General features: G+C 44.4%; 7 protein-coding genes across 7 annotated transcripts in view; all 7 read right to left on the bottom strand.

Annotated features, from left to right (window-relative positions):
- Positions 1 to 51,630: 51,630 nt before the first annotated feature.
- On the bottom strand, positions 51,631 to 88,953 carry LOC143484285 (uncharacterized). Its single transcript, XM_076982936.1, has 25 exons — positions 87,411 to 88,953; positions 86,810 to 86,919; positions 84,016 to 84,141; positions 83,655 to 83,848; positions 83,434 to 83,528; positions 83,216 to 83,346; positions 82,961 to 83,085; positions 75,240 to 75,357; positions 74,937 to 75,152; positions 63,907 to 64,077; positions 63,170 to 63,307; positions 62,996 to 63,045; positions 62,609 to 62,741; positions 62,278 to 62,357; positions 61,706 to 61,826; positions 61,230 to 61,420; positions 58,630 to 58,720; positions 58,359 to 58,482; positions 57,995 to 58,176; positions 56,816 to 56,971; positions 55,958 to 56,091; positions 53,137 to 53,270; positions 52,840 to 52,934; positions 52,393 to 52,663; positions 51,631 to 52,089 (listed from the first exon to the last, which is right to left on the bottom strand). The coding sequence occupies exons 1-25, from the start codon at positions 88,927 to 88,929 to the stop codon at positions 52,001 to 52,003; spliced, it is 4,794 nt and encodes a 1,597-aa protein (XP_076839051.1). The 5' UTR covers positions 88,930 to 88,953; the 3' UTR covers positions 51,631 to 52,000.
- On the bottom strand, positions 88,930 to 110,184 carry LOC143484598 (uncharacterized; the record flags this gene model as incomplete). Its single annotated transcript, XM_076983409.1, has 9 exons — positions 109,506 to 110,184; positions 108,340 to 109,112; positions 106,030 to 106,644; positions 104,076 to 104,670; positions 100,580 to 101,156; positions 94,269 to 95,518; positions 91,515 to 92,018; positions 90,624 to 91,211; positions 88,930 to 90,356 (listed from the first exon to the last, which is right to left on the bottom strand). Coding segments are annotated over exons 1-9 (7,008 nt in total), but the record flags the coding sequence as incomplete, so codon positions are not given.
- A 126-nt stretch (positions 110,185 to 110,310) lies between these two features.
- Positions 110,311 to 163,086, bottom strand: LOC143484597 (uncharacterized; the record flags this gene model as incomplete). The annotated part of the gene is made up of 35 exons (XM_076983408.1): positions 162,903 to 163,086; positions 162,087 to 162,584; positions 160,140 to 160,718; positions 158,574 to 158,648; positions 156,219 to 157,043; positions 155,606 to 155,687; positions 154,414 to 155,089; positions 151,206 to 153,885; positions 150,255 to 150,956; positions 149,415 to 150,050; positions 147,510 to 148,070; positions 146,867 to 147,005; positions 146,367 to 146,497; positions 144,401 to 144,608; positions 143,718 to 143,974; positions 141,288 to 142,376; positions 140,697 to 140,870; positions 138,923 to 139,202; positions 137,958 to 138,598; positions 135,684 to 136,520; positions 135,456 to 135,578; positions 134,706 to 134,761; positions 133,371 to 133,452; positions 129,321 to 131,081; positions 127,601 to 128,171; positions 125,706 to 127,054; positions 125,055 to 125,360; positions 123,529 to 124,667; positions 123,214 to 123,267; positions 122,056 to 122,115; positions 119,787 to 121,062; positions 118,226 to 118,808; positions 114,191 to 114,292; positions 113,288 to 113,944; positions 110,311 to 111,310 (listed from the first exon to the last, which is right to left on the bottom strand). Coding segments are annotated over exons 1-35 (20,373 nt in total), but the record flags the coding sequence as incomplete, so codon positions are not given.
- A 104-nt stretch (positions 163,087 to 163,190) lies between these two features.
- On the bottom strand, positions 163,191 to 169,734 carry LOC143484596 (uncharacterized). Its single transcript, XM_076983407.1, has 6 exons — positions 169,170 to 169,734; positions 168,219 to 168,821; positions 167,391 to 167,903; positions 165,153 to 167,306; positions 164,937 to 165,011; positions 163,191 to 163,210 (listed from the first exon to the last, which is right to left on the bottom strand). Exons 1-6 carry the CDS (start codon positions 169,732 to 169,734, stop codon positions 163,191 to 163,193), a joined length of 3,930 nt encoding a protein of 1,309 aa, XP_076839522.1.
- On the bottom strand, positions 169,731 to 193,121 carry LOC143484595 (uncharacterized). The gene is made up of 9 exons (XM_076983405.1): positions 193,091 to 193,121; positions 192,504 to 192,614; positions 183,015 to 186,149; positions 182,600 to 182,720; positions 179,526 to 180,025; positions 173,381 to 177,131; positions 173,102 to 173,233; positions 170,010 to 171,613; positions 169,731 to 169,765 (listed from the first exon to the last, which is right to left on the bottom strand). The coding sequence occupies exons 1-9, from the start codon at positions 193,119 to 193,121 to the stop codon at positions 169,731 to 169,733; spliced, it is 9,420 nt and encodes a 3,139-aa protein (XP_076839520.1).
- On the bottom strand, positions 180,645 to 181,743 carry LOC143484578 (uncharacterized; the record flags this gene model as incomplete). The annotated part of the gene is made up of 2 exons (XM_076983380.1): positions 180,645 to 180,670; positions 181,092 to 181,743. Coding segments are annotated over 2 exons (678 nt in total), but the record flags the coding sequence as incomplete, so codon positions are not given.
- Positions 193,122 to 236,992: 43,871 nt separating the features above from the next.
- LOC143484526 (uncharacterized) overlaps positions 236,993 to 238,086 on the bottom strand; it is a 27,874-nt gene continuing 26,780 nt past the window's right edge. Inside the window, exons 23-24 of the mRNA XM_076983302.1 lie at positions 237,878 to 238,086; positions 236,993 to 237,544 (exon numbers count right to left, since the gene is read on the bottom strand). The exon at positions 237,878 to 238,086 is cut by the window's right edge and continues 62 nt beyond it. Of these exons, the coding sequence (XP_076839417.1) occupies positions 237,456 to 237,544; positions 237,878 to 238,086 (298 nt within the window). The 3' untranslated portion in view covers positions 236,993 to 237,455. The remainder of the gene's footprint in view (positions 237,545 to 237,877) is intronic.

Genomic DNA, 238,086 nt, shown 5'->3' with positions numbered 1-238,086 from the left:
GATGGGGTGATGATAGTGGAAGTTGTAGAGGTTGTTGTTGGCTTGATTGTAGTTGAAGGAGCAGTAGATGATGATGGGGTGCTGGTAGTGGAAGGAGTTGTGCTGGTAGTGGTAGAATCAGTAGAGGATGTTGATGGGGTGATGGTAGTGGATGTTGATGTGGTCATTGTAGTGGAAGTTGTAGTGGAGGATGTTGTTGGTGTGATTGTAGTTGAATGAGTAGTAGATGATGATGGGGTGATGGTAGTGCAAGTTGTAGTAGTTAATGTTTTTGGCTTGATTGTAGTAGAAGGAGTAGTAGATGATGATGGGGTGCTGGTAGTAGTTACAGTTGTGCTGGCAGTGGTAGAATCAGTAGAGGATGTTGATGAGGTGGTAGTGGTAGGAGGAGTGCTTGTAGTGTTAGTAGCAGTAGAGGATGTTGATGGGGTGGTGGTAGTGGTACCAGTAGTACTGTTAGTGGTAGGATCAATAAAAGATGTTGAAGGGGTGTTGAAAGGAAAAGTCGAGGCTGATGAAGGTATGTTGTTAGTTGTAGTTGTAGTGATGGTAGTTGTAGGAACATGTGAAGTACTTGTTGATGTTTGGCTCATTGTTGTACTGCTAGTGGTACTAACTGCAGAAGATTTTGAAGGTCTGTTGCTATCGGTTGTTTTTTTGCTGTTAATCGTAGCAATAGTAGACGATGTTTGGGGCCTTTTGGTAGTGGGTGAGCTGGTAGGAACAGTAGATGATGTTGAAAGTATGTTGCTCATAGATGTTTTAGTGCTTGTCCTTGTAGGAACTAGAGATGTTGAGGTATTTTTTATAGTGGTAGTTGTATTACTGGCTGTTGTAGGAACAGTTGAGGAAATTAAAGGAGTGTTGCCAGTGGTTGTCTTGCTGGTTGTGCCTGCCATTGTAATTGAATTGCTGGTATTGAAAGGATTAGTAAAAGATGTTCAAAGGTTTTTATATTTCCATTTAATGTGTAGTGGTATGAGCAATTGATGATCTATTTTCTACTGACATTATATGGAACATAAAACAAACAATCTTACAGCAATGTGACAATATTTTGTATGTTTATTTTCTATTGATATTACTTATTAAAATATTATATTATGAAATATTAAAATATATACGCACCTCTGTGTACTGCATGATACTGTGGTTGGGGTACAAATTTTAAACATATTAGAATGAGTTATTTGACATATGACACTCAGTCTAAAATTGTAATGATGTTTCTTATATTAGCAGATGTGTGTCCTACCTATGCAGAGAGCAGAAAGGACGAGTGCTCCACACGTGATGATTTTTGACCTCATTGTGTCTTTAGCAGTTTCAACACATAATTATTCACTTGTCCTAAAACATCCAAAATGATTTTTTAAGGTTGTCTTAAAAATTGTCAAACAATGAGAAAAACGTTCTTATTATGTAGACAAGACATTGTCTTTACATCAATTATAAAATCTAAAATTAGCATTGTGTACAACTAATTTTGAGGTTTTGCAGAATAAACCCGTAGTTCTCTGCACCTGGCTTGTGTTTGCCTGCTCCTTGGACCATCGCAATACTGTGTCTGCTACATATGCACTCTAAGACGGCTCACCATTGAAATGTCTAACCTCTACTCCACCTCTAGTATGGACGAGCTCCTCACATTCTATGGGATCCTATTCACATCAGAATACAGGTGAAGTTCCAAGAAGACACGTACTGGACACTTGACAATGGCAATTTTAGATGCAATGCAGAGAAATTGCCTTGATGAAATAATGGCCTCAGTTCATGTGGTTTAACATTAACCTTAATGTGCCATATTTTGACAATTGTGATTTTTACTACAATCGAAATTTGTCCTCCGCATTTACCAATCTGTGCAATTAGAACACACACACACACTAGTGATTACTAGGGGGCTGTGGTGCACACATGCCCAGAGTGGTGGGCAGCCCTAGCCTGGCGCCTGGGGAGCAGGTGGGGTTAGGTGCCTTGCTCAGGAGCACCTCAGACATGACCTGGGCCTGGGAATTGAACCCATGACCCTCGTTCCCTAACCACCACACCATGACTGCCCCAGACCATTGACAACACAGATCACAGATGGCCCATCTTCTCTGATCTCAATTAGTCATATACAAGTCATGCCATTTCAGGAATGATTGTCAGTGTATGACAGCATGGTCCCATACTATGGTAGACATGGATGTAAGCAATTCATAAAAGGTAAACCAATTTGTTTTGGTTAAAAGCTATGGAGTCTTGCCTCATCCAGTGACTACATGTAAATCATGCAGCCATATGGTGGATCTGATACACTCCTCCCTGAGACTGGGTTGGGTCAGGGACCCAGTGTTGTTCTTGGTCTTGCAGAGCAAGCTCAGATGCCTCAGGGTTGCAAGTTCTTTCTTGACAACCTATTCACTTCACTTTCACTCTGTGATGAAATTACAAAGAGGATATGGAAGCTCTGACACAATGAGGCATAACCAACAAATGTCTTTGTTTTCGTTATATATAGCCTTTTGTCAAATAAAAGCATCCAAATTTTTGTTAATAAATATTTTTAAATGACATGTGCGCATTAACAATAGGCTTCTTCCTTACTACACATTAATAAATCACACCCTGCAGTTGCACAATCCAAATGAGCGGAGCTGAACATGCGAAAAAAATAACAGTTCAGCCGTTTGTCGTTTCGGTCGTGTCGTCTCATCGCGGTACGTCTCGGCAAGTAGCCCTATAAACATTTTTAAGAATAAGAATAAGAAGTCTTTATTGTCTTTATTGAAGTCTTTATTGAATATTCTGTCTGAAGACAGAAATTCATCTTTGACATGGCTTTACAGATCACAAATATACACAAAATCACAACAAAAATCCATCTTATGCCATATACCACATAAGTTTAAAATAATACCTGTTTTGAGTTCAGAATTGCGGTTGCCGAAGGAACAAAAGATTTCTTATATACATTCTTCCGAGCCATTGGGACTTTATATCTCCTTCCTGATGGAAGTAACTGAAATTGTGTGTGTAATGGATGAGATGGGTCTGTAGTGATCAGGGTAGCTTTCCTAATTACTGCTCGCACATACAATGCTTGTAATGGTGTCTGTGGTGAACCTATAATTTTACTTCCTTGTCTGATAATATGGGACAGTTGTGTTTTATATTTGACTGTGAGAAAATTGTACCAAGATGAGATGTTGAAAGTGAGGATAGATTCAATGAGTGATCGATAGACAACTGTTAAGATGTCTGTGCTTACATTAAAAGTCCTGAGCTTCCTCAGCAAATTAAGTCTTTGTTGTGCCTTCTTATAAATAGTGTTGTTGTGGTTTGTTAAGGACAGGCGATTTTTTTGTTGTTTGCTTTTTAAACCCCGTTACTTGAACCTTTACTTATAATTTTTTTGCTGTTGTGTGGCAAATTGTTTTTATATTTTCAGTGTCACGTAGGGCAACGCCCCCTCTCGTAGCTGCCACTCTGGGTTCCCTTATGTCCGTGTTCCCTGCCTGTTCATCCCGCCCAGCTCGTTTGTCTTCGTGATTCCTCGTTTGTTACCACGCCCCTGTATTATCGTTCACACCTGTCCCTCGTTTTCTGTCCCATGTATATAAACCCCTGAGTCTCCCTTGTCCTTTGTCTGGTGTTTTGATATTTTGGATGTTGAACCGTTTGATTGTATACCTGGCCGTCGTGTTTTTGTTTTGTGATTCTCAGTCTGTTCTCGTGTTCCCCTGTCTTCGTTATGCCCGTGTTCGCCTGCTATTCGGACTGCCCTCCCGTTATGGACCCTGCCTGGCTTTCTGATGACGAGTATGGTATTCCCTTTAATAAATCTCGCTCTTCTCAGCGATTGTGTCCGTCTCCTCGCTCCGTGGCGCAAGCCTCGTTACATATATGTTACATATACAATCAAACGGTTCAACATCCAAAATATCAAAACACCAGACAAAGGACAAGGGAGACTCTGGGGTTTATATACATGGGACAGAAAACGAGGGACAGGTGTGAACGATAATACAGGGGCGTGGTAACAAACGAGGAATCACGAAGACAAACGAGCTGGGCGGGATGAACAGGCAGGGAACACGGACATAAGGGAACCCAGAGTGGCAGCTACGAGAGGGGGCGTTGCCCTACGTGACATTCAGGCAGGCATATTTTATTTAAAATATTTTTGACATCTTGCACAGTGCCTGTCTGACAAAGCTCGATATGCGCACTGATGGTGACTTTTTTTTTGTTAATATTCTCTAACGTTTCATTAAAAAAATAAATAAGTAAACAAATAAATAAATAAAAGCTGAATAAAGCCAACCTACCATGTTTATTCATTTATCTGAGTGTTTTAGGTATTTCCTTGGAAGTGGAAAAAAAGTCCTGAATGAGAACGGGATCTCGTTAAATGCGCTTTAGGGAAAAAAACCCTGATTTAACTATTAGTCGACTAAAGGGAAAATCTGACGAATCAGATTTGACTATGAAAATCCTTAGTTGAAGACACCTCTAGTGTCTTCAAAGGATGTGAACGAACCTGAACAACTCAGTAAAAATCATTCTTTTCACAAAGCTCACGATTCTTCTTGGAATTCCTGTTAGCTATCTGTCTACCTTTGTTTAAACGCATTCGCGAGGGTAGAATACCTAACATGTTATGTTAGGCCTATAGCCCTAATCTCAGTGTTGTATAAAACTATGGAAAGTGATTATAGGAAGTATTTATGTCCATCTTAGTAGATTAATTAGATCCAATTCAGTTTGCATGTAAAGCTTGTAGAGCGTTTTGAAGATGCTGTATTTAGACTCTGTGATAAGAGCAGCTGTCATGTTCAGTACCCCAAGGCCAGAGCTCTGTTTTTAGACTTTAGTGCCACATTTAATTTAATAATGGTGAATTGTGGAATTATTTGAGGGATTAAGGAATTTTGTCAGATCATCCCCAGAGTGACTGTAGATAGAATGACACCAGGAGTTTATAATCTCTCCCCCACAACATTTTCATGGGTGCTTAATTTTGTTAAGGGTTTTTGTTGTGCTTATGTTACTGAATCTCTTTACTGATTATATTTTTGTAATGCGAACCCCCAAGGAACAGGGGACTTTTGAGGTTTTTTACAAGATGAACCCAAGTGCAAATCCCAAAAGAGAAAACGATCAACCGAGACCTTTGCCACTAAGCGGGAAACATGGAAAAAGAAAACTGAGAAACAACTCAGAAAAATATGGAATGACCTAGACGTAAGACCAGGTAAGTGAAAACAACAACAACAAAAAAAAACCACAGAGGAGAAGAGAACTCTACGTGTCAAAAGGGAGCACAAACGAACAAAGAAAATACAAGCCAGAGAATCGGACTGGCAGAAAAAACAAAACACATGGAAAACCATTCAACGTGTCAGCGATCATAAATGAGCACAAATGAACAAAAATAAATATAAGCCAGGGAAAGGAGCTGGCTGTAAACAAAAGCACAAAAACCAAAAATAGAGAAAAAACAGCATGGGGGAAAACTTGAGAAAGGCCGGTAAGGGCGCAGGAGAAGAGACCTCGAAAAACAGAGTAGAGAGAAGTAAGAGTCACGAACGCTCGGTAACCAGGATACTGGCTGGCTGGAAGAGCGAGAGACAACAAACAACTCAGCAGTGAGGCACTGCAACCGTGCCTGTTAAATAGGAGAAGGCACAGGCGACAGGAGGGATGGTCCAATTTTACTTAATTATAAATTATTTTTTACATTATATTTATTTATTATATTTATCTAATAGCTGGATGTTGGATTTATTTTTATTCTATTTTACTTTATTCTATTTTTATTGTATTGCTGCTATTTGGGGGTAAAAACTGGGACCTTGGGTTCTCCAGTTCGTTCCACATCATGATCCAAATGTCTCCTTGAATCTTTGAATGCCAGAACTGTGAATCTGACACAATATCTAGTTGCAGTAGTAAAGCCCTATTATTTTGTCTAATAATATAATAATGTTATATAATCCTTATACTGTATATTGTATTTCCCGTCACCTGTGAGTTGTCTTAAGCAGCTAGATTTATATTTCACGCTCTCATAGAATGATGTTGCGCTGTTCTCGATTTTGCAACTTCGAGCACTTTTCAGGCTCTTTCAAGGTCCATTTTCAATATTTTCCAACACCTTACAGCTTTATTAAGTTACATATTTATACAAATATACATATACTCAAAATGATAAATTCGCTTTTTATCACATTAAAAGAGATGGTACCATGTTTGTTAATAGCAGAAGAATAAGTGCATTACATAAGCTTGTTGGTGTATCAATATATATTTAAAATGTATGCTAGTTGATTTAAACTTGCAGTCATCAAGCCGCTAATTAAAAAACCTGGTCTTAACCCCCAAGAACTGTCCAACTATAGGCCAATTTCTAATCTGTCATTCATATCCAAAATTTTAGAGAAAGTAGTTTCTTCACAACTCTCTTCCTTCTTACAGACAGAACATGTCTTAGAGTTATTTCAGTCTGGATTTAGAGCTCATCACAGCACTGAAACAGCACTAAATAAAGTGCTGAATGATCTCTTAATATCCTCTGATAAAGGACACATTTTGTTTCTCATACTGCTAGACCTCAGTGCTGCTTTTGACACCATTGATCATAATATTCTACTTAATAGACTGGAGACACTCATTGGCATAAGAGGTCAAGCACTCTCCTGGTTCAGGTCCTACCTGACAGATTGTTACCAATTTGTGCTAGTAAATAACGAATGCTCTGAGCATTCTAAAGTAAAGTATGGTGTCCCATAAGGATCTGTACTGGGCCCCATATTATTCTCATTATATATGCTACCACTGGGCACTATCATTCGTAGGCATGGTATTAGCTTCCATTGCTACGCAGATGATACTCAGTTGTATATATCTTCTAATCCAGATGATACCACCACAACTCTCAAGATTGAGAACTGCGTCCAGGATATTAAAAACTGGATGGCGTCTAATTTTCTTAAACTAAATTCTGACAAGACTGAGGTACTGATTCTTGGGCCTAAAGCTGTTAGAAGCAATTGGGCTGATATTCCCCTTACCCTAGATGGTTTTTCAGTAACACCAAAATCTACTGCAAAAAGTTTAGGTGTCACTATTGATTCTGATCTTTCATTTGACACACATGTATGCAATGTCACTAAGGCTGCCTTTTTCCATTTACGTAATATCGCCAAGCTGAGACACTTACTTTTGTTAGCTGATGCAGAGAAGCTAGTTCATGCTTTTGTCTCGTCGAGATTGGACTACTGTAATAGTCTTCTAATTGGATGCTCTAAACCAGGGGTAATCAATTAAATCTTTCCGCGGTCCATTTTTGGCAGATAGCTCAGACCTTAGGTCCGGGTCTGCGGTGGCGAACGAAAGTTGTTGAGCTGGGGGGGGGGGGGGGGGGGGGGTTGGCGGGTTGAACGTAACACTCAAATGGGTGGTGAACGTAACACTCGTCTGAAAATAAATTCTCCGGTTTAAAATATAGTCTCCCGTTAAAATTTTTTTGGCATTTGGGTCTGTATCCAGTTTATCAGGAATGTGATTGGGTCCGGACAGGACGGCGTTCGGGTCCGGATCCGGACCGCGGTCCGCCATTTGGTGATACCTGCTCTAAACAGTCCATAAAGAAGCTACAACTTGTACAAAATGCCGCAGCTAGAGTCCTAACCAAGGCTAGGAAATTCGATCATATTAGTCCCACTCTTGCCGCACTACACTGGCTGCCGATTAAATATCGCATTGAATTTAAAATTCTCCTGTTAACCTATAAGGCGTTAAATGGTCTTGCCCCACAATATCTGAGTGAACTCATTGATTACTACAACCCATCTCGCCCTTTGCGCTTCCAAAATGCTGGATTTCTCCTAGTTCCAAAAAATAGCCCCTCAATTATGGAATAGCCTTCCAGCTCAAATCCGAGATTCTGACACAGTTCCAATCTTTAAATCTAGATTTAAGACTCACCTGTTTAGTCAAGCCTTCAGCTAAAATTCCCCTTGTAAGGTGTAGGGGCTTGGGGGCCCCCAGACGTTGAGATTTCTGGTGATCTGAGATGTTGATGCTGTCATCCAGCTGTGTCTTGGCATCACTCTATTTGTGACTATGACTTGACTTGAAAGCAATGTCTCAGTGAGCCCTCATGCCTGTGGTCACCTCTGAACCCCTCCCTTTAGTTATGCTGCTATAGATTAGTCTGCCGGAGTCACATGCTGATCACTGGCACGTGAGCTACGTACATTTAAATCAATGGTGGTTTAAATTCATGTCCACTCAGTCTGTATTGTCTATCTTCTTGCATGGCTCTACCCAAGACGATTGGATACAGGCACCTGCAGGCACCTGGGGGATGGTCTGGCTGCTGGTGGATGTGCTGATTCCGGGGTTCACTTGGGGAGTAACACTGCAGTCGGAGCCTACAATACCAGCATCACTGCTCCGACACGGAATGAAAGCCTAGCATTCATCAACAGACATTTACAGTGACAATATCAAAACCCAGAACTTTCAATTGTACCTTTTACCTAGTCTGATTGTGTGAATTGTGTGTGACTTGTGTATTTGTGTGTTAACGGGCCGCCCAATGGAGGATGGGTTCCCTTTTGAGTCTTGGTTCTCCCGAGGTTTCTTCCTATTCCCCACCATCATAGGGAGTTTTTCCTCGCCACTGTCGCCTTTGGCTTGCTCATTAGGGTTCTGGACCCAAAGTATTGTTAACCTTGTAAATCCTGTAAAGCTGCTTTGCGACAACTTGAGTTGTTAAAAGCGCTATACAAATAAACTGATTGATTGATTGATAGTTTGGTTAGGATTTGCTCTGGTAGCTAACTTAGCTACCAAGCTAGCATATATTTTATTTAACACTAGCAAGACTGAAATTTCAGGATCTCCAGGACATCACCCCTCCTTCTTGCCAGCAATTAACCATCCTTTTATTATGCAAATGCGGAGCACTGAGGCAGCAGGTCAAACACTAATATGGCAAAAAGTACGAGGAGTTTCGCAGGCAAACCGCACAGACCCCCGCTCTCCTTTCCACAGAAAACCAGCTTGGCCAGCTCATCTGTATATCACAGCTTCAAGAAGCAATTAAAAAGTTACAACCCGTGAAACTATCTTTTTTTTATAGCGCGAAAGTAATTATTCCTATGCTGAATAGGAATGAATCTTTTGGTTTGAATCGTGCTAAACATTCTAACTGAAATAAATCTTCGCGATAAAGAATAAACATTGTATTTGTAGTAGGCATATGTGTTGTGTGATTTTCACAAGGCAAACCAGACAATGACTAGCCCATTTTATGTGTTTCATATGTATTTTATGCTGCCTTTGAAGTGCTGACCCTGCACTAAACATTCTAACTGAAATAAATCTTCGCGCTAAAGAATAAAAGTTGTATTTGTAGTAGGCGTACGTGCTGTGCGATTTGCACAAGGCAAACCAGACACTGACTAGCCCATTTTATGTGTTTCATACGCATTTTATGCTTACTTCATCGCACTAAAGGATAAACTACAATAATGTGCTCGTTGTAGGCATACGTGTTGTGCGATTTTCACAAGGCAAACCAGAAACTGATTAGCCCATTTTATATGTGTTTCAAACACATTTCATGCTTACTTCTTCGCACTAAAGAATAAACAATGCATTTGTAGTAGGCATACGTGTTGTGTGATTTTCACAAGGCAAACCAGACAATGACTAGCCCATTTTATGTGTTTCATACGTATTTTACGCTTCCTTTGAAGCGCCGACCCCGCACTGAACATTCTAACTGAAATAAATCTTCGCGCTAAAGAATAAACGTTGTACTTGTAGTAGGCATTTGTGCTAGAAGTTATTTGTTTTATACTATCCAAGTGTTATCTAAAATTAAGTAAAAATCGAAATCAATCAGTACAAATTATATATATTCTATCCGTATCTAGATATTTGGACAGAATCAAACATTGTATGCATGTTATTTCTGCAATTCGTCCGTTACGAAACAGCACTAATTTACAGGTAGAGAATATATATAATTTGCACTGCTACATAGACAGGAAATGCCAAAAATAATCTCTGAAATATCATAAAAATTATATATATTCTATCTGTATATAGATATTAAGAGAAAGTCAAATATAGGCATTGTAGCCTACATGTTATTTATGTTGTTCTGCTTTTATGAAACAGCACTACTTATATAAAAATTCTAGCCATATCAATTTTGTTTTTCCACCTAATTCCAGATCATTACAGAACAATTAAATTTTAACCCAGAGACTGACTGATTATCCATCTATCCATACATCTATTCATCCATCAGATATAAAGAAATGGAAATGCGCGAGTATCGGTTAGTGATTAGCGGGTATCGATACGCATGTTATTAGCGCCTTTGCATCAGCCGCCGTGAAGGTCCACAATTTACACTTGTTGAAGATGGGTGGGGTGTGGTCTTCTCCAAGCTGAGATAAAAATGGACACACAAACACAGGTGAGTCATTTCATATATTTTTCTTGTTCTGCGAGGAAGACACGGACACTACGATGGCACACAAGAGGACTTACACTGCTTTACAAGCTTTGGCTCTTCTGAACGCAATGGATGACTGTGATTCCGACGGAGGAGAGGAACTTTCTTTTAGTGCTGAAGACTCCGATCTGGCACTTTCAACTGGCGGATACGAGTGGACAATTGGATGAAGAAAACCGTAGCTCTCCACAAAAGAAGCGTTCTGTTGCTAAGGATATCAGTAAGCCTGCAACGAACATAAACGCAAAAGATGGAACCGCTTGGGAAAAGACTGATATTGTACGAAGTCTTGGACACTGCAGCACCACTTTTACGTTCAGTGAGACCGCAGGACCTACAGAGCATGCCAAGGTAATGTAAAACTCTGAATGAAAGTGAAATGCATTTTCCCTGATACATTTCCTCTTTTTGTAGATGTATATATGAAAAAGCATTGAACTGAATTTGGCCAGCTATATTTCCTCTTTGTTATATTTTATAAATATATTTATATTATATTTCTATTTCTATTTATGTAAGTAATGTTATCATGTATGTGCATAGGAAAAAGCATTGAACTGAATTTGGCCAACTATATTTCCTCTTTTGTAGATGTAAAGATGAAAAAAAGAGGATATATTATTTTATATTTCCAATTTTTTTACATATAAGTGATGTGATTTTTATTTCACTTCTACAGCGCAGAATCACAAGCAGGTTGCAGAGCTTTCTGTGTTTGATCAACATAGAGATGCTGAGGACAATCACACACTGCACGGTCCATGAAGCCCACAGAGCGGATCAGAGCTGGAACCTGTCTGTCAGCGAGTTGATGGCTTTCATCGCAGTGCTTTTTCTGCGGGCAATACTCTGTCCGGTTGGAGCGGTGGCCGATTGTTGGTCTAAGAAATACGCTGTGCCTGCAATCAAGGACACGATGTCACGTGACCGCTACAAAGAAATCATGCGGTACTTGCGCTTCGATGACAAGGACACCCGTGCGGAACGTGTAAAGAGCGACAGATTTTGCTGCAATCTCGGACATCTGGCAATGTTTTGTACGTAACTGCACTCTGTGTTACACGCCAGGACAACACATCACCATTGATGAGCAGCTCTTTCCAACCAAGGTCCGCTGTCCTTTCCTGCAATACATCGCTACAAAACCTGACAAGTTTGGCATAAAGTTTTGGATTGCTGCTGATTTGAAGACCAAGTATATGTGCAATGCTCTTCCATATTTGGGAAAGAACCCCAGTCGTCCCAAGGGAGAAAGACTGTCAGAGAATGTCGTCATGAAACTCATGGAACCATATCTGGACAAGGGCAGAACCGTCACCACTGACAACTACTTCACATCCCTGTCTCTGGCCAACAGACTGCTTGCATGCAACACAGCTCTGCTTGGGACAATCAACAAGATCAGAAGAGAAATTCCTCCTCCAGCAAAAAACACCAAGGGACGTGAGGAATTCTCCATACATGTGTACACATCAGGAAGTGCCATACTGACAGCGTATGCTCCAAAAAAAAACAAGGCAGTCTGCATTCTCAGCACAATGCACAAACAAGTCACGATCTCCGAAGGCTGCAAAAGGAAACCAAACACGATCACGGACTACAACAGCATGAAGGTATGCGTATATGATGATAAATAATGTCACATTATTGAATTTTTATGTCATATATGTCAGACAAAATTATTATAATGTTTATAATGTAACATAACCTTTGTATGTTTCTTCTTTGCAGTGCGGTGTGGATATCATGGACCAGAAGGTGCGTGGGTATACGGTCCGCGCAGGAACACGCAGGTGGCATGTTGCAGTGTTCTACAACATGCTAGACTTGGCAGCGATGAATGCATATGTTTTGTATATGACAGGCACGAGGTCCACGGAGAGCAGAAGAGACTTTTTACATGCTCTTGCTGAGGAACTTCTGCATCGATTCTTACAGGAAAAGACAATGGCAAAAAAGCAACGACCTCCGCCTGCTCCTGGAAAGACGACGCAGTGCCAGGTGCAGATACAATGCAACAGGAATCACAGCTCGGAGCGGTGTGCTGTGTGCGCCAAGTACACCTGTCGAAAATGTAGAAAGGATGGGCCATGGATATGTAGCAACTGTTAGCTTGCGGGATGCTCAAAGCGCACTTGGCTGTATTTCAAATGAGATTTCTATTTTTCTAATAAAAATAATGTTGTTCTGCATCACACATTTGTTTTACCCTGTCATTGTTAAGGCAAGAATATCTTTATTGTTGTTATTACTGGGTGGGGTGTGTGTGTGTGTGTGTGTGTGTGTATAAAACTTTTACAACAGCGGTTCTATTACCGGCGTTATTTCTGTAAATCGCGCATATACTCAAACTAACACGATGTGCAAGTGTTACATTACAAAAAATATAGGTACACAGATTGACTGGTATCTTACAAGTTTGTAGTGGATTCAAAATGTATATTTGTTTACTCTGCACAATTCTGTGAATTTGCCATCGCACTACATGTACCGCGAACGCATTGTTTATTCTTTAGTGTAAGCATAAAAAACGTATGAAACACATACAAAATCACATAACACGTATGCTTACTACAAATGGATTGTTTATTCTTCTTGGAGCTGTGATATACAGATGAACTGGCCAGGCTGAATTTCCTTGGAAAGGAAAGCGGGGGTCGGCGCTTGAAACACATATAAAATGGGCTGGCCATTGTCTGGTTTGCCTTATGAAAATCGCACAGCACGTATGCCTACTACATGCACATTATTGTAGTTTATTCTTTAGTGCGATGAAGTAAGCATGAAATGCGAATGAAACAAATAAAACTGGCTAGTCTGTGTCTGGTTTGCCTTGAGAAAATCCCACAGCACGTACGCCTAATACAAAAACAACGCGAGGATTTATTTCACTTAGAATGTTTAGCGCGATTCAAACCAAAGGATTCATTCCTGTTCTGCATAGGAATAATTACCTTCGCGCTATAAAGAAAGATAGATTGTAACTTTTGAATTGCTTCTTGGAGCTGTGATATACAGATGCACTGGCCGGGCTGAATTTCCTTGGAAAGGAGTGCGGGGGTCGGCGCTTCAAACGCGCACCATGTCATTAGCAAGACAAAGGGCACTAATCTCTTCACAGCGGGGAAGTGGGCTACTCGGCAGCTGATTTTCCTCGCGACTTTTTTTGTAGTGTTGGCCTTCCCAGTGTTAATGCTAGTTTATTTTCCAAACGCATCTTAACATCTTCATGTTCTTTCAAGTTTTGCCCTAGAATTTGTAAATGTAATGCAAGCTAACTTTTCAGTCAAATAGCAATCTTATGTGAAACAAAATACAGTTACAAATTCAAGCATTTTCAAGTACCAGAACTCCAGAACTTTTCAAACCTGGATCACAATGCAATGTTTAAATTCGTCAGGTAAATTTCCCTTCACCTATTTATGCAGTGGTATTCCTTTACACTACACTTTACACTTTAGTATTCCACAGGATCAGGTATTTTTCACATTAATGTTTTGGAGAACACTGCAATGAATCACGCATCAAGTATAAATGCTTCCACTTTTCTCACAGGTTCGTACACAGTGTGCAGAGTCAAGCGCTACACTCAAATGTGAAAGTAAATCCAGCCATTATTGTCAACCATATATAAACACTCCAGACTGTTTATAATAGTCAACAGGCAAACAGCTACAAATACCATGTGAATGGTAAGCACTCAAGTAAGGTACACAGATCCCATATAATTTAGGAAACCAAAACCCTCTCCCCACATCTACCAAAGATGCAGCTGTCTCAGGGAGCCCTCATGCCTACACTGCCTTCTGCTTCTCCCCCGTAGCTCAGCTGCTGTAGCTGGGTCCCTCCTGCATTCTGGTCCTGCCTGATTCTGCTTCAACATCACCGTGATTCAGCCTGCTTCTACAATTTGTAGACAATTGTACATACAATTCCTGCTGTGATAAATAACATCATCTGTGGGGTGAGATAAGCAAATATGGAGTTCTTACACTAACCATCCTGGTTATATTCAGCACAGTCATGACTGGTCACACATCCTATAAGTGACCTGATCATCCCACTGAGGATGCATTACACAGAGGATGAGCATCTTTCTCATGCTGTCTCAAGGTTCTCCCTGCCACTCTCAGCTTTGGCTTGTTATTACAGTCCTAAACTGAGATCTATGCCTTCGGTGGTATAACTAAACATTGGTACAATTAAAAAGAAATAAAATTAAAGCAAATATTAAACATAGTACTCCAAAATCTCTTTAACACACTTTAACCACTTCAACACTGTAGGCTATGGATGTTCCTCCAAACATCACTTCAACAACATCAAATCCATATTTAAACAATCAAAGAAAAGCATGTATTACCTGTTTACAAGTGTAGAGTGACAGACCTTTGTAATACAGAAATCTCAGAAATAATGATAAAATACGAAGCAATGTTGTCCACTCTGTTGCGTGTATCCTTGCAAGGGAGAGAATCGCTCAATAGTGTGATGGTACACTGAAGGTGAATAGCAGCATGCAGGGATGAGAGGAACTGTGGAGCGTGTGCAGGGTGGGGTTGGATCACATATATTATCAGTCAGTTCTGCTAGATTCCTGCTAACCCCCAGGCCTTTCCTTTCACCACTCACCCAACAGCACCAACCAGTGCTGCTCTCACTTTAACATCACAACTATGTGTTTATATCATTGAATTTTGAAGTTTTGTAACAGGTTTGTTATAAAATAAAACAACAAACAAGCCAAATATGAATCATAAAAATACATATATATATATATATATATATATATATATATATATATATATATATATATGCGAGCCCATGACACACATACATACAGTGGGGAAAATAAGTATTTAGTCGGTCACCAATTGTGCAAGTTCTCCCACTTAAAAAGATGAGAGAGGCCGGTAATTGACATCATAGGTAGACCTCAACTATGAGAGACAAAATGTGAAAAAAAAATTGAGAAAATCATTTTGTCTGACTTTTAAAGAATTTATTTGCAAATAATGGTGGAAAATAAGTATTTGGTCAATAACAAAAGTTCATCTCAATACTTTGTTGTATATCCTCTGTTGGCAATGACAGAGGTCAAACGTTTTCTGTAAGTCTTCACAAGGTTGGCACACACTGTTGCTGGTATGTTGGCCCATTCCTCCATGCAGATCTCCTCTAGAGCAGAGATGTTTTGGGGCTGTCGGCGGGCAACACGGACTTTTAACTCCCGCCAAAGGTTTTCGATGGGGTTGAGATCGAGAGACTGGCTAGGCCACTCCAGGACTTTGAAATGTTTCTTACGAAGCCACTCCTTTGTTGCCCTGGCAGTGTGCTTGGGATCATTATCATGCTGAAAGACCCAGCTACGTTTCATCGAAGGACGTTGATGGAAGGAGGTTTGCACCCAAAATCTCACAATACATGGCCCCATTCATTCTTTCATGTACACGGACCAGTCGTCCTGGTCCCTTTGCAGAGAAACAGCCCCAAAGCATGATGTTGCCACCCCCATGCTTCACAGTTGGTATGGTGTTCTTTGGATGCAACTCAGCATTCACTGTCCTCCAAACACGATGAGTTGTGTTTTTACCAAATAGTTCTACTTTGGTTTCATCTGACCATATGACATTTTCCCAATACTCTTCTGGAACATCCAAATGCTCTCTAGCAAACTTCAGACGTGCCTGGATATGGACTGGCTTAAGCAGGGGGACACGTCTGGCACTGCAAGATTTGAGTCCCTGGCGTCGTAGTGTGTTGCTGATGGTAGCCTTTGTAACGTTGGTCCCAGCTTTCTGCAGGTCATTCACTAGATCCCCCCTTGTGGTTCTGGGATTTTTCCTCACTGTTCTTGTGATCATTTTGACCCCACGGGCTGAGATCTTGCGTGGAACCCCAGATCGAGGGAGATTAGTAGTGGTCTTGTAGGTCTTCCATTTTCTGATTTTTGCTCCCACAGTAGCAAAAGTCTGTGTCTGTAGTCTGTGACAGCCAGAAATCTTGCTTGTTTGTAGGTGACCAAATACTTATTTTCCACCATTATTTGCAAATAAATTCTTTAAAAATCAGACAAAATGATTTTTTTTCACATTTTGTTTCTCATAGTTGAGGTCTACCTATGATGTCAATTACAGGCCTCTCTCATCTTTTTAAGTGGGAGAACTTGCACAATTGGTGATTGACTAAATACTTATTTTCCCCACTGTACATACACACACACATACACACACATATACACACTAATCCCTTAGTATAGTATTATTCCTTAGATATAATTTGTTAATCAATCTCATTAATTTAAAATCAGTCTCATATTCTAATTATACCAGAACCACAAGTTTAGTTATCAACTAAAGGTAATTAATGGTTTGATATCTGAAGGATTTAACTGTGAATTCTTTGGAGATTTCGGCAACAACCACTTTTGAATGACATCAACACAGACAATTTGGTGAAAATAAATGATACATTTATTTACAACCAACTATTCTAAAATAAACAGCATCAACAAGGATCAGTATATTTACAGTAAAGACTGGGTATTTAGTGTGTGTGTGTGTGTGTGTGTGTGTGTGTGTGTGTGTGTGTGTGTGTGAATGTGTAAAAAGGGGAGGAGAGCAACTAAAATGGCGGCGACTTTAAACAGTAGAGCAGCGTGGCTGTATGTTAATGAGCTGAGCTGGTTTTTTCCAACGTGTTTAGAACAAAGGGTAATGGCGCTGGCTTCAATCAGACAGACAGATTGCATGCACAACAAAGAGAACTTGGTATGAACAAGTCTTGATGAAGATTATGTAAATAAAGTTGAACCCAAAAACATTCAGAATTTTTAAGCTAAAAATTAGTTAAGTCTACAGTTCAAATAACTTTGCCCTTTTATAAACTATGCCCAGCGGTTAGACTCTCAAATGTTGAGGATTTTTGGGTGGTTTCGCCGTCCTCTCTGAATTCTCCCTGAATTTGGAGGGAATTTCCACCACAGGCTCTTCGTGATTAAAAGCGACGTCGTCCAGGTGTGCTGGGAATCGTCCTTCTGGATATGAAGTCCAGGAATTTGAGTCTCGTTCATGGTTGAACAATAAGGAATTGATCGCCTTTGTTTCAGTCCGTGTAAGAAATACAACCTTCAGCTGTTTGCTGTTAGTCGTAATAAAGTTTGCATGGTCTTACAGTGATAAAGAAAACCGGAGAGAGAGAGAAATGGCGGAGCCTCTCTTTAATAGGTCTAACCTCGGTGTCGGTCAAACCAGAGAGAGAGAAAAATGGAGGATCAGGGTATTTCAACACCTGGATACCACGTACTATAGACACACCCTTTCTTCTGTCCAAGCAAGCTTGTTCAATGTGTTGCCAGTGGGACAGCCACCTGCTGGTTCAACAAGTACCATGCTGAACCAGCAGGTGGCAGTACCACTGACAACACACATGCCTTAGATTTCACTTGGATTTATACAAAGGAAACAAGATCACAGATCACATGCAGGGTTAAATGCCTTTGATGGAGGAGAGGAAGTACATCAGGCATGAGAAAAGGAGGAGTTGGCTCATGTTGGTGTTAGCCTGTTGGCTGGAACAAACCTAACAATGTTTAACACTAGAAGAACCAAGCACCGGTCATTTGACTGCTGTGACGTCTTACTAGAAGCGCTGCATCTGTTCGACCCACTTATACCTAGAAGCAGCAGCACAACAAAAAAATAATATCTTTGCACAGGATCCAATTTTAGAACACTTCTTTCATGACTTCTCCCAGAATAAATAAATAAACGAATAAACTAGCATTATTATATTGTTAAAAGAAACCCTGTACAGGTTAGTTTAAATCGATTTCGCTCGTATCTCTGTAATTGTGATGCTGGGACAGAAGCAGCAGAAGCTGAGGGTGACTGGTTTTATTATCCATAATGCTTAATTTAAATACTCAGGCCACAAGGCAGATTAAACACTAACCTAAATGACAACAAAGAGCTAACAAAGAATAACAAACGGTGTTCAAATAGCTTGGCAACAGAATAGGTCTTTCCCACGGTGCGAGGCAAGGGTGCAGGCTGAATGCACAGCACTGGACAGCGTGACCTGTGGGAATAAATACACCCCAAACCTGATTATGTGACAGGTGTCAGTACTCTGGTGATTGGGATGGTAGGTGATTGGGATGGTAGGAGTGCTCCGTGTGGTTGTGGGCATGCGTGTGCTAGAGGGGGTGTGTTTATGCGCCCTCTGGTGGCGTCCAGGCTGACCTACCGTGACATTAATATTGCTGTCATCGCCTACATTTCAAGACCATCATTCTCTTTTCTGCCAGCGGGTGTCGCAAAGATTCCCTCTTTGCCAGGGCTAGCTGTTAGCTAACACTTATTATGTAAATGCATTACATTATGCATGGCCGCTTTTATGTGTTGTTGACACACTGGCATTACAAATGAATGAATTAGAATGCAAGTTACGTATATAAATGCATAAAATGTATGTATGCGCCCTCTGGTGGCAACCAGGCTGACCTACCGTGACATTAATATTGCGAGCGATGTAAAACTGAGATGATAGCATGGACGGTGTTGTTATGAACACTATTCACAATACCATTCATGAGGCGATGAGATCTATAAATTAGTCCACAGGTATGACTCCAGCTTACTGCATAGTCGGGACGGCTACACAGTTTGAGTGAAAACTCGTCTTGGGCAATTGAACAGCAACACAGTTTGCTTGAAAACTCGGTTTGAGCATCTGAACAGAAAAACAGTTTGCTGGAATGCCAATTTCTTCATTTCATTGGCACTTACAAACACCCTTTTGGTGAACAAAACCACTATTGTTGGTACAATGAATAAAATCAGACATGAGATGCCCCCATGGCACACAGGCACAGTCTGAATGATTTTCCACTAAGGTGTTGCTGGAAAAATAACCAGGCAAAACTTAAATAAAGTGTATGCAGTACAATGCATCAAACAGTTTCAATTGTTATTGGCGCAAAAAAACTGCCTGAAACTGTTTCCTATTACAACACAACTAAATGTGGCAGTGATGTTATAGATCACATGTGTTGGGAAAGTAAGGGTTGCTGAGCAACGCACTGTATGCTGGGAGTTGTAGTGTGTGTGTGTGTGTAGTCGCCTAGCAGTTCGGCGAGAGCAGCACGCTGAGTTCTCTCTCTCTGGCTCATTTCTATTATTGTGTTAGCGCGGCCACCCATTTAACGTTGTTTAACGACCAAGCAAGCTACAATAATTGCCCTGTACTGTGTTGTAAACCAGCTTCTGCTCATTTTTCTGCTGGAAATGACCCAAATTAGGGTATTACCCCAGAACGGGCGGAAAGTAAAGTTCAGCCCACTCTGGACCATGGAGCTACGGTGGAAGTAAGCTTCCCTGAGCTGCGCGACCACGGTCGAGAGCAGCAAGCAGCCTAAAGGTAACAAATGGCACGACTGCATTCGGTGAAGGGAGGCACCTGTCGATGGCCTGTAGCGGTGTTCTACAACCTCCTAGACCTGGCTGCTATAAATGCACATATATTGTTCAAACAGTGCATACACGTTAACCTAAGCAGATGAAGGTTTATTCTTGAGTTGGTAAATCAGCTGTGTGCACAGCAGAAAATGGCAAAAGCGGCTAGGGCAGTGGCACAAAAGCAAATTGTACCTGAAGCTCTTTGCCCGCCCTCAAAAAGAAAACAATGCCAAGTCGGCAGATGTTCAGGGAACAAAACGTATGACATCTGCCAGACATGTAAGCGACTGGTCTGTGGCAAATGTGCAAAGACTGCACCTAAGCTGTGTTTTGAATGTTGAGTTGTGTGAAGCTGACACACAAATCAAAACAAAGGGAACTTGACTTGAGGTGGGGAATGAAACTTATTCAATATACGCTAAAGAGAGACGGGAGGCACCCGTTGTTGGCCTGTAGCCGTGTTCTACAACCTCCTAAACCTGGCTGCAATGAATGCACAAATATTCTTCAAAGAGTGCATGAACGTTAACAGATGGAGGTTTTTTCTCAAGTTCACAATTCAATACAAAAAGGGAACTTAACTTGAGCTGGGGAACGAAAGTGAACAAAGTGAACATTATAGAGAGGAGAGAGGCAACTATATTTGTGATATATACCATCACTTTGTATCATTAATAATTTTGCGTTTTGTTATGCAAAGGTGCATAGCCTACCTTTTATAATTATATTTTTGTAAATCATGTTGCCTATTTGTGCTTTTTGTTCTTTGTCTAACATAAAACATAGTCATTTATTTGCAGATTTGTTATGTTCACCATAGCCTGCAATACACTAACATACACAACTTTTAGGCTATAGACAATAGCTCTCCCAGGTCAAGTGATGCACCGGTGTGTCAATATGGATGTGTCCAGATATTTATATTAATATCTCAGTGATACAACATTGTAGACGTTCAAACATTTTCAGAAACTGGAAGCTTTCCCTTTAAAACTTGAAATGGCGTAACATTCATTGAGTATACAAATAAACTTGCTTTGGCTCGGTCTGCGGGCTTCACGTTTGCTACTTTGAGTATTAAACAAGCCTTCTGTAAATGTGGGGGTTGAAGGTTCCAGCACACTCTGTTGCATTATGTAAACGACGCGGCTCTTGTTAAAAGGAAAGATCTTGTTGGACAAAAGGACAGACATTTGGGTTAATGTCCAGTTAAGAGTGTGGTCCCTTGTGGGATCTTGTAAATTGTACATGGGGGTTTAAATAGTGCAGAAGTGGTTTTCCATAAGAACCCATTCATTTGGCACCAAAGTGGTTAAAAATAGTGTAGAAGTGGTTTTTAGGGTTATCCATAAGAACCCATTCATTTAGCACCAAAGTGGTTTAACTGAGATGTAATGTCAACTGGGGTGGCAGCAGAGGTGGCAAGGCTTTCTTTCAGGGTGGCATTTGCCACCCGATGCCATCCCGGTAGATCTGCCCCTGATGCTGGGTGAATAAATATTAACGTGCTTAGCAGTGAAAAATTACAAGAAAATTAAACTCATTGCCAATTATATATTTATTTACAGGAAATAAAGAAATAATGAAACATAACAGTGAATTTGACTTCAGAGATAGATAGATAAATACTTTATTGATCCCAGAGGGAAATTCTTGGCATCCAGTATTAGACAGGCATAGTACACAGAGTTATAAAGGAAGGATACTGTAGGCTACATTAGAAATATACAAACTAAACGATAAAAAGTAAAGTATATAAAATAAAAGTTATAAAGGCATAGTCTTTCAGTGACACTATGTACTGGAGTAACCCTAACCCTTTGTGCAGTTGACTACAGAGTAGAGCAGGGGTGTGCCCAATACGTTGATCACAATCTACTGGTCGATCGTGAAGGAAGTGTGGGTAGATCGCATGACATTAAAAAGTAGGGGATGAATGACAAAAAGAGATGAATGACATCTGCACTGACGTTTGTCTTTTGATTGACATACAGTGTACGTCTGAACTTCTGACAACCTACGCATGCGCGTTAAACCATGCTAACTTGTTAGCTTGCTGTGTAGCTAACCTCCAATTTATTTAAACTAAGTACAACAGTGCAGAAAACAGAGCAAACAGTTTTCAGAACACTAGAAATTCTGACCAAAAATGTTGTTTAATTTTGGGAGTTTTGCTCAGGATATTGGAAGAATAAGAAGAATTGAAGTAAATCAGAAGATGTTTTTTAATACCATTTTAGATGGTATACTTTTTCTTTAATTTCCCAGGCCTCTGCCACAGCCATAAAGTCCTCTACACAGGCATCTCCATAGTGCCTAGAAGTGGTCTTCTGCATGCTCAAAGCAAATGACTGGATCTTCCATTCATCATCTATAATATGAGCTGTCACACCAAGATCATTCTTGTTGCTAACAGAGGTCCAGTAATCCCCAGTCAGAGCCACATTTGTGGCACTCTTCACAATAACTTGTTTTACTTCTCTTTCCTCATCATACAGCTGCTGGATTTTCTTCGACATGTCTTTCTGGACGGCAGTTCGTAACGTGCATCAGTTGACGCAATTTGCAGCGCTTCTTGTAAGCCTTTATCTTTGACCACAGAGAGCGAACAACCAAATAATATGACGTGTCAAGTATAAACGCCTCTGCCACTCACGCGAGGTGTGTGGAGTCGTGCGCCACGGTCACTTGCGAAAGTTTAATCCAGTCTTAATTGTCCAATGAAGGTAATTTAATAACCAGGACATTTCCTCACTTAAAAAAACCCGGGACGCCCGGGACAGGATGTGAAATAAGGACATGTCCCGGGAAATACGGACGTTTGGTCACCCTATCATTCTAGGAATACATTTAGCAGCTAAGTTACTGACCTGTAAGTGTCTCATGCGTTAATTTTTTTAGTACGTTCATTTTTATGTATTTAATTAGTCAAAATTAACCCGTTACAGTCCAACCACTAATAAATATAAATAAATAAAATACCTTATTTATCCTAAAGGAAAAGGAAAGAAACAGTACACAATATTAAATTGTAATATTAATAACACAGGTCAACAGCATTTTTGGGGCCAAAGATATTTCAACGAATTTAGGGTAACTTTGGGGTGCTGATTCTGAATATGTCATCAGTTTTGCCAGATTGGCTCAAGTTTTTGAGATTTTTCGTGAAATGTGTAAAAAAAACACACTATGTGTGGTGCCCAAGACTTGTCTTGGTCCCCAAGTATAACCCCAAAATAGGCCAAATACACTTTTTTTATGAAGTCTGTTATGTTTCTTCTATGTTTTTGCAGTGTATATTCACCACAAATGTAACAGAATGTGTCTGGATCGTTATTACAACTTCTTCTTGTGCTATAAATGCTATATGCTAATGCTATATAAGTGCTATAAATAAGATACCAAAAATCTCAAAAACTTGAGCCAATCTGGCAAAACTGATAGCATATTCAGAATCAGCACCCCCAAAATACCCCAAATTCATTAAAATATTTTGGGCACCAGTAAATTTTTTTTTTTGTTGACCTGTGTAATAATACCAAATAATGATAATATAGAAGAAATACATTTGTTTTGCATTTTTACTGTAGGTAGATCATTTTGACTAGGTCATCTTATAAGTAGCTCACAAGCTGAAAAGGTGTGGGCACCCCTGGAGTAGAGCAACAGTGTATAACTGTGCTGTGCAAATTGCAATGACTGATGCCATCCATACAGACAGTGCAAGTATGTAAACAAATTTAAATAAAAAATAAAGTATAATGAAAATTAGCAGTGCAAAAAATAATTTTGCAATATGTTAACTAGGGGTGACCTGCAATAGTCGCTGATTCGACTATAGTCGACTATACACCCCATACACCTGATGTTGAATGTAGCATTCTAACTGCATGGGGGTGCCCAAGGATGCTGCTAAGCATTAGTTGTTACATGAAATGTCTTTGTTTTCGTTATATATAGCCTTTTGTCAAATAAAATCATCCTAATTTCTATTAATAAATATTTTTAATGATGTGTGCCTATTAACAATAGGCATCTTCTTTACTACACATTAATAAATCACACCCTGCAGTTGCACAATCTAAATGAGCGGAGCTGAACACGCTACAGAATACGCAGCATCTGCCAAGATTATAATGGCTACTAAAAAACTTCAAAAGTATTTTGAAAAAGATAAAGATGAATCAAACAAAGTAAAGTGCAAGTTATATCATCAACGTCTTTCATTTCGCAAGACAACAAGCAACATGGCATACCATTTAAAACGCGTCAGGCGAAAAAAAACTCCAGTTTGTTGTTTCGGTTGTGTCGTCTCGTTGCGGTGCGTCTCAGCAAGTAGGCCTATAAACATTTTTTGTTGTTTGCTTTTTAAACCCCGTTACTTGAACCTTTCCTTATATTTTTTTTGCTGTTGTGTGGAAATTTAAAAAATATTTTCACGCAGGCATATTTTATTTAAAATATTTTTGACATTTTCACAGTGCATTTTGCACACTGCACACTGACGGTGACTTTTTTTTGTTAATGTTCTTTAACGTTTCATAAAAAAATAAATAAGTAAATAAATAAAAGCTAAATAAAGCCAACCTACCATGTTTGTTCATTTATCTGAGTGTTTTAGGTTTTTACTTTGAAGTGGAAAAAAGAATGAGAATGGGATCTCGTTTAAGGTGCTCTACTGTAGATAAATAAAAAAACAACCCCGATTCGACTATTAGTCGACTAAGTCAACTAATTTGACTATGAAAATCCTTAGGTGAATACACCTCTAATGTAAACAGTGGACACTGAATAAACTAATAGTGCAGTTGCAGAATAGTGCAGATATGGTACAAAAGTAAAAATAGGGTAGCATAGGGTGTGTCAGCAGAGAGGGGGGGTATGTCCATTAGTGTGACTGGAGTGAAAGTGTCTCAGAGTTCTTGGTTCTTAGTCTGCTGTGCTGAGAGGAGTTAAACAGTCTAATGGCTTGGGAGGAAATGACTTCCTTTAAAAGGCTTACCTAGTATAAACCAGGGGTATTAGTGGGGTTATATAGACGAAAACCGTGCTTTGGCAGGCGAGCCCTATAATCACCTGCCAGTCTGCCAAATTCACCACTGTACTCACTGAGCATGTGCTGCAGCGTGGAGGAACAGCGTAAAATACCCCCCTCCTCCCTTTCTTTGTGTTTATTTATTTGTAATTATTGAAGCGTCGGCCCAATGAGGGGTACTGGAGGGTGACGTCATTACCCATGAGCCCTTGCGGCTCCGGCCCTGTTATGCATGCTATGTGATGTTTATGTTTGTAGCGTTATTAATTATTATTTATTGTGTGTTATTAGTTAAGTCACCCCGGTCCATCTTTATGTACATGTGCATTATCTGAGTCCCCCCTCCATATATGTGTAACGTTGCCGTCTTCATGATCTCCCCGTGTTTCATGTGCAAAGCCAAGCTATTTGCAGGCTTCGAGTTTGATCTGATTGTGCCTGTGTGTGCCAATTTCCCTGTGAGTGGAGAATAAAACCTCTGTTATTGGTAAGAATGGAATTGTTTCTGGCCTCCTTCTACCACACCATGCCACAACTGGTTTCAGAAGTGGCTCTCCGCGACAAAATGTTCCACCTTTCCGGAGAGCTCGAACGGCTTGAAGCTGGGCTGAGGGAGAAGCGAAGGAGCGATAGGAAATCGGTCAGACAACACAAACAACACCTTGATGGGCCAAGCGACACCGTGTCACCATTCCTTTGAAGCAGAACGACTGCCACCGGAACGCGCGTTGAGTACAGAACTCCCTTGCATAATCGGCTGCACTACGTTGTCCTTGTTGGATCTCGTAGAGCCGATCTCCCACATCACGACCGTCGGCGAAAACAGCCCTGAACACCGCAGTGAACTGACTCTGAGACTGGAGGGCAGGGTCATTGCTGTTCCATAATGCTGTACCCCAGGCACCAGCTATCCCGGTGAGGAACGGTAGGATAAAGTGGACCTTCTGTAACTCGGTCTGGAATCGGGCTGGATGATATGTGCAGTATATGGAACACTGCATGAGGAAATTATGACAGCGATCAGGAGATCCATTGTAACATTCAGGTTCTGCCACTGGAACCTGACAGGGGTAGAAGCTGTAGTAGCTACGAGGCGGACAGCTTCCTGGAAGGCAGCGATGTTGACTCCTTGACACCGTATGATATCCGTGAGTTGGCAGACCGTTTCGGTGAAAGTCGTGATGATTACTTCTGCTGGATCCATATACAGTATAATGTGTAATGTTGGCAGTGTATAAAGCACTCGATAAATTCATTAACAGCAACACAGTTTATTGAAGCCCTCCCTGATTTAACTGCTCTAGCCCACTCGCCATCCGATCCAGGAGTTAGATAGTCTAACCAGCTGCATAGAGAATACCTGATCAGCTCTAGATATAGTAGCTACACTCAAATATAAAAAGACTAGATCTAAAAAGCTCGCCCCGTGGTACACTGACCAAACTAGAAACTTAAAACAAATAGCACGTAAATTAGAGCGTAAATGGCGATCTACAAAGTTGGAAGTATTCCACTGTGCCTGGAAGGATAGCATTATTGACTACAAACGGGCACTCACTAAAGCACGCTCAGCATACCTAGCCTCACTGATAGAGAAAAATAAAAACAATCCTAGATTTCTTTTTAATACTATTTCCAAACTTACAAAAAATCAAGCAGGCGCAGAACCTCAGATTCCAGTAAACCTCACTAGTAATGTATTTATAGATTTCTTTGATAATAAAATAGAGAATATTAGAAAAAATATAAAACCTTTTATTAGCAATACAACTGGTATGTCATCTGGTTTGGTTGATATTGATTTAAATTACAAACTTGATGCTTTTCATCCACTCCCACAATCAGAATTAGAGAAAATAATTTCTTCCTTAAATTGTGCTACCTGCACACTAGACTCGGTTCCCTCAAAGTTATTAAAAGAGGTATTACCAGCGCTAACTGAACCTCTTCTAACTATAGTTAACTCATCCATTACAATAGGTCACATGCCCAAATCATGTAAATCTTGATCCGACTGTACTATCTAATTATAGACCCATTTCAAACACATCATTTATATCTAAGATCATAGAAAAAGCTGTTGCCCAGCAATTATGCCTATAAATCTGCATAGGAATCACATATTTGAAAAATTCCAATCTGGTTTTAGGCCCCATCACAGTACTGAAACAGCATTAGTTAAAGTAACAAATTATCTCCTCCTTGCTTCAGATCAAGGCTATGTATCACTGTTAGTGCTTCTTGATCTTAGTGCAGCTTTCGACACAATTGATCATAGGATCCTGCTAGAAAGGTTAGAACGCTGGGTTGGAGTCTCAGGCACAGCCCTTTCATGGTTTTATTCTTACCTAACAAATCGCTATCAGTTTGTAGAGCTCAATAATATTCCATCTAAACATACAAAAGTTAAATATGGGGTCCCGCAAGGCTCCATTTTAGGACCACTATTATTTACATTATATATGCTACCATTGGGCACAGTTATAAACAAACATGGTGTCAATTTTCACTGCTATGCAGATGACACTCAACTTTACATATCAGCCAAACCTGATGACAAACTCAGTTTATAATAATAATAATAATAATAATAATAATAATAATAATAATAATAATAATAATCTTTATTTGTATAGCACCTTTCATACATACATGCAACTCAAAGTGCTTTACAGTATCATTTAAAAAGAAACATTAAAAGGAGATAAGACAAAAAGAAAATGTTAAAAGAAATTAAAGATAAAATATTAAAATAACATAAAATGTAAAAAAGTAAAGTATAAAAAGAAAACAAACAATAAAATAATTAAATAAGGTGACAAATAATAAAATAACAGAATAAACTAAATAAGGTTGAGAGTTTCTTAACTAAAAGCAGATCTAAACAGGAATGTTTTGAGACTGTGCTTGAAACTATTCAGGGATGAAATGCCTCTGAGCTCTTCAGGAAGAGAATTCCAGAGCTTTGGGCCATAGTGGCTAAAGGCATCTTCACCAATCTTTAATTTTTATTAATTTTTATTAAATTTTATTAATTTTTAATAGTTTAGAAAAATTTAGGCCTGTGTAAGAGATATTAAATGCTGGATGACCCTAAACTTCCTCCAACTTAATGAGGACAAAACAGAAGTTCTCCTGGGCCCTAAGGCCTCAAAACAGAAAATTCCAGATCTAATGCTTAATCTCGCAGACTACCCCATTACACCTGGCACAGTAGCCAAAAACCTAGGCGTCATACTCGACTCTGACCTATCATTTGATAAATACATAGATAATACTACTAAGATAGCTTTTCTACATCTCCGCAACATTGCTAAGTTAAGAAATGTATTATCACAGGATGATGCGGAAAAATTGGTGCACGCCTTTGTTAGCTCCAGATTAGATTACTGTAACTCACTACTTGTCAGGATGTTCAAATAGGAATTTAAATAAACTTAAAATAGTTCAAAATGCCGCAGCCAGGGTTCTGACCAGAACTAGAAAATTTCAGCATATCAGTCCAGTCCTATCAGCCCTGCATTGGCTCCCAGTTAAATTCCGTATTGACTTAAAAATTATTTTATTAACTTATAAAGCATTGCATGAATACCTTCAGGAACTTATTTCCTATTATGAACCCCCACGTCCACTAAGATCACAGGGTGCTGGTCTTTTATTAGTTCCAAAAATTAACAAGGTAACAGCAGGGGGAAGAGCCTTTTCTTGTAAGGCCCCCAGCTTTGGAATGATCTTCCTAAATGCGTCCGGGACTCTGACACAGTAACAATCTTTAAGTCTAGGTTGAAAACCCACTTATTTAGTTTAGCGTTTGATAATTAATATCCCCCCTTAGATAAAGGTACAGATCCAGGGGTTCACAGGCAAAGGGTTTTACGGTAGACTGGGGCGCTGGTGCTGTCATCCTGTCACTGCTCGAGGTCACTCAAGTTTGTTGACAATGCAGTGGACGGATGCCATTGTCTCAGGATGCCCCCAAGCCTATGTTACCTTCTGGTTCTGCCTTTTTTTTTAGCTAGGCTGTAATAGTTTAACTTAATGCCAGAGTTGCTGCCACACTCCAGAAATGTTTATAATTTCACCTGTCCTGTATATGTCCCCATGCAGCGCAAATTTTCCCTGTTTCATTTCTCCACATGGCTGCCCGCCTGCTTGAGGAATAATGAGATGAGGAGACCAGCGATCCATCCTGGGCCAGCCACCTCCTGCCTAACCGGATGCCTACACCATGATGGACATTATTAAATCTTTTTCCTTTTCTTTCTCTTCTTTCTGTCTAAATTGTTGTTGTTGTTGTCATGGTGACCGGTGTCGGCCAGAGGAGGATGGGTTCCCCCCCTGAGTCTTGGTTCCTCTCAAGGTTTCTTCCTCATGCAAAAAACTAGGGAGTTTTTCCTTGCCACTGTCGCCCTTGGCTTGCTCACTGGGGGCAAGGACCCGGCACTTGTAAAGCTGCTTTGTGACAACAACTGTTGTAAAAAGCGCTATATAAATAAAATTTGATTGATTGATTGATTGATTGTAATAGAAACGCTTGGTATGCGGCATGAGTCGACCATACTTTGTGACTAAGACATGGTGGGGAAGGTGTACAAGTATGACTGAAAGGGGGCGTGGCGATGAGATGCAGGTGAGGCTGGTTAGAGAAGATCAGGTGGCATTCCTTACAGTGTGTTGGATCAACACACTCCCTAACCCTTTGTTATTTTCTTAGGAAGATTTTTGTTTGATGTTCTCTGCCTCTGGCTGCCAACTTCTTGCCTGGCCTTTTTGATTTTCCCATTTGTTGTTGATACGTTGAGTTTTCTCAGTGTGTTTTTTGTTTCCCGTTTTTTCTCTGACACGTTGAGTTTCCTCCATGTCGGAGCGTCTCGGAGGACGCGGAAGAAATGGAGACGTCGAGGGGCAAAGTGCCGGTATTTCCAGGAGCGCGAGGGGGTCTTGGTGTAGCCAGAGGTCCGAGGTGTGGGCTCGGAGCGCCCTTGGAGATGCTGTGGATACCAGTCTGCGCGCGTCGAAGAACCAGGCCTCCGGTAGCGCCCAGAAGGGCGACTGAAGCTCCCCGAGGGAAGCCGCTAGATGCACGGTCAGCGGGAGCACTCGGAGTTCGGTCCCTCCGGGAGTAGCGAGCCCCTGGTGGAGGGCTCTGTCACGGTGACAGCTCCGGACCCCTCCTTGTGGGCGTGAAGTTACGTCGTCTGCTTGCAGTTATGTCCATGTTTGTAGTTCCGTGGGTGTGGGTCGTTTGTGAGCGTGTTCGTAGTCTCACCTGTGCCTTGTCTCGTGACCACGAGGGTCTGTGTTACTTCACCTATTTAATGTGCGTTCGCGCAATGTCTCATCTTTGTCTAAAGTTCATGCCTGTGTGAGTGACCACTTCGGTGTGCTTACATATCACATATATTACATATCAAGCTTCATGGAATATCAAAATGTCAGGATTCATGTGTGCAAACAGGAAAAAAATTACAGCAACTATAAAAACAAACAACCAACCATCAAAAGCTGCACAGAGCAGTGTTCAGCATGGACAAAACATCCACTCATCTAGATTATTCTATACCAGGGGTACTCAAATAGAAATGATGACGGGCCACATGAAATTTTTTCAATCACGAAGGGCCGGTTAAGGGGGGGGGGATGGGTGGCGACCAGTGGGGAACCGTCAGGGCCCTCTACGCCCTCTCAGAGGGCCTAAAATATTCTTAAATAATTATCCAATTTTATTTTATCTACTTACAGTTTGACAATCGACATCTAAACAATTACAAGAATATAAGCAAATAAATTATTCAATCGTGTCTATTCAATCTGTGTTGGAAGGTGAGGGGTTAAGTGGAAGCCTGTGAGCCTGTGTCTCCCCCTATCAGGACGCCTGCTGTTCGTTTACAGAGGGCCTGGCAGTTATAATTCAGCGCAATACCAGTTTCAAATGACAGCAAAATTGACCAATCATATCTTCTCTCTTAGTGGGCGGGCTTAACTGTATGATAATTTCCGCCCGCTGTGGCGACGCTAGCTGTCGTTAGCACCACCGCTAGCTAGTTTCGATTCATCCCTTTGACGTCCTCGTGCGCGCTGTTTACATATTCCGCTTCCGAGAACCACGGATCTGTGAACCTTTTTTTGTTTGGAAACTTATTTTGCTTAAGACGTTATCTAGTACAGATATTATTGTTTATTGCGTTTTTAAAGCTGTACTGTCGTCTGTTTTTCTTTATTCTTTATTGCAGTTTAGTGAGAAAGGAAACAATTTTTTTCGGGGGGGGGGGGGGGTAGCGGGCCCAGGTTTAAAGGTCACGGTTCGCTACTGGTGGCGACGAACGTAAACTGCCGACGGGGGGGGGGGTGGGGTGTGGGGGGGGGGGTGAACGCATTTGGGCGTCTGCTACCTGTCTGCTACCCGGCATCGTTTTGAGATCACGGTGCGCGATTGAAAAAAAAGCAGCTTCAAACCAGCTCACGGGCCAGAAATAGATAGCCCGCGGGCCGGATGTGAGTATGGGGGTTCTATACTATACTTTCACACTTGAAAACATACAAAGTAATCATTTACTAATGGACAGATAATGTAGGTAAAATTCAAAAACGAAATCATGACTAATTTATAATGAATCAATTACGTGAATGTTGGACAGAAGCAGCCTCTAGCCAGCCAGCTAGCTAGTAGCACACGTCGCGCCTAAAGGTGAACCTAGCTGTGTACGTCCAGTATTATAGTTTTATAGTACCTTTCCTACTTTATGAATAAAGATGAAAAACAGGCATATACAACCATTTCCTTCATCATCAAAGATAATGAGAAAGGTTGTTGCCATATGATTAAGATTGTAAAATATATTCCCTTTACCCATAATTTACTTTACCCAAAATTGCAAACTGATGATTTTATAGTGGAGAGTATATAAAGTTTCCTCATGATTTTACTGTAGTGTATGAAATGTACTGTAGTCCAGATGACTTTACAGTGATATGTGTAATATAATGTAGTTTCCTGATGGTTTATCAGTAATGTATGGTCAGTAGGGCCCTTGCAGTTTCTATACAGTGTAGCCTGCATCTGGAGGAGGTCACTGGTGCCTTACATAACTCAGAATTTGCAAGCCATACTTTCCTACATATCAATATAAAAACAACCATATCTAACATGTGAATATATCAGTTCCGGAACCAGTGTGACAAGTTCATCTACATTCTGAAAAACATTCTGATGCTTCTGTCATCACTGTGACATTGTGACATCTTTTGCCTGTCATGTGCCAGCTGGTGCACATTCATTCATTCTCTCACACACACACACACTCATATACTCACACACACATACACACACACACCCTTCATGACCCAGAGTGTTGGCATGAAGCTTCCAGATTCCTGTGAACACAAGACAAATCAAAACAAAAACAGAACAAAGTGTTAAACACACACATTCACATACTAACACACACACACACACACACACACAAACACACACATTCACATACTAACACACACACACACACACACACACATTCACATACTAACACACACACACACACACACACACACATTCACATACTAACACACACACACACACACACATTCACATACTAACACACACAAACACACACACACACACACACACACACACAAACACACACATTCACATACTAACACACACACATTCACATACTAACACACACACACATTCACATACTAACACACACACACACACACACACACACACAAACACACACATTCACATACTAACACACACACACACACACATTCACATACTAACACACACACACACACACACATTCACATACTAACACACACACACACATTCACATACTAACACACACACACACACACATTCACATACTAACACACACACACATTCACATACTAACACACACACACACACACATTCACATACTAACACACACACACACACACATTCACATACTAACACACACACACACACTGTTAGAAAGGAAGAAAAAACAATAAACGTATTAAGAAACACATTAAATTATTACTATTGCTGTTTAGTTTGTATGTTTTTAATGGTTATACACATTTCTCACATTAATACACATAAAAAAACTGGAAATTCAAACTCCACAAACTATTCTCAAAACCAGCAGACAAACTCCTCAGAAAAATCATTGGAGCGGGTAGATACAGGGGACTGAAATTATGCCTTTCATAGAGGAGAGATGATGCCAAGTTAAGTTAAACATTTATACATATACTTGAAATGATTCGAAATAATTTGCTTTTAATCACATTACACATAATGGTTGTTTATTTTCAAAATGCCCAATCTTAACATCTTCACGTTCTCTCATGTTTCGTCCTGGAATTACATTAACGTAATACAAGAGAACTGTTCAGTTAGACAAATATTTGTTGTGAAACTAAGTAGTTACAATTTCAAGCATTTTAAAGTACTTTTCAAACCTGAAACACAAAGCAACATTAAAATTCATCATAAATGTTCATTAAAAGGCTTAGAATTCGCTTCAGATGCCGTTTACTGATTGTGATTCCCCGCTGTGCAAAGGAAGCTACAATGTCCTCATGACGCATAAGTAAATAAGACCTAATAAACGTATCTCTGTTCATTGTGGCATAAATGTAAACAATCAAAGTATATACAGTTTCAGGGAACTGTTACTGCCTCTCTCCTTGTATCTGCAATGTATGCACTTAGGCCAGTAGGGTTTGTAAATGAATGAATGAAAACGTGCGCACGATTAAAACAAAACGTGACCACGAGTTTAATTAAAATGTGTGCACGAATTACTACATCGTGACCACGAGTTTAATTAAAACGTGCGCATGATTAAAACAAAACGTGCGCACGAATTGTTAATCGTGTGCACGAATTAATAAATCGTGAGCACGAATTACAGAAAACGTGCGCTCGAATGGTAAAACGTTCCCTCGTTTAATTTTTATTTTTTACCCATGTCCCCTCCCAGGCTCCGTAGTAAATAATGCTACCTGTTGAGTTCTTAATAGAACTCATAGATAATAGATAATCTTAATTTTTCTGTCTTTTTCTTATGTGTGCAGTAGGATATTATTTTCCCCCGCATTACTGCCTTCCCTGCTTCCCAAAGAACACACGGTGAGGTTCCTGGTAGATCGTTATATTCTAAATATGTTGCCCATTCTTTTTTGAAGTAATTAATGAAATCTTGTTCTTTAAGTAATGATGTATTTAATCTCCAGTTCCTAGTTGCTGGTGTGGTTCTTTTCTGTGTCAAAGAGAGACCGGTGCATGATCACTGATAGTGATAGGATGAATATGGGTGTCTGTGACATCTGTCATAATAGAATTGCTAACTAAGAAGTTGTCTAAACGAGAATGTGAGTGGTGAGTGGTGTACTGCCGAAAAGAAAGTGTAATCCCGGAGAGTGGGGTGGTGTGAACGCCACGCATCGGAGAGCCCAAAATCGTGTGTCTGTACGACTGCCAGTTCCTTTGACTCACTGCTGTACTGAGCCTGTCGATATCTGGATCAAGTACCAAGTTGAAGTCTCCTCCTATTATTAGTTTGGTGTCAGAGTGATCAGAGAGTGCAGTGAAAATATTGTGGAAAAAGGAGGGGTCGTCAACATTTGGTCCATATATGTTAGTAATACATAAACGCATGTTTAGAATGGACAGGTTAAGTATTATCTACCATCTGGATCTATTATATTGTTGCTAATGGAAAAGCTTATCCTTTTGTTAATTAATATGGCCACCCCCCTTTGTTTTGAGTTGTAACAGGCTGAGTACAAGTGTGGAAATTGAGGACATGTCAGTGTGTATGTAGGTATTTTGGACATATGTGTTTCCTGTAGAAAGACAATATCTGCTTGTAAGTCGTTTAGCCGATTAAAAATTTTCAATCTCTTTTCCCTCGAACCAGTTCCACGTACATTCCATGTGACGAACTTCAGTGAACTCATGTTAAGACTACTTGTTTGAGTGTTGGATGGTTGCTAAAGGTGTGTGTGTTGCACATCTGTGTTGTATGCCTGTGTTGTATGTTTTGTGTATGTGTGCTTAGACATATCTTATTGTTCTAGGCGAAAAGTAATGTGTCATAAAGAGTTGGCGTCGGTGTCGGTGTTGATACAGTTCACCTGTTTAGAACAGCCATGGTGTTGTGTTTGTGTCGTGGTAAAGTTGACCGTTCACGTAGAGTTTGTCCACTGAGATTACAGCCTGGGAACCTGCCTGGATGAAACTCTTGCGGATGGGGAACAAGACCTTGCGTCGTTCCAGGATTTCTTTGGGAAACTGGTCGTTGATACTAAAGTCCGTTCCTTTCAGCTCCCGGCCGCGGCTCTTTAGCAGTTCTTTATGCTTGTAGTGTTCAAACTTGGCCACGATCGGTCTGGGTCTGGGCATTTGGCCGTTTCCCCTCCAGGCGGTGAACGTTTTGACGGTGGCTTCTGAGGTTTTCTGGTGAATTTGCATAAATGTTTTTACCGTGGTCTTGGGGTCTTCATCTGCCTTCTCCGAAATACCTGAAAATATTAAAATGTCTCTCATGCTACGGGACTGAAGATCGATGACAGTTTCTTTGATCTTCTTGTTTTCTTCCGGGTCATTCCCTCGGTGAGCAATATCACCGACTCTCTAAGAACCGTGTTTTCTGCAGCGAGTGCCTCCACTTGCTGCTGGCTGAACTCCACCGACTCCCGCAAAGCCTGAAACTCTTGGTGGAGAATTTCCACCAGCGCCAGGCGCGCGTCAAACCTGGACAGTTTGGTGTTGATGGACTTCAGAATGTCCGCTGTGCTACCGGTGTGTGGGGAAGCCGCTCCTGGGGAAGCTTCCGTACGGCTCCTCTTGGTGGATGGCATCTTATCAGCTTTGCTCATGATAATTCTGTCAAAGCAGTCATCTATATACAGGGGTGCACATAACTGGTACGCAGGTATGCATGCGCGACAAAAAATAGTTATGCATAATGTCACTTGTGTTACTACGCGCCTTTGCGTACTTGACCGCCACGTTATTGTACCACACTATCTCATATAACGTTACACGTGGCTTGTCAAATACTGTTGGAGATGTCCAAAAACAAGTCATTAAGCAGCATTTTTTGGCGTTTCGCCACCTACAAAGAAACGCCAACCGGAGCTAGAGCTAGCGGAGAACAGCGGTAATAATATTGTTCTCCTATAATAAAGCTAAACACGCACGTCCCACGTCTTCATATTCTGAGGATCTTCCTCTACTGAAGCGTCTATAAGTAAATACCGGAGGTGTTTATCATTCAGGTGAAGGAGCACACGTGAGGAGCATCGCTCACACCACCAGCATGGAGATACGATCCAAGCTGCAGTCTACTGATTTTTGGGGGCTGTTTTTGATAGATCTGAGGACATCACTAAAACTGAGCAGGGAATCATTTACAACGGAGAGTTTACCTCAGACTTTTAACTGGGTGCTGACCGAACCGCGCAGGCCAGACGGACTTTACTCCAGGGGTGGGTACCAAACAGCATCTCCTGGTACTCACCTGAGTAATTCACTAAAAAAGTTAACTGCACCTCTGTCTATATACATGAGTATACTGTCCAAATCTTCGCAGTGCTCCAGAGTGATTGATTTAGTTTATATGTATTAAGTAAGAGAAAAAAAAACACCTAGAGATGATTATTATTATTTTTTAGGTTGTCTTAAATTAAGCTAGCGGATAATAGAGATATTAACTGATAAGTTTGTTAGCAGCGGCCTGCCGCCATGTTCAAACGCTTCCGCCTTCTGCCGGTTTGCAGTCTGCCGAGATACTCCGTCATTTCCCTGTTTGATTTCCCTACTTTCCTACTACTAATGTCAACATTATTACTTTGAGCAACATGTGGTCATCATACCTCCATGTGGTCTTCAAACATCTATGTCATCAGGCCTCTAAGATAAGGTAAGGTCCTGTCATTGCACAGTGCACAAAGAAATTGAGCAGCAATCTTTAAGGTACTCAGGGGTGGCTAATGTGGCAGCTCATTTTAGTTTATGCTTTTATTAATATCTCTATGCAAAGACGTTGTAGCAATGTGGTTAAAAACATTTAATGAAACTGAAGTCTGGCCCTTTAAATTCTGCCCATACTAGGACTTATGAACCAATGAATAGAGGTTGACACATTGATTTGTATGTTTGTGTGTCACTAAGAGGTACAGCTGCCACTCCCCTCATGTGATTGGGAGTGACATTTATTACAACTTGACTAATTCATCATCATGATATCGCTAAGTATCTGCCCCTCATGGAAGAGGCAGAATCCTTTCTGTCCTCATTGGACACCTAGGTAACGCATGCAGCGATATACATAGCAGTGATGAAGGTAGCTTGAAATCCTGAGGGGTTTGATGAGGAAGCATCCCCGACCCCTCCTTTTTGGAAGTGTGTTTACGTCGTCTGCATCTGCTCGTCTGCATCTGTGGATCTCCGTGTGTCACGTGGGGCTACGCCCCCTCTCTAGCGTCACTTCGGTCCCCAGTTCCATGTGCCTGTGTTTTCCTTGTCTGTTTATCTCGCCCTGTTTCTATGCTTTCTCTGCTGTCAGTCCTGTCCATGTCTTCTGTGTAACCTTGTTTAGATCCGTTCCCCAGTTAGTCCGGTCCGTGTCTTCTGTTGTTCACCTTGTCTTCTCTGTCCCTCCTTCCTTGATTTCAGGTGTTTCTAGTTTGTCTTGATTTGTTTGGTACTTGTACTCCCTGTGTTTGAGTCCCTCTTTGGATGTTTGGTTGTTTCGTTCACCCGTGGAAGTTACCTGGTGGTTCTATGTTCGGTTGTGTTTTGATTCACCGTGATCTGCTCTTTGTTCTGTGTATCCCTGCTCTGTTTCGTGTCTGTTTTGATCATGCCCCTGTACCTGTCTAATCTGGATGGCTCTCCCGTTGTGACCCCTGCCTGCTACTACGACTCTGATTATGGAATGCCCTGTAATAAATCTCGCTCTTCTCAGCGTTTGTGTCCGCCTCCATGCTCCGCAGCGCGAGCTGCTTTACACCGTGGGTGTGGTTGTGTCTTGTGCTGATTCGTCTCACCTGTGGCTCATCTCGTCATCACGTGGGGTTTATGTGCTTTGTCTGTTTCGCGCAGTGTCCTGTGTTCGTCGTTGTTTGAGTCATACGTGTGTCTAAGTGTTTACCTGTTGTAAGTGTGCTGTCTGCGCTTACTTGTACGTTGAATAAAAGTGACGTGCGCTAAAAGCAGAGGATTGCCATCTCGTCCTTCGCCGCGCTGCCCGCGTCACAGGCATGACGTGTGCTATTAACTGTGGCTAGAAGCTGCTTCTGTGCAAAATTCATTTAATTGATTCATGATAAAATATGATTTCATTTTTGACTTTTGCATAAATTGACTGTCAATTAGTAAATGTTTACTTTACAGGTTTCCGTGTGTGAAGGTATAGCACAGAATAATATGGTATAGATGAATAGATATGTTATATATGGGCAGCCGATGATTTTCTGGGCCGTGTTGATCACCCTCTGTAATGCTCTCCTATCTGCCACTGAGCAGTTGCTGTACCACATGGAGATGCAGTATGTCAGCATACTCTCAATGTCACAGTGATAGTAGGACAACAGCAGCTTCTCCTGGAGGTTGTTCTTCCTGAAAATTCTAAGGAAGTAGAGTCTCCGATTTGCCTTCTTTATTGCAGCCATGGTGTTGGTGGCCTAGGAGAGGCCTTCAGAGATGTGTGTCCTCAGGAATCTGAAGAAAGGGACTCTCCACACATTCCCCATTTATGAAGAGTGGTGTGGGGTCTGCGCTTTTCTTCAGGAAGTCAGTGACCAGTTCTTTAGTTTTTGAGGAGTTCAGGAGTTCAGGGAGAGATTGTTCACCACATACCATCTAGTCCTCGGACTTCTTTCCTATAGGCAGTCTCATCTCTTCCGGGTGTAGAGTGCATAGAGAAGAGGACTCGTCACGCAGCCCTGTGGAACTCCTGTGCTGAGTTCTGACAGACTTGATGTGATCTGTCAAAAAAGTATTTGATCCAGATGCAGGTGGGTTGGGAAAGTCCTACTTCTGTGAGTTTGTTCATCAGTCTGTTGGGGATGACTGTGTTAAAAGCAGGGGGGCTCTGTTCCCTCTGGTTCCCCCGAATCTGCGCTCCTTGACTGGTGGGGCGCTGTCCGGGGTCTCTCTCTCCTGCCTGTGGGGGCGGGCGTGTGAGGGTTTCTGGGAAGTGCGGCTCCGGTACTCCACCGCTCCTTGGGGGGCCGTGGGCGGGTGGGATTCCCGGGTCTTTCTCTGCCCGCCTCTGGCCTCTGGGGGAATGTTGTCGCAGCTATCCACCCTGGCTGGTAAGTACATTCCATACATCTATCCTATGTTGCACTTTTAGGTTGCACATAACCACACACACTCACTCACACCCATACATCGCACTCATTTGTACTATATGTATTTGGTTTACTTTCTGTTCTTCTTTGCTTTGGTCATTTGAGCTGGTTGCGTGTTTTATTTTATTATTATCATTATTATTTTTATTTTTTTTATTATTTTTTTTTTCTCTTCTTCTTTCTTTTCCTGCCTCTTTGTCTTTTCCCTTTTTATTCTTTCTCTCCCCCTCTTTTCTTGGTCCACCTAACCCCAATATCACTTTGCATATTGTTATCACTATATTATATATTGTTATCACTATACTATATATTATACAGAATTGTTATAATTGCCATTTAATCTGTACATAAAAACAAAGTTGTCCTCCAAAGATGGGGGGGTGGAGGTGGGCCAAAAAAAAAGCAGGGCTACAGTCTATAAATAAAATCCTCACATAGCTCCCCTGGTGTTCCAGGTGTGTGAGTGCTGGTGTAGTGCCGTGCTGATGATGTCCTCAGTGGACAAGTTTGCTTTGTAGTCAAACTGATATGGGTCAAATGTGGATAGGAGGATGACTTTGAGGTGCTGTAGTACCAGCACTTCATTATGATGGTGAAAGAGTGACTGGGCGGAAGTTGGTGAGGGCACTGATGGTGTTCTTTTTCGGCAGCAGGACGATGGTGGCAGACTTCATGGTGGGAAGACGGTTCTGGACAGGGACAGATTGAAGTACATGTCTCAGTACATGTCTCATTTCATGTTGCTGTACTGTGAGGATGTAAATGTTGGAGACTGGTGGTGGTCTTGCGTTTGTCTCCACTGATTCCACCTCATAATGAGCAAAGAAACAATTAAGTTCTTCTGCAAGTGAGGCATTACCATTGGCCGTTGCACTGTTTCTGGATTTGTGATTGGTGATTTGCTTTGTGATTTTGATGTAGCAGACTACAGTAGATGTATATTATTCCAGATCCTGATCCTCAAAGATGTCCCAATTAGTATTTTCAAAGCAATCTTGTAGCTGTGAGGTAGGTCCTTCAGGAAAGTCTTTGTGATTGTGATTGGTTGGGATTTTCTTGTGGTGGGTGGTGTATGCAGGAGTTAAGAATAAAGAACAGTGGTCTGATTGACCTAGGTGTGGCAGTAGTGGTCTTTTGAAGCAGTTCTTGATGTTTGAATAAACTTCATGCAATGTATTGTTTCCCGTGGTAGCAAATGGGGAACAAAACATCAAATTTGATCAAATTTTGGTAGGAGGGATTTTAACTCAACATGATTAAAATTGCTACATTTCTCGATTAATTTGTAGACTCAGATGATCTAGTTTGTTGGTGATAATTCTGGAGTTGGTCAGAAAGAGGCTGGGTGGTGATGGCTTGTGTGGTTCTTTCTTTAGTCTAGCTTTAGTCTATCTGTTAGCCCGGAGCGACAGCCACGCTCTTGGGTCCGTTATTTCCTTCATCTCCAATGCCTGCTGAAGCTGACCACCAGCCACGGATCACCTGTGATCCTGACTATCTCCACCGGTATGCTGTGTGAGTTCCTTTGTAACTGCCTGATTTTGTTGTAATCTGATACTCAGGAGATCCTGCTGGCTGTACGTAGGATTTGCAGTACTATACGCAACTTTAGCGAATAGACATACATACATAAAAACAAAGAAAAAGCACCATTTCAGAGAGCGTTGAGATGCTGCATCTGTGCAGGACATCTATATATTTAATAAAATTATGTGAATTTTCTTCCTGTTTCCAATACCTCAAAAATGTCTGTCCCCAGAAGAACATATATCACAGAACTAAATGACCACATACCCATTGCTTTAACTATGTAGTCATGAAATCTTCTGAAAAGCTGGTGTTGGCACAACTTCTGACAGACCACCTGCAGTTTGAATACAGCCAAGGTCCATTGATGAGGCTGTGAGCATGGGTCTGCTCTTCAACCATCAATACCAATAAAGCTTACAATAGATTTAGAAATATTTAGACTGACAGACTATATTTGGACATCAACTCCACTCTCAGCTCCACTCAGGCATTTAGCATTTGGATGGCAAAAATAACCCGAACACCCAAAATATCTTTCACGGAGAATGAAGGATAGAGGAAAACGCAAAGGCCAGAGAAGCAATATAGCATCAACCAGGGGTTGTAGAATCTTTACCAACTGCCTATCGATGGATAAATTATTTGTACGTTTATACTTTTAGGTTCTTGCCACTACTGTGGAGTTTATTGCCAACAGATAAAATGTAATTATTCTGTGAGGAACATGAGTACACTGATGCACTCCACTAATGACCAAGAGATGGTATGGAAAAGCCTGCAGGGCACTGCCAGCTATAAAAACACATAATTTTACACAATATGTAACTGTCAACTAGCTGACAAGCTGAATGCAAGCTACTTTGAAAAGGTAAAAATCACACACCCCTGCAAGATATGTTCCAACACACGTCATATATACAACATGCAGAGTGGGTCTTGCTTTTAAACCCTTAAAAGACATGTGAACAAGAATGTGTGTCAGCATTGCTCCTGCTCACCTGATTTAGGTTCAGGGTCAGGGTTAGGGTTAGGTGTAGTGTTACCATCAATTTCAGGGTCAGGGTTAGGTGTTGGGTTAGCGGCAAGTTCAGGGTCAGGTTTAGGGTTAGTTGTTAGGTTCAAGAATAGGCTTAGGTTTTAGGGTCAGAGTTAGCACTGGACATTAGTGCAGGTGAAGGGTTAATTCAAGTAAAACATAATATGTGTATCTGGTTAAAAAATATAATAATTACAAATTAGGTGCACTCCACTCTCAGATGCTCAAAAAGGAAGGCTTATTAGCATGATAAGGTTAATGATAAATGATCAAATTAGCCTTGCAGAGAAGTCTTTCAAGTAATACAACTTCCACATGCTCTGATACTGTTTAAAGTCTATATTAACCATTAGCCTAAGGACCATTAGTGGGCAGCACAGTGGCTTGGTGGTTAGCACGTTTGCCTCTCAGCACTGGGGTCTTGGGTTCAAGTCCCTATCTGAGTGGAGTTTCCATGTTCTCCCCGTGTCTGCGTGGGTTTCCTCCGGGGTCTCCGGTTTCCTCCCACAGTCCAAAGACATGGAGGTTAGGTAAATTGGCAAAATTCTCCCTGAGTATGTGTCTATTTCTCTCTCTGTTCAATAAAAAAAAGTTGTTGAGTGTGTGTGCTTGTGTGCCCAGTGGTGGATGGTGCTCTGCCACTAGGGTCTGTCCTCTCTCCCCTTCCTGCACCCCATTCAGTCTCCCAGGGGGCTGTGTATCCCGGTAGAGAGTACTCTGTGTGCAATTGGCTGCTGCTTCTCACCGGTGTGTGACTGGTTGTCTGTGATATAGCTGTGTTAACAATTGTAAAGTGCCTTGGGTATCCTGATAAGGCGCTATATAAATTGAAATTGAAACATTCATTAGTCTGTCTCAAATGACCTGTCTAATCATACAGGGACGCCCCATCATAATCAAACAGGGACGCTCCAACATAATCATACAGGGACGCTCCATCATAATCATACAGGGACGCTCCAACATAATCATACAGGGACGCTCCATCATAATCATACAGGGACGCTCCAACATAATCATACAGGGACGCTCCATCATAATCATACAGGGACACTCTATCATAATCATACAGGGACGCTCCAACATAATCATACAGGGACGCTCCTTCATAATCATACAGGGACGCTCCATCATAATCATACAGGGACGCTCCCTCATAATCATACAGGGACACCCTATCATAATCATACAGGGACGCTCCATCATAATCAAACAGGAACGCTCCATCATAATTAAACGGACGCTCCATCATAATCATACAGGGACGCTCCATCATATTCATACAGGGACGCTCTATCATAATCATATAGGGATGCTCCATCATAATTAAATGTATGCTCCATCATAGGGTGGTGTGGTAATACGAACTGCTTCACTCACTCTTCTGAGGGTTCTTGTCACTGTGATCAGCACTCCATCATTTAATCATAGCCTAATTTTTCTCAGTAAACACACTTTCAGGTCTTTTCACATGTCATAATAATATGGTTTGAAGTTAAATTATGTTAAAGAATTTAAAAGAAGATAAATAAACCAAGAAGTTACATATACATTAAATAAGTTTAAAATAAAAAAAAGAAGTGACGTGAGATATGAAACATGAGATGTGAAAAGCATTACTGCCTGGAGCACATTACCCAGTCAGGAACTAATTCCTACTGCTCACACACACCTCTCTGGAATCACATTAAGGTGGGAGACAGTAGCAAACCACACAGTAGCTGTTATGACATGATTGGCTTGTTAAAATATGAGCTTGAAAATGTTTATGCATTTGTCAGCTTTTGTCAGTGTCCTGTAATCTTCTAAACAGTATCCTTCAGTAAATTGTTGATAGATGGCAGAAGACTTCAAACATATATCCTCATAACTCAGATTACTGCTGACAGGTCTTACTGGATAAACAGAATTCTATCATGAATTCCAATCTTTGTCAATATTGTCACTTAGCAATGTGAAAGACATTCCTTAATAACTTTAGTTCTTGTCAGAACTATGAGACTTCTACCTAATTGACCTTTACCTTATATGCATGCACACAAAACAAACACGCAGTTTTATGCTTTAGTTAGTAAAATGAATTTTATATGCTCTTAATGACATTGTTAGGCCTCTGTCCTCTAAAGGAACCAGGACATAGGTAACCAACAGGTGCATAGGACTGTTACTGGTTAAAAGGCACATGACAACAAAGCTGATGGCGACCATACATTATTATTTACTGATAACCAGGGAGTGGTCCAAAACATGCAATAAACAATTAACATTAAGATGGTGTAAGATGGTGGGTGCAATAGTGCAGCGGCTTCTCACGCTCCCAGTGAAAACCCCGTTTTTAGTGTTTTTTATGTTGATTCTGAGCCCGACTTCACACGCTCCAAGCATCAACACAACACGTCAAGATAAAAGATGGCTTGGCAGAAAGAAACAACACTATGGATCACAGACTACGAGCTTTGCTAGGCAGACTGCGGCTCCTACAGACACCGGCATGGCGGAGCAGAGATCAGTGGACAAAGGCTAAAAGGAGCCAAAAGGAAGCAGAAACAGGGCAAACGCTCAGGGGTGCTAGTGTGGCAAAAGGTTAATGCTAACAGACCGTCAATCACATCTGTTTTCCTGGCCAATGTCCGCTCTCTGGACAACAAGTTGAATCTGCTGCGGCTGAGGATGAGCGTCTCGGAGGAGTTTAGGAACTGTTCTGTGGTGTGTATCACGGAGACCTGGCTGAACAAGAGCATGACGGACTCAGCCTTCTAGTTCGATGGACTGCAGCTCTTCCGGGCGGACCGTGACCTGTGGTCAGGGAAATCATGTGGAGGCGGAGTTTGTCTCTACATAAATAAAGGTTGGTGCAGGAACTGTAAGATGTAATATGATCTCTCTTTCTCCTGCAGGTCAGAACTCTTGCAGCAACATTCTGAACTGGCCAGACCATCGCTACACATCCATACATATTCATCCCATATAAACACCCTCACACACATATACACCCACACACATTCATCCCATATGTGCAACACACTCATATATGTACCCACACATACACCTACACCCATATATACATCTACACACCAGGAGTGGAAAGTAACGAATTTCATTTACTCACGTTACTGTAATTGAGTACTTTTTGTTTTTGAAATATGTAATTTCAGAACTCAGAAAGGAAAAGGGTTAAGACTGGTGGAGGTCAAATGTCCACAAGTTCTCTTACTGTTGAGGAGGAGAAGGCACTGGGGATACTGGGCCCCACAGCTAAGGGGTACTAGGGGATTTGATACAAGATTATATAGCTTCAGAGTGGATACCCACTGTCAGCTAGTACATGTCCAGCATCAAATGCACCGTCCCTAGCCATCTGACACACTCCAGAATTGGCCCAGATGAAGGAGTCCTGAGTACTCCCAGGACACTTGGCCACAATGTCCATAAAGAGGCCTTGGTGGTTGTGTATTACTTGTATATTCAAAGCAGAGAACCTTTACAGCAGATGTAGATGTAGGCTGGGAGTGTGTATGGGGATCAGAGTGATGTCCACCGCACCAACAACTCCACGAATGTAGATGTGTGTGTGTGTGTATATATACTAAGCTTTGCTTAGTCCGTGGGCATCACCAACAGTCTGCAGAAACCCACCTGTGGCATAAAATCAGAGGGCAGTCAGTAACTGCATTGTAGAGCTAAGGGCAAAATTCTCCATTCAAGCGAACTACATGGCTCCGTGGATTACATCGTCTTCTTAAATTATGTCTTCTGTTCAAAGCCAATACTCTGAAGAGCTGCCATGTTCCGATTAATCGATCCATTTTATTGGTTAAGTTAAAACAAGCTTAATAGGCCAACTTGTATCAATTTCTTTGCAAAGAATACATGAATTGTGAAAGTCTGAAACGATATTAACTGCACGATGATGAACGGAAAGATTTAATTAAATATTAGGAACATATCAACTAATGCTAAATAATTCAAAGTAGTGGCCTACATTTGATTTTTGTTGACACAATGTGGTATATGCGATGTAACTACGTCAAAAGAAAATATGCTACTAGGCTAATTATACACATAAACGCAAATGTTGTAATGCCATGCGTAAAACCAGCGCGAGTGAAATTAGCACCTCTATCCTTTTTGAGGTAGAACTGCATGTGAGCTTCGAGATTCTTAAGTTACGAGCACACACACACACACACACACACACACCAGTGATTACTAAGGGGCTGTGGTGCACACGTGCCCAGAGCAGTGGGCAGCCCTAGCCCGGCACCCAGGGAGCAGTTGGGGTTAGGTGCCTTGCTCAAGGGCACCTCAGTCATGACCTCAGATCTGGGAATCAAACATACGACCCTCTGGTCACAAGACCAGTTCCCTACCACCAAAATATAACTGCCCCATGACTACTATCGCCAGAGGATTTAGTTAGCACTATAACTGCATTGTCTCAGACACACTGGACTTGCATGCTCTTAAAAAATGCGCTGTGTGTTTTTGTCACCCTGCCCCCTGGTATACTCCTGAGCAGAGGTTAATGAAATCAAAAGGGCGTCAACAAACTAAACTAACGGTACATGCAGTTGCATACAAAGAACATATGTTAAAGTACAAAACTGCTTTAAATAAGTAAAAGGCAGACTTTCACACTTGAAAATATCAGCAGCTGCCAAAGAAATCCAAGAGTCTTATTTTCCATGATAAACAAACTTTTGATGCCTGCAAATAGTTTTGCATTTACATATTCATCAGCCCTCTGCAATGATTTCATGTTGTTTTTTAATGAAAAGGTGAGGAATATAAATTCTGAGTTTAAACCGGATATATTACCAGAATTTCCAGAATCTAGTCTAACTGTGACAAATTATCTATCCACCTTTCATCTTGTTGATAATAGCTTTGTAACTAGACTTATTATGAGTTCTAGGGCGACAACATGTATTCTGGACCCCTTGCCCACCTGCCTGGTCAAAGCTTGTCAGACATCACTTTGTCATCTTTTCACAGACATAATTAATACCTCTCGTACTACAGGTTTTGTTCCCCCCAGCTTAAAATTATCTGCCATTACACCAATCTTGAAGAAGCCAGGTCTTGCCCCTACTTTTTCCTGGTGGTATTGAGCCAATCAACAATCTCTATCCCTGGCTTTATCCAATCATCTGTGACCAAAGTTCACAACCTTGGTGTTATTTCAGACTCTACACTTCAGTACACATAACCCCAAAGATGAAAGAATTGCACTTCCAGTACAATATCGAATACAATATAAATCTCTACTCTTGGTTTTTAAGTGTTTGCATGGCGTGGCACCTGAGTATCTTTCTGTTCTGTTGTCAAGATACTGTCCTTCTCCATAACCAAGTCACTGAAGTCTCCTAAGATGCACAGTCTGGGGGAAGTTGGGATGCAGCATTTAAGCCACGTGGACAAGTCTACACATATTTTCTGCCAGAATTCCTGGACAGGCCTACAATCCCATATAGCATGCATATAGTTATCAATTACATTGCCTGTACAGTGTGTGCATATGTTTGACTGTGCTAGGCCCATTTGGAACATCCTTTGTCCTGTATAGTGTAATCTATGAAGGATTGTATTGTATAAGTTGTAAGTTGGGGCTTTTACTTATTTTGAAGATATTTGTACATATATCTGTCCAAAAGTTTTGATTTGGATTGATAGAAAGGTCTCTATATTTAGATTTGTTATATTTTATATTGGGCTCTTGTCTCTTCCCTTTTGTCACAGTGCCGCCCCTGACTCCTCCCTTTGGGCGTGTCTGTGTGTGTGTCACGGTCACAGCTCCGGACCCTTCCCTGTGGGCGTGCCGCTACGTTGTCTGCGTGTCGTTATGTCCATATTTGTAGTTCCGTGGGTGTGGGTCGTTTGTGAGCGTGTTCGTAGTCGCACCTATGCCTTGTCTTGAGATCACGAGGGTCTGTGTTAATCACCTATTTAATGTGCGTTCGTGCAGTGTCTTGTGCTCGTCTTTGTCTAAAGCTTGTTACATGTACAAGTGCTCGTGCTATTCGTGCAGCACTTTCACTTTTGTAATTAAAGAAGCGTTTTATGTCACCGTGCCTACTCGTTGTGCCTTCCTCGTCCCACCGTAACAATGTGTGAGTGTGTGCGTGCTTGTGTTTGTTCAGTTGTCGCACCTGTTGTGTTGTTGCTGCACTTGGTTCTCATTTATGTAAGAGTATTTATTCCTCGGTCTACCCCTTTCAGTATTAAAACTTTATAATAATGCACAAAATCTATTTTGTAAGGCTTTGATGAAAATTGTGTAAAAATAGAATCGATGTCAGAATTTCAGTCAAATCACAGAGCGCACAAATATGCACATGAACATTGGGTCAGAGGTACTGATCCATATACGGTCTACACACACCACAGCACTGGCCCAAAGACAGCACATCCCAGTCTGGAAGTGTCCTGTGTGTTCTGATGGGAGAGATAATATAATAATATTAATAAGTTTATTTTTTATAGCACCTTTCACAATCCCAAGGACGCTTTACATAAACATGGTCAAACATACGAGAGAAGAGTTGGGAGTATCAGCGAGAGTGGAAGTAGTGGGAGAATAGGAAGGTCTTTAGCTGATCTTTGAAAATAGGAAGAGAGGCAGAGGAGCGAAGAGAGGAAGGTAGAGAGTTCCAGAGAGTGGGGGCAGCAACACTGAAAGATCTGCCACCCGTAGTGGAGAGTCTGTGTCTTGGAATGGTTAATAGACCTGAGTTAGAGGACCTGAGCTGACGTGATGGAACGTGAGGGTGCAACAGGTTGGAGAGGTAGACAGGTGCGAGGCCATGGAGGGCTTTAAAAGTCATTAAGAGGATTTTGTAGAGGATGTGTTCTGAAACCGGGAGCCAGTGAAGTTTATGGAGGATTGGAGTGATATGTTCAAACTTTTTAGCTGAGACAAGGACTCTGGCTGCGGAATTTTGGATGTACTGGAGAGTGCGAAGTGTTTTTGCAGGTAGACCAAAGAGCAGTGAGTTACAATAATCCAATCTGGTAGTGATGAAAGCATGAACCAAGGTTTCGGCAGCTGTAGGTGAAAGTATGGGCCGAAGCCGAGCTATGTTCCGGAGGTGGAGAAAGGCAGACTTACAGACTGAATTGATGTGAGGTACAAACGTGAGGCAGGAGTCAAACAGAACACCTAAATTATGCACAGTAGGCGACTGGCTAACAGAGGCGTCATCAACATTTAGACTGCACTCTAAAGACAGAGATGACTGACTTGGTGCCAATAACTAGGAGTTCTGTTTTGGATGCATTTAGTTTGAGGAAATTGCAGCTAAGCCAGTGTGTTATTTCGTGAATACAGGACAGCAGTGTGGAAGGAGGGAAGGAATCTGTTGGTTTGAAATCAAGGTAGATCTGAGTGTCATCGGCGTAAAAGTGATAATTAAGATTGAAAGAACGGATGATATTACCAAGAGGTAGTATGTATATGATAAATAACAGGGGACCGAGAACGGAACCTTGTGGCACACCCTGGGTGATTGGAGCAGAAATGGACTTGTGCTTCCCAATATTAACATACTGAGACCTGTCAGTAAGATAAGATGTAAACCAGGATAGCACAGTGCCAGAGAGTCCAATACTGGAAAGCCGTGAGAGGAGTATGTTATGGTTAACAGTGTCGAAAGCAGCAGTGAGATCGAGGAGCAGAAGGACAGATGTACGAGCAGAGTCAGAGGAAAGGAGAGTATTTAGTACACTGAGGAGAGCTGTCTCAGTGCTGTGAAGGGAGCAGAAACCTGACTGAAATGAATCAAAAAGATTATTGGTGGACAGAAAAGCCTGTAGCTGTATGGCAACAGCCCTCTCGAGCACTTTGGATAGAAAAGGCAGATTGGAGATAGGTCTGTAGTTATGTAGATCAGAACAGTCAAGGCCAGGTTTCTTAAGGACAGGAGATGCAGCATGTCTGTTGATTAGTGACACCGCAAGTGTGTGAGGCACCACAGGTCCGTTCTGCTGCTGTTAGACTGAACCACTGACCACTCCTGTACAACCAGCACTGATCTCAGTACAGTACAGTCTCTCCCTCTTGTCTGTACATTTACATCACTACTGTACAACCAGCACTGATCTCAGTACAGTACAGATTCTCTCTCCATCTGTACATTCACATCACTACAGTACAACCAGCACTGATCTCAGTACAGTACAGTCTCTCCCTCTTGTCTGTACATTAACATCACTACTGTATAACCAGCATTGATCTCAGTACAGTACAGATTCTCTCTCCATCTGTACATTCACATCACTACTGTACAACCAGCACTGATCTCAGTACAGTACAGATTCTCTCTCTATTTGCCCATTCACATCACTACAGTGCAGGGGTCACCAACGTGGCACCATGTCGCCCGCGAGGACGTCACAAGTCGCCCGCGGGCTTGTTTTAAAAATAGCTCACTATAGCGCCATGCACCAAAGCGCTGCATCGTTTATGTTTTTGCTACTATTATAGATTGTCCGCGGTTGCTAGCGGTCTTCCCCCTTAGCAATTGACACTCGCACACGCACACCTTTCGTTAAACCCCCCCCCCCCAACCCCCGCTTAACAACCTTTGTTCGATTGATGCGTATTAATCTGGTAGCCCTCCGCAATAATTGCTATCCAAGAAGTAGCTCCCAGTTTCAAAAAGGTTGGTGACCCCTGCTACAGTGCAACCAGCACTGATCCAGAAATGACTCCTCACACTTTAGATTACAATCACACTGTTACAACACATCACTGTAATTTATACACTGTACATTTTGCTCCGCTGTAATTTATTCCATGGTGTAAATTTAAAATTCTATATTGTAGTAGCGTAGGTTTATTATTATATTATTATTTTATTTAGTGTATATTTCCTGTGGCATTCTTAGCGAGGAGCAAAGTAAGATTTTCATTGTATCTTAGGAAACCTGTTCCCTCTGTGCATATGACAATAAACACTTTGAATCCTTGAATCCTTGAATCTCAGAACAGTACAGATTCTCTCTCTGTCTGCCCATTCACATCACTACAGTACAACCAGCACTGATCTCAGAACAGTACAGAATCTCTCTCTATCTGCCCATTCACATCACTACAGTACAACCAGCACTGATCTCAGAACAGTACAGACTCCATCTGTCCATTCAGCAGACTTCAGACCTCAGTGAGATTTACAACTAGCATTGTTAGCATTCAATCTTAAAAATACTGTTGTAGAAAATTGGTTATTTATGTTTTATAGTATGTAAGTGTGTATATAATCTGTTCTACTGTGTAAACACACAATTGCTTATGCAAGACGTTGTTAGTGTTGTAATTTAGAATTTCAGGTATGTGTTTGAGCTTTTTATAACTTTTTATTACTCAAACTTTAAAACTATTTGTACAAAAAAATACAAATAAACATTTTATTGATCATTATTATTTTTTGTTTATTGAGGATGAAAACACTTGAAAGCTGGCATAAGCAAATACTTTTTTTCCCCAAATTAAATTAATAATAAAAAAATAATTACAATTAGATAACTAACATTTAAATAAATCAGACCCACCCCAGTATTTATCATCAGTATGTCATAACAGATCTACGCGAGGTTTCTTCCTAATCCCCACCATCATAGGGAGTTGAGGTCTCCACTGTCGCCTTTGGCTTGATCATTAGGGATCTGGACCCATACGATTGTAAAGCTGCTTTGTGACATGTGTTGTAAAAAGTTATATAAATAAATTTGAATTTGACTTTGACCTACTGTGCTCTAACAAGAAAATTAATGATCTCCAGAAAGTACAATATATAAGTATTATTAGTGCTTTATTATTTAATCATTAGAAACATCTAACAAAGATTTGTGTGATTCATAATTTGACATACATTTTTATGAGAGTGCAATTAATAATACTAATAAAAAAATAATAACATGTCAGACATATGGCTAACTATGACAAGTTGTGACTGGTTACAAGTTGATGTATGAATATTTTAGCATTGGGTTTATATGGTGTTAGATTTTGGTGTCAGCAACATTTATAGTGACTGGTGTGTATTTATAGTGTTTGATGGTTAATGCACTGTGTGCAGAGTAACCGTCAGAAGTCCCACAAACAGAGAGAGACGCCACAGTCCTGCTTCACCATGAACTGTTGCACATCCTGGAAAACACAGATCATAAAACTATATGAACTCTGGGACAAGCAGTTCACTAGTGGTGTCATGCATACAGGGTCTGGGAACTCCACTACCCACAAGTCCACTGACTCCTCTAGCGGCAAAACACTTTAGTTATTTTGCTCTCTACCATTTTACCATCTCTACCATGTTTAAATTTAAAGTCTGTTATAAATAAAATATATTATTACTGAAACTGTGGAAACTAGTACACACACAATGAGAAATATTAAACTCACAACAGAAACAATAATGTCTTTCTACTTTTTGAAGAACTTTGTTCTTACCAGCTGTGGTATTGGCAGTATAGTTAGTGAAGGTGGTGAGAACACTGGTTTTAGTGATAGTAGTTGTAGTGTTCATGCTGATTTTGTTGACAGTAGGAGTGGTGTTTGCAGTGCTGGGGTTTTGTTTTCCAATCAGTCCTATTCTCAGAGTGTCCAGCTGAAACTGGTACTGCTGAAGTCTCCATGATTGGACCACTGTGTTGTTCTCAAACAGCTTCAGAACAGGTAAATTATTCCTAAACAGATCATTCACTGCACTCACATTCAGGGCCTGACACACACACACAAACACACACACACACACACACACACACACACACACACACACACAAATAAAGACAGCATTTAAGGTATTTAATGATTATATGGTGTTAAATTTTGGTGTCAGCACCAAATCTTTGAACTTTCACTCTACATTATTATGCAAGTTGTGTTTTTATATCATACCATGACCGCATTTGGGTCCAGGTTAATGAAGGTGGTTATATCCATGCTGATGTTCTTAGCAGCAAGAGATATTATATCTGACAGAGGAGCTCCACCTACAGACAGACACGCAGACATGCAGGTGTGTATTCATTTTGGAATTGATTATAATCTTGAGTTGTGAGAGTATTAATAAGGGAAATATAAGGCAAATGTTTCTGAGTTGGGGAAAAACTAGGGAAGAACTCTTCTAGGACTCGGTTGTGTGTCCGTGTGTGTTTGTTTGGGTTTGTGTGTGTGTGTGTGTGTGCTTTATACCTAGAAATGGACAGATGAGTTGGTAATATTTTGGCATATTGCTGGTTTCGTTAATAAATGCGATGACAGCGATATTGTACAAAGTGTTTTTCTGAGAAAATGAGCACGAGGACAAATCAGCTGGATGTGCAAACCTGCAGATACAAAAGACAGAAATCCTGAGACTGCATCTTTAATTTAAACATCTGTGGTGATCCTACATCATTTGTTCATATGTCATCCTGTATCATTTAGGTATTAAACAAGCACCATCCATCCATCCATCCATTCATCCATCCATCCATCCATCCATCCATCCATCCATCCATCCACTCATCCATCCATCCATCCATCCATCCATTCATTCATCCATCCATCCATCCATCCATCCATCCATCCATCCATCAGGTAGAATAAAAAATGACAAGAGAAAAAAATTAATGTGTGTGCAGTCAGTGATGATTTGTGTGTCCAACGTGTAATGGTAGGTACATGTAGAGCAGGTAATCAACTATATTTCTCCGCGGTCCAAATTTGGCAGATCCGGGGGGGGGCGTTCGAACGTAAGTTGTTGAGGGGGGGGTGGCGGCGAACGTAACACTCGTGACGGAGTGTTTTTCAATAGCGCTGAAATAAATGCTCCGGTTCACAATGAATTCTCCCGTCAAAATAAAATTTTTTTTTTAACAATTTATTCTGGGTCCGGATGGGATGGCATTTGGGTCCATATCCAGTTAATCAGGAATGAGATTGGGTCCGGACAGGACTGCGTTCGGATCCGGATCTGGACCGTGGTCCGGATCTGGACCGTGGTCCGCCTGTTGGTGACCTCTGATGTAGAGAGATACATAAAGAGAGGCTCCACACCACAGGTACTATCACCACAGGTAATATCACCACAGGTGTTACAACCACAGGTACTATCACCACAGGTATTACCACCACAGGTATTACAACCACAGGTCTTACAACCACAGATGTTATGACTACAGGTCAGTGGGGAACCGTCAGGGCCCTCTACGCCCTCTCAGAGGGCCTAAAATATTCTTAAAACAAATATATATAATATAATTTATCCAATTTTATTTTATCTACTTACAGTTTGACAATTGACATCTAAACAATTACAAAAATATAAGCAAATAAATTATTCAACCGTGTCTATTCAATCTGTGTTGGAAGGTGAGGGGTTAAGTGGAAGCCTGTGAGCCTGTGTCTCCCCCTATCAGCACTGTGATGCCCGCTGTTCGTTTACAGAGGACCTGGCAGTTATAATTCAGCGCAATACCAATTTCAAATGACAGCAAAATTGACCAATAATATCTTCCGTCTTAGTGGGCGGGCTTAACTGTATGATAATTGCCGCCTGCTGTGGCGACGCTAGCTGTCATTAGCGTACCACCTATAGCTAGTTTCGATTCATTCATTTGATGCCCTCATGCGCGTTGTTTACATATTCTGCTCCCGAGGAACACGGAGCTGTGAACCTTATTTTGTTGGAACCTTATTTTGCTTAAGAAGTTATCTAGTACAGATGTTATTGTTTATTGCATTTCTAAAGCTGTACTGTCGTCTGGATTTTTAATTTGTTTTTTAATTGCAGTGGGTTAGCTAACAATTGGTTAGCTGCTTACTTAGCACTTCTCATGACATTTCTGCATAGAACTAGTATGCACTTATTTCATTTAGTGAAGAGACATTCCTGTAAATGTTACAGGATTTACACATTAATGCTTGTGACGCGTGAAATTGGAGGCGGGGCATGAACTCGGAGGTGGGGCACAATGCAGAGTGAGGGGAGGGGGAGGGGCCTGGTAGTTGTACTCATTTGAATTTGCATGTTCACGTTCTTCTCAATCTTACTGACTGCAGATTTATGCAATTTGTGTGGATGAAATTTGAATGTGTGTGTGTGTGTTTGTGTGCGTGAGTGTGTGCGTATGAGCAGAGTTGTATAGTAACGAAGTAGAACTACTTCGGTACTGTACTTAAGTACTAAAATGCTGTATCTGTACTTTACTGGAGTATTATTTTTTTCTCCTACTTCCACTTTTACTTCACTACATATTTTCCATCAGTTTAATACTTTTACTCTGATATATTTTTTACGTGCTGTATAGTTACTCGTTACAATTATATACATGTTAGCTGGCACTGTCACCGGGTCAAGCGATCAGGCTGTCTTATGAAAACTGCGCATGTTCCGGTCGCGTCTCGTTAACTCTGCTGCTGCCTTCACTGAACACTTGAGCTTCGTAATCTAGGTTCACTTGACACGCTGTTACTGCGGCAAGGTCCGCGCGGCAAAAATGACGCAATCCGGTGGCTCCGCCCATGCGCGTTAACCACCCTTAGAATCCGACAGACGGATTTTACGTCCAAAATACACCTCGTTTTCTCAGCTAAATTATGGCGAATTTGTACTTTTGCGTCAAACCTACAACGTAGCGGGACATAGGTTATCTGTTTTTTGTGTACGAAGTGTTAACCCCAGTTTTTTAAGTACATACAGAACACTTGTATTTGTGATCTTTGACATCTTTGATTTGTAAGTGATATATAAAAACAATTGATAATCAAACTTTGATGGCTTTCTTTAATTAATTCAAAACACAATACTTGTACTTTTTACTTTCAGTACTTGAGTAATAAATTTTAGACTAAACTACTTGCAATACTCAAGTACAAAAATGCTGAATACTTCTGTACTTCTACTTAAGTAAAGTTTTTAAAGAACACTTCAACTTCTAAATGTTTTGATAGAGTACTTGTACTTTTACTCAAGTATGGGTCTCGAATACTTTATACAACACTGCGTATGAGTGTGTGTGTGTGTACTTACCTCAGGCTGTTAACAGTAATGGTTCTCAGTACACTGGTGCTTAAAGAACAGAGGCTGGAGCCAACTGCATTTATTTCACCAGTCCCCAATGTGTTTCCAGGAACACTCAAATAATTCATTATGACTGCAGTACTCTATAACACACATACACACACACACACATGCACAAAAGAGTCATTTCTTGAGGTCACTAGCTCCATCTAGTGGTTGTCCTGTGGTTGCTAAATCATTTAATTCTTAGATTTAACAGGCATGAGTCTCTCTCAGCTTGTCTTTCCATTAAAGACATTAAAGATCTATTTCCATAAAGACATTAAAGATCTGTTTGATGAGCTTGAGTAAGTTGAAAGGCACTATATAAATGTAAGTTCATTCATTCAAAGATGACATGTTAAAGTTACATGAATGAACAGGAGCATAGTAATTAACTGCCTGTTTCTCCTGACATTTGCAGCATATTATTACAGTATGAGACATCTGAAGTGTATGTGGAACGTATTTAACCAAAAATGGCCCTAATGCTCTAGATATTTACTAAAGGAAGAAGTCAGAGATTCAGAATTAGAGCTCTTAAAGTGAAGGACATTTTCCATAATAATGGTGAATGGTTACAATTGTGGGGACAATATTAACTGCAGTGCACATGTTCTGATTATCTTTTTATATTTATGTATTTCCTTAATTAAATATTAGTGAATTGCATTAAGTGTGGACAATTTCATCTCACTAAATGTTTATAACTGAATATATTTCTCTGTAATTACCCCTTGCATCAAAATAATGAGAAATTGACCATGGTTTCAAAACCAAAAACCCAATACATTCTACACACATACACTGATGGATGTGACGTGTTACCTGGTCTGAAGTCCAGGCCCCATTAACTGGGTTCATTAAAGATGCCAGTGTGTCTATTGTGGTGATGGTCCAATTGCTGATTTCACTGACTGTGGCCACATGAGATGTGGGACCCAGTATCTGCAACACACTGTCCTCAAGACCTGAGGGGTACAACTGTAACACAAACACACACACACACACACACACACACACACACACACACACACACACACACACACACATACAATTAACTCCTCATAGACTATGCATAACTAGGAGTGTACTCATTCACTGGAGAATTTGGTTAATATAAATCCTTTCACAAAAATGATGAAAACAACACAAACACAAACACACACCATTAACCCCCATTAGACTCCATGTGAACACACCTATAAGACTTCATGTCAACACACCCATATGGGTCTGTGTCAACAACCCCATTAAACTAATAGCCTTCAACAATATCAAATACATCTGCATTAACTACCCCAATGGCAATAGCCCTTCAACAGTAATTGCCCCACCACAGGAAAATACCCCCTCAACAAAAAAATCCACATCTAAACAAGCTTTTAACAGAAACTACACAGTAATCTTAATAGCCATCAACTACAATAACCCCAACAGGTCAATAACCCCTCAATATCAACTATCCCACAGCCAATTACCCCTCAGCAGTAATTGCCCCAAACAGCTAAATTACCTCTTAACATCAACAACCCCATTAAACTAATAGCCTTCAACAATATCAAATACATCTGCATTAACTACCCCAATGTGACCCCTCAATGTCAACTACCCCACAGCAGTAATTGCTCCAAACAGCTAAACTCAGGGTTGGCAACTTTTCAAAATCACTTGGAGTGAGATTTGGTTTGGGGGGGTGTGGGGTGGGGTGTGTCAAACGTCTCCCTTTGGGAGGGGGGGGGGGGGGGGGGGGGGGGGGGGGGGTTCGCCAGACTGTTAACAATAAAATAATCTTTAACATTAGGTCATCAACATTCAAAACAGCGTTTTAGCTGCTTTGCAAGCCAACATAGTTTGTTCACAAACTTTGCCTTTCTAGTTAATTATATTATCCCGTTACTGACAAAATGATGCCGTTACCAGCGTTAACGTTACCAGCGTTATTCGCCACACTGAACCTATATATAGCATGTCCTGTGTGTCCATTGTGTCCTCAGTAATGCTGACCTGGTTTAATTTGTTAAGAATGATCCTCTCAAAGCTGGGGTCCACAACTTTCTGAGTGATGGCAGCTGGATTGTTCTTCAACACAGTTAAACTGAGACACAAATCAAACTGGGTTGAATCGTAGCCATTAGGGAATGATGTATCTGCAATGGTTGCTTCTGTGATTTCACCTGCAGTACATTCTGTGAGACACGGAGAGAAAAGATTAATTACATTCTTCTATACTGGATAAATTATGCTACCAAATGACCTTTACTAAACTGGTAAGGACATTTACATATAGCTGGACACATTATAGCCTTATACACCAGTGTCCCTGTGTGTCAGTGTTCAAATGTGTGTTTCTGCTGTGAGGCACTGATACCTGCAGCACGTTTACTCTTGATATTTGTGTTGCTTGCTGTGAATAATCTCTGTAGTGTTGTTATTGGAATGTTCTGTGTCTTCAGGGTAGGGATGAATGACCTCAGAAATGTCATTTTGTCCGTCTTCAAGAATGCAGTAACACACACAGAGAGACACATAATGGATAAATAAATACAGAATGAAATTACATAACACACCCTTCAAATGACCAGAATCTCCCTAGCTAAACAAACAAGGAAATAAACAGACAAAAAAACTAAATTACATACAGAACTAAATTTGGCCCAGAATTCCGTGTTCAAGTACAGGGGCAGGTTGCCTAACTGCTGTAGTGTCTGTAGTTTCCATGTTGAGGGATTTCTGTGGACAGAAGCACAAGGTAAGATCCTATACACTCTACAACTATACATACACACTACACCTACACACACATTCTACACCTATACACATACTACACCTCGTCATACTGCCCCGTCGCCGTATCCCCATGACGTCACATGCCCCGCCCCCCTGTCTTGTCACCTTTTTAACCCCTGACCCATGTTCATGCCTGAATAACTGTGCGTTATCGTGAATATATGTGCCGTTACTTGACAACGCGTCCACGGATTGATACAGAGAATGAGAATACCGTGATGTTATCACACATATCTGCAGGGTTAGAACACTTCTCAACCAGTCGGATTGTGAACTAACTGTTGTATAATTGGCGAATAATCATTTAGTGTTAGAAGGGGAGGGACAAATGTGAATTTTGATTGGACATAAATTTAAGTAGATTTCTCGATGGGACCAATTAGGTTTACAAATTTATATGTAATTCATTGGCCCTTTGGCGAACTACTCGGAAAGGGGTGGCGAGCTACTGGTAGCTCGCGAGCGACGTGTTGGAGACCCCTGATCTAACGCAACTAAGTTACTTTTAAAAGGAGTAATCGGTAATCAGTAATCGAATTACTTTTTCAAGGTAACTAAGCCATCACTGGCTATACACCCTACACCAACACACTACACCTACACACACTCTACACTTACACAAAGAGAAATGCGTCCGAGCTTTATGTCTTTCTTTTAACCTAAAGAAGGATGCACCCATGAGGACGCACCGATGTGCCCATCTCAGCCTCTGATTTGAACACAAAATCGCTGTCACAACAATGCAGCAAACCCAGGCAAGTAGAACAGTTTAAGATGCAGATTATATTTTTTGAGTGACTTAGAAGTTTTGGAATGGATCAGCAGTGACTGGACTCAAATTTATACCATACTAGATATAAGTCTAAGATATGACATTTCATTTTGGTTTGGTAAATTTTCAACACAGTTAAAGAATAACTAGTGTTGAAAAGTTACTGGAGATAGTCAGTATAGTCACAAAAATGGTTCCATGAATAAAACTACCTAGAGGTTAAAGATCACATAACATTTAAAACAAAGCTTTGTTTTTTGTTTGCATCCGCCCATTATAAGGACAATCTCCATAAAGTTGAATGTCTCTCTATTGCAATATTTAGTTCATTTATATTTACTTTTATTTTCATTAGGGGTGGGCATAGATAAATTTTTTTAATCTAGATTAATCTCACTGAAATCTTGAAATTAATCTAGATTAATTGTCACGTTGAGGACCCCGGCCCCTCCCTTTTGGGCGTGTGTCAACGTTGTCTACGTGCTTTGTCTGCGTCAGTGGATATCCGTGGTTAGGGTTTTGTCGTGTGATTAATAAGTCTCACCTGTGAATCATCTCGTGATCACGCGGGGCTAATATGGTTTGTCTATTTAATGTGCGCTCGTGCAGTGTCCTGTGCTCGTCGTTGTCTAATGTCCACACATTGTTGTGTGCTTGTGTCTGTTTATCGTGCGCTATTGCGCAACATATATATATATATATATATATATATATATATATATATATATATATATATATAAGTAAAGTGACGTTTGCTGCCACAAAGGATTTGTGTCTCGTCCTTCACGCCGCACCCACCGTCACATTAATCTAGATTAATCTATATTAAAATGGATATAGCATATGCGTGCTACCCAAGTAATGACTAAAAGTCACTCTTTGAGATAGGGTTTCTTAATACAGAGGGTGCATTAGACTAGGGGCTCATCTCCTGTTTCCAAAATGCATCAATGACTGCTTGAGAAAGCTGTTCTACTTTGATACTTGAAAAAAAAAACATGCTCAATAAAATGTAGGCTACTCGTGTTCAACGGTTTATTCAGTTAAACATGAATTTGTAAGCCTACATACTGTACATTAAATAACATGTTTATTCAGCTAAACATGATATTTGAAATGTAAGCCAACATTTAGTACATTTAACCTCACGGACGTAATTTTCAAAAGTCAGTTGTGGTCCTCTGTAGTTTTAACGGTTAAAAAGAAATATTTAAATAGCGACAAATCTAGCGCTAGGACCATGCAGAAAACGACCGCTCCGAGCTCCAATCCGGTAACATTTTACGTTCCTAAAAATGAATTTTCCATGAAGCAAACCTGGCGACTTCATGGTTGCATCCATGTAAAAACACGTACGATTTGTAATTCACAGGTTTAAAAACTCGTTCTCGCCCCTACTGTGCAATTTGGTTAGGAATACAGCCGAGCTAAACTATCAAGTTGAAAGTCATCCTAGTTTGTTTACCAATTTTGACCCAGTTCCCAACCCAACTTTAAAAATAGATTAACGGCGATAATTTTTATATCGCCCGATGAGTATCAAATTAACGACCGCCGTTAACGGCCCACCACTAATTTTCATATTTATATTTCTTATGTCATTGCTGCTGTATATGCCCTCAATTGCTCCTCTGGTATGAATAAAGTTTAAAACATGTTTAATCTAGAATTGAATCTCACCCGTAGGGCGTTTTGCCACTGAAGAGCAGTGTCTGTATACCCGTGACCTGAGAGGCAGTCAGGTCTCCACAGTTCTTCAGCTTCTCTATGATGAGTGGGTCAGAGTTCTGGATGTAGGAGGAGTCTAGTGTGCAGACCATATTACCCAGAATTCCCACTTGAGTCTGACTCAAACTGAAGCCAGAGATACCCTGCATTGATGTAGAACAGGTACAGAACAGGTGTGAACAGGTGTGAACAGAGACTGACTGATGGTCCTTGTGTGTATTTTACAGTCATGTGTGATCTTGAACATAGAACACAGCATGTGTGAAGCTCAAATATGTTTTTGGAATTTCCTGGAACATGGACATTATATAATAATTAATTATTCAGTATATTGCAAGATGGCTACAATCTATCATTAAAGTCATTAAAGTGAGGTGTGATGTCATTAAAGTGAGGTGTGATGTCATTAAAGTGATGTGTGTGTTTACCAGGCAGGTTTGTGCATTCTTGAACAGAGTTTTCTGTATGTTGAGGAAGCTGGAAGGAATAGAGAAATCTGCTGCACCCAGAGCGCTGAAATACGACCTGCAGTTCTGTACATTTGAATAACTACAATACACACACACACACACACACACACACACATTAGAGATAACGCAATAAATTGATAAAGAATATAGTGCTATATAAAATAAAAAAACAAATAATAATAATAGAAATAATAAGAATAATCTAAAAAAATTGTAAAAAAAAAAAAACTAATAAAATTATAGACATCAAAAATTCTGAAATTGATCTGAATGGCTTATTTAACCAAATGTATTTGTACTTCATTGCAAATGGTGCTTCCACCAACTGCCAGTTAGCATTTGTCATGTTAAGGACGTGTTAGTATGTTATCCTCATTAGTACTGAATGTTAACGATGTGTATTTGTGTGTCATTATCATTAATTCTTAATGTTTTAATCACATCTTTTAATCAGACAAGTGTGTTAGTGCGTAAGCATACATTTTGTGTTTGTGTGTATGTGTGTTTGTCCATTTGTGTGTGTTACACACTTGTAGTAGAGAAGCATGTCAGAAGGGACATCACTGAAGGTGATAGATGTATCTTTCACATAGTTGTACATGCAGGTCAACTACAGTACAGAACACACCGTTAATCACACCACTGTTTCATCAGCCATCCTCTTTCAGATATTCTGATATACCATATATACCAGATATACCATATTTGATGTTGACACATTTTTATTGCACAATCATGAAATCACAGATAATCATCAAATGTCTCCTTACACTTAGAACCGATAATGTACATAATTACTGATATGAAACAGCATTTCCTTTCAATGTAGATTATTAATTGGTTAAATGTCGGCCTGTATACCTGTGACTCTTGCAGAGGGACCTTGCTCCTGTCTGATTGTGGTCTACAGGCTTGCACCACCTGTATGACTTTTGATACAGGGAGAGCCTGAGCTGAGGTGCAGCTAAACCCCTGGAGTACTGCATCTGACAATCTGCAGAAACACACACACACAAACTTAAAATATTTTGCTTTTATAACCACATACAAAAATCATATTACATATTTCAACCTTTCTTGCACACATGGAACAATTTATGCTTGTGTACATGTTTCCTGTTAACAAAGATTGTGTGTGTGTGTGTGTGTGTGTGCGTGTGTGTGTGTGTGTGTGTGTGTGTGTGTGTGTGTGTGTGTGTGTGTGTGTGTGTGTGTATACTGTGCAGCAGAGTGTGTGATTTAACTCACTCTTCTACATTTTTACTGACACTGACCACATCGGGGAAAAGTACAAGAGCCTAGAAAAAACAAAACAATGATGACACATTTATGTATTAATGTATTTTCCATACACATACATACATTGCATACACATAACAGCAGACTCCTTAAAAGAAATGAAAACTTTATGTATTATCTTACCTGTTCCTGATTCCAATTCTTTGGGTTCACATCTGAAATGTTAACAGTGTCCAGTGAAGCCAGTATCACACGTGGGATGTATGTTGCTAATGCATTTGGAACGTTCGCCACCGCCTGAGACTGGTTTGTAGAGACAATCTAGAACAAAGTGCATTAGCATATCTTCACCTTTTCTAGAATAATAAAATATGAAATTTATTCTGTGTCAATATTAAAATTTAAATGTAATACGCAAAATTGCAGTGTAATCCTAAATTTGCATTTACATGTTCAAATTATAGAAGCTCAAAATTCTAATTCAAATGCAATAATTTCATTTACATTTGCAATATGGTGGAAATCTGTCACATCTAGCTCCGCCCCAGTCCTGTGTCATACGCCCTAGCCCCACCTTGTTTCCCGGTTTCCATAGTTCCCTTCTGTTTGTCATGCCCCTGTCCTCAGTGCTCCCACCTGTGTCTTGTTTAACTTTCCCGTCTTTGTGTATTTAGTTCCTGCCTCATTTACTGGCATCGGTCGTTTCCCTGTGTTTCCTCGTCACCAGTTGTTCTGCGTTATCTCCTTGTCTGTGTTTTTTGTTTGTTTGTTCCTAGATACTGTTTTATACTGATGTGTGTGTTTTCATAATAGTTTTCATAATAAAATGCTTGATGTTTTTTTTTATTTTGTACAGTGCTTTATGTCATATATATAATGGCAGAATATTATAGTGAATGTGTGTGTCTGATCTGAAGTACCTTCTGGACAAATGTCTCCTGCAGAATCGTTGGTGCTGTCAGAATGTTGTTGACGAATGTTGGATTCTGGGATACAATCTGAAGCTGAGAGGATGGAATACTGGACATGGTTGCTGTGGAAACACCTCCAATGAGCGTGCCCAGAGACACCAAGGAGGAGGCACTGTTGATCTGTCAAAACACCATCCAATCAGAACACAGATCAACAAAGTACAAAAGGTCATCCTTCAGAATGATGAAGTTAAATGCAGACTTGTAGTGCTAATTTTGGGGCAGTGATCTTCACTGAGAACTCAGTGGGGCTGTGGAAGACAATTCTTGAGGCCAACTTCATGCCAATAGCACAAATGACCATCAAGTACATGATTTGCCAATGAGGTGCCCTAACCCTGCAACTGTTTTGCATATGTCTGAAGCCCCTTAGTGAAATCATCTCCAAGAGTGGCTGTGGAATGAATCATCAGCCATCTCCCCTACATGGATGACAATCAATCTGTTTACCAGAAGTGAACAAGATATTGACTTGATAATCCACTTCACCAGGATATTCAGCAATGACACTGGAATGTCATTTGGAATGGATAAATGTGATTGGATGGTTACAAGGAGAGGGAAGGTACTCTGAACTGAGGGGATCATACTACCTGAAGGTAATACATAATATTATTTAAGGGCAGGTATTCCCTGTTATACATAGTTCTTTGGAATCCCACAGGCAAATGTGAATTTTGTTGAGGCCACAAGGAAAGCAGCTACAGTCAAATACCTACAGAGACTGAGGTAAGTCCTGAGATGTCAGATGAATGTGAAGGACATCATCTGGGCTATCAACACTACCAGTCAACAGATAGAATAGAGTAGAATAGAATAGAATAGAATGCCTTCATTGTCACTATACAGATGTATAATGAGATTGAAAGCCACTCCTTTTTCAGTCCAAACATACATGGGATAGGGGAAGATAAAAATAGAAATTATATTTACATCACAAATATTTAACACTGTACATTGTATAATTAAATAAAATAAGAAGTGATGGAGTGGAAAGATGCAGCAGGATTTGGAGATCTGTGTCCAATTTACAATTACATTGTAGTTACAGTATATGAGATATATATATGTACAGTTACAATATATGAGATATATGTGTACAGTTACAGTATATGATATACATATGTGTGTTCAGTTACAGTATATGAGATATATGTGGTTACAGTTACAGTATATGAGATATATATATATATATATATATATATATATATATATATATATATATATATATATATATATATATATATGTGTACAGTTATAGTATATGAGTTATATATGTGTACAGTTACAGTATATGATATACAGTGAGATGGGGTTAGAGACTGAAAATCCGTCGTAAAGCAGTTAAGCGTGACCCAAGATTTAGATACGCTTTGATCGTAAATACAGTATAGAAAAAAACTAACAATGTTCTCATGCGTGCATACAGCGTGAGAGTGATCGCGTTGCCGAGATTGGCTGCAGTGGAGGCTGCGCTGCCTCAGCTTATCGTACACAACACTCAACAACACTACACAACACACTACAACACTACAACATTTCACAACACTCCACTACACTCCACAATACCACCACCACAACACCCCACAACATCGGTGTTGGGGAGTAACAAATTACATGTAGCAATGTTACATAATTTAATTGCAAAAAAAGTAATTTTTTTTATTCATTACAGTTACAATGAGAAAGTATGTAATTCATTTACAGTTACTTCTGGAAATATTAAGAATTACAATTTTAGTTACATAAAAAAAGATATAAACAAAAACCTTTGCGAAATATTTAATGATATTTTTTATTGCTTTGCGCCGTTTCCCGCTTGTTTCTGTGCTGGAGCAACAAGCATGCGGTTCAGTTTCAGCTCAAGCAGCAATAATGACAGATGCCTTCAAGCACTGGTGTGATGCAGTATGTCATACTGTGATGCAGTATGTCAGCAGGCTCTCTATGGAGGCATGATAAAACAGCAGCAAGTTGCCATCCAAGTTGTGTTTCCTAAGGACTCTCAGGAAGTGTAGCCTCTGTTGAGCCTTTTTGATGACCACTGTGGTGTTCTCTGTCCAGTCGAGGTCAGCGGAGATAAGGACGCCAAGAAACCAGAAGGTGCAGACCCTCTTCACACACTCGCAGTTGATATGAAGGGGGGCTAGGTCGGTGTTGTTCTTCCTGAAGTCAACAATGATTTCCTTGGTTTTTTGGTGTTCAGAGTCAGGTTATATATGGATCTGTCAATAATTTTAAGTAAAAACATTTTTCAACAGGCAAACAGATAAAAACAAACTTCCTTCAAAGAAAACGTCTTGTACATTAAATGAATAAAGTAATGAAAAGTGCTGGAATTTAGCAGTTTGTTAAAAAGTCCTTTATCCAGGCACATCTGAGAGGGGGGGGGGGGGGGGGGGGCAAGAGTGTCCAGTTTGGTGATGAGTTTGTCTGGAATTATAGTATTAAAAGCGGAGTTGTAGTCCACAAAGAGCATTCAGACATAGCTGTGCTGACATTCCAGGTGGTTCAGTGCAGTATGGAGAGCTATGGCAATAGCATCCTCCATGGATCTGTTGACTCTGTGAGGGTCAAGGTTTGGAGGGAGTTAGTCCTTGATGTGCTGGAGAACCAGTCTCTCAAAGCACTTAATGATTATTGGGGTGAGGGCCACAAGTCTTTTGTATTGTTGAAACTGGTGAGTCTTTTTCAGCACTGGGATGATAGCTGATGATTTTAAGCAGGGCGGGATGACTGCCTGGGCCAGGGAGAGGTTGAAGATCCTGATGAAGGTGGGGGTGAGCTGGTGGTCACATGCTCTGAGCAACTTGCCAGGTACTTCATCTGGTCCAGTAGCCTTCCTGGGGTTTACTGCCAGGTGCATCCATCTGATGTCATGCTCTCGTACAGTGAGAGTGGTGGGGGCAGGAGCCAGTTGTGGGTGGGGGCTGGAGCCAGGTGTGGGTGGGGGCTGGAGCCAGGTGTGGGTGGGGGCAAGAGCCAGCTGTGGGTGGGGGCAGGAGCCAGGTGTGGGTGGGGTCAGGAGCCAGGTGTGGGTGGGGGCTGGAGCCAGGTGTGGGTGGGGGCTGGAGCCAGGTGTGGGTGGGGGCAAGAGCCAGCTGTGGGTGGGGGCAGGAGCCAGGTGTGGGTGGGGGCAGGAGCCAGGTGTGGGTGGGGTCAGGAGCCAGGTGTGGGTGGGGGCTGGAGCCAGGTGTGGGTGGGGGCAGGAGAAGTAGTTTAGCTCAACTGCTAGTGGTGCACTCAGTTCTCCTGTTGTCACATCACAGCCTCTGTAGTTTGTGATGTGCTGTATGCTCTTCCACACCTCCTTTGTGTCGTTTTTGGACAGGTGTGACTCCATGCTCCTCTTATGGTCACCTTTACAGTTTTGATCCCTTTATTCAGGTTAGCTCGAGCAGCTCAGTACAGAGCTCTGTCAACTGACCTGAAAGCAGCTTCACGGGCTTTGTGTGCAGACCTGGCTCATCCAGGGTTTCTTGTTTGGGTACACCCTGATGTTTTTATCCATGGTCACGTTCTGGATGCATAACTAGATGTAGTCCAGTACCGCTCCTGTGTGTGTTTCAAGCTCTTGGTGTTCAAACAGGTGGGGGAGGGGTATGTTCTTTGACGCACGCAGCACATTTCAGCACCAGCTCTTCAATCTCGCTACTGAGCCACGGCCACCATACTGACTGCTTAGCTCGCTCACGGCACTTGACTATGCCCTGGTGCCCCTCGTGAATCTTCTGTAGCAGACCATTTCTCATCACAGAGGGTATTACTAGTCTAGTGCCCCGCAGTAACAGTCCATTGTGTGTGCTGAGGACGGCTCTTTCAGCCCAGTAGGGTCTTACCAGAGAGTCCAGTCTGTTTCGGTCTGGCCAGCCCTCCACGCAGTATCTCATCACCTCGGAACAGATGCTGTCAGCGCTCAGCTGATTGCGCAGTTCTGACAGGTAAGCCTCGCTTGCTGGCAGATTTGCCAACACAGAGTCTACATAAATATTTGTCTATTCCATCAGGCCGTCACCATGCGTCACTCCAACAGGCTTCAGCGGACCACGGGAGAGCGTGTCTGCAGTCATGAGGCTCTTCCCTAGAACGTGTGTGATGGTGTACCCGTATCTCATGAGTCTCATTCTGAATCTCTGTATTCTCTGTATGGAGGGAGTGTGACCAGTGCTTGTCCACCTAACAGGTTCACGAGGGGCTTGTGGTCGGGGTCCAGATTGAAGTGAAGGCCGATGATGAAGTCGCTGAATCTTTCACATGCCCAGGTCAGGGCCAGCGCTTTTTTTTCCACCTGAGCGTACCTCTGCTCCGTGCTCGTGAGTGCTCTGGATGCATATGCCACCGGCGCCCAGGTGCCCTGCTGTTTCTGAAGAAGAACACCACCTAGCCCTTACAATGAGGTGTCGGCTGAGATTTTCAGGTTTTTGTTTGGGTCATACATCTGCAGCACCGGGGTGGACGACAGCTCCTTTTTGAGACTGCTTTGCTTTGCTCTGGGCCCGAGTACCACTGGTTCTTTTTCGACAGCAAGTCCCTCAGAGCTTTGTCCTTTTCAGCAAGATTGGGCACGAATTTGCCTAGCTGGCTCACCATGCCCAGGAAGTTCCTGAGCTCGCTGATGTTCTGTGGCGGATCCATCTCTCGCACGACGCGTGTCTTTTCAGGGTCCAAGGTCACTCCCTCTGGCGAGATGACGTAGCTGATGAACTTCACAGTTGTCTTGCTGAAATCACACTTGGCCATGTTCAGAGTGATGCCTGCCTCTTGTGCTCTCTGCAGAACTGCGTGCATGTGAGCGTCATGCTCTGCTTCCGTGGACCCCCATATGAGGACATCGCCCATGTGGCAGATGACTCCTTCCTGCCCCTCCGTGACCTTCAACATCCGGTTCTGAAAGTGTTCCAGCGCAGACAAGATGCCAAATGGTAGGCGATTAAAGAAGTAGCGTCCGAATGGGATAATGAAAGTAGTGTAGTGGTCAGGGGGATTTGCCAAAACCCCATGTTGGCATCGATCTTTGAGAAGAACTTTGCCCCTGACAGCATGCCTAGGGTCTGGTCGACTGACGCGAGGATTAACTTTTCCCTGCGTACAGCTTCATTCAGAGGGGTGTGGTTGACACAGATTCGGACCTCGTCTTTGTTCTTCTTAGGTGCCACCACCATGCTGGAGCACCACTCGGTTGGTTCCTCTATCCGGCTGATGACTCTGAGCTTTTCCATGTGCTGGAGCTCCTGCTTTACTTTTCCCATCAGCAGCAGTGGGACACATTGTGGCGCTTTCAGAGACACAGGCTTGGCGTCAGGCTTAAGCTTAATGGTGTACGGCTGTTATACTAGTCCTAGCCCATCACACAGCTTCGGGTATGTCTCCTTTACTGAGTCCAGGTCTATGCTGTCTATCCTTGCTACCAGTCTGAGGTTGACTGATGCAGGTCTGCTCAGTTAAGCTGTGTTCAGGTGTCTAACTATGTACAAGTTCTCTGTGGTGTGCTTGTCCCCACATTGCAGCACTTCTCTGGCTACTCCAACTACAGACAGTGGCAGATGCCCAGGCCCAAACAACACTTTGTTGCCTGGTGCGAGGCTGCTGGTTACTCCCTATATATCTGTCTGTACACCTGCTCAGGTATGACAGTAACGTCAGCCCCTGTGTCTATTTTCTGATCTTTAGGTCAACTGTCCATGCTTGTTTGCCTGCATCTACAGTGCCGAGGAATATGTCCTCATCTGTGTCTTCAGAAACTGCACTCACACGCTTAGCAGACTTACACACTTTGCCGTTGTGCCCACGTTTCCCACAATTATGGCAATCTGCATTCTTTGCAGGGCCACTGAATTTAGCATGAAATGGCATCTTACCGCATCTCTGGCATGACTGTCTTGCCCCCTGTGTGTCGTTCTTATCCTTGGTGTACTTCGCTGGCTGCTTTTTGTTTTTCCCCGCTGGTCTTTTCCCTTTGTCACTGTGCACTGCGTCCACTGTCGCTTTGTTTGCATGCATATTACCTCGGATGTCTGTTTGTTGCCGTTTAATGTCCTCTGCTTGCCTGACCATGTTGATGGCTTTCGCTAAGTCCAGCTCCCTCTCCATCTGCATTTTCTGTGAGAGTGCGCCGTCTCTGATGCCCGCCATGATCCAATCGCGTAGCAGCTCCTCGCGAAGTGCTCCATATCCGCAGTCTTCAGCGAGTGCATACAAGGCTGTGATGAACGAGTCTGCAGATTCTGTTGGCCCTTGCGCTCGCATGTTGAATTTGGCTCGCTGGTATATCACATTCTATTTAGGTACAAAAAAGTTCATAAAGCCATCCTTGACTGAGCTGTATACGAGTTTTTGTTCGTCCGTTATCTGCAGCCTTCTCAACACATCATCTGCATTGTCACCCATGCAGTATATAAGCGTGTTCACCTGGTTAGCTTCCGACGATTTATCCAAGTCGCTGGCCACCCGAAAACGTTCAAAATGTCTTATCTACTTTTCCCAATCTTGTGGCTTCGAAAAGGATTCCGGTGGATTCATTGAGAACATTGCTGAGGCGTTCGCACATGCTTGAGCCTGTGGCATTGCTTGCTGCTCCCGCGCTGCTGCTGGTTGCTCCTCTTGCGACATGCTAACTTAAGTTTAGTAACTACTCAACTAACTACACTAACTTCTGTACAACTATCTTCTCATACAAACAGACTCTATGCTATCCTGTTCCGACGAGCCACTTCTGACACCATGTCATGTTTGGTTCTTTTATTAAAACAAAAAGAAGGATGAGACTGGGTTTTCTGTGGCTTCACTTTACTTGCATGTAGTTCAACAACCTACAGCCTTATTCCGTGTGCATCCGTATCAGACACATATGAATTCCCATGAGACATCTCCCTCTAGTGTCTTGGCCCGTGATTGCACATAGATTACACCATAGGGTATAGCTCTGTATGCATGTTTAATATTGGTGTAAACATGATCTAGAGCACAGGTGTCAAACTCAAGGCCTGCAGGCAAATGTGGCCCGCCACGTCATTTTATGTGCAGGAGAAACATAAAATGGTGATTCAATTTGTTTAAGCGAGAGCTTAAAAAGCCAAATTGTGAGCAAAACTACATTTCCCACAATTATGTTACCTGCGAAGTGACAGCATCTCGACACTGCAGTGTTTCTAGCAACTACACTTCCTAAGGGTCCTTAGGAAGCACAACCTGGAGTCCAACCTGCTGCTGACCTTCTACCGCTCGTCCATCGAGAGCCTACTGACATACTGCATTACAGTGTGGTATGGCAGCTGCACCATGGCAGACAGGGAGAGACTGCAGAGAGTAGTGAAGACAGCACAGAGAATCATTGGCTGCCCTCTGCCCTCCCTAATGGACATTCACCTGCTGTCTTAGCAGAACACAATCCATAATCATGGACAACTCCCACCCCGGCTCTGATCTGTTTGACCTGCTGCCCTCAGGAAGACACTACAGGTGCATCAGATCAAAGACAAACTGGTTCAAGAACAGTTTTTTTCCAAAGGCAATTACAAACATAAACTCAAATTTGCACGAACTCCAACCCTCCAGACTCTCCGACACCCACCGTGCAATATTATACCCATTGTGCAATACTTATATTTATATTTATACTTATATTTATACTGTAAATTCAAGATTGTGTACTTACTGTGTACCTACTGTGAATTATTTACTGTGTTTTTATGTCATGCTTGCTACTGCACTGGAGGAGCTGCTACAATTTCACTGTACTGTTTATAGTGACAATAAAAGGCATTCTATTCTATTCTATTCTATTCTATTCTTTCCATATCAATGCAATTTTCCCAATAAGTGTAATTGAGAAATACAAATAATAATCCCAAAATGTCCAGGAAGAGAAACGTCGATGCAGATAGAAGGGTGTTTCAAGAAAGAGGGGAAAGCGATGCTTGTGTTTCAAGGAGAAAAACGGGTATGAAGCGGTGGTGGTTGTCAAAGAGTACAATATACGTCGGCATTTTGCGACCAAACATGGAGCTAAGTATGCCAAAATTAGCCATCAAGAAAAACGAAGAATTGTCAAAGAATTAAAAAGCAAACTGCGATCACAACAGAATGTGTTCACAACCAAAACAGCAGTAAAAGCTAGCTTTGTTGTGGCTAAAGAAAGCTTCAGTCTTTTTCAGAGGGAGCGTTTTTGAAGCACAGTTCCTATTTTTCACAGTTATTTGATATTTCAAGTTTTGAACAAAGTAAATGTGATATATTTGATTTAACTAAATGTATTATCATTAAACTTTGGGACTTTTTCCTGACACCCATGTGTTGTGAATCTCTTCTCCTGGCTGATTTTATCTATGAAATTAAGGACTTGTTTATGATTATATGCGCAAATTACTCAATGTTTTGAAAGTTAACTTTTGAAAATTTAAAATCATACAGCAGTAGCTGCAAAGGGTACTCCAAGGCCATCAAAGCCTCTTCTTCCTGTTGTACGGGCAGATAAGGTAAATAGCCATGGCCTGGTGGTAGGGAACTGGTCTTGTGACCAGAGGGTCGTGGGTTCGATTTCCAGGCCTGAGGTCATGACTGAGGTGCCCTTTAGCAAGGCACCTAACCCCAACTGTTCCCTGGGCTAGGGCTGCCCACTGCTCTGGGCAAGTGTGATCCACAATTCCCTAGTAATCACTAGTGTGTGTGTTCTAACTGCACAGATGGGTTAAAAGCAGAGAACAAATTTTGACTGCGGTGAAAAATCACAATTGACAAAAATATGGCACATGCCGAGCATGCTAACTCCTCTAGTCCTCCAATGCAGACTGGAATGATTTGGAAGTTCAGAAGTTCCAAGCTGCAGTGGTGCCAGTGTACCATCTCCTATCTGGAGCTGGTTCACTACTGTCACCATTGGATACTTGACTGTTCAGATTATGACAAAATTGTGAGACAGTGCTGCTCTAAAGATCATCCTGAGTAGATCTCCTGCAATGATGCATGCCTTCAGGTCCCTCAAAGAGGCCCTGACCTCACCTCTCACCTAGAAACTATGAACTGCCAATTCATCTGTATGTTTCTGATAAAGGGGTCACTGCTGTGGGGGTCCTGGCCCAAGAGCATAGTGATGAATATAGGTCTGTTACATATCTTTCAAAATCTCTTGATTGTGTTTTACAGGGCATGCCTGCCTGCTTGAGGCCCATGCTGACAAACTGGTTATATCTCATCCACTCATGCCACACACACTGCATCAGTTTGTTGACAGCCACACCTGATTGGTCACACTGGTCACCTGAGTCATGCACTCCAAATGACTCTACTCTGATCCCATCCTCAGACGATAGAACTTTTCAAGTCTTGTCCACTATTTCTTGTGCGATATGTTCATGGCATTACACATATCACCCAAACGGGGGTCGTTAATATGATTGGTGATTCAATTTGTTTAAGAAATTGTTAAACAAAAAAACCAAACAAAAAAAAAAAACTAAGCTCATACCTGAGCATGTTTTGGGCAAGTATTTATACCCCATAAGTTAAGAGCACACTTGGTGTTTCATTTTTCAGGTTAAGGTCACTCATGGTGTTTCTTTTTCAGGTGACCTGAACATGTTAGTCGGCAAATACATGTCTCTTCTCATATACATATAATAGTTTTCATATTAACATGTCTTGTTCTTAGTCTGCAGATAAACCTATTCCTGATCCCTCAAGCCTGTGCTATGTTCTAGCTCCATCCTTCTAGCTGTGCTGCCAAAGCTAGATCTGCTGGAGCCTTGCACACTATAGTCCATTAATTTATACTTCTTTGTACTAAGACATGTCTAATACTCTTGTCTCTCCTCTTGCTGATGTAAACCTACTCCTTACATGCTGCTACTGAGTCTCAACCTGTTTCAGGTGTTATGATGTTTCCCTCCTTCACACCAACTCCACTGCACTGGACAGATATTCCTATGCCAATGTGTTTCAGACACACATTCACCCAGTAAACCATGACTAGGATTTCTAGAAAACTAGAATGCACATTCTTTTCATTCTTTTTTGTTTTCCTTACTAATTTTACTGTTGGCTGAGTAAAAATTTCATTGCTGTCATGTCTGTTGTCGACCAGAAGAGGATGGGTCTCCCCTTTGAGTCCTGGTTCCTCTGAAGGTTTCTTCCTCATGCTCTAGGGAGTTTTTCCTTGCCACTGTTGCCTTTGGCTTGCTCACTGGGGACTGGGACTTGTACTTGTACTGGCACTTGTACTTGGACTTGGACATATGTAAAGCCGCTTTGTGACACCTGTTGTAAAAAGGGCTATACAAGTAAATTTGACGCCGAGGACACTCCACATTATGGGGACCTCTGTGGACTCCTTTGCTAGCTTAGTGATTATTGTTATCATATTTTTCTGTTATCAATATGATAAAAGAGGAGACTGTAAGGGAATTTGTGATTTACTGTCTGTGAACCTCAGTCAGAACACTATGACATTCAGTTCACTCCCTTATCTATGTGAATCTCTCTCTCTGTCTCTCTCTCTGTCTACATCTCTCTCCTCCTGTACTTTTCCACTACCCCTAGATCCAGTCTACTGTGCCTCCTCTGTGCCTGAACACCAATCATACATATGTTTTATTATTCTCATCAAATTGAATTAAGACATCTTCGTTCTGTATTTAACTACATGTATTATCATTAAACTTTGGGGTTTCCTGACACCCATGTGTTGTGAATCTGTTCTCATGTTGCCAGCTACGGAACTCTTGAGGGCTGAACAAATTTATAATCCAAATTATGAACCCTGATGGTTTTGGTCTATGTCTGAAAGATGACTCCAAAAGAAATAATCTTAACACACATACGTGGAACACCATCTGGGCCGAGCATGGACCCATAGGAGGGCAAGTGGAGAATTTTTATATTGAACATTAACACAAAAGAGTGTTGGTTGTGGGCATTGTTCTTGTATCAATTACAGGCACTTACAATTACAGTAGTGTGTAGAGTGTCTCACATAGTACACTTACCTGATACCCTGCAGTAGTAACCCTCTGGATAATGTCGTTGACCTGGCCTTGATTCCAGCCTGTGACTGTATTGAGAGTGGATATAGAACTGTTAATGACTTTGGGGTTCGCGGACAGTATTTGACCCTCGGTCAGGCCGATGTTCTGTGTGCCAAGTGACTGGATAGTAGCTGTGGTTAACGGGGAGTTAAAATTTGCTACCAGGGCTGCTGTGACCTGTGAAGAGAGAATTGTGGGTAATAATTAAGACTGATCAGTTCAATCAAATAGTAGTGAGAGTTTGATTACCTCTAATTTGATTACCTCTAAACTAATTGTAGTGCAGCTGTTGTTGAGGACTTTCAGGATGGTTTTACTTTCTGATTCTGGACGATTCACAAATGCAGAAGCTGGTGTCGCACACAGGAGATTGGCTGGCAAGCTGCAGACACACACCCCACACAGAGCCACACAGCCATGCAAACACCCATGCAGAGATAAGACAGATGCACACATAGAACAGCTTCCTCTTTTTCTTTTAACATCTGAAGCAGGACACCTACAGGGCTCCAGTAGAGGGACTGTAACAGGGAGGTGACATGAGGGAACTTTGGGTTCCTGATAACAAGTATGACATGCAGCTGCATTCTGGATGTGTTGTGCAGGTCTAATGACACAGTGGGGAAGGTCCACTAGGACCAAACTGCAGTCATCCAGTCTCAAGATGACAATACTGAATAAACACCAATATTCCCACTATTCACATATACAATGACTTTCTGCACAACCTGCAACATATAAAATAAAAATTCATGAAGGTATTTGTGAAACATTCTGGGAAGCAGGTTGGTTCCATTAAATTAACATTTATCACTGTAAATGTGTTATTTAATGTAATTGCCTGGTAATTGTTATCAAATTTGTTTTTGGTTACTGACAAAAGATATTTTTGAAATTTCTGTTTTTATCTAAGTGCACATTTAGCGTTCTTAACTACCCTAAGTGTCCAAAGACAAGATTAACAGACTCAGACTGCTGCTACTGGCCAGTGCATAAGGAACAAACTAATAAATCCAATGCTGCTAAATATTGGCCAGTGCTAATAAGAAACTTGTGGCAAAAAAACACACACACACATGGTCACACGTCACACAGTACAGAAACACCAACACAAACACGTCCTTAAAACATTGACGACAAAGCAATTTTCATTAAAAACATCTGAAATGGAAACATAGCTTTTGATGGGAGAATCATAATTGGTTATGCAGAATTGTTTTTCAGGAATGTCTATTGTTTTTGTGGGAAACCACAAACCCTATAAAATGTATTGACCTGGTGCACCAAACCTTAAGCACATTTTCTGCCACACTCATTTAGCAATTCTGAAACACACCTTTTGCAAAATATTAAACACAATGTCTTGCATTAGACACGATATTCAAAACAGAAAACTATGGTTTTTCTTCTGGAAAACAGCCATGCAACAATCACCAAAATACAATACAATACAAATACAATACAATCACCAAAATCCAAACCCAGCCCTCACAGGTGAAACATTTCTAAGCCTAATCCTTATAAAGAGGCCACAAGTTGGAAATCTTGGTTTGGAATAAATGGAGTCCTATACTATATAGAGATGGTGATAAAGAGGATGAGAATGAGGAAGAGGATGAGCAACCGTAACTGATGAGATCAGAGCCACTCTGATACCCCTTGCTGGGGAATGAAGAACAGAACAGAAAGAGGCCATCGTCAAAATGGTCAGAGCAAACAGCAGCATACATTTCCGACAACTACAACAGCACATCTTTACTGACAGTGTCACTGTTCAATATCCATTCAGTGAGTCTATCCGCACTGGCCCAGTGACAAGCTACTTTCCCTGCTGTCTTGTCAGAGAGGACATTGCATGTGATGTTGAGATCTTGTGGCCAGGCTGAATTTTGTATGCTGGTTACAAGCCTATTTTTTGTTTGATTGTTTTTTAGAGGCCCACTGCCAGCTGCCTGCTGTGTGTTAAGTTGTGACAAAAGGACATGCTTTTAGAAACTGGGTCTTAGTGTCTGCAAAAAACTGTAAAATATATTATATGTACATTGGTAACATGTTTCTACAATGCCTACATTTGCCCAATAATAAAATCCTGGATCATTCTTGTCTTATTTACAAATTGTAGGTACCATGTTAAACCAGCAGGTGGCATTGCCACTGGCAACTCATTGAACTATCTTGCTTTGATGGAAGAAAGTGTGTGTCTATAGCAGGGGTACTCAAATAGAAATGATGACGGGCCACATTTAATTTTTTCAACCACTGAGGGGGTCGGTTATGGGGGGGAGCGGTGGAGGGGGGTGTAGCGAACGTAAACTGTTGACGGGGGGTGGCGAATGCATTTGGGCGTCTGCTACGTGTTTGTTGTTGCCATAAATGCAATCCCTGGCATCGTCTTGAGATCGCGGTGCACGATTTCAAAATAAGAGCGGATAGTGCGATTGAAAAAAAAGATTCCTAAAAAAACACTTTTCAAAACAGCTCGCGGGCCAGAAATAGATAGCTATTTGAGTATGGGGGGGTCTATAGTATGTGGTATCCAGGTGTTTCAATACCCTGATCAGATATCCATCTCTCTCTCTGGTCTGATCTTCAGAGGTTAGACCTATTTAAGAGGGTCTGCCATTTCTCTCTCTCCGGTTTTCTTTATTAAGAGCATGCAAACTTTGGCACGACTAACAGCAAACAGCTGAAGGTCATATTACTTCATTACCGAGCCCAAGTTACGATGCAATCTACCAACCAGCCAATCAACGTTACCAGGGCAACAGATTCACCAAACTACTTGCATCAAGCTTGTTAACGTGGCCCCATGGACTGAAACAAAGGTGATCAATTCCCTGTTGTTAAACCATGACTTAGACACAATCCTGGACTTCATAACCAGAAGGAAGATTCCCAGCACACCTGGACGACGTCGCTTTTTATCAACGAGGAGCCTGTGGTGGAAATTCCCTCCTAATTCTAGGAGAATTCAGAGAGGACAACGAAACCACCCAAAAACCCTCAACAGGTGAGAGTCTCACCGCTGGGCATAGTTTAAAAGGGCAAAGTTATTTGACATGTAGACTAAGTTTCCTGGTAATACCTTCTGAATGTTTTTGTTCAGCTTTGTTTAGATAATCTTCAAGATTTGTACATACAAAGTTATCATTGCTGTGCATGCAACCATCTTTTCTTTATCAGATTAATGGCCAACTTCTTGTCTTCCCAATTTTCAGACACACCACATAAATTTTTATTAAGTTATTAAGTCCATAATTGATAACTAAAAGTTGTGGTTGTGGTATAATTAGAATATGAGAATTAGAATTCTAAATTAATGAGACTGATTAATAATTAAGGCAAAACTAATTATATCTACTTTATAGGATTGGTAGGTGAAACCCCTACAAAATGCTTGCAGACAGCATGTCAAAAATGAAAACCTAAGGTTCAAAACATTAAATATCTGCAAGTTATTAAATATCTGCAAGTTCTGCAAAAAAAGGTGAAAACCTTTTCCATGTACAGATCATTGAAATAAAATGCAGTAATAGTCCAACATCTGGAGATACAACCAGGTGCTGTCAGGTAGAGGATCAGCTGGGCCAGGGCGAGGTAGAAGAGCAGCTTGGCCAGGGCGAGGTAGAGGAGCAGCTTGGCCAGGGCAAAGTAGAGGAGCAGCTGGGTGAGGGAGGTAGAGGAACAGCTGGGCCAGGGCGAGGTAGAGGAACAGCTGGGCCAGGGCGAGGTAGAAGAGCAGCTTGGCCAGGGCGAGGTAGAGGAGCAGCTGGCCCAGGGGGAGGTAGAGGAACAGCTGGGCCAGGGCGAGGTAGAAGAGCAGCTTGGCCAGGGCGAGGTAGAGGAGCAGCTGGCCCAGGGGGAGGTAGAGGAACAGCTGGGCCAGGGCGAGGTAGAGGAACAGCTGGGTGAGGGGGAGGTAGAGGATCAGCTGGGCCAGGGCGAGGTAGAGGAACAGCTGGGCCAGGGCGAGGTAGAGGAACAGCTGGGTCAGGGGGAGGTAGGGGAACAGCTGGGCCAGGGTAGAGGAATTGATTGATAAGGCATGTCAATTGTTTCTATCCCAGGTTCATGGCAAGGGCCAACATCAGATGTGATGTGGATGAAAATGTGGCAAAATGCTGAAGACCGTATATATGATGTAATAAGGCTGTTCAATTTTGTGTTGTTTTTTCCCCCTTTTGCAGTTTTTTTGTACATGTGTATTTTTAAACATATAGGACCATGGTAAATTATGTTTACAATTATGGTAATTCATTTTTGAGTTAGGCTACAATTTCATGTTTCTAATAAAATATAACCTTTACTGCAAAGTTAAGTTTGTGGACGACACCACCCTCATTGGACTCATCTCTGACGGTGATGAGTCTGCCTACAGGAAGGAGGTGGACCGGCTGGTGACCTGGTGCAGCAACAGCAACTTGGTGCTCAATGCCCAGAAGACAGTGGAGATGACTGTGGACTTTAGGAAAGCCACAAGCCCCCTGTCCCCCCTCATCCTTACCGACACCCCCATCACCACTGTGGACTATTACCGGTGAACATCAGCTCCCTCATCAAGAAGGCCCAGCAGAGAATGTACTTTCTGCGGCAGCTGAGGAAAGCCAAACTGCCCACCCAGCTGATGGTACAGTTCTACACGGCCATCATTGAATCCATCCTCAGCTCCTCCATCACGGTGTGGTACACCGGGGCCGCTGCCAGGGACAGACAAAGGCTGCAGGGCATCGTGTGCTCCTCTGAGAAGGTGATAGGCTGCAGCCTCCCATCTCTCCAAGAACTGTACGTCTCCAGGATGGTGGGGAGAGCGAATCGGATCATAGCAGATCCTTCTCACCCCGCACACGTACTATTTGATCCACTCCCCTCGGGCAAGAGGCTTCGGTCCATTCAGACCGGAACCTCCCGCCACAAGAACAGTTTCTTTCCCTCTGCCACTGGACTCCAGAACAGCATATAATCATGTTATCTATCCCGCACAACCTGCCTTTACTTGGAATGCACTACTCCACATGCACTGCTGTACATAGTACTGTTGTTGCACATTTTCTGCCTCTGTATTTTTATGCCCTTTGTATTTTTATTCATCTTTTATTCACTTTATTCATTATATTTATATTCCCTTATTATTACTTGTTTTTATGTTGCACCTTCATGCCGAAACAAATTCCTAGTCTGCAAACCCTGTTCATTGACAATGGCAATAAAACCTTTTCTGATTCTGATTCTGAAAACTGCCACAAACTCTTTTTTTTTTAAATATTACATCTAATACTGTTTCTGTAATGCCATCAACTGTTAGTTTTTTGACAGTGGTTGTGCAGTGATTGACCTTATGTTCCTCTTGAATTGAGCATCTGCACTAGTGTTTGAAAGAATTACTGTTAAAACACAGCAAATCTGGTTTACTATCCAAAGTTGGTGTATGTATAAAACTCTGAAATGCAGAGTTGGTATTTAGTTAAGTAAATGTGCTTTTGAACAGGATATTAACTATTATTGGTATTAGGTAGATGTTTTGCTGTGTTTAGAGTTTTGAAAAAGAAAGGCATGTTAGCAGTCATATAATTCTGTAATATCACACTTTCTAAACATTATTGTTATTGATGTGTGTAGATTATAACATGAGGGAACTGTGTGTATAGTAATTATGTTGTATGTAGTGTACAGTGTGTGTAGTGTATTGTCACGGTGAGGCGGTCCCCTACCGGCCACCTATGTCCACAGCGGCTGTTGTTGTTGTTGTTTGGTGACGTCATGTGCGTCCCTCAGGTGGGCGGAGCCCGTGATCCGTCTCACCTGAGGGTCGTTTGTTTGCCTATATATGTCTTGTCTTTGTACCAGTTGACCGCTGGTCATTATATTCTTAATTTGGATCTATTGCACGGGTTTTAGGTTTGCACACTTTATATTAAACCATCCTTTTTCCCTGAGACTTGGCGTGATCGCTTCCTTTTTGTTGCTCACACCTGCCCGTCACAGAATGACCAGCCACCCTTCGGAAGCCGCCGAGTCTTTTTCTTTCTCCTTCGTTCGTGGTCATGTCTCGTGGTAAGTGTTTGTCTGCGTGGTGTTTTGTTTGAAGAGCTCCGCCGTGCTTTTGTGTTTTGTGTGTGTGTGTGTATGTGTAGCACGGCGAGGACCAGGGCAGTCTGCCCTGAGAAGGCTCTTCGTGTTCGTTGTTTGTTGTGAGAGTTCCGCCGTGCGTTTGTTTGTTTGGCACGGCGAGGACCAGGGTGTCTGCCTGGGAAAACTCTCTTGTGGTGTCTTGTGTGTACGGGTGAACGAGCGGAGGATCTGTGTGCGTGCTCGCCTTTTCCGTGTGTGTGTGGTGCGGTCGCCGCTCGTCGCTGTCGCCTCGCTCCCCGTGTGTCTTGTGTTTGATGTGGGGAGCGACTGCGACTCTGAGCGGCGCGTCACTGTGTATGTCGAGCGCGCATGTGTTTGTCCCGCTCGTTTACTGTCAGCACTATTTTGTTTGTCTAGTGAGTCTTTGCGTGTGTGTTTTGTCCTAGCGTGTTGTCAACTGCTACATGTAATTCCACGCATGCTCCTCCCCTTAAATGTGTGTTTGGGGGGGGACCGGCTGTGGTCCCATGCCATGGGGTGTGGCACGGAAGGCGTCTCTCCCAAGGGAGGCCCTGAATAGGGTAGGGCGCGTTTGTGTTTCGTGTTTGTATATGTGTGTGGTGTGTGTGTGTGTGTGTGTGAGGTTGTGTTCCTTGTGCAGGTGCTTCTCCTTGGCAGTGTTCCTGGACCTTGTGGGGGTCTCCACCTGGCAGGAGCCCCCTTGTGTTGTGGGGTGACTGGAGCCCGGTCGTGAAGAGCCCCTCCCTAGAGGGCTGGGGCCCCCGGATGTTTGGGGACCATGGGGCTCCGGTCTGAAAAGCTCCTGCTGGGGATGGAGATCCTCCCTCCTGCCCGGGGTGACCAAGAGGCCCTTGGGGCTGCTCCCTAGCCCGCGTCGGGGGTGCTCTAGGCCTCGGTCTCTGGCGCTCCTGGGTTGGGTGGAGGAGTCCACCTTGAGATGAGAGGCCCCGGGAGGGGTTGGCTCCCCAGGAGGCTGGGGTGACCCCTAGCAGAAGGCAGGGGTCAGCTCTGGGAGGAGGTAGGTCCAGGAGGTGAAGTAGCTACGCCTTGGAGAGGTAGCCTGCACACCCACACACACACAAGGGACGAGAGGAGCCGTAGCCCCTCGTCCTCACACCCGTGGGGCTTACCGGCTGAATGCCGGTTAGGGCGTGAGGGCCCTGTGACCGACCGGGGCGTGGTTTTGTGTTGTTAACGGCCCGGTCGGTCCAGGGTCCCGCCCGGGGATGTGTGCTGTGTAATGTTTTGTGTTTTATGTTTCAGCTCCCGGACGGCAGGAGGTGTGTTCCTGCCTGTCTCTGCCTTCCTGCCCCTTCATGTTTTGTGTGCAGCCGCTGTGTGCCACACACCCAGTGGAGGGGAGTGCGGCTTGGTGGGGGGGTCTGTCACGGTGAGGCGGTCCCCTACCGGCCGCCTATGTCCACAGCGGCTGTTGTTGTTGTTGTTGTTTGGTGACATCATGTGCGTCCCTCAGGTGGGCGGAGCCCGTGATCCGTCTCACCTGAGGGTCGTTTGTTTGCCTATATATGTCTTGTCTTTGTACCAGTTGACCGCTGGTCATTATATTCTTAATTTGGATCTATTGCACGGGTTTTAGGTTTGCACACTTTATATTAAACCATCCTTTTTCCCTGAGACTTTGCGTGATCGCTTCCTTTTTGTTGCTGACACCTGCCCGTCACATGTATAATCTAACAGGATTGTACTTAGGATTCTGGATGTATATTTTTGTGGTGTAGTGCGTAGTATGTCATGTTGTATTTAGTGTATGGTGTGTAAAGTATAATTGTAGAGGATTGTAGTTAGGATTCTGGATGTACAACTACTGGATGTATAACTGGTGTGTAATATGTAATGTATATGGTATGACATGTACAATGTGTGTAGTGTATAACCTGAGAGGGTCGTATTTAGGATTCTGGGCAAATAGCACCGCCATGTAGTATGCAGTAATGTTGGCTGCAATTCCTGGAGTGTTAAACAACCCAAGATTGTCTTGATTCACTGCAAACACACTGATCTACAATACACAAACACATGCATTTAGCTATGAGAACAATGTGTGTTAATCAATTTAAATAATTAAGACAATTCTTTTGATATTGATTGGGATTCTATGTCACCTGGCTGTGTGTGTGTGTGTGTGTTACCTGGCTGTCTGACACAAATGTCTGGAGGTCACTAAGAGACATGAAGGTGATGAAGGCTCCAATGTTGTTGGTGAACCAGGCGGTGGAGTTCAGGTTGGGATCTGAGGAGTTATAACAGCGAGGAGTGCCACCTAAAAAAACACACAAGCAAAGAAAAAATGTTCAACATTGCAACTTGAAAATACAATAAAAATAGAAAAAACTGTAACTGTTCTTACTGCTGTTGGTCAGATAAGCCTTTACAGAGTTGTACACATCAGCTGGGGTGAAATCTGTGTTGGAGAAATTATAGTTGTTCCCCAGGACTGACACTCTATACACACACACACACACACACACACACACACACAAAGGTGAATGTCAATGAGACAATGAATGTCTAGGTCCAGTGGTGGATCAATAGATTAAGCAGTTTATGCTATATCAAATAAAAACGTACAGTTTCCTATATGACAGACAGGTGGCGCTGTTGAGTTGAGCAGGTCTGATCAGCTGATAGCTGAGGTAGGGCAGGTAGTGAGCCAGATAGACATTAAACCACTGATTTACATCAACCTGAGATGATGCATTGAGAGCAAGAGGCCACAGACACGCCAGTATATTCCTGGCCAGAACTGGAGACTGAACTGGTTGCTGCAGAGAGAGAGAGAGAGTGAAAGAAAAACATTTTTTGAATTAAAATGCACGCATGGATTACTGCACTGAACAAAGATGAGATGATGAAAAATCTTGAAATGCAAACAAACGTGAAAATCACAAACAAAAATACAGTTTGATAAGGTGAGCCAACACAGGCGTACCGTCTGCAGATAGTGGATGGTTTGGTTGTAGTTGCTGAGGAGTGTGCAGAGGTTTGAGCTGTTGTTAACTGTGTTTGACCTGTTCAGGAACTCACTTATCTCTACTGGAGAGATGGAGCCCAGCAGCTAGAGAACAGAGAAGAGTCAGCCGGGTCAGTATAAAGGAGGGATGTGTGGACGACAAAATTACTGTATTACTGATCAAATCTATTGTGACTTTTTACTCTTGGACTGATTACCAACAGTACATTAGCTGACCCATTGACTGTAACACTAAAGTGCTATGCTAGACTCTAAAACCTACATGATGGTGACACTTTTCCTGAACTCAGACTGAATCACTGAATGAACTCAACTACAATCAGGTTTCAGACAGAATCACCTTGATCGTAATGGCTTTGGAGCATCTTCAAATAGAAGAAAGGGATTATTATTGGGTGAAATTGGATTATTATTTGGATTATCTCAATTGTGGTAGAAATAGAAGTGGAGAAAAGTGTCGTAAAAGTTGTGCTAAGCTGCTAGCAGTTGAATCAATTGTAATGGTTGTAGAGGAAGTGCTACTTGTGCCAACAATGGAACCAACAAGTGAAGTTGTTGCAGAGCACTGTGTGGATTCTGTGTTGTTAGAAGTACCACTTGTTGGGGAAAATGTTGCTGACAGAAGCTGGTGGGCATATTGCAGGAAGAAGACAGTGTTGACAGAACTAACAGATGGACTGACTCTGGCACTTGTAGGGATTGTAGGGACTCTGGCATTAGTGAGCTCTATTTGGGGCAGTCATGGTCTGGTGGTTAGGGAACTGCTCTGGGACACAGCCCCCTAGTAATCACTGGTGTGTGTGTTCTAACTGCACAGATGGGTAAATGCAGAGGACAAATTTTGATTGAGGTGAAAATCATAATTGACAAATATGAAACGTTTCAAATTTTTTTGTTTTTTAAGTATTACAACCAATAATGAATGAGAGAACAGGCAGTATTTTTATAAGGGGAAACAGTACAGTACGCGTCTAGCATAGCCTAGCTCTTGTAACATTTTAAAGTAGACATCTAGCTTGATAACTAGATTGATAGTTGGGCTTATGTTCATATATTCGTGTAGCTAGCATTACCCAAGCTAACTAAAACAGTTAGCATAGCATAGCTCTTGTAACATTTTAAAGTAGACATCTAGCTTGATAACTAGATTGATAGTTGGGCTTATGTTCATATATTCGTGTAGCTAGCATTATCCGAGCTAACTAAAACAGTTGGCATAGCCTAGCTCTTGTAACATTTTAAAGTAGACATCTAGCTTGATAACTAGATTGATAGTTGGGCTTATGTTCATATATTCGTGTAGTTAGCATTACCCAAGCTAACTAAAACAGTTAGCATAGCATAGCTCTTGTAACATTTTAAAGTAGACATCTAAAAGTCAAACACTGGACAGGATCAAAGTGGATGCAATCTACAGTATGTTTTTAAGGTCTGTGTAATCAAAAATACGGAGAAGATATTTTACATAGCGTCCTTCATTTTCAGGTGTTCCCATAATGTTGACCATAACTGTAAGCTTTGTTCTTAATTTAATCTCATATGGGAAACAACATTGTTGCTTCAACCTTTAGCACTTCAATTAATGCCAAACTGACAGAACTAAGGGAAGACAAATGGAGCGGCCTGATGAAACGGTCATGGTCTGGTGGTTAGGGAACTGCTCTGGGACACAGCCCCCTAGTAATCACTGGTGTGTGTGTTCTAACTGCACAGATGGGTAAATGCAGAGGACAAATTTTGATTGAGGTGAAAATCATAATTGACAAATATGAAACGTTTCAAATTTTTTTGTTTTTTAAGTATTACAACCAATAATGAATGAGAGAACAGGCAGTATTTTTATAAGGGGAAACAGTACAGTACGCGTCTAGCATAGCCTAGCTCTTGTAACATTTTAAAGTAGACATCTAGCTTGATAACTAGATTGATAGTTGGGCTTATGTTCATATATTCGTGTAGCTAGCATTACCCAAGCTAACTAAAACAGTTAGCATAGCATAGCTCTTGTAACATTTTAAAGTAGACATCTAGCTTGATAACTAGATTGATAGTTGGGCTTATGTTCATATATTCGTGTAGCTAGCATTATCCGAGCTAACTAAAACAGTTGGCATAGCCTAGCTCTTGTAACATTTTAAAGTAGACATCTAGCTTGATAACTAGATTGATAGTTGGGCTTATGTTCATATATTCGTGTAGTTAGCATTACCCAAGCTAACTAAAACAGTTAGCATAGCATAGCTCTTGTAACATTTTAAAGTAGACATCTAAAAGTCAAACACTGGACAGGATCAAAGTGGATGCAATCTACAGTATGTTTTTAAGGTCTGTGTAATCAAAAATACGGAGAAGATATTTTACATAGCGTCCTTCATTTTCAGGTGTTCCCATAATGTTGACCATAACTGTAAGCTTTGTTCTTAATTTAATCTCATATGGGAAACAACATTGTTGCTTCAACCTTTAGCACTTCAATTAATGCCAAACTGACAGAACTAAGGGAAGACAAATGGAGCGGCCTGATGAAACATTAATGAAACATTAATGAAACATTAATGAAACATTAATGCTTTAAGATGAATACAAGCAGAGTGTTTGTAATTTCTTGCTGTTACAATGGCAAAAGTGTGTAGTTATATAAACATAGACATAAGATTTAAGTTAAAAAAGACCTTTCTAGCCTTATAAGAATCATCCTGTTTTTTTTTATTTGGGTAATGGTAGTAATGTTGTGTGTATTGGTGGTACTGACCATAGATGTAGAATTGATGGTGGTGTTGGACACAGTGTAGGAAGTAGCAGGGCTGTTGTCTCTGGTTGTCAGAGATCTGGCATTGGTGCCAGTCATTGTATTAGTGATCTCTGCAATTGAAGAAATAATTGTCATGACACGGTATTAACAGTTGGTCTAAGACTGGTACACATTGTAGTAATTGTAGTTGTAGTATTTTTGGAACTTCTTTCAATGTTAACAGAAGTACTATTTGGCAAGGGAATGGTAATAGGACATGAAATTGTGCTAGTGTTAATTATGGTTGGTAGCTGTGCTAGGAGTATCTGTGGAACCACGGGTGGTGATGGGCACATTGGAGAAAGAAGCAGGTGTGTTGATGTTTGTAGTTGAGGGTGAACTGGTGCTCATCATTGTTTTGAAGTTCTCAGTGGAATTAGAAATTATTGATGCAGTGTGGGTAATGACTGTTGTATTGAGAATGGTCATATGAATTGTAATGGTAGTGGGGATCTTGGTACTGGTTTCTATATTTGTATAAGTTTTCATTGTGGTTGGAATGTCAGTAGAAGGTAAAGTATTGCTAGTGGTAGTTATGGTGTAGCGAAGCTGATGACAATACCTGTAGAACCATTAGTGGTGAGGGGCACAGTGGAGAAAGAAGCAGGCGTGATGATATTTGTAGAACTGACTTTTGTGCTTGTCAATGTTTTGAGGGTTTCAGTTGATGTAGTAATAGTTGTTGTGATAGGGATACTAACTGTTGTGCTTCGGCTTGAAGTCGTATGAATTGTAGCAATAGCAGGGTTTGTGGCACTGGTTTCTATATTAGCAGTTTTGTTTGTGGTGGGAATAGTAGTAGAAGGTGAAGTTGTGCTAGTGAAATTTATGGTTGGTGCAATGGTGCTGCTGGCAGTAGAAATGGTCCCACTGGTGGAGATGAGTTCAGAAGAGGAAGAAGCAGGTGTGATGAAGTTGGAAGTTGTCGATGACCTGGCACTCATGCTGGACATTGTTTTGATGGTGTCTGTGGTTGAAGCAGTATTTGCTCTGATAAGAGTACTAAGTGTTGTGCTTGGAACAGAAGTTGAATGAATTGTAGTGTGTGCAGAGTTGGTGGCACTGGTTTCAATATTAGCAGACATTTTCTTTGTGGTGGTAAATGTAGTAGAAGATAAAATGTGGCTAGCGGTAGTTATGATGGGCGTAATGGTGCTACTGACAGTAGATGTCCCACTGGTTATGATGGGCACCAAGGAGGAAGATACAGGTGTGTTGATGGTTGTATCTGTGGGTGATCTGGCACTGGTGCTTGACAATGTGTTGATGGTCTCAGTGGATGTACCAGTAGATGTTGTGATAGGGTTACTACGTTTTGTGCTTGGGCTGGCAGTAGTATGAGTTGTAGTATTAGCAGAGTTGTGGGCACTGGTTTCAGAGTTAGCAGAAGTTTTCTTTGTGGTGGCAACCGTAGTAGAAGATAAAATGGTGCTAGGAGTACTTATGGGCGTAATAGTGCTGCTGAAAGTAGATGTAGTCAAACTGGTGGTGATTGTCTTGGTGGAAGAAGAAGCAGGCATGTTGATGGTTGTAGCTGTGGGTGAACTGGCACTTGTGCTTGTAAATGTGTTGATGGTTTCAGTGGATGTACCAATAGTTGTTGTGATAGGGATACTAAGTGTAGTGCTTGGGCTGGCAGTCATATGTGTTGTAGTTGTTGCCAGACAGGGGGCACTTGTTTCAATATTACCAGACGTTTTCTTTCTGGTGGGAACTGTAGTAGAAGATAAGGTGGTACTGGTACTGCTGACAGTTGATGTTGTCCCACTGGTGGTGATGTGCACAGTTAAGAAAGAAGCAAGTGTGTTGATGTTTGTAGTTGTGGGTGAACTGACACTATTGCTTGTCAATGTTTTGTCTGTCATAGTAGAAGTAGCAATAGTTGTAATAGGGTTACTTAGTGTGCTTGGACTGGCAGTCGTATGAGTTGAAGTGTTAACAGAGTTGGTGGCACTGGTTTCAATATTAGCAGAAGTTTTCTTTGTGGTGGGAAATGTAGTAGAAGATAAAAAGGTTATAGTGGTAGTTTTGATGGGCATAATGATGCTGCTGATTTTAGATGTGGTCCTATTGATCATCATGGGCAAAGTGGAGGCAGAAGCAGGCATGTTGGTCTTTGTAGCTGTAGGTGAATTGGCAGTGGTGCTTGTCATTGTTTTGATGGTCTCATTCGATTTAGCAAAAGCTGTTGTGATAAAGGTATTAAGTGTTGTGCTTGGGCTGGCAGTCATAAGAGTTGTCGTTGCAGAGCTTGTAGCACTGGTTTCAATGTTAGCAGATGTTTTCTTTGTAGTGGGAACCAAAGTAGAAGATAAAGTGGTGCTAGTGGTACTAATGATGGGTGTAGTGGTGCTGCCGTCAAATGATGTGATCCCACTGGTGGTGATGGGTACGGTGGAAGAATGAGCATGCGTGTTGATGGTTGTGGTATTATCAGTAGAGAATATTAATGAAGTGGAAGTGATAGGAGTAGTGCTGGAAGTGGCAGTAGATGAAGAGGTTGTTGATGGCATAGTGGTATTGGTAGCAGTAGTGCTTGGAGTGGTAGTAGCTGTAGAGGTTGTTGATGGAGTGATGGTAATATTAGTAGTGCTGGGAGTGGTAGTAGCTGTAGAGGTTATTGATGGAGTGGTGAAAGTGATAGGAGTAGTGCTGGAAGTCATAGCAGCTAAAGAGTTTGTTGATGGGGTAGTGGTAATGGTAAGAATGAGGCTTTGTGAGGTAGTAGCCATAGAGGTTGTTGATGGGGTGGTGGTAGTGATCGGAGTAGTGTTTGTACTAGTTGTAGCAGTAGAAGTTGTTGATGGGGTGGTGGTAGTGATCGGAGTAGTGTTTGTACTAGTTGTAGCAGTAGAAGTTGTTGATGGGGAGGTGGTAGTGGTAGGAGTAGTGCTGGTAGTGGTAGTTGCTTCAGAGGTTGTTGATGGGGTTGTGTTAATGGAAGGAGTAGTGCTGGAAGTGGTAGTAGCTGAAGAGGTTGTTGATGGGAAGGTGGTAGTGATCGAAGGAGGGCTTGGAGTGGTTGTAGCAGTAGAAGATGTTGATGGGGAGGTGGTAGTTGTAGGAGTAGTGCTTGTAGTGAAAGTTGTTTCAGAGGTTGTTGATGGGGTGGTGGTAGTTGTTGCCGTAGTGCTGGAAGTGGTAGTAGCAGCAGAGGTTGTTGATGGGGTTGTGTTAATGGAAGGAGTAGTGCTGGAAGTAGTAGTAGCAGTAGAGGTTGTTGATGGGGAGGTGGTAATGATAGGAGTAGTGCTGGAGGTAGAAGTAGATGTCGATGTTGTTGATGAGGTTGTGGTAATACTAGGAGTAGTGCTTGGAGTGGTAGTAGCTGTAGAGGTTGTTGATGGGGTGGTGGAAGTGATTGGAGTAGTGCTTGGTGTGGTAGTAGCTGTAGAGGTTGTTGATGGGGTGGTGGAAGTGATTGGAGTAGTGCTTGGTGTGGTAGTAGCAGTAGAGTTTGATGATGAGGTGTTGGTAGTGATACGACTAGTGTTGGAAGTGGCAGAAGCTATAGAGGTTGTTGGGGTGGTGGCAGTATTGCTGGTAGTGGTAGTCGCAGAAGATGATGTCAAAGGTGTTTTGATTTTGTTGGAAATGGGAGGGGCAGTAGATGATAATGAGGTAGTAGTAGAGGTAGGAATAGTGCTGGAAGTGGTAGTAGCAATAGAGCTTGTTGATGGGGTGTTGGTAATAGAAGGAGTAGTGCTGGAAGTGGTAGTAGCTGAAGAGGTTGTTGATGGGGTGGTGGTTGTGATCGGAGTAGTGCTTGTAGGACTTGTAGCAGTAGAGGTTGTTGATGGGGAGGTGGTAATGATAGGAGTAGTGCTGGAGGTAGTAGTAGATGTCGATGTTGTTGATGAGGTTGTGGTAATACTAGGAGTAGTGCTTCGAGTGGTAGTAGAAGTAAAGTTTGTTGATGGGGTGGTGGTAATGGAAGGAGTAGTGCTTGGCGTGGTACTAGCTGTAGAGCTTGTTGATGGGCTGGTGGTAGTGATAGGAGTAGTGATTGGCGTGGTAGTAGCAGTAGAGGTTGTTGATGGGAAAGTGGTAGTTGTAGGAGTAGTGCTGGTAGTGTTAGTTGCTTCAGAGGTTGTTGATGGGGTGGTGGTAGTTGTTGCCATTGTGCTGGGAGTGGTAGTAGCAGCAGAGGTTGTTGATGGGGTTGTGTTAATGGAAGGAGTAGTGCTGGAATTGGTAGTAGCAGTAGAGGTTGTTGATGGGGTGGTGGTTGTGATTGGAGTAGTGCTTGTAGGACTTGTAGCAGTAGAGGTTGTTGATGGGGAGGTGGTAATGATAGGAGTAGTGCTGGAGGTAGTAGTAGATGTCGATGTTGTTGATGAGGTTGTGGTAATACTAGGAGTAGTGCTTTGAGTAGTAGTAGAAGTAGAGTTTGTTGATGGGGTGGTGGTAATGGAAGGAGTAGTGCTTGGCGTGGTACTAGCTGTAGAGCTTGTTGATGGGCTGGTGGTAGTGATAGGAGTAGTGATTGGCGTGGTAGTAGCAGTAGAGGTTGTTGATGGGAAAGTGGTAGTTGTAGGAGTAGTGCTGGTAGTGGTAGTTGCTTCAGAGGTTTTTGATGGGGTGGTGGTAGTGATCGGAGAAGTCCTTGTAGTGGTTGTAGCAGTAGAAGTTGTTGATGGAGTGGTGGGAGTGGTAGGAGTAGTGCTTGGTGTGGTAGTAGTAGTAGAGGTTGTTGATGGGGTGGTGGTAGTGATCGAAGGAGTGCTTGCAGTGGTTGTAGCAGTAGTAGATGTTGATGGGGAGGTGGTAGTTGTAATAGTGCTGGTAGTGTTAGTTGCTTCAGAGGTTGTTGATGGGGTGGTGGTAGTTGTTGCCATAGTGCTGGGAGTGGTAGTAGAAGCAGAGGTTGTTGATGGGGTTGTGTTAATGAAAGGAGTAGTGCTGGAAGTGGTAGTAGCTGAAGAGGTTGTTGATGGGGTGGTGGGAGTGGTAGGAGAAGTGCTTGGTGTGGTAGTTGCTTCAGAGGTTGTTGATGGGGTGGTGGTAGTTGTTGCCGTAGTGCTGGAAGTGGTAGTAGCAGCAGAGGTTGTTGATGGGGTTGTGTTAATGGAAGGAGTAGTGCTGGAATTTTTAGTAGCAGTAGAGGTTGTTGATGGGGTGGTGGTTGTGATCGGAGTAGTGCTTGTAGGACTTGTAGCAGTAGAGGTTGTTGATGGGGAGGTGGTAATGATAGGAGTAGTGCTGGAGGTAGTAGTAGATGTCGATGTTGTTGATGAGGTTGTGGTAATACTAGGAGTAGTGCTTTGAGTAGTAGTAGAAGTAGAGTTTGTTGATGGGGTGGTGGTAATGGAAGGAGTAGTGCTTGGCGTGGTACTAGCTGTAGAGCTTGTTGATGGGCTGGTGGTAGTGATAGGAGTAGTGATTGGCGTGGTAGTAGCAGTAGAGGTTGTTGATGGGAAAGTGGTAGTTGTAGGAGTAGTGCTGGTAGTGGTAGTTGCTTCATAGGTTTTTGATGGGGTGGTGGTAGTGATCGGAGAAGTGCTTGTAGTGGTTGTAGCAGTAGAAGTTGTTGATGGAGTGGTGGGAGTGGTAGGAGTAGTGCTTGGTGTGGTAGTAGTAGTAGAGGTTGTTGATGGGGTGGTGGTAGTGATCGAAGGAGTGCTTGGAGTGGTTGTAGCAGTAGAAGATGTTGATGGGGAGGTGGTAGTTGTAATAGTGCTGGTAGTGTTAGTTGCTTCAGAGGTTGTTGATGGGGTGGTGGTAGTTGTTGCCATAGTGCTGGGAGTGGTAGTTGAAGCAGAGGTTGTTGATGGGGTTGTGTTAATGAAAGGAGTAGTGCTGGTAGTGTTAGTTGCTTCAGAGGTTGTTGATGGGGTGGTGGTAGTTGTTGCCGTAGTGCTGGAAGTGGTAGTAGCAGCAGAGGTTGTTGATGGGGTTGTGTTAATGGAAGGAGTAGTGCTGGAATTGGTAGTAGCAGTAGAGGTTGTTGATGGGGTGGTGGTTGTGATCGGAGTAGTGCTTGTAGGACTTGTAGCAGTAGAGGTTGTTGATGGGGAGGTGGTAATGATAGGAGTAGTGCTGGAGGTAGTAGTAGATGTCGATGTTGTTGATGAGGTTGTGGTAATACTAGGAGTAGTGCTTGGAGTGGTAGTAGAAATAGAGGTTGTTGATGGGGTGGTGGTAATGGAAGGAGTAGTGCTTGGCATGGTACTAGCTGTAGAGCTTGTTGATGGGCTAGTGGTACTGATAGGAGTAGTGATTGGCATGGTAGTAGCAGTAGAGGTTGTTGATGGGAAGGTGGTAGTTGTAGTAATAGTGCTGGTAGTGTTAGTTGCTTCAGAGGTTGTTGATGGGGTGGTGGTAGTTGTTGCCATTGTGCTGGGAGTGGTAGTAGCAGCAGAGGTTGTTGATGGGGTTGTGTTAATGGAAGGAGTAGTGCTGGAAGTGGTAGTAGCTGAAGAGGTTGTTGATGGGGTGGTGGGAGTGGTAGGAGAAGTGCTTGGTGTGGTAGTTGCTTCAGAGGTTGTTGATGGGGTGGTGGTAGTTGTTGCCGTAGTGCTGGAAGTGGTAGTAGCAGCAGAGGTTGTTGATGGGGTTGTGTTAATGGAAGGAGTAGTGCTGAAATTGGTAGTAGCAGTAGAGGTTGTTGATGGGGAGGTGGTAATGATAGGAGTAGTGCTGGAGGTAGTAGTAGATGTCGATGTTGTTGATGAGGTTGTGGTAATACTAGGAGTAGTGCTTCGAGTAGTAGTAGAAGTAAAGTTTGTTGATGGGGTGGTGGTAATGGAAGGAGTAGTGCTTGGCGTGGTACTAGCTGTAGAGCTTGTTGATGGGCTGGTGGTAGTGATAGGAGTAGTGATTGGCGTGGTAGTAGCAGTAGAGGTTGTTGATGGGAAAGTGGTAGTTGTAGGAGTAGTGCTGGTAGTGTTAGTTGCTTCAGAGGTTGTTGATGGGGTGGTGGTAGTTGTTGCCATTGTGCTGGGAGTGGTAGTAGCAGCAGAGGTTGTTGATGGGGTTGTGTTAATGGAAGGAGTAGTGCTGGAATTGGTAGTAGCAGTAGAGGTTGTTGATGGGGTGGTGGTTGTGATTGGAGTAGTGCTTGTAGGACTTGTAGCAGTAGAGGTTGTTGATGGGGAGGTGGTAATGATAGGAGTAGTGCTGGAGGTAGTAGTAGATGTCGATGTTGTTGATGAGGTTGTGGTAATACTAGGAGTAGTGCTTTGAGTAGTAGTAGAAGTAGAGTTTGTTGATGGGGTGGTGGTAATGGAAGGAGTAGTGCTTGGCGTGGTACTAGCTGTAGAGCTTGTTGATGGGCTGGTGGTAGTGATAGGAGTAGTGATTGGCGTGGTAGTAGCAGTAGAGGTTGTTGATGGGAAAGTGGTAGTTGTAGGAGTAGTGCTGGTAGTGGTAGTTGCTTCAGAGGTTTTTGATGGGGTGGTGGTAGTGATCGGAGAAGTGCTTGTAGTGGTTGTAGCAGTAGAAGTTGTTGATGGAGTGGTGGGAATGGTAGGAGTAGTGCTTGGTGTGGTAGTAGTAGTAGAGGTTGATGGGGTGGTGGTAGTGATCGAAGGAGTGCTTGGAGTGGTTGTAGCAGTAGAAGATGTTGATGGGGAGGTGGTAGTTGTAATAGTGCTGGTAGTGTTAGTTGCTTCAGAGGTTGTTGATGGGGTTGTGTTAATGGAAGGAGTAGTGCTGGAAGTGGTAGTAGCTGAAGAGGTTGTTGATGGGGTGTTGGGAGTGGTAGGAGTAGTACTTGGTGTGGTAGTAGCAGTAGAGGTTGTTGATGGGAAGGTGGTAGTTGTAGTAATAGTGCTGGTAGTGTTAGTTGCTTCAGAGGTTGTTGATGGGGTGGTGGTAGTTGTTGCCGTAGTGCTGGAAGTGGTAGTAGCAGCAGAGGTTGTTGATGGGGTTGTGTTAATGGAAGGAGTAGTGCTGAAATTGGTAGTAGCAGTAGAGGTTGTTGATGGGGAGGTGGTAATGATAGGAGTAGTGCTGGAGGTAGTAGTAGATGTCGATGTTGTTGATGAGGTTGTGGTAATACTAGGAGTAGTGCTTTGAGTAGTAGTAGAAGTAGAGTTTGTTGATGGGGTGGTGGTAATGGAAGGAGTAGTGCTTGGCGTGGTACTAGCTGTAGAGCTTGTTGATGGGCTGGTGGTAGTGATAGGAGTAGTGATTGGCGTGGTAGTAGCAGTAGAGGTTGTTGATGGGAAAGTGGTAGTTGTAGGAGTAGTGCTGGTAGTGGTAGTTGCTTCATAGGTTTTTGATGGGGTGGTGGTAGTGATCGGAGAAGTGCTTGTAGTGGTTGTAGCAGTAGAAGTTGTTGATGGAGTGGTGGGAGTGGTAGGAGTAGTGCTTGGTGTGGTAGTAGTAGTAGAGGTTGTTGATGGGGTGGTGGTAGTGATCGAAGGAGTGCTTGGAGTGGTTGTAGCAGTAGAAGATGTTGATGGGGAGGTGGTAGTTGTAATAGTGCTGGTAGTGTTAGTTGCTTCAGAGGTTGTTGATGGGGTGGTGGTAGTTGTTGCCATAGTGCTGGGAGTGGTAGTTGAAGCAGAGGTTGTTGATGGGGTTGTGTTAATGAAAGGAGTAGTGCTGGTAGTGTTAGTTGCTTCAGAGGTTGTTGATGGGGTGGTGGTAGTTGTTGCCGTAGTGCTGGAAGTGGTAGTAGCAGCAGAGGTTGTTGATGGGGTTGTGTTAATGGAAGGAGTAGTGCTGGAATTGGTAGTAGCAGTAGAGGTTGTTGATGGGGTGGTGGTTGTGATCGGAGTAGTGCTTGTAGGACTTGTAGCAGTAGAGGTTGTTGATGGGGAGGTGGTAATGATAGGAGTAGTGCTGGAGGTAGTAGTAGATGTCGATGTTGTTGATGAGGTTGTGGTAATACTAGGAGTAGTGCTTGGAGTGGTAGTAGAAATAGAGGTTGTTGATGGGGTGGTGGTAATGGAAGGAGTAGTGCTTGGCATGGTACTAGCTGTAGAGCTTGTTGATGGGCTAGTGGTACTGATAGGAGTAGTGATTGGCATGGTAGTAGCAGTAGAGGTTGTTGATGGGAAGGTGGTAGTTGTAGTAATAGTGCTGGTAGTGTTAGTTGCTTCAGAGGTTGTTGATGGGGTGGTGGTAGTTGTTGCCATTGTGCTGGGAGTGGTAGTAGCAGCAGAGGTTGTTGATGGGGTTGTGTTAATGGAAGGAGTAGTGCTGGAAGTGGTAGTAGCTGAAGAGGTTGTTGATGGGGTGGTGGGAGTGGTAGGAGAAGTGCTTGGTGTGGTAGTTGCTTCAGAGGTTGTTGATGGGGTGGTGGTAGTTGTTGCCGTAGTGCTGGAAGTGGTAGTAGCAGCAGAGGTTGTTGATGGGGTTGTGTTAATGGAAGGAGTAGTGCTGAAATTGGTAGTAGCAGTAGAGGTTGTTGATGGGGAGGTGGTAATGATAGGAGTAGTGCTGGAGGTAGTAGTAGATGTCGATGTTGTTGATGAGGTTGTGGTAATACTAGGAGTAGTGCTTCGAGTAGTAGTAGAAGTAAAGTTTGTTGATGGGGTGGTGGTAATGGAAGGAGTAGTGCTTGGCGTGGTACTAGCTGTAGAGCTTGTTGATGGGCTGGTGGTAGTGATAGGAGTAGTGATTGGCGTGGTAGTAGCAGTAGAGGTTGTTGATGGGAAAGTGGTAGTTGTAGGAGTAGTGCTGGTAGTGTTAGTTGCTTCAGAGGTTGTTGATGGGGTGGTGGTAGTTGTTGCCATTGTGCTGGGAGTGGTAGTAGCAGCAGAGGTTGTTGATGGGGTTGTGTTAATGGAAGGAGTAGTGCTGGAATTGGTAGTAGCAGTAGAGGTTGTTGATGGGGTGGTGGTTGTGATTGGAGTAGTGCTTGTAGGACTTGTAGCAGTAGAGGTTGTTGATGGGGAGGTGGTAATGATAGGAGTAGTGCTGGAGGTAGTAGTAGATGTCGATGTTGTTGATGAGGTTGTGGTAATACTAGGAGTAGTGCTTTGAGTAGTAGTAGAAGTAGAGTTTGTTGATGGGGTGGTGGTAATGGAAGGAGTAGTGCTTGGCGTGGTACTAGCTGTAGAGCTTGTTGATGGGCTGGTGGTAGTGATAGGAGTAGTGATTGGCGTGGTAGTAGCAGTAGAGGTTGTTGATGGGAAAGTGGTAGTTGTAGGAGTAGTGCTGGTAGTGGTAGTTGCTTCAGAGGTTTTTGATGGGGTGGTGGTAGTGATCGGAGAAGTGCTTGTAGTGGTTGTAGCAGTAGAAGTTGTTGATGGAGTGGTGGGAATGGTAGGAGTAGTGCTTGGTGTGGTAGTAGTAGTAGAGGTTGATGGGGTGGTGGTAGTGATCGAAGGAGTGCTTGGAGTGGTTGTAGCAGTAGAAGATGTTGATGGGGAGGTGGTAGTTGTAATAGTGCTGGTAGTGTTAGTTGCTTCAGAGGTTGTTGATGGGGTTGTGTTAATGGAAGGAGTAGTGCTGGAAGTGGTAGTAGCTGAAGAGGTTGTTGATGGGGTGTTGGGAGTGGTAGGAGTAGTGCTTGGTGTGGTAGTAGCAGTAGAGGTTGTTGATGGGAAGGTGGTAGTTGTAGTAATAGTGCTGGTAGTGTTAGTTGCTTCAGAGGTTGTTGATGGGGTGGTGGTAGTTGTTGCCATTGTGCTGGGAGTGGTAGTAGCAGCAGAGGTTGTTGATGGGGTTGTGTTAATGGAAGGAGTAGTGCTGGAATTGGTAGTAGCAGTAGAGGTTGTTGATGGGGTGGTGGTTGTGATCGGAGTAGTGCTTGTAGGACTTGTAGCAGTAGAGGTTGTTGATGGGGAGGTGGTAATGATAGGAGTAGTGCTGGAGGTAGTAGTAGATGTCGATGTTGTTGATGAGGTTGTGGTAATACTAGGAGTAGTGCTTGGAGTGGTAGTAGAAATAGAGGTTGTTGATGGGGTGGTGGTAATGGAAGGAGTAGTGCTTGGCATGGTACTAGCTGTAGAGCTTGTTGATGGGCTAGTGGTAGTGATAGGAGTAGTGATTGGCATGGTAGTAGCAGTAGAGGTTGTTGATGGGAAGGTGGTAGTTGTAGTAATAGTGCTGGTAGTGTTAGTTGCTTCAGAGGTTGTTGATGGGGTGGTGGTAGTTGTTGCCATTGTGCTGGGAGTGGTAGTAGCAGCAGAGGTTGTTGATGGGGTTGTGTTAATGGAAGGAGTAGTGCTGGAAGTGGTAGTAGCTGAAGAGGTTGTTGATGGGGTGGTGGGAGTGGTAGGAGAAGTGCTTGGTGTGGTAGTTGCTTCAGAGGTTGTTGATGGGGTGGTGGTAGTTGTTGCCGTAGTGCTGGAAGTGGTAGTAGCAGCAGAGGTTGTTGATGGGGTTGCGTTAATGGAAGGAGTAGTGCTGAAATTGGTAGTAGCAGTAGAGGTTGTTGATGGGGAGGTGGTAATGATAGGAGTAGTGCTGGAGGTAGTAGTAGATGTCGATGTTGTTGATGAGGTTGTGGTAATACTAGGAGTAGTGCTTCGAGTAGTAGTAGAAGTAAAGTTTGTTGATGGGGTGGTGGTAATGGAAGGAGTAGTGCTTGGCATGGTACTAGCTGTAGAGCTTGTTGATGGGCTGGTGGTAGTGATAGGAGTAGTGATTGGCGTGGTAGTAGCAGTAGAGGTTGTTGATGGGAAAGTGGTAGTTGTAGGAGTAGTGCTGGTAGTGTTAGTTGCTTCAGAGGTTGTTGATGGGGTGGTGGTAGTTGTTGCCATTGTGCTGGGAGTGGTAGTAGCAGCAGAGGTTGTTGATGGGGTTGTGTTAATGGAAGGAGTAGTGCTGGAATTGGTAGTAGCAGTAGAGGTTGTTGATGGGGTGGTGGTTGTGATTGGAGTAGTGCTTGTAGGACTTGTAGCAGTAGAGGTTGTTGATGGGGAGGTGGTAATGATAGGAGTAGTGCTGGAGGTAGTAGTAGATGTCGATGTTGTTGATGAGGTTGTGGTAATACTAGGAGTAGTGCTTTGAGTAGTAGTAGAAGTAGAGTTTGTTGATGGGGTGGTGGTAATGGAAGGAGTAGTGCTTGGCGTGGTACTAGCTGTAGAGCTTGTTGATGGGCTGGTGGTAGTGATAGGAGTAGTGATTGGCGTGGTAGTAGCAGTAGAGGTTGTTGATGGGAAAGTGGTAGTTGTAGGAGTAGTGCTGGTAGTGGTAGTTGCTTCAGAGGTTTTTGATGGGGTGGTGGTAGTGATCGGAGAAGTGCTTGTAGTGGTTGTAGCAGTAGAAGTTGTTGATGGAGTGGTGGGAATGGTAGGAGTAGTGCTTGGTGTGGTAGTAGTAGTAGAGGTTGATGGGGTGGTGGTAGTGATCGAAGGAGTGCTTGGAGTGGTTGTAGCAGTAGAAGATGTTGATGGGGAGGTGGTAGTTGTAATAGTGCTGGTAGTGTTAGTTGCTTCAGAGGTTGTTGATGGGGTTGTGTTAATGGAAGGAGTAGTGCTGGAAGTGGTAGTAGCTGAAGAGGTTGTTGATGGGGTGTTGGGAGTGGTAGGAGTAGTGCTTGGTGTGGTAGTAGCAGTAGAGGTTGTTGATGGGAAGGTGGTAGTTGTAGTAATAGTGCTGGTAGTGTTAGTTGCTTCAGAGGTTGTTGATGGGGTGGTGGTAGTTGTTGCCATTGTGCTGGGAGTGGTAGTAGCAGCAGAGGTTGTTGATGGGGTTGTGTTAATGGAAGGAGTAGTGCTGGAATTGGTAGTAGCAGTAGAGGTTGTTGATGGGGTGGTGGTTGTGATCGGAGTAGTGCTTGTAGGACTTGTAGCAGTAGAGGTTGTTGATGGGGAGGTGGTAATGATAGGAGTAGTGCTGGAGGTAGTAGTAGATGTCGATGTTGTTGATGAGGTTGTGGTAATACTAGGAGTAGTGCTTGGAGTGGTAGTAGAAATAGAGGTTGTTGATGGGGTGGTGGTAATGGAAGGAGTAGTGCTTGGCATGGTACTAGCTGTAGAGCTTGTTGATGGGCTAGTGGTAGTGATAGGAGTAGTGATTGGCATGGTAGTAGCAGTAGAGGTTGTTGATGGGAAGGTGGTAGTTGTAGTAATAGTGCTGGTAGTGTTAGTTGCTTCAGAGGTTGTTGATGGGGTGGTGGTAGTTGTTGCCATTGTGCTGGGAGTGGTAGTAGCAGCAGAGGTTGTTGATGGGGTTGTGTTAATGGAAGGAGTAGTGCTGGAAGTGGTAGTAGCTGAAGAGGTTGTTGATGGGGTGGTGGGAGTGGTAGGAGAAGTGCTTGGTGTGGTAGTTGCTTCAGAGGTTGTTGATGGGGTGGTGGTAGTTGTTGCCGTAGTGCTGGAAGTGGTAGTAGCAGCAGAGGTTGTTGATGGGGTTGCGTTAATGGAAGGAGTAGTGCTGAAATTGGTAGTAGCAGTAGAGGTTGTTGATGGGGAGGTGGTAATGATAGGAGTAGTGCTGGAGGTAGTAGTAGATGTCGATGTTGTTGATGAGGTTGTGGTAATACTAGGAGTAGTGCTTCGAGTAGTAGTAGAAGTAAAGTTTGTTGATGGGGTGGTGGTAATGGAAGGAGTAGTGCTTGGCATGGTACTAGCTGTAGAGCTTGTTGATGGGCTGGTGGTAGTGATAGGAGTAGTGATTGGCGTGGTAGTAGCAGTAGAGGTTGTTGATGGGAAAGTGGTAGTTGTAGGAGTAGTGCTGGTAGTGTTAGTTGCTTCAGAGGTTGTTGATGGGGTGGTGGTAGTTGTTGCCATTGTGCTGGGAGTGGTAGTAGCAGCAGAGGTTGTTGATGGGGTTGTGTTAATGGAAGGAGTAGTGCTGGAATTGGTAGTAGCAGTAGAGGTTGTTGATGGGGTGGTGGTTGTGATTGGAGTAGTGCTTGTAGGACTTGTAGCAGTAGAGGTTGTTGATGGGGAGGTGGTAATGATAGGAGTAGTGCTGGAGGTAGTAGTAGATGTCGATGTTGTTGATGAGGTTGTGGTAATACTAGGAGTAGTGCTTTGAGTAGTAGTAGAAGTAGAGTTTGTTGATGGGGTGGTGGTAATGGAAGGAGTAGTGCTTGGCGTGGTACTAGCTGTAGAGCTTGTTGATGGGCTGGTGGTAGTGATAGGAGTAGTGATTGGCGTGGTAGTAGCAGTAGAGGTTGTTGATGGGAAAGTGGTAGTTGTAGGAGTAGTGCTGGTAGTGGTAGTTGCTTCAGAGGTTTTTGATGGGGTGGTGGTAGTGATCGGAGAAGTGCTTGTAGTGGTTGTAGCAGTAGAAGTTGTTGATGGAGTGGTGGGAATGGTAGGAGTAGTGCTTGGTGTGGTAGTAGTAGTAGAGGTTGATGGGGTGGTGGTAGTGATCGAAGGAGTGCTTGGAGTGGTTGTAGCAGTAGAAGATGTTGATGGGGAGGTGGTAGTTGTAATAGTGCTGGTAGTGTTAGTTGCTTCAGAGGTTGTTGATGGGGTTGTGTTAATGGAAGGAGTAGTGCTGGAAGTGGTAGTAGCTGAAGAGGTTGTTGATGGGGTGTTGGGAGTGGTAGGAGTAGTGCTTGGTGTGGTAGTAGCAGTAGAGGTTGTTGATGGGAAGGTGGTAGTTGTAGTAATAGTGCTGGTAGTGTTAGTTGCTTCAGAGGTTGTTGATGGGGTGGTGGTAGTTGTTGCCATTGTGCTGGGAGTGGTAGTAGCAGCAGAGGTTGTTGATGGGGTTGTGTTAATGGAAGGAGTAGTGCTGGAATTGGTAGTAGCAGTAGAGGTTGTTGATGGGGTGGTGGTTGTGATCGGAGTAGTGCTTGTAGGACTTGTAGCAGTAGAGGTTGTTGATGGGGAGGTGGTAATGATAGGAGTAGTGCTGGAGGTAGTAGTAGATGTCGATGTTGTTGATGAGGTTGTGGTAATACTAGGAGTAGTGCTTGGAGTGGTAGTAGAAATAGAGGTTGTTGATGGGGTGGTGGTAATGGAAGGAGTAGTGCTTGGCATGGTACTAGCTGTAGAGCTTGTTGATGGGCTAGTGGTAGTGATAGGAGTAGTGATTGGCATGGTAGTAGCAGTAGAGGTTGTTGATGGGAAGGTGGTAGTTGTAGTAATAGTGCTGGTAGTGTTAGTTGCTTCAGAGGTTGTTGATGGGGTGGTGGTAGTTGTTGCCATTGTGCTGGGAGTGGTAGTAGCAGCAGAGGTTGTTGATGGGGTTGTGTTAATGGAAGGAGTAGTGCTGGAAGTGGTAGTAGCTGAAGAGGTTGTTGATGGGGTGGTGGGAGTGGTAGGAGAAGTGCTTGGTGTGGTAGTTGCTTCAGAGGTTGTTGATGGGGTGGTGGTAGTTGTTGCCGTAGTGCTGGAAGTGGTAGTAGCAGCAGAGGTTGTTGATGGGGTTGCGTTAATGGAAGGAGTAGTGCTGAAATTGGTAGTAGCAGTAGAGGTTGTTGATGGGGAGGTGGTAATGATAGGAGTAGTGCTGGAGGTAGTAGTAGATGTCGATGTTGTTGATGAGGTTGTGGTAATACTAGGAGTAGTGCTTCGAGTAGTAGTAGAAGTAAAGTTTGTTGATGGGGTGGTGGTAATGGAAGGAGTAGTGCTTGGCATGGTACTAGCTGTAGAGCTTGTTGATGGGCTGGTGGTAGTGATAGGAGTAGTGATTGGCGTGGTAGTAGCAGTAGAGGTTGTTGATGGGAAAGTGGTAGTTGTAGGAGTAGTGCTGGTAGTGTTAGTTGCTTCAGAGGTTGTTGATGGGGTGGTGGTAGTTGTTGCCATTGTGCTGGGAGTGGTAGTAGCAGCAGAGGTTGTTGATGGGGTTGTGTTAATGGAAGGAGTAGTGCTGGAATTGGTAGTAGCAGTAGAGGTTGTTGATGGGGTGGTGGTTGTGATTGGAGTAGTGCTTGTAGGACTTGTAGCAGTAGAGGTTGTTGATGGGGAGGTGGTAATGATAGGAGTAGTGCTGGAGGTAGTAGTAGATGTCGATGTTGTTGATGAGGTTGTGGTAATACTAGGAGTAGTGCTTTGAGTAGTAGTAGAAGTAGAGTTTGTTGATGGGGTGGTGGTAATGGAAGGAGTAGTGCTTGGCGTGGTACTAGCTGTAGAGCTTGTTGATGGGCTGGTGGTAGTGATAGGAGTAGTGATTGGCGTGGTAGTAGCAGTAGAGGTTGTTGATGGGAAAGTGGTAGTTGTAGGAGTAGTGCTGGTAGTGGTAGTTGCTTCAGAGGTTTTTGATGGGGTGGTGGTAGTGATCGGAGAAGTGCTTGTAGTGGTTGTAGCAGTAGAAGTTGTTGATGGAGTGGTGGGAATGGTAGGAGTAGTGCTTGGTGTGGTAGTAGTAGTAGAGGTTGATGGGGTGGTGGTAGTGATCGAAGGAGTGCTTGGAGTGGTTGTAGCAGTAGAAGATGTTGATGGGGAGGTGGTAGTTGTAATAGTGCTGGTAGTGTTAGTTGCTTCAGAGGTTGTTGATGGGGTTGTGTTAATGGAAGGAGTAGTGCTGGAAGTGGTAGTAGCTGAAGAGGTTGTTGATGGGGTGTTGGGAGTGGTAGGAGTAGTGCTTGGTGTGGTAGTAGCAGTAGAGGTTGTTGATGGGAAGGTGGTAGTTGTAGTAATAGTGCTGGTAGTGTTAGTTGCTTCAGAGGTTGTTGATGGGGTGGTGGTAGTTGTTGCCATTGTGCTGGGAGTGGTAGTAGCAGCAGAGGTTGTTGATGGGGTTGTGTTAATGGAAGGAGTAGTGCTGGAATTGGTAGTAGCAGTAGAGGTTGTTGATGGGGTGGTGGTTGTGATCGGAGTAGTGCTTGTAGGACTTGTAGCAGTAGAGGTTGTTGATGGGGAGGTGGTAATGATAGGAGTAGTGCTGGAGGTAGTAGTAGATGTCGATGTTGTTGATGAGGTTGTGGTAATACTAGGAGTAGTGCTTGGAGTGGTAGTAGAAATAGAGGTTGTTGATGGGGTGGTGGTAATGGAAGGAGTAGTGCTTGGCATGGTACTAGCTGTAGAGCTTGTTGATGGGCTAGTGGTAGTGATAGGAGTAGTGATTGGCATGGTAGTAGCAGTAGAGGTTGTTGATGGGAAGGTGGTAGTTGTAGTAATAGTGCTGGTAGTGTTAGTTGCTTCAGAGGTTGTTGATGGGGTGGTGGTAGTTGTTGCCATTGTGCTGGGAGTGGTAGTAGCAGCAGAGGTTGTTGATGGGGTTGTGTTAATGGAAGGAGTAGTGCTGGAAGTGGTAGTAGCTGAAGAGGTTGTTGATGGGGTGGTGGGAGTGGTAGGAGAAGTGCTTGGTGTGGTAGTTGCTTCAGAGGTTGTTGATGGGGTGGTGGTAGTTGTTGCCGTAGTGCTGGAAGTGGTAGTAGCAGCAGAGGTTGTTGATGGGGTTGCGTTAATGGAAGGAGTAGTGCTGAAATTGGTAGTAGCAGTAGAGGTTGTTGATGGGGAGGTGGTAATGATAGGAGTAGTGCTGGAGGTAGTAGTAGATGTCGATGTTGTTGATGAGGTTGTGGTAATACTAGGAGTAGTGCTTCGAGTAGTAGTAGAAGTAAAGTTTGTTGATGGGGTGGTGGTAATGGAAGGAGTAGTGCTTGGCATGGTACTAGCTGTAGAGCTTGTTGATGGGCTGGTGGTAGTGATAGGAGTAGTGATTGGCGTGGTAGTAGCAGTAGAGGTTGTTGATGGGAAAGTGGTAGTTGTAGGAGTAGTGCTGGTAGTGTTAGTTGCTTCAGAGGTTGTTGATGGGGTGGTGGTAGTTGTTGCCATTGTGCTGGGAGTGGTAGTAGCAGCAGAGGTTGTTGATGGGGTTGTGTTAATGGAAGGAGTAGTGCTGGAATTGGTAGTAGCAGTAGAGGTTGTTGATGGGGTGGTGGTTGTGATTGGAGTAGTGCTTGTAGGACTTGTAGCAGTAGAGGTTGTTGATGGGGAGGTGGTAATGATAGGAGTAGTGCTGGAGGTAGTAGTAGATGTCGATGTTGTTGATGAGGTTGTGGTAATACTAGGAGTAGTGCTTTGAGTAGTAGTAGAAGTAGAGTTTGTTGATGGGGTGGTGGTAATGGAAGGAGTAGTGCTTGGCGTGGTACTAGCTGTAGAGCTTGTTGATGGGCTGGTGGTAGTGATAGGAGTAGTGATTGGCGTGGTAGTAGCAGTAGAGGTTGTTGATGGGAAAGTGGTAGTTGTAGGAGTAGTGCTGGTAGTGGTAGTTGCTTCAGAGGTTTTTGATGGGGTGGTGGTAGTGATCGGAGAAGTGCTTGTAGTGGTTGTAGCAGTAGAAGTTGTTGATGGAGTGGTGGGAATGGTAGGAGTAGTGCTTGGTGTGGTAGTAGTAGTAGAGGTTGATGGGGTGGTGGTAGTGATCGAAGGAGTGCTTGGAGTGGTTGTAGCAGTAGAAGATGTTGATGGGGAGGTGGTAGTTGTAATAGTGCTGGTAGTGTTAGTTGCTTCAGAGGTTGTTGATGGGGTTGTGTTAATGGAAGGAGTAGTGCTGGAAGTGGTAGTAGCTGAAGAGGTTGTTGATGGGGTGTTGGGAGTGGTAGGAGTAGTGCTTGGTGTGGTAGTAGCAGTAGAGGTTGTTGATGGGAAGGTGGTAGTTGTAGTAATAGTGCTGGTAGTGTTAGTTGCTTCAGAGGTTGTTGATGGGGTGGTGGTAGTTGTTGCCATTGTGCTGGGAGTGGTAGTAGCAGCAGAGGTTGTTGATGGGGTTGTGTTAATGGAAGGAGTAGTGCTGGAATTGGTAGTAGCAGTAGAGGTTGTTGATGGGGTGGTGGTTGTGATCGGAGTAGTGCTTGTAGGACTTGTAGCAGTAGAGGTTGTTGATGGGGAGGTGGTAATGATAGGAGTAGTGCTGGAGGTAGTAGTAGATGTCGATGTTGTTGATGAGGTTGTGGTAATACTAGGAGTAGTGCTTGGAGTGGTAGTAGAAATAGAGGTTGTTGATGGGGTGGTGGTAATGGAAGGAGTAGTGCTTGGCATGGTACTAGCTGTAGAGCTTGTTGATGGGCTAGTGGTAGTGATAGGAGTAGTGATTGGCATGGTAGTAGCAGTAGAGGTTGTTGATGGGAAGGTGGTAGTTGTAGTAATAGTGCTGGTAGTGTTAGTTGCTTCAGAGGTTGTTGATGGGGTGGTGGTAGTTGTTGCCATTGTGCTGGGAGTGGTAGTAGCAGCAGAGGTTGTTGATGGGGTTGTGTTAATGGAAGGAGTAGTGCTGGAAGTGGTAGTAGCTGAAGAGGTTGTTGATGGGGTGGTGGGAGTGGTAGGAGAAGTGCTTGGTGTGGTAGTTGCTTCAGAGGTTGTTGATGGGGTGGTGGTAGTTGTTGCCGTAGTGCTGGAAGTGGTAGTAGCAGCAGAGGTTGTTGATGGGGTTGCGTTAATGGAAGGAGTAGTGCTGAAATTGGTAGTAGCAGTAGAGGTTGTTGATGGGGAGGTGGTAATGATAGGAGTAGTGCTGGAGGTAGTAGTAGATGTCGATGTTGTTGATGAGGTTGTGGTAATACTAGGAGTAGTGCTTCGAGTAGTAGTAGAAGTAAAGTTTGTTGATGGGGTGGTGGTAATGGAAGGAGTAGTGCTTGGCATGGTACTAGCTGTAGAGCTTGTTGATGGGCTGGTGGTAGTGATAGGAGTAGTGATTGGCGTGGTAGTAGCAGTAGAGGTTGTTGATGGGAAAGTGGTAGTTGTAGGAGTAGTGCTGGTAGTGTTAGTTGCTTCAGAGGTTGTTGATGGGGTGGTGGTAGTTGTTGCCATTGTGCTGGGAGTGGTAGTAGCAGCAGAGGTTGTTGATGGGGTTGTGTTAATGGAAGGAGTAGTGCTGGAATTGGTAGTAGCAGTAGAGGTTGTTGATGGGGTGGTGGTTGTGATTGGAGTAGTGCTTGTAGGACTTGTAGCAGTAGAGGTTGTTGATGGGGAGGTGGTAATGATAGGAGTAGTGCTGGAGGTAGTAGTAGATGTCGATGTTGTTGATGAGGTTGTGGTAATACTAGGAGTAGTGCTTTGAGTAGTAGTAGAAGTAGAGTTTGTTGATGGGGTGGTGGTAATGGAAGGAGTAGTGCTTGGCGTGGTACTAGCTGTAGAGCTTGTTGATGGGCTGGTGGTAGTGATAGGAGTAGTGATTGGCGTGGTAGTAGCAGTAGAGGTTGTTGATGGGAAAGTGGTAGTTGTAGGAGTAGTGCTGGTAGTGGTAGTTGCTTCAGAGGTTTTTGATGGGGTGGTGGTAGTGATCGGAGAAGTGCTTGTAGTGGTTGTAGCAGTAGAAGTTGTTGATGGAGTGGTGGGAATGGTAGGAGTAGTGCTTGGTGTGGTAGTAGTAGTAGAGGTTGATGGGGTGGTGGTAGTGATCGAAGGAGTGCTTGGAGTGGTTGTAGCAGTAGAAGATGTTGATGGGGAGGTGGTAGTTGTAATAGTGCTGGTAGTGTTAGTTGCTTCAGAGGTTGTTGATGGGGTTGTGTTAATGGAAGGAGTAGTGCTGGAAGTGGTAGTAGCTGAAGAGGTTGTTGATGGGGTGTTGGGAGTGGTAGGAGTAGTGCTTGGTGTGGTAGTAGCAGTAGAGGTTGTTGATGGGAAGGTGGTAGTTGTAGTAATAGTGCTGGTAGTGTTAGTTGCTTCAGAGGTTGTTGATGGGGTGGTGGTAGTTGTTGCCATTGTGCTGGGAGTGGTAGTAGCAGCAGAGGTTGTTGATGGGGTTGTGTTAATGGAAGGAGTAGTGCTGGAATTGGTAGTAGCAGTAGAGGTTGTTGATGGGGTGGTGGTTGTGATCGGAGTAGTGCTTGTAGGACTTGTAGCAGTAGAGGTTGTTGATGGGGAGGTGGTAATGATAGGAGTAGTGCTGGAGGTAGTAGTAGATGTCGATGTTGTTGATGAGGTTGTGGTAATACTAGGAGTAGTGCTTGGAGTGGTAGTAGAAATAGAGGTTGTTGATGGGGTGGTGGTAATGGAAGGAGTAGTGCTTGGCATGGTACTAGCTGTAGAGCTTGTTGATGGGCTAGTGGTAGTGATAGGAGTAGTGATTGGCATGGTAGTAGCAGTAGAGGTTGTTGATGGGAAGGTGGTAGTTGTAGTAATAGTGCTGGTAGTGTTAGTTGCTTCAGAGGTTGTTGATGGGGTGGTGGTAGTTGTTGCCATTGTGCTGGGAGTGGTAGTAGCAGCAGAGGTTGTTGATGGGGTTGTGTTAATGGAAGGAGTAGTGCTGGAAGTGGTAGTAGCTGAAGAGGTTGTTGATGGGGTGGTGGGAGTGGTAGGAGAAGTGCTTGGTGTGGTAGTTGCTTCAGAGGTTGTTGATGGGGTGGTGGTAGTTGTTGCCGTAGTGCTGGAAGTGGTAGTAGCAGCAGAGGTTGTTGATGGGGTTGCGTTAATGGAAGGAGTAGTGCTGAAATTGGTAGTAGCAGTAGAGGTTGTTGATGGGGAGGTGGTAATGATAGGAGTAGTGCTGGAGGTAGTAGTAGATGTCGATGTTGTTGATGAGGTTGTGGTAATACTAGGAGTAGTGCTTCGAGTAGTAGTAGAAGTAAAGTTTGTTGATGGGGTGGTGGTAATGGAAGGAGTAGTGCTTGGCATGGTACTAGCTGTAGAGCTTGTTGATGGGCTGGTGGTAGTGATAGGAGTAGTGATTGGCGTGGTAGTAGCAGTAGAGGTTGTTGATGGGAAAGTGGTAGTTGTAGGAGTAGTGCTGGTAGTGTTAGTTGCTTCAGAGGTTGTTGATGGGGTGGTGGTAGTTGTTGCCATTGTGCTGGGAGTGGTAGTAGCAGCAGAGGTTGTTGATGGGGTTGTGTTAATGGAAGGAGTAGTGCTGGAATTGGTAGTAGCAGTAGAGGTTGTTGATGGGGTGGTGGTTGTGATTGGAGTAGTGCTTGTAGGACTTGTAGCAGTAGAGGTTGTTGATGGGGAGGTGGTAATGATAGGAGTAGTGCTGGAGGTAGTAGTAGATGTCGATGTTGTTGATGAGGTTGTGGTAATACTAGGAGTAGTGCTTTGAGTAGTAGTAGAAGTAGAGTTTGTTGATGGGGTGGTGGTAATGGAAGGAGTAGTGCTTGGCGTGGTACTAGCTGTAGAGCTTGTTGATGGGCTGGTGGTAGTGATAGGAGTAGTGATTGGCGTGGTAGTAGCAGTAGAGGTTGTTGATGGGAAAGTGGTAGTTGTAGGAGTAGTGCTGGTAGTGGTAGTTGCTTCAGAGGTTTTTGATGGGGTGGTGGTAGTGATCGGAGAAGTGCTTGTAGTGGTTGTAGCAGTAGAAGTTGTTGATGGAGTGGTGGGAATGGTAGGAGTAGTGCTTGGTGTGGTAGTAGTAGTAGAGGTTGATGGGGTGGTGGTAGTGATCGAAGGAGTGCTTGGAGTGGTTGTAGCAGTAGAAGATGTTGATGGGGAGGTGGTAGTTGTAATAGTGCTGGTAGTGTTAGTTGCTTCAGAGGTTGTTGATGGGGTTGTGTTAATGGAAGGAGTAGTGCTGGAAGTGGTAGTAGCTGAAGAGGTTGTTGATGGGGTGTTGGGAGTGGTAGGAGTAGTGCTTGGTGTGGTAGTAGCAGTAGAGGTTGTTGATGGGAAGGTGGTAGTTGTAGTAATAGTGCTGGTAGTGTTAGTTGCTTCAGAGGTTGTTGATGGGGTGGTGGTAGTTGTTGCCATTGTGCTGGGAGTGGTAGTAGCAGCAGAGGTTGTTGATGGGGTTGTGTTAATGGAAGGAGTAGTGCTGGAATTGGTAGTAGCAGTAGAGGTTGTTGATGGGGTGGTGGTTGTGATCGGAGTAGTGCTTGTAGGACTTGTAGCAGTAGAGGTTGTTGATGGGGAGGTGGTAATGATAGGAGTAGTGCTGGAGGTAGTAGTAGATGTCGATGTTGTTGATGAGGTTGTGGTAATACTAGGAGTAGTGCTTGGAGTGGTAGTAGAAATAGAGGTTGTTGATGGGGTGGTGGTAATGGAAGGAGTAGTGCTTGGCATGGTACTAGCTGTAGAGCTTGTTGATGGGCTAGTGGTAGTGATAGGAGTAGTGATTGGCATGGTAGTAGCAGTAGAGGTTGTTGATGGGAAGGTGGTAGTTGTAGTAATAGTGCTGGTAGTGTTAGTTGCTTCAGAGGTTGTTGATGGGGTGGTGGTAGTTGTTGCCATTGTGCTGGGAGTGGTAGTAGCAGCAGAGGTTGTTGATGGGGTTGTGTTAATGGAAGGAGTAGTGCTGGAAGTGGTAGTAGCTGAAGAGGTTGTTGATGGGGTGGTGGGAGTGGTAGGAGAAGTGCTTGGTGTGGTAGTTGCTTCAGAGGTTGTTGATGGGGTGGTGGTAGTTGTTGCCGTAGTGCTGGAAGTGGTAGTAGCAGCAGAGGTTGTTGATGGGGTTGCGTTAATGGAAGGAGTAGTGCTGAAATTGGTAGTAGCAGTAGAGGTTGTTGATGGGGAGGTGGTAATGATAGGAGTAGTGCTGGAGGTAGTAGTAGATGTCGATGTTGTTGATGAGGTTGTGGTAATACTAGGAGTAGTGCTTCGAGTAGTAGTAGAAGTAAAGTTTGTTGATGGGGTGGTGGTAATGGAAGGAGTAGTGCTTGGCATGGTACTAGCTGTAGAGCTTGTTGATGGGCTGGTGGTAGTGATAGGAGTAGTGATTGGCGTGGTAGTAGCAGTAGAGGTTGTTGATGGGAAAGTGGTAGTTGTAGGAGTAGTGCTGGTAGTGTTAGTTGCTTCAGAGGTTGTTGATGGGGTGGTGGTAGTTGTTGCCATTGTGCTGGGAGTGGTAGTAGCAGCAGAGGTTGTTGATAGGGTTGTGTTAATGGAAGGAGTAGTGCTGGAATTGGTAGTAGCAGTAGAGGTTGTTGATGGGGTGGTGGTTGTGATTGGAGTAGTGCTTGTAGGACTTGTAGCAGTAGAGGTTGTTGATGGGGAGGTGGTAATGATAGGAGTAGTGCTGGAGGTAGTAGTAGATGTCGATGTTGTTGATGAGGTTGTGGTAATACTAGGAGTAGTGCTTTGAGTAGTAGTAGAAGTAGAGTTTGTTGATGGGGTGGTGGTAATGGAAGGAGTAGTGCTTGGCGTGGTACTAGCTGTAGAGCTTGTTGATGGGCTGGTGGTAGTGATAGGAGTAGTGATTGGCGTGGTAGTAGCAGTAGAGGTTGTTGATGGGAAAGTGGTAGTTGTAGGAGTAGTGCTGGTAGTGGTAGTTGCTTCAGAGGTTTTTGATGGGGTGGTGGTAGTGATCGGAGAAGTGCTTGTAGTGGTTGTAGCAGTAGAAGTTGTTGATGGAGTGGTGGGAATGGTAGGAGTAGTGCTTGGTGTGGTAGTAGTAGTAGAGGTTGATGGGGTGGTGGTAGTGATCGAAGGAGTGCTTGGAGTGGTTGTAGCAGTAGAAGATGTTGATGGGGAGGTGGTAGTTGTAATAGTGCTGGTAGTGTTAGTTGCTTCAGAGGTTGTTGATGGGGTTGTGTTAATGGAAGGAGTAGTGCTGGAAGTGGTAGTAGCTGAAGAGGTTGTTGATGGGGTGTTGGGAGTGGTAGGAGTAGTGCTTGGTGTGGTAGTAGCAGTAGAGGTTGTTGATGGGAAGGTGGTAGTTGTAGTAATAGTGCTGGTAGTGTTAGTTGCTTCAGAGGTTGTTGATGGGGTGGTGGTAGTTGTTGCCATTGTGCTGGGAGTGGTAGTAGCAGCAGAGGTTGTTGATGGGGTTGTGTTAATGGAAGGAGTAGTGCTGGAATTGGTAGTAGCAGTAGAGGTTGTTGATGGGGTGGTGGTTGTGATCGGAGTAGTGCTTGTAGGACTTGTAGCAGTAGAGGTTGTTGATGGGGAGGTGGTAATGATAGGAGTAGTGCTGGAGGTAGTAGTAGATGTCGATGTTGTTGATGAGGTTGTGGTAATACTAGGAGTAGTGCTTGGAGTGGTAGTAGAAATAGAGGTTGTTGATGGGGTGGTGGTAATGGAAGGAGTAGTGCTTGGCATGGTACTAGCTGTAGAGCTTGTTGATGGGCTAGTGGTAGTGATAGGAGTAGTGATTGGCATGGTAGTAGCAGTAGAGGTTGTTGATGGGAAGGTGGTAGTTGTAGTAATAGTGCTGGTAGTGTTAGTTGCTTCAGAGGTTGTTGATGGGGTGGTGGTAGTTGTTGCCATTGTGCTGGGAGTGGTAGTAGCAGCAGAGGTTGTTGATGGGGTTGTGTTAATGGAAGGAGTAGTGCTGGAAGTGGTAGTAGCTGAAGAGGTTGTTGATGGGGTGGTGGGAGTGGTAGGAGAAGTGCTTGGTGTGGTAGTTGCTTCAGAGGTTGTTGATGGGGTGGTGGTAGTTGTTGCCGTAGTGCTGGAAGTGGTAGTAGCAGCAGAGGTTGTTGATGGGGTTGCGTTAATGGAAGGAGTAGTGCTGAAATTGGTAGTAGCAGTAGAGGTTGTTGATGGGGAGGTGGTAATGATAGGAGTAGTGCTGGAGGTAGTAGTAGATGTCGATGTTGTTGATGAGGTTGTGGTAATACTAGGAGTAGTGCTTCGAGTAGTAGTAGAAGTAAAGTTTGTTGATGGGGTGGTGGTAATGGAAGGAGTAGTGCTTGGCATGGTACTAGCTGTAGAGCTTGTTGATGGGCTGGTGGTAGTGATAGGAGTAGTGATTGGCGTGGTAGTAGCAGTAGAGGTTGTTGATGGGAAAGTGGTAGTTGTAGGAGTAGTGCTGGTAGTGTTAGTTGCTTCAGAGGTTGTTGATGGGGTGGTGGTAGTTGTTGCCATTGTGCTGGGAGTGGTAGTAGCAGCAGAGGTTGTTGATGGGGTTGTGTTAATGGAAGGAGTAGTGCTGGAATTGGTAGTAGCAGTAGAGGTTGTTGATGGGGTGGTGGTTGTGATTGGAGTAGTGCTTGTAGGACTTGTAGCAGTAGAGGTTGTTGATGGGGAGGTGGTAATGATAGGAGTAGTGCTGGAGGTAGTAGTAGATGTCGATGTTGTTGATGAGGTTGTGGTAATACTAGGAGTAGTGCTTTGAGTAGTAGTAGAAGTAGAGTTTGTTGATGGGGTGGTGGTAATGGAAGGAGTAGTGCTTGGCGTGGTACTAGCTGTAGAGCTTGTTGATGGGCTGGTGGTAGTGATAGGAGTAGTGATTGGCGTGGTAGTAGCAGTAGAGGTTGTTGATGGGAAAGTGGTAGTTGTAGGAGTAGTGCTGGTAGTGGTAGTTGCTTCAGAGGTTTTTGATGGGGTGGTGGTAGTGATCGGAGAAGTGCTTGTAGTGGTTGTAGCAGTAGAAGTTGTTGATGGAGTGGTGGGAATGGTAGGAGTAGTGCTTGGTGTGGTAGTAGTAGTAGAGGTTGATGGGGTGGTGGTAGTGATCGAAGGAGTGCTTGGAGTGGTTGTAGCAGTAGAAGATGTTGATGGGGAGGTGGTAGTTGTAATAGTGCTGGTAGTGTTAGTTGCTTCAGAGGTTGTTGATGGGGTTGTGTTAATGGAAGGAGTAGTGCTGGAAGTGGTAGTAGCTGAAGAGGTTGTTGATGGGGTGTTGGGAGTGGTAGGAGTAGTGCTTGGTGTGGTAGTAGCAGTAGAGGTTGTTGATGGGAAGGTGGTAGTTGTAGTAATAGTGCTGGTAGTGTTAGTTGCTTCAGAGGTTGTTGATGGGGTGGTGGTAGTTGTTGCCATTGTGCTGGGAGTGGTAGTAGCAGCAGAGGTTGTTGATGGGGTTGTGTTAATGGAAGGAGTAGTGCTGGAATTGGTAGTAGCAGTAGAGGTTGTTGATGGGGTGGTGGTTGTGATCGGAGTAGTGCTTGTAGGACTTGTAGCAGTAGAGGTTGTTGATGGGGAGGTGGTAATGATAGGAGTAGTGCTGGAGGTAGTAGTAGATGTCGATGTTGTTGATGAGGTTGTGGTAATACTAGGAGTAGTGCTTGGAGTGGTAGTAGAAATAGAGGTTGTTGATGGGGTGGTGGTAATGGAAGGAGTAGTGCTTGGCATGGTACTAGCTGTAGAGCTTGTTGATGGGCTAGTGGTAGTGATAGGAGTAGTGATTGGCATGGTAGTAGCAGTAGAGGTTGTTGATGGGAAGGTGGTAGTTGTAGTAATAGTGCTGGTAGTGTTAGTTGCTTCAGAGGTTGTTGATGGGGTGGTGGTAGTTGTTGCCATTGTGCTGGGAGTGGTAGTAGCAGCAGAGGTTGTTGATGGGGTTGTGTTAATGGAAGGAGTAGTGCTGGAAGTGGTAGTAGCTGAAGAGGTTGTTGATGGGGTGGTGGGAGTGGTAGGAGAAGTGCTTGGTGTGGTAGTTGCTTCAGAGGTTGTTGATGGGGTGGTGGTAGTTGTTGCCGTAGTGCTGGAAGTGGTAGTAGCAGCAGAGGTTGTTGATGGGGTTGCGTTAATGGAAGGAGTAGTGCTGAAATTGGTAGTAGCAGTAGAGGTTGTTGATGGGGAGGTGGTAATGATAGGAGTAGTGCTGGAGGTAGTAGTAGATGTCGATGTTGTTGATGAGGTTGTGGTAATACTAGGAGTAGTGCTTCGAGTAGTAGTAGAAGTAAAGTTTGTTGATGGGGTGGTGGTAATGGAAGGAGTAGTGCTTGGCATGGTACTAGCTGTAGAGCTTGTTGATGGGCTGGTGGTAGTGATAGGAGTAGTGATTGGCGTGGTAGTAGCAGTAGAGGTTGTTGATGGGAAAGTGGTAGTTGTAGGAGTAGTGCTGGTAGTGTTAGTTGCTTCAGAGGTTGTTGATGGGGTGGTGGTAGTTGTTGCCATTGTGCTGGGAGTGGTAGTAGCAGCAGAGGTTGTTGATGGGGTTGTGTTAATGGAAGGAGTAGTGCTGGAATTGGTAGTAGCAGTAGAGGTTGTTGATGGGGTGGTGGTTGTGATTGGAGTAGTGCTTGTAGGACTTGTAGCAGTAGAGGTTGTTGATGGGGAGGTGGTAATGATAGGAGTAGTGCTGGAGGTAGTAGTAGATGTCGATGTTGTTGATGAGGTTGTGGTAATACTAGGAGTAGTGCTTTGAGTAGTAGTAGAAGTAGAGTTTGTTGATGGTGTGGTGGTAATGGAAGGAGTAGTGCTTGGCGTGGTACTAGCTGTAGAGCTTGTTGATGGGCTGGTGGTAGTGATAGGAGTAGTGATTGGCGTGGTAGTAGCAGTAGAGGTTGTTGATGGGAAAGTGGTAGTTGTAGGAGTAGTGCTGGTAGTGGTAGTTGCTTCAGAGGTTTTTGATGGGGTGGTGGTAGTGATCGGAGAAGTGCTTGTAGTGGTTGTAGCAGTAGAAGTTGTTGATGGAGTGGTGGGAATGGTAGGAGTAGTGCTTGGTGTGGTAGTAGTAGTAGAGGTTGATGGGGTGGTGGTAGTGATCGAAGGAGTGCTTGGAGTGGTTGTAGCAGTAGAAGATGTTGATGGGGAGGTGGTAGTTGTAATAGTGCTGGTAGTGTTAGTTGCTTCAGAGGTTGTTGATGGGGTTGTGTTAATGGAAGGAGTAGTGCTGGAAGTGGTAGTAGCTGAAGAGGTTGTTGATGGGGTGTTGGGAGTGGTAGGAGTAGTGCTTGGTGTGGTAGTAGCAGTAGAGGTTGTTGATGGGAAGGTGGTAGTTGTAGTAATAGTGCTGGTAGTGTTAGTTGCTTCAGAGGTTGTTGATGGGGTGGTGGTAGTTGTTGCCATTGTGCTGGGAGTGGTAGTAGCAGCAGAGGTTGTTGATGGGGTTGTGTTAATGGAAGGAGTAGTGCTGGAATTGGTAGTAGCAGTAGAGGTTGTTGATGGGGTGGTGGTTGTGATCGGAGTAGTGCTTGTAGGACTTGTAGCAGTAGAGGTTGTTGATGGGGAGGTGGTAATGATAGGAGTAGTGCTGGAGGTAGTAGTAGATGTCGATGTTGTTGATGAGGTTGTGGTAATACTAGGAGTAGTGCTTGGAGTGGTAGTAGAAATAGAGGTTGTTGATGGGGTGGTGGTAATGGAAGGAGTAGTGCTTGGCATGGTACTAGCTGTAGAGCTTGTTGATGGGCTAGTGGTAGTGATAGGAGTAGTGATTGGCATGGTAGTAGCAGTAGAGGTTGTTGATGGGAAGGTGGTAGTTGTAGTAATAGTGCTGGTAGTGTTAGTTGCTTCAGAGGTTGTTGATGGGGTGGTGGTAGTTGTTGCCATTGTGCTGGGAGTGGTAGTAGCAGCAGAGGTTGTTGATGGGGTTGTGTTAATGGAAGGAGTAGTGCTGGAAGTGGTAGTAGCTGAAGAGGTTGTTGATGGGGTGGTGGGAGTGGTAGGAGAAGTGCTTGGTGTGGTAGTTGCTTCAGAGGTTGTTGATGGGGTGGTGGTAGTTGTTGCCGTAGTGCTGGAAGTGGTAGTAGCAGCAGAGGTTGTTGATGGGGTTGCGTTAATGGAAGGAGTAGTGCTGAAATTGGTAGTAGCAGTAGAGGTTGTTGATGGGGAGGTGGTAATGATAGGAGTAGTGCTGGAGGTAGTAGTAGATGTCGATGTTGTTGATGAGGTTGTGGTAATACTAGGAGTAGTGCTTCGAGTAGTAGTAGAAGTAAAGTTTGTTGATGGGGTGGTGGTAATGGAAGGAGTAGTGCTTGGCATGGTACTAGCTGTAGAGCTTGTTGATGGGCTGGTGGTAGTGATAGGAGTAGTGATTGGCGTGGTAGTAGCAGTAGAGGTTGTTGATGGGAAAGTGGTAGTTGTAGGAGTAGTGCTGGTAGTGGTAGTTGCTTCAGAGGTTTTTGATGGGGTGGTGGTAGTGATCGGAGAAGTGCTTGTAGTGGTTGTAGCAGTAGAAGTTGTTGATGGAGTGGTGGGAATGGTAGGAGTAGTGCTTGGTGTGGTAGTAGTAGTAGAGGTTGATGGGGTGGTGGTAGTGATCGAAGGAGTGCTTGGAGTGGTTGTAGCAGTAGAAGATGTTGATGGGGAGGTGGTAGTTGTAATAGTGCTGGTAGTGTTAGTTGCTTCAGAGGTTGTTGATGGGGTTGTGTTAATGGAAGGAGTAGTGCTGGAAGTGGTAGTAGCTGAAGAGGTTGTTGATAGGGTGGTGGGAGTGGTAGGAGTAGTGCTTGGTGTGGTAGTAGCAGTAGAGGTTGTTGATGGGAAGGTGGTAGTTGTAGTAATAGTGCTGGTAGTGTTAGTTGCTTCAGAGGTTGTTGATGGGGTGGTGGTAGTTGTTGCCATTGTGCTGGGAGTGGTAGTAGCAGCAGAGGTTGTTGATGGGGTTGTGTTAATGGAAGGAGTAGTGCTGGAAGTGGTAGTAGCTGAAGAGGTTGTTGATAGGGTGGTGGGAGTGGTAGGAGAAGTGCTTGGTGTGGTAGTTGCTTCAGAGGTTGTTGATGGGGTGGTGGTAGTTGTTGCCGTAGTGCTGGAAGTGGTAGTAGCAGCAGAGGTTGTTGATTGGGTTGTGTTAATGGAAGGAGTAGTGCTGGAATTGGTAGTAGCAGTAGAGGTTGTTGATGGGGTGGGGGTTGTGATCGGAGTAGTGCTTGTAGGACTTGTAGCAGTAGAGGTTGTTGATGGGGAGGTGGTAATGATAGGAGTAGTGCTGGAGGTAGTAGTAGATGTCGATGTTGTTGATGAGGTTGTGGTAAAACTAGGAGTAGTGCTTGGAGTGGTAGTAGAAGTAGAGTTTGTTGATGGGGTGGTGGTAATGGAAGGAGTAGTGCTTGGCGTGGTACTAGCTGTAGAGCTTGTTGATGGGCTGGTGGTAGTGATAGGAGTAGTGATTGGCGTGGTAGTAGCAGTAGAGGTTGTTGATGGGAAGGTGGTAGTTGTAGTAATAGTGCTGGTAGTGTTAGTTGCTTCAGAGGTTGTTGATGGGGTGGTGGTAGTTGTTGCCATTGTGCTGGGAGTGGTAGTAGCAGCAGAGGTTGTTGATGGGGTTGTGTTAATGGAAGGAGTAGTGCTGGAAGTGGTAGTAGCTGAAGAGGTTGTTGATAGGGTGGTGGGAGTGGTAGGAGAAGTGCTTGGTGTGGTAGTTGCTTCAGAGGTTGTTGATGGGGTGGTGGTAGTTGTTGCCGTAGTGCTGGAAGTGGTAGTAGCAGCAGAGGTTGTTGATTGGGTTGTGTTAATGGAAGGAGTAGTGCTGGAATTGGTAGTAGCAGTAGAGGTTGTTGATGGGGTGGGGGTTGTGATCGGAGTAGTGCTTGTAGGACTTGTAGCAGTAGAGGTTGTTGATGGGGAGGTGGTAATGATAGGAGTAGTGCTGGAGGTAGTAGTAGATGTCGATGTTGTTGATGAGGTTGTGGTAATACTAGGAGTAGTGCTTGGAGTGGTAGTAGAAATAGAGGTTGTTGATGGCGTGGTGGTAATGGAAGGAGTAGTGCTTGGCGTGGTACTAGCTGTAGAGCTTGTTGATGGGCTGGTGGTAGTGATAGGAGTAGTGATTGGCGTGGTAGTAGCAGTAGAGGTTGTTGATGGGAAGGTGGTAGTTGTAGTAATAGTGCTGGTAGTGTTAGTTGCTTCAGAGGTTGTTGATGGGGTGGTGGTAGTTGTTGCCATTGTGCTGGGAGTGGTAGTAGCAGCAGAGGCTGTTGATGGGGTTGTGTTAATGGAAGAAGTAGTGCTGGAAGTGGTAGTAGCTGAAGAGGTTGTTGATGGGGTGGTGGGAGTGGTAGGAGTAGTGCTTGGTGTGGTAGTAGCAGTAGAGGTTGTTGATGGAGTGGTGGTAGTGATCGGAGGAGTGCTTGGAGTGGTTGTAGCAGTAGAAGTTGTTGATGGGGAGGTGGTAGTGGTAGGAGTAGTGCTTGTAGTGGAAGTTGTTTCAGAGGTTGTTGATGGGGTGGTGGTAATGATAGGAGTAGTGCTGGAGGTAGAAGTAGATGTTGATGTTGTTGATGAGGTTGTGGTAATACTAGGAGTAGTGCTTGGAGTGGTAGTAGAAGTAGAGCTTGTTGATGGGGTGGTGGTAATGGAAGGAGTAGTGCTTGGCGTGGTACTAGCTGTAGAGCTTGTTGATGGGCTGGTGGTAGTGATAGGAGTAGTGATTGGCGTGGTAGTTGCAGTAGAGGTTGTTGATGGGTTGGTGGTAGTGATCGGAGTAGTGCTTGTAGGACTTGTAGCAGTAGAGGTTGTTGATGGGGAGGTGGTAATGATAGGAGTAGTGCTGGAGGTAGTAGTAGATGTCGACGTTGTTGATGAGGTTGTGGTAATAGAAGGAGTAGTGCTGAGAGTGGTAGTAGCTGTAGAGGTTGTTGATGGGGTGGTGGAAGTGATTGGAGTAGTGCTTGGTGTGGTAGTAGCAGTAGAGTTTGATGATGGGGTGTTGGTAGTGATAGGACTAGTGCTGGAAGTGGCAGTAGCTATAGAGGTTGTTGGGGTGGTGGCAGTATTGCTGGTAGTGGTAGTCGCAGAAGACGATGTCAAAGGTGTTTTGATTTTGTTGGAAATGGGAGGGGCAGTAGATGATAATGAGGTAGTAGTAGAAGTAGGAATAGTGCTGGAAGTGGTAGTAGCAATAGAGCTTGTTGATGGGGTGTTGGTAATAGAAGGAGTAGTGCTGGAAGTGGTAGTAGCAATAGAGCTTGTTGATGGGGTGTTGGTAATAGAAGGAGTAGTGCTGGAAGTGGTAGTAGCTGAAGAGGTTGATGATGGGGTGGTGGTAATGGAAGGAGTAGTGCTGGAATTGGTAGTAGCAGTAGAGGTTGTTGATGGGGTGGTGGTTGTGATCGGAGTAGTGCTTGTAGGACTTGTAGCAGTAGAGGTTGTTGATGGGGAGGTGGTAATGATAGGAGTAGTGCTGGAGGTAGTAGTAGATGTCGATGTTGTTGATGAGGTTGTGGTAAAACTAGGAGTAGTGCTTGGAGTGGTAGTAGCTGTAGAGCTTGTTGATGGGCTGGTGGTAGTGATAGGAGTAGTGATTGGCGTGGTACTAGCTGTAGAGCTTGTTGATGGGCTGGTGGTAGTGATAGGAGTAGTGATTGGCGTGGTAGTAGCAGTAGAGGTTGTTGATGGGAAGGTGGTAGTTGTAGTAATAGTGCTGGTAGTGTTAGTTGCTTCAGAGGTTGTTGATGGGGTGGTGGTAGTTGTTGCCATTGTGCTGGGAGTGGTAGTAGCAGCAGAGGTTGTTGATGGGGTTGTGTTAATGGAAGGAGTAGTGCTGGAAGTGGTAGTAGCTGAAGAGGTTGTTGATAGGGTGGTGGGAGTGGTAGGAGAAGTGCTTGGTGTGGTAGTTGCTTCAGAGGTTGTTGATGGGGTGGTGGTAGTTGTTGCCGTAGTGCTGGAAGTGGTAGTAGCAGCAGAGGTTGTTGATTGGGTTGTGTTAATGGAAGGAGTAGTGCTGGAATTGGTAGTAGCAGTAGAGGTTGTTGATGGGGTGGGGGTTGTGATCGGAGTAGTGCTTGTAGGACTTGTAGCAGTAGAGGTTGTTGATGGGGAGGTGGTAATGATAGGAGTAGTGCTGGAGGTAGTAGTAGATGTCGATGTTGTTGATGAGGTTGTGGTAATACTAGGAGTAGTGCTTGGAGTGGTAGTAGAAATAGAGGTTGTTGATGGCGTGGTGGTAATGGAAGGAGTAGTGCTTGGCGTGGTACTAGCTGTAGAGCTTGTTGATGGGCTGGTGGTAGTGATAGGAGTAGTGATTGGCGTGGTAGTAGCAGTAGAGGTTGTTGATGGGAAGGTGGTAGTTGTAGTAATAGTGCTGGTAGTGTTAGTTGCTTCAGAGGTTGTTGATGGGGTGGTGGTAGTTGTTGCCATTGTGCTGGGAGTGGTAGTAGCAGCAGAGGCTGTTGATGGGGTTGTGTTAATGGAAGAAGTAGTGCTGGAAGTGGTAGTAGCTGAAGAGGTTGTTGATGGGGTGGTGGGAGTGGTAGGAGTAGTGCTTGGTGTGGTAGTAGCAGTAGAGGTTGTTGATGGAGTGGTGGTAGTGATCGGAGGAGTGCTTGGAGTGGTTGTAGCAGTAGAAGTTGTTGATGGGGAGGTGGTAGTGGTAGGAGTAGTGCTTGTAGTGGAAGTTGTTTCAGAGGTTGTTGATGGGGTGGTGGTAATGATAGGAGTAGTGCTGGAGGTAGAAGTAGATGTTGATGTTGTTGATGAGGTTGTGGTAATACTAGGAGTAGTGCTTGGAGTGGTAGTAGAAGTAGAGCTTGTTGATGGGGTGGTGGTAATGGAAGGAGTAGTGCTTGGCGTGGTACTAGCTGTAGAGCTTGTTGATGGGCTGGTGGTAGTGATAGGAGTAGTGATTGGCGTGGTAGTTGCAGTAGAGGTTGTTGATGGGTTGGTGGTAGTGATCGGAGTAGTGCTTGTAGGACTTGTAGCAGTAGAGGTTGTTGATGGGGAGGTGGTAATGATAGGAGTAGTGCTGGAGGTAGTAGTAGATGTCGACGTTGTTGATGAGGTTGTGGTAATAGAAGGAGTAGTGCTGAGAGTGGTAGTAGCTGTAGAGGTTGTTGATGGGGTGGTGGAAGTGATTGGAGTAGTGCTTGGTGTGGTAGTAGCAGTAGAGTTTGATGATGGGGTGTTGGTAGTGATAGGACTAGTGCTGGAAGTGGCAGTAGCTATAGAGGTTGTTGGGGTGGTGGCAGTATTGCTGGTAGTGGTAGTCGCAGAAGACGATGTCAAAGGTGTTTTGATTTTGTTGGAAATGGGAGGGGCAGTAGATGATAATGAGGTAGTAGTAGAAGTAGGAATAGTGCTGGAAGTGGTAGTAGCAATAGAGCTTGTTGATGGGGTGTTGGTAATAGAAGTAGTAGTGCTGGAAGTGGTAGTAGCAATAGAGCTTGTTGATGGGATGTTGGTAATAGAAGGAGTAGTGCTGGAAGTGGTAGTAGCTGAAGAGGTTGATGATGGGTTGGTGGTAATGGAAGGAGTAGTGCTGGAAGTGGTAGTAGCTGAAGAGGTTGTTGATGGGGTGGTGGTTGTGATCGGAGTAGTGCTTGTAGGACTTGTAGCAGTAGAGGTTGTTGATGGGGAGGTGGTAATGATAGGAGTAGTGCTGGAGGTAGTAGTAGATGTCGATGTTGTTGATGAGGTTGTGGTAAAACTAGGAGTAGTGCTTGGAGTGGTAGTAGAAGTAGAGTTTGTTGATGGGGTGGTGGTAATGGAAGGAGTAGTGCTTGGCGTGGTACTAGCTGTAGAGCTTGTTGATGGGCTGGTGGTAGTGATAGGAGTAGTGATTGGCGTGGTAATAGCAGTAGAGGTTGTTGATGGGAAGGTGGTAGTTGTAGTAATAGTGCTGGTAGTGTTAGTTGCTTCAGAGGTTGTTGATGGGGTGGTGGTAGTTGTTGCCATTGTGCTGGGAGTGGTAGTAGCAGCAGAGGTTGTTGATGGGGTTGTGTTAATGGAAGGAGTAGTGCTGGAAGTGGTAGTAGCTGAAGAGGTTGTTGATGGGGTGGTGGGAGTGGTAGGAGAAGTGCTTGGTGTGGTAGTTGCTTCAGAGGTTGTTGATGGGGTGGTGGTAGTTGTTGCCATAGTGCTGGAAGTGGTAGTAGCAGCAGAGGTTGTTGATGGGGTTGTTTTAATGGAAGGAGTAGTGCTGGAAGTGGTAGTAGCTGAAGAGGTTGTTGATGGGGTGGTGGGAGTGGTAGGAGAAGTGCTTGGTGTGGTAGTTGCTTCAGAGGTTGTTGATGGGGTGGTGGTAGTTGTTGCCGTAGTGCTGGAAGTGGTAGTAGCAGCAGAGGTTGTTGATGGGGTTGTGTTAATGGAAGGAGTAGTGCTGGAATTGGTAGTAGCAGTAGAGGTTGTTGATGGGGTGGTGGTTGTGATCGGAGTAGTGCTTGTAGGACTTGTAGCAGTAGAGGTTGTTGATGGGGAGGTGGTAATGATAGGAGTAGTGCTGGAGGTAGTAGTAGATGTCGATGTTGTTGATGAGGTTGTGGTAATACTAGGAGTAGTGCTTGGAGTGGTAGTAGAAATAGAGGTTGTTGATGGGGTGGTGGTAATGGAAGGAGTAGTGCTTGGCGTGGTACTAGCTGTAGAGCTTGTTGATGGGCTGGTGGTAGTGATAGGAGTAGTGATTGGCGTGGTAGTAGCAGTAGAGGTTGTTGATGGGAAGGTGGTAGTTGTAGTAATAGTGCTGGTAGTGTTAGTTGCTTCAGAGGTTGTTGATGGGTTGGTGGTAGTGATCGGAGTAGTGCTTGTAGTGGTTGAAGCAGTAGAGGTTGTTGATGTGGAGGTGGTAATGATAGGAGTAGTGCTGGAGGTAGTAGTAGATGTCGACGTTGTTGATGAGGTTGTGGTAATAGAAGGAGTAGTGCTGAGAGTGGTAGTAGCTGTAGAGGTTGTTGATGGGGTGGTGGAAGTGATTGGAGTAGTGCTTGGTGTGGTAGTAGCAGTAGAGTTTGATGATGGGGTGTTGGTAGTGATAGGACTAGTGCTGGAAGTGGCAGTAGCTATAGAGGTTGTTGGGGTGGTGGCAGTATTGCTGGTAGTGGTAGTCGCAGAAGACGATGTCAAAGGTGTTTTGATTTTGTTGGAAATGGGAGGGGCAGTAGATGATAATGAGGTAGTAGTAGAAGTAGGAATAGTGCTGGAAGTGGTAGTAGCAATAGAGCTTGTTGATGGGGTGTTGGTAATAGAAGTAGTAGTGCTGGAAGTGGTAGTAGCAATAGAGCTTGTTGATGGGATGTTGGTAATAGAAGGAGTAGTGCTGGAAGTGGTAGTAGCTGAAGAGGTTGATGATGGGTTGGTGGTAATGGAAGGAGTAGTGCTGGAAGTGGTAGTAGCTGAAGAGGTTGTTGATGGGGTGGTGGTTGTGATCGGAGTAGTGCTTGTAGGACTTGTAGCAGTAGAGGTTGTTGATGGGGAGGTGGTAATGATAGGAGTAGTGCTGGAGGTAGTAGTAGATGTCGATGTTGTTGATGAGGTTGTGGTAAAACTAGGAGTAGTGCTTGGAGTGGTAGTAGAAGTAGAGTTTGTTGATGGGGTGGTGGTAATGGAAGGAGTAGTGCTTGGCGTGGTACTAGCTGTAGAGCTTGTTGATGGGCTGGTGGTAGTGATAGGAGTAGTGATTGGCGTGGTAGTAGCAGTAGAGGTTGTTGATGGGAAGGTGGTAGTTGTAGTAATAGTGCTGGTAGTGTTAGTTGCTTCAGAGGTTGTTGATGGGGTGGTGGTAGTTGTTGCCATTGTGCTGGGAGTGGTAGTAGCAGCAGAGGTTGTTGATGGGGTTGTGTTAATGGAAGGAGTAGTGCTGGAAGTGGTAGTAGCTGAAGAGGTTGTTGATGGGGTGGTGGGAGTGGTAGGAGAAGTGCTTGGTGTGGTAGTTGCTTCAGAGGTTGTTGATGGGGTGGTGGTAGTTGTTGCCGTAGTGCTGGAAGTGGTAGTAGCAGCAGAGGTTGTTGATGGGGTTGTTTTAATGGAAGGAGTAGTGCTGGAAGTGGTAGTAGCTGAAGAGGTTGTTGATGGGGTGGTGGGAGTGGTAGGAGAAGTGCTTGGTGTGGTAGTTGCTTCAGAGGTTGTTGATGGGGTGGTGGTAGTTGTTGCCGTAGTGCTGGAAGTGGTAGTAGCAGCAGAGGTTGTTGATGGGGTTGTGTTAATGGAAGGAGTAGTGCTGGAATTGGTAGTAGCAGTAGAGGTTGTTGATGGGGTGGTGGTTGTGATTGTAGTAGTGCTTGTAGGACTTGTAGCAGTAGAGGTTGTTGATGGGGAGGTGGTAATGATAGGAGTAGTGCTGGAGGTAGTAGTAGATGTCGATGTTGTTGATGAGGTTGTGGTAATACTAGGAGTAGTGCTTGGAGTGGTAGTAGAAATAGAGGTTGTTGATGGGGTGGTGGTAATGGAAGGAGTAGTGCTTGGCGTGGTACTAGCTGTAGAGCTTGTTGATGGGCTGGTGGTAGTGATAGGAGTAGTGATTGGCGTGGTAGTAGCAGTAGAGGTTGTTGATGGGAAGGTGGTAGTTGTAGTAATAGTGCTGGTAGTGTTAGTTGCTTCAGAGGTTGTTGATGGGTTGGTGGTAGTGATCGGAGTAGTGCTTGTAGTGGTTGAAGCAGTAGAGGTTGTTGATGGGGAGGTGGTAATGATAGGAGTAGTGCTGGAGGTAGTAGTAGATGTCGACGTTGTTGATGAGGTTGTGGTAATAGAAGGAGTAGTGCTGAGAGTGGTAGTAGCTGTAGAGGTTGTTGATGGGGTGGTGGAAGTGATTGGAGTAGTGCTTGGTGTGGTAGTAGCAGTAGAGTTTGATGATGGGGTGTTGGTAGTGATAGGACTAGTGCTGGAAGTGGCAGTAGCTATAGAGGTTGTTGGGGTGGTGGCAGTATTGCTGGTAGTGGTAGTCGCAGAAGACGATGTCAAAGGTGTTTTGATTTTGTTGGAAATGGGAGGGGCAGTAGATGATAATGAGGTAGTAGTAGAAGTAGGAATAGTGCTGGAAGTGGTAGTAGCAATAGAGCTTGTTGATGGGGTGTTGGTAATAGAAGTAGTAGTGCTGGAAGTGGTAGTAGCAATAGAGCTTGTTGATGGGATGTTGGTAATAGAAGGAGTAGTGCTGGAAGTGGTAGTAGCTGAAGAGGTTGATGATGGGTTGGTGGTAATGGAAGGAGTAGTGCTGGAAGTGGTAGTAGCTGAAGAGGTTGTTGATGGGGTGGTGGTTGTGATCGGAGTAGTGCTTGTAGGACTTGTAGCAGTAGAGGTTGTTGATGGGGAGGTGGTAATGATAGGAGTAGTGCTGGAGGTAGTAGTAGATGTCGATGTTGTTGATGAGGTTGTGGTAAAACTAGGAGTAGTGCTTGGAGTGGTAGTAGAAGTAGAGTTTGTTGATGGGGTGGTGGTAATGGAAGGAGTAGTGCTTGGCGTGGTACTAGCTGTAGAGCTTGTTGATGGGCTGGTGGTAGTGATAGGAGTAGTGATTGGCGTGGTAGTAGCAGTAGAGGTTGTTGATGGGAAGGTGGTAGTTGTAGTAATAGTGCTGGTAGTGTTAGTTGCTTCAGAGGTTGTTGATGGGGTGGTGGTAGTTGTTGCCATTGTGATGGGAGTGGTAGTAGCAACAGAGGCTGTTGATGGGGTTGTGTTAATGGAAGAAGTAGTGCTGGAAGTGGTAGTAGCTGAAGAGGTTGTTGATGGGGTGGTGGGAGTGGTAGGAGTAGTGCTTGGTGTGGTAGTAGCAGTAGAGGTTGTTGATGGAGTGGTGGTAGTGATCGGAGGAGTGCTTGGAGTGGTTGTAGCAGTAGAAGTTGTTGATAGGGAGGTGGTAGTGGTAGGAGTAGTGCTTGTAGTGGAAGTTGTTTCAGAGGTTGTTGATGGGGTGGTGGTAATGATAGGAGTAGTGCTGGAGGTAGAAGTAGATGTTGATGTTGATGAGGTTGTGGTAATACTAGGAGTAGTGCTTGGAGTGGTAGTAGAAGTAGAGCTTGTTGATGGGGTGGTGGTAATGGAAGGAGTAGTGCTTGGCGTGGTACTAGCTGTAGAGCTTGTTGATGGGCTGGTGGTAGTGATAGGAGTAGTGATTGGCGCGGTAGTTGCAGTAGAGGTTGTTGATGGGTTGGTGGTAGTGATCGGAGTAGTGCTTGTAGTGGTTGAAGCAGTAGAGGTTGTTGATGGGGAGGTGGTAATGATAGGAGTAGTGCTGGAGGTAGTAGTAGATGTCAACGTTGTTGATGAGGTTGTGGTAATAGAAGGAGTAGTGCTGAGAGTGGTAGTAGCTGTAGAGGTTGTTGATGGGGTGGTGGAAGTGATTGGAGTAGTGCTTGGTGTGGTAGTAGCAGTAGAGTTTGATGATGGGGTGTTGGTAGTGATAGGACTAGTGCTGGAAGTGGCAGTAGCTATAGAGGTTGTTGGGGTGGTGGCAGTATTGCTGGTAGTGGTAGTCGCAGAAGACGATGTCAAAGGTGTTTTGATTTTGTTGGAAATGGGAGGGGCAGTAGATGATAATGAGGTAGTAGTAGAAGTAGGAATAGTGCTGGAAGTGGTAGTAGCAATAGAGCTTGTTGATGGGGTGTTGGTAATAGAAGGAGTAGTGCTGGAAGTGGTAGTAGCAATAGAGCTTGTTGATGGGGTGTTGGTAATAGAAGGAGTAGTGCTGGAAGTGGTAGTAGCTGAAGAGGTTGATGATGGGGTGGTGGTAATGGAAGGAGTAGTGCTGGAATTGGTAGTAGCAGTAGAGGTTGTTGATGGGGTGGTGGTTGTGATCGGAGTAGTGCTTGTAGGACTTGTAGCAGTAGAGGTTGTTGATGGGGAGGTGGTAATGATAGGAGTAGTGCTGGAGGTAGTAGTAGATGTCGATGTTGTTGATGAGGTTGTGGTAAAACTAGGAGTAGTGCTTGGAGTGGTAGTAGCTGTAGAGCTTGTTGATGGGCTGGTGGTAGTGATAGGAGTAGTGATTGGCGTGGTAGTAGCAGTAGAGGTTGTTGATGGGAAGGTGGTAGTTGTAGTAATAGTGCTGGTAGTGTTAGTTGCTTCAGAGGTTGTTGATGGGGTGGTGGTAGTTGTTGCCATTGTGCTGGGAGTGGTAGTAGCAGCAGAGGTTGTTGATGGGGTTGTGTTAATGGAAGGAGTAGTGCTGGAAGTGGTAGTAGCTGAAGAGGTTGTTGTTGGGGTGGTGGGAGTGGTAGGAGAAGTGCTTGGTGTGGTAGTTGCTTCAGAGGTTGTTGATGGGGTGGTGGTAGTTGTTGCCGTAGTGCTGGAAGTGGTAGTAGCAGCAGAGGTTGTTGATGGGGTTGTTTTAATGGAAGGAGTAGTGCTGGAAGTGGTAGTAGCTGAAGAGGTTGTTGATGGGGTGGTGGGAGTGGTAGGAGAAGTGCTTGGTGTGGTAGTTGCTTCAGAGGTTGTTGATGGGGTGGTGGTAGTTGTTGCCGTAGTGCTGGAAGTGGTAGTAGCAGCAGAGGTTGTTGATGGGGTTGTGTTAATGGAAGGAGTAGTGCTGGAATTGGTAGTAGCAGTAGAGGTTGTTGATGGGGTGGTGGTTGTGATCGGAGTAGTGCTTGTAGGACTTGTAGCAGTAGAGGTTGTTGATGGGGAGGTGGTAATGATAGGAGTAGTGCTGGAGGTAGTAGTAGATGTCGATGTTGTTGATGAGGTTGTGGTAATACTAGGAGTAGTGCTTGGAGTGGTAGTAGAAATAGAGGTTGTTGATGGGGTGGTGGTAATGGAAGGAGTAGTGCTTGGCGTGGTACTAGCTGTAGAGCTTGTTGATGGGCTGGTGGTAGTGATAGGAGTAGTGATTGGCGTGGTAGTAGCAGTAGAGGTTGTTGATGGGAAGGTGGTAGTTGTAGTAATAGTGCTGGTAGTGTTAGTTGCTTCAGAGGTTGTTGATGGGGTGGTGGTAGTTGTTGCCGTAGAGCTGGAAGTGGTAGTAGCTGAAGAGGTTGTTGATGGGGTTGTGTTAATGGAAGGAGTAGTGCTGGAAGTGGTAGTAGCTGAAGAGGTTGTTGATGGGGTGGTGGGAGTGGTAGGAGAAGTGCTTGGTGTGGAAGTTGCTTCAGAGGTTGTTGATGGGGTGGTGGTAGTTGTTGCCGTAGTGCTGGAAGTGGTAGTAGCAATAGAGCTTGTTGATGGGGTGTTGGTAATAGAAGGAGTAGTGCTGGAAGTGGTAGTAGCTGAAGAGGTTGATGATGGGGTGGTGGTAATGGAAGGAGTAGTGCTGGAAGTGGTAGTAGCTGAAGAGGTTGTTGATGGGGTGGTGGTTGTGATCGGAGTAGTGCTTGTAGGACTTGTAGCAGTAGAGGTTGTTGATGGGGAGGTGGTAATGATAGGAGTAGTGCTGGAGGTAGTAGTAGATGTCGATGTTGATGAGGTTGTGGTAAAACTAGGAGTAGTGCTTGGAGTGGTAGTAGAAGTAGAGTTTGTTGATGGGGTGGTGGTAATGGAAGGAGTAGTGCTTGGCGTGGTACTAGCTGTAGAGCTTGTTGATGGGCTGGTGGTAGTGATAGGAGTAGTGATTGGCGTGGTAGTAGCAGTAGAGGTTGTTGATGGGAAGGTGGTAGTTGTAGTAATAGTGCTGGTAGTGTTAGTTGCTTCAGAGGTTGTTGATGGGGTGGTGGTAGTTGTTGCCATTGTGCTGGGAGTGGTAGTAGCAGCAGAGGTTGTTGATGGGGTTGTGTTAATGGAAGGAGTAGTGCTGGAAGTGGTAGTAGCTGAAGAGGTTGTTGATGGGGTGGTGGGAGTGGTAGGAGAAGTGCTTGGTGTGGTAGTTGCTTCAGAGGTTGTTGATGGGGTGGTGGTAGTTGTTGCCGTAGTGCTGGAAGTGGTAGTAGCAGCAGAGGTTGTTGATGGGGTTGTGTTAATGGAAGGAGTAGTGCTGGAATTGGTAGTAGCAGTAGAGGTTGTTGATGGGGTGGTGGTTGTGATCGGAGTAGTGCTTGTAGGACTTGTAGCAGTAGAGGTTGTTGATGGGGAGGTGGTAATGATAGGAGTAGTGCTGGAGGTAGTAGTAGATGTCGATGTGGGTGATGAGGTTGTGGTAATACTAGGAGTAGTGCTTGGAGTGGTAGTAGAAATAGAGGTTGTTGATGGGGTGGTGGTAATGGAAGGAGTAGTGCTTGGCGTGGTACTAGCTGTAGAGCTTGTTGATGGGCTGGTGGTAGTGATAGGAGTAGTGATTGGCGTAGTAGTAGCAGTAGAGGTTGTTGATGGGAAAGTGGTAGTTGTAGGAGTAGTGCTGGTAGTGTTAGTTGCTTCAGAGGTTGTTGATGGGGTGGTGGTAGTTGTTGCCATTGTGCTGGGAGTGGTAGTAGCAGCAGAGGTTGTTGATGGGGTTGTGTTAATGGAAGGAGTAGTGCTGGAATTGGTAGTAGCAGTAGAGGTTGTTGATGGGGTGGTGGTTGTGATTGGAGTAGTGCTTGTAGGACTTGTAGCAGTAGAGGTTGTTGATGGGGAGGTGGTAATGATAGGAGTAGTGCTGGAGGTAGTAGTAGATGTCGATGTTGTTGATGAGGTTGTGGTAATACTAGGAGTAGTGCTTTGAGTAGTAGTAGAAGTAGAGTTTGTTGATGGGGTGGTGGTAATGGAAGGAGTAGTGCTTGGCATGGTACTAGCTGTAGAGCTTGTTGATGGGCTGGTGGTAGTGATAGGAGTAGTGATTGGCGTGGTAGTAGCAGTAGAGGTTGTTGATGGGAAAGTGGTAGTTGTAGGAGTAGTGCTGGTAGTGGTAGTTGCTTCAGAGGTTTTTGATGGGGTGGTGGTAGTGATCGGAGAAGTGCTTGTAGTGGTTGTAGCAGTAGAAGTTGTTGATGGAGTGGTGGGAATGGTAGGAGTAGTGCTTGGTGTGGTAGTAGTAGTAGAGGTTGATGGGGTGGTGGTAGTGATCGAAGGAGTGCTTGGAGTGGTTGTAGCAGTAGAAGATGTTGATGGGGAGGTGGTAGTTGTAATAGTGCTGGTAGTGTTAGTTGCTTCAGAGGTTGTTGATGGGGTTGTGTTAATGGAAGGAGTAGTGCTGGAAGTGGTAGTAGCTGAAGAGGTTGTTGATAGGGTGGTGGGAGTGGTAGGAGTAGTGCTTGGTGTGGTAGTAGCAGTAGAGGTTGTTGAGGGGAAGGTGGTAGTTGTAGTAATAGTGCTGGTAGTGTTAGTTGCTTCAGAGGTTGTTGATGGGGTGGTGGTAGTTGTTGCCATTGTGCTGGGAGTGGTAGTAGCAGCAGAGGTTGTTGATGGGGTTGTGTTAATGGAAGGAGTAGTGCTGGAAGTGGTAGTAGCTGAAGAGGTTGTTGATGGGGTGGTGGGAGTGGTAGGAGAAGTGCTTGGTGTGGTAGTTGCTTCAGAGGTTGTTGATGGGGTGGTGGTAGTTGTTGCCGTAGTGCTGGAAGTGGTAGTAGCAGCAGAGGTTGTTGATGGGGTTGTTTTAATGGAAGGAGTAGTGCTGGAAGTGGTAGTAGCTGAAGAGGTTGTTGATGGGGTGGTGGGAGTGGTAGGAGAAGTGCTTGGTGTGGTAGTTGCTTCAGAGGTTGTTGATGGGGTGGTGGTAGTTGTTGCCGTAGTGCTGGAAGTGGTAGTAGCAGCAGAGGTTGTTGATGGGGTTGTGTTAATGGAAGGAGTAGTGCTGGAATTGGTAGTAGCAGTAGAGGTTGTTGATGGGGTGGTGGTTGTGATTGTAGTAGTGCTTGTAGGACTTGTAGCAGTAGAGGTTGTTGATGGGGAGGTGGTAATGATAGGAGTAGTGCTGGAGGTAGTAGTAGATGTCGATGTTGTTGATGAGGTTGTGGTAATACTAGGAGTAGTGCTTGGAGTGGTAGTAGAAATAGAGGTTGTTGATGGGGTGGTGGTAATGGAAGGAGTAGTGCTTGGCGTGGTACTAGCTGTAGAGCTTGTTGATGGGCTGGTGGTAGTGATAGGAGTAGTGATTGGCGTGGTAGTAGCAGTAGAGGTTGTTGATGGGAAGGTGGTAGTTGTAGTAATAGTGCTGGTAGTGTTAGTTGCTTCAGAGGTTGTTGATGGGTTGGTGGTAGTGATCGGAGTAGTGCTTGTAGTGGTTGAAGCAGTAGAGGTTGTTGATGGGGAGGTGGTAATGATAGGAGTAGTGCTGGAGGTAGTAGTAGATGTCGACGTTGTTGATGAGGTTGTGGTAATAGAAGGAGTAGTGCTGAGAGTGGTAGTAGCTGTAGAGGTTGTTGATGGGGTGGTGGAAGTGATTGGAGTAGTGCTTGGTGTGGTAGTAGCAGTAGAGTTTGATGATGGGGTGTTGGTAGTGATAGGACTAGTGCTGGAAGTGGCAGTAGCTATAGAGGTTGTTGGGGTGGTGGCAGTATTGCTGGTAGTGGTAGTCGCAGAAGACGATGTCAAAGGTGTTTTGATTTTGTTGGAAATGGGAGGGGCAGTAGATGATAATGAGGTAGTAGTAGAAGTAGGAATAGTGCTGGAAGTGGTAGTAGCAATAGAGCTTGTTGATGGGGTGTTGGTAATAGAAGTAGTAGTGCTGGAAGTGGTAGTAGCAATAGAGCTTGTTGATGGGATGTTGGTAATAGAAGGAGTAGTGCTGGAAGTGGTAGTAGCTGAAGAGGTTGTTGATGGGGTGGTGGTTGTGATCGGAGTAGTGCTTGTAGGACTTGTAGCAGTAGAGGTTGTTGATGGGGAGGTGGTAATGATAGGAGTAGTGCTGGAGGTAGTAGTAGATGTCGATGTTGTTGATGAGGTTGTGGTAAAACTAGGAGTAGTGCTTGGAGTGGTAGTAGAAGTAGAGTTTGTTGATGGGGTGGTGGTAATGGAAGGAGTAGTGCTTGGCGTGGTACTAGCTGTAGAGCTTGTTGATGGGCTGGTGGTAGTGATAGGAGTAGTGATTGGCGTGGTAGTAGCAGTAGAGGTTGTTGATGGGAAGGTGGTAGTTGTAGTAATAGTGCTGGTAGTGTTAGTTGCTTCAGAGGTTGTTGATGGGGTGGTGGTAGTTGTTGCCATTGTGCTGGGAGTGGTAGTAGCAGCAGAGGTTGTTGATGGGGTTGTGTTAATGGAAGGAGTAGTGCTGGAAGTGGTAGTAGCTGAAGAGGTTGTTGATGGGGTGGTGGGAGTGGTAGGAGAAGTGCTTGGTGTGGTAGTTGCTTCAGAGGTTGTTGATGGGGTGGTGGTAGTTGTTGCCGTAGTGCTGGAAGTGGTAGTAGCAGCAGAGGTTGTTGATGGGGTTGTTTTAATGGAAGGAGTAGTGCTGGAAGTGGTAGTAGCTGAAGAGGTTGTTGATGGGGTGGTGGGAGTGGTAGGAGAAGTGCTTGGTGTGGTAGTTGCTTCAGAGGTTGTTGATGGGGTGGTGGTAGTTGTTGCCGTAGTGCTGGAAGTGGTAGTAGCAGCAGAGGTTGTTGATGGGGTTGTGTTAATGGAAGGAGTAGTGCTGGAATTGATAGTAGCAGTAGAGGTTGTTGATGGGGTGGTGGTTGTGATCGGAGTAGTGCTTGTAGGACTTGTAGCAGTAGAGGTTGTTGATGGGGAGGTGGTAATGATAGGAGTAGTGCTGGAGGTAGTAGTAGATGTCGATGTTGTTGATGAGGTTGTGGTAATACTAGGAGTAGTGCTTGGAGTGGTAGTAGAAATAGAGGTTGTTGATGGGGTGGTGGTAATGGAAGGAGTAGTGCTTGGCGTGGTACTAGCTGTAGAGCTTGTTGATGGGCTGGTGGTAGTGATAGGAGTAGTGATTGGCGTGGTAGTAGCAGTAGAGGTTGTTGATGGGAAGGTGGTAGTTGTAGTAATAGTGCTGGTAGTGTTAGTTGCTTCAGAGGTTGTTGATGGGGTGGTGGTAGTTGTTGCCATTGTGATGGGAGTGGTAGTAGCAACAGAGGCTGTTGATGGGGTTGTGTTAATGGAAGAAGTAGTGCTGGAAGTGGTAGTAGCTGAAGAGGTTGTTGATGGGGTGGTGGGAGTGGTAGGAGTAGTGCTTGGTGTGGTAGTAGCAGTAGAGGTTGTTGATGGAGTGGTGGTAGTGATCGGAGGAGTGCTTGGAGTGGTTGTAGCAGTAGAAGTTGTTGATAGGGAGGTGGTAGTGGTAGGAGTAGTGCTTGTAGTGGAAGTTGTTTCAGAGGTTGTTGATGGGGTGGTGGTAATGATAGGAGTAGTGCTGGAGGTAGAAGTAGATGTTGATGTTGATGAGGTTGTGGTAATACTAGGAGTAGTGCTTGGAGTGGTAGTAGAAGTAGAGCTTGTTGATGGGGTGGTGGTAATGGAAGGAGTAGTGCTTGGCGTGGTACTAGCTGTAGAGCTTGTTGATGGGCTGGTGGTAGTGATAGGAGTAGTGATTGGCGCGGTAGTTGCAGTAGAGGTTGTTGATGGGTTGGTGGTAGTGATCGGAGTAGTGCTTGTAGTGGTTGAAGCAGTAGAGGTTGTTGATGGGGAGGTGGTAATGATAGGAGTAGTGCTGGAGGTAGTAGTAGATGTCAACGTTGTTGATGAGGTTGTGGTAATAGAAGGAGTAGTGCTGAGAGTGGTAGTAGCTGTAGAGGTTGTTGATGGGGTGGTGGAAGTGATTGGAGTAGTGCTTGGTGTGGTAGTAGCAGTAGAGTTTGATGATGGGGTGTTGGTAGTGATAGGACTAGTGCTGGAAGTGGCAGTAGCTATAGAGGTTGTTGGGGTGGTGGCAGTATTGCTGGTAGTGGTAGTCGCAGAAGACGATGTCAAAGGTGTTTTGATTTTGTTGGAAATGGGAGGGGCAGTAGATGATAATGAGGTAGTAGTAGAAGTAGGAATAGTGCTGGAAGTGGTAGTAGCAATAGAGCTTGTTGATGGGGTGTTGGTAATAGAAGGAGTAGTGCTGGAAGTGGTAGTAGCAATAGAGCTTGTTGATGGGGTGTTGGTAATAGAAGGAGTAGTGCTGGAAGTGGTAGTAGCTGAAGAGGTTGATGATGGGGTGGTGGTAATGGAAGGAGTAGTGCTGGAATTGGTAGTAGCAGTAGAGGTTGTTGATGGGGTGGTGGTTGTGATCGGAGTAGTGCTTGTAGGACTTGTAGCAGTAGAGGTTGTTGATGGGGAGGTGGTAATGATAGTAGTGCTGGAGGTAGTAGTAGATGTCGATGTTGTTGATGAGGTTGTGGTAAAACTAGGAGTAGTGCTTGGAGTGGTAGTAGCTGTAGAGCTTGTTGATGGGCTGGTGGTAGTGATAGGAGTAGTGATTGGCGTGGTAGTAGCAGTAGAGGTTGTTGATGGGAAGGTGGTAGTTGTAGTAATAGTGCTGGTAGTGTTAGTTGCTTCAGAGGTTGTTGATGGGGTGGTGGTAGTTGTTGCCATTGTGCTGGGAGTGGTAGTAGCAGCAGAGGTTGTTGATGGGGTTGTGTTAATGGAAGGAGTAGTGCTGGAAGTGGTAGTAGCTGAAGAGGTTGTTGTTGGGGTGGTGGGAGTGGTAGGAGAAGTGCTTGGTGTGGTAGTTGCTTCAGAGGTTGTTGATGGGGTGGTGGTAGTTGTTGCCGTAGTGCTGGAAGTGGTAGTAGCAGCAGAGGTTGTTGATGGGGTTGTTTTAATGGAAGGAGTAGTGCTGGAAGTGGTAGTAGCTGAAGAGGTTGTTGATGGGGTGGTGGGAGTGGTAGGAGAAGTGCTTGGTGTGGTAGTTGCTTCAGAGGTTGTTGATGGGGTGGTGGTAGTTGTTGCCGTAGTGCTGGAAGTGGTAGTAGCAGCAGAGGTTGTTGATGGGGTTGTGTTAATGGAAGGAGTAGTGCTGGAATTGGTAGTAGCAGTAGAGGTTGTTGATGGGGTGGTGGTTGTGATCGGAGTAGTGCTTGTAGGACTTGTAGCAGTAGAGGTTGTTGATGGGGAGGTGGTAATGATAGGAGTAGTGCTGGAGGTAGTAGTAGATGTCGATGTTGTTGATGAGGTTGTGGTAATACTAGGAGTAGTGCTTGGAGTGGTAGTAGAAATAGAGGTTGTTGATGGGGTGGTGGTAATGGAAGGAGTAGTGCTTGGCGTGGTACTAGCTGTAGAGCTTGTTGATGGGCTGGTGGTAGTGATAGGAGTAGTGATTGGCGTGGTAGTAGCAGTAGAGGTTGTTGATGGGAAGGTGGTAGTTGTAGTAATAGTGCTGGTAGTGTTAGTTGCTTCAGAGGTTGTTGATGGGGTGGTGGTAGTTGTTGCCGTAGAGCTGGAAGTGGTAGTAGCTGAAGAGGTTGTTGATGGGGTTGTGTTAATGGAAGGAGTAGTGCTGGAAGTGGTAGTAGCTGAAGAGGTTGTTGATGGGGTGGTGGGAGTGGTAGGAGAAGTGCTTGGTGTGGAAGTTGCTTCAGAGGTTGTTGATGGGGTGGTGGTAGTTGTTGCCGTAGTGCTGGAAGTGGTAGTAGCAATAGAGCTTGTTGATGGGGTGTTGGTAATAGAAGGAGTAGTGCTGGAAGTGGTAGTAGCTGAAGAGGTTGATGATGGGGTGGTGGTAATGGAAGGAGTAGTGCTGGAAGTGGTAGTAGCTGAAGAGGTTGTTGATGGGGTGGTGGTTGTGATCGGAGTAGTGCTTGTAGGACTTGTAGCAGTAGAGGTTGTTGATGGGGAGGTGGTAATGATAGGAGTAGTGCTGGAGGTAGTAGTAGATGTCGATGTTGATGAGGTTGTGGTAAAACTAGGAGTAGTGCTTGGAGTGGTAGTAGAAGTAGAGTTTGTTGATGGGGTGGTGGTAATGGAAGGAGTAGTGCTTGGCGTGGTACTAGCTGTAGAGCTTGTTGATGGGCTGGTGGTAGTGATAGGAGTAGTGATTGGCGTGGTAGTAGCAGTAGAGGTTGTTGATGGGAAGGTGGTAGTTGTAGTAATAGTGCTGGTAGTGTTAGTTGCTTCAGAGGTTGTTGATGGGGTGGTGGTAGTTGTTGCCATTGTGCTGGGAGTGGTAGTAGCAGCAGAGGTTGTTGATGGGGTTGTGTTAATGGAAGGAGTAGTGCTGGAAGTGGTAGTAGCTGAAGAGGTTGTTGATGGGGTGGTGGGAGTGGTAGGAGAAGTGCTTGGTGTGGTAGTTGCTTCAGAGGTTGTTGATGGGGTGGTGGTAGTTGTTGCCGTAGTGCTGGAAGTGGTAGTAGCAGCAGAGGTTGTTGATGGGGTTGTGTTAATGGAAGGAGTAGTGCTGGAATTGGTAGTAGCAGTAGAGGTTGTTGATGGGGTGGTGGTTGTGATCGGAGTAGTGCTTGTAGGACTTGTAGCAGTAGAGGTTGTTGATGGGGAGGTGGTAATGATAGGAGTAGTGCTGGAGGTAGTAGTAGATGTCGATGTGGGTGATGAGGTTGTGGTAATACTAGGAGTAGTGCTTGGAGTGGTAGTAGAAATAGAGGTTGTTGATGGGGTGGTGGTAATGGAAGGAGTAGTGCTTGGCGTGGTACTAGCTGTAGAGCTTGTTGATGGGCTGGTGGTAGTGATAGGAGTAGTGATTGGCGTAGTAGTAGCAGTAGAGGTTGTTGATGGGAAAGTGGTAGTTGTAGGAGTAGTGCTGGTAGTGTTAGTTGCTTCAGAGGTTGTTGATGGGGTGGTGGTAGTTGTTGCCATTGTGCTGGGAGTGGTAGTAGCAGCAGAGGTTGTTGATGGGGTTGTGTTAATGGAAGGAGTAGTGCTGGAATTGGTAGTAGCAGTAGAGGTTGTTGATGGGGTGGTGGTTGTGATTGGAGTAGTGCTTGTAGGACTTGTAGCAGTAGAGGTTGTTGATGGGGAGGTGGTAATGATAGGAGTAGTGCTGGAGGTAGTAGTAGATGTCGATGTTGTTGATGAGGTTGTGGTAATACTAGGAGTAGTGCTTTGAGTAGTAGTAGAAGTAGAGTTTGTTGATGGGGTGGTGGTAATGGAAGGAGTAGTGCTTGGCGTGGTACTAGCTGTAGAGCTTGTTGATGGGCTGGTGGTAGTGATAGGAGTAGTGATTGGCGTGGTAGTAGCAGTAGAGGTTGTTGATGGGAAAGTGGTAGTTGTAGGAGTAGTGCTGGTAGTGGTAGTTGCTTCAGAGGTTTTTGATGGGGTGGTGGTAGTGATCGGAGAAGTGCTTGTAGTGGTTGTAGCAGTAGAAGTTGTTGATGGAGTGGTGGGAATGGTAGGAGTAGTGCTTGGTGTGGTAGTAGTAGTAGAGGTTGATGGGGTGGTGGTAGTGATCGAAGGAGTGCTTGGAGTGGTTGTAGCAGTAGAAGATGTTGATGGGGAGGTGGTAGTTGTAATAGTGCTGGTAGTGTTAGTTGCTTCAGAGGTTGTTGATGGGGTTGTGTTAATGGAAGGAGTAGTGCTGGAAGTGGTAGTAGCTGAAGAGGTTGTTGATAGGGTGGTGGGAGTGGTAGGAGTAGTGCTTGGTGTGGTAGTAGCAGTAGAGGTTGTTGATGGGAAGGTGGTAGTTGTAGTAATAGTGCTGGTAGTGTTAGTTGCTTCAGAGGTTGTTGATGGGGTGGTGGTAGTTGTTGCCATTGTGCTGGGAGTGGTAGTAGCAGCAGAGGTTGTTGATGGGGTTGTGTTAATGGAAGGAGTAGTGCTGGAAGTGGTAGTAGCTGAAGAGGTTGTTGATAGGGTGGTGGGAGTGGTAGGAGAAGTGCTTGGTGTGGTAGTTGCTTCAGAGGTTGTTGATGGGGTGGTGGTAGTTGTTGCCGTAGTGCTGGAAGTGGTAGTAGCAGCAGAGGTTGTTGATTGGGTTGTGTTAATGGAAGGAGTAGTGCTGGAATTGGTAGTAGCAGTAGAGGTTGTTGATGGGGTGGGGGTTGTGATCGGAGTAGTGCTTGTAGGACTTGTAGCAGTAGAGGTTGTTGATGGGGAGGTGGTAATGATAGGAGTAGTGCTGGAGGTAGTAGTAGATGTCGATGTTGTTGATGAGGTTGTGGTAATACTAGGAGTAGTGCTTGGAGTGGTAGTAGAAATAGAGGTTGTTGATGGCGTGGTGGTAATGGAAGGAGTAGTGCTTGGCGTGGTACTAGCTGTAGAGCTTGTTGATGGGCTGGTGGTAGTGATAGGAGTAGTGATTGGCGTGGTAGTAGCAGTAGAGGTTGTTGATGGGAAGGTGGTAGTTGTAGTAATAGTGCTGGTAGTGTTAGTTGCTTCAGAGGTTGTTGATGGGGTGGTGGTAGTTGTTGCCATTGTGCTGGGAGTGGTAGTAGCAGCAGAGGCTGTTGATGGGGTTGTGTTAATGGAAGAAGTAGTGCTGGAAGTGGTAGTAGCTGAAGAGGTTGTTGATGGGGTGGTGGGAGTGGTAGGAGTAGTGCTTGGTGTGGTAGTAGCAGTAGAGGTTGTTGATGGAGTGGTGGTAGTGATCGGAGGAGTGCTTGGAGTGGTTGTAGCAGTAGAAGTTGTTGATGGGGAGGTGGTAGTGGTAGGAGTAGTGCTTGTAGTGGAAGTTGTTTCAGAGGTTGTTGATGGGGTGGTGGTAATGATAGGAGTAGTGCTGGAGGTAGAAGTAGATGTTGATGTTGTTGATGAGGTTGTGGTAATACTAGGAGTAGTGCTTGGAGTGGTAGTAGAAGTAGAGCTTGTTGATGGGGTGGTGGTAATGGAAGGAGTAGTGCTTGGCGTGGTACTAGCTGTAGAGCTTGTTGATGGGCTGGTGGTAGTGATAGGAGTAGTGATTGGCGTGGTAGTTGCAGTAGAGGTTGTTGATGGGTTGGTGGTAGTGATCGGAGTAGTGCTTGTAGGACTTGTAGCAGTAGAGGTTGTTGATGGGGAGGTGGTAATGATAGGAGTAGTGCTGGAGGTAGTAGTAGATGTCGACGTTGTTGATGAGGTTGTGGTAATAGAAGGAGTAGTGCTGAGAGTGGTAGTAGCTGTAGAGGTTGTTGATGGGGTGGTGGAAGTGATTGGAGTAGTGCTTGGTGTGGTAGTAGCAGTAGAGTTTGATGATGGGGTGTTGGTAGTGATAGGACTAGTGCTGGAAGTGGCAGTAGCTATAGAGGTTGTTGGGGTGGTGGCAGTATTGCTGGTAGTGGTAGTCGCAGAAGACGATGTCAAAGGTGTTTTGATTTTGTTGGAAATGGGAGGGGCAGTAGATGATAATGAGGTAGTAGTAGAAGTAGGAATAGTGCTGGAAGTGGTAGTAGCAATAGAGCTTGTTGATGGGGTGTTGGTAATAGAAGGAGTAGTGCTGGAAGTGGTAGTAGCTGAAGAGGTTGATGATGGGTTGGTGGTAATGGAAGGAGTAGTGCTGGAAGTGGTAGTAGCTGAAGAGGTTGTTGATGTGGTGGTGGTTGTGATCGGAGTAGTGCTTGTAGGACTTGTAGCAGTAGAGGTTGTTGATGGGGAGGTGGTAATGATAGGAGTAGTGCTGGAGGTAGTAGTAGATGTCGATGTTGTTGATGAGGTTGTGGTAAAACTAGGAGTAGTGCTTGGAGTGGTAGTAGAAGTAGAGTTTGTTGATGGGGTGGTGGTAATGGAAGGAGTAGTGCTTGGTGTGGTACTAGCTGTAGAGCTTGTTGATGGGCTGGTGGTAGTGATAGGAGTAGTGATTGGCGTGGTAGTAGCAGTAGAGGTTGTTGATGGGAAGGTGGTAGTTGTAGTAATAGTGCTGGTAGTGTTAGTTGCTTCAGAGGTTGTTGATGGGGTGGTGGTAGTTGTTGCCATTGTGCTGGGAGTGGTAGTAGCAGCAGAGGTTGTTGATGGGGTTGTGTTAATGGAAGGAGTAGTGCTGGAAGTGGTAGTAGCTGAAGAGGTTGTTGATGGGGTGGTGGGAGTGGTAGGAGAAGTGCTTGGTGTGGTAGTTGCTTCAGAGGTTGTTGATGGGGTGGTGGTAGTTGTTGCCGTAGTGCTGGAAGTGGTAGTAGCAGCAGAGGTTGTTGATGGGGTTGTTTTAATGGAAGGAGTAGTGCTGGAAGTGGTAGTAGCTGAAGAGGTTGTTGATGGGGTGGTGGGAGTGGTAGGAGAAGTGCTTGGTGTGGTAGTTGCTTCAGAGGTTGTTGATGGGGTGGTGGTAGTTGTTGCCGTAGTGCTGGAAGTGGTAGTAGCAGCAGAGGTTGTTGATGGGGTTGTGTTAATGGAAGGAGTAGTGCTGGAATTGGTAGTAGCAGTAGAGGTTGTTGATGGGGTGGTGGTTGTGATCGGAGTAGTGCTTGTAGGACTTGTAGCAGTAGAGGTTGTTGATGGGGAGGTGGTAATGATAGGAGTAGTGCTGGAGGTAGTAGTAGATGTCGATGTTGTTGATGAGGTTGTGGTAATACTAGGAGTAGTGCTTGGAGTGGTAGTAGAAATAGAGGTTGTTGATGGGGTGGTGGTAATGGAAGGAGTAGTGCTTGGCGTGGTACTAGCTGTAGAGCTTGTTGATGGGCTGGTGGTAGTGATAGGAGTAGTGATTGGCGTGGTAGTAGCAGTAGAGGTTGTTGATGGGAAGGTGGTAGTTGTAGTAATAGTGCTGGAAGTGTTAGTTGCTTCATAGGTTGTTGATGGGGTGGTGGTAGTTGTTGCCATAGTGCTGGGAGTGGTAGTAGAAGCAGAGGTTGTTGATGGGGTTGTGTTAATGGAAGGAGTAGTGCTGGAAGTGGTAGTAGCTGAAGAGGTTGTTGATGGGGTGGTGGGAGTGGTAGAAGTGCTTGGTGTGGTGGTTGCTTTAGAGGTTGTTGATGGGGTGGTGGTAGTTGTTGCCATTGTTCTGGGAGTGGTAGTAGCAGCAGAGGTTGTTGATGGGGTTGTGGTAATGGAAGGAGTAGTGCTGGAAGTGGTAGTAGCTGAAGAGGTTGTTGATGGGGTTGTGTTAATGGAAGGAGTAGTGCTGGAAGTGGTAGTAGCTGAAGAGGTTGTTGATGGGGTGGTGGGAGTGGTAGGAGAAGTGCTTGGTGTGGTAGTTGCTTCAGAGGTTGTTGATGGGGTGGTGGTAGTTGTTGCCGTAGTGCTGGAAGTGGTAGTAGCAGCAGAGGTTGTTGATGGGGTTGTGTTAATGGAAGGAGTAGTGCTGGAATTGGTAGTAGCAGTAGAGGTTGTTGATGGGGTGGTGGTTGTGATCGGAGTAGTGCTTGTAGGACTTGTAGCAGTAGAGGTTGTTGATGGGGAGGTGGTAATGATAGGAGTAGTGCTGGAGGTAGTAGTAGATGTCGATGTTGTTGATGAGGTTGTGGTAATACTAGGAGTAGTGCTTGGAGTGGTAGTAGAAATAGAGGTTGTTGATGGGGTGGTGGTAATGGAAGGAGTAGTGCTTGGCATGGTACTAGCTGTAGAGCTTGTTGATGGGCTAGTGGTAGTGATAGGAGTAGTGATTGGCATGGTAGTAGCAGTAGAGGTTGTTGATGGGAAGGTGGTAGTTGTTGCCGTAGTGCTGGAAGTGGTAGTAGCAGCAGAGGTTGTTGATGGGGTTGCGTTAATGGAAGGAGTAGTGCTGAAATTGGTAGTAGCAGTAGAGGTTGTTGATGGGGAGGTGGTAATGATAGGAGTAGTGCTGGAGGTAGTAGTAGATGTCGATGTTGTTGATGAGGTTGTGGTAATACTAGGAGTAGTGCTTCGAGTAGTAGTAGAAGTAAAGTTTGTTGATGGGGTGGTGGTAATGGAAGGAGTAGTGCTTGGCATGGTACTAGCTGTAGAGCTTGTTGATGGGCTGGTGGTAGTGATAGGAGTAGTGATTGGCGTGGTAGTAGCAGTAGAGGTTGTTGATGGGAAAGTGGTAGTTGTAGGAGTAGTGCTGGTAGTGTTAGTTGCTTCAGAGGTTGTTGATGGGGTGGTGGTAGTTGTTGCCATTGTGCTGGGAGTGGTAGTAGCAGCAGAGGTTGTTGATGGGGTTGTGTTAATGGAAGGAGTAGTGCTGGAATTGGTAGTAGCAGTAGAGGTTGTTGATGGGGTGGTGGTTGTGATTGGAGTAGTGCTTGTAGGACTTGTAGCAGTAGAGGTTGTTGATGGGGAGGTGGTAATGATAGGAGTAGTGCTGGAGGTAGTAGTAGATGTCGATGTTGTTGATGAGGTTGTGGTAATACTAGGAGTAGTGCTTTGAGTAGTAGTAGAAGTAGAGTTTGTTGATGGGGTGGTGGTAATGGAAGGAGTAGTGCTTGGCGTGGTACTAGCTGTAGAGCTTGTTGATGGGCTGGTGGTAGTGATAGGAGTAGTGATTGGCGTGGTAGTAGCAGTAGAGGTTGTTGATGGGAAAGTGGTAGTTGTAGGAGTAGTGCTGGTAGTGGTAGTTGCTTCAGAGGTTTTTGATGGGGTGGTGGTAGTGATCGGAGAAGTGCTTGTAGTGGTTGTAGCAGTAGAAGTTGTTGATGGAGTGGTGGGAATGGTAGGAGTAGTGCTTGGTGTGGTAGTAGTAGTAGAGGTTGATGGGGTGGTGGTAGTGATCGAAGGAGTGCTTGGAGTGGTTGTAGCAGTAGAAGATGTTGATGGGGAGGTGGTAGTTGTAATAGTGCTGGTAGTGTTAGTTGCTTCAGAGGTTGTTGATGGGGTTGTGTTAATGGAAGGAGTAGTGCTGGAAGTGGTAGTAGCTGAAGAGGTTGTTGATAGGGTGGTGGGAGTGGTAGGAGTAGTGCTTGGTGTGGTAGTAGCAGTAGAGGTTGTTGATGGGAAGGTGGTAGTTGTAGTAATAGTGCTGGTAGTGTTAGTTGCTTCAGAGGTTGTTGATGGGGTGGTGGTAGTTGTTGCCATTGTGCTGGGAGTGGTAGTAGCAGCAGAGGTTGTTGATGGGGTTGTGTTAATGGAAGGAGTAGTGCTGGAAGTGGTAGTAGCTGAAGAGGTTGTTGATAGGGTGGTGGGAGTGGTAGGAGAAGTGCTTGGTGTGGTAGTTGCTTCAGAGGTTGTTGATGGGGTGGTGGTAGTTGTTGCCGTAGTGCTGGAAGTGGTAGTAGCAGCAGAGGTTGTTGATTGGGTTGTGTTAATGGAAGGAGTAGTGCTGGAATTGGTAGTAGCAGTAGAGGTTGTTGATGGGGTGGGGGTTGTGATCGGAGTAGTGCTTGTAGGACTTGTAGCAGTAGAGGTTGTTGATGGGGAGGTGGTAATGATAGGAGTAGTGCTGGAGGTAGTAGTAGATGTCGATGTTGTTGATGAGGTTGTGGTAATACTAGGAGTAGTGCTTGGAGTGGTAGTAGAAATAGAGGTTGTTGATGGCGTGGTGGTAATGGAAGGAGTAGTGCTTGGCGTGGTACTAGCTGTAGAGCTTGTTGATGGGCTGGTGGTAGTGATAGGAGTAGTGATTGGCGTGGTAGTAGCAGTAGAGGTTGTTGATGGGAAGGTGGTAGTTGTAGTAATAGTGCTGGTAGTGTTAGTTGCTTCAGAGGTTGTTGATGGGGTGGTGGTAGTTGTTGCCATTGTGCTGGGAGTGGTAGTAGCAGCAGAGGCTGTTGATGGGGTTGTGTTAATGGAAGAAGTAGTGCTGGAAGTGGTAGTAGCTGAAGAGGTTGTTGATGGGGTGGTGGGAGTGGTAGGAGTAGTGCTTGGTGTGGTAGTAGCAGTAGAGGTTGTTGATGGAGTGGTGGTAGTGATCGGAGGAGTGCTTGGAGTGGTTGTAGCAGTAGAAGTTGTTGATGGGGAGGTGGTAGTGGTAGGAGTAGTGCTTGTAGTGGAAGTTGTTTCAGAGGTTGTTGATGGGGTGGTGGTAGTTGTTGCCGTAGTGCTGGAAGTGGTAGTAGCAGTAGAGGTTGTTGATGGCATGGTGGTAGTGATCAGAGGGGTGTTTGGAGTGGTTGTAGCAGTAGAAGTTGTTGATGGGGTAGTGGTCGTGATAGGAGTAGTGCCCGTAGTGGTAGTTGCTTCAGAGGTTGTTGATGGGGTGGTGGTAGTGGTAGGAGTAGTGCTAGTACTTGTAGTAGCAGCAGAGGATGTAGATGTAGTGGTAGTGTTTGGAGTAGTGCTGGTAGTGGTAATAGTAGTAGAGCTTGTTGATGGGGTGGTGGTTGTGGTAGGAGTAGTGCCTGTAGTGGTAGTTGCTTCAGAGGTTGTTGATGGGGTTGTGGTAGTGATAGGAGTAGTGCTAGTACTTGTAGTAGCAGCAGAGGATGTAGATGGGGTGATGGTAGTGGTAGTCACAGTAGAGGTTGTTGATGGGGTGCTGGTAGTGGTCAGAGTAGTGCTTGTAGCAGTAGAGGTTGTTGATGGTGTGGTTGTAGTGGAGGGGATAGTGCTGGTAGTGGTAGTTGCTTCAGAGGATGTTGATGGGGTGGTGGTAGTGGTAGCAGTAGTGCTCGTAATGGTAGTTGATTCAGAGGTTGTTGATGGGGTTGTGGAAGTGGTTGGAGTAGTGCTAGTACTTTTAGTAGCAGCAGAGGATGTAGATGGGGTAGTGGTAGTGGTAGCAGTAGTGCTAGTAGTGGTAGTAGCAGTAGAGGTTGTTGATGGGGTGGTGGTAGTGGTAGGAGAAGGGCTCATAGTGGTAGTAGCAGGCAAGTTTGGTGATGGGGTGGTGGTAGTGGTAGGAGTAGTGCTAGTAGTGGTAGTTGCTTGAGAGGTTGTTGATGGGGTGGTGGTACCGGTTAGAGTAGTGCTGGTAGTGCTTGTAGCAGTAGAGGTTGTTGATGGTGTGGTTGTAGAGGAGGGGATAGTGCTGGTAGTGGTAGTTGCTTCAGAGGTTGTTGATGGTGTGGTGGTAGTGGTTGGTGTAGTGCTAGTTGTGGTAGTAGTAGTAGAGGTTGTTGATGGGTTGCTGGTAATGGTTGGAGTAATGCTGGTAGTGGTAGTAGCAGTAGAGGTTGTTGATGGGGTGGTGGTAGTGGTAGGAGGAGTGCTGGTGGTGGTAGTTGCTTCAGGGGTTGTTGATGGGGTGGTGGTAGTGGTAGGAGTAGTGCTAGTAGGGGTAGTAGCTGCAGAGGATGTAGATGTAGTGGTGGTAGTGTTTGGAGTAGTGCTGGTAGTGGTAGTAGTAGTAGAAGTTGTTGATGGGGTTGTGGTGGTGGTTGGAGTGGTACTGGTAGTGGTAGTCACAATAGAGGTTGTTGATGAGGTGGTGGTTGTGGTAGGAGTAGTGCCTGTAGTGGTAGTTGCTTCAGAGGTTGTTGATGGGGTTGTGGTAGTGGTAGGAGTAGTGCTAGTACTTGTAGTAGCAGCAGAGGATGTAGATGGGGTGGTGGTAGTGGTAGGAGTAGTGCTAGTAGTGGTAGTAGCAGTAGAGGTTGTTGATGGGGTGGTGGTAGTGGTAGGAGAAGGGCTCATAGTGGTAGTAGCAGGCAAGATTGGTGATGGGCTGGTGGTAGTGGTAGGAGTAGTGCTAGTAGTGGTAGTTGCTTGAGAGGTTGTTGATGGGGTGGTGGTACCGGTTAGAGTAGTGCTGGTAGTGCTTGTAGCAGTAGAGGTTGTTGATGGTGTGGTTGTAGAGGAGGGGATAGTGCTGGTAGTGGTAGTTGCTTCAGAGGTTGTTGATGGTGTGGTGGTAGTGGTTGGTGTAGTGCTAGTAGTGGTAGTAGCAGTAGAGGTTGTTGATGGGTTGCTGGTAATGGTTGGAGTAATGCTGGTAGTGGTAGTAGCAGTAGAGGTTGTTGATGGGGTGGTGGTAGTGGTAGGAGGAGTGCTGGTAGTGGTAGTTGCTTCAGGGGTTGTTGATGGGGTGGTGGTAGTGGTAGGAGTAGTGCTAGTAGGGGTAGTAGCTGCAGAGGATGTAGATGTAGTGGTGGTAGTGTTTGGAGTAGTGCTGGTAGTGGTAGTAGTAGTAGAAGTTGTTGATGGGGTTGTGGTGGTGGTAGGAGTAGTGCCTGTAGTGGTAGTTGCTTCAGAGGTTGTTGATGGGGTTGTGGTAGTGGTAGGAGTAGTGCTAGTACTTGTAGTAGCAGCAGAGGATGTAGATGGGGTGATGGTAGTGGTAGTCACAGTAGAGGTTGTTGATGGGGTGCTGGTAGTGGTCAGAGTAGTGCTTGTAGCAGTAGAGGTTGTTGATGGTGTGGTTGTAGTGGAGGGGATAGTGCTGGTAGTGGTAGTTGCTTCAGAGGTTGTTGATGGGGTGGTGGTATGGCTCATAGTGGTAGTAGCAGGAGAGATTGGTGATGGGGTGGTGGTAGTGGTAGCAGTAGTGCTCGTAATGGTAGTTGATTCAGAGGTTGTTGATGGGGTTGTGGAAGTGGTTGGAGTAGTGCTAGTACTTGTAGTAGCAGCAGAGGATGTAGATGGGGTGGTGGTAATGGTAGGAGTAGTGCTAGTAGTGGTAGTAGCAGTAGAGGTTGTTGATGGGGTGGTGGTAGTGGTAGGAGAAGGGCTCATAGTGGTAGTAGCAGGCAAGATTGGTGATGGGCTGGTGGTAGTGGTAGGAGTAGTGCTAGTAGTGGCAGTTGCTTGAGAGGTTGTTGATGGGGTGGTGGTACCGGTTAGAGTAGTGCTAGTAGTGCTTGTAGCAGTAGAGGTTGTTGATGGTGTGGTTGTAGAGGAGTGGATAGTGCTGGTAGTGGTAGTTGCTTCAGAGGTTGTTGATGGTGTGGTGGTAGTGGTTGGTGTAGTGCTTGTAGTGGTAGTAGCAGTAGAGGTTGTTGATGGGTTGCTGGTAATGGTTGGAGTAATGCTGGTAGTGGTAGTAGCAGTAGAGGTTGTTGATGGGGTGGTGGTAGTGGTAGGAGGAGTGCTGGTAGTGGTAGTTGCTTCAGGGGTTGTTGATGGGGTGGTGGTAGTGGTAGGAGTAGTGCTAGTAGGGGTAGTAGCTGCAGAGGATGTAGATGTAGTGGTGGTAGTGTTTGGAGTAGTGCTGGTAGTGGTAGTAGTAGTAGAAGTTGTTGATGGGGTTGTGGTGGTGGTTGGAGTGATACTGGTAGTGGTAGTCACAATAGAGGTTGTTGATGGGGTGCTGGTAGTGGAAGGAATAGTGCTGGTAGTGGTAGTTGCTTCAGGGGTTGTTGATGGGGTGGTGGTAGTGGTAGGAGTAGTGCTAGTAGGGGTAGTAGCTGCAGAGGATGTAGATGTAGTGGTAGTGTTTGGAGTAGTGCTGGTAGTGGTAATAGTAGTAGAGCTTGTTGATGGGGTGGTGGTTGTGGTAGGAGTAGTGCCTGTAGTGGTAGTTGCTTCAGAGGTTGTTGATGGGGTTGTGGTAGTGGTAGGAGTAGTGCTAGTACTTGTAGTAGCAGCAGAGGATGTAGATGTAGTGGTAGTGTTTGCAGTAGTGCTGGTAGTGGTAATAGTAGTAGAGCTTGTTGATGGGGTGGTGGTTGTGGTAGGAGTAGTGCCTGTAGTGGTAGTTGCTTCAGAGGTTGTTGATGGGGTTGTGGTAGTGGTAGGAGTAGTGCTGGTACTTGTAGTAGCAGCAGAGGATGTAGATGGGGTGATGGTAGTGGTAGTCACAGTAGAGGTTGTTGATGGGGTGCTGGTAGTGGTCAGAGTAGTGCTTGTAGCAGTAGAGGTTGTTGATGGTGTGGTTGTAGTGGAGGGGATAGTGCTGGTAGTGGTAGTTGCTTCAGAGGATGTTGATGGGGTGGTGGTAGTGGTAGCAGTAGTGCTCGTAATGGTAGTTGATTCAGAGGTTGTTGATGGGGTTGTGGAAGTGGTTGGAGTAGTGCTAGTACTTGGAGTAGCAACAGAGGATGTAGATGGGGTGGTGGTAGTGGTAGGAGTAGTGCTAGTAGTGGTAGTAGCAGTAGAGGTTGTTGATGGGGTGGTGGTAGTGGTAGGAGAAGGGCTCATAGTGGTAGTAGCAGGCAAGATTGGTGATGGGCTGGTGGTAGTGGTAGGAGTAGTGCTAGTAGTGGTAGTTGCTTGAGAGGTTGTTGATGGGGTGGTGGAACCGGTTAGAGTAGTGCTGGTAGTGCTTGTAGCAGTAGAGGTTGTTGATGGTGTGGTTGTAGAGGAGGGGATAGTGCTGGTAGTGGTAGTTGCTTCAGAGGTTGTTGATGGTGTGGTGGTAGTGGTTGGTGTAGTGCTAGTAGTGGTAGTAGCAGTAGAGGTTGTTGATGGGTTGCTGGTAATGGTTGGAGTAATGCTGGTAGTGGTAGTAGCAGTAGAGGTTGTTGATGGGGTGGTGGTAGTGGTAGGAGGAGTGCTGGTAGTGGTAGTTGCTTCAGGGGTTGTTGATGGGGTGGTGGTAGTGGTAGGAGTAGTGCTAGTAGGGGTAGTAGCTGCAGAGGATGTAGATGTAGTGGTGGTAGTGTTTGGAGTAGTGCTGGTAGTGGTAGTAGTAGTAGAAGTTGTTGATGGGGTTGTGGTGGTGGTTGGAGTGATACTGGTAGTGGTAGTCACAATAGAGGTTGTTGATGGGGTGCTGGTAGTGGAAGGAATAGTGCTGGTAGTGGTAGTTGCTTCAGGGGTTGTTGATGGGGTGGTGGTAGTGGTAGGAGTAGTGCTAGTAGGGGTAGTAGCTGCAGAGGATGTAGATGTAGTGGTAGTGTTTGGAGTAGTGCTGGTAGTGGTAATAGTAGTAGAGCTTGTTGATGGGGTGGTGGTTGTGGTAGGAGTAGTGCCTGTAGTGGTAGTTGCTTCAGAGGTTGTTGATGGGGTTGTGGTAGTGGTAGGAGTAGTGCTAGTACTTGTAGTAGCAGCAGAGGGTGTAGATGTAGTGGTAGTGTTTGGAGTAGTGCTGGTAGTGGTAATAGTAGTAGAGCTTGTTGATGGGGTGGTGGTTGTGGTAGGAGTAGTGCCTGTAGTGGTAGTTGCTTCAGAGGTTTTTGATGGGGTTGTGGTAGTGGTAGGAGTAGTGCTAGTACTTGTAGTAGCAGCAGAGGATGTAGATGTAGTGGTAGTGTTTGGAGTAGTGCTGGTAGTGGTAATAGTAGTAGAGCTTGTTGATGGGGTGGTGGTTGTGGTAGGAGTAGTGCCTGTAGTGGTAGTTGCTTCAGAGGTTGTTGATGGGGTTGTGGTAGTGGTAGGAGTAGTGCTGGTATTTGTAGTAGCAGCAGAGGATGTAGATGGGGTGATGGTAGTGGTAGTCACAGTAGAGGTTGTTGATGGGGTGCTGGTAGTGGTCAGAGTAGTGCTTGTAGCAGTAGAGGTTGTTGATGGTGTGGTTGTAGTGGAGGGGATAGTGCTGGTAGTGGTAGTTGCTTCAGAGGATGTTGATGGGGTGGTGGTAGTGGTAGGAGAAGGGCTCATAGTGGTAGTAGCAGGCAAGATTGGTGATGGGGTGGTGGTAGTGGTAGGAGTAGTGCTAGTAGTGGTAGTTGCTTGAGAGGTTGTTGATGGGGTGGTGGTACCGGTTAGAGTAGTGCTGGTAGTGCTTGTAGCAGTAGAGGTTGTTGATGGTGTGGTTGTAGAGGAGGGGATAGTGCTGGTAGTGGTAGTTGCTTCAGAGGTTGTTGATGGTGTGGTGGTAGTGGTTGGTGTAGTGCTAGTAGTGGTAGTAGCAGTAGAGGTTGTTGATGGGTTGCTGGTAATGGTTGGAGTAATGCTGGTAGTGGTAGTAGCAGTAGAGGTTGTTGATGGGGTGGTGGTAGTGGTAGGAGGAGTGCTGGTAGTGGTAGTTGCTTCAGGGGTTGTTGATGGGGTGGTGGTAGTGGTAGGAGTAGTGCTAGTAGGGGTAGTAGCTGCAGAGGATGTAGATGTAGTGGTGGTAGTGTTTGGAGTAGTGCTGGTAGTGGTAGTAGTAGTAGAAGTTGTTGATGGGGTTGTGGTGGTGGTTGGAGTGATACTGGTAGTGGTAGTCACAATAGAGGTTGTTGATGGGGTGCTGGTAGTGGAAGGAGTAGTGCTAGTAGGGGTAGTAGCTGCAGAGGATGTAGATGTAGTGGTAGTGTTTGGAGTAGTGCTGGTAGTGGTAATAGTAGTAGAGCTTGTTGATGGGGTGGTGGTTGTGGTAGGAGTAGTGCCTGTAGTGGTAGTTGCTTCAGAGGTTGTTGATGGGGTTGTGGTAGTGGTAGGAGTAGTGCTAGTACTTGTAGTAGCAGCAGAGGGTGTAGATGTAGTGGTAGTGTTTGGAGTAGTGCTGGTAGTGGTAATAGTAGTAGAGCTTGTTGATGGGGTGGTGGTTGTGGTAGGAGTAGTGCCTGTAGTGGTAGTTGCTTCAGAGGTTGTTGATGGGGTTGTGGTAGTGGTAGGAGTAGTGCTGGTACTTGTAGTAGCAGCAGAGGATGTAGATGGGGTGATGGTAGTGGTAGTCACAGTAGAGGTTGTTGATGGGGTGCTGGTAGTTGTCAGAGTAGTGCTTGTAGCAGTAGAGGTTGTTGATGGTGTGGTTGTAGTGGAGGGGATAGTGCTGGTAGTGGTAGTTGCTTCAGAGGATGTTGATGGGGTGGTGGTAGTGGTAGCAGTAGTGCTCGTAATGGTAGTTGATTCAGAGGTTGTTGATGGGGTTGTGGAAGTGGTTGGAGTAGTGCTAGTACTTGTAGTAGCAGGAGAGGATGTAGATGGGGTGGTGGTAGTGGTAGGAGTAGTGCTAGTAGTGGTAGTAGCAGTAGAGGTTGTTGATGGGGTGGTGGTAGTGGTAGGAGAAGGGCTCATAGTGGTAGTAGCAGGCAAGATTGGTGATGGGCTGGTGGTAGTGGTAGGAGTAGTGCTAGTAGTGGTAGTTGCTTGAGAGGTTGTTGATGGGGTGATGGTACCGGTTAGAGTAGTGCTGGTAGTGCTTGTAGCAGTAGAGGTTGTTGATGGTGTGGTTGTAGAGGAGGGGATAGTGCTGGTAGTGGTAGTTGCTTCAGAGGTTGTTGATGGTGTGGTGGTAGTGGTTGGTGTAGTGCTAGTAGTGGTAGTAGCAGTAGAGGTTGTTGATGGGTTGCTGGTAATGGTTGGAGTAATGCTGGTAGTGGTCGTAGCAGTAGAGGTTGTTGATGGGGTGGTGGTAGTGGTAGGAGGAGTGCTGGTAGTGGTAGTTGCTTCAGGGGTTGTTGATGGGGTGGTGGTAGTGGTAGGAGTAGTGCTAGTAGGGGTAGTAGCTGCAGAGGATGTAGATGTAGTGGTGGTAGTGTTTGGAGTAGTGCTGGTAGTGGTAGTAGTAGTAGAAGTTGTTGATGGGGTTGTGGTGGTGGTTGGAGTGATACTGGTAGTGGTAGTCACAATAGAGGTTGTTGATGGGGTGCTGGTAGTGGAAGGAGTAGTGCTAGTAGGGGTAGTAGCTGCAGAGGATGTAGATGTAGTGGTAGTGTTTGGAGTAGTGCTGGTAGTGGTAATAGTAGTAGAGCTTGTTGATGGGGTGGTGGTTGTGGTAGGAGTAGTGCCTGTAGTGGTAGTTGCTTCAGAGGTTGTTGATGGGGTTGTGGTAGTGGTAGGAGTAGTGCTAGTACTTGTAGTAGCAGCAGAGGATGTAGATGTAGTGGTAGTGTTTGGAGTAGTGCTGGTAGTGGTAATAGTAGTAGAGCTTGTTGATGGGGTGGTGGTTGTGGTAGGAGTAGTGCCTGTAGTGGTAGTTGCTTCAGAGGTTGTTGATGGGGTTGTGGTAGTGGTAGGAGTAGTGCTGGTACTTGTAGTAGCAGCAGAGGATGTAGATGGGGTGATGGTAGTGGTAGTCACAGTAGAGGTTGTTGATGGGGTGCTGGTAGTTGTCAGAGTAGTGCTTGTAGCAGTAGAGGTTGTTGATGGTGTGGTTGTAGTGGAGAGGATAGTGCTGGTAGTGGTAGTTGCTTCAGAGGATGTTGATGGGGTGGTGGTAGTGGTAGCAGTAGTGCTCGTAATGGTAGTTGATTCAGAGGTTGTTGATGGGGTTGTGGAAGTGGTTGGAGTAGTGCTAGTACTTGTAGTAGCAGCAGAGGATGTAGATGGGGTGGTGGTAGTGGTAGGAGTAGTGCTAGTAGTGGTAGTAGCAGTAGAGGTTGTTGATGGGGTGGTGGTAGTGGTAGGAGAAGGGCTCATAGTGGTAGTAGCAGGCAAGATTGGTGATGGGCTGGTGGTAGTGGTAGGAGTAGTGCTAGTAGTGGTAGTAGCAGTAGAGGTTGTTGATGGGGTGGTGGTAGTGGTAGGAGAAGGGCTCATAGTGGTAGTAGCAGGCAAGTATGGTGATGGGGTGGTGGTAGTGGTAGGAGTAGTGCTAGTAGTGGTAGTTGCTTGAGAGGTTGTTGATGGGGTGGTGGTACCGGTTAGAGTAGTGCTGGTAGTGCTTGTAGCAGTAGAGGTTGTTGATGGTGTGGTTGTAGAGGAGGGGATAGTGCTGGTAGTGGTAGTTGCTTTAGAGGTTGTTGATGGTGTGGTGGTAGTGGTTGGTGTAGTGCAAGTAGTGGTAGTAGCAGTAGAGGTTGTTGATGGGTTGCTGGTAATGGTTGGAGTAATGCTGGTAGTGGTAGTAGCAGTAGAGGTTGTTGATGGGGTGGTGGTAGTGGTAGGAGGAGTGCTGGTAGTGGTAGTTGCTTCAGGGGTTGTTGATGGGGTGGTGGTAGTGGTAGGAGTAGTGCTAGTAGGGGTAGTAGCTGCAGAGGATGTAGATGTAGTGGTGGTAGTGTTTGGAGTAGTGCTGGTAGTGGTAGTAGTAGTAGAAGTTGTTGATGGGGTTGTGGTGGTGGTTGGAGTGGTAATGGTAGTGGTAGTCACAATAGAGGTTGTTGATGGGGTGGTGGTAGTGGTAGCAGTAGTGCTCGTAATGGTAGTTGATTCAGAGGTTGTTGATGGGGTTGTGGAAGTGGTTGGAGTAGTGCTAGTACTTTTAGTAGCAGCAGAGGATGTAGATGGGGTAGTGGTAGTGGTAGCAGTAGTGCTAGTAGTGGTAGTAGCAGTAGAGGTTGTTGATGGGGTGGTGGTAGTGGTAGGAGAAGGGCTCATAGTGGTAGTAGCAGGCAAGTTTGGTGATGGGGTGGTGGTAGTGGTAGGAGTAGTGCTAGTAGTGGTAGTTGCTTGAGAGGTTGTTGATGGGGTGGTGGTACCGGTTAGAGTAGTGCTGGTAGTGCTTGTAGCAGTAGAGGTTGTTGATGGTGTGGTTGTAGAGGAGGGGATAGTGCTGGTAGTGGTAGTTGCTTCAGAGGTTGTTGATGGTGTGGTGGTAGTGGTTGGTGTAGTGCTAGTTGTGGTAGTAGTAGTAGAGGTTGTTGATGGGTTGCTGGTAATGGTTGGAGTAATGCTGGTAGTGGTAGTAGCAGTAGAGGTTGTTGATGGGGTGGTGGTAGTGGTAGGAGGAGTGCTGGTGGTGGTAGTTGCTTCAGGGGTTGTTGATGGGGTGGTGGTAGTGGTAGGAGTAGTGCTAGTAGGGGTAGTAGCTGCAGAGGATGTAGATGTAGTGGTGGTAGTGTTTGGAGTAGTGCTGGTAGTGGTAGTAGTAGTAGAAGTTGTTGATGGGGTTGTGGTGGTGGTTGGAGTGGTACTGGTAGTGGTAGTCACAATAGAGGTTGTTGATGAGGTGGTGGTTGTGGTAGGAGTAGTGCCTGTAGTGGTAGTTGCTTCAGAGGTTGTTGATGGGGTTGTGGTAGTGGTAGGAGTAGTGCTAGTACTTGTAGTAGCAGCAGAGGATGTAGATGGGGTGGTGGTAGTGGTAGGAGTAGTGCTAGTAGTGGTAGTAGCAGTAGAGGTTGTTGATGGGGTGGTGGTAGTGGTAGGAGAAGGGCTCATAGTGGTAGTAGCAGGCAAGATTGGTGATGGGCTGGTGGTAGTGGTAGGAGTAGTGCTAGTAGTGGTAGTTGCTTGAGAGGTTGTTGATGGGGTGGTGGTACCGGTTAGAGTAGTGCTGGTAGTGCTTGTAGCAGTAGAGGTTGTTGATGGTGTGGTTGTAGAGGAGGGGATAGTGCTGGTAGTGGTAGTTGCTTCAGAGGTTGTTGATGGTGTGGTGGTAGTGGTTGGTGTAGTGCTAGTAGTGGTAGTAGCAGTAGAGGTTGTTGATGGGTTGCTGGTAATGGTTGGAGTAATGCTGGTAGTGGTAGTAGCAGTAGAGGTTGTTGATGGGGTGGTGGTAGTGGTAGGAGGAGTGCTGGTAGTGGTAGTTGCTTCAGGGGTTGTTGATGGGGTGGTGGTAGTGGTAGGAGTAGTGCTAGTAGGGGTAGTAGCTGCAGAGGATGTAGATGTAGTGGTGGTAGTGTTTGGAGTAGTGCTGGTAGTGGTAGTAGTAGTAGAAGTTGTTGATGGGGTTGTGGTGGTGGTAGGAGTAGTGCCTGTAGTGGTAGTTGCTTCAGAGGTTGTTGATGGGGTTGTGGTAGTGGTAGGAGTAGTGCTAGTACTTGTAGTAGCAGCAGAGGATGTAGATGGGGTGATGGTAGTGGTAGTCACAGTAGAGGTTGTTGATGGGGTGCTGGTAGTGGTCAGAGTAGTGCTTGTAGCAGTAGAGGTTGTTGATGGTGTGGTTGTAGTGGAGGGGATAGTGCTGGTAGTGGTAGTTGCTTCAGAGGTTGTTGATGGGGTGGTGGTATGGCTCATAGTGGTAGTAGCAGGAGAGATTGGTGATGGGGTGGTGGTAGTGGTAGCAGTAGTGCTCGTAATGGTAGTTGATTCAGAGGTTGTTGATGGGGTTGTGGAAGTGGTTGGAGTAGTGCTAGTACTTGTAGTAGCAGCAGAGGATGTAGATGGGGTGGTGGTAATGGTAGGAGTAGTGCTAGTAGTGGTAGTAGCAGTAGAGGTTGTTGATGGGGTGGTGGTAGTGGTAGGAGAAGGGCTCATAGTGGTAGTAGCAGGCAAGATTGGTGATGGGCTGGTGGTAGTGGTAGGAGTAGTGCTAGTAGTGGCAGTTGCTTGAGAGGTTGTTGATGGGGTGGTGGTACCGGTTAGAGTAGTGCTGGTAGTGCTTGTAGCAGTAGAGGTTGTTGATGGTGTGGTTGTAGAGGAGTGGATAGTGCTGGTAGTGGTAGTTGCTTCAGAGGTTGTTGATGGTGTGGTGGTAGTGGTTGGTGTAGTGCTAGTAGTGGTAGTAGCAGTAGAGGTTGTTGATGGGTTGCTGGTAATGGTTGGAGTAATGCTGGTAGTGGTAGTAGCAGTAGAGGTTGTTGATGGGGTGGTGGTAGTGGTAGGAGGAGTGCTGGTAGTGGTAGTTGCTTCAGGGGTTGTTGATGGGGTGGTGGTAGTGGTAGGAGTAGTGCTAGTAGGGGTAGTAGCTGCAGAGGATGTAGATGTAGTGGTGGTAGTGTTTGGAGTAGTGCTGGTAGTGGTAGTAGTAGTAGAAGTTGTTGATGGGGTTGTGGTGGTGGTTGGAGTGATACTGGTAGTGGTAGTCACAATAGAGGTTGTTGATGGGGTGCTGGTAGTGGAAGGAATAGTGCTGGTAGTGGTAGTTGCTTCAGGGGTTGTTGATGGGGTGGTGGTAGTGGTAGGAGTAGTGCTAGTAGGGGTAGTAGCTGCAGAGGATGTAGATGTAGTGGTAGTGTTTGGAGTAGTGCTGGTAGTGGTAATAGTAGTAGAGCTTGTTGATGGGGTGGTGGTTGTGGTAGGAGTAGTGCCTGTAGTGGTAGTTGCTTCAGAGGTTGTTGATGGGGTTGTGGTAGTGGTAGGAGTAGTGCTAGTACTTGTAGTAGCAGCAGAGGATGTAGATGTAGTGGTAGTGTTTGCAGTAGTGCTGGTAGTGGTAATAGTAGTAGAGCTTGTTGATGGGGTGGTGGTTGTGGTAGGAGTAGTGCCTGTAGTGGTAGTTGCTTCAGAGGTTGTTGATGGGGTTGTGGTAGTGGTAGGAGTAGTGCTGGTACTTGTAGTAGCAGCAGAGGATGTAGATGGGGTGATGGTAGTGGTAGTCACAGTAGAGGTTGTTGATGGGGTGCTGGTAGTGGTCAGAGTAGTGCTTGTAGCAGTAGAGGTTGTTGATGGTGTGGTTGTAGTGGAGGGGATAGTGCTGGTAGTGGTAGTTGCTTCAGAGGATGTTGATGGGGTGGTGGTAGTGGTAGCAGTAGTGCTCGTAATGGTAGTTGATTCAGAGGTTGTTGATGGGGTTGTGGAAGTGGTTGGAGTAGTGCTAGTACTTGGAGTAGCAACAGAGGATGTAGATGGGGTGGTGGTAGTGGTAGGAGTAGTGCTAGTAGTGGTAGTAGCAGTAGAGGTTGTTGATGGGGTGGTGGTAGTGGTAGGAGAAGGGCTCATAGTGGTAGTAGCAGGCAAGATTGGTGATGGGCTGGTGGTAGTGGTAGGAGTAGTGCTAGTAGTGGTAGTTGCTTGAGAGGTTGTTGATGGGGTGGTGGTACCGGTTAGAGTAGTGCTGGTAGTGCTTGTAGCAGTAGAGGTTGTTGATGGTGTGGTTGTAGAGGAGGGGATAGTGCTGGTAGTGGTAGTTGCTTCAGAGGTTGTTGATGGTGTGGTGGTAGTGGTTGGTGTAGTGCTAGTAGTGGTAGTAGCAGTAGAGGTTGTTGATGGGTTGCTGGTAATGGTTGGAGTAATGCTGGTAGTGGTAGTAGCAGTAGAGGTTGTTGATGGGGTGGTGGTAGTGGTAGGAGGAGTGCTGGTAGTGGTAGTTGCTTCAGGGGTTGTTGATGGGGTGGTGGTAGTGGTAGGAGTAGTGCTAGTAGGGGTAGTAGCTGCAGAGGATGTAGATGTAGTGGTGGTAGTGTTTGGAGTAGTGCTGGTAGTGGTAGTAGTAGTAGAAGTTGTTGATGGGGTTGTGGTGGTGGTTGGAGTGGTACTGGTAGTGGTAGTCACAATAGAGGTTGTTGATGGGGTGCTGGTAGTGGAAGGAATAGTGCTGGTAGTGGTAGTTGCTTCAGGGGTTGTTGATGGGGTGGTGGTAGTGGTAGGAGTAGTGCTAGTAGGGGTAGTAGCTGCAGAGGATGTAGATGTAGTGGTAGTGTTTGGAGTAGTGCTGGTAGTGGTAATAGTAGTAGAGCTTGTTGATGGGGTGGTGGTTGTGGTAGGAGTAGTGCCTGTAGTGGTAGTTGCTTCAGAGGTTGTTGATGGGGTTGTGGTAGTGGTAGGAGTAGTGCTAGTACTTGTAGTAGCAGCAGAGGATGTAGATGGGGTGATGGTAGTGGTAGTCACAGTAGAGGTTGTTGATGGGGTGCTGGTAGTGGTCAGAGTAGTGCTTGTAGCAGTAGAGGTTGTTGATGGTGTGGTTGTAGTGGAGGGGATAGTGCTGGTAGTGGTAGTAGTAGTAGAAGTTGTTGATGGGGTTGTGGTGGTGGTTGGAGTGGTACTGGTAGTGGTATTCACAATAGAGGTTGTTGATGGGGTGCTGGTAGTGGAAGGAATAGTGCTGGTAGTGGTAGTTGCTTCAGGGTTTGTTGATGGGGTGGTGGTAGTGGTAGGAGTAGTGCTAGTAGGGGTAGTAGCAGTAGAGGTTGTTGATGGGGTGGTGGTAGTAGTAGGAGAAGGGCTCATAGTGGTAGTAGCAGGCAAGATTGGTGATGGGCTGGTGGTAGTGGTAGGAGTAGTGCTAGTAGTGGTAGTTGCTTGAGAGGTTGTTGATGGGGTGGTGGTACCGGTTAGAGTAGTGCTGGTAGTGCTTGTAGCAGTAGAGGTTGTTGATGGTGTGGTTGTAGAGGAGGGGATAGTGCTGGTAGTGGTAGTTGCTTCAGAGGTTGTTGATGGTGTGGTGGTAGTGGTTGGTGTAGTGCTAGTAGTGGTAGTAGCAGTAGAGGTTGTTGATGGGTTGCTGGTAATGGTTGGAGTAATGCTGGTAGTGGTAGTAGCAGTAGAGGTTGTTGATGGGGTGGTGGTAGTGGTAGGAGGAGTGCTTGTAGTGGTAGTTGCTTCAGGGGTTGTTGATGGGGTGGTGGTAGTGGTAGGAGTAGTGCTAGTAGGGGTAGTAGCTGCAGAGGATGTAGATGTAGTGGTGGTAGTGTTTGGAGTAGTGCTGGTAGTGGTAGTAGTAGTAGAAGTTGTTGATGGGGTTGTGGTGGTGGTTGGAGTGGTACTGGTAGTGGTAGTCACAATAGAGGTTGTTGATGGGGTGCTGGTAGTGGAAGGAATAGTGCTGGTAGTGGTAGTTGCTTCAGGGGTTGTTGATGGGGTGGTGGTAGTGGTAGGAGTAGTGCTAGTAGGGGTAGTAGCTGCAGAGGATGTAGATGTAGTGGTAGTGTTTGGAGTAGTGCTGGTAGTGGTAATAGTATTAGAGCTTGTTGATGGGGTGGTGGTTGTGGTAGGAGTAGTGCCTGTAGTGGTAGTTGCTTCAGAGGTTGTTGATGGGGTTGTGGTAGTGGTAGGAGTAGTGCTAGTACTTGTAGTAGCAGCAGAGAATGTAGATGGGGTGATGGTAGTGGTAGTCACAGTAGAGGTTGTTGATGGGGTGCTGGTAGTGGTCAGAGTAGTGCTTGTAGCAGTAGAGGTTGTTGATGGTGTGGTTGTAGTGGAGGGGATAGTGCTGGTAGTGGTAGTTGCTTCAGAGGTTGTTGATGGGGTTGTGGTATGGCTCATAGTGGTAGTAGCAGGAGAGATTGGTGATGGGGTGGTGGTAGTGGTAGCAGTAGTGCTCGTAATGGTACTTGATTCAGAGGTTGTTGATGGGGTTGTGGAAGTGGTTGGAGTAGTGCTAGTACTTGTAGTAGCAGCAGAGGATGTAGATGGGGTGGTGGTAGTGGTAGGAGTAGTGCTAGTAGTGGTAGTAGCAGTAGAGGTTGTTGATGGGGTTGTGGTGGTGGTTGGAGTGGTACTGGTAGTGGTAGTCACAATAGAGGTTGTTGATGGGGTGCTGGTAGTGGAAGGAATAGTGCTGGTAGTGGTAGTTGCTTCAGGGGTTGTTGATGGGGTGGTGGTAGTGGTAGGAGTAGTGCTAGTAGGGGTAGTAGCAGTAGAGGTTGTTGATGGGGTGGTGGTAGTAGTAGGAGAAGGGCTCATAGTGGTAGTAGCAGGCAAGATTGGTGATGGGCTGGTGGTAGTGGTAGGAGTAGTGCTAGTAGTGGTAGTTGCTTGAGAGGTTGTTGATGGGGTGGTGGTACCGGTTAGAGTAGTGCTGGTAGTGCTTGTAGCAGTAGAGGTTGTTGATGGTGTGGTTGTAGAGGAGGGGATAGTGCTGGTAGTGGTAGTTGCTTCAGAGGTTGTTGATGGTGTGGTGGTAGTGGTTGGTGTAGTGCTAGTACTTGTAGTAGCAGCAGAGGATGTAGATGGGGTGATGGTAGTGGTAGTCACAGTAGAGGTTGTTGATGGGGTGCTGGTAGTGGTCAGAGTAGTGCTTGTAGCAGTAGAGGTTGTTGATGGTGTGGTTGTAGTGGAGGGGATAGTGCTGGTAGTGGTAGTAGTAGTAGAAGTTGTTGATGGGGTTGTGGTGGTGGTTGGAGTGGTACTGGTAGTGGTATTCACAATAGAGGTTGTTGATGGGGTGCTGGTAGTGGAAGGAATAGTGCTGGTAGTGGTAGTTGCTTCAGGGGTTGTTGATGGGGTGGTGGTAGTGGTAGGAGTAGTGCTAGTAGGGGTAGTAGCAGTAGAGGTTGTTGATGGGGTGGTGGTAGTAGTAGGAGAAGGGCTCATAGTGGTAGTAGCAGGCAAGATTGGTGATGGGCTGGTGGTAGTGGTAGGAGTAGTGCTAGTAGTGGTAGTTGCTTGAGAGGTTGTTGATGGGGTGGTGGTACCGGTTAGAGTAGTGCTGGTAGTGCTTGTAGCAGTAGAGGTTGTTGATGGTGTGGTTGTAGAGGAGGGGATAGTGCTGGTAGTGGTAGTTGCTTCAGAGGTTGTTGATGGTGTGGTGGTAGTGGTTGGTGTAGTGCTAGTACTTGTAGTAGCAGCAGAGGATGTAGATGGGGTGATGGTAGTGGTAGTCACAGTAGAGGTTGTTGATGGGGTGCTGGTAGTGGTCAGAGTAGTGCTTGTAGCAGTAGAGGTTGTTGATGGTGTGGTTGTAGTGGAGGGGATAGTGCTGGTAGTGGTAGTAGTAGTAGAAGTTGTTGATGGGGTTGTGGTGGTGGTTGGAGTGGTACTGGTAGTGGTATTCACAATAGAGGTTGTTGATGGGGTGCTGGTAGTGGAAGGAATAGTGCTGGTAGTGGTAGTTGCTTCAGGGGTTGTTGATGGGGTGGTGGTAGTGGTAGGAGTAGTGCTAGTAGGGGTAGTAGCAGTAGAGGTTGTTGATGGGGTGGTGGTAGTAGTAGGAGAAGGGCTCATAGTGGTAGTAGCAGGCAAGATTGGTGATGGGCTGGTGGTAGTGGTAGGAGTAGTGCTAGTAGTGGTAGTTGCTTGAGAGGTTGTTGATGGGGTGGTGGTACCGGTTAGAGTAGTGCTGGTAGTGCTTGTAGCAGTAGAGGTTGTTGATGGTGTGGTTGTAGAGGAGGGGATAGTGCTGGTAGTGGTAGTTGCTTCAGAGGTTGTTGATGGTGTGGTGGTAGTGGTTGGTGTAGTGCTAGTAGTGGTAGTAGCAGTAGAGGTTGTTGATGGGTTGCTGGTAATGGTTGGAGTAATGCTGGTAGTGGTAGTAGCAGTAGAGGTTGTTGATGGGGTGGTGGCAGTGGTAGGAGGAGTGCTTGTAGTGGTAGTTGCTTCAGGGGTTGTTGATGGGGTGGTGGTAGTGGTAGGAGTAGTGCTAGTAGGGGTAGTAGCTGCAGAGGATGTAGATGTAGTGGTGGTAGTGTTTGGAGTAGTGCTGGTAGTGGTAGTAGTAGTAGAAGTTGTTGATGGGGTTGTGGTGGTGGTTGGAGTGGTACTGGTAGTGGTAGTCACAATAGAGGTTGTTGATGGGGTGCTGGTAGTGGAAGGAATAGTGCTGGTAGTGGTAGTTGCTTCAGGGGTTGTTGATGGGGTGGTGGTAGTGGTAGGAGTAGTGCTAGTAGGGGTAGTAGCAGTAGAGGTTGTTGATGGGGTGGTGGTAGTAGTAGGAGAAGGGCTCATAGTGGTAGTAGCAGGCAAGATTGGTGATGGGCTGGTGGTAGTGGTAGGAGTAGTGCTAGTAGTGGTAGTTGCTTGAGAGGTTGTTGATGGGGTGGTGGTACCGGTTAGAGTAGTGCTGGTAGTGCTTGTAGCAGTAGAGGTTGTTGATGGTGTGGTTGTAGAGGACGGGATAGTGCTGGTAGTGGTAGTTGCTTCAGAGGTTGTTGATGGTGTGGTGGTAGTGGTTGGTGTAGTGCTAGTAGTGGTAGTAGCAGTAGAGGTTGTTGATGGGTTGCTGGTAATGGTTGGAGTAATGCTGGTAGTGGTAGTAGCAGTAGAGGTTGTTGATGGGGTGGTGGTAGTGGTAGGAGGAGTGCTTGTAGTGGTGGTTGCTTCAGGGGTTGTTGATGGGGTGGTGGTAGTGGTAGGAGTAGTGCTAGTAGGGGTAGTAGCTGCAGAGGATGTAGATGTAGTGGTGGTAGTGTTTGGAGTAGTGCTGGTAGTGGTAGTAGTAGTAGAAGTTGTTGATGGGGTTGTTGTGGTGGTTGGAGTGGTACTGGTAGTGGTAGTCACAATAGAGGTTGTTGATGGGGTGCTGGTAGTGGAAGGAATAGTGCTGGTAGTGGTAGTTGCTTCAGGGGTTGTTGATGGGGTGGTGGTAGTGGTAGGAGTAGTGCTAGTAGGGGTAGTAGCTGCAGAGGATGTAGATGTAGTGGTAGGGTTTGGAGTAGTGCTGGTAGTGGTAATAGTAGTAGAGCTTGTTGATGGGGTGGTGGTTGTGGTAGGAGTAGTGCCTGTAGTGGTAGTTGCTTCAGAGGTTGTTGATGGGGTTGTGGTAGTGGTAGGAGTAGTGCTAGTACTTGTAGTAGCAGCAGAGGATGTAGATGGGGTGATGGTAGTGGTAGTCACAGTAGAGGTTGTTGATGGGGTGCTGGTAGTGGTCAGAGTAGTGCTTGTAGCAGTAGAGGTTGTTGATGGTGTGGTTGTAGTGGAGGGGATAGTGCTGGTAGTGGTAGTTGCTTCAGAGGTTGTTGATGGGGTTGTGGTATGGCTCATAGTGGTAGTAGCAGGAGAGATTGGTGATGGGGTGGTGGTAGTGGTGGTAGTGGTAGCAGTAGTGCTCGTAATGGTACTTGATTCAGAGGTTGTTGATGGGGTTGTGGAAGTGGTTGGAGTGGTGCTAGTACTTGTAGTAGCAGCAGAGGATGTAGATGGGGTGGTGGTAGTGGTAGGAGTAGTGCTAGTAGTGGTAGTAGCAGTAGAGGTTGTTGATGGGGTGGTGGTAGTGGTAGGAGAAGGGCTCATAGTGGTAGTAGCAGGCAAGATTGGTGATGGGCTGGTGGTAGTGGTAGGAGTAGTGCTAGTAGTGGTAGTTGCTTGAGAGGTTGTTGATGGGGTGGTGGTACCGGTTAGAGTAGTGCTGGTAGTGCTTGTAGCAGTAGAGGTTGTTGATGGTGTGGTTGTAGAGGAGGGGATAGTGCTGGTAGTGGTAGTTGCTTCAGAGGTTGTTGATGGTGTGGTGGTAGTGGTTGGTGTAGTGCTAGTAGTGGTAGTAGCAGTAGAGGTTGTTGATGGGTTGCTGGTAATGGTTGGAGTAATGCTGGTAGTGGTAGTAGCAGTAGAGGTTGTTGATGGGGTGGTGGTAGTGGTAGGAGGAGTGCTGGTAGTGGTAGTAGCAGTAGAGGTTGTTGATGGGGTGGTGGTAGTGGTAGGAGAAGGGCTCATAGTGGTAGTAGCAGGCAAGATTGGTGATGGGCTGGTGGTAGTGGTAGGAGTAGTGCTAGTAGTGGTAGTTGCTTGAGAGGTTGTTGATGGGGTGGTGGTACCGGTTAGAGTAGTGCTGGTAGTGCTTGTAGCAGTAGAGGTTGTTGATGGTGTGGTTGTAGAGGAGGGGATAGTGCTGGTAGTGGTAGTTGCTTCAGAGGTTGTTGATGGTGTGGTGGTAGTGGTTGGTGTAGTGCTAGTAGTGGTAGTAGCAGTAGAGGTTGTTGATGGGTTGCTGGTAATGGTTGGAGTAATGCTGGTAGTGGTAGTAGCAGTAGAGGTTGTTGATGGGGTGGTGGTAGTGGTAGGAGGAGTGCTGGTAGTGGTAGTTGCTTCAGGGGTTGTTGATGGGGTGGTGGTAGTGGTAGGAGTAGTGCTAGTAGGGGTAGTAGCTGCAGAGGATGTAGATGTAGTGGTGGTAGTGTTTGGAGTAGTGCTGGTAGTGGTAGTAGTAGTAGAAGTTGTTGATGGGGTTGTGGTGGTGGTTGGAGTGGTACTGGTAGTGGTAGTCACAATAGAGGTTGTTGATGGGGTGCTGGTAGTGGAAGGAATAGTGCTGGTAGTGGTAGTTGCTTCAGGGGTTGTTGATGGGGTGGTGGTAGTGGTAGGAGTAGTGCTAGTAGGGGTAGTAGCTGCAGAGGATGTAGATGTAGTGGTAGTGTTTGGAGTAGTGCTGGTAGTGGTAATAGTATTAGAGCTTGTTGATGGGGTGGTGGTTGTGGTAGGAGTAGTGCCTGTAGTGGTAGTTGCTTCAGAGGTTGTTGATGGGGTTGTGGTAGTGGTAGGAGTAGTGCTAGTACTTGTAGTAGCAGCAGAGAATGTAGATGGGGTGATGGTAGTGGTAGTCACAGTAGAGGTTGTTGATGGGGTGCTGGTAGTGGTCAGAGTAGTGCTTGTAGCAGTAGAGGTTGTTGATGGTGTGGTTGTAGTGGAGGGGATAGTGCTGGTAGTGGTAGTTGCTTCAGAGGTTGTTGATGGGGTTGTGGTATGGCTCATAGTGGTAGTAGCAGGAGAGATTGGTGATGGGGTGGTGGTAGTGGTAGCAGTAGTGCTCGTAATGGTACTTGATTCAGAGGTTGTTGATGGGGTTGTGGAAGTGGTTGGAGTAGTGCTAGTACTTGTAGTAGCAGCAGAGGATGTAGATGGGGTGGTGGTAGTGGTAGGAGTAGTGCTAGTAGTGGTAGTAGCAGTAGAGGTTGTTGATGGGGTGGTGGTAGTGGTAGGAGAAGGGCTCATAGTGGTAGTAGCAGGCAAGATTGGTGATGGGCTGGTGGTAGTGGTAGGAGTAGTGCTAGTAGTGGTAGTTGCTTGAGAGGTTGTTGATGAGGTGGTGGTACCGGTTAGAGTAGTGCTGGTAGTGCTTGAAGCAGTAGAGGTTGTTGATGGTGTGGTTGTAGAGGAGGGGATAGTGCTGGTAGTGGTAGTTGCTTCAGAGGTTGTTGATGGTGTGGTGGTAGTGGTTGGTGTAGTGCTAGTAGTGGTAGTAGCAGTAGAGGTTGTTGATGGGTTGCTGGTAATGGTTGGAGTAATGCTGGTAGTGGTAGTAGCAGTAGAGGTTGTTGATGGGGTGGTGGTAGTGGTAGGAGGAGTGCTGGTAGTGGTAGTTGCTTCAGGGGTTGTTGATGGGGTGGTGGTAGTGGTAGGAGTAGTGCTAGTAGGGGTAGTAGCTGCAGAGGATGTAGATGTAGTGGTGGTAGTGTTTGGAGTAGTGCTGGTAGTGGTAGTAGTAGTAGAAGATGTTGATGGGGTTGTGGTGGTGGTTGGAGTGATACTGGTAGTGGTAGTCACAATAGAGGTTCTTGATGGGGTGCTGGTAGTGGAAGGAATAGTGCTGGTAGTGGTAGTTGCTTCAGGGGTTGTTGATGGGGTGGTGGTAGTGGTAGGAGTAGTGCTAGTAGGGGTAGTAGCTGCAGAGGATGTAGATGTAGTGGTAGTGTTTGGAGTAGTGCTGGTAGTGGTAATAGTAGTAGAGCTTGTTGATGGGGTGGTGGTTGTGGTAGGAGTAGTGCCTGTAGTGGTAGTTGCTTCAGAGGTTGTTGATGGGGTTGTGGTAGTGGTAGGAGTAGTGCTAGTACTTGTAGTAGCAGCAGAGGATGTAGATGTAGTGGTAGTGTTTGGAGTAGTGCTGGTAGTGGTAATAGTAGTAGAGCTTGTTGATGGGGTGGTGGTTGTGGTAGGAGTAGTGCCTGTAGTGGTAGTTGCTTCAGAGGTTGTTGATGGGGTTGTGGTAGTGGTGGGAGTAGTGCTAGTACTTGTAGTAGCAGCAGAGGATGTAGATGGGGTGATGGTAGTGGTAGTCACAGTAGAGGTTGTTGATGGGGTGCTGGTAGTGGTCAGAGTAGTGCTTGTAGCAGTAGAGGTTGTTGATGGTGTGGTTGTAGTGGAGGGGATAGTGCTGGTAGTGGTAGTAGTAGTAGAAGTTGTTGATGGGGTTGTGGTGGTGGTTGGAGTGGTACTGGTAGTGGTATTCACAATAGAGGTTGTTGATGGGGTGCTGGTAGTGGAAGGAATAGTGCTGGTAGTGGTAGTTGCTTCAGGGGTTGTTGATGGGGTGGTGGTAGTGGTAGGAGTAGTGCTAGTAGGGGTAGTAGCAGTAGAGGTTGTTGATGGGGTGGTGGTAGTAGTAGGAGAAGGGCTCATAGTGGTAGTAGCAGGCAAGATTGGTGATGGGCTGGTGGTAGTGGTAGGAGTAGTGCTAGTAGTGGTAGTTGCTTGAGAGGTTGTTGATGGGGTGGTGGTACTGGTTAGAGTAGTGCTGGTAGTGCTTGTAGCAGTAGAGGTTGTTGATGGTGTGGTTGTAGAGGAGGGGATAGTGCTGGTAGTGGTAGTTGCTTCAGAGGTTGTTGATGGTGTGGTGGTAGTGGTTGGTGTAGTGCTAGTACTTGTAGTAGCAGCAGAGGATGTAGATGGGGTGATGGTAGTGGTAGTCACAGTAGAGGTTGTTGATGGGGTGCTGGTAGTGGTCAGAGTAGTGCTTGTAGCAGTAGAGGTTGTTGATGGTGTGGTTGTAGTGGAGGGGATAGTGCTGGTAGTGGTAGTAGTAGTAGAAGTTGTTGATGGGGTTGTGGTGGTGGTTGGAGTGGTACTGGTAGTGGTATTCACAATAGAGGTTGTTGATGGGGTGCTGGTAGTGGAAGGAATAGTGCTGGTAGTGGTAGTTGCTTCAGGGGTTGTTGATGGGGTGGTGGTAGTGGTAGGAGTAGTGCTAGTAGGGGTAGTAGCAGTAGAGGTTGTTGATGGGGTGGTGGTAGTAGTAGGAGAAGGGCTCATAGTGGTAGTAGCAGGCAAGATTGGTGATGGGCTGGTGGTAGTGGTAGGAGTAGTGCTAGTAGTGGTAGTTGCTTGAGAGGTTGTTGATGGGGTGGTGGTACCGGTTAGAGTAGTGCTGGTAGTGCTTGTAGCAGTAGAGGTTGTTGATGGTGTGGTTGTAGAGGAGGGGATAGTGCTGGTAGTGGTAGTTGCTTCAGAGGTTGTTGATGGTGTGGTGGTAGTGGTTGGTGTAGTGCTAGTAGTGGTAGTAGCAGTAGAGGTTGTTGATGGGTTGCTGGTAATGGTTGGAGTAATGCTGGTAGTGGTAGTAGCAGTAGAGGTTGTTGATGGGGTGGTGGTAGTGGTAGGAGGAGTGCTTGTAGTGGTAGTTGCTTCAGGGGTTGTTGATGGGGTGGTGGTAGTGGTAGGAGTAGTGCTAGTAGGGGTAGTAGCTGCAGAGGATGTAGATGTAGTGGTGGTAGTGTTTGGAGTAGTGCTGGTAGTGGTAGTAGTAGTAGAAGTTGTTGATGGGGTTGTGGTGGTGGTTGGAGTGGTACTGGTAGTGGTAGTCACAATAGAGGTTGTTGATGGGGTGCTGGTAGTGGAAGGAATAGTGCTGGTAGTGGTAGTTGCTTCAGGGGTTGTTGATGGGGTGGTGGTAGTGGTAGGAGTAGTGCTAGTAGGGGTAGTAGCAGTAGAGGTTGTTGATGGGGTGGTGGTAGTAGTAGGAGAAGGGCTCATAGTGGTAGTAGCAGGCAAGATTGGTGATGGGCTGGTGGTAGTGGTAGGAGTAGTGCTAGTAGTGGTAGTTGCTTGAGAGGTTGTTGATGGGGTGGTGGTACCGGTTAGAGTAGTGCTGGTAGTGCTTGTAGCAGTAGAGGTTGTTGATGGTGTGGTTGTAGAGGAGGGGATAGTGCTGGTAGTGGTAGTTGCTTCAGAGGTTGTTGATGGTGTGGTGGTAGTGGTTGGTGTAGTGCTAGTAGTGGTAGTAGCAGTAGAGGTTGTTGATGGGTTGCTGGTAATGGTTGGAGTAATGCTGGTAGTGGTAGTAGCAGTAGAGGTTGTTGATGGGGTGGTGGTAGTGGTAGGAGGAGTGCTTGTAGTGGTAGTTGCTTCAGGGGTTGTTGATGGGGTGGTGGTAGTGGTAGGAGTAGTGCTAGTAGGGGTAGTAGCTGCAGAGGATGTAGATGTAGTGGTGGTAGTGTTTGGAGTAGTGCTGGTAGTGGTAGTAGTAGTAGAAGTTGTTGATGGGGTTGTGGTGGTGGTTGGAGTGGTACTGGTAGTGGTAGTCACAATAGAGGTTGTTGATGGGGTGCTGGTAGTGGAAGGAATAGTGCTGGTAGTGGTAGTTGCTTCAGGGGTTGTTGATGGGGTGGTGGTAGTGGTAGGAGTAGTGCTAGTAGGGGTAGTAGCTGCAGAGGATGTAGATGTAGTGGTAGTGTTTGGAGTAGTGCTGGTAGTGGTAATAGTAGTAGAGCTTGTTGATGGGGTGGTGGTTGTGGTAGGAGTAGTGCCTGTAGTGGTAGTTGCTTCAGAGGTTGTTGATGGGGTTGTGGTAGTGGTAGGAGTAGTGCTAGTACTTGTAGTAGCAGCAGAGGATGTAGATGGGGTGATGGTAGTGGTAGTCACAGTAGAGGTTGTTGATGGGGTGCTGGTAGTGGTCAGAGTAGTGCTTGTAGCAGTAGAGGTTGTTGATGGTGTGGTTGTAGTGGAGGGGATAGTGCTGGTAGTGGTAGTTGCTTCAGAGGTTGTTGATGGGGTTGTGGTATGGCTCATAGTGGTAGTAGCAGGAGAGATTGGTGATGGGGTGGTGGTAGTGGTAGCAGTAGTGCTCGTAATGGTACTTGATTCAGAGGTTGTTGATGGGGTTGTGGAAGTGGTTGGAGTAGTGCTAGTACTTGTAGTAGCAGCAGAGGATGTAGATGGGGTGGTGGTAGTGGTAGGAGTAGTGCTAGTAGTGGTAGTAGCAGTAGAGGTTGTTGATGGGGTGGTGGTAGTGGTAGGAGAAGGGCTCATAGTGGTAGTAGCAGGCAAGATTGGTGATGGGCTGGTGGTAGTGGTAGGAGTAGTGCTAGTAGTGGTAGTTGCTTGAGAGGTTGTTGATGGGGTGGTGGTACCGGTTAGAGTAGTGCTGGTAGTGCTTGTAGCAGTAGAGGTTGTTGATGGTGTGGTTGTAGAGGAGGGGATAGTGCTGGTAGTGGTAGTTGCTTCAGAGGTTGTTGATGGTGTGGTGGTAGTGGTTGGTGTAGTGCTAGTAGTGGTAGTAGCAGTAGAGGTTGTTGATGGGTTGCTGGTAATGGTTGGAGTAATGCTGGTAGTGGTAGTAGCAGTAGAGGTTGTTGATGGGGTGGTGGTAGTGGTAGGAGGAGTGCTGGTAGTGGTAGTTGCTTCAGGGGTTGTTGATGGGGTGGTGGTAGTGGTAGGAGTAGTGCTAGTAGGGGTAGTAGCTGCAGAGGATGTAGATGTAGTGGTGGTAGTGTTTGGAGTAGTGCTGGTAGTGGTAGTAGTAGTAGAAGTTGTTGATGGGGTTGTGGTGGTGGTTGGAGTGATACTGGTAGTGGTAGTCACAATAGAGGTTCTTGATGGGGTGCTGGTAGTGGAAGGAATAGTGCTGGTAGTGGTAGTTGCTTCAGGGGTTGTTGATTGGGTGGTGGTAGTGGTAGGAGTAGTGCTAGTAGGGGTAGTAGCTGCAGAGGATGTAGATGTAGTGGTAGTGTTTGGAGTAGTGCTGGTAGTGGTAATAGTAGTAGAGCTTGTTGATGGGGTGGTGGTTGTGGTAGGAGTAGTGCCTGTAGTGGTAGTTGCTTCAGAGGTTGTTGATGGGGTTGTGGTAGTGGTAGGAGTAGTGCTAGTACTTGTAGTAGCAGCAGAGAATGTAGATGGGGTGATGGTAGTGGTAGTCACAGTAGAGGTTGTTGATGGGGTGCTGGTAGTGGTCAGAGTAGTGCTTGTAGCAGTAGAGGTTGTTGATGGTGTGGTTGTAGTGGAGGGGATAGTGCTGGTAGTGGTAGTTGCTTCAGAGGTTGTTGATGGGGTTGTGGTATGGCTCATAGTGGTAGTAGCAGGAGAGATTGGTGATGGGGTGGTGGTAGTGGTAGCAGTAGTGCTCGTAATGGTACTTGATTCAGAGGTTGTTGATGGGGTTGTGGAAGTGGTTGGAGTAGTGCTAGTACTTGTAGTAGCAGCAGAGGATGTAGATGGGGTGTTGGTAGTGGTAGGAGTAGTGCTAGTAGTGGTAGTAGCAGTAGAGGTTGTTGATGGGGTGGTGGTAGTGGTAGGAGAAGGGCTCATAGTGGTAGTAGCAGGCAAGATTGGTGATGGGCTGGTGGTAGTGGTAGGAGTAATGCTAGTAGTGGTAGTTGCTTGAGAGGTTGTTGATGGGGTGGTGGTACCGGTTAGAGTAGTGCTGGTAGTGCTTGTAGCAGTAGAGGTTGTTGATGGTGTGGTTGTAGAGGAGGGGATAGTGCTGGTAGTGGTAGTTGCTTCAGAGGTTGTTGATGGTGTGGTGGTAGTGGTTGGTGTAGTGCTAGTAGTGGTAGTAGCAGTAGAGGTTGTTGATGGGTTGCTGGTAATGGTTGGAGTAATGCTGGTAGTGGTAGTAGCAGTAGAGGTTGTTGATGGGGTGGTGGTAGTGGTAGGAGGAGTGCTGGTAGTGGTAGTTGCTTCAGGGGTTGTTGATGGGGTGGTGGTAGTGGTAGGAGTAGTGCTAGTAGGGGTAGTAGCTGCAGAGGATGTAGATGTAGTGGTGGTAGTGTTTGGAGTAGTGCTGGTAGTGGTAGTAGTAGTAGAAGTTGTTGATGGGGTTGTGGTGGTGGTTGGAGTGATACTGGTAGTGGTAGTCACAATAGAGGTTGTTGATGGGGTGCTGGTAGTGGAAGGAGTAGTGCTAGTAGGGGTAGTAGCTGCAGAGGATGTAGATGTAGTGGTAGTGTTTGGAGTAGTGCTGGTAGTGGTAATAGTAGTAGAGCTTGTTGATGGGGTGGTGGTTGTGGTAGGAGTAGTGCCTGTAGTGGTAGTTGCTTCAGAGGTTGTTGATGGGGTTGTGGTAGTGGTAGGAGTAGTGCTAGTACTTGTAGTAGCAGCAGAGGGTGTAGATGTAGTGGTAGTGTTTGGAGTAGTGCTGGTAGTGGTAATAGTAGTAGAGCTTGTTGATGGGGTGGTGGTTGTGGTAGGAGTAGTGCCTGTAGTGGTAGTTGCTTCAGAGGTTGTTGATGGGGTTGTGGTAGTGGTAGGAGTAGTGCTGGTACTTGTAGTAGCAGCAGAGGATGTAGATGGGGTGATGGTAGTGGTAGTCACAGTAGAGGTTGTTGATGGGGTGCTGGTAGTTGTCAGAGTAGTGCTTGTAGCAGTAGAGGTTGTTGATGGTGTGGTTGTAGTGGAGGGGATAGTGCTGGTAGTGGTAGTTGCTTCAGAGGATGTTGATGGGGTGGTGGTAGTGGTAGCAGTAGTGCTCGTAATGGTAGTTGATTCAGAGGTTGTTGATGGGGTTGTGGAAGTGGTTGGAGTAGTGCTAGTACTTGTAGTAGCAGCAGAGGATGTAGATGGGGTGGTGGTAGTGGTAGGAGTAGTGCTAGTAGTGGTAGTAGCAGTAGAGGTTGTTGATGGGGTGGTGGTAGTGGTAGGAGAAGGGCTCATAGTGGTAGTAGCAGGCAAGATTGGTGATGGGCTGGTGGTAGTGGTAGGAGTAGTGCTAGTAGTGGTAGTTGCTTGAGAGGTTGTTGATGGGGTGGTGGTACCGGTTAGAGTAGTGCTGGTAGTGCTTGTAGCAGTAGAGGTTGTTGATGGTGTGGTTGTAGAGGAGGGGATAGTGCTGGTAGTGGTAGTTGCTTCAGAGGTTGTTGATGGTGTGGTGGTAGTGGTTGGTGTAGTGCTAGTAGTGGTAGTAGCAGTAGAGGTTGTTGATGGGTTGCTGGTAATGGTTGGAGTAATGCTGGTAGTGGTCGTAGCAGTAGAGGTTGTTGATGGGGTGGTGGTAGTGGTAGGAGGAGTGCTGGTAGTGGTAGTTGCTTCAGGGGTTGTTGATGGGGTGGTGGTAGTGGTAGGAGTAGTGCTAGTAGGGGTAGTAGCTGCAGAGGATGTAGATGTAGTGGTGGTAGTGTTTGGAGTAGTGCTGGTAGTGGTAGTAGTAGTAGAAGTTGTTGATGGGGTTGTGGTGGTGGTTGGAGTGATACTGGTAGTGGTAGTCACAATAGAGGTTGTTGATGGGGTGCTGGTAGTGGAAGGAGTAGTGCTAGTAGGGGTAGTAGCTGCAGAGGATGTAGATGTAGTGGTAGTGTTTGGAGTAGTGCTGGTAGTGGTAATAGTAGTAGAGCTTGTTGATGGGGTGGTGGTTGTGGTAGGAGTAGTGCCTGTAGTGGTAGTTGCTTCAGAGGTTGTTGATGGGGTTGTGGTAGTGGTAGGAGTAGTGCTAGTACTTGTAGTAGCAGCAGAGGATGTAGATGTAGTGGTAGTGTTTGGAGTAGTGCTGGTAGTGGTAATAGTAGTAGAGCTTGTTGATGGGGTGGTGGTTGTGGTAGGAGTAGTGCCTGTAGTGGTAGTTGCTTCAGAGGTTGTTGATGGGGTTGTGGTAGTGGTAGGAGTAATGCTGGTACTTGTAGTAGCAGCAGAGGATGTAGATGGGGTGATGGTAGTGGTAGTCACAGTAGAGGTTGTTGATGGGGTGCTGGTAGTTGTCAGAGTAGTGCTTGTAGCAGTAGAGGTTGTTGATGGTGTGGTTGTAGTGGAGGGGATAGTGCTGGTAGTGGTAGTTGCTTCAGAGGATGTTGATGGGGTGGTGGTAGTGGTAGCAGTAGTGCTCGTAATGGTAGTTGATTCAGAGGTTGTTGATGGGGTTGTGGAAGTGGTTGGAGTAGTGCTAGTACTTGTAGTAGCAGCAGAGGATGTAGATGGGGTGGTGGTAGTGGTAGGAGTAGTGCTAGTAGTGGTAGTAGCAGTAGAGGTTGTTGATGGGGTGGTGGTAGTGGTAGGAGAAGGGCTCATAGTGGTAGTAGCAGGCAAGATTGGTGATGGGCTGGTGGTAGTGGTAGGAGTAGTGCTAGTAGTGGTAGTTGCTTGAGAGGTTGTTGATGGGGTGGTGGTACCGGTTAGAGTAGTGCTGGTAGTGCTTGTAGCAGTAGAGGTTGTTGATGGTGTGGTTGTAGAGGAGGGGATAGTGCTGGTAGTGGTAGTTGCTTCAGAGGTTGTTGATGGTGTGGTGGTAGTGGTTGGTGTAGTGCTAGTAGTGGTAGTAGCAGTAGAGGTTGTTGATGGGTTGCTGGTAATGGTTGGAGTAATGCTGGTAGTGGTCGTAGCAGTAGAGGTTGTTGATGGGGTGGTGGTAGTGGTAGGAGGAGTGCTGGTAGTGGTAGTTGCTTCAGGGGTTGTTGATGGGGTGGTGGTAGTGGTAGGAGTAGTGCTAGTAGGGGTAGTAGCTGCAGAGGATGTAGATGTAGTGGTGGTAGTGTTTGGAGTAGTGCTGGTAGTGGTAGTAGTAGTAGAAGTTGTTGATGGGGTTGTGGTGGTGGTTGGAGTGATACTGGTAGTGGTAGTCACAATAGAGGTTGTTGATGGGGTGCTGGTAGTGGAAGGAGTAGTGCTAGTAGGGGTAGTAGCTGCAGAGGATGTAGATGTAGTGGTAGTGTTTGGAGTAGTGCTGGTAGTGGTAATAGTAGTAGAGCTTGTTGATGGGGTGGTGGTTGTGGTAGGAGTAGTGCCTGTAGTGGTAGTTGCTTCAGAGGTTGTTGATGGGGTTGTGGTAGTGGTAGGAGTAGTGCTGGTACTTGTAGTAGCAGCAGAGGATGTAGATGGGGCGATGGTAGTGGTAGTCACAGTAGAGGTTGTTGATGGGGTGCTGGTAGTGGTCAGAGTAGTGCTTGTAGCAGTAGAGGTTGTTGATGGTGTGGTTGTAGTGGAGGGGATAGTGCTGGTAGTGGTAGTTGCTTCAGAGGATGTTGATGGGGTGGTGGTAGTGGTAGCAGTAGTGCTCGTAATGGTAGTTGATTCAGAGGTTGTTGATGGGGTTGTGGAAGTGGTTGGAGTAGTGCTAGTACTTGTAGTAGCAGCAGAGGATGTAGATGGGGTGGTGGTAGTGGTAGGAGTAGTGCTAGTAGTGGTAGTAGCAGTAGAGGTTGTTGATGGGGTGGTGGTAGTGGTAGGAGAAGGGCTCATAGTGGTAGTAGCAGGCAAGATTGGTGATGGGGTGGTGGTAGTGGTAGGAGTAGTGCTAGTAGGGGTAGTAGCTGCAGAGGATGTAGATGTAGTGGTGGTAGTGTTTCGAGTAGTGCTGGTAGTGGTAGTAGTAGTAGAAGTTGTTGATGGGGTTGTGGTGGTGGTTGGAGTGGTACTGGTAGTGGTAGTCACAATAGAGGTTGTTGATGGGGTGCTGGTAGTGGAAGGAATAGTGCTGGTAGTGGTAGTTGCTTCAGGGGTTGTTGATGGGGTGGTGGTAGTGGTAGGAGTAGTGCTAGTAGGGGTAGTAGCTGCAGAGGATGTAGATGTAGTGGTAGTGTTTGGAGTAGTGCTGGTAGTGGTAATAGTAGTAGAGCTTGTTGATGGGGTGGTGGTTGTGGTAGGAGTAGTGCCTGTAGTGGTAGTTGCTTCAGAGGTTGTTGATGTGGTTGTGGTAGTGGTAGGAGTAGTGCTAGTACTTGTAGTAGCAGCAGAGGATGTAGATGGGGTGATGGTAGTGGTAGTCACAGTAGAGGTTGTTGATGGGGTGCTGGTAGTGGTCAGAGTAGTGCTTGTAGCAGTAGAAGTTGTTGATGGGGAGGTGGTAGTGGTAGGAGTAGTGCTTGTAGTGGTAGTTGTTTCAGAGGTTGTTGATGGGGTGGTGGTAGTGGTTGGTGTAGTGCTAGTAGTGGTAGTAGCAGTAGAGGTTGTTGATGGGTTGCTGGTAATGGTTGGAGTAATGCTGGTAGTGGTAGTAGCAGTAGAGGTTGTTGATGGGGTGGTGGTAGTGGTAGGAGGAGTGCTGGTGGTGGTAGTTGCTTCAGGGGTTGTTGATGGGGTGGTGGTAGTGGTAGGAGTAGTGCTAGTAGGGGTAGTAGCTGCAGAGGATGTAGATGTAGTGGTGGTAGTGTTTGGAGTAGTGCTGGTAGTGGTAGTAGTAGTAGAAGTTGTTGATGGGGTTGTGGTGGTGGTTGGAGTGGTACTGGTAGTGGTAGTCACAATAGAGGTTGTTGATGGGGTGCTGGTAGTGGAAGGAATAGTGCTGGTAGTGGTAGTTGCTTCAGGGGTTGTTGATGGGGTGGTGGTAGTGGTAGGAGTAGTGCTGGTAGGGGTAGTAGCTGCAGAGGATGTAGATGTAGTGGTAGTGTTTGGAGTAGTGCTGGTAGTGGTAATAGTAGTAGAGCTTGTTGATGGGGTGGTGGTTGTGGTAGGAGTAGTGCCTGTAGTGGTAGTTGCTTCAGAGGTTGTTGATGGGGTTGTGGTAGTGGTAGGAGTAGTGCTAGTACTTGTAGTAGCAGCAGAGGATGTAGATGGGGTGGTGGTAGTGGTAGGAGTAGTGCTAGTAGTGGTAGTAGCAGTAGAGGTTGTTGATGGGGTGGTGGTAGTGGTAGGAGAAGGGCTCGTAATGGTACTTGATTCAGAGGTTGTTGATGGGGTTGTGGAAGTGGTTGGAGTAGTGCTAGTACTTGTAGTAGCAGCAGAGGATGTAGATGGGGTGGTGGTAGTGGTAGGAGTAGTGCTAGTAGTGGTAGTAGCAGTAGAGGTTGTTGATGGGGTGGTGGTAGTGGTAGGAGAAGGGCTCATAGTGGTAGTAGCAGGCAAGATTGGTGATGGGCTGGTGGTAGTGGTAGGAGTAGTGCTAGTAGTGGTAGTTGCTTGAGAGGTTGTTGATGAGGTGGTGGTACCGGTTAGAGTAGTGCTGGTAGTGCTTGTAGCAATAGAGGTTGTTGATGGTGTGGTTGTAGAGGAGGGGATAGTGCTGGTAGTGGTAGTTGCTTCAGAGGTTGTTGATGGTGTGGTGGTAGTGGTTGGTGTAGTGCTAGTAGTGGTAGTAGCAGTAGAGGTTGTTGATGGGTTGCTGGTAATGGTTGGAGTAATGCTGGTAGTGGTAGTAGCAGTAGAGGTTGTTGATGGGGTGGTGGTAGTGGTAGGAGGAGTGCTGGTAGTGGTAGTTGCTTCAGGGGTTGTTGATGGGGTGGTGGTAGTGGTAGGAGTAGTGCTAGTAGGGGTAGTAGCTGCAGAGGATGTAGATGTAGTGGTGGTAGTGTTTGGAGTAGTGCTGGTAGTGGTAGTAGTAGTAGAAGTTGTTGATGGGGTTGTGGTGGTGGTTGGAGTGATACTGGTAGTGGTAGTCACAATAGAGGTTCTTGATGGGGTGCTGGTAGTGGAAGGAATAGTGCTGGTAGTGGTAGTTGCTTCAGGGGTTGTTGATGGGGTGGTGGTAGTGGTAGGAGTAGTGCTAGTAGGGGTAGTAGCTGCAGAGGATGTAGATGTAGTGGTAGTGTTTGGAGTAGTGCTGGTAGTGGTAATAGTAGTAGAGCTTGTTGATGGGGTGGTGGTTGTGGTAGGAGTAGTGCCTGTAGTGGTAGTTGCTTCAGAGGTTGTTGATGGGGTTGTGGTAGTGGTAGGAGTAGTGCTAGTACTTGTAGTAGCAGCAGAGGATGTAGATGTAGTGGTAGTGTTTGGAGTAGTGCTGGTAGTGGTAATAGTAGTAGAGCTTGTTGATGGGGTGGTGGTTGTGGTAGGAGTAGTGCCTGTAGTGGTAGTTGCTTCAGAGGTTGTTGATGGGGTTGTGGTAGTGGTGGGAGTAGTGCTAGTACTTGTAGTAGCAGCAGAGGATGTAGATGGGGTGATGGTAGTGGTAGTCACAGTAGAGGTTGTTGATGGGGTGCTGGTAGTGGTCAGAGTAGTGCTTGTAGCAGTAGAGGTTGTTGATGGTGTGGTTGTAGTGGAGGGGATAGTGCTGGTAGTGGTAGTAGTAGTAGAAGTTGTTGATGGGGTTGTGGTGGTGGTTGGAGTGGTACTGGTAGTGGTATTCACAATAGAGGTTGTTGATGGGGTGCTGGTAGTGGAAGGAATAGTGCTGGTAGTGGTAGTTGCTTCAGGGGTTGTTGATGGGGTGGTGGTAGTGGTAGGAGTAGTGCTAGTAGGGGTAGTAGCAGTAGAGGTTGTTGATGGGGTGGTGGTAGTAGTAGGAGAAGGGCTCATAGTGGTAGTAGCAGGCAAGATTGGTGATGGGCTGGTGGTAGTGGTAGGAGTAGTGCTAGTAGTGGTAGTTGCTTGAGAGGTTGTTGATGGGGTGGTGGTACCGGTTAGAGTAGTGCTGGTAGTGCTTGTAGCAGTAGAGGTTGTTGATGGTGTGGTTGTAGAGGAGGGGATAGTGCTGGTAGTGGTAGTTGCTTCAGAGGTTGTTGATGGTGTGGTGGTAGTGGTTGGTGTAGTGCTAGTAGTGGTAGTAGCAGTAGAGGTTGTTGATGGGTTGCTGGTAATGGTTGGAGTAATGCTGGTAGTGGTAGTAGCAGTAGAGGTTGTTGATGGGGTGGTGGTAGTGGTAGGAGGAGTGCTTGTAGTGGTAGTTGCTTCAGGGGTTGTTGATGGGGTGGTGGTAGTGGTAGGAGTAGTGCTAGTAGGGGTAGTAGCTGCAGAGGATGTAGATGTAGTGGTGGTAGTGTTTGGAGTAGTGCTGGTAGTGGTAGTAGTAGTAGAAGTTGTTGATGGGGTTGTGGTGGTGGTTGGAGTGGTACTGGTAGTGGTAGTCACAATAGAGGTTGTTGATGGGGTGCTGGTAGTGGAAGGAATAGTGCTGGTAGTGGTAGTTGCTTCAGGGGTTGTTGATGGGGTGGTGGTAGTGGTAGGAGTAGTGCTAGTAGGGGTAGTAGCTGCAGAGGATGTAGATGTAGTGGTAGTGTTTGGAGTAGTGCTGGTAGTGGTAATAGTAGTAGAGCTTGTTGATGGGGTGGTGGTTGTGGTAGGAGTAGTGCCTGTAGTGGTAGTTGCTTCAGAGGTTGTTGATGGGGTTGTGGTAGTGGTAGGAGTAGTGCTAGTACTTGTAGTAGCAGCAGAGGATGTAGATGGGGTGATGGTAGTGGTAGTCACAGTAGAGGTTGTTGATGGGGTGCTGGTAGTGGTCAGAGTAGTGCTTGTAGCAGTAGAGGTTGTTGATGGTGTGGTTGTAGTGGAGGGGATAGTGCTGGTAGTGGTAGTAGTAGTAGAAGTTGTTGATGGGGTTGTGGTGGTGGTTGGAGTGGTACTGGTAGTGGTATTCACAATAGAGGTTGTTGATGGGGTGCTGGTAGTGGAAGGAATAGTGCTGGTAGTGGTAGTTGCTTCAGGGGTTGTTGATGGGGTGGTGGTAGTGGTAGGAGTAGTGCTAGTAGGGGTAGTAGCAGTAGAGGTTGTTGATGGGGTGGTGGTAGTAGTAGGAGAAGGGCTCATAGTGGTAGTAGCAGGCAAGATTGGTGATGGGCTGGTGGTAGTGGTAGGAGTAGTGCTAGTAGTGGTAGTTGCTTGAGAGGTTGTTGATGGGGTGGTGGTACCGGTTAGAGTAGTGCTGGTAGTGCTTGTAGCAGTAGAGGTTGTTGATGGTGTGGTTGTAGAGGAGGGGATAGTGCTGGTAGTGGTAGTTGCTTCAGAGGTTGTTGATGGTGTGGTGGTAGTGGTTGGTGTAGTGCTAGTAGTGGTAGTAGCAGTAGAGGTTGTTGATGGGTTGCTGGTAATGGTTGGAGTAATGCTGGTAGTGGTAGTAGCAGTAGAGGTTGTTGATGGGGTGGTGGTAGTGGTAGGAGGAGTGCTTGTAGTGGTAGTTGCTTCAGGGGTTGTTGATGGGGTGGTGGTAGTGGTAGGAGTAGTGCTAGTAGGGGTAGTAGCTGCAGAGGATGTAGATGTAGTGGTGGTAGTGTTTGGAGTAGTGCTGGTAGTGGTAGTAGTAGTAGAAGTTGTTGATGGGGTTGTGGTGGTGGTTGGAGTGATACTGGTAGTGGTAGTCACAATAGAGGTTCTTGATGGGGTGCTGGTAGTGGAAGGAATAGTGCTGGTAGTGGTAGTTGCTTCAGGGGTTGTTGATTGGGTGGTGGTAGTGGTAGGAGTAGTGCTAGTAGGGGTAGTAGCTGCAGAGGATGTAGATGTAGTGGTAGTGTTTGGAGTAGTGCTGGTAGTGGTAATAGTAGTAGAGCTTGTTGATGGGGTGGTGGTTGTGGTAGGAGTAGTGCCTGTAGTGGTAGTTGCTTCAGAGGTTGTTGATGGGGTTGTGGTAGTGGTAGGAGTAGTGCTAGTACTTGTAGTAGCAGCAGAGAATGTAGATGGGGTGATGGTAGTGGTAGTCACAGTAGAGGTTGTTGATGGGGTGCTGGTAGTGGTCAGAGTAGTGCTTGTAGCAGTAGAGGTTGTTGATGGTGTGGTTGTAGTGGAGGGGATAGTGCTGGTAGTGGTAGTTGCTTCAGAGGTTGTTGATGGGGTTGTGGTATGGCTCATAGTGGTAGTAGCAGGAGAGATTGGTGATGGGGTGGTGGTAGTGGTAGCAGTAGTGCTCGTAATGGTACTTGATTCAGAGGTTGTTGATGGGGTTGTGGAAGTGGTTGGAGTAGTGCTAGTACTTGTAGTAGCAGCAGAGGATGTAGATGGGGTGTTGGTAGTGGTAGGAGTAGTGCTAGTAGTGGTAGTAGCAGTAGAGGTTGTTGATGGGGTGGTGGTAGTGGTAGGAGAAGGGCTCATAGTGGTAGTAGCAGGCAAGATTGGTGATGGGCTGGTGGTAGTGGTAGGAGTAATGCTAGTAGTGGTAGTTGCTTGAGAGGTTGTTGATGGGGTGGTGGTACCGGTTAGAGTAGTGCTGGTAGTGCTTGTAGCAGTAGAGGTTGTTGATGGTGTGGTTGTAGAGGAGGGGATAGTGCTGGTAGTGGTAGTTGCTTCAGAGGTTGTTGATGGTGTGGTGGTAGTGGTTGGTGTAGTGCTAGTAGTGGTAGTAGCAGTAGAGGTTGTTGATGGGTTGCTGGTAATGGTTGGAGTAATGCTGGTAGTGGTAGTAGCAGTAGAGGTTGTTGATGGGGTGGTGGTAGTGGTAGGAGGAGTGCTGGTAGTGGTAGTTGCTTCAGGGGTTGTTGATGGGGTGGTGGTAGTGGTAGGAGTAGTGCTAGTAGGGGTAGTAGCTGCAGAGGATGTAGATGTAGTGGTGGTAGTGTTTGGAGTAGTGCTTGTAGTGGTAGTAGTAGTAGAAGTTGTTGATGGGGTTGTGGTGGTGGTTGGAGTGGTACTGGTAGTGGTAGTCACAATAGAGGTTGTTGATGGGGTGCTGGTAGTGGAAGGAATAGTGCTGGTAGTGGTAGTTGCTTCAGGGGTTGTTGATGGGGTGGTGGTAGTGTTAGGAGTAGTGCTAGTAGGGGTAGTAGCTGCAGAGGATGTAGATGTAGTGGTGGTAGTGTTTGGAGTAGTGCTGGTAGTGGTAGTAGTAGTAGAAGTTGTTGATGGGGTTGTGGTGGTGGTTGGAGTGGTACTGGTAGTGGTAGTCACAATAGAGGTTGTTGATGGGGTGCTGGTAGTGGAAGGAATAGTGCTGGTAGTGGTAGTTGCTTCAGGGGTTGTTGATGGGGTGGTGGTAGTGGTAGGAGTAGTGCTAGTAGGGGTAGTAGCTGCAGAGGATGTAGATGTAGTGGTAGTGTTTGGAGTAGTGCTGGTAGTGGTAATAGTAGTAGAGCTTGTTGATGGGGTGGTGGTTGTGGTAGGAGTAGTGCCTGTAGTGGTAGTTGCTTCAGAGGTTGTTGATGGGGTTGTGGTAGTGGTAGGAGTAGTGCTAGTACTTGTAGTAGCAGCAGAGGATGTAGATGGGGTGATGGTAGTGGTAGTCACAGTAGAGGTTGTTGATGGGGTGCTGGTAGTGGTCAGAGTAGTGCTTGTAGCAGTAGAGGTTGTTGATGGTGTGGTTGTAGTGGAGGGGATAGTGCTGGTAGTGGTAGTTGCTTCAGAGGTTGTTGATGGGGTTGTGGTATGGCTCATAGTGGTAGTAGCAGGAGAGATTGGTGATGGGGTGGTGGTAGTGGTAGCAGTAGTGCTCGTAATGGTACTTGATTCAGAGGTTGTTGATGGGGTTGTGGAAGTGGTTGGAGTAGTGCTAGTACTTGTAGTAGCAGCAGAGGATGTAGATGGGGTGGTGGTAGTGGTAGGAGTAGTGCTAGTAGTGGTAGTAGCAGTAGAGGTTGTTGATGGGGTGGTGGTAGTGGTAGGAGAAGGGCTCATAGTGGTAGTAGCAGGCAAGATTGGTGATGGGCTGGTGGTAGTGGTAGGAGTAGTGCTAGTAGTGGTAGTTGCTTGAGAGGTTGTTGATGGGGTGGTGGTACCGGTTAGAGTAGTGCTGGTAGTGCTTGTAGCAGTAGAGGTTGTTGATGGTGTGGTTGTAGAGGAGGGGATAGTGCTGGTAGTGGTAGTTGCTTCAGAGGTTGTTGATGGTGTGGTGGTAGTGGTTGGTGTAGTGCTAGTAGTGGTAGTAGCAGTAGAGGTTGTTGATGGGTTGCTGGTAATGGTTGGAGTAATGCTGGTAGTGGTAGTAGCAGTAGAGGTTGTTGATGGGGTGGTGGTAGTGGTAGGAGGAGTGCTGGTAGTGGTAGTTGCTTCAGGGGTTGTTGATGGGGTGGTGGTAGTGGTAGGAGTAGTGCTAGTAGGGGTAGTAGCTGCAGAGGATGTAGATGTAGTGGTGGTAGTGTTTGGAGTAGTGCTGGTAGTGGTAGTAGTAGTAGAAGTTGTTGATGGGGTTGTGGTGGTGGTTGGAGTGATACTGGTAGTGGTAGTCACAATAGAGGTTCTTGATGGGGTGCTGGTAGTGGAAGGAATAGTGCTGGTAGTGGTAGTTGCTTCAGGGGTTGTTGATTGGGTGGTGGTAGTGGTAGGAGTAGTGCTAGTAGGGGTAGTAGCTGCAGAGGATGTAGATGTAGTGGTAGTGTTTGGAGTAGTGCTGGTAGTGGTAATAGTAGTAGAGCTTGTTGATGGGGTGGTGGTTGTGGTAGGAGTAGTGCCTGTAGTGGTAGTTGCTTCAGAGGTTGTTGATGGGGTTGTGGTAGTGGTAGGAGTAGTGCTAGTACTTGTAGTAGCAGCAGAGAATGTAGATGGGGTGATGGTAGTGGTAGTCACAGTAGAGGTTGTTGATGGGGTGCTGGTAGTGGTCAGAGTAGTGCTTGTAGCAGTAGAGGTTGTTGATGGTGTGGGTGTAGTGGAGGGGATAGTGCTGGTAGTGGTAGTTGCTTCAGAGGTTGTTGATGGGGTTGTGGTATGGCTCATAGTGGTAGTAGCAGGAGAGATTGGTGATGGGGTGGTGGTAGTGGTAGCAGTAGTGCTCGTAATGGTACTTGATTCAGAGGTTGTTGATGGGGTTGTGGAAGTGGTTGGAGTAGTGCTAGTACTTGTAGTAGCAGCAGAGGATGTAGATGGGGTGTTGGTAGTGGTAGGAGTAGTGCTAGTAGTGGTAGTAGCAGTAGAGGTTGTTGATGGGGTGCTGGTAGTGGTCAGAGTAGTGCTTGTAGCAGTAGAGGATGTTGATGGTGTGGTTGTAGTGGAGGGGATAGTGCTGGTAGTGGTAGTAGTAGTAGAAGTTGTTGATGGGGTTGTGGTGGTGGTTGGAGTGGTACTGGTAGTGGTATTCACAATAGAGGTTGTTGATGGGGTGCTGGTAGTGGAAGGAATAGTGCTGGTAGTGGTAGTTGCTTCAGGGGTTGTTGATGGGGTGGTGGTAGTGGTAGGAGTAGTGCTAGTAGGGGTAGTAGCAGTAGAGGTTGTTGATGGGGTGGTGGTAGTAGTAGGAGAAGGGCTCATAGTGGTAGTAGCAGGCAAGATTGGTGATGGGCTGGTGGTAGTGGTAGGAGTAGTGCTAGTAGTGGTAGTTGCTTGAGAGGTTGTTGATGGGGTGGTGGTACCGGTTAGAGTAGTGCTGGTAGTGCTTGTAGCAGTAGAGGTTGTTGATGGTGTGGTTGTAGAGGAGGGGATAGTGCTGGTAGTGGTAGTTGCTTCAGAGGTTGTTGATGGTGTGGTGGTAGTGGTTGGTGTAGTGCTAGTAGTGGTAGTAGCAGTAGAGGTTGTTGATGGGTTGCTGGTAATGGTTGGAGTAATGCTGGTAGTGGTAGTAGCAGTAGAGGTTGTTGATGGGGTGGTGGTAGTGGTAGGAGGAGTGCTTGTAGTGGTAGTTGCTTCAGGGGTTGTTGATGGGGTGGTGGTAGTGGTAGGAGTAGTGCTAGTAGGGGTAGTAGCTGCAGAGGATGTAGATGTAGTGGTGGTAGTGTTTGGAGTAGTGCTGGTAGTGGTAGTAGTAGTAGAAGTTGTTGATGGGGTTGTGGTGGTGGTTGGAGTGGTACTGGTAGTGGTAGTCACAATAGAGGTTGTTGATGGGGTGCTGGTAGTGGAAGGAATAGTGCTGGTAGTGGTAGTTGCTTCAGGGGTTGTTGATGGGGTGGTGGTAGTGGTAGGAGTAGTGCTAGTAGGGGTAGTAGCTGCAGAGGATGTAGATGTAGTGGTAGTGTTTGGAGTAGTGCTGGTAGTGGTAATAGTATTAGAGCTTGTTGATGGGGTGGTGGTTGTGGTAGGAGTAGTGCCTGTAGTGGTAGTTGCTTCAGAGGTTGTTGATGGGGTTGTGGTAGTGGTAGGAGTAGTGCTAGTACTTGTAGTAGCAGCAGAGAATGTAGATGGGGTGATGGTAGTGGTAGTCACAGTAGAGGTTGTTGATGGGGTGCTGGTAGTGGTCAGAGTAGTGCTTGTAGCAGTAGAGGTTGTTGATGGTGTGGTTGTAGTGGAGGGGATAGTGCTGGTAGTGGTAGTTGCTTCAGAGGTTGTTGATGGGGTGGTGGTATGGCTCATAGTGGTAGTAGCAGGAGAGATTGGTGATGGGGTGGTGGTAGTGGTAGCAGTAGTGCTCGTAATGGTAGTTGATTCAGAGGTTGTTGATGGGGTTGTGGAAGTGGTTGGAGTAGTGCTAGTACTTGTAGTAGCAGCAAAGGATGTAGATGGGGTGGTGGTAGTGGTAGGAGTAGTGCTAGTAGTGGTAGTAGCAGTAGAGGTTGTTGATGGGGTGGTGGTAGTGGTAGGAGAAGGGCTCATAGTGGTAATAGCAGGCAAGATTGGTGATGGGCTGGTGGTAGTGGTAGGAGTAGTGCTAGTAGTGGTAGTTGCTTGAGAGGTTGTTGATGGGGTGGTGGTACCGGTTAGAGTAGTGCTGGTAGTGCTTGTAGCAGTAGAGGTTGTTGATGGTGTGGTTGTAGAGGAGGGGATAGTGCTGGTAGTGGTAGTTGCTTCAGAGGTTGTTGATGGTGTGGTGGTAGTGGTTGGTGTAGTGCCAGTAGTGGTAGTAGCAGTAGAGGTTGTTGATGGGTTGCTGGTAATGGTTGGAGTAATGCTGGTAGTGGTAGTAGCAGTAGAGGTTGTTGATGGGGTGGTGGTAGTGGTAGGAGTAGTGCTAGTAGGGGTAGTAGCTGCAGAGGATGTAGATGTAGTGGTGGTAGTGTTTGGAGTAGTGCTGGTAGTGGTAGTAGTAGTAGAAGTTGTTGATGGGGTTGTGGTGGTGGTTGGAGTGGTACTGGTAGTGGTAGTCACAATAGAGGTTGTTGATGGGGTGCTGGTAATGGAAGGAATAGTGCTGGTAGTGGTAGTTGTTTCAGGGGTTGTTGATGGGGTGGTGGTAGTGGTAGGAGTAGTGCTAGTAGGGGTAGTAGCTGCAGAGGATGTAGATGTAGTGGTAGTGTTTGGAGTAGTGCTGGTAGTGGTAATAGTAGTAGAGCTTGTTGATGGGGTGGTGGTTGTGGTAGGAGTAGTGCCTGTAGTGGTAGTTGCTTCAGAGGTTGTTGATGTGGTTGTGGTAGTGGTAGGAGTAGTGCTAGTACTTGTAGTAGCAGCAGAGGATGTAGATGGGGTGATGGTAGTGGTAGTCACAGTAGAGGTTGTTGATGGGGTGCTGGTAGTGGTCAGAGTAGTGCTTGTAGCAGTAGAAGTTGTTGATGGGGAGGTGGTAGTGGTAGGAGTAGTGCTTGTAGTGGTGGTTGTTTCAGAGGTTGTTGATGGGGTGGTGGTAGTGGTTGGTGTAGTGCTAGTAGTGGTAGTAGCAGTAGAGGTTGTTGATGGGTTGCTGGTAATGGTTGGAGTAATGCTGGTAGTGGTAGTAGCAGTAGAGGTTGTTGATGGGGTGGTGGTAGTGGTAGGAGTAGTGCTAGTAGGGGTAGTAGCTGCAGAGGATGTAGATGTAGTGGTGGTAGTGTTTGGAGTAGTGCTGGTAGTGGTAGTAGTAGTAGAAGTTGTTGATGGGGTTGTGGTGGTGGTTGGAGTGGTACTGGTAGTGGTAGTCACAATAGAGGTTGTTGATGGGGTGCTGGTAGTGGAAGGAATAGTGCTGGTAGTGGTAGTTGTTTCAGGGGTTGTTGATGGGGTGGTGGGAGTGGTAGGAGTAGTGCTAGTAGGGGTAGTAGCTGCAGAGGATGTAGATGTAGTGGTAGTGTTTGGAGTAGTGCTGGTAGTGGTAATAGTAGTAGAGCTTGTTGATGGGGTGGTGGTTGTGGTAGGAGTAGTGCCTGTAGTGGTAGTTGCTTCAGATGTTGTTGATGTGGTTGTTGTAGTGGTAGGAGTAGTGCTAGTACTTGTAGTAGCAGCAGAGGATGTAGATGGGGTGATGGTAGTGGTAGTCACAGTAGAGGTTGTTGATGGGGTGCTGGTAGTGGTCAGAGTACTGCTTGTAGCAGTAGAAGTTGTTGATGGGGAGGTGGTAGTGGTAGGAGTAGTGCTTGTAGTGGTAGTTGTTTCAGAGGTTGTTGATGGGGTGGTGGTAGTGGTTGGTGTAGTGCTAGTAGTGGTAGTAGCAGTAGAGGTTGTTGATGGGTTGCTGGTAATGGTTGGAGTAATGCTGGTAGTGGTAGTAGCAGTAGAGGTTGTTGATGGGGTGGTGGTAGTGGTAGGAGTAGTGCTAGTAGGGGTAGTAGCTGCAGAGGATGTAGATGTAGTGGTGGTAGTGTTTGGAGTAGTGCTGGTAGTGGTAGTAGTAGTAGAAGTTGTTGATGGGGTTGTGGTGGTGGTTGGAGTGGTACTGGTAGTGGTAGTCACAATAGAGGTTGTTGATGGGGTGCTGGTAGTGGAAGGAATAGTGCTGGTAGTGGTAGTTGCTTCAGGGGTTGTTGATGGGGTGGTGGTAGTGGTAGGAGTAGTGCTAGTAGGGGTAGTAGCTGCAGAGGATGTAGATGTAGTGGTAGTGTTTGGAGTAGTGCTGGTAGTGGTAATAGTAGTAGAGCTTGTTGATGGGGTGGTGGTTGTGGTAGGAGTAGTGCCTGTAGTGGTAGTTGCTTCAGAGGTTGTTGATGGGGTTGTGGTAGTGGTAGGAGTAGTGCTAGTACTTGTAGTAGCAGCAGAGGATGTAGATGGGGTGATGGTAGTGGTAGTCACAGTAGAGGTTGTTGATGGGGTGCTGGTAGTGGTCAGAGTAGTGCTTGTAGCAGTAGAGGTTGTTGATGGTGTGGTTGTAGTGGAGGGGATAGTGCTGGTAGTGGTAGTTGCTTCAGAGGTTGTTGATGGGGTGGTGGTATGGCTCATAGTGGTAGTAGCAGGAGAGATTGGTGATGGGGTGGTGGTAGTGGTAGCAGTAGTGCTCGTAATGGTAGTTGATTCAGAGGTTGTTGATGGGGTTGTGGAAGTGGTTGGAGTAGTGCTAGTACTTGTAGTAGCAGCAGAGGATGTAGATGGGGTGGTGGTAGTGGTAGGAGTAGTGCTAGTAGTGGTAGTAGCAGTAGAGGTTGTTGATGGGGTGGTGGTAGTGGTAGGAGAAGGGCTCATAGTGGTAGTAGCAGGCAAGATTGGTGATGGGCTGGTGGTAGTGGTAGGAGTAGTGCTAGTAGTGGTAGTTGCTTGAGAGGTTGTTGATGGGGTGGTGGTACCGGTTAGAGTAGTGCTGGTAGTGCTTGTAGCAGTAGAGGTTGTTGATGGTGTGGTTGTAGAGGAGGGGATAGTGCTGGTAGTGGTAGTTGCTTCAGAGGTTGTTGATGGTGTGGTGGTAGTGGTTGGTGTAGTGCTAGTAGTGGTAGTAGCAGTAGAGGTTGTTGATGGGTTGCTGGTAATGGTTGGAGTAATGCTGGTAGTGGTAGTAGCAGTAGAGGTTGTTGATGGGGTGGTGGTAGTGGTAGGAGTAGTGCTAGTACTTGTAGTAGCAGCAGAGGATGTAGATGGGGTGATGGTAGTGGTAGTCACAGTAGAGGTTGTTGATGGGGTGCTGGTAGTGGTCAGAGTAGTGCTTGTAGCAGTAGAAGTTGTTGATGGGGAGGTGGTAGTGGTAGGAGTAGTGCTAGTAGTGGTAGTTGTTTCAGAGGTTGTTGATGGGGTGGTGGTATGGCTCATAGTGGTAGTAGCAGGAGAGATTGGTGATGGGGTGGTGGTAGTGGTAGCAGTACTGCTCGTAATGGTAGTTGATTCAGAGGTTGTTGATGGGGTTGTGGAAGTGGTTGGAGTAGTGCTGGTAGTGGTAGTGGCAGTAGAGGTTGTTGATGTGCTGTTGGTAGTGGTTGGAGTAGTGCTGGTAGTGGTTGTAGCAGTAGAGGTTGTTGATGGGGTGGTGGGAGTGGTAGGAGTAGTGCTAGTTGTGGTAGTTGCTTCAGAAGTTGTTGATGGGGTTGTGGTAGTCGTAGGTGTAGTTCTCATAGTGGTAGTAGCAGGAGAGGTTGTGGATTCGGATGTGGTAGTGGTTGGATTGGAGCTCAAACTGGTAGTAGCAGCAGAGGATGTAGATGGGGTGGTGGTAGTGGTTGGAGTAGTGCTGGTAGTGGTAGTAGCAGTAGATGTTGTTGATGGGGTGCTGGTAGTGGTCAGAGTAGTTCTGGTAATGGTTGTAGCAGTAGAGGTTGTTGATGGGGTGGTGGTAGTGGTTGGATTAGTGCTAGTTGTGGTAGTAGCAGTAGAGGTTGTTGATGGGGTGGTGGTCGTGGTAGGAGTAGTGCTAGTAGTGGTAGTAGCAGTAGAGGTTGTTGATGGGTTGCCGGTAATGGTTGGAGTAATGCTGGTAGTGGTTGTAGCAGTAGAGGTTGTTGATGGGGTGGTGGTAGTGGTAGGAGTAGTGCTGGTAGTGGTAGTTGCTTCAGGGGTTGTTGATGGGGTGGTGGTAGAGGTAGGAGTAGTGCTAGTAGGGGTAGTATCTGCAGAGGATGTAGATGGGGTGGTTGTAGTGGTAGGAGTAGTGCTAGTAGTGGTAGTAGCAGTAGAGGTTGTTGAAGGGTTGCTGGTAATGGTTGGAGTAATGCTGGTACTTGTAGTTGGTTCAGAGGATGTTGTTGGGGTGGTGGAAGTGGTAGGAGTAGTGCTAGTAGTGGTAGTAGCAGTAGAGGTTGTTGATGGGGTGGTGGTAGTGGTAGGAGAAGGGCTCATAGTGGTAGTAGCAGGCAAGATTGGTGATGGGGTGGTGGTAGTGGTAGGAGTAGTGCTAGTAGTGGTAGTTGCTTGAGAGGTTGTTGATGGGGTGGTGGTACCGGTTAGAGTAGTGCTGGTACTGCTTGTAGCAGTAGAGGTTGTTGATGGTGTGGTTGTAGAGGAGGGGATAGTGCTGGTAGTGGTAGTTGCTTCAGAGGTTGTTGATGGTGTGGTGGTCGTGGTTGGTGTAGTGCTAGTAGTGGTAGTAGCAGTAGAGGTTGTTGATGGGGTGGTGGTAGTGGTTGGAGTAATGCTAGTTGTGGTAGTAGGAGTAGATGTTGTTGATGGGGTGGTTGTAGTAGAAGGAATAGTGCTGGTACTGGTAGTTGCTTCAGAGGTTGTTGATGGGGTGGTGGTAGTTGTTGGAGTAGTGCTGGTAGTGGTAGTCACTGTAGAGGAGGTTGATGTGTTGCTAGTAGTGGTAGTTGCTTCAGAGGTTGTTGATGGGGTGGTGGTAATGATAGGAGTAGTGCTGGTAGTGGAAGTAGCAGTAGAGGTTGTTGGGCTGGTGGCAATGATGGGAGTAGTGCTAGTACTAGTAGCAGAAGCGGAGGAAGTAGATGGGGTTATGCTTGTAGTGGAAGTTGTTTCAGAGGATGTTGATGGGGTGGTGGTAGTGGTTGGAGTAGTGCTGGTAGTGGTTGTAGCAGTAGATGTTGTTGATGGGGTGGTGGTAGTGGTCGGAGTAGTGCTGGAAGTTGTATTTGCTTCAGAGATTGTTGATGGGGTGGTGGTAGTGGTTGGAGTATTGCTGGTAGTGGTAGTAGCAATAGAGGTTTTTGATGGGCTAGTGGTAGTGGTTGGAGTAGTGCTGGTAGTGGTTGTAGCAGTAGAGGTTCTTGATGGTGTGGTCGTAGTGGTAGTAGCAGTAGCAGGGGTGTTGCTAGTTGTTGTTATTTTGCCATTAGTCATATCAACAGTAGAGGATGTTGGGGGGCTGTTGGTATTGGTTGAGCTTGTAGGAACAACAGAGGATGTTGAAATTGTGTTGCACAATGTTACAGCACTGTGACAATATTTCGTATGTTTATTTTCTACTACGAGTACTAGTACTATTCCTACTTACTGATATTATATTATGAAATATTAAAAGATATACGCACCTCTGTGTACTGCATGATACTGTGGTTGGGGTAAAAATTTTAAACATATTAGAATGAGTTATTTGACATATGCCACTCGCAGTCTAAAATTGTAATGATGTTTCTTATATTAGCAGATATGTGTCCTACCTATGCAGAGAGCAGAAAGGACGAGTGCTCCACACGTGATGATTTTTGACCTCATTGTGTCTTTAGCAGTTTCACCACATCATTGTTCACTTGTTCTAAAACATCCAAAATGATTTTTTAAGGTTGTCTTAAAAATTATTGTCAAACAATGAGAAACTTTTCTATTATGTAGACAAGACATTTTTGTTTATTGTCTTTACATCAATTACAAAATCTATAATTAGCATTCTGTGTACAAGTAATTTTGAGGTTACAAATGATGGAGTTAGTCACAATAAAAAAAATGTCAAAGTCTGATATCAAAGTCTCAAAGCCTGCTGTGGCGAGTATACAGCACGATGAAGCTTTAACAGAATATGTTTTATTGTAAATGTGACATACAACATAGAACAGTGCAAAGTACAAACAGTGTAGGGTTAGAGTACTAGGAATGACACAATGACATGACAAGATTCAGCTGAAATGAGTAACATGCACATATGGACTAACACACAAGCTAACGCACGCACACTAACACAGGCTAATACACACACATATGAACACACAGGCTAAAGTGCACACACACTAACCCAGGCTAGTACACAGACACATGAACACACAGGCTAACACGCATGCACAATAACACAGGCTAATACACAGACATTCTAAGACATAGGCTAATACACAGTAATATACACAAAGACAAATGCACATGCATAATACATATTCAAAAGGATAACAGCCACACAGCCAACCAATAATACTATAGCTGATAATATTCTTCAATATTTTGATGGTAAATTTCATATTTTATTAGGTCTCATTAATCATATTCATTTATGCACATTTCTTTATTAATCTACATTGAAGATAAGTTAATCAATAACAACTTGATTATTGTATGCTATTCTTTCTTTCTTTCTCTCTCTCTCTTTCTCTCTCTCTCTCTCTCTCTCTCTCTCTTTCTTTCTTTGGGCAACACGGTGGCTTGGTGGTTAGCACGTTTGCCTCTCAGTGCTGGAGGTTGGGTGAATTTGCATTTGCAGTCCCTGACAAGTTTTCTCTGAGTGTGTGTCTTTGTTTCTCTATTTTGTCTGTTGTCTGAGTGTTGTAACGCTTTGGGGAGTGGATATCAAGTCTCCACTCCAACCCGGATAGAAGGGAGCCAACTTTAGGGGATGAGTCATGGAGCACAGGGAGGAGGCTGGAAACAAACGTGGCAGTCTTGTAGATGAATCTTAGTTTATGAATCTTAGTTCGGTATGAATCTTAGTTTATTTCACACAGTCTGAGCTCCAGCTCTATGGGACCATTCATACATGAATGAAGACCATTACAAGCTCTCTTGCGTTACTCACAATGAAAAGAAACAACATGAACAAGCAGGGCCAAGCAGTCTGTCGGTGAGTCGAGGGAAAACTAAACTAACTCTCTCTGTGCGCTTCGTACTGACGCATGCACACTTGCTGTTCCTTAAAGAGACAGTGTACAGTTCTAACTGTTACAGTGTGTGTGCATGAACGTGTGTGTGCTTGTATGCCCAGTGGTGGATGGTGCTCTGTCACTAGGGTCTGTCCTCTCTTCCCTTCCTGCACCCCATTCAGTCCCCCAGGGGGCTGTGGATTCTGGTAGAGAGTACACTGTGTGTGATTGGCTGCTGCTTCTCGCCAGTGTGTGATTGGTCGTGTAAGACTTGTAACTGGCTATCTTGAAAGGTGCTGTATAAATTGAACATTCATTCATTCTCACTCTTGTAATGAACCATGTATGTGAGCACCCTTTGTAAGTTGGAGGCAGACATTCTTTGTACTAGGGTTAAAGTACTAGTTCCAAAGACCATCTTCATTCCATTTACATTTTAAGGATTTCCTAAAGTGATTGATGGAACCCACATATGCTACCTATTACAGCACCATTAAAACATGAAGGTGATTACATAAACAGAAAATCCATCCATAGAATTAATGTACAGGTACTAACCTTTATAACCTTTACTGAATAATGTACTTCTCTTTAATGGTAGCAAAAATAACGTAGCTATTGTAACAGACCGTTCTCCCCATCAAGATCATATGTGATTCTTCCCACCTCATCACAAATGTTGAAGCGAGATGGCCAGGATCCGTGCATGATTCCACACTGTACAACAAATTTGAACAGGGTAGGCCTGCGGTAGTTTTGCTATTTGGTTACATGCAGTGTAATAATAAATAATTAAAAACATTAAATAATTGAAAACAGTAGAGTAATTATAGGACACTATGACGGCCTCCTTCATGGAGACAGAGGGTATCACTGCCTGCCATATACCTCATGACTCCATATTCAGATCCTGCACCTGGACCACAGTACCACTACAATCAGGCCCACAGCAAAACCAGAGCAAGAATTTAAATGACCCTAGGAATCATTGAGGCCAGTGCCTGAAGGGGCTCAGAGTAACCCCTGAGAGGGCGTGCCACATAATAATGGCTTATGTGGTATTACACAACATTGCAACCATCCAGAAAGAGTGACAGCCTACCATCTCTGACATGCCCACAGACGAGAAACCTTACATGCATGTGGGTGACAACAGAGATGGTGGAGTTGTCACAGACTCCATCTGCAATCACTGCTTTTCACATTAAATCATGCACCCCCCCAACCCTGTAACCGTTTAATATACAATACAGTCAAATTTTTTCTGTAAATAAATATATTTTAGAATATATTTTAAGAATAAGATATAGTTATGTACAGCCATACCACTTTGTACTACATTCTTAACCTTCATTTTTATCTGATGCCATATGTTTTTTACACCACTCGGATTAGACTTGGAATTAGTAAGTGTTCAATAAAAAAAAATTTAAACCTCAATACATTATTATAAATGTGGAGAATATAATAAAATAATCACGCCCTTCTGCTAAATATAAAAATATAATTTTTGTCATGGTGACAAAAAATTACCCTACTGGTCGCCTCCGTCCACAGAGGCTGTTGTTGTTGTTTTGTGACGTCGTGTGCGTCCCTCAGGTGGGCGGAGCCCGTGATCCGTCCCACCTGAGGGTCGTTTGTTTGCCTATATATGTCTTGTCTTTGTACCAGTTGACCGCTGGTCATTATATCCTTGATTTGGATCTATAACACAGGTTTTTGGTTTGCGCACTTTCAATTAAACCATTCTTTTTCCCTGAGACTTGGCGTGATCGCTTCCTTTTTATTTGCTCACCCTGCCCGTCACAATTTTCACTCACGTATTAACTCTGTTGGCAAATTTTTGACATGCTGACTGCCTTTCTCTAGCAGCTACTGCAGTATTATATTTAAGCCTAATAATATCTAAATATTTTGCATACACAGTCATTAATACTTCAAGCTACAGTGGTGTGAAATAGGATGCTCGCTTAAGATGCAAGCTTCATCTCTTTACAGTCCCTGCCATAAGTTCTGTCGCTTATCCATGTTGTGGAAACAAATGCTTATAACCTGACTTTAAATTCATCGATTGGTTTTAGAAATTACTCATATGAAAGCTGAAACCCTCCCAAATGAATCCCTCCCAAACCCTTTAATGTGTCTCAGCATCAAGTACAAAGAATTAAAAAAAGATTTGAAGAGACTAGAGATGACTGTGAGGGATGACCGTGTTGAAGGTGGAACTATAGTCAGTGAACAGTATCCTGACGTATTCCAGGTGGGAGAGGGAGACATGAAGGGCAGTGGCAATAGCGTCTGAGGTAGACCTTTTGGCTCGGTAGGCATATTGCAGGGGGTCTGTAGTGTTTGGTATGCTGCTTTGAATGTGGGACAGCAACACTCCGCCTCCATCATCAAAGACCCCACCTACCCCCAAAGCACTTGATAATGTTTGACGTAAGTGCTATTGGCCTGTAATCATTCAAGCAGGATGTTGGGTTTTTCTTGGGGAGGGGGACAATGGTAGTGGTCTTATAGCAGGTGGAAACTGGATTGTCTGAGGGAAAGGTTGAAAATGGAAGTAAAAACCTCAGCCAGCTCGTTGGCACACACTTTGAGGGCCCACCCAGAAATGTTGTCTGGTCCTGCAGCTTTGCGGGGTTTGATTCCTCTCAGGACTTTGTGTACCTGGTCTGATGAAATGACAGGTGGTGAGGAGTGGGGTTCAGTGGTGTGTGTGTGTATGTTTTGTGGTGATAATATTAGAGGGAGTTGATGTCTCGAAGCGGGTGTAGAACACGTTGAGGTCATCTGGAAGGCTGTCTGAGGAGCTGATGGTGTTGATTTGGTCCAGACATTGACACATATGCCTGGGGTCAGCAGTAGAGTAGAATCCCTCCGTCTTCTCTCTGTACTGTGTTTTGGCTGATCTTATGGGCTTCTTCAGACGGTACTGTGCAGCTTTGAGCTCTACGTCACCACCGGATCTATGAGCAACAGAGCGTGCACTTAGCAATTGCAATACCTCACTGTTTACCCAGGGTTTTTGGTTGGGTAGCTTTCTGACCTGTATGGTGGGCACAATGTTCTCAATGCAGGTGCTAATGTACCCAGACACATACTTGTCATTGATGTTTACAGAAGAGTCCTCAGTGGTGGCTGCAAATTTAAACACATCCCAGTCAGTTATTGCAAGACAGTCCTGTAGAGTCCTCTCAGCCTCGGATGTCCACAGCTGAACCTGTCTGCTGATGGGATTTGACTGCTTGAGTCTTTGTAGGCTGGATACAGGGACAAAGAGATGTGGTCTAGTCTCCAAATTGGGGGTGGGGTGTGGTCTTAAGTCCACCATGTACGTTGCTGTAAACGTGGTCCAAGATGTTCTTGCCATGGGTGGGGATGTCCACATGCTGTGGACATGCTGTCATTTTGTTAGTACAGTCCGTAAGTTGCACTTGTTGAAATCACCAGCGACAATGAAAACAGCATCAGGATGAGCGGTCTCCAACGCGCTGATGATGTCATAGAGCTTGCTGAGTGCCGTTGTGTAGTTAGCCCGCGGGTGGATGTAGACCGCGCCTAAAAATACACACGTAAAATTCCCGTGGAATGTAGAAAGGGCGACATCTCAGCAATAAAAACTCTAGATCTGGAGAACAGTGCTTGTATACAGTCTGTACATCTTTGCACCACGAGTTGTTAATATACACACACACACACACATACACACGCCCTCCAGTTGTTTTGCCGGAGGCTGCAGTCCGATCACACCAGTGTAGTGAATGAGTCTCCAGCTGAATGGCGGAGTCTGGGACGTTCTCTAAAAGCCAGGTCTCAGAGAAAATCAGAGCGCAGCACTCTCTTACTTCTCTCTGTGATAGGAAATCGATGAGGAGATCGATGAGGGAGAGAGAATGCGTGATATATGGAGGTGAGTTGTAGATTGTTATTTAGGATGCACTTAATGTAATACAACTTCTTTGGTGGACTGTTTAAAAACTATTTAAATTATTGCAAAAAACTGCGCAGTGATCTGTGGCCTTTACGACCGCCACTTGCGTCCGTGTTAAGGTCATTTGTAGACATCCTTAGACAGGGTTGCCAACTCTCACGCATTGAGCATGAGACACACGTATTTGACCGTTTTCACACGCTCTCACGCCGAAAAAAAATCCAGTTTATTTACCTCTGATCCACATCTATGATTCAATGAGTTACTAGTTCGCTCTGACGCCAACCACCGGCGATCGATCTATCGCGATATAACACTTAATTTGTGTCCATTTTATGTTCGCTATGTTACGTTACATTACCCCTCCTCCCCCCCGCTCAACAACTTACGTCCGTCCGTCCCTCGCCACCTCCTCCAGGTTAAAATCTCACTCCAAGTGAACGTCAAAAGTTGGCAACCCTGCTTAGATGTTGCAGTGGTGACAGGAGTATATTTAAAAAAACATGTTTTTAAAATACATCTATTCCTGACATAAACAAAGTTGTAGATGTTTGTCTTGGTTGCGAGAAATAAGACAGCATATTTTGGCACTTTTAACTTAGTTATTGAAGAAAGAATTCCAAAAATGCGAATGTGAATATATGCATATGAGTGACTTTTGATCCCATTAAAATTAACTTAAAACTATGTACAGTGTGTCCTCTTATGGTCTGACAGAGATGTAGACTGTGTGAAAAAATCCAATATTTTTTTAACGCTTAGTGCTAAAGGTTCAGCTCGGCTCCGCTGCTTCATGAGTCACGTGATCTGATTCCCGCATTTGTTGATGAACAGAGACGAACATGAATGGGAGCTAGAGCATATCGATTAACTTTTAACATACAAACTCAATACAATACTTCCCCCTCCCCAAGAAGAACTGTTGTATCACCTGTCACAACTGGCGAGTGAAATAAATATATTACTCGCAAATTAATATTTATGGTCACGATTGTGGCCATTTTAGTCGCAGTCTGGAGCGCTGACATGTGCCTCTGTCTTTTTTCAAGATAAAAGACAAGTACAAAATTAGAAGAGTAGACAAACTATTATTTTTTACAAGCTGTCTGCGACCCACCCAGGATGTGTCCGCGACCCACTTTTGGATGCTACTCCCTTAAATGTAAATTAGAGGTGAAACGATTCTTCGAGTAACTCGAGTAATTCGATTACAAAAAATACTCGAGGCTTCATTTAATTTATGTCACCATCTATTTTAAATGTTTAAAATCCCGCTTTGTACTACTACGCAGCTCCGGTATCATTGTTTTACACTGACTGTTATAACTGACGCACAGGTTTAAGGCAGCGTGATTTGTTTTGATGGAAATGGCGGAAAACGAAGATAGCGGTGTCCGTAAAAGGGCAAAAATGTCAAAAGTGTGGGACCATTTTTCGCTGCGCAAGGTGGACAACGTAGTGCAGTGTATTTACTGTAAAACGGATCTGGCCTACCCAGGGCATAATTTGAGCCGGATCCTGGCGGAACAAATAGTTATTGAACAAATAATTCTATAAAAGACATTTTTTAAACACAAGATCCACGTTCAGGCTTCCTAAATCACATAAGAGCTCTCCCTTTTAGCGATGCCTTTCTGCGTCTCCATAAAGCTAAAAGCTAGTTATACTTTCGCGAGTGACCGTAGCGTGCAACTCCGCGAACGGCGGAAGCGTTCATACTTGACGTGTCACAATTCTGTGCAGTGTTGTCCGTAACGATATGTGGTAGTATAAAGAAACACCCCTCAAAAAAAGGAATGAACATTTACCTGATGAATTTTAATGTTGCATTGTGTTTCAGGTTTGAAAAGTGCTGGAATTCAGGCTTAAAATGCACTTCTGCACTTAAAACACTTATAAAACACACGTAAATCATTTAAAAGTAATTTATATAAACGGATTGGCTTGTTATTTTGACATTTGTGCGCCTAAGCGTTGCGTTTTGTGTGCGATCCGGTGACATTGTTGGTCTCAGTGACCCCTTGTCTCATGCCGCTGTTTGCGTTCCGGCATCGTTTGATTTACAAATTAAGAACTGGGCCTACCATAACAGTACTTCCTCAATGCTTCAGCACCTAAACCGAAAGCATCCGCACGTGAACTGCGCTTCTCCAAGCGGAATAACAGCCAATTGCTTGCTCATTTTAAGAGAACTTTCATGTTGCATTACACACTATCAATATTATTGTGTTAAAAACACAAAAGTGTGATTTTATCCGATTACTCGATTAATCGATGAAAAAATCGACAGAATACTCGATAGTTGCAGCCCTAATGCAGCCCTAATGTAAATTGTCACATGACCAGAGCTTCCTGATTGCACCAAACAAATGGTTAGTAAAGTATGCAAACATACAACATAGAAGGTAGGTTGTTTGGTACACGTCATCTTTAAGGTGTCTAGTACTGGATATTTGCATGTGCAGTTAGTTGAATTACGAACTTGTGCAAACAGATCATGACAGAAACAATTTTATCAGTGATAATGATATTATAATATATTATAATATTATATGATATTATAATATTATATGATATTATATTATAGTATTATATGATATTTGTGATGTTCCTGGGTCGGCGAAGGACGAGACACAGAATCCTTATTTCGACTTACGTCACTTTTAATTTTAACACAGATTGCGCAATAGCGCACGAGTAACATAGAATAGAATACACACACAACATGTAGACTTAGACAACGACGAGCACAGGACACTGTGCGAGCGCACATTAAATAGACAAACCACATTAGCCCCACGTGATCATGAGACGATTCACAGGTGAGACTTATTAATCACACGACATAACCCTAACCACGGATATCCACTGACGCAGACAAAGCACGTGGACAACGTTGACACACGACCAAAAGGGAGGGGCCGGGGTCCTCAATGTGACAATATTATAATGACCTCACCTCACCCACTGCATCATCCATCACACCACCTCCCACACCCCCACTCTAACCCTAACCCCCACCCTAACCATAACACCAACCCCAACCATAACCCACCACTTTTGATAAAGAAGAGACAAGAGGTTCTACCCACCAAAGGAGCTAACCTGAAGAGCCAAGAGCAAAGATCCAGGTGATCAAAAATAAAAATAGAGTATTTGAACTTTCAAAGAGGCCCATCACTGCTGGGATTCCATAACACTCAGAATACAGCCCAAAATGTGGCAGAATGTGTAAAACAAAGGTACCCCAGCCCAATGGATATTTTCCTACTAATGTATCCATGCACTCTATGAGAGCCCACCATTGAAATGTCTAACCTCTAGTATGGATGAGCTCCTCACATTCTATGGGATCTTATTCACATCAGGATACATATGATGTTCCCAGAAGACACATGTACTGGTCGCTTGACAGTAATGTACACAATGAAAGCATATCAGATGCAATGCAGAGAAATCCTCGTAATGGCCTCGTTTCATGTGGTTGACGACACAAAGATCACAGATGGCCCATTTTTTAAGGTTAGTCCCATCTTCTCTGATCTCAATTAGTCATATACAAGTCATGCCATTTCAGGAATGATTGTCAGTGTATGACAGCATGGTCCCATACTATGGTAGACATGGATGTAAGCAATTCATAAAAGGTCATCCATTTCATTTTGGTTACAAGCTATGGGGCCTTGCCTCATCCAGTGACTACATGTAAATCATGGAGCCATATGGTGGATCTGATACACTCCTCCCTGAGACTGGGTTGGGTCAGGGACCCAGTGTTGTTCTTGGTCTTGCAGAGCAAGCTCAGATGCCTCAGGGTTTCTATTCACTTCACTTTTACTTTGCAATGAAATGACAAAGAGAGGGTATGGAAGCTCTGGAACAATGAGGTTACCCCAGGGAACTTCTGAGGTTCTCACCCAAGGAGAAAAGCTAGATTTATTCTTCAAGCTGTTGCAGCACAAGGTCATGTACCTCTCGATTTTTGTAATTTTCAAGGAAATTACCAAAGTTCCCCTTTACATGGTCAACTTCAAGCACTTTTCAGGCACTTTCAAGGTCCATTTTCAATATTTTCCAGCATCTTACAGCTTTATTAACTTACATAATTATACAAATACATATATACTCAAAATGATTAATTCACTTTTTATCACATTAAAAGAGATGGAACAGTGTTTGTATTAGCAGAAGAATAAGTTTATTACATAAGCTTGTTGGTGTATCAATATATATTTTAAATATATGCTGGTTTGGTTAGGATTTGCTAGCATATATTTTATTTAATGCTAGTTTATTTTCCAAACACATCTTAACATCTTCATGTTCTTTCAAGTTTTGCCCTGGAATTACAAGCAGCTAGTTTTTGTAAACATAATACAAGCTAACTATTCAGTCAGATAGCATTTTTTTTTGTGAAACGAAATGCAGTTACAAATAAAAGGATTTACCAGAACTCCAGAACTTTTCAAGCTTGTAACATAACACAATGTTACAATGCATCAGGTAATTTTCCCTTCACCTATTTATGCAGTGGTATTCCTTTACACTACGCTTTACACTTTAGTATACAACAGGTACACTGCAATGAATCATCACGTATCAAGTATAAATGCTTCTGCTGTTTTCACAGGTTCGTACACAGTGTGCGGAGTCTAGCGCGACACTCAAATTTGAAAGTAAATCCAGCCATTATTGTCAACCATATATAAACACTCCAGCTTCCACTTGAACAAATGATTGAACAAATGATTGTCCAACTCAGTGCTTCTTTATAACAGTCAACAGACAAACCGCTACACAGACCATATGAATGGAAAGTATTTGGGGTGTGACAATACACTCAGCTCATGAGATAAGACGAGACACGATAGTGGGTTCACAAGAACGAGACGAGATGAGATTTTAAGAACACTAAAATGACAAATTATATGACTGGACAACAGACTTTTAACTGAGTTACACATTTTGAAATGTTTTATTATAACTCTTAACATGCATTATGTAAGCATGAACTTTTAATAAACTTCTTCCTCTACAAATTGAAATTAAAATAATATTTCATAAAAGTTAAAATAAAATAAAAAAAATTAATTTCTTCTTTTTTTGTTTTAATCGTAAATACAGTATAAAAAAACGAACAATGTTCTCGTGCGTACGTACAGCGAGAGAAAGAGCGATCGCGTTGCCGAGATGGACTGTGGAGGAGACTGCGCTGCCTCAGCTTATCGTACACAACACTCCACAACACCCCACAACACTCCACTCCACTGTGCTGCCACTGCTCCTTTGCGCAATGCGCTAAATTTAAAAAAAGTAACTCCGGTCCGTCGTTAACCAGGGGTGGGTTTCCCAAAACGTTCGTAGCGCTAAGTACTTCTTAACCTCGTACATTTCATACGAGGTTACGAAGTATTTAGCGCTACGAACGTTTCGGGAAACCCACCCCCAACACTGTTGCTGCAACTACACTGCCATGTTCATTGTTAAGAATATTAGCATGTCCATATATTAGCATATTAGCATCCCCACACTGCTCCCGATATCCTTGCCAAGGCATGTCTTTCTGTCCCTGCTACCTCTGTTCCAAGTGAGATATGTTGATTTGAGTACTGAGCTGTGGTGGTGCTGTAAATGTCTCTGCATCGTGCTTGTATTGGCCGCGGTGTACGGCATTATTTTCATACAATGTTTGCATATGGTCCGTGTCTTTTCAGTCACTCTCTTGCCATTCATCATTTCCGCCGGGTACTCAAAATGCTGCCAAACAAACGATTTGAAAGTGGCGGGGGCATCTTCAATAGTAATATCTGTATTTTCCAAGGTCATTCTGGCTGCTTGCTGGATCACAAATCCTGTGAGACAGATTTTTAATGTGACGAGAATTCTCGCTGAGTTACGTCTTGCGAGATCTCGTGACACGAGATATCATCACACCCCTAGTAAGTATGTAAGTAAGGTACACAGATCACACACACCTTTGGAAACCAAAAACCCAGCTGCCTCTTCCCACATCTGCCAAAGATGCAGCTGTCTCAGGGAGCCCTCATGCCTACACTGCCTTCTGCTTCTCCCCCATAGCTCAGCTGCTGTTGCTGGGTCCCTCCTGCCTTCTGGTCCTGCCTGATTCTGCTTTAACATCACCGTGATTCAGCCTGCTTCTCTAATTTGTAGACAATTGTACATACAACTCCTGCTGCAATACATAACCTCATCTGTGGGGTGAGATAAGCAATTATGGAGTTCTTACACTAACCATCCTGGTTATATTCAGCACATGACTGGTCACACATCCTATAAGTGACCTGATCATCCCACTGAGGATGCATCACACAGAGGATGAGCATCTTTCTCATGCTGTCTCAAAGTTCTCCCTGCCACTCTCAGCTTTGGCTTGTCCTAAACTGAGATCTATGCTTTTCGGTACATTGAACCTAAACACTGGTACAATTAACATGAAATAAATCTAAAGCAAATATCAAACATAGTACTCCAAAATCTCTTTAACACACTTCAACACTGTAGGCTATGGATGTTCCTTCAAACATCACTACAACAATATCAAATCCATATTTAAACAATCAAAGAAAAGCATGTATTACCTACTGTTTACAGGTGTAGAGTGACAGACCTTTTTAATACAGAAATCTCAGAAATAATGATAAAATACGAAGCAATGTTGTCCACTCTGTTGCGTGTATCCTTGCAAGGCAGAGAATCGCTCAATAGTGTGATGGTACACTGAAGGTGAATAGCAGCATGCAGGGAGGAGAGGGACTGTGGAACATGTGCAGGGTGGGGTTGGACACATATTATCAGTCAGTTCTGCTAGATTCCTGCTAACCCCCAGGCCTTTCCTTTCACCACTCACCCAACAGCACCAACCAGTGCTGCTCTCACAACAATGTGTTCATATAATTGAATTTTGAAGTTTTGCAACTTGTAGGTTGCAAGTTTGTTTAAAAAAAACAACAAACCAGAATCAAAAATCATAATAATCATAATAACAATTGTATTATATATACAGTACTGTGCAAATGTTTTAGGAAAGTGTGCCTTTCAAAAATGAAAGTGTTAATAGTTTATTTTCATCAGTTAACAAAATGCAGTGAATGAACAGAAGAAGAATGTAAATCAAATCAATATTTGGTGTGACCACCATTTGCCTTCAAAACAGCATTACTTCTTCTAGGTACACTTGCACACAGTTTTTGAAGGAACTCGGCTAACCACAGATCTTCTGTAGAGGTAGGCTTTCTCAAATCCTTTTGTCTCTTCATGTAATTCCAGACAGACTTGATGATGTTGAGATCAGGGCTCTATGGGGGCCATACCATCACTTCCAGGACTACTACTACTTCTTTACACTTTATGACATTGGCTGTATGCTTGGGGTCATTGTCTTGCTGCAGAATAAATTTTGGGCCAATCATCCGCCTCCCTGATGGTATTGCATGATGGATAAGCATCTGCATGTATTTCCCAGCATTGAGGATACCATCCTGATCAAATCTCCAACTCCATTTGCAGAAATGCAGCCCCAAGGAACCTCCACCGTGTTTCACTGTTGCCTGTAGACACTCATCATTGTATTGCTTTCCAGCCCTTCGGCAAACAAACTGCCTTCTGTCCAAGTGTCACACACCCAATGGTGTTTGATTAATGAAATGACATCTTTTCGTTATGGGGGTCTTCTGTGCCCTGCCAATCACTCGTTCTGTCTAGAGGTGAGAGATGACTTCACAATGGGACCTTTAAGCATTCTGGGCAGAATACTAGTGGACACTGATGTATCTCTATGGTGGGAAGACACTTTCTATGAGTTAGGAGTTACAATGTCAAACACAGGACAGATGTTAGGAGTTGCAATGTCAAACACAAGACAGATGTTAGGAGTTACAATGTCAAACACAGGACAGATGTTAGGAGTTACAATGTCAAACACAGGACAGATGTTAGAAGTTACAATGTAAAACACAAGACAGATGTTAGGAGTTACAATGTCAAACACAAGACAGATGTTAGGAGTTACAATGTAAAACACAGGACAGATGTTAGGAGTTACAATGTCAAACACAGGACAGAAGAAAAGAGTTACAATGTAAAATACATGACAGAAGGCAGAAGTTACAATGAAAAAACACAGGACAGAAAGCAAAAGTTACAATGAGTTACTTTATAATACTGTTATGTGGTTAGAGGTGGATAAGTTGATGATGATAATAATGATAATGATTAAAAAACAATTATGAAAAATTACACTGGATTTTGGAATGTTTTGTGGTAAAAGAAAGGAATGGAACACAATCCTGTCAGTCATGGAACACAATCCTGTCAGTCATGGAACACAATCCTGTCAGTCATGGAACCCAATCCTGTGTGTCATGGAACACAATCCTGTCAGTCATGGAACACAATCCTGTGTGTCATGGAACACAATCCTGTCAGTCATGGAACCCAATCCTGTGTGTCATGGAACACAATCCTGTCAGTCATGGAACCCAATCCTGTGTGTCATGGAACACAATCCTGTCAGTCATGGAACCCAATCCTGTGTGTCATGGAACACAATCCTGTCAGTCATGGAACCCAATCCTGTGTGTCATGGAACACAATCCTGTCAGTCATGGAACCCAATCCTGTGTGTCATGGAACACAATCCTGTCAGTCATGGAACCCAATCCTGTGTGTCATGGAACACAATCCTGTCAGTCATGGAACCCAATCCTGTGTGTCATGGAACACAATCCTGTCAGTCATGGAACCCAATCCTGTGTGTCATGGAACACAATCCTGTCAGTCATGGAACCCAATCCTGTGTGTCATGGAACACAATCCTGTCAGTCATGGAACCCAATCCTGTGTGTCATGGAACACAATCCTGTCAGTCATGGAACCCAATCCTGTGTGTCATGGAACACAATCCTGTCAGTCATGGAACCCAATCCTGTGTGTCATGGAACACAATCCTGTCAGTCATGGAACACAATCCTGTGTGTCATGGAACACAATCCTGTCAGTCATTGAACCCAATCCTGTGTGTCATGGAACACAATCCTATCAGTCATGGAACACAATCCTGTCAGTCATGGAACACAATCCTGTGTGTCATGGAACACAATCCTGTAACTTATGGAACACCGCCATTTATGTGACCATAAGGATAACTCAAACTCATCCTCTCATTTGTCAAGGGGGAGGAGAGTCATCTTCTCAGTGTGGTGGTTTGCTCCTTCCCCTTGTTTCCCTGAACTGATCTGATGACAGCAGTGCTTAACAAGCGTGGTCCAACCTTCTAGTCCACATTAACTGTGGTGAGGGATGTAAATGCACAAATCCTGATCCTAACCCTAAATCTAACCTGACCCTAACCCCTACCTCTAACCATAACCGTAACATCTCATCTTAACTCTAACCATAACCCTAATCTGTTTGAGTTCTCCCTTGTTCCATGATTCTTTTTTTTACCTGTGTGGTATGATCAGTGTTCATTAATTATTTCTGACTTGATGAAAAGATGGCCAATATGACCAATATGAAAAACAGGCATATACAACCATTTCCTTCATCATCAAAGATAATGAGAAATGTTTCTGCCATATGATTAAGATTATAAAATATATTCCTTTTACCCATCATTTACTTTTCCCAAAATGACAAACTGATGATTTTATAGTAATGGCGAGTATGAGATATAAGAAATGTACAGTTTTTTTCCTGATGGATTATTAGTAATGTATGGGCAACTCTGAATTTGCAAGCCATACCTTCCTACATACCAATTTAAAAACAATCATATCTAACATGTCAATTCAATCAGTTCAGGAACCAGTGTGACAAGTTCATCTACATTCTGAAAAACATTGTGATGCTTCTGCGATCACTGTGACATTTTGCTAAGTCTTTTGCCTGTCATGTGGCAGTTGGTGCATATTCATTAATTCTCTCACACATAGACACCCACCCACACACACATACGCACACACACACACACACACATACACACAAGTTTAGGTGTTTACCTTCTTTCAAAGTGTTGACATGAGGAAGCTTCCAGGTTCCAGTGAACACAAAACAAATCAAAACATAAGCAGACCCAGCAGGCATTTCAACATTGAATCAACGTTGAATCAACGTCACATGTGATGATTGAATCAACGTTGGATTTGGTGTCGATTTTGAAAAGTGAATCAACGTTGATATGCCAACGTCATTTCAACGTCAATCAATCAATCAATCAAATTTTATTTATATAGCGCTTTTTACAACAGTTGTTGTCACAAAGCAGCTTTACAAGTGCCGAGTCCTAGCCCCCAGTGAGCAAGCCAAAGGCGACAGTGGCAAGGAAAAACTCCCTAGTTTTTTGCATGAGGAAGAAACCTTGAGAGGAACCAAGACTCAGGGGGGGAACCCATCCTCCTCTGGCCGACACCGGTCACCATGACAACAACAACAATATAGACAGAATGTAGACAGAATGTAAAAGATGCAATAATGTCAATTTAGACCGAAAAAGATGTAATAATGTCCATCATGGTGTAGGCATCCGGTTAGGCAGGAGGTGGCCGGCCAGGATGGATCGCTTGTCTCTCCTCATCTCATTATTCCTCAAGCAGGCGGGCAGCCATGTGGAGAAATGAAACAGGGAAAATTAGCTCTGTATGAGGACATATACAGGACAGGTAAAATTATAAACATTTCTGGAGTGTGGCAGCAACTCCGGCACTAAGTTAAATTATTACAGCCTAGCTAAAAAAAGGCAGAACCAGAAGGTAACATAGGCTTGGGGGCATTCTGAGACAATGGCATCCGTCCACTGCACTGTCAACAAACTTGAGTGACCACGAGCAGTGACAGGATGACAGCACCAGCACCCCAGTCTACCATAAAACCCTTCGTCTATGAACCCCTGGATCTGTACCTTTATCTAAGGGGGATATTAATTATCAAACGCTAGACTAAATAAGTGGGTTTTCAACCTAGATTTAAAGATTGTGACTGTCAGAGTCCCGGACACATTTAGGAAGATTATTCCAAAGCTGGGGGGCCTTATAAGAAAAGGCTCTTCCCCCTGCTGTTACCTTGTTAATTTGTGGAACTAATAACAGACCAGCACCCTGTGATCTTAGTTGACGTGGGGGTTCATATGTAACGTTGCATACGACGCAGGAGCAGAGGAGGACACAAATGCAGAGTAGAGCACACTTTATAAAAGACTTTACAACTCACGTGACAGTATCACATACAACAGCAAACATCCAGACAACGCGAAGACAGCTAGGCATAATGAACAGAGTATACATAGATTAGACCACTGACCACGGACAAGTATCACGAAGAAGGACAAAACACATAGAGCATACAGAACGACAAAACAACGTAATGAACCACGAAGACAGACAGTGAACAAGGAACCTAAATACCATTACTAACGAAGACTAGACAAGATACAGCTGACAAGAGTTAGTAACAAAACAAATCACAATGAACTATTCATGATTGACACGGAAGGCGGAGCCAACTGTGACAGTATCTCCCCTCAACGCACGCAACACCGAGGCGTGCAAGACAATCTACAAGAGTTAAAAACAAACAAAACTAAATCACATATTTAACACCATAGGAACAGCAAGAACAATTTACACAGAAACAATTATGCACAAAACATCCACCAACAATTCTGGAACCAAATAACCCCAACGGTGGAACAAACAGGAGGGCTGAACCAAGCCTGTAGAACACCGGCACCAATACATCTCCTGGGACGTGTAGTGCGAATCATAACGCCAACACTTGGTTCACCATAGATCAGTCCCGTTTACAGATGGAATGTCCCGTAGTCATTGGAGATCCACAAAAGTCCTCAACAGACCAGCCCCTCCGGATCACGGGAACTGCAGACTCTGTTGACACCTTCTGGGTCGTGGAAACCACTGGGGTTGGTGCAGCTTGGTTGACCGGCGCTGCCGTTGCAGCCTCTGAAGTCGGTACTGTAGCAGTCATGGGGACGGGGACCAGATCAGAGACCCGGGAACATACCCCATAGCGCCCCAAATGTCCTTATTGGGTATCTCACATCAAGAGAACCGAGGAACATGATCAATAAAACAGGAACAGGAAACAACCGTAGAACACACTGAACAGCTACAGTTCTTTGACCGACTATAGGCTCACACAGGGTTAAAACAGGCTATGGGTTCACACTGTTACGGGCTCTCTCGCTGTGTCCATTGAATGGTGGTTCATTCTGTAACGTTGCATACGATTCTGTAACGTTGCATACGACGCAGGAGCAGAGGAGGACACAAATGCAGAGTAGAGCACACTTTATAAAAGACTTTACAACTCACGTGACAGTATCACATACAACAGCAAACATCCAGACAACACGAAGACAGCTAGGCATAATGAACAGAGTATACATAGATTAGACCACTGACCACGGACAAGTATCACGAAGAAGGACAAAACACATAGAGCATACAGAACGACAAAACAACGTAATGAACCACGAAGACAGACAGTGAACAAGGAACCTAAATACCATTACTAACGAAGACTAGACAAGATACAGCTGACAAGAGTTAGTAACAAAACAAATCACAATGAACTATTCATGATTGACACGGAAGGCGGAGCCAACTGTGACATCATAGTAGGAAATAAGTTCCTGGAGGTATTCAGGAGCAAGCCCGTGTAGTGCTTTATATGCTAATAATAGAATTTTAAAATCAATACGAAATTTAACTGGGAGCCAATGCAGGGCTGATAGGACTGGTCTAATATGCTGAAATTTTCTAGTTCTGGTCAGAACTCTAGCTGCGGCATTTTGAACTACTTGAAGTTTATTTAGATTCCTATTTGAACATCCTGACAGTAGTGAATTGCAGTAGTCTAACGTCATACATTCAACCTTGAATAAGCCACAAAACTCACGTTCATGATGCTCAAAATTGCATGGGAGAGAGGAAAAAAAACTACTTTATGCCATAATGAAAAAAGAACAATTTTATTTTTTTTATTCTCTCTGTAAATTTCTTCTTGGAGAACCACCACACAACCTCTCTGGTGCATACTTGAGGTGTTTAGCCATTGTGTCCATTGCCTCCTGTTGTGTGATTTTGTGTCTAAAGAGGAAAAGCAAACACCATAAATACTGTACATCCAGTATACAGTGCCAACAATTTAGAACGAACATCTAAATTTGTAAAAATATTGAATTTTCATCCAATTCATTTCTCGCTTCTAATTGCTCATGCTAGCTAGTCAGGCATCCTCACAACACCTAGCCAGGAAAGCTAACCAGCTAGCGTTACTGGGTCGCCTGTTTTAGTAACTTTATGTGTAATTAATAATAATATGCTCCTCAGGTATTGACTAAACTTTGACTTTACTTACCGTGAGCAACAATGCCAAACTCTCCCAGCCTACGCCACACCAATGTACGCCACACCAAGCAACCAGGGTCGCTGGGTCTGGAACAGAAAAAATGCCTTGATATTAATATGATACGATATAATACCGCACATATTATGTAAGAAGAAAAAATGTAAAGGACCTTTACATTTCACGACCTCCGCCTGCATCACTGACAACACTGCCAGAATCCCTCGAGTGATCACACAAGACTCACAGTTGCTCTGCCTGATGTCCAATACTTTCTCCTGTTCTATTTAAACTTGTTGTTTTGTCATTGCGAAGTTTCGTTTCTGCCTCAAAACATTTCAAACTTTCATTGGCTGATGTTGTCTTCCTGGTTAATACTTGTTTTGACGACTTTTTGGACAAATTAATAAATAAACAAAAATCATATTATTATTATTAATAATAATAATAATTATTATTAATACCTCTTTCAAAACCCTCATCCAATGCCAAAGATTTGTTTGTACTTTTTAATTGTATTGGGTTTTTTTAACTTGAAAAATGGTAATACAAAGGTATGTTGAAGATATTACGTTGATTCACCGTTAATAGTTCGTTTGCGCAATCATTTAACATTAAACGTTGATTCAATGTTGTTTCAACGTTGAAACAACAACAGATAGAATTTCAAATATAATTCAACCACATTTCAACATTGAAGGTCGGTCGTGTGCCAGCTGGGGAACAACATGCAACATACATACATGCAACTCAAAGTGCTTTACATGTGACGCTCGGGGCTGGACGAAGGACGAGACACGAAATCCTTGTCTTTCAGACGTCACTTTTATTACAGCGCTTTAATGCGCATGGAAAACACAGATATTGCGCAATAGCGCACGTAGAACATTCACACAGCAACGTGTAAACCTTAGACAACGAGGAGCACAAGACACTGCGCGAACGCACATTAAATAGACAGACCACATCAACCCCACGTGATGACGAGACGAGCGACAGGTGAGACGGATAATGACAAGACGCACCCGCACCCACGGAGATACAGACGCAGACGAATAGACGCAGACAACGTTAATACACGCCCCAAAGGAAGGGTTCGGGGACCGTAGCATGACAGACGCCCCCACCAAGGGCACTACCCGTCCCGGGGTGCCAACAGGACCGAGTGCCCCGAACCCACGTCGATGGGCGGATCCGAAGCGCCCAGTCCTGCGTCTGGGAGATGACCGCCCTCGGTGGAGAGTCCGCCACGAACAGCCTAGAACACCCTCCCTGGGAAGACCGGGGGAAAACACGTTAGGCACGTTTAACGGGACGGACACAAACACACAAACAGGAACATTTACACACAGAGGAACAAACGGGAAAAAGGGGTTCGGTACACATACGGGCAGACTCACGAACACTGGGACAGATACACACGACACAGGCGCCAGGCTGCGCGCCAGAAGGAGGGCGATCAGGGGAGAGAGACCGGGAGCTACTGGTGCTACTGGTGCTGCAGGCGCTGCGGTGGGCGGTGCTCCTCCTGCCCTTGCTGCAAACCCACCACCGGGCGCAGCGCGGCTGGCTGACGCGCCAGGTGCAGCGCGGTTGGCCGACGCGCCAGGTGCAGCGCGGTTGGCCGACGCGCCAGGTGCAGCGCGGTTGGTCCCACCCCTCGAAGGGCCGTACGGGAATCCCTCTTCGCCCGGGGATCTCCCTCCAGACCTGACAGTGGGAGTGGCTTCCTCTGCTTCCATCTCCTCCTCACTGCCACGGCTCCAGCTCATGGGCTGCCCCGAGCTGCCACCCCGGGAACAGTCCATGTCGCTGGCTGGGGAGCGCTCGGGAGATGAGCCCGCCTCCGGACACCTCCTCATCTTTACCGTCCTGGTGGACAGTTCCGAGGGGGGAGGGCTCTCCTCTTCCTCTTCGGTATAGGAGCCCTCTTCCTCGGGGTATGCGGAGCACTCTGACGGAGGGTACTCCTCCTCATCGTACTCCTGCTCCTCGCCTTCCTCCACGGTGGTAGAGGGACCTACGGGCGGAGGGATGTAGTCCTCTTCCTCGGACTCCTCCTCCTCCTCTTCCCCGTAGTCGACGGTGGACACGTCGTCTAGCGACGGGGGGTAGTCCTCTCCCTCTCCACCGTAGTCCACCGTGGAGGCGTCGTATAACGACGGAAGGTAGGCCTCCTCTTCTCCCTCTTCTCCCTCACTGTAGTATACGATGGGGGCGGAACAAACTGAGGGAGCCTGGTCTTCCTCTTCCTCCTTGCCCTCTGATTCCTCCCCCTCGAACTCACTCTCAGGGGTCTTCTCCGTGGAGCAGAGTTCGAGGGAGCCTACCCTCAGGGGCGAGAGGTCTCTGGTGGAAGAGGGGTGGCGCTCCTTCCAAAACCGCATCGCGGTCTTGCAAAAATAGTCCGCCAACTCCTCAGTCCTGGCTTCCCGAGCCCGAAGCAGCATAACCGCACATAACGGGTCCTGCTGCATCGCTTCGAGGGTGACGGGGGCTCCGCGGTGCTGTGCAGGGGAAGAGGCGTGACGTCGCTTACTGGGCTTCTTGCCCTTCTTTGGCCGGGTGGTGTATCCTGGCATGGTGTCTCTGGTCGGCTCGTCGTTCTGTAACGGTGGCCGGCGGCAGACGGAAGAGACACGGATCCGCTGGTTGACTCACGGTTACTTTTATTCAACATAAAGTTTGCGCAATAGCGCACAAGAAACATGCAGAACATAGACAGAACGACGAGCACAAGACACTGCGCGAACGCACATTAAATAGACAGACCACATCAACCCCACGTGACGACGAGACGAGCCACAGGTGAGACGGATAATGACAAGACGCACCCACACCCACGGCGATACAGACGCAGACGAATAGACGCAGACAACGTTAACACACGCCCCAAAGGAAGGGTTCGGGGACCGTAGCGTGACAGTAACTAAATAACATAATGTAATAAAGTAAGGTAAAAAAAGATAACAATAAGATGGAAAACAATTAAATTAATTAGAACAGTTAGAGTTTCTTAACTAAAAGCATATCTAAACAGGAAGGTTTTGAGACTCTTCTTGAAGCTGTGCAGGGATGAAATGCCTCTGAGCTCTTCAGGAAGAGATTTCCAGAGCTTTGGTTCAATCATTAATCGGCTTTTAGGAATCACCAGTAGATTACTGTTTGAAGACCTAAGAGACCTGACTACAACATATCCAGGGCCGGAGTGGGACACTTTTTCATGCCCAAATCCAGCCCAAAATTATTTTTCCCTCCCAATCGGCCCAAACTAGAGATTGACATGAGCCGACCCCGAACCTCCCAATTAGCCACTCCGGCTCTAAACATATCTAACCATCATTTCACTGAGGTAAAGAGGAGCAATACACACACACACACACACACACACACTGTTACAAAGGAAGAAAAAACTACACCAAATGTATAAGAAAGACATGCATATTAAATTACTACTATTGTTGTTTAGTAAGTGTTTTAATGGCTATACACATTTCTTAGATTAATACACATGAAAAAACAAAAGATTCAAAGCTCTTAACTCCACAAAGTATTCTCAAAACCAGCAGACTATAAACTCAGTTTTACTGGAAAACTATACACACTCCTCTGTACACAATTGCTCAATACCACACACACACACACACACACACACACTGTGTGCTGTAAAACACTAATGATACTTTTACAAAAACAGAACAGATACTGAATAAGCCATTTATTTCCTTTCATGTAACCCTTCACAAATCTCTTCATGAAATGTGAGGTGTACATAAGGGAAATGCAACCCTGCAGCAGGATTCTGTGTGTACATAAATACACATAACAAACAACATTAAATTACTGTTACAGTAGAAACAAACACCTCCACGCTGTCAGGAGTCATCTTGTCGATCGTGAGGATTTGGCCTCTCATCTGCTCTGCTACCTTCATGTTCCTCCCATGGTTCATGACACGATCCATAAGAACTGGAAAAGATTGGTCTTCCCCATCATCTTCATCTTCTCCATCCTCTTCCTCTCTGTGGTCTTTCTTACTCCGTTTTTGTCTTGCCTGCTATGTTTGTGTTTTTCCTGAATCAGTCTGAGTATCAGTCATACCAGGCCATTATGAGAAGTGAGTGAATAAACATGATGTGCTGTGTATTCACTGAGATGTTGATTTAGTTCATTGGCATACTGAGATTTGATTGGTGAATCCAGTGATTAGGACAATGAGAGCGATGCCCCATGAGAACTGGATAGTGTGAGAGGGGTGGTGTTAGTGTGAGAGAGGTGGAGGTGTTAGTGTGAGAAAGGTGGTGTTCGTGTGAGACAAGTGGTGGTGTTGAGTCACAGTATGTATCCAAACAAAAAAATGAGACAGAAGCATTTACAATATTTATAAAAGCTTTGATTTTCATAAAGGCGTTACAAATAACAGCAATAATACTTAATACATATATTTATATATATGTAATAATACATATATAATACATATATTTATAACTTTTTGTTTTATTATAAAAATATCAAAAGTCTAATAAAGGTCTAATAAAAATACAGGATATACAAGTAATGTAGTGTAAATTTATGTTTCCAGATGACTTTACAGTGATATATGAAATGTAATGTAGTTTCCAGATGACTTATTAGTAATGTATGGCCAGCAGGGCCCTTGCAGTTTCTATACAGTGCATCCTGCAAGCCACTTTCCTACATACCAATCTAAAAACAACCATATTTCACAAATCAATACAGCAGTTCAGGTACCAGTGTGACAAGATTAACTATAAAAACATTCTGATGCTTTTCTGAACACCGTGATGTTTTTTGTAAGATCATGCACCAGGTAATGTGTGCACACACACACACACACACACACACACACAGACACACACACACACAGGACCAGAGTGGGCCCTTTTTATAAAAATATAAAATATAAAAAGGCTAGATCCAAAAAGCTTGCCCTGTGGTACACTGACCAAACTCGAAACTTAAAACAAAACGCACGTAAATTAGAGCGGAAATGGCGATCTACTAAATTGGAAGTATTCCACTGTGTGGAAGGATAGCATTACTGAATACAAACGAGCACTCACTAAAGCACACTCAGAATACTTAGCCTCACTGATTGAGAATAATAAAAACAATCCTAGATTTCTTTTTAATACTATTTCAGGACTAGATTTCTAAACTTACAAAAAGCAGGCGCAGAACCTCTGTGTCAGGAACAGCACGTGTTCGAATTAGTCCATACACCTGCCGCTCGTTTACTCCCACATTCACAAATACTTAAGCTTCCCCCTCTCACTTCTGGGTTGCGAAGTATTGTTGGCATGCAACTTACCAAGCGTTATCTCTTCGTGATTGATCACCTGTGTATTGACCTCTGATCTCGTTCCAGACCTAGTTCCCAGCCTAGCCCTCTTGTACCTTCAGCTCTCTGTCTACCCAGCATGAACTTGGACCGTCCTGACCTCGACCACCGCACTCTTACACTTCACACACTCTACGGAGTTATTCACCTGTACGAGTACTCCGTACTCACTTCAAAAAATAAAAACTACTGCATTCCGTAATTGGATCCGAGTCTTCCTGGTTGGATCGTTACACTCAGATTCCAGTAAATACATTCACTAGTAATGTATTTATTGATTTCTTTGATAATAAAATAGAGAATATTAGACAAAATATTAAATCTTTTTATAGGTAATCCAACTGGTATGTCATCTGGTTTGGTCGATATTGATCTAAATCTTGCATTGGGAGATCCACTCCCACAATCAAAAAAAATAATTTCATCATTAAATTGTACTACTTGTACACTACATTTTACATTACATTTACATTTACGACATTTAGCAGACGCTCTTATCCAGAGCGACTTACAAAGTGCTTTGCATCCGATTCTGTTCCCTCAAAAATATTAAAAGAGGTATTACCAGTTGTGACTGAACCCCTTCTAACAGTAGTTCACTCATCCATTAACCATTTCATGGTTTTATTCTTACTTAAGTAATTGCACATGTACAGAGGAGGGAGGAGAGCAGGGAGGAGAAGTATATTGGTAGGAGGGTCTTGATGGAACTTCCAGGCAAGAGGAGGAGAGGTAGACCTAAGAGGAGGTTTATGGATGCAGTGATAGAGGATATGAGAGTGGCTGGTGTGTCAGTGGAGGACACTCAGGACCGGGCCAGATGGAGGAGTTTGATCTGCTGTGGTGACCCCTAAACAGGAATTGCCGAAAGAAGAAGAAGAAGATTCTTACTTAACTAATCGCTATCAGTTTGTAGAGCTCAATAAAGTGAAATATGGGGTCCCGCAAAGCTCCATCTTAGGACCACTATTAATCAGAATCAGAATCAGAAATACTTTATTGATCCCAGGTGAGAAATTGCACTTATTACCCTAGCAACCTGAATAGGTATAAGCCCTCCCAAGAAGTAAATTACAGCAAGAAAAATTAACTTAAAATTATCTAAAACTATAAGGGCTTATAATACAATAACGGATAATGAAGTAAGTATAATACAATATATAAATTATGTTATAGAATAGAATATTACTGTACATGTGGGTGGTGTCATGTTCAGTGTTGGGAACGTTACTTTAAAAAAGTAATTAGTTATAGTTACTCACTACTTGTTCAAAAAAGTAACTGAGTTAGTAACTGAATTACTCTATAATAAAAGTAACTCGTTACCAGGGAAAGTAACTATTTGCGTTACAGTTAAAAAAAGGTTATATGCCAATTAATTAAGTTTTTTTAAGCAGTTTTCACAGTCAGTTGAAATGAGTAGATCAGAAAATTGTTTAACTTTTGATATTTATTGCACATCCACAGACCAGTGCAGGATAAAATCCTTTAAAATCGCAAAATCTTTGGGAAAAAAAAAAGCAAAAGTAAACAGTTTGTGACGGGCGGTGTGAGCAACTGAAAAGGAAGCGATCACGCCAAGTCTCAGGGAAAAAGGATGGTTTAATATAAAGTGTTCAAACCAAAACCCGTGAAAAAGATCCAAATTAAGGATATAATGACCAGCGGTCAACTGCTAAACTTACAGTAATACACTAGTGATTGCCCCCTAGTAATCACTAGTGTGTGTGTGTGTTCTGACTGCACAGATGGGTTAAAAGCGGAGGACAAATTTCGATTGGGGTGTAAAAATCACAATTCACAAAATATGGCACATTTACATTTTACATTAATTCAAAAACATCAAGTACACCTTACTTTCTAATGTACAAGCATCAAGGCACTGATAAATGTTTGACAAAATATGGCACACATTAAAATTATATAGATAGCAATGGATTATTGCACAAGCCCTGAGAAGCTTAAGGATATATTGCACAGTGAAGTAATTGTCTGCTAGTGATTTGGTGTGCTAGTAATTTAGTGTGCTAATTTAGTGTGCTAATGTGAAAAAGTGCAAATATGTGAGAAGTGAACTTGGATGTCCAGATTAGTGAGGGGTTGTTATTTTCAGTTCACTTTTATAGTGCTCTGTGGTGTCATTGTCAGTCTGTACGTGTGTTTGTGTTCAGTTTCCGTATAGCGCTGGGATAAAAGTTGTTTTTAAGTCTGTTTGTCCTGGATGTGGTGGACCCAAAGCATTTCCCAGAGGGCAGAGGACAGGTGATGTCTTGGGTTGGAGGAGTCTTTCACAATGTTGTTTGACCTGCTGAGAGGTGAGAGATGAGTCCAACCAATCACAGTCTTTTTGTGTGTGGCGTTGCAGTCATGGGTGTAGAGTGCTGTGGTTGAAAATCTGTAAACCCAAAATGGTAAGCACAATAAACGTCAGAAGCAGTTGGGTAAGCTAATGAAATAAAATGAATTTATTAAGCAAGTATGGATTATTCCAGAGACCCCTGTTTCAATCGCACAAGGAGTCTGCCACAGAGAGCTAATTCCCCTCCCCGAACTCTCATCTCTTATACTTTAGTTCATAAGCACACAAGGTGTTCACAAGGTGAACATGAGGTCATTAAATGAATATGATTGGATAAACTTGACATAAATCACACATGATTGGACAAATGTATATTGGCCCCTCCCCTCATGCTCCATCCACGCTTGGTGGTCTGATGGTCTGAGAGCTGATGTGGCCACTTCCATGTTGAGACTAAGAGACCAGCTGGTGTCTCCAGTATGGATAAGAGTGAGGTCACCCTAGGAACACCAGGCACCCAGAGTGGGCCGACGTGGCAGAGGAAAGACAGTATTCCTCTAAGGCTTACTGAGCCACACCTGACACTGAATGGCTTCAGTGTCCTACTTACATGATTAACACAACACGGGTAAAGAGCTCTAGCTTATACATCTATCATGTGACTATTATGTTTAATATATACTAATAAAGCATAGCATCGAGGAAAATATTAAAATTACCAAAATTACCACCACATTTCCCTCCTTTTTGTCCTTTATGGACAAATTACATCAACTACCGATCACTCCCTTGCAGGCTTTCAATCGTAGCATCACTTACAGGAAAGTCTATGAATGGTCAGTCACATTACATCATTGCATCATTGTTTGAAGGATTAGTTAACTGAATCAACATCAGAAAAATCAAAAGAATCAACATCAGAAATTTTTTGCAGATTGTCATCCTCGACATCTGTCATCAGCGTGAGGTTCTTAGGTTTACCACTACTCTTCATGAGATTTCAAGATCCTGAGGACATCACCCCTCCTTCTTGCCAGCAATTAGCAGGACCAAACATCACCCTTTATTATGTTAATTCACAGAGCAAGACCGAGGCAGCAGTTAGTATGAGCTGCTGTGGGTGTGTTCTTCAGAGGCATGATAGAAGCAGAAACACAAATACAGGTGATATATATATCAGTAGCGAACCGTGACCATTAAACCTGGGCCCGCTACACCCCCCCCCCCCCCCCCCCCATTTTTTTTCCTCTCCTAATAAACTGCACTAAAGAATAAAGAAAAAACCGAGATGACAGTATAGCTTTAGAAACGCATGTAGTGTGTTCAAATAACATTTGTACTAGATAACTTGTTAAGCAAAATAAGTTTCCAAACAAAATAAGGTTTCACAGCTCCGTGGTTCTCGCAACCGGAATATGTAAATGAGTACGTCAAAGGGCCGAATCTAAACTAGCCAGCGGCGGTAAGCTAACGACAGCTAGCGTTGCCACAGCGGGCGGAAATGATCATACAGTTAAGCCTGCCCACTAAGAGGGAAGATATGATTGGTCAATTTTACTGTCATTTGAAACTGGTATTGTGTTGAATTATAACTACCAGGCCCTCTGTAAACGAACAGCGGGCATCACAGTCCTGATAGGGGGAGACACAGGCTCACAGGCTTCCACTTAACCCCTTACCTTCCAACACAGATTGAATAGACACGGTTGAATATTTTATTTGCTTATATTTTTGTAATTGTTTAGATGTCGATTGTAAAACTGTAAGTAGATAAAATAAAATTGGATAATTATATATATAATGTTTTAAGAATATTTTAGGCCCTCTGAGAGGGCGTAGAGGGCCCTGACGGTTCCCCACTGACGGTTCACCCACCACACCCACATCATCACCCAGCACAGTCTATAACACAATATAGAATGAGTAGCTCTAGCCTGCTGTTTAGAACACAAACATTTATCAGTGCCTTGATGCTTGTACATTAGAAAGTAAGGTGTACTTGATGTTTTTGAAAGCAAATTAATGTAAAATGTAAATGTGCCATATTTTGTGAATTGTGATTTTTACACCCCAATCGAAATTTGTCCTCTGCTTTTAACCCATCTGTGCAGTTAGAACACACACACACACACTAGTGATTACTAGGGGGCTGTGGATCACACGTGCCCAGAGCGGTGGGCAGCCCTAGCCCGGCGCCCGGGGAGCAGGTGCCTTGCTCAAGGGCACCTCAGTCATGGCCTTAGGTCTGGGAATCGAACCCACGACCCTCCGGTCACAAGACCAGTTCCCTAACCGCCAGGCCATGACTGCCCTTAAATTAGCAACGCCATCATAATGCTAATTTCCGCTAGCAATTGTATGGGATTTCTCATATAACATTAGCATCAAGCTAATTGTGCCATATAATTTCTTAGCTAATCACACCCAGCACAGTCTAAAACACAATATAGAATGAGTAGCTCTAGCCTGCTCTTTAGCTAATTGTACCATATAATTTCTTAGCTTACACGAATTTAAAAGCGGAAACAGAAAGTGTTTGATTACAACAAATATTATATAGTATAGTAAAGGAAATATACAAAGAGCAAGATTCAAACAATGTTATTTATTTATTTTTATTGTTTGATGGGGCTCATTAGAGAAACAGTCGTCTCTACGTCTGCTGGTACGTGCGCTTGAATTTTAACTTTTGAAACATGAGTCTACAAATTTTCTGCTGTTTGTTGTAGGATAGGTAACATATACAGTCTGTAACTTCAAGTTTATTGTGCAGTTGTATCACGTTTGCTGCTTTGGGACTCGTATGAGACTGTCATGGACATGGACCCTCAATCTCCATGATCTGTTATTGGAGTATGGCCAAAGAACAAGCCACATTACCTTGGCAGTGTGTGTTAGCTCTGTGTAAATCTGCAAGTCAATCAATCAATCAATCAATCAAAGTTTATTTGTATAGCGCTTTTCACAACACATGTTGTCACAAAGCGCCTTACAGGATTTAAAAGGTTAACAATACTACGGGTCCAGAACCCTAATGAGCAAGCCAAGGGCGACAGTGGCGAGGAAAAACTCCCTAAGATAGTGGGGAATAGGAAGAAACCTCGGGAGAACCAAGACTCAAAAGGGAACCCATCCTCCATTGGGCGGCCCGTTAACACACAGATTACACAAAATACAGACAAATACACAAGTCACACACAAATCACACAATCAGACTAAGTAAAGGTAAAAATGAAAGTTCTGGGTTATGATATTGTCACTGTAAATGTCTGTTGATGAACGCCAGGCTTTCATTCCGTGTCGGAGCAGCGATGCTGGTATTGTAGGCTCCGACTGCAATGTTACTCTCCAGGTGAACCTCGGAGAAAAGATACGAGATGTAGTAAATATGTAACAGATTAATCAAAGGCCAAACTAAACAGATGAGTCTTTAATCGAGTTTTAAACATTGAGACTGTGTCTGAGTCCCGAATAGAGGCAGGAAGATTATTCCACAATTGTGGAGCTTTAAAAGAAAAGGCTCTTCCACCTGCTGTGATCTTTTTGATCCTAGGAACAGTTAATAACCCTGCGTCCTGCGAGCGAAGTGAACGCGCTGGGTTATATTGTTCAATAAGTTCACTAAGATAGTCTGGAGCTAAGCCATGCAGCGTTTTATATGTTAATAAAAGTATTTTATAGTCAATACGGAATCTAATTGGCAGCCAGTGTAATGACGATAGTACGGGACTAATGTGATCAAACTTTTTAGTTTTTGTTAAAACTCGTGCTGCTGCGTTCTGAACCAGCTGGAGTTTGTTTATCGATTTACCAGAACATCCAGCTAGGAGACTGTTGCAATAATCTAAACGAGAGGATATGAATGCATGGATTAGTTTTTCTGCATCACTAATATTTAATATGTTTCTAATTTTGGCAATGTTGCGCAAGTGAAAGAACGCTACCCTAGTTATATTATTAATATGTGTATCGAACGAGAAGTATTTGCTGAATACCGTCTTCTTCCTTATCATCTGTGGCCTGGGGGAGGAAGCGCATGTGTCTGAAAGTCTGAACCGTGATCTCTCCCTTTCTGCTCCACACAGAAGGAGTCCTGTTTCCCTGCTCTCCCCCCCTGGGGAAGTGTCAACACCCCCCTCAGTATGAGCAAGAGCACAGGGTTCATGGTGGGTGATCATTGACCCCTCTTGACTGTTGTTGTGCTTGGGGTGCGGGCACGCCCAATCTGCACTCCTCCCACCCAACTGAGGTACCGAACACCCTCCTTTCACCCTATAGGAGCTGGGATGCAACCTACTCCATGCATTCTGCCTCTGTGCTCACCAGCTCTTCCTCCTAAATTCCTTCATGACCCCCCAGTCCCCTTCTTTCAGGTTGTGCTACAGACCTTCCCATGGCTTAGGCAAGGCCTCTTTCACCGACCTGTGAACTAGTGACAAGACAGACGACAGGTTTGCACAATAACTCATCATGTATTTGGCGGCCTGCCAAATTTTTGGGAGTAATTTTGTAAACCATTGCTGCGCAATGCTATTATACATCCCTCCCTTTCACACAAGGTCTTTTCCATTTGTCAATTTAACATACAAAGGAAACATGCTGCAAGGAAGGCATGGTTTGTCATTTGGCCCCATCTAAATACCTCCTCCCTCTGTACTGCTCCCGCCCGCTCTGACAGCTCCGAGGCGTCTGCTGTCGACAGGAGCTCGCTTATCTCTGCTATGGGAAAACATCAGCGTTATCAGCACACAGAGTACATATGGTGTTCAAATATGTTAATATGTCTCTTCACATGGCAAATCACATGGCAAAACAATTCTATTTTGCAAAAATTCAGTAGCAGGTTTAATCACTTTATCTACGTATGCATAGGCAGAGCATTTCTTCATTGCAAAGCATTTAATCATTATCAACACTATCAGCATGTGTTAGCGAAAGCATTTCTTCATTGCAAAGCATGGGAACAGTTTGTGTCTTACCTGACCCTTCCGGATCGTCAATAGTCGACCCACTCGACTGTCAGTCCCCACCTTGACTTTGCCGAACTTGCTTCTCGCTTTTATCCTTCTTCTGCCACTTCGTCTTTTCTTCCATTACCTTTTCCATCGCCTGTCATCATTTGAACCATGGCTAGGTTCAAAAGTTTGGGGTCACCTAGACAATTTTGTGTTTTCCCTGAAATCTCATACTTTTATTTATCAAATGAGTTGCAAAATGAATAGAAATATAGTCCAGACATTGACAAGATAGAAATAATGTTTTTTTTTTTTTTATAATTTTCTACTTTAAACTTTGCTTTCGTCAAAGAATGCTCCCTTAGCAGCAATTACAGCATTGCAGACCTTTGGTATTCTAGCTGTTAATTTGCTGAGGTAATCTGGAGAAATTTCACCCCATGCTTCCAGAAGCCACTCCAAGTTTGATTGGGTTGATGGGCACTTTTTTCGTACCATACAGTCAAGCTGCTCAACAGCTCAATGGGGTTGAGATCTGTTGACTGCGCTGGCCACTCCATTACCGATAAAACACCAACTGCCTGCTTCTTCTCTAAATAGTTTGTGCATAATTTGGAGGTGTGCTTTGGGTCATTGTCCTGTTGCAGGATGAAATTGGCTCCAATCAAGCGCTGTCCACAGGGTATGGCATGGTGTTGCAAAATGGAGTGATAGCCCTCCTTATTCAAAATCCCTTTTACCTTGTACAAATCTCCCACTTTACCAGCACCAAAGCAACCCCAGACCATCACATTACCTCCACCATGTTTGACAGATGGTGTCAGGCACTCGTCCAGCATCTTTTCAGTTGTTCTGCGTCTCACAAATGTTCGTCTGTGTGATCCAAACACCTCAAACTTTGATTCGTCTGTCCATAACACTTTTTTCCAGTCTTACTCTGTCCAATGTCTATGTTCTTTTGCCCATATTAATCTTTTTATTTTATTAGCCAGTCTCAGATATGGCTTTTTCTTTGCCACTCTGCCCTGAAGGCCAGCATCCCGGAGTCGCCTCTTCACTGTAGACATTGACACTGGTGTTTTGCAGGTACTATTTAATAAAGTTGCCAGTTGAGGACCTGTGAGGCATCAATTTCTCAAACTTGAGACTCTAATGTACTTGTCTTCTTGCTCAGTTGTGCAGCGGGGCCTTCCACTTCTCCTTCTACTCTGGTTAGATCCTGTCTGTGCTCTCCTCTGAAGGGAGTAGTACACACCATTGTAGGAAATCTTCAGTTTCTTGGCAATGTCTCGCATGGAATAGCCTTCATTTCTCAGAACAAGAACAGACTGTCAAGTTTCAATTAAAAGTTGTCTTTTTCTGGCCATTTTGTGAGTTTAATCGAACCAACAATTGTAATGCTCCAGATTCTCAACTAGCTTAAAGGAAGGTCAGGGGAACAATACATCAAATTTGATAAAATTTTGGTAGGTTGGATTTTAAATCAACATGATTAAAATCACTACAGTCCTTGATGATTTTGTGGAGATCAGCAGACTCTGATGATTTAGTTTGTTAGTGATCACACTGGCATTGGTCTGAAAGAGGCTGGGTAGTGATGGCTTGTGTGGTTCTTTATTTAATCTAGCTTTAGTCTAGCTGTCAGCCGGACCAACAGCCATGCTCTTGTGTCCAATATTTCCTTCATCTGCTGAAGCCACCAGCCACAGATTGCTCGACACAATCAGTGGTGAAGACCTGCACCTGTCTTCCTTTCTTCTTAAGGAAGTCAGAGGCAGAGTCTCACCGCTGAGTTGTTTGCAGTTGCTGCTGCTGACGTTCAGCCTGTCTCTCTCTAAAGTTCTGTGGTACTTTGGGTGTCTTGCCACCCTGTCTATGAGATTACACATACACCTATACATATATACACCTAAATAACACTACCAGGAATCTGTGTAAGTGTCAATAATCATTAACTAGGTATCCCATAAGTTCCCTTATATAGCGGTGTCACAAGTTTGTTTGCTCGAGTTATTTTTGGGAGGTTTTTTGTTTTGCTTGTAACTCGTGTTAGAGAGCCAGTGTGTGTAGCTCAGCGTGTGTAGCTCTGCTTCTGAACACCTCCACACTTCATGTGTCAAGGCTGGCTCAGATGCCGTTCCCCCAGCTGCCATTAGGGGCAACCGAGTCAGTCCCAGACTCAATCGGTGTAATCAGTAGTGATTCGTCTCAGCTGTTTCTTGGCTTCTTAAGGAAGCTTGTTGCGATGAATCACTGCTGAATCATTTTGGTTTGCCAGTCTCAGCTCTCTCTCTCAGCCAGTCTCTGCTCTCTCTGTGGTTGCGGTACGTTTGAAGGTGTCTTGTCACCTTACTCTCTTCTACATTATTTTTACTTATTCGAGTCCCTATCTCCAGCATTGCTTTCTGACCCATCTCAAGTTTTCCCACTCCTATATTTTTTCCTATCCATTTTGCCTTTATTTTTGGGAAGGGTTTTATTCAGCTGCTGCATTTTTTGCCTGCTGCCAGTTACTTCCCCTTCTCACGCGTTGTATTTTCTGCGTTGTTTTTTGTTTCTCATTATTCAGTGCCCTCACGGTTTTATTTTCTTTTCGTTTTCCATGTTTTGCTTTGATCGTTTAGGGTCGCTGTGCATGTTTCCTTATCGCTAATACATTTGACCAGTGTCAAACGTATTGCTCTTGCGAGCCGGCATTTGAGTCCACCCATTTCTATATTATTTCATGTGGTGTGTACGTTCAGTGCTCAATGTGTTACATCATGTACCACGGATCAAAAAATGTTTGATGCAGATGTTCATTTATCAGTGCAACTTAGACATCCAAAAATCAAGGGAATGACATCTATATATTTAATATATATGGCAGGTTAACTTGTATATATGGCAGGTTAACTTGTACCTAAACCAGAGGTACAAACACGTCATCATGACATGTCCTTTCCTTGAAGATCATGTGGATATTGAAGCTCTGTTTATTCGCCGAGTTCTTCGTCGGGAACGCCTTATAAATTCCCGAATATACTTAGGCCTACTATCATTTACGGATTATTTTTTAATTAACATCGTTTTTCAGCACAATCCATTACTTACATCCATTATTAAGCATCACATTTCAAATATTACACATCAGCCCTCAATTCTCTCCAGATTTTTATACATCGCTCTTAATTGCGATTAATTAATTAATTAATTTATTTTTTATAGTGTAGGAGATGCGGAACCTGTCAGCAAATTAAAGCTACTGTATGTCAGTCTGCCTGAAAAGTATGTCTGGCATTAAAACGGCTAGTGCCCAGTTTTGTTGTGTTTCCTGGGCATTATGGACATCAAAGAGGAATTCTACAGCATCGTAGGTTTGTCTTTAATTCACATGGACAATAAAGAAATTAAGCAAAAGAGAAGCAATATATAACGAACTTCATTCCATTTACATTTTAAGGATTTCCTAGAGTGATTGATGAAACCCACATATGCTACCTATTACAGCACCATTAAAACATGAAGGTGATTACATAAACAGAAAATACATTCAACCTTTATAACCCTTAATGAATAATGTACTTATCTTTAATGGTAACAAAAATAACGTAGCTATTGTAACAGACCGTTCTCCCCATCAAAATCATATGTGATGCTTCCCACCTCATCAGCAAGGTGGCCAGGATCCATGCATGATTCCACACTGTACAACAAATCTGAACAGGGTAGGCCTGCGGTAGTTTTGCTATTTGGTTACATGCTGTGTAATAGTTAAATAATTGACAACCGTAGTTTGATTATAGGACACTATGACGGCCTCCTTCATGGAGACAGAGGGTATCCCTGCCTGCCATATACCTCATGACTCCCTATTCAGATCCTGCACCTGGACCACAGTCCCAATACAATCAGGCTCACAGCAAAACCAGGGCAAGAATTTAAATGACCGTAGGAACCCTCGAGGCCAGGTTCCAGTGCCTGAAGGGGCTCAGAGTTACCCCTGATAAGGTGTGCCACATAATAATGGCATATGTGGTATTACACAACATTGCAACCATCCAGGAAGAGCGACAGCCTACCATCTCAGACATGCCCACAGACGAGGAACCTTACATGCATGTGGGTGACAACAGAGATGGTGGAGTTGTCAGACTCCATCTGCAATCACTGCTTTTCACATTAAATCATGCACCACCACCACCCCAACCCTGTAACCATTTAATATACAATACAGTCAAATTTTTCCTGTAAATAAATATATTTTAGAATATATTTTGAGAATAAGTTATAGTTATGTACAGCCATACCACTTTGTACTACATTCTTAAAATTTTTATCTGATGCCACACCACTCGGATTAGACCTGGAATTAGTAAGTGTTCATTTTCACTCACGCATGAACTCTGTTGGCAATTTTTTGACATGCTGACTGCCTTTCTCTAGCAGCTACCGCAGTATTACATTTATGTTTAATAATATCTAAATATTCTGCATACGCAGTGATTAATACTTCAAGCTACAGTGGTGTGAAATACGATGCTCGGCTGATTTTCGCATTTAAGTCCATGATAAATCTTATTTTCTGCGTTCCATTAAGAATGCCTTTTATAGTTACGTGTGAACGTGCTTCTGTCTGGGTTAACCTACTCAAAGTTGAGCGACCCTGATTACTTTAACTCCGATCAGCCGTTTTGGAACCAAAAACTCTGAGTATGTCAGATCAGAGTAAGACAACTCAGAGTTCAGGGTTAAGTTTAGAGTTTGTTAAACCCACTTTGTGGAATACCCCCGTTTTTTGTTAAAAACTACAAAAAAACACCAAAAACAGCAAAAGCTTGGAGCACAGCCTCAAACTGGTTTAAAACCCATTGAACAACATCAACTAATGCCAACTAGCGGCATGTGATCGAAGCATGAACTGTATTTTGTTTACAAAAGTCACATGAGTCGGGTCGGATTCCGAAGTTTTGTTCGAGCCCTGAGACAAAATTTTCTTTAAATCTTGCGCCGAACTCCAAATATGTCAAGCACTGAGGCGGTCGAGTTCTGGGGTTCTACTGTATGTGAATTTACTTCCTGTTTCCAATACATCAAAAAATATCTGTCCCCAGAAGGACACTTATCACAGAACTAAATGACCTGTTGTTTTACCTCTGTAGTCATGAAATCTTCTGAAAAGCTGGTGTTGGCACTACTTCTGACAGACCACCTCCAGTTTGAATACAGCCAAGGTCCATTGATGAGGCTGTGAGCATGGGTCTGCTCTTCAACCATCAATACCAATAAAGCTTACAATAGATTTAGAAATATTTAGATAGACAGACTATATTTGGACATCAACTCCACTCTCCGTTCCACTCAGGCCTTTAGCATTTGGATGGCAAAAATAACCCGAACACCCAAATATCTTTCACAGAGAATGAAGGATAGAGATGCAAAGGCCAGAGAGGCAATATAGCAATTACCAGGTGTTGTAGAATCTATCATATGCCTATCTTCTTGGTTCTTGCCACTACTGTGTAGTTTATTGCCAACAGATAAAATATAATTATTCTGTAAGAAACATGAGTACACTGATGCACTTCACTAATTACCCAGAGATGGTTTGGAAAAGCCTGCAGGGCACTACCAGCTGTAAAAACACATAATTTTAGACAATATGTAACTGTCAACTAGCTGACAAGCTGAATGCAAGCAACTTTGAAAAGGTCAAAATCACACACCCCTGCAAGATATGTTCTAACACACGTCATATATACAACATGCAGAGTTGGTCTTGTTACTCTGACTACTTCTGAGCCCTTAAGAGACATGTGAACAAGGATGTGTGTCAGCACTGCTCCTGCTCAACTGTTTAGGTTCAGGGTCAGGGTTAAGGCTAGTTGTTAGGTTCAGAAATAGGCTGAGGTGTTAGGGTCAGGGTAGCACTGGACATTAGTGCAGGTGAAGGATTATTGCACATAAAACGTAATATGTGTATCTGGTTACAATATATAAAATATAATTACATATTGGATGGACTCTTCACTCTCACAGTGAAAAGATCTGCAAGTCACCAGCTGGAAACTCCCATCCACATTGTCACGCAGTCTGATACAAGTAATCTGGGCCCTAGAGTGAATGTGTCAATGCTGGTTTTCTGGTTTATCAGAATGGCTCTTAGCAGAGAGGTCTTTATTGAAATAGATTTATATGGATTTAAAAACATCTAACGTTGGAGCTCTTCTAGTATCTTCCGACAGCTGGTTCCATTTAGAAACAGAAAAATATCTAAATGCTGCCTCTCCTTGCTTAGTTCTTTGGCAGGACTAACTGATTAGTTTCTAGTGACCTAAGATTTCTGCCTGGCTCATAGCTCTGCAGCATGTCAGATAGATACACGGGTCCTACACCATTAGGTGATGTATAGACAAGTAGTCAAAGTCAAAGTCAAATTTATTTATATAGCCCTTTTCAAAACACATGTTGTCACAAAGCAGCTTTACAATCGTATGGGTCCAGATCCCTAATGAGCAAGCCAAAGGTAACAGTGGCAAGGGAAAAACTCCCTATGATGGTGGGGAATAGGAAGAAACCTAGGGAGGACCAAGACTCAAAAGGGTCTCAAAAACCCCATCCTCCATTGGGCAGCCCGTTAGCACAAGTCCATGGTGCGCAGGATGGTTCTACAGATAAAGTTAATGTCCTTGTTCCCCGGCTAAGTAGTCACAGTCCCTTCAGTGTAGATGGTGAGCCTAAGATAGGAGCTAGCATCAGCACGTCCTCTTTTGGAAATGGCACATCCAACCCCGGCATCAGTACATCCACCGGCAAGCCAGACAAAATATAGACAATACAGACTGAGCATGTGGACATCAATTTAAACCATCATTGATTTAAATGTACATAGCTCATGTGCCAGTGACTAGCATGTGGCTCTGGCAGGCTAATCTATAGCAGCATAACTAAAGGGAGGGGTTCAGAGGTGACCACATTCATTAGGGCTCACTGAGCCATTGCTTTCCAGTCAAGTCATTGTCACAACAGAGTGATGCCATGACACAGCTGGATGACAGCATCAACATCTCAGATTACCAGAAATCTCAACGTATGGGGACCCCCGAGCCCTACACCTTACAAGGGGAATATTAGCTGAAGGCTTGATTAAATAGGTGAGTCTTAAGTCTAGATTTAAAGATTGGAACTGTGTCAGAATCTCGGATTGGTCCTGGAAGGCTATTCCATAATTGAGGGGCTTTAAATGAGAAAGCTCTGCCTCCGGCTGTAGTTTTACTAATTTTTGGAACTAGGAGAAATCCAGCATTTTAGGAGCGCAAAGGGCGAGATGGGTTGTAGTAAGTTCAATCCGATATTGTGGGGCAAGACCATTTAATGCCTTATAGGTTAACAGAAGAATTTTAAATTCAATTCGATATTTAATTGGAAGCCAGTGTAATGCCACGAGAGTGGGACTAATATGATCGAAATTTCTAGCCTTAGTTATGACTCTAGCTGCAGCATTTTGAACAAGTTGTAGCTTCTTTATGGACTGTTTAGAGCACATATGTCAAAGTCAAGGCCCGCGGGTCAGATCCGGCCCGCAAATTTATCTATATGATATGATTGATTATCTGGATGATATTTAATTACTATTAGAACCGGCCACAGCCGCCCGCTGTTGTTTTGCACACACAAACATTACATTCGTATGGGTCCAGATCCCGGGGGCCAATGTTTTTTGATGTGTGCAAGGACCCGCATGAATTAACAGACTGTATTACTTCATATATAAAGTTTTGTGAAGAGTCGGTAATCGAGACAAAGCAAATCAAAATTTTTCCTAATAATAAGCCTTGGCTAACTTGGCTAGACCTGAAGATATGTCTTAATGCCAGAAAGATGGCTTTCCTCAGGGGTGATACTGAAGAGGTTAAAAAAACAACAGGAAAGAGCTTAGAATAAGAACACAAAGGGCTAAAATGGCTTTTAAGGATAAGGTCGAGAGTCAGTTTTGTACTGGGAACCCTTGTGCACTAGATTAAGGACTTTTTAATAGACCGTCCACAAAGAGTATGTATAAAGGGATTTTTTTCTGATGAGATTATTTTAAGTACAGGAGCACCTCAAGGATGTGTTTTATCGCCTTTACTCTTTTCTGTGTATACTAATGAGATGAGACTGCAGGAGAATAATCTTAGGTTGATAAAATATGCAGATGATATGCAGACTAGTTGGATAATGATAATTCTGATTATTCTGCTCAGGTCTTAAAGTTAGAACAGTGGTGTAAATCTAGCTTTGTTAATTAATATTGGGAAAACAAAGGAGCTTATTTTACATCACACAAACTCTCTTCCACTACTGATACTGTGTAACCAATCTGTGGAAAGGGTGAAGTGTTTCAGGTATTTGGGAATACAATCGGATCATCAGCTGAGTTTCGCAGATCATGTTGACAGTGTATGTAAGAGAGCCAGTCAGAGATTATATCTAATTAGGAAATTGAAGGAGTTTGGGGTTGAGAGTAAAATCCTCGGAAAGGTATATGCGAGTTTGATAGTGTTCTGGTGTTTAATATCTCAGTCTGGTATGGACATTTGACAGTACTAAATAAGAGTAAATTGACCAGAATGATCAAGATGGCAGGGAAAATAATTGGCCAGCAACAAGTCACTAGACGTCCTTTATAGAAGAGCCTTGTCTAGGAAAGTGATAGCAATAATTAGGGACCTGACACATCCTCTTCATACTGCGTTTGAGGTGCTCCCTTCAGGCCGGCGCTATAGAGTGCCTCTGGTGGAAAAAAAGATCTATAAAGAAGCTTTTGTTCCTAACGCTATCAAATATATTAACAAATCACACTAATCTGTTTCAAGGTCTGTGTATGCTTTATGTATTTATGATTATTGTTATGTTGTTGTTGTTGTTGTTATTGTTATTATTTTGGTTGTGGTGTGCTGTGTTGTGTCTCGAATTTTGTAACTTCGCGTGCGCCGCGCCTCATCGCAATGAACAAAGTCATGTTTGCAGGGTTCATACACCTTTACAAGGTGGAATTCAAGCACTTGTATGTCACATTCAAGGTCCATTTCAATATTTCCCAGCATGTTAAACTTAATTAAGTTAAATATTTATACATATATTCGAAATGATTCGAAATAATTCACTTTTTATTCACATTATTTAATGGTTGTTTATTTTCAAAACGCCCGATCTTAACGTCTTCACATTCTCTCATGTTTCGTCCTGGAATTACAAGAAGCTCGTATTTGTTAACGTAATACAAGAGAACTGTTCAGTCAGACAGCTATTTGTTGTGAAATGAAGTAGTTACAATTTCAAGCATTTTCATGTACTTTAGCCTAAATTCCAGCACTTTTCAAACCTTTATTACTGTAACGCTGCTAGCGGAGCGAGAGGACGGACACAAGTGCTGAGATGAGCGAGATTTAATGAAGGGAATACCAAAATCAGGGTCGAGAAGAAATGCATGGGTCAAGTCCGATAGAGAGTCAGAACAAGAAACACTGAGCGACATACTGAACACTATGAACAGAAACACGGGAAACGCAGAACGACTGAAACAACAGAATACACAGGGCAACTGGGCAGCAAACGGGGAGTACTCACGAGACAGGATAAACAACGCACGAAGCACAAGGCACAACCAATAGATACACAAAACCACAGATAACTAGACTGGGGAAGTGCTGGGATTTATATACAATGAAACTAAACTAGGGACAGGTGACGGCAATGACACGGGGGCGTGGTAACAAACAAGGAATCACGGAGACAAATGAGCGGGGTGGGATAAACAGGCACGGAACACAGACACAAGGGAAACCGGAGTGACAGCTAAGGGAGGGGGCGAGGCCATACGTGACAATTACTTTATTCATTTAATTTACAGGACATGTTTTCTTTGAAGGAAGTATGTTTTTATCTGTTTGCTTGTTGAAAAATGTTTTCACTTGAAATTACTGACAGATCCATAAGAAAATATTGCTTTATTCATTTAAGCATTAAATAATATACACTGTGTTAGGTCTTGGTTCAATAGGCTATGTGCAATCATTTCAATATGTTTTAATAAACATTGAACCAGTCCGACCCTCGGCTTGTAGCAAATTTGTTTTTTGGCCCACTGTGTATTTGACTTTGACATCCCTGGTTTAGAGCATTTAATTAGAAGACTATTATGAAAGTAAGTGTCTCAGCTTGGCGATATTACGTAAATGGAAAAAGGCAGCCTTAGTGACATTGCACATATGTGTGTCAAATGAAAGAGCCGAATCAATAGTAACACCTAAGCTTTTTGCAGTAGATTTAGGTGTTCCTGAAAAACCATCTAGGGTAAGGGGGATATCAGCCCAATTGCTTCTAGCAGCTTTAGGCCCAAGAATCAGCACCTCAGTCTTATCGGAATTTAGTTGAAGACAATTAGACGCCATCCAGTTTTTTGCGTCCTGGACGCAGTTCTCAATCTTGAGAGTAGTAGTGATATAATCTGGATTGAAAGATATATAGTGGAAGATGAGTATCATCTGCATAGCAATGGAAGCTAATACCATGCCTACGAATGATGGTGCCCAGTGGTAGCATATATAATCAGAATAACATGGGGCCCAGTACAGATCCTTGTGGGACACCATATTTTACCTTAGAATGCTCTGAGCATTCGTTATTTACTAGTACAAATTGGTAACGATCTGTCAAGTAAGACCTGAACCAGGAGACTGCTTGACCTCTTATGCCAATGAGTGTCTCCAGCCTATTAAGTAGGATATTATGATCAATGTAGTAATGTAGTAGTAACACCTTGAAGTCTATCCTGTATTGTACTGGTAGTCAGTGTAAGAACTTAAGAATGGTGGTGATGTGATCACTTCTTTTGCTCCTAGTGACTCTAGCAGCTGCATTTTGAATCAGCTGTAACTGTTTGTCTTTTTGGGAGTCCAGTTAGGAGGTCATTACAGTAAACAACCTGCTAGAGACAAAAGCATGAATGAGTTTCTCAAGATCTGCTTTTGTCAAGAGATCTCTGATCTTTTTAATATTCTTACAGATGATAAAATGCTGACTTAGTTACTGATTTCATATGACTGCTGAGATCAGAATCTATTAATATGCCAAGGTTATGAACTAGTTCTTTAGAGTGTAGAGTTTTAGAGTCTAAGTAGGCAGCTAGTCTGTGCCATTCATTGCTATTACCAAATATAATGATTTCTTATCTTTGTTCAACTGTTAGTGATGTGTTCAAGGCACTTACAGAGAGTTACAGGGACTGTAGCTGTCTGATGAAAGTGCTAAGTAGCTCTGAGTGTCATCTGCGTAGCTATGGTACGACAGCGCAGAGTCAAGTATGAATAAAATCATTAATTAAGGACCATTTAAGGACCATTAGTCTGTCTCAAGTGACCTGATACAGGGACGCTCCATCATAATCATACAGGGACGCTCCATCATAATCATACAGGGACGCTCCATCATAATCAAACAGGGACGCTCCATCATAATCAAACAGGGACGCTCCATCATAATCATACAGGGACACTATCATAATCATACAGGGATGCTCCAACATAATCATAAAGGGACGCTCCATCATAATCATACAGAGACACTATCATAATCATACAGGGACACTATGAATGAATGAATCTTTCAACTTGTATAGCGCCTTTCTAGGAACCCAAGGTCGCTTTACAATTTAAATACAACTCTTACACAACCAGTCACACACCGGCGAGAAGCGGCAGCCAATTGCACACAGCGTACTCTCTACCGGGACCCACAGCCCCCTGGGGGACTGAATGGGGTGCAGGAAGGGGAGAGAGGACAGACCCTAGTGGCAGAGCACCATCCGGGCATACACAGATAACTGTTTTTTTATTGGACATGAAGAGACACAGACACACACTCAGGGAGAATTTGTCAGGGAATCAGGGAATGCCAATTTACCTAACCTCCATGTTTTTGGACTGTGGGAGGAAACCGGAGACCCCGGAGGAAACCCACACAGACACGGGGAGAACATGGAAACTCCACTCAGATAGGGACTTGAACCCAAGACCCCAGTGCTGAGAGGCAAACGTGCTAACCACCAAGCCACTGTGTTGCCCATCATAATCATACAGAGACGCTCCATCATAATCATACAGGGACGCTCTATCATAATCATACAGGGACGCTCTATCATAGGGTGGTATGGTAAAACTGCTTTACTCACTCTTCTGAGGGTTCTGGTCACTCTTATTAGTACACCATCATTTAATCATAGCCTCATTCTTCTCAGTAAACACACTTTCATGGCTTTTGACATATTATAATAATATGGTTTGAAGTTAAAAGATGTTAAAGAAGTTAAAAGAAATTAAAATTACATGTACATTAAATAAGTTTAAATTAAAAAAAGAAGTGATGTGAGATATGAAACATGAGATGTGAAAAGCATTACTGCCTGGAGCACATTACCCAGTCAGGATCTAATTCCTACTGCTCACACACACCTCCCTGGAAATAATATTAAGGTGGGAGGCAGTAGCAAACTACACAGTAGCTGTTATGACATGATTGGCTTGTTAAAATAAGAGCTTGAAAATGTTTACGTGTTTGTTGGCTTTTGTCAGTGTCCTGTAACCTTCCAAACAGTATCCTTCAGTAAATTGTCAGATGGCAGAAGACTTCAAACATATATTCTCATAACTCAGATTACTGCAGACAGGTCTTACTGGATACACAGAATTCTATCATGAATTCCAATCTTTGTCAATATTGTCACTTAGCAATGTGAAAGACATTCCTTAATAACTTTCGTTCTTGTCAGAACTATGAGACTTCTACCTAATTGACCTTTACCTGATATGCATGCACACAAAACAAACACACACATTTATGCTTTGGCTAGTAAAATACACATTTAACAGCCTACGGCGAAATACGGGCGGTAAAAAACAAAACCTCTACCCTACCTATCAAATCTCTAATCCTAACCAAACATATAATGGTGATTATGTAACACAATCCTTTCCCTGAGAAAAGAATTGTGGGGTGTTGATAATAACTAACTAAAATGCAAAGCCACAAAAGTACTGAACTGAGACCTCTGTAAAAACAGTATGGGAAACAAGACCAAAAGAAAACATACTGAACAATAGCAAAAACAAAAAATAAAAATAGACTGAGAAAACTCAACATGTCAAATACCAACAGGAAAACTAAAAAGGCCACACTGTAAGCCCGGACAAGTTGAGTTTACTTAAAAATATGAGTAAACCGGTTGCCTTAAAAATTTAAGTAATGTACAATGAAAACATAAGTTGGTATTACTTAAAACATAAAGTTGTTTTGCATAAAGGGATAAGTTGAGTTTACTAAAAAAATTTAAGTAATGTGCAATGAAAATGTAAATCAGTATTACTTAAAAGTTAGTTTGCATCAGGTCTGGGAATCGAACCCACGACCCTCCGGCCACAAGACCAATTCCCAAACCACCAGGCCATGACTGACTACTTTGTATTTTGAGTTCAAGAAATTAAATATTGATTTATATTTTATTTTCTTTTTTACTTTGATTACAAATATTTAGTGAAAAAGAAAGACAAAATACTTTGTCTTATTTCTGTTCAGTAGTATTTACTTAAATTTTCTTTACATTACAGTAATTTACATTAACTACTACTTAGACACTGAGAAAATGACTTCTCTAAACTACTACTGGTACTAAAGACATTCTGACTAGTAAGTAAAAGAGAACATGAATTGTAGGCCATAATGTGGACACCACAAACAGCACACAAGAGCAAAAACAAACACAGAAACATGTAGTTTTACACTACAAGCTGATTTTTTAAAGTCTGAAATTTGGGTGGCAGTTCACAACTACCAATTTTGAGCATTACTTGCTGCATGAAGCAGAAAGTGTTGTTCATGCCCTTAGGGTAGACCAGGTGAAGGGCATAGATGAGGCCGAAAAGAAGACAGATGGCCTGGGGTAGATTGGCCAAGTTGTCCATCACTATCAGGAAGAGGAGCAAAAGTAAAGGACTTGAAAAACAAGGCAAGAGACAAGAGAGCTGGAGAGAGACAAGGGCGAGCAAACATGTAATAAGAGAAGGGCTGACTTGCGAGAATTCATGTGGTGGCATCAGACAACTCAGCAGTGAGACATGTCTCTGTTGGGAACTGACTCACGAACCCCCTCCTGTGGCAGCAGGTGGGGTAGCCCTGGAGCCAGCCCTGACAGATGCCTGTCCCATTTCCTAGTTCACCTATACAAAAAACAAACAAATGAAACAGGAGGTGCGTGTCACAAACACTCAGTGAAGGTCAGACAGCCACCTTACACTGTTGTTACATGTAACGCATAACATACACAGACTTTAAGATTCCTACACGCACACTATAGTTTTCCCCAATGTTACTTTATGCAGGTATCTGCCAAATGCCAGTCAAGTGTCTCTCTTCCACGAACACCTTTATCCACGAACGCCCACCTTCTAAAGGGCCCCATTGGTGGACAAGTGAAGTCATGTCAAAACCCAATTGGTGATGGTTAGTGGCAACAAGTCCACCTAACAATGGCAGGAAGAACAAACCCAAACGTGCTATATATGCAAATACCCCCCCCCAAAAAAAAACAAACAAAAAAACAAATAAAACATCACTTGTCCACCTTCCAACAGCACTATACCATCTCTGCCACATGGGACAGTGCGTCAGCAATGATGTTATCTGTCCCTTTTTTATGTCGTATCTCCAAATGATAGTCTTGAATCAACAGAGGCCACCGCATCAGCTGTTGTTTTTGATTGTACATCCTGGAAAAAAAGGGATTACGGTCAGTGTACATGATGACAGGATAAAGAAAAGACTCGATGTAGACACTAAAATGTTGCACAGCCAATAACAATATCAACTTCTCCAGTTGACTTTGTCTCAGGCAACAAAGTCAACTGGAAGGCAACTGCATCAGAAGCAACAATCTCCGAAGCATCTCAGGAATGGTAAAAGTTAATTCTATTAACATGTGTCATGGAAATTTCCTGAAAATAGATGAGGACTCAGACATGGTTAAAAGAGAGTTTTATTACATAAGTAAAATAATCACGAGAGTCTCGTCTAGCACAAGAGCTCTGAGGAGAGAGGGCAGCCCAATCTCCTTTATACCATGCACGCAGGCGGGTCAATATTATGACTATCCTCAAAACATGTCCCAATGCACAGTAGATAGTTTTCATCTCACATGTGTATTCCCCCATATATATTCCTGTTTTTAGCTGAACACAGAAAGAGCTGATTGTCAACAGAAGGATGACAGACATAACATAGTACTTTCTGTCTCTACACATTCTCCTGACGCCAGTTACACACAAACAAGGACATGATTACAAATGAATCACTGAACCGAATCACTGATCAAGCTCAATCACAATTCTTCTGCTAGTCAGGAGGACATGTACTAAATCATAATGTTCTTTTGTGATCTTAAATGACATTAGCAAATTTCCCTGACACATGGCCAACGCGAGATGTCTTCCTCCAGTCAGGGGTACAAATTACATAATTAGTGACATTAAACCAGTCTTGCATTTACATTTACATTTACATTTATGGCATTTGGCAGACGCCCTTATCCAGAGCGACTTACATTTTTATCTCATTTTTTATACAAGTGAGCAATTGAGGGTTAAGGGCCTTGCTCAGGCGCACCTCAGTCATGGCCTCAGGTCTGGGGATCGAACCTGCGACCCTCCGGTCACAAGACCAGTTCCCTAACCGCTAGGCCATGACTGCCCGATTCTTGCACCACATAGTGACCAGAAAACCATGCATACAAAGACAATCCTGGAACACAGGAAACACTTTAAAATCCGATCATACGTTTTTGTAACCCCAAAATATCCAGACCACTGATAATCATGAGCCAGAGTTAGTACACTGTAGGTGTAACAATTTTGTGAACAGCCTGCGAATCGGAATTTCCATTTAAGGTCCATTAACACATCAACAACCCGTCATCAAATTAATAGCTTATCGATGAGATGGAACCCTCACTCACTTTAGCAAAATACTTAGCTAAAGACGCCCGTCATGCCTTGATGAGGTTGTGACAAGTAAGACAAACACCAACTTACTGTACAGGAGCATGATGTCAGACGGGTGCTCCTCACAGTGAATTCGAATAAAGCTACTGGCCCAGACGGAGTACCTTGCAAGATGCTTAAAAGCATGTTCCCCCCAGCTCACCTCCATCTTCACCATCATCTTCAACCTCTCCCTGGCCGAGTCATACCACCTGCCACATACCACAGTCCCCTATCTCCAGCCTAAATGACTATCGTCCTGTGGCCCTCACACTGGTAATCATGAAGTGACAGAGGTTTTGCAGCACCTAAAGGTCTATCTCCCCTTAGATTTCGACAATCACCAGTCTGCCTAAGGCACACACAGATCTACAGAGGATGCTATCTCTGTAGCTCTACACACGGAACTGAGCCACCCGGAACAGCAGCAGAGCTGTCAGGATGTCAGGATGCTCTTCGTGGACGACAGTTCTGCCTTTAACACAATCATCCCGGACATACTCCTCACCAAACTGGACTCTACTTGCATCCCCCTCTCACCAACCCACACCAGACAGTGAGTGATTCTCTTGATTTGATTTAAATTTGTGTGTAACTTATGTTACTGGTGGGATACAAACATGGTCTGTTTCAGGACGGAAGTGGATCCAGATTCCAGACCGGGATTTGTTTACTCCTCTCTCCTAATTGGGATGCTGCTCCGCCCTAACAGGACGGCCAACGGGATATAAGGACGGCAGACCGGAGGAGAAGGAGCTACTACAGGCCAGCAGCTGTAGTGGTAGCGTGGGGGCACGAACGATAGACTGTGCAGACTTTGTGTTGCTTTGGCCTGACTAGTTGGCGTGGCTGTTTAGTAAGCGTGTACTCATATGTGACACTACATGTTGTGTTGGTGTTCTGTGTTTCTTTTTCCTCCCTCCCCTCTGGTTAGTAGGAAGTGGCTGCCATGTTGTTTTGGGTTGGTTGTATCTGTTTGTTAATAGGGAGAGAGGGACTTTTGTGGTTTCTTTTCAGGGTTAGGTGTAGATGTATTTCTTGTCTAGTGTGGGGTTTTGTTTATTATGTTGGCTTATGTCACTTCTGAAACAATACCAGAATTGTTTAGTGTGTATAAGTATTTCTTTCTTTCTATGTTTATAGATATATTGATGACTAAAAGTCTATATTTAAATATACATGTATATAATACATCCACTCTAAACGTAGAACACGTGTGTTGTCTTAATTCAGTATAATAATACAGTGGTACCTCGAGATACGAGTTTAATCCGTTCCAGACCCGTGCTCGTATCTCGAACTGCTCGGTTCTGGAAGCAATTTAACAATGTAAAGTATTGTAATTGGTTCCGGTCCTTAAAAAAGTCACAAAACTAGCATAAACGTTCCACTACTAGAGCCTTTCTTTGGAGCCATAATGCAAAAAATAACACGTATGTAGTATTGAAATACTGTACTGTATACACCGTACGTACTGTTACTTGTTGCAAAGCACACGTGCGAACGGCTGTGATGACCGGGTACAGGAGTCGCCCTTACCAACACCTCAAGAATAAAAAAAACGCTATTGGCTGCTAGAACGCGCTAAATGACGTCATCTCCGCACATACAGGTATGTTTGTGTTTTTGAACCTAAGGTTGTGGGGGAGGGAGAGAAAGAAAAGCGTTTGAGTGTGTCTTTGAGCTGATTAATGATTTCTTTTTTTCCATATAGTACTGTACTGCCACCTAGTGGTTCATGCTCATATCTCGAGCGTGCACTCGGGTGTCGAACAGAAATTTTGCTCGTCTCGGTGCTCGTATCTTGGATAGCTCGTATATAGAGCAGCTCGTATCTTGAGGTACCACTGTAAGTGTTTTTCTCCTTGGACGCTGTGGTGGCCTATAGCCTAGAATGGGTCATAACAAACTTCCTAAAAAAACAAAACACAATGCTAAATCAAAATGTTACTTTTATTGAGGAAAATTAAATAACGTGACAATTGGCGTAAACATTTTAATTTAAAATAATTACAACAATTAGATAACTAACAATTAAATAAATTAGATCCACCCCAGTATTTATCATCAGTATATCATAGCAGGACTACTGTGTTCTAACATTAAGAAACTTCATGGTCTCCAGAAAATGCAGTGTACAAAGATTATTAGTGCATTTAATAATTGTAAACATCTAAAATTAATATATCTATGCCTTTGATAATCTGCTATTAAAGTGCAATTAATACTAATTATAATAACATGTCAGACATATGGCTAACTAAGACCTAACCCTAACCCAACCCTAAGGTTGTGACAGGTTACAGGTACATGGTACAGGTTACAGGTACATGAATATTTTAGCATTGGGGTTATATGGTGTTAGATTTTGGTATCAGCAGCATTTATAGTGACTGGTGTGTATTTATAGTGTTTGATGGTTAATGCACTGTGTGCAGAGTAACCGTCAGGAGTCCCACAAACAGAGAGAGACGCCACAGTCCTGCTTCACCATGAACTGTTGCACATCCTGGAAAACACAGATCATAAAACTATGTGAACTCTGGGACAAGCAGTTCACTAGTGGTGTCATGCATACAGGGTCTGGGAACTCCATTACCCACAAGTCCACTGACTCCTCTAGTGGCAAAACACTTTAGTTATTTTGTTTATGATTTGATGTTTCTCTATCATTTTACCATCTCTACCATGTTTAAATGCAAAGTTCTTTGTAAATAAAATGTATTATTATTATTATTATTATTAGTATTATTATTATTGACACTGTAGAGAATAGCACACATAAAACAATAAGAAATATTAAACTTGCAACTTTCTACTTTTTGACGAACTTTGTTCTTACCAGCTGTGGTATTGGCAGTATAGTTAGTGAAGGTGGTGAGAACACTGGTTTTAGTGATAGTAGTTGTAGTGTTCATGCTGATTTTGTTGACAGTAGGAGTGGTGTTTGCAGTGCTGGGGTTTTGTATCCCAATCAGTCCTATTCTGAGAGTGTCCAGCTGAAACTGGTACTGCAGAAGTCTCCATGATTGGACCACTGTGTTGTTCTCA

This window comes from Brachyhypopomus gauderio, chromosome 20, assembly GCF_052324685.1.
Source record: "Brachyhypopomus gauderio isolate BG-103 chromosome 20, BGAUD_0.2, whole genome shotgun sequence".
NCBI classification, from domain to species: Eukaryota; Metazoa; Chordata; class Actinopteri; order Gymnotiformes; family Hypopomidae; genus Brachyhypopomus; species Brachyhypopomus gauderio.
The sequence above is the reverse complement of the archived record's forward strand: the minus strand, read 5'-3'. Positions and strand labels throughout refer to the sequence as shown.

What these genes read in the sequence shown, in the direction of transcription:
- LOC143484596 (XM_076983407.1), bottom strand. Translation starts at nt 169,734, where the DNA reads ATGAGCCCTTCTCCTACCACTACCACCACCCCATCAACAACCTCTACT. An exon ending in ACCCTCTGCTGCTACTACAA is followed by an intron (nt 168,822 to 169,169) that starts GTACTAGCACTA and finishes CATCCTCTGCAG; the next exon opens with CTACTACCCCTACTAGCACT. An exon ending in TATTGTGAATACCACTACCA is followed by an intron (nt 163,211 to 164,936) that starts GTACCACTCCAA and finishes TACTGCTTCAAG; the next exon opens with CACTACCAGCACTACTCTAA.
- LOC143484285 (XM_076982936.1), bottom strand. Translation starts at nt 88,929, where the DNA reads ATGATGATCAATAGGACCACATCTAAAATCAGCAGCATCATTATGCCC. An exon ending in TCCCTCTGCAAGAGTCACAG is followed by an intron (nt 62,358 to 62,608) that starts GTATACAGGCCG and finishes TCTGTACTGTAG; the next exon opens with TTGACCTGCATGTACAACTA. An exon ending in AGAATGCACAAACCTGCCTG is followed by an intron (nt 61,421 to 61,705) that starts GTAAACACACAC and finishes ACATCAATGCAG; the next exon opens with GGTATCTCTGGCTTCAGTTT.
- LOC143484595 (XM_076983405.1), bottom strand. Translation starts at nt 193,121, where the DNA reads ATGTCTACAAATGACCTTAACACGGACGCAA. An exon ending in TGACCTTAACACGGACGCAA is followed by an intron (nt 192,615 to 193,090) that starts GTGGCGGTCGTA and finishes GTGTATTTTTAG; the next exon opens with GCGCGGTCTACATCCACCCG. An exon ending in CCTTCCATTACCAGCACCCC is followed by an intron (nt 180,026 to 182,599) that starts ATCAACAACCTC and finishes AACTACCACTAC; the next exon opens with AGGCACTACTCCTACCACAA.